General features: G+C 42.1%; 4 protein-coding genes across 24 annotated transcripts; 3 read left to right on the top strand and 1 right to left on the bottom strand.

The window, feature by feature from the left end:
* Positions 1-36,104: 36,104 nt before the first annotated feature.
* On the bottom strand, positions 36,105-52,083 carry LOC110537704 (myelin protein zero-like protein 1). Of its 8 annotated transcripts, none has more exons than XM_036937669.1 (7): positions 51,666-52,083; positions 48,499-48,671; positions 47,203-47,416; positions 46,587-46,716; positions 45,461-45,581; positions 40,559-40,678; positions 37,631-37,769 (listed from the first exon to the last, which is right to left on the bottom strand). In XM_036937669.1, exons 1-6 carry the CDS (start codon positions 51,736-51,738, stop codon positions 40,598-40,600), a joined length of 792 nt encoding a protein of 263 aa, XP_036793564.1. In that variant the 5' UTR covers positions 51,739-52,083; the 3' UTR covers positions 37,631-37,769; positions 40,559-40,597. The 8 variants fall into 8 exon arrangements, 4 of the variants coding, with proteins under 4 accessions (XP_021479631.1, XP_021479633.1, XP_036793564.1 ...); XM_036937670.1 differs by having other exon boundaries at positions 45,473-45,581; XR_005034993.1 differs by lacking the exon at positions 40,559-40,678 and having other exon boundaries at positions 36,105-37,769; positions 45,461-45,706.
* A 24,876-nt stretch (positions 52,084-76,959) lies between these two features.
* On the top strand, positions 76,960-154,980 carry LOC110537702 (CAP-Gly domain-containing linker protein 2). 5 transcript variants are annotated; one of them, XM_036937667.1, is made up of 19 exons: positions 76,960-77,767; positions 83,517-83,736; positions 97,935-98,476; positions 110,878-111,002; positions 119,481-119,694; positions 131,047-131,244; positions 137,864-137,967; positions 139,444-139,504; positions 140,082-140,177; positions 141,384-141,434; positions 142,234-142,599; positions 142,705-143,286; positions 143,599-143,656; positions 144,856-144,939; positions 149,552-149,708; positions 150,517-150,676; positions 151,230-151,425; positions 152,532-152,590; positions 152,937-154,980. In XM_036937667.1, the coding sequence occupies exons 2-19, from the start codon at positions 83,613-83,615 to the stop codon at positions 152,946-152,948; spliced, it is 3,189 nt and encodes a 1,062-aa protein (XP_036793562.1). In that variant the 5' UTR covers positions 76,960-77,767; positions 83,517-83,612; the 3' UTR covers positions 152,949-154,980. The 5 variants fall into 5 exon arrangements, with proteins under 5 accessions (XP_036793562.1, XP_021479625.2, XP_021479628.2 ...); XM_021623950.2 differs by having other exon boundaries at positions 76,961-77,767; positions 151,230-151,421; positions 152,528-152,590; XM_021623953.2 differs by lacking the exon at positions 140,082-140,177 and having other exon boundaries at positions 76,962-77,767; positions 151,230-151,421; positions 152,528-152,590.
* Positions 154,981-156,613: 1,633 nt separating this feature from the next.
* LOC110537701 (general transcription factor II-I repeat domain-containing protein 1) lies at positions 156,614-204,946 on the top strand. 9 transcript variants are annotated; one of them, XM_036937663.1, is made up of 28 exons: positions 156,669-156,723; positions 156,985-157,397; positions 168,436-168,568; positions 175,183-175,324; positions 177,447-177,623; positions 179,080-179,266; positions 179,414-179,736; positions 180,105-180,188; positions 181,536-181,619; positions 181,926-182,109; positions 182,966-182,991; positions 183,165-183,291; positions 183,606-183,649; positions 184,041-184,121; positions 189,454-189,573; positions 195,065-195,118; positions 195,479-195,556; positions 197,296-197,479; positions 198,008-198,069; positions 198,460-198,540; positions 198,775-199,042; positions 199,203-199,231; positions 202,406-202,453; positions 202,664-202,741; positions 202,932-203,124; positions 203,335-203,372; positions 203,485-203,594; positions 203,878-204,946. In XM_036937663.1, the coding sequence occupies exons 2-28, from the start codon at positions 157,387-157,389 to the stop codon at positions 203,944-203,946; spliced, it is 3,015 nt and encodes a 1,004-aa protein (XP_036793558.1). In that variant the 5' UTR covers positions 156,669-156,723; positions 156,985-157,386; the 3' UTR covers positions 203,947-204,946. The 9 variants fall into 9 exon arrangements, with proteins under 9 accessions (XP_021479620.2, XP_036793558.1, XP_036793560.1 ...); XM_036937665.1 differs by lacking the exon at positions 156,669-156,723 and adding an exon at positions 157,500-157,583 and having other exon boundaries at positions 156,920-157,397; XM_021623945.2 differs by lacking the exon at positions 156,985-157,397 and having other exon boundaries at positions 156,614-156,723.
* Positions 204,947-209,624: 4,678 nt separating this feature from the next.
* On the top strand, positions 209,625-241,334 carry LOC110537700 (probable E3 ubiquitin-protein ligase DTX2). 2 transcript variants are annotated; one of them, XM_036937662.1, is made up of 9 exons: positions 209,626-210,528; positions 211,902-212,487; positions 226,098-226,156; positions 229,223-229,372; positions 230,888-230,955; positions 231,639-231,797; positions 238,217-238,378; positions 238,451-238,540; positions 240,707-241,334. In XM_036937662.1, exons 1-9 carry the CDS (start codon positions 210,216-210,218, stop codon positions 240,971-240,973), a joined length of 1,854 nt encoding a protein of 617 aa, XP_036793557.1. In that variant the 5' UTR covers positions 209,626-210,215; the 3' UTR covers positions 240,974-241,334. The 2 variants fall into 2 exon arrangements, with proteins under 2 accessions (XP_021479615.2, XP_036793557.1); XM_021623940.2 differs by lacking the exon at positions 229,223-229,372 and having other exon boundaries at positions 209,625-210,528.
* The last annotated feature ends 47,024 nt before the right edge of the window (positions 241,335-288,358 follow it).

The raw sequence follows: 288,358 nt of genomic DNA, 5'->3' as shown, positions 1-288,358 counted from the left end.
TAATTCATCTTATTTTGTACAGGGGCACAGGATCAGGGAAGAGGCACACACAAAAAAAAAACACTTCTGCAGAGCCTTACTAAGTTCTTAGAAGAATAGAATATCATAGAATAGAATACTTTATTGTACCTTAGGAAAATTAGCCTTGCAACAAAAAACAGGCATACTGTACCTCTGATGGTCCCTGCTTTGTGTATGAAATCCACTGGGTCTGGGTGATATGGGAAAGGGAGATACCTAGTCAATTGTACAACTGAATGCATTCAACTGATATGTGTGTTCCTCATTTAACCCAACCCCTCTGAATCAGAGGCGTTCAGGGAGAAGTGGTTGTTGGGGGTTATTAACTGCCTTGCTCACGGACAGAACAACATATTTTTGACTGCTAGGGGATTTGATTCAGCAACCTTTCAGTTACTGGCTCAACACTCCTACCTGCCAGGATATGAGGGTGGGGGAAAGGAAATCAAATTCTACGGTACTGGCAAAGCAACTAAATGATCTTCTTTGTGTTTGGGGGGGACTAAGCTAACATACCATGGAACATTTAGCTATTTGATTTTGAATTTTAGATCCCTTTAGGTATAAATACAATTATATTTTACAAATATTTGCTAAAATATATAATCCGGCCTTTACTATTGAATAACACATCCATAAATGGCAACCAAAAAAAGACAGTAAAAAAATGTAGGTGTCCTATGTCTAGGACATATGAGATAAGATATGAGATAAGAAAGCTCAAGAAATATATATATACAGTACCAGTCAAAAGTTTGGACACATCTACTCATTCAAGGGTTGTTCTTATTTTTTATATATTCTACATTGTAGAACAATAGTGAAGACATCAAAACTATTAAATAACACATATGGAATCATGTAGTAACCAAAAAGTGTTAAACAAATCCAAATATATTTTATATTTGAGATTATTCAAAGTAGCCACCCTTTGACTGGATGACAGCTTTGCACAGTCTTGGCATTCTCTCAACCGGCTTCATGAGGTAGTCACCAGGAATGCTTTTCAATTAACAGGTGTGCCTTGTTAAAGGTTAATTTGTGGAATTTCTTTCCTTCTTAATGCGTTTGAGCCAATCAGTTGTGTTGTGACAAGGTAGGGGTGGTATACAGAAGAAAGCCATATTTGATAAAAGAGCTAGTCCATATTATGTCAAGAACAGCTCAAATAACCAAAGAGAAATGACAGTCCATCATTACTTTAAGACATGAAGGTCAGTCAATCCGAAAAATGTCAATAACTTTTAAAGTTTCTTCCAGTGCAGTGGTAAAATCCATCAAGCGCTATGATGAAACTCGCTCTCATGAGGACCGCTACAGGAAAGGAAGACTCCGAGTTGGTACATCAGCATTGCCGACTACAGACGAATCCCGTGGGGCTTTTGGGGGTCGCAGACCAAAACGGAGAATAGCATCGTTTTCGTGAGAGTCATCTTTCCATGAGTGGTCATATTAGTTTGTAGGCCATTCAGATCGTTCGGACGCTACAGACGTTTTCGTGAATAAACTGATTTTCGGGATGTCTCATGGTCTGACAAACACCACTGTAACCCAGCCACCGCAGACGTGTAAAGCTGACGTACTGTACAGTAGGTGGATGCTTAAATTGACAGATTTTGATGGGGATTTTTTATTATGTTACTTAGATGGACGCACAGGTCAATTGCATTTTCTTCCTCAATGCAGTTCAATGCAGTTTGTTTTTAATTGCTTTTCACTGCATCTCTGCCCTAGATTTATTTACCCAGACAGACATTTCCAAAGCCTATAAGAAAGCCCAAGGCGATATAGTGGCAAGGAAATTCTCCCCTCAGGAATGCAGTGGCATTTTTCAAAGCTATTGAACATGTCCACATGCCTCAGTTCTGAAATCTGGGGTGGTGTGAATCAAGAGTCTCAGAGTAGGAGTGCTGATCTAGTATCAGCTGTCCATGCAATCTTATTCCTTGTGATCTAAATGGCAAAACTGATGTTAGATTAGCACTCCTACTCTGAAACGCTTGATAGCCTACATGTTGTCCCTGACCTGATTGTATTGTCTTGCAGGAGGTCAGTTGAACAGCTCGGACGTGTGGAGGTGCATGCCCCTGGTGGACCACGGTCCACGTCGCCTCCTTGGCCAAGGCCAGGTGAAGAAACAAGATGGCCGCTCTGCTTGGAAAGGTAAGCCTTCCTTTGTTCCAGTTGCCTACCATTGAGGATACAAAGCCCCATAATCATTGACATCCACGTGTGATTGAGTCCAAGTCAGAGTTGCGAGCGCTTAGGATTTCTCCCATAATGCTGACCTGTTCCCATATCTGGTTGTACTATTGTCTATACGGCAAAAATAGATCTGGTACCAGGCTACCATAATGCATATCAGGCTAAATCTTTGTAGCAGGCTGGTTTGCAATTTGACCATGTTAGACTGTGTAGAATAAGAATTGTACTAAGTTTGGCTGTGTGTCTATGTTTGTGGGTGTAGCTGTATGCAGTGAGAGGCTTCAACGGGATTGAGCGTCTCCCCAGTGTGTAGTGCTACAGCATCTACAACAACCAATGGTGGACTGTTGTCACTCTACTGCTGGCTGTGAGCTCAGCAGCTCTGGTGGGCTGCTCTGGCAAGCTCTGCGTCATTGGTGGGACTGTAAGCAATGACTGCAATACCAACAAGGTGAGCTAGGATCTGTAGTGTAGGGTGAAATTGCCCCCGTTGGGTCAGAGTCCCTACACTTGGGTCAGTTTAGCATTTCCCCCACAAATGGTTCAGTTTAGGATTAGGGAAGGGGAAGCTGATCTTAGATCTGTAACTAGGGGAAACTTCCCCCAAAACATAGTTCAAAGGCAAGGGGTTAGAAGTACAGTAGAGGTCAGACGACCCTTTTCAGAATTGAGTTGAGAAACCCGTGCTGGCCAGGTTACGCTTCCACCATAGTTGCTGGAACTGTGTGAAAAGATCTGCGCCAGCACAGTACAGTTTGGGTGGTATGGTAATGTGAAAAGGGTATTAGAGTCGGGGTAGACTATTACATTAAAACTATTTGATTTCCCTCACACATATCATGAAACCCCAGTTCAAGCTTAAGAACTTGTGAATATAGACAAGCATACCCCAACTCTAAATACGGATTCAAAAACGGAAGTTTTCAATGCAACAGAATAGCAAGATAGTTGACATAACATAATCTACCAGCACGTGTTGTTATTCTACTCTTTACCACACTGAGACAAAGGCTTATAAACTCAAACAATAGCTGGATTATGGAATAGCAAGTACTCCCTGTGTCGATCTATCAAATGTCAACCGAGGTTCTTCAATTGTGACATAGAAGAGACTGAGAGCCTTGTTTTGCTTTTGTGGATATTTTGGGAAAGTTTTGTGGAATTTCATGCAATGTTACCTTTTACAAAGAACGCCTTCAGAATCATGTTACCTACTCTCATGTTACATGTTGTCGACTTACACATTATCCATTTGAAGAAGTTCTCCAAACTGTAATCCTCCTTGGATTGTATAGGCTATAACCAAAAATATGCTATTCTTTTGTGCCTTCGAGCTTGCCTTAACACGATTCTTATAATGGATTCTGGAAACAAGGAGCATTCCAAACTGTAAACACTGTCATACTCTCTCATTAAGAACCCCATCATTCAGTATTTGCCTACAAAACTGACACACTGTTTGTGTCAAGTGGATCAGCTGTTGTCCTGCTGATGTGTACGCCACTCCTCTCACAATACTGTAGTTTTAGTCAAATGTAGAGTTGATCTTTTTCTTACAAGACCTTGATTGTACTGTCCATAGAGGTTCAGTGCTTTTGGGCCTTTTTCCCAGACACAGAATAGTCCTAGACCAAAAAGCCCTTTCAATGGAAATTCTTCATTGTCATTCATTTTAGTCCTAGACTAGGCTTAATCAGTGACCAGGAAACCGCCCCCAAAAGTAATGTATTATAAGAAAACCCTATAGGCCTACTAAACATCCTAATAATACATAATAAAGGGGACATTATCTACTTATATACACATGCAAAATTTGTGCCCATCTCTATACTTAAAGGAGAATATCACAGCTGCTCTATTTCAATGTACACTCACCGGACAGTTTATTAGCTACACCACCGGTTCACGAAAATGGATCACTCCTACAGACAGTGAGTCAGGTGGCAGTGGCTTGCTATATAAAGCAGGCAGACAGGCATCAAGCCATTCAGTTACTGTTTGGTTGAACATTAGAATGGGCAAAACAAGTGACCTAAGCAACTTTAAGCATAGTATGATCGTCGATTCCCGGCGCTCCAGGTCCAGTATCTATCCAGTAACGGCCACCTTCCTAGGCTTTTCAGGCATGACCGTGTCTAGGGTCTACAGAGAATGGTGTGACAACAACAAGCATCCAGTCAGCGGCAGTTCTGTGGGCGAAAGCAACTTGTTAATGATAGAGGTTGAAAAAGAATTGCAAGAATCGTGCAAGCTAACAGTCCGGCCACAAACAGACCAATAACGGTGTAGTGGTGTGCAGAATAGCATCTTGGAACGCACAACTCGTTGATCCTTGTCACGGATGGGCTATTGCAGCAGAAGACCACACCAGGTTACACTCCTATTAGTATGCGATCACCAATGCTGGACAATTGAGGAGTGGAAAAACATTGCCTGGTCCAACGAATCCCGGTTCCTGTTGCGTCATGCTGATGGCAGACTCAGGATTTGGCGTAAGTAGCCTGAGTCCATGGACCCATCCTGCCTGGTACAAGCTGTTGGTGGTGATGTACTGGTGTGGGGAATGTTTTCCTGGCACACGTTAGGTCCATTGATACCAAATGAGCAACACTTGTTTCCAACACCTTGTAGAATCCATGGCCTGAAGAGTTCAGTCTGTGCCCAAGACAGTACTAGATGTGTTTACCTTATAAACTGGCCTGTGAGTGTATCTGTCCTTATAATTGTAATTAACATATCATATGTGTCATAAAAAAATTTAATTTCCTCATTAAATGAAAATATGAGTGTTTCTGCATCTCACCAGCTACATGGCCTGGTTATAAGCACACCACAAAATCCAGAATTCATAATGATTTTAGGATGTGGAGGACCGCGCTGTGGAGGTGTGAGAAATATAAAAATGTCTGTCTTTGTAGCCAGCACTTTCAGCGAGAGGATTTCGAAATGGAACTGAAGTCTCAAATGTGGTTGCCATGTAGTCGAATGTTGAAAAGTGATGCTATTCTATCGATTTTCCACTTCACTTCAAAGAGGGAGCTATCTAATCAGCCAACATCCGCGCAGCAGAAGATAAGTCAACCTGAAGTAATGTAGCTACCTGGATAGCTAGCTAGCGAACTACATTTGTTTATCTAAACCAAAATCTAGCTAGCTGGCTTTCATTATATGCTGGCTAGACATTCCAAAGCACATCAATATAATTTGGCAGCTGATATCTGCCGATTTGATTTGTAACTTTGCATGCTAACGTTAGCTTCGTCAGGCTACGTTAGCTAACAGCTAGCTAGCTATCTAACTACCCCGGAGGCTAACATGACTATATTCTATTTAGAGTCCGATCCCATCAACATCTGCAGAGGCATCAACATTAAGCTCAGCACCAGGAACTAGCGTAAGTCACCTTCTAAAATCTACTCAATCTTTCCATGACTCCATGATGAGCAAATAAATACAGTGCCTTGCGAAAGTATTCGGCCCCCTTGAACTTTGCGACCTTTTGCCACATTTCAGGCTTCAAACATAAATATATAAAACTGTATTTTTTTGTGAAGAATCAACAACAAGTGGGACACAATCATGAAGTGGAACGACATTTATTGGATATTTCAAACTTTTTTAACAAATCAAAAACTGAAAAATTGGGCGTGCAAAATTATTCAGCCCCTTTACTTTCAGTGCAGTAAACTCTCTCCAGAAGTTCAGTGAGGATCTCTGAATGATCCAATGTTGACCTAAATGACTAATGATGATAAATACAATCCACCTGTGTGTAATCAAGTCTCCGTATAAATACACCTGCACTGTGATAGTCTCAGAGGTCCGTTAAAAGCGCAGAGAGCATCATGAAGAACAAGGAACACACCAGGCAGGTCCGAGATACTGTTGTGAAGAAGTTTAAAGCCGGATTTGGATACAAAAATATTTCCCAAGCTTTAAACATCCCAAGGAGCACTGTGCAAGCAATAATATTGAAATGGAAGGAGTATCAGACCACTGCAAATCTACCAAGACCTGGCCGTCCCTCTAAACTTTCAGCTCATACAAGGAGAAGACTGATCAGAGATGCAGCCAAGAGGCCCATGATCACTCTGGATGAACTGCAGAGATCTACAGCTGAAAATCTACAGCACAAATCTGGCCTTTATGGAAGAGTGGCAAGAAGAAAGCCATTTCTTAAAGATATCCATATAAAGTGTTGTTTAAAGTTTGCCACAAGCCACCTGGGAGACACACCAAACATGTGAAAGAAGGTGCTCTGGTCAGATGAAACCAAAATTGAACTTTTTGGCAACAATGCAAAACGTTATGTTTGGCGTAAAAGCAACACAGCTGAACACACCATCCCCACTGTCAAACATGGTGGTGGCAGCATCATGGTTTGGGCCTGCTTTTCTTCAGCAGGGACAGGGAAGATGGTTAAAATTGATGGGAAGATGGATGGAGCCAAATACAGGACCATTCTGGAAGAAAACCTGATGGAGTCTGCAAAAGACCTGAGACTGGGACGGAGATTTGTCTTCCAACAAGACAATGATCCAAAACATAAAGCAAAATCTACAATGGAATGGTTCAAAAATAAACATATCCAGGTGTTAGAATGGCCAAGTCAAAGTCCAGACCTGAATCCAATCGAGAATCTGTGGAAAGAACTGAAAACTGCTGTTCACAAATGCTCTCCATCCAACCTCACTGAGCTTGAGCTGTTTTGCATGGAGGAATGGGAAAAAATGTCAGTCTCTCGATGTGCAAAACTGATAGAGACATACCCCAAGCGACTTACAGCTGTAATCGCAGCAAAAGGTGGCGCTACAAAGTATTAACTTAAGGGGGCTGAATAATTTTGCACGCCCAATTTTTCAGTTTTTGATTTGTTAAAAAAGTTTGAAATATTCAATAAATGTCATTCCACTTCATGATTGTGTCCCACTTGTTGTTGATTCTTCACAAAAAAATAAAGTTTTATATCTTTATGTTTGAAGCCTGAAATGTGGCAAAAGGTCGCAAAGTTCAAGGGGGCCGAATACTTTCGCAAGGCACTGTATACTGGAGCTAGGAATAAGCATGGTCCATGTCTTGTTGCTGTAGTTGGTGTTTACAAGTACGCTACAGCTTCTACTGTAGTTTTCTCTGTATTATGGAGGCTTCGTTGATTGTTCATGCAAGGCTCGGAGAAAATTGGAGAAATGGAGGTATTAGTACGGAGGGGATGGTGGGGGTGACTGATGTGTGTCTGTTGGGGGTGGGTATTGTATGTGAACGTTAGTATGCATCATTTATTGACATGAGGGAGGTGGGTGGATATAGTACATTGTTTGAGTGTGTATTGGTGGGGGCAAAGTAGTAAAATGTTGGTTAAGACTAGTCATGCTGCTGCTGATGATTACTTTGACACCAGCTTTATTAGTACATAGTCTGTGATCCATTCCATGAAAGCTTTCAGCCTGGAATAAACTCAAGCTCAACATCATCTGACTTTGAAACAAGCCAGGACAGCCAAAGGTACGTTATTTATAAAAGCACAATACCCTCTGACTAAACTGTCTACAAGCCAAGTGCGCCTCAAACTTTTCCCACACTTGCAGTCAGTTCTTTGACATGGGGGAGAGGGGCTGTTAATATACTCTTCTAGCCTATTCACTCTATTGTTGGCATTGCTTGTCTACTCAATAGCACAACTGTAGGTGCTCATACACAATACATGACTAGACTGTCTACAAGTCAAGCCCTCCGTTTCACATCTTTGCTAACAGCCTGTCTCAATGCCCATTATTGACTCAAAGTGTAACAAAACACATACCAGTCTACTGTATGCTTTTTTGTTACACAGATGAACATGGGTTTATTGTATAGTTACACATCCTCATGATCAGTCTGCATGTCTTTCCAGGAGACAAATCTTCTGCAAGAGGTCGAAGCAGTGGGTGGTGAAGAAAGTGTGCGAGAAGCTTGCCTATCTGGCTGTGGAGTGCAGAAAGGACAATACAATTGTCTACAAGGAGCCAGAGTCACTGTCCCCAAATCCAACACAAGCTGTTGTTAACCTAAACCAGCTGCTATTACAAGAAGAGGTTCACCAGCTGAAGAACATTTTGGAACATTCAACCAAATTCAGTTAGACTGATGTTGTAATATGATATAGAATACCTAGCATGCTTACAACTGCATTGTGGTATAGATATTGTTAGCTGGTGTATACAATGGTGTTTTATATAATATATTTTTACAAGTGTACTGACAAGTGACAAAATTATTCCGTCTGCATCAGAAACCAACAGTGTTGACTTCAACTTTTTGATCAATTCATTATGATTGATGAATTGATATAATTTATGAAGGGGGCAATCTACTGTAGAGATAGCCTGAAGAGTTCTGTTATACTATCCAGGTCTATGCCCAAAAAGTTTGAGCTTCTACTTTTAAAAATCCATCACGCCAGAAATAAGTCCCTCAACGTTGCCGCTTGTTTGTAGACCCCCCTCAGCTCCCAGCTGCGCCCTGGACACCATATGTGAATTGATTGCCCTCCATCTATCGTCAGAGTTCGTACTGTTAGGTGACCTAAACTGGGATATGCTTAACACCCCGGCCATCCTACAATCTAAGTTAGATGCCCTCAATCTCACACACAAATATCAAGGAACCTACCAGGTACAACCCCAAATCCGTAAACATGGGTACCCAAGATATCATCTTGACCAACTTTCCCTCTAAATACACTGCTGTTTTCAACCAAGATCTCAGCAATCACTGCCTCATTGCCTGCGTCCGTTATGGGTCCGCGGTCAAACCACCACCCCCCATCACTGTCAAACTCGCCATAAAACACTTCTGCGAGCAGGCCTTTCTAATCGACCTGGCCCGGGTATCTTCGAAGGATATTGACCTCAACCCGTCAGTAGAGGATGCCTGGTTGTTGTTTAAAAGTGCCTTCCTCGCCATCTTAAATAAAAAATAAGAAAAGTGTAGAACTAAGAGCAGATATAGCCAAAGGTTCACTCCAGACATGACTTGACCAGCACAAAAACATCCTGTGGCCTACTGCACTAGCATCGAATAGTCCCCGCGATATACAACTTTTCAGGGAAGTCAGGAACCACAATACACAGTCAGTTAGGAAAGCCAAGGCTAGCTTTTTCAAACAGAAATGTGCATCCTACAGCACTTATTTCAAAAAGTTCTGGGACACTGTAAAGTCCATGGAGAATAAGAGCACCTCCTCTAAGCTGCCCACTGCACTGAGGCTAGGAAACACTGTCACCACCGATAAATCCACGATAATCAAGAATTTCAATAAGCAGTTCTCTACGGCTGGCCATGCTTTCCACCTGGCTACCCCAACCCCGGCCAACAGCTCTGCCTTCCCCGCAGCAACTGGCCCAAGCCCTCCAACCCCGCTTCTCCTTCACCCAAATCCAAACAGCTGACATTCTAATAGAGCTGTAAATTCTGGATCCCTACAAATCAGCTGGGCTAGACAATCTGGACCCTCTCTTCCTAAAATTATCCACCGCCATTGTTGCAACCCCTATTACTTGTCTGTTCAACCTCTCTTTCGTATCGTCTGAGATTCCTAGAGATTGGAAAGCGGCCGCAGTCATTCCCCTCTTCAAAGGGGGAGACACTAGACCCAAACTGTTACAGAACTATATCCTTCCTGCCCTGCCTTTCTAAAGTCTTCAAAAGCCAAGTGAACAAACAGATCACCGACCATTTCGAATCCCACCGTACCTTCTCCACTACATAATCCGGTTTCCGAGCTGGTCACGGTTGCATCTCAGCCACGCTCAAGGTCCTAAACGATACCATAACCGGCATCGAGAAAAGACAGTACTGTGCAGCAGTCTTCATCGACTTGGCCAAGGCTTTCGACTCTGTCAATCACCGTATTCTTATCGGCAGACTCAACAGCCTTGGTTTCTCAAATGACTGCCTCACCTGGTTCACTAACTACTTCTCAGATAGAGTTCAGTGTGTCAAATTGCAGGACCTGTTGTCCGGACCTCTGACAGTCTCTATGGGGGTGCCGCAGGGTTCAATTCTCGGGCCGACTCTTTTCTCTGTATACATCAATGATGTCGCTCTTGCTGCGGGTGATTCTTAGATCCACCTCTACGCAGATGACACCATTCTGTATACATCTGGCCCTTCTTTGGACACTGTGTTAACAAACCTCCAAACGAGCCTCAATGCCATACAACACTCCATCCGTGGCCTCCAACTGCTCTTAAATACTAGTAAAATGAAATGCATGCTCTTCAACCGATCGCTGCCATCACCCGCCCGCCCGACTAACATCACTACTCTGTTCTGAATATGTGGACAACTATAAATACTTAGGTGTCTGGCTAGACTTAAGCATCTCCAATCCAAAATTACATCTAGAATCGGCTTCCTATTTCGCAACAACGCCTCCTTCACTCTTGCTGCCAAACATACTCTCGTAAAACTGACTATCCTACCGATCCTTGACTTTGACGATGTCATTTACAAAATAGCCTCCAACACTCTACTCAGAAAATTGGATTCAGTCTATCACAGTGCCATCCGTTTTGTCACCAAAGCCCCATATACTACCCACCACTGCGACCTGTATGCTCTCGTTGGCTGGTCCTCGCTACATATTTGTCGCCAAACCCACTGGCTCCAGGTCCAAGTCTTTGCTAAAATATTTCTTTTTTTATGTTATTCATGAAATGTACACTGAACAATAATATAAACGCAACAAGAAACAATTTTAAAGATTTTACTGATTTACAGTTCATATAAGGAAATCAGTCAATTGAAATAAATTCATTAGGCCCTAATCTATGGATTTCACATGACTGGGAATACAGATATGCATCTGTTGGTCACAGATACCTTAAAAAAAAAGATATGGGCGTGGATCAGAAAACCAATGGTGTGACCACCATTTGCCTCATGCAGCTCGACACTTCTTCTTCGCATAGAGTTGATCAGGCTATTGATTGTGGCCTGTGGAATGTTGTCCCACTCCTCTTCAATGGCTTTGCGAAGTTGCTGGATATTGGCGGAAACTGAGACACGCTGTTGTACATGTCGATTCAGAGGGCATCCCAAACATACTCAATGGGTCACATGTCTGGTGAGTATGCAGGCCATGGAAGAACTTGCGATATGTTGCCGTGGATTATCATGCTGAAACGTGATGTAATGGCTGCGGATGAATGGCACGACAGGATCTCATCATGGTATCTCTGTGCATTCAGTTTGCCATCGATGAAATGCAATTGTGTTCATTGTTCGTAGTTTATGCCTGCCTTTACCATAACCCCACCGCCAACATGGGGCACTCAGCAAACCGCTCGCCCACACAATGACATACACTGTCTGCCATCTGCCCAGTACAGTTGAAACCGGGATTCATCCACGAAGAGTACACTTCTCTAGCGTGCCAGTGGCCATTGAAGGTGAGCATAAACCCACTGAAGTTGGTTACGATGCAGAACTGCTTTCAGGGCAAGACCCTGACGACGAGCTGGCAGATTAATTTTCTTGGAGACAGTTACTGACAGTTTGTGCAAAAAGTATTCGGTTGTGCAAATCCACAGTTTCATCAACTGTCCTGGGGGCTGGTCTCAGATGATCCCACAGGTGAAGAAACTGGATATGGAGGTCCTGGGGTGGCGTGTTTACACGTGGTCTGCAGTTGTGAGGCCAGTTAAATGTACTGCCAACATCTCTAAAACGATGTATGGTAGAGAAATTAACATTAAACATGCCAATTGCATGCTCCCTCAAAACCTGAGACATCTGTAGCATTATGTTATGTGACAACACTGCACATTTTAGAGTGGCTTTTTATTGTCCCCGGTGCAAGGTTCACCTATGTAATGATCATGCTGTTTAATCAGCTTCTTGATATGCCACACCTGTCAGGTGGATGGATTATCTTGGCAAATGAGAAATGCTCACTAACAAGGATGTAAACTAATTTGTGCACAACATTTGAGAGAAATAAGCTTTGTATGGTCATTTTCTGTGACCTTTTATTTCAGCTCATGAAACATGGGACCAATACTTTACTTGTTGCATTTATATTTTGTTCAGTGTATTTGTATAAACTAGCTTCAGTCTTACTGCTAAAATAATTATGCAGGGAGTTGGTGTATAATTTAATTTAACACAGCTGATTCAAATGATCAAAGTTTGATGATTAGTTGATTATTTGAATCAGCAGTGTAATGCAAGTAAAACAAATAAGACTAAATACAATCAAATGCTATTTAAAGTGCATTTAAACTTTGATTAGATGTAGTCCTATTTTTTAACTTACATTTTTGATTCAACAAATCAATTACTAATTTGTAGACAAACTGGATATTGAATTGTGTTTGGTTGTCTTCACAACCAAATATCAACATTTCACAGACATGTAACTTCTGCTTGGATAGTTCCAACTGTGCCACCATTTATCTTTTGTGCCAACGACTTAGTCTGGCTTTAATTCCAGTTCGTCTACAAATTAATAATGGATATGCTGGATTCACATCTCCATCTCAACCAAAAATGTAAGTTAAAGAATAGAACTAAACCAAATCAAACTTACGTTTAATTGAGATGGAGACGTGATTCCAACATATCAATTGTTAATTTGTATAAAAACTGGATTTAACACCCGACTAAGTCACTGACACAAAATATACATCTCCTTTCGCAATACAGTAAATAGCTTATTAACTTGTCGACAAGTTAACAAATTATAAGTTGGATTCACGTCTCCAACTAAAGCAAAAATAAAACTTAAAGAATAGGATTAAGCCAGAGTCTCAGCTGGCCTCCGGGGGTAGTCAGGCACACATTGTTTCTGAATATCAAACAAGTGTAAACCGTTCTAGATGGTCAAACCATTTTAAACATTATTATACCGGCCTCTAAAATCATTGACAGATGGCACCCATGACTTATGGCATCATTAACTGTCACAATAAATAAAAGAACATCTGTCAAATAATTTGCATACAGTGAGGCACCTGCAAATCTTGTCATAATGCATACATAGTGGACAGATAAGAGACATTTTAATACAATGTGTAGATGCATCAAACCTTGATCAGATAGTGACTGGATAGATAGATAGATCGTAGATCAGATCAAGAAACTCACATAAGGTATAAACGAGGCTATGGTAACATTATGGTGTATGGGGTGGATGCAACCACACATGATGACAAGCGCATAAAGCAGGTAGGTGTTCACTACAACACAATGAAGAAGAAAAAGAAACGCACACCTATTTAGGCGAGGTGCTGGCTAGCGGAGTAGAAAACCTGAAAATAAAAGAGAGCAGCACACTCTAGGAGCTCAGATCCAAAAATGTAATTACCAACGTTTTGACAGCCAAGCTGTCTTCATCAGGGTATAATCACAAACACTGCGGGATGACTCGTTTATGTAGTGTCAAAAGACACAGGTGTCTCTAATCATGGCCAAGAGTGGCCTAATATCATTGGTTAATTATCAAATATTAAAATGTCGTACAAAGAACAGCATACAAACAACAAATGGATAGCACACATAAATTAATTTGACTACACAAGCTTACAAACAATCACAATGGCAAAGTCACACTAATGGCTTCAGATCAAAGTCTACGTTGAGACCGAAGGGCGCAAGGGTATTTAAGTTACAGATCCAGGCAGCCTCTCGTTTTTACAATAAATTATCAAGGTCACCCCCTCTCCTAGGGAGAGTGACATGTTCCATGCCAATATAACGCAGAAACGAAATCGAGTGGCCTGCCTCCAAGAAGTGGGCCGCAACTGGGTAAGTAAAGTTTCTACACCTAATGGTGCAACAATGCTCTGGGATACGTACTTTTAATTCGTGCTTTGTTTTACCTACATACATTTTACCACAAGGACAAGTTATAAGATAAATAACTGCCTTAGTGGAGCATGTAATAACACCTTTGATTTGGGATCGATTTCCCTGTTTGTGGGTGTTTGAAGGATCTACATTTATAAGTGCCATTGCATTGAGCACAGCCATTACATTTGTAATTTCCATCCAGTAGGGGCGCAAATAGACGTTCAGGAATATCTTGGGGTGGTAAATCAGTGTACCAATTGGTCTCTTAGATTTCTGCCCCGCGAGAATACGACCAAGGGAAGGTACGAAAACACATTACCGAGACTATCATCGGATTTTAGGATGTGCCAATGTTTGTGAACAATTCCCTTAATTTGTTCAGAGCACTTTGATTAGCGGGTAGTTAGAACACAAGAATGCGTCTTTTTGCGGGACTGACCTTGAAAATAGTCATGTTTTGTTTTGAATTTTCTCAATGGCAATATTAATCTGATCATTCTTGTTGGCTCTCTCCTTGAATTTTCTTTGCGTCTCAGCCATATTTCTGTCGAAATCTGATTGTTTTTTGCAAATTCTTTTGATTCGACAGAATTGGCTGTAGGGCAAACTATTTTTCAAGGGAAGTGGGTGACAACTATCAGCCCTCAACAAATTGTTACGATCAGTAGGCTTCCTGTAAAGACCAGTGTATAGAACATTATCTTCACACAAGATCAGAAGATCAAGAAAACGGATTTGAAGTGTGTCAGATTGCATAGTAAATCTCAAATGATCAGAACAGGAGTTAAGAAAAGCATAGAATGCCTGGAGCTGTTTTGCATCACCCCTCCATAAAACAAAAATATCATCAATATACCGTTTCCAAATAATGATGTGAGGCAAGAAAACATTTTTGAGAGGATTGAAAATAGACTGTTTCTCCATGTAACCCACATACAAATTAGCATAGTTAGGAGGCATGGGGGATCCCATAGCAGTACCCTTCGTCTGAATAAAGAAATAATTTAGAAACATGAAATAGTTATGTGTGAGTACTATTTCAGCCAATGTCATAATGCATGCACTGGAAGGTAGTTCATTAGGGTCACGTTGCAGAAGAAAATGTTCCATAGCTTCAATACCGGCCTCGTGTGGAATATTTGTGTATAACGACTCAACATCAAAAGTAACTAACAACGTATTCTCAGGTAGAAGATCAAGAGATTCAATGATAGAGATCATACTGCTGGTGTCCTTTACAAAGGAGGGGAGCTGTTCTGCAAGTGGTCTAATAAAAAAAGTCAACAAAAGTAGATAGAGGGGCCATTACTGCATCAATGCCCGCTACAATAGGGCGCCCTGGAGGTTGTGTAACATTCTTGTGTAATTTCGGCAAAGTATAGAAAGTGGCAATTTTAGGGTGTTGAATTGCCAAAAAATCATGTTATGTTTTGGTTATCTGACCTGAACTTAAATACCCATCTAGGACAGTAAAGATAGTATTCTGAAATTGGGAAGTAGGGTCACTTCTGAGTTTCTTGTGAAAGGTGTTGTCAAGCAGCTGTCTATGTACATAAACACTCATGTACATAAACTGTCCTATCCATGAGTACAACCGACCCACCCTTATCAGCAGGATGAATAAGGACTAACGTATCGGATTGTAAATCAAGCAAAGCTTGTTTTTCATCCTTAGGTAAATTATGGAAAGATTTGGACCCCTGTTTGTTCTTAAGGAGATGTCCAACATAATTTTCCACAAGTCTGCAATATGTCTCGATAGAGTGATTGCGATTGGCTGGAGGTATAAAATAACTCTTGCTTCTAAAAGATGTCGGAGTATGTGCAGGAGAGCAACCTACTGGTTCAATAGAAGTGTCAGAATTAGGGGAGCTAAAGTATTCCCTTAAACGGATGTTTCTAAAAAACGTAAACATGTCTACCTTAACATCAAAATCATTGCACTGGGTTGTAGGCACAAAAGATAACCCTTTATTGAGCAAAGAGACATGGGCAGGGCTCAATATCTTGCCTGATAAATTAAAGACACTCAGTCCCGTGGGTTCTGGGACCTCTGATAGTCGTTTCTTCTCGGCATGCGCGTGCCTGCGGCCACCTCCTCCCTTCCGTCCGTCCAGTCTCTCGTTGAATAAAAAAACTACCACTGGAAGCCGATGAGGCACTGGTTGTAGAGCGTTGATCAGACAGGGGTGGATCGAAGTAAGCGGCATCCCTCCTGCATCTGTCATGGAGAGGGGGAGCAGGACCTCTTTTGTCAGGGTTTCTCCAGATGTAGACTTTACCATCGGCCTTGTCTTTTTTGTCTTGGTTGAATTTCTTGATTTTAAGTTCCTTTATTTCTGTAGACAACTTGTCCTGGAGCGTTTGGTTAGTTTTCATCAGTTCATTGAATATGCCATCATCATTAACAGCTGTTTGTAGAGCTGTGCGTTTGTCTTTAATCGTGTTATCCATTTCAATAAAATCCTTCTTCAACTGGTCAACGACAACACAACCTGACACTCAATGACAATAAATGCCATCAAGTTAGTGGGCCTTCATATGTCATAGGAATTGCACCTCTCCAATATCAATGCCATCCTAAATCTCCCAGTCTGCCCTGGAGTTGCCGTACATGTTGACTTGGTGACATTATGGTGTCTAGGGAGGATGCAACCACACATAATGACAAGCTCATAAGGCAGGAGTTCACCAATGTCAATCCCATCCTGAATCTCCCCGAACTGTCCTCAATAAGCACACTCCACCATCAGTCCACCCTCTGGCAATTAATAAAGACAGAGACATGATGGAATTGAACTGCCACATGTCAGGAGGCCATTCAACAGCCAAAATGCCTTCTGGAAAGTGCTGGTGTGCATTGTCCTCATATTTACCTATTTTGATACCACCTGTCTGGCCAGCCTATGTGACACATGAACTGGACTCGCATGCGAAAAATGAGCTCTCATGCTGTGGTGACTCTGAAATTGGTCTGGAAAACTGTTCAGTAATGCTAACATCCCAATAAGGACATAATGCCATCTATGGCAAACAAGAGACCCATTAGGATTGCCAAATGTAAAATATATACAGTATATATTTTTTTAAACATGCTGTATGTGATCGATTGACTTTGAGATAGTGGTCTTTGTGCACCATGTTTGATCAGTTCCACCACCTCTGCAACCCCTTTACTTTCCATCAAAGCCCAGGGATCATCATCAAATGTATATGTGTGTGGAGCTGTGTTGCATCCCTCATAAGCAACACTTCATAGCCGTAGTCTATGACCTACAATCTAAGTAACCTCTAGGTAACCTGAGGTCACCCTTACAGGTTCTGTCGCGCTCCTCATCCTCCTCAACCATAGCTCAGTTGGTAGAGGATGGCACTTGTAACTCCAGGGTAGAGGGTTTGATTCCTGGGACCACCCGACAATAAGTCGCTTTGGATAAAAGCGTCTGCTAAATGTCATATATTATTTATCTCCTGCTGGGCCTGCCCCAGACCGTAATCACAGCCAACTACCCACAGTAAATATCTGCCAAATAATCATCCTACCCGACTTCCAAAGGAATATAAAAGAATATGTAGGATGTGACATGCAGGACTATTTGCCAAATTCAACATAAAAAACTCCAACCACTGTCATGGTTCCTCCTGGCACCAGATCACCTACAGTGCCTTGCGAAAGTATTCGGCCCCCTTGAACTTTGCGACCTTTTGCCACATTTCAGGCTTCAAACATAAAGATATAAAACTGTATTTTTTTGTGAAGAATCAACAACAAGTGGGACACAATCATGAAGTGGAACGACATTTATTGGATATTTCAAACTTTTTTAACAAATCAAAATCTGAAAAATTGGGCGTGCAAAATTATTCAGCCCCTTTACTTTCAGTGCAGCAAACTCTCTCCAGAAGTTCAGTGAGGATCTCTGAATGATCCAATGTTGACCTAAATGACTAATGATGATAAATACAATCCACCTGTGTGTAATCAAGTCTCCGCACCTGCACTGTGATAGTCTCAGAGGTCCGTTAAAAGCGCAGAGAGCATCATGAAGAACAAGGAACACACCAGGCAGGTCCGAGATACTGTTGTGAAGAAGTTTAAAGCCGGATTTGGATACAAAAAGATTTCCCAAGCTTTAAACATCCCAAGGAGCACTGTGCAAGCGATAAGATTGAAGTGGAAGGAGTATCAGACCACTGCAAATCTACCAAGACCTGGCCATCCCTCTAAACTTTCAGCTCATACAAGGAGAAGACAGATCAGAGATGCAGCCAAGAGGCCCATGATCACTCTGGATGAACTGCAGAGATCTACAGCTGAGGTGGGAGACTCTGTCCATAGGACAACAATCAGTCGTATATTGCACAAATCTGGCCTTTATGGAAGAGTGGCAAGAAGAAAGCCATTTCTTAAAGATATCCATAAAAAGTGTTGTTTAAAGTTTGCCGCAAGCCACCTGGGAGACACACCAAACACGTGGAAGAAGGTGCTCTGGTCAGATGAAACCAAAATTGAACTTTTTGGTAACAATGCAAAACGTTATGTTTGGCGTAAAAGCAACACAGCTCATCACCCTGAATACACCATCCCCACTGTCAAACATGGTGGTGGCAGCATCATGGTTTGGGCCTGCTTTTCTTCAGCAGGGACAGGGAAGATGGTTAAAATTGATGGGAAGATGGATGGAGCCAAATACAGGACCATTCTGGAAGAACCTGATGGAGTCTGCAAAAGACCTGAGACTGGGACGGAGATTTGTCTTCCAACAAGACAATGATCCAAAACATAAAGCAAAATCTACAATGGAATGGTTCAAAAATGAACATATCCAGGTGTTAGAATGGCCAAGTCAAAGTCCAGCCGTGAATCCAATCGAGAATCTGTGGAAAGAACTGAAAATTGCTGTTCACAAATGCTCTCCATCCAACCTCACTGAGCTCGAGCTGTTTTGCATGGAGGAATGGGAAAAAATGTCAGTCTCTCGATGTGCAAAACTGATAGAGACATACCCCAAGCGACTTACAGCTGTAATCGCAGCAAAAGGTGGCGCTACAAAGTATTAACTTAAGGGGGCTGAATAGTTTTGCACGCCCAATTTTTCAGTTTTTGATTTGTTAAAGTTTGAAATATCCAATAAATGTCGTTCCACTTCATGATTGTGTCCCACTTATTGTTGATTCTTCACAAAAAAATACAGTTTTATATCTTTATGTTTGAAGCCTGAAATGTGGCAAAAGGTCGCAAAGTTCAAGGGGGCCGAATACTTTCGCAAGGCACTGTACATCATCTCTCTACTCTCGGGCAAGGCCCTGGCGTAGGCAATGGCGATGTGGGAACAGCAGCCACCATCTTGCAGATCTATAGTAGCCTTTACTGTCGAGCTGCGACGAGTCATCAACCGTCCAGTCGGTGGATGAGAAGTGGCCAGCCGACTGTTCTACCTCCGCCTAGGGGCCAGACCAGTGGCTGACTTCGCCTTTGAGTTCCACACCCTCGTCCCCGAGAGTGGGTGGAATACGGAGGCACTAATTACCACTTTCCACCAGGGTCTGTCTAACTCCATCAAATATGAACTGGCCGCTCTGGAAATGGGAGAGGACCACGAGTCCTTGATAATACTGGCAATCAGGATGGCCAACCGCATCAGAGACAGCAGCCTTTTTACACCACTCCAGCATTCCAGTTTCCTGATCACCCTAAGGCCACCGAGCCCAGCATCGAGGATCACATGCAAATGGGACGCACACGTCTGTGACAAGTGCATGTGCGATCGCTGCTGCCTCTATGGCGGAGGTCTCAGCCATCTCTGTGCTACCTGCCGATAGCTGTAGGGAAACGCCAGGGCTCGCCAGGACAGGGGGGAGACACTGACGAGCTGTGCAGTCACTGTCTGTTACTACCCGCAACACTCCACTGGGACAACCGTCAGCAGCAGATTCAAGCCTTTGTGAACTCCGGGGCCGCGGATAATTTAATTGATCAAGACTTCGCCAGAGAGTTACAGATCCCTTATGTGAAATGTCCCATCCCTCTACAGATTCAAGCCCTCGATGGAGATGGAATATCGGACCAAGCACACTCTACTGCAGGTTGGGGTGAGCCACTCTGAGACTCATAGTTTTCTGTTGATCACTGCTCCCGAGAACCCCCTTATCCTAGTGTACCCCTGCCTAGCGCTACATTACCCACTAATTTCCTGGTCCACGGGACACCTACTACACTGGGGTAAGAACTGCCAGACTAAATGTCTAAGACCCCCACCAAGAGCCTCGCCATGTCCTCCTGCATCCCTTGAAGACCAAGACTTTTCCTCTCGCTCTCCCAAATACTTCGACCCCGGGAGACCTTCAGTAATTGACAGGCCGCTACCCTTCCCCCTCATAATCCTTACGACTGTGCCATTGAACTAAGATAGTTAGACAAGCTGCTCTAACTTGATTGATAGCCTGAAATGGCTTCTTGGTAGGTAATTATGATGTGTCCCTGCATCGATTACAGAGGGCTGAACCAGATTATGAAGAATTATTAAGAATTGTTACCCCCTACCCCTGATGTCCTCCATATTGGAGTTGGTCCAAGGGGCCCAATTCTTCACCAAACTGATCCTCTGCAATGATTACAATCTGGTTAGATTCAGGGAGGGAGATGAGTGGAAGACTCTTTAACACTCCTAGTGGCCATTATGAGTATTTAGTCATGACCTTCGGATTATCGAACTCATCGGCATTCTTTCAAGCATTGGTCAATGACACCCTGAGGGATATGTTGAATCGGTTCGTCTTTTTTTTTTTTTTACCTCTACGACATCTTGATCTTCTCCAAGACCCTTCCGGAACACATACTGCACATCCGCCAAGTCCTGAGACACCTCCTGCAGAGTCAACTTTATGTCAAGATAGAGAAGTTTCCTTATCATTACCGCAGACATCCAGGTTTCCTTATCATTACCGCAGACATCCAAATGGACCCCGTAAAGATTGAGGAGGTCGCCATCTGACCCCGTCCCACCAACTCAAGCAGGTCCAGCGGTTCCTCGGGTTTGGCAATTTTTACAGGTGTTTCATACGCAACTTTGGTGTGGTGGCAGCGCCTCTCATAGTCCTAACCCACAATTCCCAGACCCATTTTTGATGGACCCCGAGCCTGAAAGGGCCCTCATGGAGCTCAAGGGACGTTTCACCTCTGGAACCATCCTTGTTCATCCTGATCCGACTCGTCCCTTTGTGGTGGAAGTGGACGCCTCGGACACTGGAGCAGGGGCGGTCCTTTGACAGCGGCGGTCCTTTCACGGTGGAAGAAGGAGGTTAAGAAACTGCACCCATGCAACTTTCTATCTAAACGGTTCTCGCCAGCAGAACTCCACTACGATGTAGGCAACCTGGAGCTCTTGGCAGTTAAGTGGGCTCTTGTGGGGTGAAGAAACTGGTTGGAGGGGGCACCTCATCCTTTCGTAATCTGGACAGACCATAAGAACTTGGACTCCATTCAAGAAGCCATGAGGTTGAACGCTCGCCAGGCTACTGTAAAATTGATTAAAAAATAAATAATTGTCAGCAACCTAAACACCCCATAATAATTACAATGCAGGGAAAAAAAGTTTTTTAGACATTTTTGCAAATGTATTAAAAATTACAAGGAGAAATACCTTATTTACATAATTATTCAGATTCTTTGCTCTGAGACTCGACATTGAGCTCAGGTGCATCCTGTTTTTATTGATCATCCTTCAGATGTTTCTACAACTTGATTGAAGTCCACCTGTGGTAAATTCAATTGGACATGATTTGGAAAGGCACACACCTGTCTATATATGGTCCTACAGTTGACAGTGCATGTCAAAGCTAAAACCACGCGATGAAGTCGAAGGAATTGTCCATAGAACTCTGAGACAGGACTGTGTATGGGCACAGATCTGGGGAAGGGTACCAAAACATTTCTGCAGGACTAAAGGTCCCCAAGAAACCATTGGCCTCCATCATTCTTAAATGGAAGAAGTTTGGAACCACCAAGACTCTTCCTAGAGCTGGCCGCCTGGCCAAACTGAGCAATCGGGGGAGGAGGGCCTTGGTCAGTGAGCTGACCAAGAACCCAATGGTCACTCTGACATAGAGTTCCTCTGTGGAGATGGGAGAAACTTTGAGGGACAACCTTCTCTGCAGAACTCCACCAATCAGGCCTTTATGAGTGGCCAGACAGAAGCCACTCATCAATAAAAGGCACATAACAGCCCGCTTGGAGTTTTCCAAAAAGCACCTAAAGACTCGCAGACCATGATAAACAAGATTATCTGGTCTGATGAAACCAAGGTTCAACTCTTTGGCCTGAATGCCAAGTGTCATGTCTGGAGGAAACCTGGCACCATCCCTACGGTGAAGCATGGTGGTGGCAGCATCATGCTGTGGCTGTGTTTCTCAGCAGCAGGGACTGGAAGACTAGTCAGGATCTAGGCAAAGATGAACGGAGCAAAGTACAGAGAGATCCTTGATGAAAACCTGCTCCTGAGCGCTCAGGACCTCAGACTGGGGCGAAGGGTCACCTTCCAACAGGACAATGACCCTAAGCACACAGCCAAGACAACGCAGGAGTGGCTTCGGGACAAGTCTCTGAATGTCCTTGAGTGGCCCAGCCAGAGCCCGTACTTGAACCTGATCTAATATTTCTGGACAGACCTGAAAATAGCTGTGCAGCAATCCTCCCCATCCAACCCAACAGAGTTTGAAAGGATCTGTCGAGAAGAATGGGAGAAACTCCCCAAATACAGGTGTGCCAAGCTTGTAGCGTTATACCCTAGAAGACTCGAGGCTGTAATTGCTGCCAAAGATGCTTCAACAAAGCACTGAGTAAAGGGTCTGAATATTATGTAAATGTTGTATTTATATATATTTTTTAATAAATTAGCAAAAATCTCCAAAAAACTGTTTTTGGTTTGTCATTATGGGGTATTGTGTCTGGATTGATGAAGGAAAAAACAATTTAATAATTTTTAGAAAAAGGTTTTAACCTAACAAAATGTGGGAAAAGTCAAGGGGTCTGATTACTTGATAAAGGCACTGTACATACATGTATAAGTGGCACACATTTGAGGGTTGGTGTCAGGTTAAAATAGTTTCTAATTTTCAGAACTCTTTGGTGGATTTGTTGATGTTCTTGTAAGAGCTTTTTGAGCAGGGCCTTCCTTTTTCCACATTTGTGGTTTATGTGGCAACCATCTCTGAAAGGCATGCGTCGGCTAATACCAGTGTCTAAGCTTATGGCACTGACCTGGCTTTGGTGCTGGACGATTTTGTTGAGCCACCATTTGAACCATTGAAGTCTGTGGACCTGAAGGTCCTTATCTACAAGACTGCCGTGCTCATGGCCTTGGCGTCGGCCAAGCGTGTTGGGGTTCTCTATCAGTACACTTTCCTGTTTGGAGTTTGCGCCTGGCAACTCGAAAGTGAGGTTACGTCCTAATGCATCTTTTTCTGTCAAGGTTATGCCTTACAGGTCCCTGGCTTTCGAGCAGTTCCCTTTCTCACATCCTCCATTTGCTTCCAGTGAACAACAGAGATTGCATGGCCTGTGTCCGGTGCGTACTTTACAGACATAAATGGATAGGACCAAGGGTATTTGCATTTGTGACCAGATTGTTGTCTAAAAACATTACAATACATTCACAACACATTGTGTGTGCCCTCAGACCACTACTCTACTACCACATATCTACAACACAAAATCCATGTGCACGTGTGTGTACAGTGTGTATGTTATCATGTGTATGCATGTGTCTCTTCACAGTCCCGCTGTTCCATAAGGTGCATTTTTATCTGTTTTTTAAATCTAATTTTACTGCTTGCATAATTTACTTGATGTGGAAAAGGAGTTCCAAGTAGTCATGGCTCTATGTACTACTGTGCGCCTCCCATAGTCTGTTCTGTTTAGGTTAGTGTGTAGTCAAGGCTTTGTCATTAAAATTATATTGTGTCTATTTTTCAGATCTGTCAACCTGCTTGTCAACCAAGCTGTTCCAGGCCTGGAGTGGCAAGCTGGAACTTTCAGGGGCTTGTAGACCTTAAGCAGTGTGATGTGGTCCAGGTAATTATCACACACACGTATACACACTCACTCAATCACTCACTCTGTTTTGTTGTATAATTATTTTAACATGAGAAAATTGTTCCTCTCTTTTAGATCTGACACTCCTATTAGCTCAACCTCTGCCTCTGCATCTCCTGCCACGGCAGGTGATACAGGTAATTATCACATGCATGTATACACATATGCACACTCTCCCTCACTTGGGGCTCTATTCAATCACATCCGCTTTAGCCGACATCCACATAGCGGTTGTTTTGGCGGTGTCTGAGGTGGAACTGTGTTAGAGCTGTCAAATTCACAAGTGGCTTGTGGCATTATACCTAAAGCGGACATTGTCATTGGCTGCATGGAGTCGCATTAACAGAAATCTCATGTAGCCCTGTTTACAATTTGACATGTAATCTACACCTCGATAGGCTGAAAGAAATCCTCATTATTTCGTTGAATGATTTTAAATTTGAGCGTCATTATTTCTATATAACCTACACTTTCTTGTTCTGAATTTGTAACATGAGTAGGACATGTGTAGGTTTGTGACAATGATCAAGAGCTGCTGCTTACCGATTTGACAGATCCAACGCAGTTACACTTCAGACACCACCAAAACATCAGCAATGCGGGTGTCGGCTATTGCCGGTTAATGCTTGTGTTTCTGATTGAATGATATTGTATAATATTGTAAAATACTATGGCTTCATTTGTACAATTTGAGGTTATTCTGTGTGCTTTCTTCTGAGTTGAAAAACATGCCTCCCTCTCTCACACACACACATTAGACCCAATGTAAATACATAGTTTATTTTATGTATGTTCCATTTTATTTGAGGATTGTGTACATTCAGACTTAAGGCAATAGTTTGGTTTATTGGCTTTTTCTGTGATTAAAATGAATTATCAAAAATAAGTTATATTTTTTTGTACCAAAGCCATTCCCTGGCTACCCATCCACATCGCTCAGTTTGTTCTCCACAATGAATGTATGTAGCGATTAACATTCAGGGTGAGTCATTAGGCGACCAAGGCCAAGGAATGGAGAGAGAGAGATGACCTGGATGGAGTTCCAGGCTCAGTTATTTATGAAGCAGAAAAGCATAGATGGGTGGCTAACAAAGAAAACATACACAAACACTCTCTCACACACACACACACATTAGTAGGTAAATATGTCAATATATTTTAAGTACTTGTTTATTTTATATGTATGCTCTATTTTATTTCAGGATTGGAGATATTTAGGCCTACAGATTGTGTTATCCATTTCCCACAACAGACATGTGCAGTTGTACTTACTCAAAGTTGGTGGAGAGGACATGGTTAGGAGATGGTGGCTGACAAGGAAAACAAGATGCACATACACACACACTCTCTCGCTCTCCCACACAAAGACACAATAAACATGACTCTCAGACACCTACATTAGACCCAATGTAAATAAAATACAAATATTTTAACTTTATTTAACCAGGTAGGCAAGTTGAGAACAAGTTCTCATTTACAATTGCGACCTGGCCAAGATAAAGCAAAGCAATTCGACACATACAACAACACAGAGTTACACATGGAGTAAAACAAACATACAGTGAATAATACAGTAGAAACATAAGTCTATATACGATGTGAGCAAATGAGGTGAGATGAGGGAGGTAAAGGCAAAAAAAAGGCCATGGTGGCCTTGGTAGATTTGTAGTGGAAGAATGTGCAAAGTAGAAATAATGGGGTGCAAAGGAGCAAAATAAATAACAGTAGGGGAAGAGGTAGTTGTTTGGGCTAAATTATACATGGGCTATGTATAGGTGCAGTAATCTGTGAGCTGCTCTGACAGCTGGTGCTTAAAGCTTGTGAGGGAGATAAGTGTTTCCAGTTTCAGAGATTTTTGTAGTTCGTTCCAGTCATTGGCAGCAGAGAACTAGAAGGAGAGACGGGTCCAAAGGAGGAATTGGTTTTGGGGGTGACCAGAGAGATATACCTGCTGGAGCACGTGCTACAGGTGAGTGCTGCTATGGTGACCAGCGAGCTGAGATAAGGGGGGACTTTACCTGGCAGTGTCTTGTAGATGACCTGGAGCCAGTGGGTTTGGCGACGAGTATGAAGCGAGGGCCAGCCAACGAGAGCGTACAGGTCGCAATGGTGGATAGTATATGGGGCTTTGGTGACAAAACGGATTGCACTGTGATAGACTGCATCCAATTTGTTGAGTAGGGTATTGGAGGCTATTTTGTAAATAACATCGTCAAAGTCGAGGATCGGTAGGATGGTCAGTTTTACGAGGGTATGTTTGGCAGCATGAGTGAAGGATGCTTTGTTGCGAAATAGGAAGCCAATTCTAGATTTAACTTTGGATTGGAGATGTTTGATGTGAGTCTGGAAGGAGAGTTTACAGTCTAACCAGACACCTAGGTATTTGTAGTTGTCCACATATTCTAAGTCAGAACCAGAGTAGTGATGCTGGATGGGCGGGCAGGTGCAGCGATCGGTTGAAGAGCACGCATTTAGTTTTAATTGTATTTAAGAGCAGTTGGAGGCCACGGAAGGAGAGTAGTATGGCATTGAAGCTCATCTGGAGGGTTGTTAACACAATGTCCAAAGAAGGGCCAGAAGCATAAAGAATGGTGTCATCTGCGTAGAGGTGGATCAGAGACTCACCAGCAGCAAGCGTGATATCATTGATGTATGCCGAGAAGAGAGTCGGCCCAAGAATTTAACCCTGTGGCACCCCCATAGAGACTGCCAGAGGCCCGGACAACAGGCCCTCAAATTTGACACACTGAACTCTATCTGAGAAGTAGTTGGTGAACCAGGCAAGGCAATAATTTGAGAAACCAAGGCTATCGAGTCTGCCGATGAGGATGTGGTGATTGTCAGAGTCAAAAGCCTTGGCCAGGTCAATGAATACGGCTGCACAGTATTGTTTCTTATCGATGGCGGTTAATATATCGTTTAGGACCTTGAGCGTGGCTGAGGTGCACCAATGACCAGCTCTGAAACCAGATTGCATAGCGGTGGGATTCGAAATGGTCGGTAATCTGTTTGTTGAAATGTCTTTCGAAGACCTTAGAAAAGGCAGGGTAGGATAGATATAGGTCTGTAGCAGTTTGGGTCAAGAGTGGCCCCCCCTTTGAAGAGGGGGATGACCGCAGCTGCTTTCCAATCTTTGGGAATCTCAGACGACACGAAAGAGAGGTTGAACATGGGTTCAATAGGGGTTGCAACAATTTCGGCAGATCATTTTAGAAAGAAAATTTTAGAAATTGTCCAGCCTGGCTGATTTGTAGCGGTCCAGATTTTGCAGCTCTTTCAGAACATCAGCTGACTAGATTTGGGAGAAGGAGAAATGGGGAAGGCTTGGGCGAGTTGCTGTGGGGGGTGCAGAGCTGTTGACCGGGGTAGGGGTAGCCAGGTGGAAAGCATGGCCAGCCGTAGAAAAATGCTTTTTGAAATTCTCAATTATAGTGGATTTATCGGTGGTGAAATTGTTTCCTATCCTCAGTGCAGTGGGCAGCTGGGAGGAGGTGCTCTTATTCTCCATGGACTTTACAGTGTCCCAGAACTTTTTTGAGTTTGTGTTGCAGGAAGCAACTTTCTGCTTGAAAAAGCTAGCCTTGGCTTTTCTAACTGCCTGTGTATATTGGTTTCTAACTTCCCTGAAAAAAGTTGCATATCACGGGGGCTGTTCGATGCTAATGCAGAACGCATAGGATGTTTTTGTGTTGGTTAAGGGCAGTCAGGTCTGGAGAGAACCAAGGGCTATTTCTGTTCCTGGTTCTACATTTCTTGAATGGGGCATGCTTATTTAAGATGGTGAGGAAGGCATTTAAAAAAAATAACCAGGCATCCTCTACCGATGGGATGAGATCAATATCCTTCCAGGATACCTGGGCCTGCTCGCTGAAGTGTTTCAGGGGGCGTTTGACAGTGATGAATGGCGGTCGCTTTACCGCAGACCCATTAGGGATGCAGGCAATGAGGCAGTGATCGCTGAGATCTTGGTTGAAAACAGCAGAGGTGTATTTAGAGGTAAAGTTGGTTAGGATGATATCTGTGAGGGTGCCCAGGTTTACGGCTTTGGGGTGGTACCTGGTAGGTTCATTGATAATTTGTGTGAGATTGAGGGCATCAAGCTTAGATTGGAGGATGGCTGGGGTGTTTCAGTTTAGGTCACCAAGCAGCATGAGCTCTGAAAATAGATGGGGGGCAATCAGTTCACATATGATGTCCAGAGCACAGCTGGGGGCAGAGGGTGGTCTATAGCAGGCGGCAATGTTGAGAGACTTGTTTTTAGAGAGTTGGATTTTTAAAAGTGGAAGTTCAAATTGTTTGGGTACAGTCCTGGATAGTAGGACAGAACTCTGCAGGCTATCTCTGCAGTAGATTGCAACACCGCCCCCTTTGGCCGTTCTATCTTGTCTGAAAATGTTGTAGTTAGGGATGGAGATTTCAGAGTTTTTGGTGGTGTTCCTAAGCCAGGATTCAGACACGGCTAAGACATCCGGGTTGGCAGAGTGTGCTAAAGCAGTGAATAAAACAAACTTAGGGAAGAGCCTTCTAATGTTAACATGCATGAAACCAAGGCTATTACGGTTACAGAAGTCATCAAAAGAGAGCGTCTGGGGAATAGGAGTGGAGCTAGGCACTGCAGGGCCTGGATTCACCTCTACATCACCAGAGGAATAGAGGAGGAGTAGGATAAGGGTACGGCTAAAAGCTATGAGAATTGGTTGTCTAGGACGTCCGGAACAGAGAGTAAAGGGAGGTTTCTGGGGGATATAAAATAGCTTCAAGGTATAATGTACAGACAAAGGTATTGTAGGATGTGAATACAGTGGAGGTAAACCTAGGCATTGAGTGATGAGAGAGATATTGTCTCTAGAAACATAATTGAAACCAGATAATGTCATCGCATGTGTGGGTGGTGGAACTGAAAGGTTGGATAAGGTATAATGAGCAGGGCTAGAGGCTCTACAGTGAAATAAGCCAATAAACACCAACCAGAACAGCAATGGACGAGGCATTTTGACATTAAGGAGACGCATGCTGAGTTGAGTGATCATAAGGGTCCAGTGAGTAGTAAGGTTGGTTGGGGTCACGGCGATTCAGACAGCTAGCCGGGCCATCAGTAGCAAGCTGGCAGAGGATGGAGGTCTGTTTTTAGCCACCTCATGCGTTTCCGTCAGTAGATTAGTGGGGTTCCGTGTGGTAGAGGGGACCAATGCAATTGGCAACATAGATATAGTTATAGTGACCCAAGAAAATTGTCAGATAGACCTATTCAGATAGCAGCCAATAAGACAGCTAACGATTAGCGGGCCGCAGATGGGCGTTCAGGTAATGTCGCGACGGAGGGGCCAGTTGAATAACTCCCTCGGGCAGACAACGTCGGTAGTCCAGTCGTGAAGGCCCGGTGGGGCTCCGCGTCGGCAGTAAAACGGGTCCGGATAGGTGATTGTAGCCCAGGAGTGGCTGATGGAACTCTTCAGCTGGCTAGCTCCGGAATAACTGATGTTTGATCCAGGACCAACATAAGCCAGTAGTCACTCGGATAGCAGTTAGCTAGCTGCAAGATCCAGGTGTAAATGTCCAGAGCTTGCGGTAGAAATCTGGGGATATGGAGAGAAAATAGGTCCTGCATGCTCTGGTCTGAGTCTTGTTGTACAAAACTGGCGACAGCTTTTCGAGCTTAAGGATAGCTGATGACCACCAACCGTGGTCAGCTGAATACTAATGTTAGCCAGTAAACTGGCTAGCTTCTGGCTTGCTTCTTTCTAGCTTCTATTGTGGATTTCAGATTTGAGGTGAATAATACTTTTTTTTTTAATTGGTGAGGCGGGTTGCAGGAGAGTGTTTAAGTTTTTTAGAAAGAAAAAATATAAAAAGATATGCGAAGAAAAGATGTAAATATATATATACACGGGACACGACAAAACGAGGACAAAGGACGTCAGATTGCTATGCCATCTTGGGAATCCAATTGTAATAACTTGTTTATTTTATGGATGCTCCGTTTTATTTTTGGAAAATATATGCAATAAAGTACATTCACAGTTAATGCAATGTCTTTAGTTCATTGGATCTCTCTCCGAATACAATGTATAGCCAAAAGGAAGTCGGCAGACCTGCAACCCTTGGAGTGTGTGTTTTGTCATCTGGAGCTGAGAAATAGAGAGATGGGGAGAGGGAGGGAGGGAGGAGTGCACTTAAAAGGTTTATCATTAATAACTGACACAATTGTATAATGAATAAACATTATTATAATAATAATAATAATAATAATACTGTTCAAAAGTTTGGGGTCACTTAGAAAAGCACTTTTTTTTGTCCATTACAATGACATCAATTTGAACAGAAATACAGTGTGGACATTGTAATGTTGTAAATTACTATTGTAGCTGGAAATGGCTGATATTTAATGGAATAGCTACATAGGCGTACAGAGGCCCATTATCAGCAACCATCACTCCTGTGTTCCAATTGCACATGGTGTTAGCTAATCCAAGTTTATAATTTTAAAAGGCTAACTGATCATTAGAAAACCCTTTTGCAATTATGTTAGCACAGCTGAAAAGTATTGTTCTGGTTAAAGAAGCAATAAAACTGTCCTTCTTTAGACTAGTTGAGTATCTGGAGCATCAGCATTTGTGGGTTTGTTTACGGGCTCATTTTGTATCTGGTCATTTTGAGCCTGTAATCAAACCCACATATGCTGAAAAAATATCAAGGTAAGACCCAAGTGCAGACTGTGAAGTAACAATGTTTAATGTAACCACAGGGGCAGGCAACCGACAGGTCAAGACAGTCATGGGTCGATAATCCAGAGTAGGAGTAAAGGTACAGGATGGCAGGCAGGCTCAGGCAGAGTTCAGTAATCCAGAAGTGGAGCAAAGGTACCGGATAGGAGGCAGGCTCCGGGACGGGCAGAGTGGTTGGGCGGGTACAGGGTCAGAGGCGAGGGTCAAAAACCAGGAGGACAATAAAGAAAGAGCTTGGGAAAAGGCAGGAGCTGAAAGGACAAACGCTGGTAAACTTGACAAACAATACAAACTGGCAACAGACAGACAGAAAATACAGGTAAAAATACACAGGGGAAGATGGGTGACACCTGGAGGGGGGTGGAGACAATACCAAGGACAGGTGAAACAGATGACAGATGTGACAGATGGATGCTTCTTCCTCTCTGTCACGGATTCCATGGTTGCCCTTATTTTGAAGATGTAATCCGGAGACAGATGTATTATATAACAGCCTTCTGTGTGTTCTCTTTTCAACTCCCTGTGCATATTTCCAATCAAATGGCAGAATTTTCTCCATCTCCTTAACTATCATACTCTAATTCCACTGGGCATTCCACGGATTTCAAAACTCAGTCCTCTAGAAAATGGAGAGCATCACTTTTGCAGTTTTACTACGTGATATCTTTAAAAAAATCTGCATTAGAAAGAATTACCGACACATACTGACCCAGCTTATGTTATAGACAGAAGCGTGCTACATGGCAGACCAATCCAAACTCATGTCCAGCCCATCCATTATCTCAGCCAAACATGGCAAGTGGGAAGGTTCCTGAATTTTTCAGTGGCTAAACCAACTAGGCTTGTAAGTGAACATATTTATTCATGTTTACAGATGGCGTACAAGTTTGTTATTTTGGCACATGAATGTTCACATGGTCCAGAAGTAATTTCTGCACCAAAAAAATAAATATAATCTAAATTATTATTTAGATAATTTAGATTATTTTTTACAATTTCACGTTCAAATGCCTTTTCTGTGAAGTAGTGACTCATGCCATACGAGTCACAAATATGGTAGTGAGAGGAAACCCAGTGGCCAGCAGTGGGAGAAGATGGAACAAGATTGATTTTGGCCCAACATTCTGATAATTTTGTCATTGATGAAGCCGTTGATCTCAATACAGTTTTCTGTTCTCAAAACTATAATATGTTACAAACAGTGTGGACTAAGTTTTCTAGACTTTACCCCGTTGAGTAGGAGTGTAAAGGCGAATTGAGTTATTGCACAGGCGCACTTCATAGAGTAGTCGATCCCTAGTGGAATATGCAAATGTATGATAAAACGCACCAATAGGATCTCACTAGCTCGTTGTTACGTTCCCCAGTTTCAGTGTTGTGGTTTTGTTTGTATTTGTGTGTTTCAGGATGGCTTCCTGAAATTCCCCCAGGCAGCTGATTGGTTGGCCCCATCGATGATTGGAGCTGACCCCACCATATCGTCAGAGGATACAGCTGTATCCTATTACAGTCTTCTTCTGAAGCTAGAAAAGCTAGTGTTCCTTTGTTAGGAGAGAACTGATTGATATGTCCTGTGTTGGTTGTTGCTGATAGAGAGCTGATGGTTATGTTCTGTGTTTGTTGCTCAGACAGAGAGCTGATTGGTATGTTGGTTGTTGCTGAGAGAGAGCTGATTAGTATGTCCTGTGTGGGTCAAAAAGACAGTGTTTTTGATTCTTGAAATTGTTTACTTACGTTTGGATTATTCTGTCATTTATTCCCAGGGGGGAAGAGACCTAGGGAGTGTGTAGGCAAGAGGCCTGCGGGCATGCATAACCCGTAGTACACACTAGGTAAGACCTGGGTGGACCACCCCTTGTATTTTGCTTAGCGCACCAGGTGGTGGTAAGTAGTGGGTAGGCAAGGTAGGAGAGGGGGCTTGGACATTTTACTTTCCTTGCTTTGGTTCCGTTCAGTCCCTTTTTCCCAAATTTACTGTGCGAAGGAAGAAATTCCCAGTAAACGGTAAATTCTCTGCCTTTTGTCATCCTTACATCCACTTACAATCCCATACCTCTTTCACTCTGTGGGGAACTGTTGTAGCAGGGTGTTGCATTCCCTCTCCAAGAAGCGAACGTAACACTTGTCCTTGGCTCTGTCCCGCTCCTTGCTTGTTCTGCCCACTATAACTCATTTGTTCCCATTTGAAACGACAGCCTGTAGTCTCTTTCACCCTAACAGGGTACTCTGGGAATTTGGCAATATAATCCCCACCACAGTTGCAACATTTTACCTTCAGACTCTTCAATTACATATTCCTTCTTTCTGCAAACACTTGATATGTGGCCAAACTTTTCACACTTCTTGCATTGGGTTTTGCACAAACACTCTTACAGTGTGTATCATATATCCCAGCTTTACACAAGGCGGTGTATATACTCTTCCTCAATCATACAAACTTTTCTCCCTTTTCCCCATACGGGTCAAGTGACAAGCATTACCTACTCCTGGAATTTCTTGCCTAAAATATTGTTTTTTTCAATGTCCAACAGGATGCCAGAGAACACCTTTTACCGGTGCCCTGCTCCAAAAATCAAAGCTGTCCACTTCCTGCATTGATAGTTTTGCGAGCCACAATGCATGCTCCTTTTGCTCTTGGGATACACACCATACCACTCCTGGTTACTTTGACTGCGTCCACTTTTCTCAACACCTTCCTCACCATCCCTGTGACTTCAAAAGCGTCTCCCAAATGAACATCCTTATCCAAACAACATACAAGCAACGAATCAGACTAATTTTCCACAAGAAATGTTAGCCCTTTTTGCTCCATTCTTGGACTTCACTCTTCTTGGACTTCATCTTTCTCACAAACTACTCGACTAGCTTTCATCTTCAAACAACACTTCTGCTTCCGCCATTGCAACTTCTCCCGATAAGATAGCCAACTTACCTCTATTTTTGTCAGCCACCTTTCACCTCTACGGTCACAAATCTGGTTAGAGAGCCGTGATTGGTCCAAAAACCTGACCAATTGTGTTTCAGTAGACTGCTACAGACTATGTTCATTGGCTAGAATTTCCCCATTATAAAATTATAGTAAGCAGTTGCGAGAGCTAAATGGATTTTGGATAGCAAACTGGAAAATTGGTGTGAGGGAGAAGGATAAATTTGTGCTCACGGCTCCCATCCTCTGCTTGCTCGACCACAGTTCTTCTCTCTTGACTCAAGTTTCTTCTCACAATTAAGTTTAATCTTGCTCGAGCCCAAATCGGAATTCACACCACAAAGAATATTTGTTTGTCAAATGGCAGTCAAGCATCAATCATCATGTCAGCGGAATAAGACCTTCGATATTTATCAGAAAAGGCAGCATCAAGCTCATCACACTGCACTTTTACCACCCTGTAAAGTTCATTATTTAATCTGTAGCCTAATAAACTGCATCCTACTGAGCACAGATGTCAATTCAACATTAGTTCTTCAATGTAATTTCATGTAAAAAAATATATTTTAGTCATTTTGCAGATTTTCTTGTCTAGAGCGACTTGATAGATTCCGATTATTGTCCCAACGCTCTTAACTTCTAGGCTACCTGCCGACCTAGATGACACGGAAACAACATGGATTCAGTCAGTGTGTGCCCAGTGGCACATAACTGTGGATAGAAAAGTGGTTAGTAACAGACATAATTGATATTCAAATGGGACAATCCGACAGGCCATAGAGAACAATGGAGAAATACTCTGGGGGGGAATATCGCATCACTAAAAGTGTCAGCATATTTCTGTCACGGCTGTCGGCTAGCTGAGCCAAAGAGTACACTCGCATACTCCCTTAAAATACCTTTGCTTGAAAAATGATTAAAATGCAGCATAGGGTATGGTTTGTCAATTTTGAGAAGCCATAGGCGGAATGAATCTAACTCAAGAAATCTGTCATTAATTTTAACGTTTTTCCCGAGATCTTAGTCGCGCAACTTTACATCCAATATGTTTGGTGCAGTGTTTCTCAATGAAAAAACATGCATGAAAATGAGTCGTCTCTTGTGGAATGACAACAAAGACTTTATTGAACATTGAAGAATCACAACTGTTGGCCAATTACTGACAAAGGGGCATAGACTTCGGCTCCGAACTTTGGAAAAGATTTGCGCCCAAACAGCCGATAAAACCCTCACAGAAGTCCGAAACGGCACAAAATGAAGTCATAATATATGCACAAACTCTTCTGAACTATTTTGGCTGGAAGCTTATGGACACTTTAAGCCTCGACACATTTCTACTTTCTTAAGAAGACATTCCTATCTACATACATTTCCATTTCACCATTTACAAATAATTCTAAGAAAACATAAGGTAACCTCCTGCTGAAGTTTTCTGTGGAACTGCCAAGTTAGTGAGATGGTACCTGGATTGTTTTCTCCCATATATCAGTCCCAAAATACCAGAACAGTAAACATAGATATCCAAAACCACTATTTGGTCTGATAGCAATGCCGTGGAGTGCAACAGTGCTGGCCTTCACTGGAATAGAACAGGCCTCTTCCATGGAAATGAGAACTGAGATGACAAATAATATCACCAGCCCTAAGAGCAGTAACACACAAATTCTTATCATACTCAAACATCAGTGGTAAGACATTTTGTCACATGTGATAACCATCAGAGCTTCTGGGTTGAGGACTCTGGTGGTTGACAAAATGTATTTCTGATTGCTGTTCCTCTGAACTCCAATTAGTGGCTGTGAGATTTAATTTTGGTAGTAATAGCTTAACAGTGAAAATGTGACAGTGCTGTCAACAGGCCTCTTCCATGCATAATCAGAACAGATGTTGATAGTAACGCTAATATAATTCTCCAGAACAGAAGGATGATGGCGACAAATAAGCAGGTTACGTACATATTTTAATCACTGTCCATATGGGCAATCAAGAAGCCATTTTTTTCCTACTGCCATTTAAAATCTCCAAGTGGAAGATCTTGTATCTTAATACTAGGATTTGTCAATTATGTTTAAAACACATGGTTATAATGTATGCAGTGGCCACACTTGTGACTTACCTGGCTGCTGGCATCTGACATGCAAAATGTGTTTGGGTAAGAGTAGGGTACAGTTTCCCCTAGACGCTAGGGAAAACTTCACCCCGCAGCAAAGTTTGGAATGACTTCAAATGCTTGGCTTGCAGAATTCCATCTGGTAAACAACCCAAAATACAATATTTGTAAACAATGACAAAGACAATTAAATCAGGAAATGGCTTTTATATAACATTTGAACATCAGATACAGAGGATTATGTTTTTCTATATGTATAAAAAAAACATACAATGAAGGAAGTAAATAAATTAGAAAAAAATTAAAGAGCGAGAGCAGGTGTTCAAGATGGTAGATGAAATACAAAAGGCACTAAATGTACTACATTCCAGTTAAGACATCGAACAGAAGAAGAAAAATAAAATCATATAGTGCTTGTGGTCTTTGATATGCGGGATATAGTGCAGGTTTTGCAACATACAATATTATATAAACAAGCACCAAATGACACACACTACATTGCTACTTAACAGCTAAAAGTACGACTTCACACTTAAGACACGTAACAGTGGAATGGGTTTTGTAAACTGTACTTATCCAAACTTTGACACCGTCATTTTTTGAGAATCTGAGCGTACTGTAAACAAAACGCTTTTTCATAATGCATAATCAAGGACAATACTACCTTAACTATTACCACACACACGCACTAATGCTGCAAAAGCACAAGATAAGCTACAGTATTTGATGTATTTTTTTGGAATGTAAATTGTCAATTACTTTTGCTATATTTTGCAGGACTAGTGGATAAGGCAGTTTTGGAATAAAGAAATGACGCTTCCTCTAGCATTCTTACGGTGATCAAAACCATTTTGTCAACAGCAAAAACATAGTTAAAAACACTAAAGACGGATTTTTAAGACTTGACAGTGGAGGGCTCAGCATCAAGACAGAGCATTTAATAAAAAATTTAAAAAGATACACAATACACTGGTTCAGTCTGCTTTCCAACAGACACTAGGAGTCAAATTCGCTTTTCAGTAGGACAATAACCTAAAACACAAGGCCAAATATACACTGGAGTTGCTTACCAAGACGACATTGAATATTCCTGATTGGCCTAGTTGCAGTTTGGACTTAAATGGGCTTGGAAATCTATGATAAAACTTAGAAATGGCTGTCTAGCAAAGATCAACAACCAACTTGACAGAAATTGAAGAATTTTTAAATAATACATGTGCAGATACTGTACAATTCAGGTGTGTAAAGCTCTTAGAGGCTTACCCAGAACGACTCACAGCTGTGATAACTGCCAAAGGTGATTCTAACATGTATTGACAGAGGGGTGTGAATACTTATGTGAATGTACTATTTCTGTATTTCATTTTCAATAAATTTGCTAACAAAAATTCACTTTTCACTGTCATGTGGTATTGTGGGTAGCTGGGTAAAACAAAAAAAAAACATATCCATTTAGAATTCAGGCTGTAACAGAATAAAATGTGGAGGACATCAAGGGGTATGAATACTTTCTGAAGGCAGTGTTTCTCTAATCTCTGTGTTGTATTATTGTATTGAAATCCTTGGTAGTGTAACTGTTTTACCACACACATGAACATGCAATGAATGCTTTCAGCAGACAAAAGGACAAATTAATTACAAAAAATAAATCTTTCAAAACAGCATAAATTCTAACCTTGTATTTAAACAACCCCCACCCACCCATCCCAAAGCAGCGAGCTATGGTGGCCTGTCCATTTTCGTCTCCAGTTCTCTTCAGTTTTTCCTTATGTCAGCGTAGACCACTGGCTCCATCTTGTGGAATGAGTTGGGGTTCTTGGTGCCTGTGTGATCCAACTGGGCGTATATCACCGGTCCCTGTTGTGATGAGCATATGGATGGGTGGGGAGATCAGGAAAAGGGGAGGGGGGAAGGCTGTGTTAGTAAAAATACATGTCAGACTGGTTCAGCTGTTAAGTTCAAATGGCCGACTGCAGATGGAAGCCTGTAACAACGGAAGATTGTAGCACAAAATAACCCCCCCCCCCCGGGACTACATCTGGGCTGCTCTTGTCATCTTAAAAGGTGAAATTTCTAACCCCCACTGAGGACTAACCTAAGAATCACACACACAAAAACAAAATCATAGGAAACATACAGTGCCTTCAGAAAATAACCATACCCCTTGACTTACAGTATTCAAAATGTTGTTGCGTTAGAGCCTGAATTCAAAATGCTCACCCATCTACACACAATACCCCATAATGGCAACGTGAAACCAATTACATAAGTATTCACACCCGAGTCAATACTTTGTAGAAGCACCTTTTGCAGCGATTACAGCTGTGAGTCTTCCTGGGTAAATCTAAGAGCTGTGGCTCCTGAGTGGTGCAGCGGTCTAAGGCACTGCATCAAGTGCTAAAGACGTCACTACAGACAACCTGGTTCGATTCCAGGCTGTATCACAACCGGCCATGATTGGAAGTCCCATAGGGCGGAGCACAATTGGCCCAGCGGTGTAGACCGTCATTGTAAATAAGAATTTGTTTTTAACTGACTTGCCTAGTTAAATAAAGGTTAAATGGAAAATAAAATATTTAAAAAAAGTTAAAAAAATTATTTTCTAAATTCTTCAAGCCCTGTCAAATTGGTTGTTGATCATTGCGAGACAACTATTTAAGTCTTGCCACATTCACCGTCTTCTTGGTAAGCAATTCCAGTGTATATTTCACCTTGTGTTTTAGGTTATTGTCCTGCTGAAAGTTGAATTTGTCTCCCAGTGTCTGGTGGAACCATGTTTTCCTCTAGGATTTTGCCTGTGGTTAGCTCCATTACATTTACTTTTTAGCCTAAAAAAAAATGATTAATGATTACAAGTGTCATGACTCCTGGTCAAGGATCCAAGGCCTCAGATTAGCTTGGCAAATGGCTGACAGATAGCCAGACCCCTCTCTCTTACAGGAGAGGAGGGCCCGTTTTATGACACCTCACACCAATCGTAAATTGTATGCAGCAGACGACTCCTTTTGGTCTCTGGTATCAAGATGGGAATGTCTTTGTTACAAAGACATTTTGCTACCCAAAAACTCTAACGACCAAAGAGTGAACTTTGAAACAATATTTCTAAGCTACGAATGTTAAGAATGGTCAGTGAGGATCTAAAGAATAATCATGTCATATTGCTTATTTATGATGCTATTAAAAACTATATAAACTAAAATACTGTAACTTGAAGAGTCAGGTTTACATCCTTTACATTGTGTAGGAAATATCAAGAACAATTAAACTATTTTTGTTAAGATAGGAATGTGATTTTAGTTTTCTAACGAGATCATAGTTAACTTCATTGGGATAGTGGGCAGCATTGGGAAGTTTGGATGAAAAGCATGCCCATAGTAAATTGCTTGTTACTCAGGCCCAGAAGCTAGGATATGCATATAATTGGTAGATTTGGATAGAAAAACTGTTAAAATAATGCCTGTGAGTATATCAGAACTCATATGGCAGGCAAAAACCTGAGAAAAATCCAACCAGGAAGTGGGAAATCTGAGGATTGTAGTTTAAGTGATTGCCTAGCCAATATCCTGTGTCTGTGGGGTCAGATTGCACTTCCTAATGCTTCCAGTAGATGTCAGTCTTTAGAAGTTGTTTCAGGCTTCTATTGTGAAAGGGGAGAGAATAAGAGCTGTTTCAACAAGTGGTCAAGCTGAAAGACATTAGTTTAGTCTTGCGCGAGGTTCGTTCCCTTTCTAATGAAAACAGTATTGTCCGGTTGAAACATTATTGAATATTTATGATAAAAGCATCCTAAAGATTGATTATATACATCGTTGGACATGTTTCTATGAACTTTAATGGAACTTTTTTTACTTTTTGTTTGTGCATTTGGATTAGTGGACTAAACGCACAAACAAAAAGGTGGTATTTGGACATAAAGATTAACTTTATCGAACAAAACAAACATTTATTGTATAACATGGAGACCTGGGAGTGCCATCAGATGAAGATCAAAGGTAAGTGATTCATTCAAAGGTAAGTGATTAACGCTATTTCTGACTTTTGTGACACCTCTCCTTGGTTGGAAAATGGCTGTATGGTTTTCTGTGGCTAGGCGCAGACCTAACATAATCGCATGGTGTGCTTTTGCCGTAAAGCCTTTTTGAAATCGGACACGGTGGCTGGATTAACAAGAAGTGTATCTTTAAAATGGTGTATAATATATGTTTGAGGAATTTTAATTATGAGATTTCTGTTATTTGAATTTGGCGCCATGCAATTTCACTGGCTGTTGGCGAGGTGGGACGCTCACGTCCCGAACGATCCCAGAGAGGTTAATGTGCAACGGACATGAAAACTAAGCCACGCCCCGAATGAGGTCAGAAGAGCGTGTCAGTGTGATGGAACCGCTCTTTTCGACCAGAGTGCTCAAAAGGACTCGCTAAGGATTAACGGACCAGCAGAAGTGAAGCATGAGCTAAATGTTGAAATGGTTGAAACTCTAAATCCAGAAAACGTGTAGCCAAGCTGAAAATGGTTAGAACTTTAAATCTCCACACGAGGTGAAGAAGATAAAGACCAAAACATTTGACAGCCTGAATCTGTGCATGTAAAAGTGGTCCTCGAACTTTGACTATCTACCCAAGGAAGAAAAGCATAAAGAAGCTCACCTCAGACAATCACTGGTGAATCATTGAAGCGACAGACAACTAAGGACATTGTGACCTCTGATGGACAATCAGAGCCTTACACCCACGGGAGAGCCCACATCCTTCCGACAGGGCTTGGTTCTGACCGAGATAGACGAAAGAAGGCATTCACCACATGAATACATTTGCTAATTTCTTACCAAGCAGGTGGTTGTTCGTGTGCAAGGCATATGATTCATGTCAGAAAAGTTATAGAAATGTATCCACGATAAATGTCCCTTTCTCTATCTCCCCCCACTCCCTCTGTGTAATAAGCAGTCATCTTGTCAGTCCACTACGGACTTTTGTATGTGTATTCTGTGTTATTATTGAATTAATTAGTAAGTAAATACATCTGTGCAGTACTGAATAATCACAAAAGGCTGGGGTTCTTGCGGATTCAAGAGGTCTGCGATGTTCAGAATGAGACTGATATGAGGTAATGATTAATAAGTGACTGATCAATAGTTATTTAATAACTGATTTATCTTCCGAATTAAACTCAAGATTATAACTCGTTAAAACAACTTCTTCCGTGGTGCCCTAGTCCTAATGAGTACATTTTTACACAAGTATTTTAAAATCGAGCAACAATTCAACAGAATTAGTTGATTCGATACATAAATCAGATTAATAGCAGTCACGTCACTACACAAGCATAACCAAAACATGATGCAGCCACCACTACACTTGAAAATATGTACAGTGGTACTCAATAATATTTATTTTGTATTTGCCTCAAACACATTGTATTCACATCAAAAAGTTAATTGCTTTGCCACATTTTTTACAGTATTACTTTAGTGCCTTGTTGCAAACAGGATGCATGTTTTGGAATATTTTTTAAATTCTGTACAGGCTTCGTTCTTTTCACTAACTCATTTAGGTTAGTATTGTGGAGTAACTATAATGTTGTTGATCCATTCTCAGTTATCCTATCACAGCCATTAAACTCTAACTGCTTTAATGTCACCATTGACCTCATGGTGAAATCCCTGACTTGGTTCCTTCCTCTCCTGCAACTGAGTTAGGAAGGACCCCTGTATCTTTGTAATGAATGGGTGTATTGATACACCATGCAAAATGTTATTAATAACTTCACCATGCTCAAGGGGAATTTCAATGTCTGCTTTTTTCCTTTGTACCCATCTACCAATAGGTGTCCTTCTTTGCGAAGCGTTTAAAAACCTCCCTGGTCTTTGTGGTTGAACGTGTGTTTGAAATTCACTGCTCGACTGATGGACCTTACAGACAATTGTATGTGTGGGGTACAGAGATGAGGTAGTCTTTCAAAAATGATGTTAAACACTATTATTGCACAAAGAGTGAGTCCATGCAACTTATTATTTGACTTGTTAAGCTAATTTTAACTCCTGAAGTTATTTAGGCTTGCCATAACAAAAGGGGTGAACATTTCAGCTTTATATAAAAATTGTCTACATTTCTGAAAACATAATTCCACTTCGAACTTATGGGGTATTGTGTGTAGGCCGGTGACAAAAAAAAATCTAAATTTAATCCATTTTAAATTCAGGCTGTAACAACTAAATGTGGACAAAGTCAAGGGGTGTGAATACTTTCTGAAGGCACTGTAGATGGTGAGGAAACAACACACAAACAACTGAAAAGTACAGTACAGTACACAGGAATGTAACCACCACAGATCTGCCCCGACACGTCTCTTAATGTAATAAGGGAGAGGCGCCTCATGACGTCCCTCACAAGATCAGCAAACGAAACCAGTCGACTGGCAAAGTTGACCGTAAACAAACGCCTCTCAGAGAGACACAAAGCATATAAGGTTATTTTTTCCCCAGGCATAATCCTTCAATATCAGTTTAAATCAGAGGACTCCTATGAACGTTCATAAGCAATGCATAACACCTTCATAGGCACTAAATGAACATCTATGCATGCTTATGTCAGCAACAGCAGCTTCGCAAAAGGATATGCCGTGACACTCCGGCCTGCTGTTGTTGACATAAGCATTTCGAGTTTAACCTAAATGAGAGGTCTCAGTACATTAACAAGTATTGTATATCTTGTTAATCACCAATCATAGTACTGGAAAGCTACAGGATGTGTGGGCTTTTGTTTCAGTCCAGCACCAAAACACCTCATCAATTCAATAATAATTGATGACTATTTGGATCAGGTGGGTTACTGCTGCGATAGAACAAAAGCCTGCTCCAGGCTCAGGGTTGGTGACCACTGAAGTCAGTCTGTAGTGAAGGGGTATTCACCTACAGTACTTAAAGGCTGCAATGTCTACAGGCCTCCATCTTAGACTTAAAGGGACATTACACTTCAAAATCAAAGCTTTCAAATGTTTTCAGACCTTAAAAGTAATCCAACTTCAAGATAAATCCAAATTAGGGCTGGGCAGTATACCATATTTTACTATATACACCGGTATTGATGCACGGACCGGTTTGGGTTTTTACTGTACCTTCTATAACGGTATTTGAATGTTTGGTTTGTTAAATGTGATAGACTGTGTGCAACGTCCATTTTTATAGTTTACACTGCTACTTAAGTCATCTCTCTCTGCTATATCTCCATGACACATTCCACGCAGTCTGCATGGGCTCAGTCTGCATGGTAAATGCAGCACAAGCAGCAATGTTGATGACAATGATGCTGTTTCCACTTTGCTTCTTAATATAAATCCACTTGCGTTCTATAATTATACTATACGTTTGTGTTTCTTACATCTGCAAAAAGGCTTGGTTTGTCTTTTCTTAGCAAGTTGGGCCTAAATCGTGTTAGCCGCTAATACTAAATCACTAGTTAGCTGGCAACCTAGCTAATAAATGTAGATTCAGAGTAAACATAACTAGCTATACAGCCCGATAGCACCAGTAATGGTGTAGAACCAGCATGTTGTTTGTGCAACAGTGTTTTCTAAATCAAAGAGGAATACGTAAATATGTTAGCTACATGAAGTAGCTAAGAGAAAACATTCAATGTTCACTCAAGTGTTTTGCTCTAAATCGGAAGTCAAATCGCAATTGCAATATTTGGTTAAAAATAAGGTCTAGATTGGTTGCCCGTATCGTGCAGCCCTACGTGGCATCATAAATCATCTCAAATGAGTGCAGGAAATGCAGAAATGTATTAATTGTTTTAAGTCGAACTGAACTGTATAAAACAATCAGACTGGAGAAAGACCCATTAAATTAACTTAGAATGTATGTGCTGCCACCCTAGGGTAACACACTACTCATAAAGCAAAACGTAGAACTTTTATACAGTCATACTGTCAACTTAAAAAGAAAATACTGTGATTATATTATATTTTGTCCATATCACTCTAGTCCACATCCAATGCCAATTGTTGTGTAAATCCATCTACGCGTCAACCCCAAATGAATGGGAAAGACAAGCAATGCAAAATGGTGCATATTTTTTCCATTGATTTTAGTTTGAGGCATATACAGTGGCAGGAAAACGTATGTGAACCCTATGGAATTACCTGGATTTCTGCATAAACTAAACAAGTTCTGATCTTCATCTAAGTCACAACAATAGACAAACATTGTGACCTAGATGAAGATCAGATCAAATGTTATGACCAATTTATGCAGAAATTTCCAAAGGGTTCACATACTTTTTCTTGCCACTGTAGCTGGATCTACACAACACATGGCCTGGGACATGGACTCATCTCGACATTAGACTACTTTCTGAGGTCTGAAAAACAAATGACAAATTACATTTGAGTGTATTAATACCTGTGATTGGTTAGGGAGTGTGTCCACCTGGGTTGTGTTCAGTAGATAGAATAGTCAACATTTTGTTACAATGTTCCTGTATTTAACACAACCCTGGTTTTCCAGGTCTGAAATCAAATGTATGAAAAACTAAAGAATAAGCAGACACAGAAGCCATCAAGGAGATCAGCTTGAAACCCTATGCTGTAGTAGTCAAATGTTGGCTTGTCAATGACGATAATAGAGTTGGCAAGAGCACAAATAGATCTGGGTGAGGGTAATGCTGTAGTGCAGATGAAATCCTGCGACTAGCGAGGTTTGGCTGCCAGACAACCTGCCCGCTCGACCCCATTCCCTCCTCCAGACGATCTCTGGAGACCTTCTCCCATTCCTCATCAACTCATCCTGGGCCACTGGCTGCATCCCCTCTGACTTCAAAATGGCCCGAGTCATTTTCATTCTCAAGAAACCAACACTCGACTCATTTGACGTCAAAAATTATAGTGTCACAGAGGCTCTCTGCACTGCCAAAGCCGACTCTCTCCTCTGTTCTCATCCTCCTAGGTCTATCTGCTGCCTTAGACCTTACCTAAAAACAAGAAGCGGTGCAGGTTCTAATCCAGGCACTTGTCATCTTCCATCTGGACTACTGAAATTTGCTGTTGGCTGGGCTCCACGCTAGTGCCATCAAACACCTGCCACTGCAGCGTTTTCAACCTTCTTAAGTACTCCAATGTCACCCCACTCCTCCGCACACTCCACTGGCTGCCAGTCAAAGCTTGCATCAACTACAAGACCATGGTGCTTGCCTACGGAGCAGCAAGAAGAACTGCCTCTCCCTACCTTCAGGCTATGCTCAAACCCTACACCCCAACCTGAGCACTCCGTACTGCAACCTCTGGTCTCTTGGCATTCCCACCCCTACGGGAGGCCAGCTCCTAGTCCAAGCTCTTACGAAACTTACTATGCCTGTAATATGTGGTTGTCCCACCTAACCATCTTAAGATGAATGCACTAACTGTAAATTGCTCTGGATAAGCGTGTCGGCTAAATTACAAAACATGTCAAATGTAGTGCATCTCAGCTCTAGTTAGTTAGTTAGAGGATCCCTCTCCACCCTGTAAGTGTCCCCTGGGTGACAGTGGGTGTGGATGGTTGGTTTGTCACTCACTGTAGCTCCTACCTGGACCGGGGTGGAGTGGCTGCTACACCTGGAGCCCTCCAAGCTGGACTCTGGTTTCTTCCCCCCCGGGCGTGTGGCGTGGGAGCTCACACTCTCCACTGACGTGCAGCTAGTTTTTGCGCCGGGTGAGGGGTTTGCAAACCAGAGGTTTGTTTTGTGCAGTTCGGGAAGCGTTGGCGCACAGAGAAATAGGCGACATGGACACATACAGACACAGACACACACAGGAGAAGACTTACGGGACAAAAATGCAAATAAGAAATGGGCAGATTCTGCATGGGTTATGTGGCACATTTTTAAATGACTGCTCCTAGTGGTTGGGAGGAGAGGTTTGCAGGAGTGACAGACATTGGGTAGAGACAATGTACTGGACGATTAACAAAGCATTTGTATGGGCACCAGGAGCAAATTCAAATAAAGATCGCCATTCATCCTATGGAAGACAATAACTGATCAACTAAGAAAAAGCATCAACTTAACAAAAAAAGTGACTTAAAAAACAATTAGTTTACATAATAGCCTATACTACAATCAATTGGTCAATAAGCAACCCCATATCCTCCATTTTGAATAATAGGATCAGTTTGTTCACTCTACTAGATCTCAGCGCACATCTAACCAGGGGATGTATTAAGCGTCTTAGAGTAGGATAAACTATGTACATTTGATTTAAAATACATCAAATATAATTTATACATTTAAAAAAATAAGTCTAGAAATTAATCTGAGGTGGCAGGTAGTCTAGCGATTAGAGCGTTGGTCCTGTAACCGAAAGGTCGCTGGATCGAACCCCTGAGCCGACAAGTTGAAAAATCTGTAGTTGTGCCCTTGAGCAAGCCACTTAACCCTAATTGCTCCTGTAAGCTAAATGACTAAAAGGTCATCTTGAAACTGTTAGCATTTAGTTTTTTGTGAGACTTGAACATATGCATGTCGTTCAGAAGGTATGTTAGAGGAAACATATCACAGTGAGACAGAAGAGGGAGGGATTAGTGGTTAGTAGTGGATGAGTGACATGTGAGTGGCAGACAACATGAACGTTAGATGACAAGCCAAGCTTAACGATGCGCTTTTGACTACTACCTTGATGGGAATACAAGGGAGAATGCCTTACCCTTCGTATTCATGGGTGGTTTGATGCCTCTTGATGATCAGGCAGGTAACCACAGAGATGAGGATAAGCCCGATGACGGCGCCACACACGGCGGCCACTACGACGGCCGTGTTGTCTTGAGGGAGAGACTCTGCAAAACAAGACAACGTAAGCATCATCATACAACATAACAATTACGTTACAAAGTCACAGCTGTGTAAATACTACTAGAACCCTACACATTTTTTAAATTTAACTCAGTAGGGAATCAATTAAATGTATTGAAGTCTATCATAATTCATTAACATAATGCATCAGTGAAAATGGAATTTGGGAGAAAAAAAAACTGATTTTGGAAAAACAAATAATAACAATTTTATAGGGCCCTATCCTACCAGTTCAATGTTTGAGACGTTAAAAATCAGTGTTAGTGTTAAAATTGTGAATCTCTTGTACGAGTGTTTCTCAGTCCCTGGTTAGTAAGATATGATTAATCGCTCAGTTGGTTTGTTAGGTGAAATGTATTTTCTGGCTGTTTTATTCCAAGTCCTCCTTCAACGTGAGAGACATCGGTCAGGTCCTATTTAAAAGTGAATTGAGTTTTGCTGTACTGTTGTGAATCTATTTGCAAGTTTACCTTTGATGACGACCTTGAGCTGTGTCTGAGCGGCGGTGCCAGATATGTCAGGCGGGTTAATCACGGCACATGAGTAGGTGCCATTGTCGTTGAACTGCGCCTCAATTAAATGGACTGAGGCATCTTTTTTGTTCAGGTCTCCCGCCCATTTCACCCTGTCTTTGAATTGAGCCACACTCCCTGGGTAGTGGTTTGCAGAAGTGTAATAGAAAATCTAAAAAACAAATTAAAAAAATATTGATTTTTTTTAATATAAAATAATGACTGAAGAGAAATAGATTGCGCAAGAATTGCACACAATGTTAGCGTCCCATATGACACCCTATTCCCTTTATAGTGCACTTCTTCTGAGTATGCACATGGGGCTCTGGTCAAAATTAATACACTAGGCTATATAGGGAATAGGTTGCCATTTGAGACATAGCCAATGACTAAGGACTCATAACAGGAAATGGGAAAGACAAGCAAACAGGTTTAACCGTTGGGATGCTTATGGCTTACCTACATGACTGGGCACTTTTGCCAAGAAACAGCTAAACTTCCCCTGATACTGTGTGTTATGTTTGTATCTGCTACTGTACCAAACTGATGGGCAATTTGTTTAGCATTTACATGACAGACAAATATCCTTAGTCATTTTGTTTAAAAGTTGAGTGGACAAATAGCCGTTTGCATTAGTGTTGGTGACTCCCTCTCCAACTGCACTCTGTTACGAGGCCGGATACAAGCACAGCATTATGGGCAAGATGAGCCAGCTAGCTAGATCTCTAGGGGAGGGAAATGAAAATAGGGGGACTAGTTACGCTTATTCCTGCCATTTCCATTCAAATCCCAGCATTGCAAATGTTAATTAACCTTCAGAAACTACTCTGTCAGGCTGAACACACTTTCCACATAAACAGGTCAAAGTTACTGCCTCACTCAATGAGTTGTGGGTCATGTTCATTTGGCCACGCAATATATTTTTTTGAAAGAGGAAACAAAAATCTATATACATATTGCCCTGAACCAGAGGAGGGAAGGAGCACTGAATTCAATGCTTAAGTTTGGAGAAACAAGAAAGGGAAGGACGCAGATGGTCAGGAAGAAGTGGCCTAGAACATAACACAACCCTCCTCTGGCTCCTTTCCTTTCATTGGACCAGTCACAAACACACACGCAAACTGCCTCACTCTTTTCTGTGGCAGTGGACCTAAATAATAGCAGGAAACATGTTGTGCTAGAACACCCATTGGTGGAAGATCTGAGAGGAAGCTCTTGGGAGTTTCATGGACCTCAGAATAAGAAAGGACTCACGGAAACAGCGCTTCCGGCATCAGATCCCGCTGGGGAAAACGACCAGATGACTGTGGCTGCACTGCTGATCACTTCCCTGGACTTGAAGGTACACTTGAGGATCCCCGTGGTGCCATTCTCAACCAGCACTTCCGCCGGGGCGTACAACTCTATAGCGAATGTTAGATTTATACCTGTTGATAAAGAACCAACATTCAATTTCTTGCTTAATGTATTCAACATTGAGAAGCTTGGAGGGATTGGGACTCTATAGGCACTTAAGCTTTGATGCTTTATAGCTGCTTGGCCTAAGTTTGCCTAATAAATCATACTGTTACCTTGGTTACCCCATGTATATTCAGTCTGAAAGTAGTCACAAGAGTCTCAAACCAGAATGTTGAATACAATTATGTTAAAATGTACTTCACCGGTTGTCCGTGCTGTTGGTCATTTTGACAGTAGTAAGTGAAGATAAAATGTCCACAAGTATTATTAACCTGCATTTTTGGGGTGCCGGTCTGTATATGGCTCTGTCGGCTTGTATTTTCAATCTCCTGAAGCATTGCACGCGATGCACAATATGTAAACAATAGCCAAACGTTGTCGACCGAAGAACATTTCCTCACATTCAGCTAGAAGTACCTGCATCTCACTGCAAATTCAAAGTCAGCGACGTTCGATCAGTGGTTTGGTTTCTCTCAGCCATTGTTAACATACTTTGCAAGTGTTTACGTTGTGTGCGAATTGCGCCAGTATTAAATACAAACCGACAGAACCATATACAGACCAGTATACTGAAAGTCGGGCTAATAACACTTCCCTGTGGAAATGTTTGTCTCAGATGACCTCCAACAAAGACAAAACCAGCAGACAACAGGTAAAATAAAATCAAATGAAGTTTATTAAACATTCTGACTTGTAATGGGACTGTTTGGAAATGTTGAGCCAACAATGTAAGAGACGAAAGTGTAAGTCTTCCACTCTCGGATTCTAAAAGGCACTAGGCATAAGTAATTTCCAGCTATCGGGTAAAGAGGATATAAAGACATTCGCTTCTGTGTTCTTACAACAATCTGTGTTAGTGTTGTTTTGATACCAGTATCGCGATACTAGGAAGTAAGGAAGCAAAGGAAACAAAACATGAAGTAAAACAGTCCTAATGTTTATAAAAAATAAAATAATAAAAATCTGCCTTGTCGTTACCCAGAGTCATATTTGTTTATTTTGCAAGCTATAGCACACAATATTTTACAAGAGTAGGTTTTAAAAGGACCATAGAGTTAAGTCTACTTCTGGGTTTTTGCCAAAGAAAATCTTGTATCGATATACCGCTATTGTGACAACACTAATCTGTGTTTACTAGTTTTTCATAGCTTAAGCCTATACAGCGAGTTGTTCAACAGATTTCTGTACATATTTGACATCTTCTCCAGTTAGAGAGAGCCAGGTCAGAGAGGAAGGCATGCAGTGACAAAAACATGCTGACAGTGCAGAATGCAATAATAAAACAGCTGGACACTTTCCCTGCAAGCCTTTGAATTTCAACCCAACAGACTGTGTGCAAGCAACACACATAGAAACCAAATCCATTGGAAGTGATATGATATGGTATCTCAAAAGTGCAGTAGACAACAAATGATGCACTAAAATAACCATGACATTTTCACTTTTACACCAAAAAAAAGCCAGATGTTTCACATGATGCATAAATCTGAAGCATCCAGTTGGAATTTCCACTACCCACCGAATATGGCGAGGAGAGGAAGCCAGTGGGCGAGTACGGAGCGAGATGGAATTGGGCCAACATTCTGCAGATTTTCTCATCGAAGAAAAGCCTGATCTCAATTAGGGACGGACAATACCAGTATTGCGATACTCATTAGTATCGTGTCAAGGAAACAATTTTCTGACAATTTTTTGGGCCTTCCTCTGACACCGCCTAGTATATGGATGTCAGGAAGCTTGGCCCCAGTGATGTACTGGGCTGTACGCACTACCCTCTGTAGCACCTTACAGTCAGATGCAGCGCAATTGCCACACCAGGCAGTGATGCAACCGGTCAGGATGCTCTCGATGGTGCAGCTGTAGAACTTTTTGAGGATCTGGGGACCCATGCCAAATCTTTTCAGTCTCCTGAGGGGGAAAGGTGTTGTCGTGCCTTCTTCACAACTGTCTTGGTGTGTTTGGACCATGATAGTTTGTTGGTGATGTGGACACCAAGGAAGTTGAAACTCTCAACCCGCTCCACTTCAGTGCTGTCGATGTTAATGGGGGCCTGTTCGGCCCTCCTTTTCCTATAGTCCACGATCAGCTCCTTGAGAGAGGGGTTGTTGTCCTGGCACCACACTGCCAGGTCTGACCTCCTCCCTATTGGCTGTCTCATCGTTGTCTGTGATCAGGCCTACCACTGTTGTGTTGTCAGCAAATGTAATGGTGTTGGAGTCGTGTTTGTTTACAAAAAGTTCAAGTGTGAAATGTAGTTATTGCACATGCACACATGCTCCCTGACAGAAATATGCTAATGCATGTAAGAATGCGCCAATAGGATCTCGCTAGTTCGTGCATGGCTTTGCCCACCTCCTTGCTTGTTCTGCCCACTATAATTATTTTTTTCCCCCATTGAAAAATAAACAAATGAACTATCATAGTTATGAATATCGTAGCTAAAAATGACATGAACTAAGTTAAATCTTTTTAACTTGCTGTAATTTGAATCCGTCATATTTAGCCAATTAGTTGGTAAATTCTTAGTTATCACGCCAAAACAATAGATTCAGAAATATTTAGAGGTCATTAAGTCAACAACATGTGTCAAGTGTCACACCAACGGGCACACTCGCGTATCTTGAGATATTCTTTGGTTTTGTGCCAACTAGTTACATTACCTAGCAAACAAGTTAAGCTAATCAGACCCCATAAATTAGGAATCTAACCAGCTGGCAAGTACTCTAGTTACGATCTGCATTACATGCCTTAATTAGAAATACGACTATCGTACCAAGTCACGCACTAACGTTACTAACTAAAGCCAACTAGTATCATCGTTTAGCTAGGTACAGTAGCCAGCTAACTAAAGCATATTATGTTAGCAATTATCTAGCATGCAAACTACTGTACTGGCTAGCTCACTAGCTAGCCATCAACTATTGCGATCATATTGTTATCAGCTTAGCTAGAGCAGTACTTACCGAAAATAAGACATAAGGTTATTCCACATAGTAAAACACAATTGCACGCTGGGTTTGTCCGTCTTAACTCCATAATTTAGAATGTATCAATATTGCCCTCCCTGTTTTTAGGTCTAACGTTAACCAGCGTCCAGCTGCTCATCCACTGCACCCTCTTCCTGTAAGCAATGTTCGTGGGGCGTTCAAGCCCTAAACAGCGCTTGACTGGCGGCACGGTCTCCCAGGCTGCGTGCCGCTCTCAAGACCAGAGCCAACCGATACAAGTATCAACGAGCAACAGAACCAGAAAGCTAACGCCTAATGATGTGTAAACCAAGGATTTCTGAAGCCTTTTGGGCTTTCACCAAATTGTGCTGAAAAATAGTTCATTACTCAAGAGTTTTTAACACAATGACCATTAGGGACCTCTGCTGGTCAGCAATGAAAAGCAGCGTTTGATGTTCATATAGAAGGTTATTCCCCAATATATCACATATCGTGGTTAGTCGTGGGTTTTAGCGCTATTGTCACTTACAGGTTCGCACCTTCCATCATGCTTCCCTGTTTTGCTGTAAATCCCTATGTTTTTTGCTGTCAAAAACGGTGAATCTATGGCATTATTTAGGATAGAAGCTTGGGATGAATACTCAGAGTGTTTTCTAATTATTTCAGGGGATTTTAATGAAACACCTGATGCATCTGCTGATCGTTTTCCACCTAGAACGAGTCGAAACCCTCAAAATAGTAACATTATCATTACACTACGCAAGGATCTCTGTTGAGGATGCCTGGAGTTATTTCAATCCGGATGCTAAGGGTTATACCTGGATCAACAAAACTATGTCACGTAAATCTAGAATAGATTTATTCCTAATTTCCCCCTTTTTTTTGTTACAATTTGTTATAGATGTAGATTATCAGTTGGCTCCCTTTTCTGATCATCACTTGATTTCCCTGAATTTACAAGCTACTAAAAAATCAAAAGGTACTCGAGGATATTGGAAATTAAACAACACACTTCTTAAAGATACTACTCTCATTGAAAACATCAAATCATTAGTTAAATATATTTTTGCAAGAAAAGACTTGGGTCAGGGAAGTAGATGGGAATTGTTCAAATATAAAGTCAGAGTGGTAGCCATTAAATGCGCCAAAGAACTGATGCAATTAAAGAAACTTAGAGAAAAGGAGATGATGAGCAAGCTTGACAGTTTTCTAAAGAAAGATCATTTATCTGAAGAAGAGGATTCTGTGTTCAAGTCTTTACAACTACAATTAGAACAGCTTTACACGGATCTGGCAAAGGGCGCCTTTGTAAGGTCAAGAGCAAAATGGATTGAAGAGGGGGAAAGAAACACTAGTTACTATTTTGCACTTGAAAATAAAAACTACAAAAGAAAATCTATAACTGCACTCAAAATTAACGATGTTTTATGCAAAGATCCCATTACAATATCATAATTTGTCAATTCCTTTTATGAAAACATTTACAGCTCTCAATTTCAGGAAGATGGTTGTGAAAGCTACATTTGCCACATTCAGAATTATGTCCCTGTAATTGAGGATGATTTCCACTCAGTTTGCGATTCACCTGTGTCAATTGAATAAATTAGAGAGGCTCTGAATTCAATGAAAAAAGGGAAATCACCTGGCCCTGATGGCCTGTCAGTTGAATTCTATAGACAGTTTTGGGAGTTACAAGAAGACCCGATTTTCAATATGTTTCAAGATTGCATTAAAAATGGGGAAATGGTCTCCACTATGAAATATGGCCTTATTTCATTGATTCCCGATAAAGACCCTTCTCTCATTGACAATTGGAGACCAATTACTTAATTAAATGTTAATTACAAATTGATTGTTCTGGTTTATGCCAAAATATTAAAGAAAGGAATAGATACCATTAGAAATGAGACTCAAACCGGATTTATGAAGGGTCGTCACATAAACTCTGACATTCGTTTAGTCTTGGACTATAGATTATTCAGATGCAATTGACTCAGATGCTGTTGTCCTATTTTTGGACTTTGGTAAAGCCTTTGACACAATTGAACATTCATTTCTCTTTAGGTCTCTTAAACTTTTTTGGGTTTGGTGAAATTTTATTAAAGTAATTTGCATGTTTTACAAAGATAAACAGTTCTGTGCTACTAAACCTTAATACTTCCAAAAGATTCAGTATCAACAGAAGTGTACGACAGGGATGCCCAATTTCGCCATTTTGATTCCTTTTGGTTGTGGAACTTCTATCTCCAGATATTCTGAATAATGCACCTTTGTATGGCCTAACCATTTTTAACAAAGAAATCAAAATCTCCCAACTGGCTGATGATACTACTCTTTTCTTAAGAGACAAAGACCAGGTCGCCCATGCCCTTAATGCTATAACTGCATTTTCTATTGCATCAGGATTAATGCTGAATGTTTCTAAATGTGAAATCTTATGTTTATTTGACTCTGATGATAAAGAAATAGAAAATATTCCTGTAAAGGACTGTGTTAAATATTTAGGAATTCATCTGTCAAAAAAAAACACAGACCACATTTGAATTTCTCTCCTAAAATTAAGATAACTAAAAATATTTTTAATAATTGGCTACTAAGATATCTTTCTATACTTGGGAGAGTACTTCTGTCCAAGGCAGAGGGACTGTCCCGTTTTGTGTATCCCTCATTATCATAATGTGTAACTCCAGCTACTTGTAAAGAGATTAATAAGACCTTTATTGACTTCATCTGGAAAAATAAGTCTCACAAACTAAAATAATCTGTCCTATCTAACAAAAGAGCTGAAGGCGGTCTAGAAGTGTTGGAATTTGTTGACATAAATAACACTTTCAAGATAAACTGGTTGAAAAAATGTTCGATCAATACTGATTCAATATGCTATTTCATTCCAAATAATGTGTTTAATAAATTGGGAGGTCTTCAATTTTACTGAAATGTAATTATATTCCTGAAAGATGACCTGCTAAATTGGCTAGGTTTCACCAACAAGCTTTAATGGCCTGGAAAATATGTTTCCTGCAAAATCATTCCTTCCTCCCTCGCCCTGCAAGTGTATACTCGTCAGTCGTCATGATACGTCATCAGAAGTGTCCATTTCATTTCAGGGCTGAGGGGATAGGGTATTGTCTTTTTAAGAGTTTGGATCAGTAGCGCTGTGAAAACCTAATCGGAGCATCAGAGCTCGAGGTATTGATCGTTCCATCACTACTCAAGCCTAGAGAGGGAAAAAGGTGATATAGCAAGCATCTTACAAAATTAAGGCAACTTTATGCTAAAATATCACTGATATTGTATAAGACTGATTTGTTGTAAATAACCAATCTTTATGTGTTTGTTAGCTACCCAGATAGCACACATACTGTACATCGCGCCGATGTCGGCCTGATGTATACATGATACATTATGTTGATGTAATGTTAGTATGGAGCATTTGCACATTGGCAAGACGTGCATTAGATCGCATTCGCCCTTCAGTTGCTGTTTGGACGATGATTTTCAAAGCTGTATGCTGTCTAGCCGCTCTGCAGAGGACATAAAAAATACTTTTGAGGTCGGATCCAACAGCAAATAATGTTTCACTATATGATTTGAATTACCCATACCCAGTGGCAACCCGTCATTCAAGGCAGGTGTTTTGAGCCCCACCTGTTTAGTTAACTGTTGCCTGCTTTGCATGTTATTTTGGCATTTTAATACGTCTCCCATATCAGGTTACAAACATTGGAAAAAAATAAATAGAATCTTTGAGTTAATAAAGCCGCATTCAAAAATTGACTATTTTTTGCTTTCTTGAGTAAGGCAGCTCCAACATGCAGGTGTTTCAGCCTAGCTCAGTGCTTTCTGTGGTGGTGGGGAAGCCAGCAGAAAATACAGTGTTGGGGTTGGTAATGTTCTCTAGTTGCGCCAGGATTGGCTCAGTGTTCTGTCACTCATGGGGACACGACGTCATCGCAAAATCAACAGGGAGAGTGCGAAAATTCAAGCCCAAGGGGTGCTGCCATAGATTTGCATTAGATGTGCCTGTCGAAGAAGGCTCAAGGACATTGGTCAAATCAAAGTTTATTTGTCACGTGCACTGAATACAACAGGTGTAGACCTTACAGTGAAATGCTTACAGTGAAAGGCTCTAACCAACAATGCAAAAAAGATATTCGGTGAACAATTAGGTAAGTAGAGAAATAAAAACAACAGTAAAACGACAGTAGCGAGGCTACATACAGGCACCGGTTAGTCGGGCTGATTGAGGTAGATATGGTTAAAGTGACTATGCATATATGATAAACAGAGAGTAGCAGTAGCGTAAAAGAGGGGTTGTCGGGTGGTGGGTGGTGGGTGGTGGGACACAATGCAGATAGCCCGGGTTAGCCAATGTGTGGGGGCACTGGTTGGTCGGGCCAATTGAGGTAGTATGTACATGAATGTATAGTTAAAGTGACTATGCATATTTGATAAACAGAGAGTAGCAGCAGCGTAAAAGAGGGATTGGAGGGGGCACACAATGCAAATAGCCTGGGTAGCCATTTCATTACCTGTTCAGGAGTCTTATGGCTTGGGGGTAAAAACTGTTGAGAAGCCTTATTGTCCTAGACTTGGCACTCCGGTACCACTTGCCATGCGGTAGTAGAGAGAAAAGTCTATGACTGGGGTGGCTGCGGTATTTTACCATTTTTAGGGCCTTCCTCTGACATTGCTTGGTGTAGAGGTCCTGGATGGCAGGCAGCTTAGACCCAGTGATGTACTGAGCCGTACACACCACCCTCTGTAGTGCCTTGCGGTCGGAGAACGAGCAATTGCCGTACCAGGCAGTGATGCAACCAGTCAGGATGCTCTCGATGTTGCAGCTGTAGAAACTTTTGAGGATCTGAGGACCCATGCCAAATCCTTTTAGTTTCCTGAAGGGGAATAGGCTTTGTCATGCCCTCTTCACGACTGTCTTGGTGTGTTTGGACCATTCTAGTTTGTGGGTGATGTGGACACCAAGCACCTTGAAACTCTCAGCCCCGTCGATGAGAATGGGGGCGTGCTCGGTCCTCCTTTTCCGGTAGTCCACAATCATCTCCTTAGTCTTGGTTACATTGAGGGATAGGCTGTTATTCTGGCACCACCCGGCCAGGTCTCTGACCTCCTTCCTATAGGCTGTCTCGTCGTTGTCGGTGATCAGGCCTACCATTTTTGTGTCGTCTGCAAACTTAATGATGGTGTTGGAGTCGTGTCTGGCCATGCAGTCGTGGGTGAACAGGGAGTACAGGAGGGGACTGAGCACGCACCCCTGGGGGGCTCCAGTTTTGAAGATCAGTGTGGCAGATGTGTTGCTACCTACCCTCACCACCTGGGGGCGGCCCGTCAGGAAGTCCAAGATCCGATTGCAGAGGGAGGTGTTTAGACCCAGGACCGTCAGCTTAGTGATGAGCTTTGAGGGTACAATGGTGTTGAACGCTGAGCTGTAGTCAATGAATAGCATTCTCACATAGGTGTTCCTTTTGTTCAGGTGGAAAAGGAAAGTGTGGAGTGCAATAGAGATTGCATCAACAGTGAATATGTTTGGGTGGTATGCAAAATTGAGTGGGTCTAGGGTTTCTGGGATAATGGTGTTGATGTGAGCCATTACCAGCCTTTCAAAGCACTTCATAGCTACGTATGTGAGTGCTACGGTCTGTAGTCATTTAGGCAGGTTGCCTTCGTGTTCTTGGGCACAGGGACTATGGTGGTCTGCTTGAAACATGTTGGTATTACAGACTCAATCAGGGACATGTTGAAAATGTCAGTGACGACACCTGCCAGTTGGTCAGCACATGCCCGGAGCACACATCCTGGTAATCCATCTGGCCCCTCAGCCTTGTGAATGTTGACCGTTTAAAGGTCTTACTCACGTCGGCTACGGAGAGCGTGATCACACAGTCATCCAGTACAGGTGATGCTCTCATGCATGCTTCAGTGTTGCTTGCCTCGAAGCGAGCATGGAAGTGATTTCGCTCATCTGGTAGGCTTGTGTCACTGGGCAGCTCGCGACTGTGCTTCCCTTTGTAGTCTGTAATAGTAATAAGGCGAGCTTCGGAGCCGGTGTTGTACGATTCGATCTTAGCCCTGTATTGACGCTTTGCCTGATGGATGGTTCGTCGGAGGGCATAGCAGGATTTCTTATAAGCTTCGGGGTTAGAGTCCCGCATCTTGAAAGCGTCAGCTCTACCCTTTAGCTCAGTGCGAATGTTGCCTGTAATCCATGGCTTTTGGTTGGGGTATGTTTGTACTAGAGTTCGACCGATTAATCGGAATGGCCGATTAATTAGGGCCAATTTCAAGTTTTCATAACAATCGGAAATCGGTATTTTTGGGCGCCGATTTCCAATTATTATTATTTATTTTTTTATATACCTTTATTTAACTAGGCAAGTCAGAACACATTCTTATTTTCAATGACGGCCTTGGGACGGTGGGTTAACTGCCTTGTTCAGGGGCAGAATGACAGAATGACAGATTTTCAGCTCAGGGATCCAATCTTGCAACCGTACAGTTAACTAGTCCAACACTCCATTGCACTCCACGAGGAGCCTGCCTGTTACGCGAATGCATTAGAAGCCAAGGTAGATTACTAGCTAGCATTAAACTTATCTTATAAAAAACAATCAATCATAATCACTAGTTATAACTACTAATCCAGTTTAGCAGGCAATATTAACCAGGTGAAATTGTGTCATTTCTCTAGCGTTCATTGCACGCAGAGTCAGGGTATATGCAACAGTTTGGGCTACCTGGCTCATTGCGAACTAATTTGCCAGAATTTTACATAATTATGACATAACATTGAAGGTTAGGCAATGTAACAAAAATATTTAGACTTAGGGATGCCACCCGTTAGGTAAAATACCGAACGGTTCCGTATTTCACTGAAATAATAAACGTTTTGTTTTTCGAAATGATAGTTTCCGGATTCGACCATATTAATGACCATTGGCTCGTATTTCTGTGTGTTATTATGTTATAATTAAGTCTCATTTGATAGAGCAGTCTGACTGAGCAGCAGCAGGCCCGTAATCATTCATTCAAACAGCACTTTTGTGCGTTTTGCCAGCAGCTCTTCGCAAGCACAGCGCTGTTTATGACTTCAAGCCTATCAGCCTAATGGCTGGTGTAACCAATGTGAAATAGCTAGCTAGTTAGCTTGGTGTGTGCTAATACCGTTTCAAAGGTCACTCGCTTTTAGATTTGGAGTAGTTATTCCCCTTGCTCTGCAAGGGCCGCGGCTTTTGTGGAGCGATGGGTAACGCTGCTTCGAGTGTGGCTGCTGTCGATGTGTTCCAGGTTCGAGCCCAGGTAGGGGCGAGGAGAGGGACGGAAGCTATACTGTTACACTGGCCTGCCTATATGAACATCCAATAGTCAAAGGTATATGAAATACAAATGGTATAGGGAGAAATAGTCCTATAAATACTATATTAACTACAACCTAAACCTCTTACCTTGGAATATGGAAGTCTCATGTTAAAACAAACCAACAACTTTCATATGTTATCATGTTCTGAGCAAGGACCTTAAACGTTAGCTTTTTTACATGTCACATATTTTACATGGCACACATTTTTACATGGCACATACATGGCACATATTGCATATTGGCACATATGACTTTCTTCTCCAACACTTCGTTTTTACATTATTTAAACCAAATTGAACATGTTTCATTATTTATTTGAGGCTAAATTGATTTTATTGATATATTATATTAAGTTAAAATAAGTGTTCATTCGGTATTGTTGTAAATGTCATTATTACAAAAACATTTTTTTTTTAATCGTCCGATTAATCGGTATCAGCTTTTTTGGTCCTCCAATAATCGGTATCTGTATCGGCATTGAAAAATCATAATCGGTCGACCTCTAGTACGTACAGTCACTGTGAGGATGACGTCCTCGATGCACTTATTGATAAAGCCAGTGACTGATGTGGTGTACTCCTCAATGCCATCGGAAGAATCCCGGAACATATTCCAGTCTGTGATAGCAAAACGGTAGTTTTGCGGTAGTTTTGCATCTGCTTCATCTGACCACTTTTTTATAGACCGAGTCACTGGAGCTTCCTGCTTTAATTTTTGCTTGTAAGCAGAAATCAGGAGAATAGAATTGTAGTCGGATTTACCAAATGGAGGGCGAGGGAGAGCTTTGTACGCGTCCATGTGTGTCCGCGTCTCTGGTCACAGATAAAATGACATCAAATCACGTTTTATCTATCGTAACTTTGATTGGACTGATCATGTCAACATCATCATATATCGACATAACCTGAAAGGCCGCTCAGCAAAGAAGAAGCCACTGCTCCAAAACCGCCATAAAAAAAGCCAGACTACGGTTGGCAACTGCACATGGGGACAAAGATCGTACTTTTTGGAGAAATGTCCTCTGGTCTGATGAAACAAAAATATAACTTTTTGGCCATAATGACCATGGTTATGTTTGGAGGAAAAAGGGGGAGGCTTGCAAGCCGAAGGACACCATCCCAACCGTGAAGCACGGGGGTGGCAGCATCATGTTCCAAATGGACAATGACCCCAAGCATACTTCCAAAGTTGTGGCAAAATGGCTAAAGGACAACAAAGTCAAGGTATTGGAGTGGCCATCACAAAGCCCTGACCTCAACCCTATAGAAAATTTGTGGGCAAAACTGAAAAAGCGTGTGCGAGCAAGGAGGCCTACACACCTGATTCAGTTACACCAGCTCTATCAGGGGGAATGGGCCAAAATTCACCCAACTTATTGTGGGAAGCTTGTGGAAGGCTACCCGAAACGTTTGACCCAAGTGAAACAATTTAAAGGCAATGCTAGCAAATACTAATTGAGTGTATGTTAACTTCTGACCCAATGGGAATGTGATGAAAGAAATAAAAGCTGAAATAAATAATTCTCTCTACTATTATTCTGACATATCACATTCTTAAAATAAAGTGGTGATCCTAACTGACCTACGACAGGGAATTTTTACTTGGATTAAATGTCAGGAATGATGGAAAAACTGAGTTTAAATGCATTTGGCTAAGGTGTGTGTAAACTTCCGACTTCAACTGTAGTAGTACGGTGAACATGATGTGGCTCGGGTGGCTGTGGTCCTTGATCATTTTCTTGTCCTGATGCGTTGGACCCTCTGGAGAGCCCAGCGGTTGCGGATGGTGCATCTGTAGAAGTTTGTGAGGGTCTTATGGGCAAATACACATTTCTTCAGCCTCCTGAGGTTGAAGAAGTACCACTGTCTGTGTGGATGGACCATTTCAGATTGTCAGTGATGTGCACGCCAAGGAACTTGAAGCTCTCCACCTGTGGCCCCATTGATGTGGATGGGGGCATGCTCTCTCTGCTGTCTCCTGAAATCTAGGATCAGCTCCTTTATTTTTTTGACGTTGAGGGATAGGTTATGATTATTTTCCTGGCACCACTCCTGTTAGGGCGCTCAACTCCTCCCTGTAGGTTGTCTCGTTGGCACTATGAGCTCGGACGGCACTATGGTGTTGAAGGCTGAGCTGTAGTCAATGAACAGCATTCTTACATAGGTATTCCTCTTGTCCAGATGGAATAGGGCAGTGTGATTGTTATTGCATCATCTGTCTATCTGTTGCGGCAGTATGCAAACTGTAGTGGGTCTAGGGTGTCAGGGAAGGTAGAGATGATATTATCCTTAACTAACCTGTCAAAGCACTTTGTGATGACAGAAGTAAGTGCTACAGGGCAATAGTCATTTAGTTCAGTTACCTTCGCTTTCTTGGGTACAGGAACAATGGTGGAAATCTTGAAACAACTGGGATAGGGAGAGATTCAATATGTCACACTCCAGTCAGCTGGTTTGCACATACTCTGAGGATGCGGACAGGGATGCCATGAGGGGTTAACATGCTTAAATGTCTGCATTGTGTTTTCCTCGAAGGGGCAGAGGTGTTTAGCCTGTCCGAGAGCAAGGTTTCGGTGTGCGCCATGTGGCTGGTTTTCCCTTTATAATCCGTGATTGCCTGGAGTCCCTGCCACATACGTCTAGTGTCTGAGCAGTTGAATTGCGATTCCACTTTTTCTGTACTGATGTTTTGCCTGTTTGCTTGCCTTACGGAGGGCATTGCTGTACTGTTTGTACTCATCCATGTTTGCAGCAGTGGCTCCTCAGAGGAGGAAGGGGAGGACCATCCTCCTCAGTGAAATAAATAGAAATAGTGAAACACTAAAAAAGTTATCCTTTTTAGATAAAACTATACTAAATATATTCATATGTCACCAAATAATTAATTAAAACACACTGTTTTGCAATGTAGGTCTATAGTAACTTCAACAGCACTCTCTGGGGTAGCACCATGGCGTAGCTGGAGGACAGCTAGCTAATGTCCTCCTCTGGGTATGTTGACTTCAATACAAAACCTTGGAGGCTCACAGACCTCACCCACTTCCATAGACCTACATGGTAATTATGACCACTTCCGGAGGATGACGTCCAACCAATCAAAGCTTTTGCAATATGTTGTCCATCCAATCATAGGATTAGGATCAGAGAATTAACCTAGTGTGTTGTATTGGGGTTGTGCCGCAGAGCATTATGGGGGGTGGTGGTTCTATGTGTTGAGAAGCTTGGTAAATTAGTGACATTATTGGATGGAGATTGAAAAGTGATAGTTTAGCATTTTGTTGATATTCAATTCAAATTAGTTTCTTCAAACTACAGGAGAAGGAGGTAGATAAATTGTTTTATTCATTTTAGAACTTAATTTTTGTGTCCAGTTAGTGCAATTTATTTCAATTTGCCTTGCTAACCTCAGTAGCAAGTAGCAGTAGCTCCAGTGTGCAGTTTTTACCGCCAATGCTACCTCAAATTTAGTTGACTTTTTGTTTAAGAACCCCTTTCATTCTCTGCGGTACATGGAAAAGGTGTGAATTAAAACCAAGGGTCAACCTCTGCCTGAGATCAGTTTCATGAAGAAGAATGAAAAGGTGTGGGCATTCAATACCAACTGGTATTGAAAGATTAGCTGGTTAACAGGGAGCCTTTCATCAAGCCGCCTGTATTGCTGGCCTTGCCTGCTTTTTGGAAAGTCTGAGCCTTGGTCGAAAGGTGGGTACAGTGACCTGAAGAACATTGATTGTTCAGCTAAACGGTAAAACAAAAGCAGGGAGCATATAATTGCCCACATCAAATTCAAGCATCTGGAAAAAAGCCGCATCGATCATGACGGCGGTCTGGGTATTAGTGATGGGTGGGTTCGCGAACAAGTTGGCTGTCACGATCGTTTGAAGCATACTCGGACCAACGTGAAGTGTGGTCTAGGTTCCACATCTTTATTTAGTGAAACACACAAATCAATAAAGAATAACAAAACGTGATGACAATGGAGTGCTAACGTACAACTATCCATAAAGAATATCCCCCAAAACACAGGTGGAGAAATGCTACTTAAATATGATCCCCAATTAGAGACAACGATAGCCAGTTGCCTCTAATTGGGAATCATACCAAACACCAACATAGAAAACAAAACTAGAACCCCACATAGAAAATATAAACTAGACGAACCCCCCAGTCACGCCCTGACCTACTCCACCATAGAAAATAAGGACTCTCTATGGTCAGGACGTGACATTGGCTCTAAGAGCCGGCTCTTGTAGGTGAACGTTGGGAGCTGGCTCGCATATCAGAAGAGTCAAATCTATTTCTAAAAATATCAAAAATTAAGATTGAATAATCAAAAGATTTAAATGAATAGAATTAACTAATTCAAAGAAGAAGAAAAAATAAATAATAATATAGGCCTAAATGCTCAGGCGTACACACAATCGTTCTAACTGTCTGCTCAGACTAACAGCCTCACCTGATGTTCCTGTCAATCAGACACGCAGTGTCAACCAATGAACCAAAGTTGCACAAGGGAGGGCCGAGCCAACTCACTCACAGTTACACACTTAGCAGCTGAGGAGAGAGAGGAAGGACAGCTGTGAAAACAACAGCTGGAAAATTTGTCGGAAGCACTGTAGCATTTGGATGCATTTTAATAATGTAGACAATCTTAGAGCACAGTGTAGAATTTGCAAAACAAAATCTCATATAAAGCCGCTTCTACGCACATCCTACACCGGCATATGCAAAATGTGCACCCAACTGTGAAGCTAGCTGTAGCGGAGCTTCGAGAAACTAGCGGGCCTGCTAGTGATCGTGGTGGAGCCAGCACCTCCACACGTGGAGATGTATGCACTCAGTCAAGTATGCCTACTCCACGACCCACAGCAACGCAGTCTTCTATGGACCAGTTTATGCCAAAGTCTATGTCTGTAGCAAAACAAGGCCAAATGTATATTGCATTGGCTAAAATGATTGCCACCAATTTCCAGCCATTTTCGATCGTGGAGTACAGAGGTTTTAGAAATTATAGCAATAGTCTATATCCAATGTACACAATTTCAAGCAGGAAAACCCTTTCAAAATCACTTATTCCTCAACTGTACGAGAGCACACAGGCTTCAGTGCGGGAAAGAGTCCAAAAAGCTACTGCAATTTGCCTTACCATTGATTGCTGGACATCAAGGGTAACCACATCTTACATGTCAGTTATATGTCACTTCATTGAAGATTTTTCGATGTCTAGCTGTCTTCTGGACTGCTTTGAGTTCAGCGATAGATACACCTCAGAGAACTTGGCAGAGGAACTGTTGAGAGTGGCCAGAGAATGGCAAGTAGATGGAAAAGTGGTCTGTTGTGTTAGCGACAATACAGCTAACAACCAAAGCCATGAAAATGTTAAAATGGACTCAATGTCCATGTCTTGCCCACACAATACACCTGATTGAAAGAGATGCTCTGAAGGTGATGAAGCCCACTGTGGACAAAGTGAAAGCAGCTGTGGAACACTTCCACAGGAGCTCAGTAGGTGCTGAAAAACTAAAGGCTACACAATGCCAGATGGGGATGCCTGAGCTGAGGCCTAAACAAGACTGCACTACAACATTTTATATGTTGAAGCGGTTTCTTGAGTCAAAGGATGCCATCATCTCTACCCTGGCCATTGTCAATGCACCTGTTGATGCTCTGACCCAAGAGGAATGGGAGGTGGTGGAGGAGGTGTGCAGGGTCCTGGAACCCTTTGAGCAGGTCACTGTGGAGATCATTGGAGAGAGGTACAGTAAGCAGTTATTACTACATCATTATGTATATGAGCAGTAGATGAGAATGTAGTATCAGTAGACAAAACATGAACCTGAACTAATAAGTTACTGTTCTCTCTTTTCAGCTATGTGACAGCCTCAAAAATGATACTCCTGTGTAAGGGTGTAAGGGTCTGCAGCAAATCCCAGCCAGCAGCCAGAGAGAAGCAAATGTAACCACAGGACATGTGACAGAGTTGATGGACACCCTATGTTCATCGATGGACAGAAAGTTCTACAGAATGTAATATAATCACCTGCTATCAGAAACCGCTTCACTTGACCCCAGGTTTAAGAAGTTAGCCTTCAGTGATGCCAGAGCGATTGATGAGGCTCTTCAAAGAATAACCTCAGCAGCAGGGAGGGACAGCCCCAGCAGTCAGCTGGCTCAGGTACCAGGGCAACAGGAAGAAGAGGGATCAGATGGAGGAGAAACACCAGCAGTAGTGCCAGTAGTGCCACAAACGTCTGCTGTTTGGATGCTGTTTGACTAGAGAGCAACTGAGGATGGAGCACGAAGGAATCCCTTAGCAGATGCCATAATGGAGGTCCAATCCTACTTGGAAGAGCCCCTCCTCCAAAGATCTGCAGATCCTCTGAGCAGATGGAAGAACAAGGCCTCGGTCTACCCACGGCTTACTAAAGTCATGACTCTGCATAGTGGGCACATCCGTTCCCTCTGAGATGGTCTTCTCGAAAACGGGACAAATAATTACTGAGAGAGGAAACCGCATCAGCCCCGCATCAGCCCCTCAAGTAAGTCAGCTTGCATTTCTGAATGCAAATCTCTCATAAAATAAAAATATGGTCAGCATTGCTGTGTGCTGCTGGTTATAACATGGCAATAAAGAAGAGAGAGAAAAGAGGGACCTGTTTAATGTTTTAAGTGGGATGCTGCAGTTTTGCACATTGTTATTTATTTTTCTTTGATATGGTGCAACATTCTATTATTTTGTTGTTCAGATAGTATTCGTTTTGAATTGTAACATTTATATGCACTTTGTTTATGTACATTACAAAGTTATCCATAATGTATTTAAAAATGCATTGGTTTGTTATGAAAAAGATTGCTATTTGCGTTTAAAGGTTAAGGTAGAGTATGATTTCATTGAATAATTTAATTCTAATTCTAATTGTTTTAACACCAATTATAGTCAAACTATCGCAAACTGTTTGACTTGAAAAAATACAAAACATTTTTTTTTTAAAGAGACGTTTTGGAGCCAAAAGAGTCGCTTCTTTTTGGTGAGCTGAGCCGAACGAGCCGGCTCACTGAAAAGAGCCAGAATGCCCATCACTACTATTCAAACTGCGTAACACAGTGAGAAAGTTACAGCCTGACCAACGTGACGCGAGCGTTGCAAAATACATTTTGAAATCTATGTTATTCAATTATTGCACCCACACTGCTCACGCGCGCCAACAAGCGTCTGTGTTGCCAAGGGCTAAAATATAATTTATATTTCTGACGCAGATCGCGCTGCAAGTCCTGCCTCTCCCATCTGCTCATTGGTTTATAGAAGCAGGTACCCACGAGCCATCTCCTCATTGGTTATACCCACGTCGGTGACTGAAAGACGAACGAGGTCAATGCACCTAATTTATGAAAGTTGCCAATCGCAATATAAAGTCAAGAGAAGAAAAAGCCTGGAAGGAAGAGAGATGACTAGAAACTATTTGGTTGACCGTATTATGTGTGGAATTATTGGAGGAGTAGAGGACCTTGTGCATTTCAGGTAAAATAACTCAATGTTTATATCCCAGGACAAATGAGCTAGCAACAGCAAGCTTGCTAAATAGGAGAAATTAGCTAGTAAGTGCAAGCTAACTAGCTAAATTGCCATACATGTTTAATGCTTTTTGACCTGTCCCCAAATTAATATAATATAATTGGAGTTTGTTTTGATATTTCAACCTGCGTGTTATGATCGTGTTTGTTTTGGGGGACAAAATAAATGTGTGCACGATGGCGCATGCATCTTTTGTCCAGGTGGGATAGGGCAGTATGCAGTGCAATGGCGATTGCATCGCTTGTGGATTTATTGAGGCGGTAAGCAAATTGAAGTGGGTCTAGGGTGTCAGGTAAGGTAGAGGTGATATGATCCTTAACTAGCCTCTCAAACCACTTAATGATGACAGAAGTGAGTGCTATGGGGCGATAGTCATTTAGTTCAGTTACCTTGCTTTCTTGGGTACAGGAACAATGGGTGACATCTTTAAGAAAGTGGGGACAGCAGACTGGGATAGGGAGAGATTGAATATGTACGTTAACACTCCAGCCAGCTGGTCTGCACATTCTATGAGGACGCGGCTAGGGATGCCGGCTCAGACGGCATCCTTGCGTGGGTTTACACGCTTAAATGTCTTACTCACGCCGGCCACGGAGAAGGAGACCGCACAGTCCTTGGGAGTGGGCCGCGTCAATGACCCAACACACCTCCAGGCTGTGTAAGGGCTATTTGACCAAGAAGGAGAGTGATGGAGTGCTTCATCAGATGACCTGGCCCCGAGAATCACCTGACCTCAAACAAATGAGATGGTTTGGAATGAGTTGGATCGCAGAGTGAAGCGAAAGCAGCCAACAAGTGCTCAGCATATGTGGGAAACTCCTTCAAGGTTGTTGGAAAATCATTCCAGGTGAAGCTGGTTGAGAAAATGCCAAGTGTGCAAAGCTGTCATTAAGGCAAACGGTGGCTACTGTGAAGCATCTAAAATATAAAATAGATTTAGATTAGTTTAACACTTTTTTTGGTTACTACATGATTCTATATGTGTTATTTCATAGTTTTGATGTCTTCACTATTATTCTACAATGTAGAAAATAGTAAAAATAAAGAAAAACCATGGAATGAGTTGGTGTCCAAACTTTTGACTGGTATTGTATATACAATGTATTCGGAAAGTATTCAGAGCCCTTTTCCCACATTTTGTTACGTTACAGCATTATTCTAAAATGGATAAATGCTTTTAAAAATCCTCATCAATCTACACACAATACTCCTAATGACGATGCGAAAACAGGTTTTTGGGAATGTTTGCAAAGTTATTACATGTAAAAAACTGAAATACCTTATTTATGTAAGTATTCAGACCCTTTGCTATGAGACTTGAAATTGATCTCAGTTGCATCCTGTTTCCATTGATCATACTTAAGATGTTTCTATAACTTGATTGAAGTCCACCTGTGGTAAATTAAATTGATTGGGCATGATTTGGAAAAGCACACACCTGTCTATATAAGGTCCCACAGTTGACAGTGCATGCCAGAGCAAAAACCAAGCCATGAGGTTGAAGAAATTGTCTATAGAGCTCCGAGACAGGATTGTGTCGATGCACAAATCTGGGGAAGGATACCAAAGAATGTTTGCAGCATTGAAGGTCCCCAAGAACACAGTGGCCTCAATCATTCTTAAATGGAAGAAGTTTGGAATTACCAAGATGTTTCCTAGAGCTGGCCACCTGACCAAACTGAGCAATTGAGGGGGAAGGGCCTTGGACAGGGAGGTGACCAGCTGACAGAGCTCCAGAGTTCCTTTGTGGAGATGGGAGAACCTTCCAGAAGAACAACCATCTCTGCAGCACTCCACCAATCAGGCCTTTATGGTAGAATGGCAAGAAGGAAGCCACTCCTCAGTAAAAAGGCACATGGCAGCCCACTTGGAGTTTGCCAAAAGGCACCTAAAGGGACCATCCCTACTGTGAAGCATGGTGGTGGCAGCATCATTCTGTTGGGATATTTGTCAGGGACTGAAATACTAGTCAGGTTTGAGGGAAAGTTGCACAGAGCAAAGTACAGAGCGATCCTTGATGAAAACCTGCTCCAGAGCGCTCAGAACCTCAGACTTGGGAGAATTTTAATTTTCCAACAGGACAGCGACCCTAAGCACACAGCCAAGACAACACATGAGTGGCTTCAGAACAAGTCTCTGAATGTCCTAGAGTGGCCCAGCCAGAGCCCGGACTTGAGCCCTGTAATCGCTGCCAAAGGTGATTCAACAAAGTACTGTTAAAGAGGCTGCGAATTTTTGCAGCTTTTTGTTAAAAATCGCACAACATTTCAACGTCCTGCTACTCATGCCAGGAATATAGTATATGCATAGTATGTGTAGTATGTAGTATGTGTGGATAGAAAACACTCTGAAGTTTATAAAACTGGTTAAATCATGTCTGTGACTATAACAGAACGCGTTTAGCAGGAAGAATCCCAAGGAAAACTGTTCACAAAAAAAAAATATATATATCCCTCCGCCAGTCTCTGTATTGTCTATGGCAAGGGACAATAGATAGGGCCCTACAGCTTCCACACGATGTCGCCAGTACTGTCAATTGATTTTAAACGCTTTGTCTTAATCCTGATTAATTCATTCTATATTATGTGGTTGATTTGTTGCATTATAATATGTGCCCCTTAGCAGATGCTTTTGTCCAAAGCAATTTACAGAACAGAGTGCATTTTGAGACGCAGCCCATATCTGTACTGTAAGGTCAGCCTCTTCACAAAGCAGATGACACCCACTTCCTTATGCGGGCCCTGGTCAAATGTAGTTCACTATATAGAGAATAGGGTGCCATTTCAGACACATACACTATCGGCACGGAATGGTGGTGGTGCATGCAGTTTGGGACTGCCCCAAAATGTGTACCACACACAGCTTAAGTTTAACATATTTATTCTTAATCAGAATCAGAAAACATTATTTTAGCCAGAAATTGTCTCTGGGTATTTTTCTCGGTATCACGCAGAAGTGATAAAAAAAATATTAATACGGAATACATCATGTTTATTTTGCAAGTGTTACATGTGGCGAACACACAATGCACACAAACTAATTTGATCACCCTGCTGTTGCAGGAAATTTCCACGTTAAAATGTCAGATTTCATTTGCACTAACAAAACAATTATCAACCACTGCAAAAATGCCAAAAATGCAAAAATGCCAATTAATTATAATTCTCACAATAATTCAAATTTCCTTTTGCTGCAGGATTATTTCCTGCTGTGAGAAACTGCTCATATTAAGATCATACACCACTGCTGCCTGTCAGTGGTAGCACTGATAAGTACAGGGTCTGTATTCATTGTGTTTCAGAGTCTTGATCTTGGTTCAGGTCTGACCTATTCATGCAATGTTATTCATTATGATCTAAAAGGCAGAACTGATCCTAAATCAGCACTCACACTGACACATTTTATGAATATGGGCCTAAATTAATTGTCTGATTTGTTCTCTACCATCTCTCTACCTGTAGAGTGTCAATGAGCTGAATCAGTGGCTCCTGGCCCTGAGGAAAACCTGCAGCCACAACAGACACTCCTTCCACCCAGGGGTTTACACAGGAGAATGATGGAGCTGCTGCCACCAGAAGGACAAAGCAGGTACTGCAGTTTGGCATGCCAATGCAATGCATTCAACTGAAATGTGTCTTCCACATTTAACCCAACCCCCCTGAATCAGAGAGGTGCGGGGGGCTGCCATAATCAACATCAACAGCGCTCAGGGAACAGTGGGTTAACAGCCTTGCTCAGGGGCAGAACGACAGATTTTTACCTTGTCAGCAAGGGGATTCGATCCAGCAACCTTTCATTTACTGGCCCAACGATCAAACCACTAGGCTACCTGCCACATAAGGTGCCAGCCCTCCTGGGCAGCTACTTGTTGTGCAGATTTTTGTACCAGCCCTACTCTTAACACCGACACCGATTTCAGCAAATCGAGCTCCCGGTAACCAGCTAATTACTTAAATCAGGTGTGTTGGAGTAGGGTTGGAACAAAATCATGCACACGTCTTAGTTCAGTTAGGATCACCACTTTTATTTTAAGAATGTGAAATGTCAGAATAATAGTAGAGAGAATTATTTATTTCAGCTTTTATTTCTTTCATCACATTCCCAGAGGGTCAGAAGTTTACATATACTAATTGAGTGTTTGGTAGCATTGCCTTTAAATTGTTTAACTTGGATCAAACATTTTGGGTAGCCTTCCACAAGCTTCCCACAATAAGTTGGGTGAATTTTGGCCCATTCCACCTGACAGAGCTGGGTCAGGTTTGTAACTAGGTCAGGTTTGTATGCCTCCTTGCTCGCATATGCTTTTTCAGTTCTGCCCACACATTTTCTATAGGATTGAGGCCAGGGCTTTGTGATGCCCACTCCAAAATCTTGACTTTGTTGTCCTTAAGCCATTTTGACACAACTTTGGAAGTATGCTTGCGGTCATTGTCCATTTGGAAGACCCATTTGAAACCAAGCTTTAACTTCCTGATTGATGTCTTGAGATGTTGCTTCAATATATCCACATAATTTTCCTGCCTCATGATGCCATCTATTTTGTGAAGTGCACCAGTCCTTCCTGCAGCAAAGCAAACCCACAACATGTTGCTGCCACCCCCATGCTTCACGGGATGGTGTTCTTTGGCTTGCAAGCCTCCCCCTTTTTCCTCCAAACATAACCATGGTCATTATGGCCAAAAAGTTATATTTTTGTTTCATCAGACCAGAGGACATTTCTCCAAAAAGTACGATCTTTGTCCCCATGTGCAGTTGCAACCCGTAGTCTGGCTTTTTTTATGGCGGTTTTGGAGCGGTGGATTCTTCCTTGCTGAGCGGCCTTTCAGGTTATGTCGATATAGGACTCGTTTTACTGTGGATATACAGTGGGGCAAAAAACTATTTAGTCAGCCACCAATTGTGCAAGTTCTCCCACTTAAAAAGATGCGAGAGGCCTGTAATTTTCATCATAGGTACACTTCAACTATAACAGACAAAATGATATTTTTTCCCCCAGAAAATCACATTGCAGGATTTTTTATGAATTTATTTGCTAATTATGGTGGAAAATAAGTATTTGTTCACCTACAAACAAGCAAGATTTCTGGCTCTCACAGACCTGTAACTTCTTCTTTAAGAGGCTCCTCCACTCGTTACCTGTATTAATGGCACCTGTTTGAACTTGTTATCAGTATAAAAGACGCCTGTCTACAACCTCAAACAGTCACACTCCAAACTCCACTATGGCCAAGACCAAAGAGCTGTCAAAGGACACCAGAAACAAAATTGTAGACCTGCACCAGGCTAGGAAGACTGAATCTGCAATAGGTAATCAGCTTGGTTTGAAGAAATCAACTGTGGGAGCAATTATTAGGAAATGGAAGACATACAAGACCACTGATAATCTCCCTCGATCTGGGGCTCCACGCAAGATCTCACCCCATTGGGTCAAAATGAAATCCAAGAACAACACGGGGGGACCTAGTGAATGACCTGCAGAGAGCTGGGACCAAAGTAACAAAGCCTACCATCAGAAACACTGATTTTGAGTGAAAACCCCCTTCCATCAGCAAGGGCATTGAAGACGTGGCTGGGTCTTTCAGCATGACAATGATCCCAACCACACCGCCCGGGCAACGAAGGATTTCAAGGTCCTGGAGTGGCCTAGCCAGTCTCCAGATCTCAACCCAATAGAACATCTTTGGAGGGAGTTGAAAGTCCGTGTTGCCCAGCAACAGCCCCAAAACATCACATCATCATAATAAACATCATCATAATACCTAAAAAAATAAATAATAATGCATTGTGCTCCTACATTTCTTTGTGTGCTCCTACATTTCTTTGTGTGCCCCTACATTTTTCAACTTAGGAGCACAAATTCTGAAGGTAGGGTCCTTAACTTTTAATGATATACAGTATATAATCAAGTTGCTGGTTATTATTTGTTTGAATGCATATGATTGTAATGAAAGACAACAGGCCAAATTCTGTGTTCTATACCAGTGGTTCCCAACCTTTTTTGGTTACTTTACCACCAACTGAATTTTGCTCTGCCCGGAGTACCCCTGAAGTACCCCTTTATATGCATTTTACCAGTAGGCCTATGGTCTCATGAGTCTTCTCAAGTACTCCCTGTTGATATACCTAGTACCCCTGGTTGGGAACCACTGTTCTATACTATCTGCCCTTCTATACTCTTCTACGTGCCTTCCTAGACATTAGAGGGCACGCATTTGTCATGGTAATGATTGCGGTTATGGTTGTGGGCCTGCAGCTATTACGTTCTAGCTTTTTAAGTGCACGTGCAAATACTCTGAGTGCATTGTCGTACATCATGTTCATCTGCAACATCTCCGGTGCTGCTTGTGGCTAAAGTGCGTTTGAAAGATATGTCTCTGTGTATCTCTTGTGCTGGTTGATCCCAGTCTGTAATCTGTTATCTGGCCTCCTTTCCCAGGTGAGAAGAAACTGGACGGGGTCCCAAGGTTGTTCAGTGTCCTGCAGGACTTCCACACTGCAGTGGAGCAGGGGAGGTCAAAGAATATAAACTTTCTCCTGGAGCTGCAAACGTAACAGAACGTCAACTCAACAGGCAGTTTTCAGGCCTAGGATGTCCCAAATGATACTCCCTCATCCCCTCTATAGTGCATACAAAGATATCCCAAAAATGCATACAAAGACAACCCAAACCCAGTCCCCCTCAGTCCCCACCTTTATCTTTGGAATGTTTTAGCATTCAGGTCCAAAAAGTAACTTTCTGAGCACTTCTACAATGGGCAAATATGAATGGAAGGGTTCGTTCAAATCAAAAGGTGTACTGTCAAAGTGATTAAATTCAAATGGATACTGTACCCTAGACTTTTTACATGCACTTGTGAATATGATGCTCTGGAACAGTATAAACAATTGTACAGACGAGGAAAAGAATGCATTTCAGAGGACAGATTGTCTGTATATGTATGCAAATACATTTTTCAAGTGTTAAACTTGAGAATGAATGGACCCCTGAAAGATTATTCTCAGAAATGTGAAGTGGAAGATATTGTCATCCCTTTATTAATGTTGCCATTCTGTGTAAATTCTAACCTTTTTATGCATTAGGTTTTTATTATATGTGTGCATATGTTCTTATAAATCTTATACATTTATATTGTACATTTTTATATGCTATTTTCTTTCTGTTTCACCACGTGAATGTAAAATGTTGGACCATTAACATAGTTCATTGTTATTAACCACTAGGTGGCTCAGTTGCATAAGTATGCTTGTGAAGTGCTATACAGCCATGCTATACAGTATGGTGTAAAGTGAAGTTGCACTTAGATGCTGATCTTGGGTCAGTTTAGCATTTTCCCCAATAATGGTCAAGGATTGGGGGAGGAGAAGCTGATCCTAGATCTGTACCTAGGCAAAGCTGTACCCTGGAGCTGTACAGTATACAGGGTTGGTGTACTTTCTATTGTATCTTTCCAGGAAGAACCAAATGGTTAACTTACTTCCATGTTGCATATCAACACATTTTGTGTAAAGCACCTGCAAGTACAGTTTGAAATTCCAGTTCTCTCTAATAATTTGAGAATTACCTAAATGCAATTCAAACCAGCTATACAGTCGACACCAATATGGTGCTGGCTTGTATAATGACTGTGTGGATATAGATAGGAAATACTTTATAAAGTTCTTTACACACAAAATGCATTCATTTCAGATTTAATCAAGTGCAATGTATATTAGATTATACAAATGGAAAATGTGTTGCTTTACATGTGACCAGAGTACATGCTTAATCAACCGTGTGCAAGGTCATTAAAAACAACTTTTATTGTATGAAAAAAAAAACTCTAAACATCTAGCCAACATTGATATAAAGACATTTGCTTATCAAAAGTTTGTCTACACTCTTAGTTCTATATAGTGCTTTCAGCATGCCTATTTTATTACTCAAATGTAAGTTGACTCACAGTATTACAGTTGACTTACAGTGACATATCAATATCTGTGTCACTCCTCGTTGAAGGACACAATGCAGTATCCCAAGTCAGACAATTGTTAGCGAAATATTACAGAAACATGCATTTAATAATGGTAATCAAGGCTCATGTAGTATCTGTTTGCATAGTTTGGCTTAAGTCCAGATCTTCAGCAATACAGAAAGAATGTATTTCCTGTTGTGGCTTCAACCTCTCATGGAAACAAGAAACATCCAAGCCCCTTTGCTCCCCCTCTCCTGACTCAATTTTAAGCAGAGGCGGCTCCAGAGAGGGCCTTGCCGGTTCTGACACACCCTCACTAGACCTAGCACCACCATGAAACAATTGATAAGAACATACATGTACACCATTGATGGCAAGCATCCCTACGCAACGACCAAGCTACCCCAGTGACAATTATTGACCACTGATTTTAAGACATAACATTCATTTTTGCCACAACCAACTATGAATAGGTTATCCACTTTCCACTTCTGTAAACCTGTGATCTGGATGTTACATTCATTTTGAATTGTTTATATCAATAATGCAGCTTTAGGAATGGGAAAATGTAATTATATTTTCTGTCCATAAGCTTTTTTTTATTAATCTGGTTATCAGCTATATATCAACTTTTTTACACTCAGTACAGGGACCTAAGTTAGTGAGACATTTTCATACCGCAAGAGTAATCTAATGTGGAATTATTTCAATGTTTACAATTATTTAGAAAAACCTTCAGATTTTTCATCATGCATGTATAGGGGGGTTTACACAATCTATGGTATGGATTTTAATATGGATTTAGCTCAATTTACCTAATCTACCCATTTGACCTGCTACATTCACAACTCATAATTTACCACCGCTAAGTCTATGTTAATTTGTTGACTAAACATTACTAACCATGAGACATAACGTCAACAAGATCTTTCGCCACCCATTGCATCACACCCTATTGGAAATTAGAATTTTTAAATAAGCATGTAATAGGCTAACCTCATCCTTGACACTCAGGGCCACAATATAGATTAGACACTGACAAATTGCCTCAATTTATCAATGTTGTGTCACGGCCGTTGAAAGAAGAGGACCAAGGTGCAGCATGGTGAGCGTACATATTCCTTTTATTATTATGCCGCCGACAAAAACAAACAATCCAAAAACCACCCGTGAAGCTAAAGGGTATAGTGCCAACAAACAAAGACAACTACCCACAAAGACAGGTGGGAAAAAGGGCTGCCTAAGTAGGGTTCCCAATCAGAGACAACGATAGACAGCTGTCCCTGATTGAGAACCATACCCGGCCAAAACAAAGAAATACAAAACATAGAAAAATTAACATAGAATGCCCACCCAAATCACACCCTGACCAAACCAAAATAGAGACATAAAAAGCTCTAAGGTCAGGGCGTGATAGAAGTGATGATTGTTGGGTATTGATGATGGACCAGTGCACATTTAACTTGATATTTTATTTAATCTTTATTTAACTAGGCAAGTCAGTTAAGAACAAACGCTTATTTACAATGGCGGCCTACCCCGGCCAAACCGGACGACGCTGGGCCAATTGTGCGCCGCCCTATGGGACTCCCAATCACGACCGGATATGATTCAGCCTGGATTCAAACCAGGGACTGTAGTGTCCCCTCTTGCACTGAGATGCAGTGCCTTATACCATGGCACCACTCGAGAGCCCACACTAATCACAATGGCACTAAATCACATTCCATTTATAGGTGTAACTGATTGAGAGTTGTTCAAATGTCTCTGCTTAATATACTTTTTCTTTTACCATAAATATTGCAAAATATAAAATAGGGCAAGGCTACTTATAGTTGTCATTTACAAATATCCAGTAGACTTTCTTTTCAATAAGTTTCCCTTATACAGGTCTGTGTATTTAGCCTGTATGGTATTATAACAGTAGGCAGTGTAATTACAATGTTATTATATTGTCAGTTCATTATCTCAATTGTATGTATATTTGGGAACCCTTAAGTGTGAGTTGCAAAAACAAGTATATTGTATTTATTGTAAATCGTATTAGGGACAGTGCTATAGCCTATTGCAAAGTGGGATCTAATTTAAGAAATGTTCAGGAAGGATAACAATTTCCCAGTGATTCAGCACCAGGTGCACAGAAATTCCTGTAAGCAAGTTGAACAGCTGGACCAAAGAATAATCAGGATAAATTATTATAGTCAATCCTACTTTCTCCTACACCTTAAATATCCAAAATAGGCAACTATTTATGAATGCCTTCCAAGCCGGCCACAACATTGCTGGCCTTCTTCTATTCACAACTCTCTCAGCAACAGCGTCCACTTCCTTAGCTCTTTGTTTGGTTGAGCCAGCGAAGGGGAAGGCTACAGAGGCGATAAAAGAGGCCGAAAATCCATTGCGCCCCCAAGCGAAACATTGAAAACCTCCTCACCTTCTGTGTTCAGTACGCCACATGTGCGACTTGCTGCGTACTGGTCAACGTTTTTAAGAGTCAATTTATGCTTGATCTGAAAATGTGTTCGGATGCGCCGTATGGATGGTGTGACGCACTCGCGGAGGCCAACTTGAGATCTGTTCCGCATCACGGTGTGCCTCTCAAATTGTGTAACAATGTGTAGGGCTCCGTATAGCTCCGTATTTACATGATTGGTGGACGGTAGGTGAGAGCGGGAGGTCCTGTATAAACACAAACTCACTTCCTTGACAACATCTCTGCGCTGCTGGGCGAAGCGCAAGAACCACGAATGCCATGACTTCTGTAGAGGCTATCACCGTACGGTAAACGCTGCACGACCAATGCAGACTATAGGTTGACCATACAGCGCCTTTAATAGTCGTGGACGGGGATCGAAGCTGCATGATTGAATGCGAGTTGCTGATGCTGCGTTGCACAACAAAACCGCAAACAAGAAGGGAGACCGAGGACTTGGCATATAGTTACGTTGTTGTTTCTGTTTGCTATGAGAAAACAATCTCATTTTGTTCCTGAAAGTCGCATTTTGAAATTAAACCGGCATCTCAGTCGCATGGAATAGCCAAATGCGGCTCGCATCCTATCACACTCTCCCTTTCAGCTCCAGCTCAGCATCCATATTTTTTGTGCATCCCTGTGTTGGTGTATAGGGAGTGGCAACCTTCTGATAAATCAACCGATCAGCGCACCCCTCTCCTCTAGGAAAAACAAATACGTTTATGCGTAAATTTTACATTTAAAGGTAAGCGTTTCTTTCATGCATATTTATCGGGATTTGTTGAGTTGAAGTAGAAATGCACACCACGCTGTAGTTGGTATAACAATAGGTCAATAGGTTGTATGTGATTGGATGCGCATTCTGTTTCCCTATCACAGAAATATCAATTCGCAATATAATTGTGTAAACAATGTATCCAACAAGTTTAGCAAAGACAATGTGTCACTCAATAGCCTAATGGTCCTTGATGCTTAGAACATCAAATTGTAATATTGTAGCCAAGCTTAGCCCTACTGCACTGTTATATATATATATATATATATATATATATATATATATATATATATATATATATATATATATATATATATACAAAAGTATGTGGACACCCCTTCAAATGAGTGGATTCGGCTATTTCAGTCACACTCGTTGCTGTTAGGTATATAAAACTCGAGCACACAGCCATGCAATCTCCATATATAAACATTGGTAGTAGAATGGCCTTATTGAAGCGCTCAAATCAAATCAAATTTTATTGGTCACATACACATGGTTAGCAGATGTTAATGCGAGTGTTGCGAAATGCTTGTGCTTCCAGTTCCGACCGTGCAGTAATATCTAACAAGTAATCTAACAATTTCACAACAACTACCTTATACACACAAGTCTAAAGGAATGAATAAGAATATGTACATATAAATATATGGATGAGTGATGGCCTAACGGCATAGGCAAGAAGCAGTAGATGGTATAGAGTACAGTATATACATATGAGATGAGTAATGTAGGGTATGTAAACATTATATAAAGTTGCATTGTTTAAAGTGACTAGTGATACATTTATTACATCCAATTTTTTATTATTAAAGTGTCTATAGATTTGAGTCAGGATGTTGGCAGCAGCTACTCAATGTTAGTGATGGCTGTTTAACAGTCTGATGGCCTTGAGATAGAAGCTGGTTTTCAGTCTCTCGGTCCCAGCTTTGATGCACCTGTACTGACCTCGCCTTTTGGATGATAGTGGGGTGAACAGGCAGTGACTAGGGTGGTTATTGTCCTTGAAGAGGACAACAATGGAGCAGTTGCAGTACCAGGCGGTGATACAGCCCGACAGGATTCTTTCGATTGTGCATCTGTAAAAGTTTGTGAGTGTTTTTGGTGACAAGCCAAATGTCTTCAGCCTCATGAGGTTGAAGAGGCGCTGTTGTGCCTTCTCCACCACGCTGTCTGTGTGGGTGGACCATTTCAGTTTGTCCGTGATGTGTACGCCGAGGAACTTAAAACTTTCCACCTTCTCCACTACTGTCCCGTCAATGTGGATAGGGGGGTGCTCCCTCTGCTGTTTCCTGAAGTCCACAATCATCTCCTTTGTTTTGTTGACTTTGAGTGTGAGGTTATTTTCCTGACACCACACTCCGAGGGCCCTCACCTCCCCCATGTAGGCTGTCTCGTCGTTGTTGGTAATCAAGCCTACCACTGTAGTGTCGTCTGCAAACGTGATGATTGAGTAGGAGGTGTGCATGGCCACGCAGTCATGGGTGAACAGGGAGTACAGGAGAGGGCTGAGAACGCACCCTTGTGGGGCCCCAGTGTTGAGGATCAGCTGGGTGGAGATGTTGTTTTCTACCCTCACCACCTGGGGGCGTCCCGTCAAAGTCCAGGACCCAGTTGCACAGGGCGGGGTTGAGACCCAGGGTCTCGAGCTTAATGACGAGTTTGGAGGGTACTATGGTGTTAAATGCTGAGCTGTAATCGATGAACAGCATTCTTACATAGGTATACCTCTTGTCCAGATGGGTTAGGGCAGTGTGCAGTGTGATTGCGATTGCATCGTCTGTGGACTTACTGGGGGAGGTAAGCAAATTGGAGTGGGTCTAGGGTGTCGGGTAGGGTGGAGGTGATGTGATCCTTAACTAGTTTCTCAAAGCACTTCATGATGACGGAAGTGAGTGCTACGGGGCGATAGTCGTTTATCTCAGTTACCTTAGCTTTCTTGGGAACAGGAACAATGGTGGCTATCTTGAAGCATGTGGGAACAACAGACTGGGATAGGGATTGATTGAATATGTCCGTAAACACACCAGCCAGCTGGTCTGCGCATGCTCTGAGGTAGCGGCTAGGGATGCCGTCTGGGCCGGCAGCCTTGCGAGGGTTAACACGTTTAAATGTTTTACTCACGTTGGCTGCGGTGAAGGAGAGCCCGCAGGGTTTGGTAGCGGGCTGTGTCCGTGGCATGGTATTGACCTCAAAGCGAGCAAAGAAGATTTTTAGTTTGTCTGGGAGCAACACGTCGGTGTCCTTGACAGGGCTGGTTTTCTTTTTGTATTCCGTGATTGACTGTAGACCCTGCCACATACGTCTCATGTCTGAGCCGTTGAATTGCGACTCTACTTTGTCTCTATACTGACGCTTAGCTTGTTTGATTGCCATGCAGAGAGAATAGCTACACTGTTTGTATTCGGTCATGTTTCCGGTCACCTTGCCATGATTAAAAGCAGTGGTTTGCGCTTTCAGTTTTGCGCGAATGCTGCCATCAATCCACGGTTTCTGGTTGGGGAAGGTTTTAATAGTCACCTTGGGTACAACATCACCGATGCAATTGCTCACCGAATCAGGGTATACATCAATGTTGTTGTCTGATGCTATCTGGGAACATATCCCAGTCCACATGATCGAAGCAATCTTGAAGCATGGAGTCAAATTGGTCGGACCAGCATTGAACAGACCTGAGCACGGGCATTTCCTGTTTTAGTTTCTGTCTATATGCTGGGAGCAACAAAATGGAGTCATGGTCAGATTTGCCAAAAGGAGGGCGAGGGAGGGCTTTGTATGCGTTGCGGAAGTTAGAGTAGCAAGGATCCAGAATTTTTCCAGCCCGGGTCGCGCATTCGATATGCTGATGAAATTTAGGGAGCCTTGTTTTCAGATTAGCCTTGTTCAAATCACCAGCTACAATAAATGCAGCCTCGGGATATGTGGTTTCCAGTTTACATAGAGTCCAATGAAGATCTTTCAGGGCCGTCGAGGTGTCTGCTTGGGGGGGATATACACGCCTGTGATTATAATCGAAGAGAATTCTCTTGGTAGATAATGTGATCGGCATTTGTTTGTAAGGAATTCTAGGTCAGGTAAACAAAAGGACTTGAGTAACTGTATGTTGTTATGATCACACCACAACTCGTTAATCATAAGGCATACACCCCTGCCCTTCTTCTTACCAGAGAGATGGTTGTTTCTGTCGGCGCGATGCGTGAAGAAACCGGGTGGCTGTACCGACTCTGATAATGTATCCCGAGTGAGCATTGTTTCCGTGAAACAGAGAATGTTACAATCTCTGATGTCTCTCTGGAAGGCAACCCTTGCTCGAATTTCGTCTACCTTGTTGTCAAGACACTGGACATTGGTGAGTAGTATACTCTGGAGCGGTGAGGGATGTGCCCGTCTACGGAGCCTGAAAAGAAGACCACACGCCCCTTTTGTGGCGCTGTTATTTTGGGTCGTCTACTGGGATCCGATCCATTGTCCTGGATGGTGGTCCAAACAGGATCCGCTTTGGGAAAGTAATTTTCCTGGTTGTAATGTTGGTAAGTTGACGTTGCTCTTCTATCCAATAGTTCTTCCCGGCTGTATATAATAAGACTTAAGATTTCCTGGGGTAACAGTGTAAGAAATAATTCATAAAAAAACAAAATACTGCATAGTTTCCTAAGAACGCAAAGCGAGGTGACCATCTCTAGTCGCATTCAACGTGGCACCGTCATAGGATGCCACCTTTCCGACAAGTCAGTTCATCAAATTTCTGCTAGATCTTCCCCGGTCAACTGTGCTGTTATTGTGAAGTGGAAACGGTCAGCACAAAGTGGTAGGCCACACCAGCTCACAGAATGGAATGACAAGCGCTGAAGCATGTTGCGGGTAAAAATAGTCTATCCCCAGTTACAACACTCACTACCGAGTTCCAAACTGCCTCTGGAAGCAACGTCAGCACAAGAACTGTCCTTCGGGAGCTTCATGAAATTAGTTTATATGGCTGAGCAGCCGCACACAAGTCTAAGATCACCATGTGCAATGCCAAACTTTGGCTGCAGGCGGTGTAAAGCTCACCACCATTAGACTCTGGAGCAGTGGAAACGTGTTCTCAGGATCACACTTCACCATATGGTAATCACACTTCGCCATATGGCAGCCCGACGGACAAATCTGGTTTTGGCGGATGCCAGGAGCACGCTACCTGCCCGAATGCATAGTGCCAACTGTAAAGTTTGGTAGAGGAGGGAATAAAGGTCTGAGGCTGTTTTTCATGGTTCGGGCTAGGCCCCTTAGTTTCGGTAATGGGAAATCTTAATGCTACAGCATACAATGACATTCTAGATGATTCTGTGCTTCGAACTTTGTGGTAAAAGTTTGGGGAAGGCCCGTTCCTGTTTCAGCATGACAATGCCCCCATGCACAAAGCGAAGTCTATACAGAAATAGTTTGTCGAGATCATTGTGGAAGAATTTGACTGGCCTGCACAGAGCCCTGACCTCAACCCTATCAAACACCATTGTGATGAATTGGGACTGCGAGCCAGGCCTAATCGCCCAACGTCAGTGCCCGACCTCACTAATGCTCTTGTGACTTAATGGAAGCAAATCCCCGCAGCAATGTTCCAACATCTAGTGGATAGCTTTCTCAGAAGAGTGGAATCTGTTATAGCAGCAAAGGGGGACTAACTCCATATTAATGCCCATGATTTTGGAATGAGATGCTTGACGAGCATACTTTTGGTCATGTAGTGTACATAGGCTACAAAGTTGCTACTTTGTATTGTCAAGAATATAGCCCCCTAGCAGAGCTGTCATAAAACTGCCCCGAGGAAATATTCTGAAAGCATATACAGGACTATTGCATAACATAACCTACGAAATGATGTTGATACATGAGTCGACTGAATGGTGCTGATGATACTGTAAAAGCATCTTTGCATTTTGTCAGTCGTCTTATCTCGAAACCTGCATAAGTGCGACGTGGTGCTAGAACAGTGATGTAAGGCTGTCATGAGTTGCATATTATGGTTGGAGAGATGCTGTCTTGTAGGCCACTCATGCAATTGGGAATACAGCTGATCAGATCTCAGAGTGTGTGGGCAGGGCCTAGTGCAATGAAGTCCTCTCATAGACATGTGATGCTATGGCACTGGCATAAGGCCACCCTAACCCTAACAGAAGTCTAATAACTACTATTATAACCACAATTCTATAAATAGCCCTAGTATATTCATTTGGAATGAATGCACAACCAAAAACAAGACCAAATGTCTCTTTTTCTGTCAGTGAATATTCTTGAAATACACATTTTAGCATTGAGGCAAAACAGGAAGCTCTTTTTGTGAAAGTGAACACATCTAAGTCCCTGTGCATTAATTCACCAACAACACACTTGAAACTATACAGGCCCATTGGCCCATTGGCCAGAGTTCAGGAGAATCAACAACGATGATTAATAACCCAAATCAGAAATAGAGCCTATTGTTTTCTTATCTATAGTTAATTTTTTATCAAATTGAAAAGGAACCACTCAATTATTTAAATGTGTAGGCCTTTACAGTAGTACAGTATAGGCTATACTTGCTACACCTTGACATGGCTTAAGTTTTAAAATGGCTGGAGTTATTTTACCCAGCTAGCACAGAATGTTCCTGTAATGTTTCTATGAACCAAATTGTCCTTTACAGATGGATAATGCTAGCGTCGTCACTAATACACTTTGATGCTTCCACTCATCTCCACAGCTAAAATGGAGAGAGATTGCCACCATTCCGATTTCTAGTGCCTCAAACCGAAAGCCTTGATAGGGACTTTCTCATCCCTGCACATCTCCCCTGTACATGATGAACATGCTGAAGTCCAGTGGACTGAAGATCCCTGGCAGGGGCCCAAAGCACTCCCCTGGCCCCGTGGGACGAACCTCTGCTGGGGGATCTGCTTCCGGCACTGTGGGCCATAAAGACAGTAAGTCACTTCTTCACACTTCGAGACTCTCAGGAAGAGAGCAGATTTCCTATTGCTTAGTTATTTATTTTACTAGGCAAGTCAGTTAAGAACAAATTCTTATTTTCAATGTCATCCTAGGAACAGTGGGTTAACTGCCTGTTCAGGGGCAGAACAACAGATTTGTACCTTGTCAGCTCAGGGATTTGAACTTGCAACCTTTCAGTAACTAGTCCAACGCTCTAACCACTAGGCTACCCTGCCGCCCCAGTTAGCCTATCAATCATTGTGGCATTTCATCATTGGAAGTGACCAGCGATTCCTTGATTGTTGTAATTGATTGTTTGTTGTCAGGGCCCTGAGTTTTTCCTGGTCAGCTCATGTTGTCAGAAAAAAATCAGGGCACTAGGTACAGTATTATGCTTTAGGTCAGAGTTTAACATGTTTTTTTGGTTACTGTAGTCCCAATCACATTTTCCTTTGTCCGAAGTACCCCTTCATGTGCAACTGATCATTAGGCCTGTGTTCTTATGAGTCTTCTCAAGTACCCCTTGTGGATATGCCAGGTACCCTTAGGGGTATTGGCACCCCAGGTTGAGAATAACTGTTGTAGGTGACTTTGTTGTGATTCACGGAGATGACATCTTAGTACTAAACCATATTTGTCTACCACCATGACAAATCCGAAACCTCTCCATCTACCCAGGTGTTGACAGTGTGCAAAGCCAACAGAAATAGGACACTTACGTTATTCCCGGTTTTAGAGTTTTAGATTACATAACAAGCCCAGACCCTAGGCAGGATGATGTTTATTGTCGTGAGTCTTGTCCTGGGCAGAACTGAGCAATTTCCCCTTAAATAGGCCAGCTGTAAAGTCAAAATTGGCTATGTTGTAAAAATTAGCCGTTAAAAAAAAAGAAGCTTTTTAGTCTTATTTTAAGGTTAGGGTTAGCAGTGTGGTTAAGGTTAGGGTTAGGTTTACAGTTAGATTTTATGGACTTTGTGGCTGTGCGAGCTACTGACCACTCTGTAGAACTGCCTCCAGAACAAGGGTCATGACGAAAAACGCTAACCTGTGACCCTAATACCACAGATGCGTGTGTAACACTGGCGCAGCTTTCTGCAAAATTACAGCTAGACTCTGCCTCCGAGCTGCACTCGGCTGATATTAGCCTACAGGAGGCCAAACACTGTCTGGGGGAGTCTGGGCTGCTTCTGCTGTCTTGCTATTTGCATTAGCCTGTATGGGAGAGTTCAATCAGAGGCAGCCGTGGCATGGTTTAAGTTGACGGTGGAATGTTGTGAGCAAAGGAAAGGAAAGAGAAAAACACAGGAAGTACAGTCGTGGGTAAATGAGAATCATGCATAGCAGTAATGCCTTTGACAGTGCATATGTTTTTTATTTATTTTTTGTTCCTCCTTCAAAAGGACTATTTTGCAGTGCAGTGTAAGTAGTGTATGTTGTAAGTATAACTACCAATAGATGATGCATAATTACCTATCAATAAATAGTTATTTTAAGTGATGTAGGACTAACATAGTTTCAAATTACTAATAGTGTTATTTGAATTCCTTCTCAATTATCCAAATTCACAAAGTCGTGTGAATTATCTTCGTTATTGAATGTTGATAAAATGCCTCTCTCCATGCACAGTTTTGTAACACAATATGAATATATCTTGTAAGCAATATTAACAATGCTTTATTTATGTAAAAAGGAAGTATATTTAATCGGTAGAGGTAGGACTTAGTATATCGGCCTACTTCAAGGCCCTCTCAGTTACCAGAACAAACAAAACAATGCCACTGAATTATCTTATTTATTGAATGTCCCCATTTCTCAAGCCCCCTTACGGAGGAGGCCCCCTTACGCATGCATCCATAAGCCAACATTATAACATCTACAACCATGGCTCCACAGCAAAAAAAATCCAAACTTAGTCTCTATAATATTTTTCTAGATCAGGGTCATTTCAGGAACAGCTGGTAGTCATAGTAATTTGCCTAATCCTACTAACTGACTGTCATCCTTTCCCACATCAGTGTTCATCAACTGCCTGCCTGCAGTGCACACAGAGAATCAGGTTAGGGCTATTGTGTGAATAGCTGTTTGGTCATCAAATTTCCATTTGTGTACTAATAGCCCTGCTCTAATTTAATTTTTAGTTCAAGATCATTGCCATTTTTTCTGTTGTTGATTGGTGATATAATACATTACATACTCTCCCCTTTGAGGTCCAATTGATTTGATAATAAGTAGGCAGGCCTAGATAATGTCCTCTTGTTGTCCTGTCCCTATGTTCATCCTCCTTGGATTTCAATACCAAAAGGCTACTTTTTTCATTTAGAAATATATTGTGATTATATATAATGGTGCACCAACATACAGTTGAAGTCGGAAGTTCACATACACCTTAGCCAAATACATTTAAATTCAGTTTTTCACAATTCCTGACATTTAATCCTAGTAAAAATTCCCTGTCTTAAGTCAGTTAGGATCACTACTTTATTTTAAGAATGTGAAATGTCAGAATAATAGTAGAGTTAATTATTTATTTCAGCTTCCCACAATATGTTGGGTGAATTTTGGCCCATTCCTCATGACAGAGCTGGTGTAACTGAGTCAGGTTTGTAGGCCTCCTTGCTCACACATGCTTTTTCAGTTCTGCCCACACATTTTATATAGGATTGAGGTCAGGGCTTTGTGATGGCCACTCCAATACCTTGACTTTGCTGTCCTTAAGCCATTTTGCCACAACTTTGGAAGTATGCTTGCAGTCATTGTCCATTTGGAAGACCCATTTGCGACCAAGCTTTAACTTCTTGACTGATGTCTTGAGATGTTGCTTCAATATATCCACGTAATTTTCCTACCTCATGATGCCATCTATTTTGTGAAGTGCACCGGTCCCTCCTGCAGCAAAGCATCCCCCCCCCACAATATGACACTGCTACCCCCGTGCTTCATGGTTGGGATGGTGTTCTTTGGCTTGCAAGCCTCCCCCTTTTTCCTCCAAACATAACGATGGTGATTATGGCCAAACAGTTCTATTTTTGTTTCATCAGACCAGAGGACATTTCACCAAAAAGTACGGACTTTGTCCCCATGTGCAGTTGCAAACCATAGTCTGGCTTTTTTATGGAGGTTTTGGAGCGGTGGCTTCTTCCTTGCTGAGCGGCCTTTCAGGTTATGATGATATAGGACTAATTTTACTGTGGATAAAGATACTTTGTACCTGTTTCCTCCAGCATCTTCACAAGGTCCTTTTCTCTTCTGGAATTGATTTGCACTTTTCGCACCAAAGTACGTTAATCTCTAGGAGACAGAACAAATCTCCTTCCAGAGCAGTATGACAGCTGCGTGGTCCCATGGTGTTTATAATTGCGTACTATTGTTTGTACAGATGAACGTAATACCTTCAGGCATTTAGAAATTGCTCCCAAGGATAGACCAGACTTGTGGAGGTCTACAACCTTTTTCTGAGATCTTGGCTGATTTCTTTTGATTTTCCCACTGTTGTCAAGCAAAGAGGCACTGAGTTTGAAGGTAGGCCTTGAAATACATCCACAAGTACACCTCCAATTGACTCAAATGATGTCAATTAGCCGATCAGAAGCTTCTAAAGCCATGACATCATTTTCCGGAATTTTCCAAGCTGTTTATTAAAGGCACAGTCAACTTAGTGTATGTAAACTTCTGACCCACTGGAATTGTGATACAGTGAATTATAAGTGAAATAATCTGTCTGTAAACAATTTTTTGAAAAATGTCTTGTTTCATGCACAAAGTAGATGTCTTAAACGACTTGCCAAAACTATAGTTTGTTAACAAGAAATTTGTGGAGTGTTTGAAAAACAAGTTTTAATGACTCCAACCTCAGTGTACTGTATGTAAACTTCCGACTTCAACTGTATTAGGGACAACACATCTGGGTTGTGGTAAATTCAATTTAAATTCAGTCAATTCAGGAAGTAGACTGAAATTCAAATTCAAAAATGTTCTCAAAAGCTAGGTTTCCATCCAATTGGTGACAGCTTTTTTTAATTAATATTCTAAAATCTGCATAAAAACTATATGTGCATTTTCCCACCAGACATGTGTTTCCATCAAATTAACTTGTTGCAGATAAAAGGCTGTGTGTGATAACATAGTGAACATAAAAATAACTGTGGCGTTTTAAATTCCCACCTACATATAAAAAATACAAGTTAAATGGGTTTCCATCGCATGTTCAACTCTACTGGAGTTGGTTTTGTCAGCAACAAAAAAAGCATTACGTAGCGAAATTTGTGCCCACTCTGGTCTTGGCAAGTGCGGTCTAGCCAACAACTCGCAGATACAGTGCGGGTAGGCTACCTACATGATGAGATTATGGATAAGAGCGAGATTCTTTTTATTTGTCAAACGGCAGCCAAGCATCTATCATCATGTCACCAGAATAAGACCCTCAATATTTATTGGAAAACAGCATCAAGTTCATAACCTTGCACTTTCACCACCCTTTCAAGTTCATCATTACTTATTTTACTGCATGCTTTCCCGAGTCGTAGTGGGAGGACCACACAACATATCATTGTGCCACTCCAAGTTTACTTCAATATGATGGTTATACTATAAATATTTGCACATAAAGGCGTTTCCACCTCCATTTCTTGCATAATATATTTAACAGAAACAAAAAGATCCCTAATTGTCTAGTGTATTTTGTTTTGGTCGACATTTGGAAAGTTTACAGACAAATTTGCTCTTTCCAACATGCCTGTCGTGACATTTTACATCCAACGTGTACTTTACAGGATGGAATCTTGGTTATAGAGATGCATTTAGGAGAATTTCCTTGAAAATGAAATTGACTGAATTGAAATGAATTGAATGACCCAACCCTGCTAAAAATATTTTGTCAATCTCATAAAAGTTTACATGGTATTACCTCATAACTGCTCCCAATGGTTCTTATCTTTGGAGGTCATGTCCTTGTAACTGTCGAAACAAAGAATCATAACAGAGAGAAAAGTGTTTAGGTATCGCCCCTAAAAGCATAGTCCTAGTCTCTCCTTCTCTCACTGTCCTCAAAATCAGCCCCACAATCGTGAATGCTACACATTAGCTATAGTATTTTTATGAGGAATAAACATCAGTTTATTATTAGGGAAGCCAAAGAAATGTTCAACTTCACTTATTGGACTTAAGTCTCTCTGAAAGCTTTCAGTTCTCAGTCAGAGAGAGAGAAAGAGAGAGATGAAGAGAAAGAGGCAGAGAGAGAGAGGGGCAGAGAGAGATAGAGAGGGAAAGAGCAAGGGAAGAGAGAGTGAGTGTGAGGGAGGGAGGGAGAGGGAGGGGGTGTTGTGGTGGGGTGATTGTGTAGGGCTTGTTTGAATAGTTGGATTCAGATGGTGGTGGGAGGTGGCTAGGCACAATAGTGAAAGTGAGGCCTGTGTTCTTGCTCTTCCTCCTGCCCGCCTCATTTTCCCCTCGATCTTCCGTTGCCCCGGCAACCCAGCCACTTGGACTAGCACTGCGCCTGTCTTTTTTTTGGTGCATGCTTGTTTGTCTGGTGGGACTTGTAGAGGGAGAAGGGGGTGGGTAGGGTTCTTCTCTGTGTTGACCCAGTGATGTGGCACAGGGCCATGGTGTTGACAAAGCTCACACATGTGATACACACAACATGCACAAGCAGGAGCATGCTCACACACCCATACCCCCTGCTACTGCACATGATATTACATACAGCACCTGCTACTGCACACACTATATTACTTCACACATACACACATACACACCAACACAAACATACTGCATAGTACACACACATTACCTACGCAAGCACAACACACATGACCTCACAGGACATTGTCCTCATTGTCATGTGGCCGATGTGCAAAGCTTTGTTTGGTACATTTTTTTTATCTGTTTTGGAGGTATAATAACTTGAAATATGAAGGGTACAAGTGACTTTCATCATGTCATTATAAATCACTTTATTTGGGGTTAAAATGACATTTTAATGTACACTAGCAACTGGCAATCGTAAGCTATGCCCTTTTCTATAAGAGTCCCAAATATAGTGGAAGTTCAGATTTAATAGGCCTTTTCAAACACACATTAGTTATGGCCAGAAAGAGTAGCTGTTGGAAGCAGGGGCAGTGTCCCAAATGGCTCCAAATGACCAAAATAGTGCACTACTTTTGACCAGACCTTATGGGTCCTTGTCAGAAGTAGCACTGCACTACATAGGGAATAGGTTGCCATTTGGGACGTAGACAGAGTTTCTGTCATGTAATGTCATGTTGTGTCTTGTCTCTGTCCTTTCCCTTCACCCTGTCTCCCTCTGCTGGTCGTTGTTAGGTTACCTTTTCTCCCCCGCTTTCCCCCAGCTGTTCCTTGTCTCCTCTAACTACCCATTCACCCCGTTTCCCACCTGTTCCCTTTTTCCCTCTGATTAGGTCCCTATATCTCTCTCTGTTTCTGTTCCTGTCCTTGTCGGATTCTTGTTTGTTGTGTTTCATGCCTGAGCCAGACTATCGTCATGTTTGCTGTAACCTTGTCCTGTCCTGTCGGAATCTGCCGGTCTATCTGAGCCTACCTATGTTTGGTTATTAAAGAAGCTCTGTTTAAGTTAGTTCGCTTTTGGGTCCTCATTCACTCACCATAACAGAAGAATCCGACCAAGAATGGACCCAGCGACTTCGGATCCTCTCCACTCAGCCGTCGGGATCCAGGGAGCGATGCTAGGCAGACACGAGCAGGAAGTGTCTGCTGCTCGACAGGCCGTTGAGACCCTGGCCACCCAAGTCTCCAACCTCACAGAACAGGTTCACCATCTCCGCCTCGATCCACCGGCCACTTCCAGGGCTTTCGAATCTCCGGAGCCCAGAATCAATAACCCGCCGTGTTACTCTGGGGAGCCCACTGAATGCCGCTCGTTCCTCACCCAGTGTGATATTGTGTTTTCTCTCCAGCCCAACACTTACTCCAGGAGCACTGCTCGTGTCGCCTACGTCATATCTCTCCTTATTGGACGGGCTCGTGAGTGGGGCACGGCAATCTGGGAGGCAAGGGCTGAGTGTACTAACCAGTATCAAGACTTTAAGGAGGAGATGATACGGGTTTTTGATCGATCTGTTTTTGGGGAGGAGGCTTCCAGGGCCCTGTCTTCCCTATGTCAAGGCAATCGATCCATAACAGACTACTCTATTGAGTTTCGCACTCTTGCTGTCTCCAGTGGCTGGAACGAGCCGGCCTTGCTCGCTCGCCTTCTGGAGGGTTTCCGCGCAGAGGTAAAGGATGAGATTCTCTCCCGGGAGGTTCCTTCCAGCGTGGATTCCTTGATTGAACTCGCTATTCGCATTGAGCGACGGGTTGATCTTCGTCACCGAGCTCGTGGAAAGGAGCTCGCGCTCTCCGTCGCCTCCCTCTCCGCATCACTACCATCTTCCTCTGCCGGCTCGGGTGCTGAGCCCATGCAGCTGGGAGGTATCCGCATCTCGACTAAGGAGAGGGAACGGAGAATCACCAACCGCCTCTGTCTCTATTGCGGTTCCGCTGGTCATTTTGTCACTTCATGTCCAGTAAAAGGCCAGAGCTCGTCAGTAAGCGGAGGGCTACTGGTGAGCGCTACTACTCCTGTCTCTCCTTCAAGATCCTGCACTACCTTGTCGGTCCATCTACGCTGGACCGGTTCGTCAGCTTCCTGCAGTGCCTTAATAGACTCTGGGGCGGAGGGCTGTTTTATGGACGAGACCTGGGCTCGGGAACATGACATTCCTCTCAGACAGTTAAAGGAGCCCACGGCCTTGTTCGCCCTGGATGGTAGTCCTCTCCCCAGGATTCAGCGTGAGACGCTACCTTTAACCCTCACTGTTTCTGGTAATCATAGTGAAACCATTTCTTTTTTAATTTTTCGTTCACCTTTTACACCTGTTGTTTTGGGCCATCCCTGGCTAGTTTGTCATAATCCTTCCATTAATTGGTCTAGTAATTCTATCCTCTCCTGGAACGTCTCTTGTCATGTGAAATGTTTAATGTCTGCTATCCCTCCTGTTTCCTCTGTCTCTTCTTCACAGGAGGAGCCTGGTGATTTGACAGGGGTGCCGGAGGAATATCACGATCTGCGCACGGTGTTCAGTCGGTCCAGGGCCACCTCTCTTCCTCCACACCGGTCGTATGATTGTAGTATTGATCTCCTTCCGGGAACCACCCCCCCCCCGGGGTAGACTATACTCTCTGTCGGCTCCCGAACGTAAGGCTCTCGAAGATTATTTGTCTGTAGCTCTTGACGCCGGTACCATAGTCCCCTCCTCCTCTCCCGCCGGAGCGGGGGTTTTTTTTGTCAAGAAGAAGGACGGGTCTCTGCGCCCCTGCATAGATTATCGAGGGCTGAATGACATAACAGTGAAGAATCGTTATCCGCTTCCTCTTATGTCTTCAGCCTTCGAGATCCTGCAGGGAGCCAGGTTTTTCACTAAGTTGGACCTTCGTAACGCTTACCATCTCGTGCGCATCAGGGAGGGGGACGAGTGGAAGACGGCGTTTAACACTCCGTTAGGGCACTTTGAATACCGGGTTCTTCCTTTCGGCCTCGCTAACGCTCCAGCTGTCTTTCAGGCATTAGTCAATGATGTCCTGAGAGACATGCTGAACATCTTTGTTTTCGTTTACCTTGACGATATCCTGATTTTTTTCACCGTCACTCCAGATTCATGTTCAGCACGTTCGACGTGTCCTCCAGCGCCTTTTAGAGAATTGTCTTTTTGTGAAGGCTGAGAAGTGCACTTTTCATGCCTCCTCCGTCACATTTCTCGGTTCTGTTATTTCCGCTGAAGGCATTAAGATGGATCCCGCTAAGGTCCAAGCTGTCATTGATTGGCCCGTCCCTAAGTCACGCGTCGAGCTGCAGCGCTTTCTCGGCTTCGCGAACTTCTATCGTCGTTTCATCCGTAATTTCGGTCAGGTGGCAGCTCCTCTCACAGCCCTTACTTCTGTCAAGACGTGCTTTAAGTGGTCCGTTTCCGCCCAGGGAGCTTTTGATCTCCTCAAGAATCGTTTTACATCCGCTCCTATCCTTGTTACACCTGACGTCTCTAGACAGTTCGTTGTCGAGGTTGACGCGTCAGAGGTGGGCGTGGGAGCCATCCTTTCTCAGCGCTCCCTCTCTGACGACAAGGTCCACCCATGCGCATATTTTTCTCATCGCCTGTCGCCGTCGGAACGTAACTATGATGTGGGTAACCGCGAACTGCTCGCCATCCGGTTAGCCCTAGGCGAATGGCGACAGTGGTTGGAGGGGGCGACCGTTCCTTTTGTCGTTTGGACTGACCATAGGAACCTTGAGTACATCCGTTCTGCCAAACGACTTAATGCGCGTCAGGCGCGTTGGGCGCTGTTTTTCGCTCGTTTCGAGTTCGTGATTTCTTATCGTCCGGGCTCTAAGAACACCAAGCCTGATGCTTTGTCTCGTCTCTTCAGTTCTTCAGTAGCCTCCACTGACCCCGAGGGGATTCTCCCTGAGGGGCGTGTTGTCGGGTTGACTGTCTGGGGAATTGAGAGGCAGGTAAAACAAGCGCTCACTCACACTCCGTCGCCGCGCGCTTGTCCTAGGAACCTTCTTTTCGTTCCCGTTCCTACTCGTCTGGCCGTTCTTCAGTGGGCTCACTCTGCCAAGTTAGCCGGCCACCCTGGCGTTCGGGGTACGCTTGCTTCCATTCGCCAGCGTTTTTGGTGGCCCACCCGGGAGCATGACACGCGTCGTTTCGTGGCTGCTTGTTCGGTCTGCGCGCAGACTAAGTCCGGTAACTCTCCTCCTGCCGGCCGTCTCAGGCCGCTTCCTATTCCCTCTCGACCGTGGTCTCACATCGCCTTAGATTTTGTCACCGGACTGCCTTCGTCAGCGGGGAAGACTGTTATTCTTACGGTTGTCGATAGGTTCTCTAAGGCGGCTCATTTCATTCCCCTTGCTAAGCTTCCTTCTGCTAAAGAGACGGCACAAATCATCATCGAGAATGTTTTCAGAATTCATGGCCTTCCGTCAGACGTCGTTTCGGACAGAGGTCCGCAATTCACGTCTCAATTTTGGAGGGAGTTTTGCCATTTGATTGGGGCTTCCGTCAGTCTCTCTTCCGGCTTTCACCCCCAGTCTAACGGTCAAGCAGAACGGGCCAATCAGACTATTGGTCGCATCTTACGCAGTCTTTCTTTTCGTAACCCTGCGTCTTGGTCAGAACAGCTCCCCTGGGCAGAATACGCCCACAACTCGCTTCCTTCGTCTGCGACCGGGCTATCTCCTTTTCAGAGTAGCCTCGGGTACCAGCCTCCGCTGTTCTCATCTCAGTTCGCCGAGTCCAGCGTCCCCTCCGCTCAGGCTTTTGTCCAACGTTGCGAGCGCACCTGGAAGAGGGTCAGGTCTGCACTTTGCCGTTATAGGACGCAGACTGTGAGGGCTGCTAATAAGCGTAGAACTAAGAGTCCTAGATATTGTCGCGGTCAGAGAGTTTGGCTCTCCACTCAGAACCTTCCCCTTAAGACGGCTTCTCGCAAGTTGACCCCGCGGTTCATTGGTCCGTTCCGTATTTCTCGGGTCATTAATCCTGTCGCAGTTCGACTTCTTCTTCCGCGATACCTTCGTCGCGTCCACCCGGTCTTCCATGTCTCCTGCATCAAGCCCGTCCTTCGCGCCCCCGCTCGTCTTCCCCCCCCCCCCCCCCATCCTTGTCGAGGGCGCACCCATCTACAGGGTCCGTAGAATTTTGGACATGCGTCCTCGGGGCCGTGGTCACCAGTACCTCGTAGATTGGGAGGGGTACGGTCCTGAGGAGAGGAGTTGGGTTCCCTCTCGGGACGTGCTGGACCGTGCGCTGATCGAGGATTTCCTCCGTTGCCGCCAGGTTTCCTCCTCGAGTGCGCCAGGAGGCGCTCGGTGAGTGGGGGGGTACTGTCATGTAATGTCATGTTGTGTCTTGTCTCTGTCCTTTCCCTTCACCCTGTCTCCCTCTGCTGGTCGTTGTTAGGTTACCTTTTCTCCCCCGCTTTCCCCCAGCTGTTCCTTGTCTCCTCTAACTACCCATTCACCCCGTTTCCCACCTGTTCCCTTTTTCCCTCTGATTAGGTCCCTATATCTCTCTCTGTTTCTGTTCCTGTCCTTGTCGGATTCTTGTTTGTTGTGTTTCATGCCTGAGCCAGACTATCGTCATGTTTGCTGTAACCTTGTCCTGTCCTGTCGGAATCTGCCGGTCTATCTGAGCCTACCTATGTTTGGTTATTAAAGAAGCTCTGTTTAAGTTAGTTCGCTTTTGGGTCCTCATTCACTCACCATAACAGTTTCATCCAGCATATTCTAGTCTTTGTCAAGAAAGACTAGAGTTTATCAGTGCTGCTTGAATCTCCACACAAGCTAGATACTGACGTTTTTCCTACTTAGGTACCTGCTGAAACACCCATTACACTTATGATTAACACCCATTACACTTAAAAGTGTGTATTTTGTGTTGGCATCAAAATACAGTTGCCTTAATGACATTGTTTGATTTTGTTTTGTTTAATGTACGACATTATTGTATTCTGTAACCCATCAAGATTGACGTTATAATCACTCTTCATTCATGCAATTACAGTGTATAGATTTCTAATGAATTAACCTAAAACACATTGTACAAAACAAAATGTATTCTAAGTGGTGAATGTTACATTCCTGCGGGGGAACATACAATACAGTGCCTTCAGAAAGTATTCACACCCCTTGACTTTTTCCACATTTTACAAAATACTCTAATGTCAAAGTGGAAGAAACATTGTAAAAAAAAAAATAAAAAAAAATGCTAATATATCTTGATGACATAAGTATTCAACCCCCTGAGTCAATACATGTTAGAATCACCTATGGCAACGATTACAGCTGTGAGTCTTTCTGTGTCAGTCTCTTAAGAGCTTTGCACACCTGGGTTGTACAATATTTGCACATTTTTATTTTTTAATTCTTAAAGATCTGTCAACTTGGTTGTTGATCATTGCTAGACAGCCATTTTCAAGTATTGCCATAGATTTTCAAGCCAATTTAAGTCCAAACTGTAACTAGGCCACTCAGAAACATTCAATGTTGTCTTTGTAAGCAACTTCAGTGTATATTTAGCATTGTGTTTTAGGTTATTGTCTTGCTGAAAGGTGAATTTGTCTCCCAGTGTCTGTTGGAAAGCAGATTGAACCAGGTTTTTCTCTAGGATTTGCTTGTGCTTGGCTTTATTCTGTTTTTTTTTTTTTTGTGATTTTTTTTTTTACTCCCTAGTCCTTGCCGATGACAAGCATACCCATAACATGATGCAGCCACCACCATGCTTGAAAATATGAAGTGGTACTCAGTGATGTGTTGTTTTGGATATGCCACTATCAAAACACTTTGTATTCAGGACATAAAGTGAATTTCTTTGCATAATGTTTTGCAGTTTTACTTTAGTGCCTTATTCCAAACAGGATGCATGTTTTGGAATATTTAGGTTAGTATTGTGAAGTAACTACAATGTTGGTCCATCCTCTGTTTTCTATCATAGTAACTGTTTTTTGAGCAGTGTCCTTCCTCTCCGGCAGCGGAGTTAGGAAGGACACCTGTATCTTTGTAGTGACTCCGTGTATTTATACACAATCCAAAGTGTAATTAATAACTTCACCATGCTCAAAGGGAATTTCAATGTCTGCTTTAAAATGTTTTACCCATGTACTAATAGATGCATTGGAAATCCTCCCTGGTCTTTGTGGTTGAATCTGTGTTTGAAATACACATCTCGACTGAGGGACCTTACAGCTAATCATATGTGTGGGGTACAGAGATGAGGTAGTCATTCAAAATCACGTTAAACATTATTATTGCACTATTATGTCCATGCAACTTATTATGTGACTTGTTAAGCACATTTTTACTCCTGAACCTATTTAGGCTTGCCATAACAAAGGGGTTGAATACTTATTTACTTAAAACATTTCAGATTTATTAATTGGTAAAAATGTATAAAAACATAAATTCCACTTTGACATTATGGGGTATTGTGTGTAGGCCAGTAACACAAAATTGAAATGTAATAACTTTAAATTCAGGCAATAACACAACAAAATGTGGAAAAAGTCAAGGGGTGTTAATACTTTCTGAAGGCACTGTACCTCCATAAATGCCATTGTAAGACCCCATTAAGTTTCAAAACTGAATTATCATGCTAAAACCCACATTCTTTTGTTCAATGTTGTACCCATTTTGCAACCAAGTCTATCGGCCTCACAACATATGGGAGCAATTGAGGCATAAAAACAGCCATTGGGCCCCCTCCCCCACTGTTTGGGTTTCAGAGAGACAGTCCTGGCACCAACCACACACACACACACACACACACACACACACACACACACACACACACACACACACACACACACACACACACACACACACACACACACACACACACACACACGCACACACACACACACACACACACACACACACACACACACACGCAGCTTAGCTTCCTTGCTACAGTTAACAGCTTGTGTCTCTCTCACCAGAATGGATAGTGCTCACCTAAACATCATGTGTGAAACAGCAAAGCACCGGTCAAGTCATCATTACATGAGAGATAATCTCACAGACACAGTTTTCATTAGGAAGTATAGTAATGGCTAACCTCGCATAAACGCCGTTTTGTGATGTGATATGACGAAATTGGATACATAGATGCTTGAGTGACTGGATTTTGAATGCATTGTTTTCTCTTTATTCAACGTGCCTGCCACCCACCCGCTCTTCATCCATTCAATATTTCATGACCCTAAACCCGTCAAACCCACGCATCACTATTATAGATCTTCTACATTTGTATTATGACTGAATTCCTTATTTCAGCAGTTTGTGTCCATGCATGAGAAAACTGGACTGTAACCTGCATACAACACAATATATTAATCCTATAGACAAGCGACATTGTTTAGTTGATTATTTTTCACATTATTTGTTTGTAGACCTGTATGTATCGCCTTTTCTCTCCCCTCTTCAGCACGTTTGTTCCTATGGCATGCACTGCTCTTCATCATTGTAATTAAAGCCATACTGGAGATCAAAGTCCATTTGAATGAATATAGGAATTATCTGATTGTAACCTATACTCTGTCTGCAATAGTAATGAATGTAAATAGGAATTCCATGATTGTAGCCTACATGATCTCATACTCTTTCTCTCTACCTCCATAGACTCCCCACACAAGCAGACCTCCCCACTCCCGAGCAGCAATGCCTCGGAGAAGTCGTGCTCCAAAACATCCGAGGTGGGGGACGATGTCTTGGGGGACTACGTAGTTGGCGAACGTGTCTGGGTCAACGGGGTCAAACCGGGCGTCATCGCCTACCTGGGCGAGACCCAGTTCGCCCCGGGACAGTGGGCTGGGGTGGTCCTCAACGACCTGTTGGGCAAAAATGACGGCTCTGTGGGCGGCGTGCGCTACTTTGAGTGCCAGCCACACCAGGGCATCTTCACGCGCCCCTCCAAGCTCACCAGGCAACCGGTGGGCGAAGGGAGCGAAGGCCACTCTGCTGATTCGCTAACGGCTCAGAACCTGACGCTCCATGGCGTCAACGGGGCTTCGCCTGCTGGTCAGCGCGTGGTTATGCCACTCAGGGAAGGCATGCTCAACAGTTCGGTGAAGACGGGTAACGAGTCAGGTTCCAACATGTCTGACAGCGGCTCGGTCAAGAAAGGCGGGGATAAGGACCTTCGAGTGGGAGACCGCGTGCTGGTGAGTCCATGTCCACACACACACACACACACACACACACACACACAGTGTTGGGTTACCAGTATGGTTCAGACATAGTTTCTAGGTCAAGTATACTGAACACAAATATAAACGGAACATGTACATGTTTGATCCCATGTTTGATGAACTGAAATAAAATATCCCAGAAATTTTCCATATGCAAAAATAGCTTATTTTTCTCAACTTTTGTGTCTGAGACCAGCCACCCGGACAGCTGATGAAACTGCGGGTTTGTACAACCGAAGAATTTCTGCACTAACTTTCAGAAACCGTCTCAGGGATGCTCATTTGCATCCTCATCGTCCTCACCAGGGTCTTGATCTGACTGTAGTTTGGCGTCGTAACCAACTTCAGTGGGAAAATGCTCAGCTTTGATGGCCACTGGCATGCTTGAGAAGTGTGCTCTTCACAGATGAATCCCGGTTTCAACTGTACCGGACAGATGGCGTTGTGTGGGAAAGCAATTTGCTAATGTTAACGTTGTGAACAGAGTACCCCATTGTGGAGGTGGGGATATGATATGGGCAGGCAAAAGCCACGGACAATGAACACAATTGCATTTTATCGATGGCAATTTGAATGCACAAAGATACAGTGACGAGATCCTGAGGCCCATTATTGACCCGTTCATCCGCCAAGCCATCACTTCATGTGTGACCGACCACCTTGATTCGGTGGTATGTAGCAAAAAAATTGTTTTTCTTTTTTTACATTGGATAAAAACAGAGACACAAAGCTACAACATGGTATATCATTCACTACATTTGAGAAATCATGGAAAGGTAATTCTGCTTTGAAAGTTGATAAACTTGTAACCTCACTTTTGAGAAAATGGACTTTGAATGTTTTGATACCTACTGGAGAGCTCTTCTTTGTCTACACCCATTCAGCATCGTTCACACCCTCTTAAGCTTGAGCCCCCACCCAAACTCTTACCATTTTACTCACCCTAGCAGAGATGGTTAGGCTGTTTTCATGTTATCTAGAGCGTTGGTGACTGCAACTGTGCTGCTGGCAACAATTTAATTATGCTTTTTTGCCAACGTTTACTGACATGGCCATATTCAACAGGTGTTGTGCATTCGTAAATTCAACAGTTATTCTACGCTCTGGTACTCTCAGACGAGAGTGCTCTGAAATCGGAGTAGATGGCCAGACGGAATTTACGAATGCACCCGAAATGGTTACTTGCATAGTGGAGTCTTTTGTTAAGACATGTAGCTAGTTAGCTAAACAATTAACCATAATCAAAACTTATGACGTTACTACCCTGCATGAATCTGTAGGTAGCTAACCAGCGTCTATCAACAGTTGTCATAGTGACATTCTATTCAAATTGATACTTGCATAGTGGAGTCTTTTGTTAAGACATGTAGCTAGCCAGCTAAACAATGAACCAGAATCACAACTCATGACATTACTACCCTGTATGAATCTGCAGATAGCTAACCAATATCTGAAAATGTAGCTAGCTAGACTATCTTACTGTATACATCATGGATGGACGCATCTCCTGTCGGATGCCATGGTTGCTCATAGTTTGAAGATGTAATCCGGAGACAGGTGTTTTCTACATCTCCTTAGCTATCCTACTTGAATTCCATTGATTTCATAACTCGTTTCTCCAGAAGGTGGAGAGCCACACTTATGCAGTTTTACTATGCAATACATTTTTCAAAAATAGGCATTAGACAGGATTACCTACACATACTTTCCAGCTCAAATACACAGAAGTGTACTATATGGCAGACTGATCCAAACTCATCTTTGGCATGTCCAGCCCACTCATTATCTCAGCCAATCATGGTTAGCGGGAAGGTTGCTCTCGTTTTTTCCATGACTAAACCAACTAGGCTCATAATTTAACAATTTTATGCGTATTCACAGATGGCATACAAGTTTGCTATTAAGGCACATGAAAGTTCACATGTTCGCGAAGGGATTTCTGCCAAAAAAAACGCGTTTTGATTTTTTTTTAAAAAGTGTTACTTTCAAATGGCTCTCCTGTGAAGTAGTGACCCGCGACATATGCCTAGTTTCCTGAAACGGGTCACATGTTTCAGCAAGATAATGCACAGCACCATGTCGCAAGGATCTGGACACAATTCCCATTTCTTCCATGGCTTGCATACTCATCAGACATGTCACCCATTGAGCATGTTTGTGATGCTCTGGATCGACATGTACTACAGCTTGTTCCAGTTCCCACTGATATCCATGAGTGGGACAACATTCCACAGGCCACAATCAACAGCCTGATAATACGAAGGAGATGCGTCGCGCTGCATGAGGCAAATGGTGGTCACACTGGACACTGACTGGAGTCAAATGAAATCCATAGATTAGAGCCCAATGAAAAAAATTCAATTGACTAATTTCCTTATATGAACTGTAACTCAGTAAAATCTTTGAAATTGTTGCAAGTTGCGTTTACATTTTTGTTCACATTCTGCAACTTTCATACCCACATAGTATCAAGGCAAAACCACTCTTGAAAAAACAATGTGTAAATGTTTTTCACTGTGTGGAAAAATGATGTTGTTGACATGAAGAGCACGTTTGCTTTGACCCTCGCTCCACAAAAACAATGACAAAACATTATGATTTATGATTATGATTTACCTGTCACGCTCTGACCTTAGTTCCTTTGTTATGTCTTTGTTTTAGTATGGTCAGGGCGTGAGTTGGGTGGGTTGTCTATGTTCGTTTTTCTATAATTTGGGATTTCTGTGTTCGGCCTAGTATGGTTCTCAATCAGAGGCAGCTGTCAATTGTTGTCCCTGATTGAGAATCATACTTAGGTAGCCTGGTTTCACTTCTGAGTTGTGGGTGTTTGTCTTCCGTGTCAGTGTTTGTGACCACACGGGACTGTTTCGTTTATTCACGTTTATTGTTTTGTTCCAGTGTTCTGTTGTGTTTGTTTAAACATTATGGACACTTACCATGCTGCACATTGGTCCTCCGATCCTTCTCGCTTCTCCTCCTCAGAAGAGGAGGACGACGAGATCTGTTACATTACCTGTAAATCTGCTATCTTTTTTGATCATTCTGAAAGTCTGAGAAACCAGACCTGGACTGATTCCGTTTGCACTCCCACAAAAGGTCAAGGACTGCCATTTACACAACGTTCTTTCAACCAAACCACACTCTCTAAACAACAATTGGGTCACATTGCCTTTCATTTACCGTTGGGTTGCGCTAAATGGTCAGTTTTGTCAATCACATTGGATTACTATCAGGAGATCCCACCGCTGACATCATTTTACCTTGCTTCTCCACTCTGCTCTAACTCACAGCTATTCTGTGAGTGTGTTGGTCAATATGGATACTGGATAGGGAGTTGTGAAACTTGTTTCAAAATTGTCAGCCTCTCTTGCAATATTGATATTGTGTATTTTGGTGCCCTACTTTTGAATCTTGAAGCTTTGTGATAGGCTCTGACTTGTATTCCAATTTTGTACAAAATACACAATGGGATCGTTTTCTTGTTGCCTGCCATGTTATGATAACTTCACTGGAGGGCAGTTCTACAGCTGTAGATTAGGAAGGAGTTCTTTGATTAATTTAGTCTTGACAAGAGTTGTTTGACTTGTATGAAGTACATATTTCAGAACCATTTTGTGACTTTTAGGTTTGAAGGATTAACATGGTTGTAGAAGTTTTGCTCACTGTCACACTTTGACCTAGTTCACCTGTCCTTGTGATTGTCTCCAACCCCTCCAGGTGTTGCTTATTATCCCCGGTGTATACAGTGCCTTGCGAATGTATTCGGCCCCTTGAACTTTGCGACCTTTTGCCACATTTCAGGCTTCAAACATAAAGATATAAAACTGTATTTTTTTGTGAAGAATCAACAACAAGTGGGACACAATCATGAAGTGGAACGACATTTATTGGATATTTCAAACTTTTTTAACAAATCAAAATCTGAAAAATTGGGCGTGCAAAATTATTCAGCCCCTTTACTTTCAGTGCAGCAAACTCTCTCCAGAAGTTCAGTGAGGATCTCTGAATGATCCAATGTTGACCTAAATGACTAATGATGATAAATACAATCCACCTGTGTGTAATCAAGTCTCCGTATAAATGCACCTGCACTGTGATAGTCTCAGAGGTCCGTTAAAAGCGCAGAGAGCATCATGAAGAACAAGGAACACACCAGGCAGGTCCGAGATACTGTTGTGAAGAAGTTTAAAGCCGGATTTGGATACAAAAATATTTCCCAAGCTTTAAACATCCCAAGGAGCACTGTGCAAGCGATAATATTGAAATGGAAGGAGTATCAGACCACTGCAAATCTACCAAGACCTGGCCGTCCCTCTAAACTTTCAGCTCATACAAGGAGAAGACTGATCAGAGATGCAGCCAAGAGGCCCATGATCACTCTGGATGAACTGCAGAGATCTACAGCTGAGGTGGGAGACTCTGTCCATAGGACAACAATCAGTCGTATATTGCACAAATCTGGCCTTTATGGAAGAGTGGCAAGAAGAAAGCCATTTCTTAAAGATATCCATAAACAGTGTCGTTTAAAGTTTGCCACAAGCCACCTGGGAGACACACCAAACATGTGGAAGAAGGTGCTCTGGTCAGATGAAACCAAAATTGAACTTTTTGCCAACAATGCAAAACGTTATGTTTGACGTAAAAGCAACACAGCTGAACACACCATCCCCACTGTCAAACATGGTGGTGGCAGCATCATGGTTTGGGCCTGCTTTTCTTCAGCAGGGACAGGGAAGATGGTTAAAATTGCTGGGAAGATGGATGGAGCCAAATACAGGACCATTCTGGAAGAGAACCTGATGGAGTCTGCAAAAGACCTGAGACTGGGACGGAGATTTGTCTTCCAACAAGACAATGATCCAAAACATAAAGCAAAATCTACAATGGAATGGTTCAAAAATAAACATATCCAGGTGTTAGAATGTCAAAGTCCAGACCTGAATCCAATCGAGAATCTGTGGAAAGAACTGAAAACTGCTGTTCACCAATGCTCTCCATCCAACCTCACTGAGCTCGAGCTTTTTTTGCAAGGAGGAATGGGAAAAAATGTCAGTCTCTCGATGTGCAAAACTGATAGAGACATACCCCAAGCGACTTACAGCTGTAATCGCAGCAAAAGGTGGCGCTACAAAGTATTAACTTAAGGGGGCTGAATAATTTTGCACACCCAATTTTTCAGTTTTTGATTTGTTAAAAAAGTTTGAAATATCCAATAAATGTCTTTCCACTTGATGATTGTGTCCCACTTGTTGTTGATTCTTCACAAAAAAATACAGTTTTATATCTTTATGTTTGAAGCCTGAAATGTGGCAAAAGGTCACAAAGTTCAAGGGGGCCGAATACTTTCGCAAGGCAATGTATATCCCTGTGTTTCCCGTCTCTCTGTGCCAGTTCGTCTTGTTTGCCAAGTCAACCAGCGTTTTTCCTTGCTCCTATTTTTCCCATTTTCTGTTTGTTTCTAGTCCTCCTGGTTTTGACCCTTGCCTGTCCTGACTCCGAACTCGCCTGCCTGAACACTCTGTCTGTTCTGACTACCAGCCTGCCTATCCCCTTGTAATAAGTTTGGACTCAGATCTGGTTTCTAACTCCTGCCTGACTATAAGACTGCCTATCCCCTTGTAATATGTTTGGACTCAGATCTGGTTTCTAACTCCTGCCTGACTATAAGACTGCCTATCGTCTGGTACTGTTTGGACTCTGACCTGGCAATGATTAAAGAACGCAATGGCGTTAAGTAAATTGCGGCTGTCACAGCTTTTGAGAGTCATGATGGTTCTCAGTGATGACGACACGAAAAATTAACTATTGATTGAATTAACTATTGATGAACTCAGAAGTAATCAAATTTACTCTCACCATTTGATAATGTATTGCTAAATAAATAATGATTGAACACATAGCACTCGCGAACAGGTTGGCACAGCAAATACAGTTGAAGTCGGAAGTTTGCATACACTTAGGTTGGAGTCATTAAAACTCGTTTTTCAACCACTCCACACATTTCTTGTTAACAAGCTATAGTTTTGGCAAGTCGGTTAGGACATCTACTTTGTGCATGACACAAGTAATTGAAGGTACCACGTTCATCTGCACAAACAATAGTACGCAAGTATAAACACCATGGGAACATGCAGCCGTCATACCGCTCAGGAAGGAGACGCGTTCTGTCTCCTAGAGATGAATGTACTTTTGTGCGAAAGGTGCAAATCAATCCCAGAACAACAGCAAAGGACCTTGTGAAGGTGCTGGACGAAACAGGTACAAAAGTATCTATATCAACAGTAAAACGAGTCCTATATCGACATAACCTGAAAGGCCGCTCAGCAAGGAAGAAGCTACTGCTCCAAAACCGCCATAAAAAAGCCAGACTACGGTTTGCAACTGCACATGGAGACAAAGATTGTACATTTTGGAGAAATGTCCTCTGGTCTGATGAAACAAAAATATAACTGTTTGGCCATAATGACCATTGTTATGCTTGGAGGAAGAAAGGGGAGGCTTGCAAGCCAAGGAACACCATCCCAACTGTGAAGCACGGGGGTGGCAGCATCATGTTGTGGGAATGCTTTGCTACAGGAGGGACTGGTGCACTTCACAAAATAGATGGCATCATGAGGTAGGAAAATGATGTGGATATATTGAAGCAACATCTCAAAACATCAGTCAGGAAGTTAATAAAGCTTGGTCACAATTGGGTCTTCCAAATGGACAATGACCCCAAGCATACTTCCAAAGTTGAGGCAAAATGGCTTAAGGACAACAAAGTCAAGGTATTGGAGTGGCCATCACAAGCCCTAACCTCAATCCTTTAAAAAATGTGTGGGCAGAAATGAAAAAGCGTGTGCGAGCAAGGAGACCTACAAACCTGACTCAGTTACACCAGCTCTGTCAGGAGGAATGGGCCAAAATTCACCCATATTGTGGGAAGCTTGTGGAAGGCTACCCGACACATTTGACCCAAGTGAAACTATTTAAAGGCAGTGCTACCAAATACTAATTGAGTGTATGTAAACTTCTGACCCACTGGGAATGTGATAATAGAAATGAAAGCTGAAATAAATAATTCTCTCTACTATAATTCTGACATTTCACATTCTTAAAATAAAGTGGTGATCCTAACTGGCCTAAGGCAGGGATTTTTTTTACTAGGATTAAATGTCACGAATTGTGAAAAACTGAGTTTGAATGTATTTGGCTAAGGTGTATGTAAACTTCCGACTTCAACTGTATACTTCAGCAGGTGACAGATCAGAGTTTGGCGCGGTGGTTTTATTTTTATGATTCTGCACATCAGTCTTATGCAATGAATTATTTATTGATTCAGTGTGTGTTATTGATGACCACTGCTATTAGCACCATTCTCATGAAAAATGAGTTTAATATTAGCCATTATAGTATTAATACTAAAGCTCATTTAAACGAAAATCATAAATAATTTACATCATTTAGCAGACACTCTTATCCAGAACAACTTACTTATTGGTCTCCCGTGGGAATGAAACCCACAACCCTGGCGTTGAAAGCACCATGCTCTACCAATTGAGCCACACAGGACCATAATAATGAATGCTTCTTACAAGTATATATGGTTACGCTTGTTTTTAATCTGTGAGAAACACGCTACTCCTGGTGGAAAGAGGCTGTATGGTTCACAATGAGTTGCATAATGCATGCTTTACGTTACGTACAGCGTCAGAGGGGTCCGTTTTTTTCATATTTTCTCAAATACTATTGGTTTTTTTCCATGTCAATCAACGCTTGAATAGAAACGTAGCTAACACCCCGGATTTTGATGCTAACACAGTCGCTACAGTCCCATTAGTTTTCATTGCAGCCTCATTCGAATGCTGCGGTTACGCAGAATGTGTACGCAATACCGTTAGGTAGACTTTATTCTCAAAATACTTTATTCTCAAAATTGTATTTCGATTTTATTATGGAATTATTGCGACTATTCACCAAATTTAATTTGGACATTATTCTCAAAATTTAAACTCTCTCAAAGTATTTCAAGTTTTTTAAGTACTATCCGTGCAACAACAAAAAAATCCAAGCACCACCACGCATCACCGTTTATTTTTTATGCATCACCGTTTATTTATTTTATCTTCACTTGGCCTTAATACTCTTCTGTAATACAGTGTATATGTGCAAAATAACCCGTAAAGAACATTTAACCATCTCTATTAATTGTGTTTTATTGATGTATATTTCACTATCTGCATTGCACAATAACACAGTTGCTGGAAGTTATATATTTTTTGAATGCAAGGCAAACTAACGGACTCATAGGACTGGTCTTACACATCTTCAATATGATGTCTTAAGAGAGACTAGCCTATGGGTTACACTTCATATCACCTTACTGTATCTTATAGTGCATCTGTCTAACCTCCATTTCAAATCATAGACAAAGATATCACAGCCTAGTGCCCTGGTGTAGCTCTTTGTGTCTTGGCACTAAAACTGAGTTGCTTTGAGTCACATCTCAGGCCAACTTTCAGATAAACAGGAAGTTAGAGGGGCAGTAGCCAAGAGGAGTTTTACAGTATGTTGCTGACTCGCTGTCTCTGCACTGCTGGCAGGCACACTGGCTTTAATCTGTGAATCGTTATGCAGTCATCCATCCAACTGGCATCACAAGCAGCCCACAACTGTGTTTTGCCTCATGGCTTTCACACTACTCCATCACACTTCTCTCTTCCCAGCCCATGAAAATGGACAGGTCAGTGTCAGGTCAGTGAAATAGCAAGATCTCCTATTTTGTCAACCCAGGTCGATGTCTTCTCCTTATGTTTTGACAAGCTAGGTTGTGGTCTATTTCACACAGTATGTTTTCCTTGGTGTGAAAGCTGTTTTGGACATGGTGTGTCATTCTGTGCAGGTTTAAGGAAAGGGGAATACCTAGTTAGTTGTACAACTGAATGCATTCAGCCAAAATGTGTTTTACATATTTAACCCAACCCCTCTGAATCAGAGAGGTGTGGGGGGCTACCTTAATTGACATCCACATCATTGACACCAGGGGAACAGTGGATAAACTGCCTTGCTCAGTGGCAGAATGACAGATTTTTACCTTGTCAGCTCGGGGATTTGCTCTCGCAACCTTGCGGTTACTAGTCCAACGCTCTAACCACTAGGCTACCTTCTGTCCCTATAACTAAACAAAGTGAGTTAGGAAGAGAGGACTCAACATTCTTTGGGAGTGTTTTTGTTATCTCTATGTAGATTCACGGGTGATGAATGTCTGTCTGTTACGTCAAGCTGGAGCTTCTCTTCTCAGAGGAAGTGAGGATGTTACAGTGACAGTACTCATATTTCACGTACAAATGTGCACCATATGTGGATGAGAAGGAGTGGAAGTCGAGATATTTAGCCTTTTTTGACTCACATTGACATTGATGATGACTATCATTAATATGATTTATTCATAATTATTATTAATAATTATATAATAAATATTATATTATAATATTTATAATTATTTATATTTATTATAATAAATAAAGTTGATTATTTATTATAAACATGTATTAATCGATCAATTCAATCGATCAATTAATCGATCAGCCCTCAACATTCATTGTGCAGTTTTTATCCTCAAACATCAGCAGTAAGTTCTTAAAACACGTCATGACAAGACAACCTACAGCACAACTGATTTGTATGAATTTGATGAGTACAACATAATAATTCACTGGAAACTGCTCTGTGCTGACAATGCCATGCTATCCATAAGGGCAGTGTGCTGTAAGTAAGTTATGCTCTTTTCTCTTTCCATAAAGACAATTACTGTAGGTTCTTCTCTCGCCCACTCACAAAAGGCCTCTGTGTCCCGGGATCAGTCTGGAGAAGATGTGACTCAAAACAAGATGGCAGTAGTCATGAGTCAGAGGTTGGGAAGTGAACAAAGCACTATTCTCCACCAACTCATTTCAGTGAGACATTGTCCATCTCTACTACATTCACACACAACATTTTTTATGGTTGTGGATAACACTCTCTATGAATTCCCTCTACCTCATTGTAATGTTTTTTATAACGCTATGAGAATGGTGTGAGGGCATTATAACACTTTGCGTCATAAGGCATTATAGAGCCTTGTCATAATGCTCTATGGATATAGTTACAGATGTTAATGAGCAATTATTAGTGCCTATTTCATGGATTATAATGCATTATGCGTACCTCATAGGATTTTATAAATGTGCTTATAATCCATTATAAAGACAGTATTAATAGGAAGTTTTACCAAGTTGTGAAATGCAGTGTTTTTTTCCAGTAAATAAGCCTTGTGGAGCAATAACATCTCAGTCTTCGTTATTTGCATTTGTGTTGTCATCATACCATTTAGAAAACAATATCTTCTCACAGCCAGAGGTGGAATCAATATGGCTGTCTGTGAAAGAACAGGAGAGTCCTTTGGGGGATTGAAAAGAGAGTGAAAGCTATACCAGGTTTTGCCATCAGATGAATTTAGACTGAATTTCATTGTTCTGCTCCTTGCAGTGCTTTGAGTAAGAGATACACACTGGCATGGATGATATCATTGTTTGGCCTCTAGGATGATGACCATGATGACATAATATGTGTTCATCATGTTTATAAAAAAAATCCTTTATATTTCTTGTTTATGATATCGAATCGATTGTTGAGAATCTGTATTTATATTGGTTTATTTGTTTATTTTGGTTTAGTGAAGATCAAGAAAAGGTTATTTCACTCATTGGCGATTGGCCTGTTGTTTGTTAGGTTATTGTTTAGGGGTTGGGCGGATGACTTAAACATATTTTAATCAGTTGTTGATTAAAGATTCCCTGGCAATGAAAGTAATAAGTAACATAATACATTTGATTACTCTATTATTACTCTTAAATGAGTATTAAAAACATTCTGATTACATTTACTTCCATTTCTATCACTCTTTTAATTAAAAAACATGCCCCTAATATTCAATAGAAAAACAAAGAAACACAATATCAAGTAATCTAAAACTCTTTTAATCTAAAACTCTTCACATTTCTTGTTGCTGCAGGATTATTTTCCTGCTGTAACAAACTGGCTCAAATGAAGATCCTACATCTGTATGTGCTAACAGTGGGTTTACATTAAATACAAAAAAAGGGATGTATTGATGCGCACTTTTTTCCATTGTTACAGACAGAGGTAGTATCAGCTCTACCTGTGCTTTTCCAGTGGATGTACTTCTAGCCAACTCGGGCTACGTAAATACCGTTGCTTATATGTGAATTTGAGTTCGGAGCACGCCAGATGCATGTTGGATATGGTTGGGTCAGATTCTCCCGGAGAATCTGGTTCTCTCGTGACTTTGGCCTCCTTTGACACTAGCAAATCACATGCCAATCATCACGTGGGGCGTTCCAAAAGCATATTGTTGGGGCTGCTTGGCAATAGACAGCGCATCTCAGTATGAAGCGCTGTGCACAGTTAATTTATCTCAACTGTTGGTCATTTTTAGGTAAATTTCATTTAAATTGAAACATTTCAGGTAAATTCGCTGCAGCATAGGTAGCGTATAGCCTAGTGCATGCCATGATGATGCTTGGAAAGTTGTATGTCAATATACAGTATACCATCTGATTATCTTAGATTTTATATTAATATTTTAGGGGGTTTGGGAGAGGACACAATATTGTTGTTGTCGTGGCATTCCAAAACACTGAGAAATGATCTGTGTTTGCCTCGGTCCACTGTTTGTAGATGATTGAACTTTAGATGGAGTACGTTTCTTTATCATCAGTCTGTCTGATCGCATTAGCGTAACCGGCGGTGACCTTTTCAGACATAGAATATCAGCTGTTTCAGTCATGCACGATTACACATCAGCTCTGTCGCTCCGTTGTCAACTCCGAGTTGTCAACTCCGAGTTGTCAACTTCGACGTCTACCCATGCAACACCAAGATGCCTGTCTGATTTCACCCTTATGTGTCTACGTCATTTAGTGTCACTATGGGATACATGCATAACATCCCAATCCCACCTTCTAAAAAGGCAACACTCCATTGTCACTGAAAGTAGCCCAATGGTTATTGTTACCTTTTTTGGTATACAGTATATACTGTCGCGGTGAAGGCGCCGTGCAGGATTACGCCACACTACATACCTTATTTATAAACATGTAAGAACATCTTTGCACAGTTGGAAAAGGATGTCGCAAACAACATATATTTTTTTCAAGTATGCATATTTTGGGGGTATCTGAAATAACAAACAAACAAAAAGAAACAGAAAGACAACCTCATGTCTACCTCAGTTGCAGTTGTTCTATATTTTATCTTACTACGCAAGGTATTTTGGACATGATAATTCCCAAGATGTTGCAGTTGTTCATCATGCTCCTTTGTATTTTCAGGTGGGGGGCACTAAGACAGGAGTGGTGCGCTACGTGGGAGAGACTGACTTTGCCAAGGGTGAGTGGTGCGGCGTGGAGTTGGACGAGCCCCTGGGGAAGAATGACGGTGCAGTGGCTGGAACCAGGTATCTCTCTCTCTCTCTCTCTCTGTGTGTGTCTTTCTCTCTCCCCCTCTCCCCACTTGATCTAACTCCCTCTTTATTTAAATTTGTCTGTCTCTCACTGTCTCTTTCTCACTCTCCTACACACACACACTCGCATGCACGCACACAAAAACCCCACACAGATCTGTCTGGCAGATCTAGCTGTAGGCCTAGTAGTGGCTTAAACAAATCTATCATGTGTGGTTTAGTGTCAGACGAGACAGCATCATTCTCTTTTTAGCTGCAATCCCACTGTATGGTGAATATTTAGAGCTAGGCCTTCCCCTCTGTAACACAATATTCAACTGAATTATTTCCAAAATGGTGGAAACATAAATCACTGTGCAAACAGAATATGACTTCACTCTCCAGAATATGACTTCACTCTTCTACCTACAAAATGAATCCCTAAATCAAAAAATAAAAATTGAGATGGAAAGTAGCTGTGCTACCATATACTAGCGGCAACATGCTCTACTTTCCTCGACTTACATATTTGATGTTTGAAATATGCCTTAGAAAGCTTTATTTCAATCCACTTAACTAAAAGCATGTTTTCCGCCTCTCAAAGTGATTGATTTCTATTAAAATACCTTTTAATGTGAAGGAATGCTCGACAGCAACTAGTCATGACTTGCATCACATTTTACAGTACTATATTATTAATGACATAATACATACTAGAACATTGATATAACTTTTCCAACATGCCACTAAAATGAATGTAATGTAATGTTTCCCAATAGTCTTGAAAGGCCAGTCTTAGTCCTCATTGCCACCTTTCTCTCATAACCTCTGATTAGAAAGGACTTGATTCCACTTGACATGATGGAACCTAGTAGTGAGCACCAATATCGATAAAAAAGTAAAAATAAAATATCAATAACAAGGCTATATACAGAGTCAATGTGCGGGGGTTAGTCGAGGTAATTTGTACATGTAGGTAGGGGTAAAGTGACTATTCAGAGATAATAAACAGCGAGTAGCAGCAGTGTAAAAACAAAAGGTGAGGGGGTCAATGTAAATAGTCCGGGTGGCCATTTTATTAATTGTTCATCAGTCTTATGGGTTGTGGGTAGAAGCTGTTAAGGAGCCTTTTGGACCTAGACTTGGCACTCCGGTACCACTTGCAATGCTGTAGCAGAGAGAACAGGAAATTCACCATGTATTTACGTCGCCGAGACATAGCATGGGAATCTTTGTCTAAGAGGGCCTCGGTCGAAAATACTAAATGCGCTATGAAACGCTCTCCAGTCGCTCCTTTACAGACATTGGGATGCATAGGCATGATGTCCAATGTCAATTACTCATTAATTATCCCGTCCTTCGATGTATTAACTATGGCCCACTTCCTTGCAAGGTAGAAGCAAAACATTTATTAAAAGAGCTAATTTTACTCAAACATTTTTAAAGGGTATTAGTCATGACTTTAAATAATAATAAATAATTTGGTGGGTGCTTATATTTGTCCTATTTCACATATCTATTAATTGGAAATTAGCTTTTTTGCACATCTCAACTCTCCCTGAGACACCTTCGGAGAGTGTTCGGCTACTGGCCCAACACTGTAACCGCTCGGCTACCCGCCGCCCTGTGTTTTAGCATGTACAAAGTAACACAAACAAAACAGATGACATATCATACATTTAAAAAAACAACCTAAAACAATGAAATTGACTGAATATTCACATTTCAAAAAATGGGCAAGACAAAAGATTTAAGTGCCTTTGAACAGGGTATGGTAGTAGGTGCCAGGCGCACCAATTTGTGTCAAGAACTGCAATGCTGCTGGGTTTTTCACACTCAACAGTTTCCCATGTGTTTCAAGAATGGTCCACCACCCAAAGGACCTCCTGTCAACTTGACACAACTGTGGGAAGCATTGGAGTCAACATTTATTTGATTTAACTAGGCAAGTCAGTTAAGAACAAATTCTTATTTACAATGACGGCTTATGAACAGTGGGTTAACTGCCTTGTTCAGGGGCAGAATGACAGATTTGTACCTTGTCAGCTCAGGATTTGATCTAGCAACCTATCAGTTACTGGCCCAACACTCTAACCACTAAGCTACCTGCCACCCCAGCATCCCAGTGGAGTTCATGCCCCGATGAATTGAGGCTGTTCGGAGGGCAAAGGGGGGTTCCAACTCAATATTAGGAAGCTGTTCTTAATGTTTTGTACACTCAATGAAAAGCAAGAGCATCCTTCACTCGTCTCATTCATTAGTAGGGGTGACCGGTTTCAGGATTTTTGGAGTCGACTCCGACTCCTGTGGTTGGAGTTAAAAGAGTCAACTCTAGTCCTACTAGGAAGACACATTTTGCATTCTAGGGAGGACTGACATGAACATGATACTGCCCATTTGCTTATCAACTTATAAAAGGCCTATGTTGTTTGTATATAGAAGGTGATGTGTAGGAACTAGAATATTTTAGTGATATTTCTGCTGTGCGCAGCCTTGACAGATTCCATGGGATGATGCGGTGCACTCTACGCCGATAAACCTATTATTTGCTGTGTTATGAAATGATTATCCAAGCATTTGCTTTATTCCAAAGGACGATTTGCACAGGATTAATTTTTCCAAATGGAATTTTTTTATTTTTTATTAAATTGACTCTTATAACAGAAACCTGGGGTAGAAGGTTTTATTCTAGGCTTAAAGATATTTCAACGTCATGTCTAGACGATGACAGGCTACACTGACAACTCATGCTTGGCAGACAGATGTATCGGTGTGTCTCCATAATATTTAAATTGAGGAAGTGTGATCATAATCATTATTTTTGTGATCCATGGTAGACGTCCTTCCAAGTAAAAATATCCCCCATTATGATTATTTGAGCTGCAACATTTTTGGGGTCTAAAACTTACCTTTCTGGTAATAAAAAAAATTAAATAGCTAAGGTGTACTCACTTCTGAGGACACAAGCTCAAATTCATACAAATATTCAGAAAATATGAAAAATCATGTATGACTTTTTTCCTATTCAAAAAAGTGGGGCCATAGGGCATGACATGATTGAAATGCTTTCTAAATATGGTAACAACAGTTTATTAGCACAAGAAACTCTGAGGGCTCGGAATAGGCTACCCACTGGTCACAGATGTCATTTCAACATCTAGTTTTGATTTACATTTGGTTGAAACATCACCATGTCATTGAATTTAGGTTAAAAATTACAGGTGAGGACTTTTTTTGCAAATCCAATCCCTTTTCCAGGTTGATTCAATGTCATCATGTAGATTTTATTTGTTGAAATGACGTGGAAACAACGTTGATTCAACCAGTGTTTGCACAGTGGATAGTTGTTACAATGTTGCAAGTTCGCAATAGCAACAGCTTCGGGCCGGACACAGTTGATTGATTTGGCATAATGTTGCAATTCACGAGCGACACTTCAAGTCAAACAGAGAGAAGGGGAGGCAGACAGGCAGAGTAGAGAGATTAATGCATTTTTACTTAGTTGACAATGGAAGTTATAGGACTACTGCTCTATTGACCTATAGGCTATCTCTGAGTTCCATGCGCTCATTTATTTTGCCGCCAATGGCTCACGGTGTATCAATGTGTCCATATGGCAGAAGCTGGTGCTCTTGCCTTAGTTGAGTTCTTACTTTCAGATTTGTATCATTTTAATTTAAATTTGTATTATTAGAGATAAATGAGAAATGAAAATGTTATTATTGAAATTAAACTGCAGATCGGTAGAAATAGTATAATAAATTGTAAATTTCCCCAAACTTGAAACTCACTCGCCGCCTATGTCAGCTACCCAAGTTTATCAGGCATTGTGTTATCTTGGAATATTCCGTCCGGATTTTCTTCTTAGCCATGGTCAGCTCAGAAATTGACGAATAGGCTTACAAACTTGAACTCCCCAATTATCATGGCAATTTAGCCCACTAAGTGGAACTCGCGTACAGCAGTCGTGTGTAGTCTAATTTCATTCCATAGGCTATTTTCCATTTTATCTGTACTGTTTTTAGGATATGGTGTGTTTGATAAGACGTTAATTCATATTCACGTCGAATTTCACGTTGTATTTGATATGCGCCACCATTTGGGCTATTTGATTGGAAACACACATGATGTAAAAAGTGTCTGTTTCATGACATTGAAATACATTTGGTTGCCCTGTAGGCTACAAAAAAGGCCAAAGAGGCTATATACTTCTACGTAGAGGCTACATTATTTATGTTAGATGACCTTGACAGAGCGTAGCAGTGCACCTCTCCAACTGCACCATGGAGAGGCACGGTGGGCATGGACAAGATACATACACTATACATACAAAAGTATGTGGACACCCCTTCAAATTAGTGGATTTGGCTATTTCAGCCGTTGCTGACAGGGGTATTAAATTGAGCCGACCACCATGCAATCTCCATAGACAAACATTATTAGTAGAATAGCCTTACTGAAGAGCTCAGTGACTTTCAACATGGCACCGTCATAGGATAATACCTTTTCCAACAAGTCAGTTTGTCAAATTTTGGCCCTGCTAGAGCTTCCCTAGTCAACTGTAAGTGTTGTTATTGTGAAGTGGAAACATTTAGGAGCAACAACGGCGCAGCTGTGAAGTGGTAGGCCTAGGGTTGCAAAGGGTCAAAAACTTTCCGGTAAATTTCTGGACATTTTTTGGTTAAACTATCCCCAATTTAATGGAATTGCAACCCTCTGCTGTCACGGATCCACCCCGGTACTGCTGCTCATTCTGTTCACCAGTTCCAGAAGTCGACGTCACCGGCCTTCTTGGCTTCACTGAACTGGATTCATTATCATCAACCCCATCAACCCCAGACTTTTTTGATTACGCACACCTGGTTCCCATTCCCCCTGATTAATACAGCATGTTATATATGTGCTCTCTGTTCCCCATTGTCCTTGTCTGGTATTGTTCCCCATTGTCGGGTATTGTTCCCATATCCGTTGGTTGTGTGAGTACCATTGCGTTGTTTCAGCTTTTGTGCTGTGTGTTTTGTGCATTGTGTATTACGGGTCTCATCCCGTGTCGTTCTTCAAGGTTTACCCTCGCTCTTTTGTTTAGGTACATCCCAGTGTTTTGTATACATGTTTGTTTTGGGTGTATTAAAAAACGCTATTATGTATCCCCGTGTCTGTCTCCAAATCCTTTATACCAGTGTGACATCTGCATGTACAGTGCATTCTTCCATCAAATGTAAAGCTGATTCTCAAGATCTTACACACTAATGAGATGCTATTGAGCCCACATTACTACACTGTCTGAGCCAAGGACTACATGCTTTCTGGTAAGTTTTGATTACAATACTGGGTGGGGTGAATATATTTTGTGACCTACATTATTTTTTGTTAACAAGTAGCAGTAGCAAGTAGCAGCCTACAGCAACGTGTGTTTAAATCACTACTAACTTGTTAACCATTTCTGCTAGTTACTTTTTGCTACCATGTGGGTTTTAGCTTGCTTGAGCCTGCTAACTGAGGAGTGTTAATTCACTTGTTTCCATATGTTTCATTTTAAAACATTTATCTTAAAAAGGAGTTGTTTAATCTAACTGCTTAACTATTTATCTGTACATGGGATTTTTATTTATTTAAATGAACTCATTGTTTTCTAATATTTACAGGAAAATGCCACGGGCACTATCTGATGTGTGGAAACATTTCACTGCAGCTAATGCAGAAGGAAAAGCTGAGTACATTTGCAAATACTGTGCCAAATCATATGCGAAGAATGCAACAAAGATGCAGAACCATCTGGCCAAGTGCATAATGTTCCCTCAGTGCTCACAACAAGCAACCTCTGACAAAAGTCCCTTTACTTCTATTCGAGGTGAAAATGATGAATCAGACACCTTATTGATAGCAACAGCTCGTGGTCCTCCTTCTCATTCATCAGATAAATGCTGATGAATGTCTTGCTCTAGCTGTGTATGCAACTGGTTCACCTCTGATGCTCATAGGCAATGTGTATTGGAAGGGATCTGAATGTTCTTCGCCCAGCATACACCCCTCCAACCAGACATGCTTTATCTACTCATTTGCTGGATGCAGAGTTCAACAAAGTTCAAGTAAAGGTCAAGCAAATCATATAGAAAGCAGACTGTATTGCAATCATCTCTGATGGGTGGTTGCATGTTCGTGGGCAAAGAATAATTAACTACATAATATCCACCCCTCAACCAGTATTCTACAAGAGCACTGACACAAGGGTCAACAGACACACGGGTCTCTACATTGCAGATGAGCTGAAGGCAGTCATCAATGTCCTTGGACCACAGAAGGTATTTACACAGGTGACAGACAATGCTGCGAACATGAAGGCTGCTTGGTCTAAAGTGGAGGAGTCCTACCCTCACATCACACCCATTGGCTGTGCTGCTCTTGCATTGAATCGGCTACTCAAGGACATCATGTCACTGAAAACAATGGAAACACTTCTGCAAGAGAGCCAAGGAAATGGTTAGGTATGTGAAGGGCCATTAAGTTATAGCAGCAATCTACCTCACCAAGCAAAGTGAGAAGAATAAGAGCACCACATTGAAGCTTCCCAGGAACACCCCTGAGGTGGTGTTGTCATCATGCTTGACAGTCTCCTGGAGGGGAAGGAGTCTCTCCAAGAAATGGCCATATCACAGACTGCCGATATGGACAGCTCTATCAAGAGGATCCTCCTGGATGATGTATTTTGGGAGACCGTGGTAAGCAGCTTGAAACTCCTGAAACCTATAGCAGAAGCCATTGCACGGATTGAGGGAGACAATGCCAATCTGTCTGATGTTCAGACTCTGCTTGTAGATGTAAGAGGAGAAATCCATACTGCCCTGCCCACTTCACTGTTGCTCCAAGCGGAGGAAACTGCAGTTCTGAAATACATCAAAAAGCATGAAGACTTCTGCCTGAAGCTCATACACGCCGCAGCGTACATGTTGCACCCCAAGTATGCTGGCAAGCGTATCATGTCTGGTGCATCAACAAGGCCTAGGGTGTCATCACTACTGTGTCTCGCCTCCTTGGCCTTGATGAGGGCAATGTTCTTGGCAGTCTGGCGACGTACACTTCCAAGCAAGGGCTTTGGGATGGAGATGCAATATGGCAGTCATGCCAACATATCTCATCAGCCACCTGGTGGAAGGGACTTTGTGGATCTGAGGCTCTTTCCCCTGTTGCCTCCATCATCCTCCAAATCTCACAAACATCATCTGCCTCAGAGCGCGACTGGTCCTTGTTTGGAACACACACCAACGAATGCAACAGGCTGACCAATACAAGGGTTGAAAAATTGGAGGCCATCCGGGCAAATATAAGGCTTTTTGAGTCTGACAATGAGCCATCCTCAACAAGGTTGGAAAGTGACAGTGAAGATGAGGCCTCAGAGTCTGATGTTCAAGAGGTGGACATTGAGGAGGTCCAGGGAGAAGACATGGAAGCCTGAGAGGAAGACAACCACACCTTTAGTTTCTAGACTATTATTTTATGTGTTGAAAATGTTTTTGGGAGATGGATCATTCAATGTTTCCTTTTTTTTGTTCAGTGAAATCATCCCATGTGAAGTCAACTCATTTAATTAAAGTTCAATTCGTAACTAAATAGTGTTTTTTATTTCTATTGGAAGGATTTAATCATTTGCGATTATGTTTACTTATGATAAGGTAAATATATCCGGGGCGGCAGGTAGCCTAGTGGTTAGAGCGTTGGACTAGGAACTGCAAGATCGAGTCCCTGAGCTGACAAGGTAAAACTCTGTCGTTCTGCCTCTGAACAAGGCAGTTAACCCACTGTTCCTAGGTCGTCATTGAAAATAAGAATTCATTCTTAACTGACTTGCCTAGTTAAATAAAGGTAATAAAAATATATCCAATGGAAAAAACAATGAAATGGTATTAATTTGCATATAATTCTCACAAAGTTTCCACCTCTGAATATTCCCCAAAATGTACAACCCTAGGTAGGCCACACAAGCTCACAAAACAGGACCGTTGAGTGCTGAAGCGCATTGCGGGTAAAAATCGTCTGTCCTCGGTTGCAACACTCGCTACCGAGTTCCAAACTGCCTCTGGACGCAACGGAAGCCTAGCTTGTAGGCCTATGGTCCTAAATGAAAGGGAAACAGATTGCCATTTGTAGCCCAATAGATCACTGAAATCAGTCAAACCGAGCTCAATAACTCAATGCATGCACACAGTCCTATTGAATATGAATTCACCTATATTGTGTGTAGGCCTATACCATCTTGATGTACCCAGTTTATCAAGAGATTCACCATTCAAATAAATTCTTACCGTTATTTAGTTTGTTTAAAATCAAAGTCAAATTGATTGTATTGATACATGGCTGTCGCTGGGAATTTTTCTCATCAAAAAGTTAACAATTCATTATATTTATTTTTGGCATTAAATGTCAACCTCCTTGACCCCCACAAATCATCATTAGCCCTTAAAAACCCATATCGGTCATTCTCTACCTCTGACCCAGGTACTTCCAGTGTCCGCCCAGGTTTGGACTGTTTGCACCCATCCACAAGGTGATCCGTATCGGTTTCCCCTCCACCAGCCCGGCCAAGGCCAAGAAGAGCAAGCGCATGGCCATGGGGGTGTCATCCTTGGCCCACAGCCCCAGCAGCTCGTCCATCAGCTCTGTTAGCTCTGTGGCTTCCTCAGTGGGCGGGCGGCCCAGTCGAACTGGCCTGGTGAGAGATACACATGCATGCATAGACATAAACCAACCAATGTATTTTCATGACTATAACTGCCAGTCTAATGGGGTGGTATCATTCATGTAAAGTGCCTTCAGAAAGTAGTCATACCCCTTGACTTTATTGAGTTACAGTCTGAATTAAAAAATGATTAAATATTTTTTTTTTTATCTCACCCATCCTACACATAATACCCACAATGACAAAGTGAAAACATGTTTTTAGAACTTATTGCAAATGTTTTGAAAATGAAATACAGAAATATCTCATTTACATAAGTATTCACCCTTGAGTCAATACTTTGTAGAAGCACCTTTGGCAGTGATTACATCTGACTCTTTCCGGGTAAGTCTCTAAGAGCTTTCCATGCCTGGATTGTGCAACATTTGCCCATTATTTTTTCAATTCTTCAAGCTGTGTCTAATATCCAACGTTTTGACAGACAAGCTGTCTTCATCAGGGTATAATGAAGACAGCTTGTCTGTCGAAACGTTGGATATTAGGTTATTACATTATTGCATCTGAGCGCCTTGAGTGTGTGGCTCTCCTTTTCTTTTTCAATCATTGCTATACAACCAATTTCAGGTCTTGCCATAGATTTTCAAGTAGATTTAAGTCAAAACTAACTCAGCCACTCCAGAACATTCACTGTCTTCTTGGTAAGCGACTCCAGTGTATATTTGGCCTTGTGTTTTAGATTATTGTCATGCTGAAAGGTGAATTAATCTCTGTGTCTAGTGGAAAGCAGACTGAACCAGGTTTTCCTCTGATTTTGCCTGTATTTAGCTCCACTATGTTTATTTTTTATCCTGAAGAACTCCATAGTCCTTAACGATTACAAGCATACCCATAACATGATGCAGCCACCACTACGCTTGAAAATATGAAGAGTGGTATTCAGTAATGTGTTGTATTGGATTTGCTACAAACATAAAACTTTGTATTCAGGACAAAAAGTGAATTGCTCTGCCACATTTTTTGCAGTATTACTTTAGTTCCTTGTTGCAAACAGGATGCATGTTTTGGAATATTTTTACAGTTGAAGTCGGAAGTTTACATACACTTAGGTTGGAGTCATTAAAACTCGTTTTTCAACCACTCCACAAATTTCTTGTTAACAAACTATAGTTTTGGCAAGTCTGTTAGGACATCTACTTTGTGCATGACACAAGTAATTTTTCCAACAATTGTTTACAGACAGATTATTTCACTTATAATTCACTGTATCACAATTCCAGGGGGTCAGAAGTTTACATACACTAAATTGACTCTGCCTTTAAACAGCTTGGAAAATTCCAGAAAATTATGTCATGGCTTTAGAAGCTTCTGATAGGCTAATTGACATAATTTGAGTCAATTGGAGATGTACCTGTGGATGTAAAAATCTGTCTGTCAAAATGTTGGATATTAGGTTATTAAAATATTGCATCTGAGCTCCTAGAGTGTGCGGTTCTCCTTTTCTTTTTCAATCATTGCCTCTTTGCATGACATCATGGGAAAATCAAAAGAAATCAGCCAAGACCTCTGGTTCATCCTTGGGAGCAATTTCCAAACGCCTGAAAGTACCACGTTCGTCTGTACAAAAAATAGTATGCAAGTATAAACACCATGGGACCACGCAGCTGTCATACAGCTCAGGAAGGAGGTGGGTTCTGTCTCCTAGAGATGAACGTAGTTTGGTGTGAAAAGTGCAAATCAATTCCAGAACAACAGCAAAGGACCTTGTGAAGATGCTGGAGGAAACAGTTACAAAAGTATCTATATCCACAGTAAAACGAGTCCTATATCGACACAACCTGAAAGGCCGCTCAGCAAGGAAGAAGCCACTGCTCCAAAACCGCCATAAAAAAAGCCAGACTACAGTTTGCAACTGCACATGGGGACAAAGATCGTACTTTTTGGAGAAATGTCCTCTCGTCTGATGAAACAAAAATAGAACTGTTTGGCCATAATGACCATCGTTATGTTTGGAGGAAAAAGGGGGAGGCTTGCAAGCCGAAGAACACCATCCCAACCGTGAAGCACGAGGTGGCAGCATCATACTGTGGGGGTGCTTTGCTGCAGGAGGGACTGGTGCACTTTACAAAATAGATAGCATCATGAGGCAGGAAAATTATTTGGATATATTGAAGCAACTTCTCAAGACAACAGTCAGGAAGTTAAAGCTTGGTTGCAAATGGGTATTCCAAATGGACAATGACCCCAAGAATACTTCCACAGTTGTGGCAAATTGGCTTAAGGACATCAAAGTCAAGGTATTGGAGGGCCATCACAAGCCCTAACCTCAATCCTATAGAAAATGTGTTGGCAGAACTGAAAAAGCGTGTGCGAGCAAGGAGGCCTACAAACCTGACTCAGTTACACCAGCTCTGTCAGGAGGAATGGGCCAAAATTCACCCAACATATTGTGGGAAGCTTGTGGAAGGCTACCCGACACATTTGACCCAAGTGAAACAATTTAAAGGCAATGCTACCAAATACTAATTGAGTGTATGTAAACTTCTGACCCACTGGGAATGTGATGAAATAAATAAAAGCTGAAAAAAATTATTCTCTTTGCTATTATTCTTACATTTCACATTCTTAAAATAAAATGGTGATCCTAACTGACCTAAAACAGGGAATTTTTACTAGGATTAAATGTCGGGAATTGTGAAAAACTGAGTTTAATGTATTTGGCTAAGGTATATGTAAACTTCCGACATGAACTGTATATTGTACAGGTTTCTTCTTTTCACTCTCAATTAGGTTAGTATTGGGGAGTAAATGCAATGTTGTTGATCCAGCCTCAGTTTTCTCCTATTACAGCCACTGCTGGCTTGCCTCTGAAGCTAAGCAGGGTTGGTCCTGGTTGGTCCTTGGATGGGAGACCGGATGCTACTGGAAGTGGTGTTGGAGTGCCCGTAGGAGGCACTTTTTCCTCTGGTCTAAGAAAATATCCCAAATTCCCAGGGCAGTGATTGGGAACCTAGAGGGCTGTCTTTCGGATGAGACATTAAACATGTCCTGACTCTCTGTGGTCACTAAAGATCCCATGGCCCTTATCGTAAGAGTAGGGGCGTTAACCCTAATGTCCTGGCTAAATTCCCAATCTGGCCCTCATACCATCATGGCCACCTAATCATTCTCAGCTTTCAATTGGCTCATTCATCCCCTTCCTCTCCCCTGTAACTATGACCTAGGTCATTGCTGTAAATGAGAATGTGTTCTCAGTCAACTTACCTGGTGAATAAGGGTTAAATAAAGTTAAATTAAAAACTCTAACTATTTTATAGTCACCATTGGCCTCATTGTGAAATCCCTGAGTGGTTTTCGTCCTCTAAGGCAACTGAGTAAGGAAGGACGCCTGTATCTTTGTAGTGACTGGGTGTATTGATACACCATCCAAAGTGTAATTGATAACTTCACCATGCACAAACGGATATTCAATGTCTGCTTTTTTATTTTTACTACTTATAGGTTTCCTTCTTTGCGAGGCATTGTAAAACCTCCCTGGTCTTTGTGTTTGAATCGGTGTTTGAAATTGCTCGACTGAGGGACCTTACAGATAATTGTATGTGTTTGGTATAGAGGTGACTTTATCAATATATTCGCATGTATTTACCCCCCAAAAATGAAATGCTAATTAGCTGCTAGTGTGGCTATCATAAAGAACAACAAATGCCATGATGATCTGGACGAGACTGACGAATCCAGAGACAATGGTAAGAATCTCTGGATTAACTGTAATGTTAGCTAAATGTAATAATGATTCAATTTGCTACATTTCTTTAAAAGGACAATTCCGTGATCTATCTTGTGCAAGTTTAAAAATGTACACAATACCTGTTAGCAAAAGTGTCAGCTTTAGATGACGTGCAGGAGCTTGCAGGGATTTTTTGTTTTTCATGATGTCTATTTTGATGCTAATTAGCATTATTCGAATCTGAGAGTAAATTGAGCTGAATATATTGATTAAAGTCACGTTGTCCAAGAGAGATTTACATGGTTCTCAAAACGTCACACCAGGGTAAGCCTACACAAAACACAGCCCTTATTTTATGTTTTTTTTAATGTTTTCCCTATGGGAAAAATTAATGGTGGAAAAATGATTGAAGTAATTTCCCTGTTTAATCTCTAGGTTTTATGGGTATTATAAAACCTCCACTGTGAGGCTCTGTAGGAATTAATGGATTCTACAGTATTTCAATTAAAGGACAAAATTACATGTATTTAAGTATTGCTTTGTTGTATTGGAGGACAGTAACATTAGTACTTTCCAAAACGTACTCGGAAATGTTTTTATATATTCCATTTTTTATGTTTAGCTCACATAATATAATTAAAAATATGCATTATTAAGATGTCTGTAGTATAATAAATGTGTCAAAAACAAATGTAGACATTAAATGCATTTCTATGGCTTTCAAAATATTTTTTACAACGGTGGGTGAGTGGCAAGATGGAGGCGTGGTGGTTTCAAAACAGCGCCCTCTGTTAGTCATCTAGTGTAGATGTAAATAATTGAGCGGTATGCACACACAAAAACTTGTCCCAGGTGCTGGATCAGAGAGGACAACGTAAAACAAAAAGTAAATCTGTACACTGGTATAATGCTCCCAAAGCGTTTAATTGCATTATACACATTTTTGCAGACCTGACAGATACAAACAGACTGAAAGATGAGACTGCCAGAGAGCAAGAGATGGAGAGAGACAGAGGATGGGAGAGAGATTAAGAGAGGGCAGAGAGGGAGACAAAGAAGACATGCAATACAGTGCCTTGCAAAAGTATTCAACCCCCTTGGCATTTTTACTATTTTGTTGCATTACAACCTGTAATTTAAATATAATTTTATTTGGATTTCATGTAATAGACATGCACAAAATAGTCCAAATTGGTGAAGTGAATTGAAAAAAACAACCAAAAAACAGAAAAGTGGTGCTTGCATATGTATTCACCCCTTTGCTATTAAGCTCCTAAATTAGATCTGGTGCTACCAATTACCTTCAGAAGTCACATAATTAGTTAGATTGCACACAGGTGGACTTTATTTATCTGTCACATGATCTCTGTATGTATCACCTGTTCTGAAAGGCCGCATAGTCTGCAACACCACTAAGCACAGGGCACCACCAAGCAAGCGGCACCATGAAGAACAAGGAGCTTTCCAAACAGGTCAGGGACAAAGTTGTGGAGAAGTACAGATCAGGGTTGGGTTCTAAAAAAATATCAGAAACGTTGAACATCCCACGGAGCATCATTAAATCCATTATTAAAAAATGGAAAGAACATGGGACCACAACAAACCTGCCAAGAGAGGGCCGCTCACCAAAACTCATGGACCAGGCAAGGAGGGCATTAATCATAGAGGCAACAAAGAGACCAAAGATAACCCTGAAGGAGCTGCAAAGCTCCACAGTGGAGATTGAAGTATCTGTCCATAGGACCACTTTAAGCCGTACACTCCACAGAGCTGGGCTTTACGAAAGAGTGGCCAGAAAAAAGGCATTGCTTAAAGAAAAAAATAAGCAAACACGTTTGGTGTTCGCCAAAAGGCATGTGGGAGACTCCCCAAACATATGGAAGAAGGTACTCTGGTTAGATGAGACCAACATTTTGATTTTTGACCATCAAGGATGGTCAATGCTATGTCTGGCACAAACCCGACATCTCTCATCACCCCGGGAACAGCAGCCCCACAGTGAAGCATGGTGGTGGCAGCATGCTGTGGGGATGTTTTTCATCGGCAGGGACTGGGAAACTGGTCAGAATTGAAGGAATGATGGCGTTAAATACATGGAAATTCTTGAGGGAAACCTGTTTCAGTCTTCAGATGGCTTTACAAAGTACAGATTATTTTATTTTTTTGATAGTTATGCACGTTCAAGTTTTCTGTTTTTTTGTCTTATAGTAAGGCAACAAAAGAGGAAAAATGCCAAGGGGGGTGAATACTTTCGCAAGCCACTGTACATGAGACAGGACACACACTGTATTTGGCACAATATAAACATTTTAGAGACAAATAACACACAAACACAGTAGTGACACATTACATAGAGTAGTTACAACACGTTGGGGACACAATTACTGATTATCATAGCACATAAATATGCAATATTCTTTTAAAGCTAGTATTGATATATTATCAGTATTGATGGAAATGTCTGTCTGTGTATGTCACCCCTCCGCCTCTTATCAGGCAGTCAGGTGACATATTTGGAAGATGTAGCACATTAGGTCAATTAACCTCAGCCAGCATTAGGACACCCTAATTATCACATTCTGGCACATCAGGTGGCCATCTTGGTGCTGGTAGTAGGGCTAAAGTACAGACATACTGTGTATACCCAGAAAACATGACCCCATTGGTCCCATGTGGGTATTCAGTGGCCAAGGTGAGCACGGGCTAGCCCACACCAAGCCAAACACAGGCTAGCCTACACCAGCTCAACTCGGGCTAGCCCGACATGGGCCAGCCCACACCAAACCCAACACTGTCATGGTTACACCTGTCACGAGAGGGCTGCAGATACCGTCCTAGAGACATTAACATCACTCAGGTGTGTCCTATTTACTCGTTATGATTTCCATGTTAAAAGGGGTGTGTTTTCTGTTGTCCTTTGCAGAAGCTTGAATTGTATACCGTGTACGGTTGTTTACTGAGTGAGTTTTCGAGACTTAGTGTGTGTTGTTTTTCTAGTGTACTTTGATCCTAAAGTATTCATATTTACCCTTAACCGCTGATTCTGCATCTGGTCTCTTCTCTGCACCTGGGTCCAACCTCACTACGTCACAGCAAGCTTCTGCCTCAACATGGACCCAGCTGAGATCACCCAGATCCAGAATGCTATAACCCACCAAGGAGAACTACTGTTGCGGCAGCAAGAACAACTCTCCCAAATATAAGAAACCCTCTGGGCACTTACCAATTTTGTCCAACCATGGCCCAACCCCAACCCAGGAGGAGCCAATGCCCAATTCTCATCACCCAGTGCTACAGGCGTCGCCATAGTTCCTCCAGGGAAGCTGTACCGGGAACCCAAGATCCCAGCCCCCGATTAGTATGACGGCCACCTGGGAGGATGCAAGAGGTTCCTCACTCAGTGCGCTCTGGTGTTCGATCTACAGTCCTCCTCGTTCCACACCAATCGGGCCATGATAGCCTATATCATCTCTCTACTCTCAGGTAAGGCCCTGGCGTGGGCAATGGTGGTGTGAGAACAGCAGCCACCATCCTGCAGCTCCACATTAGCCTTCACTGCCAAGCTGCGACAAGTCTTCAACCACCCAGTCAGCAGACGAGAAGCGGCAAGCCGACTGTTCAACCTACGCCAAGGGGCCAGACCAGTGGCTGACTTCGCCATTGAGTTCCGCACTCTCGCCGCCGGGAGTGGGTGGAATACTGAGGCACTGACCACTTTCCACCAGGGTCTGTTTAAAACTCCATCAAGGATGAACTTGCCGCTTGGGAACTGGGAGAGGACCTCGAGTCCCTGATAAAGTTGGCCATCAGGATTTACAACCGCATCCGAGAACGTGAAAGACAGTGCCTTTGACACCACCACCGGTTTCCGGAGCACCCCAAGCCCCCCCGAGCCTAGAATTAAGGAGCTCAGGCAGCTGGGACGCACACGTCTGAGCCCGCAGGAATGTGACCGGCGCATGAGCAACGGCTGCTGCCTCTACTGCGGAGGTCTCGACCATCTCCGTTTTACATGCCCAGAGTTGATGGGAAACACCAAGCTTGCCAGGACAAGGGGAGACCCTGACGAGCTGTGCAGTTACATCCCAGGTATACAGTCACCCTCTGACACTACCCGCAACCCTCCATTGGAACAACCGTCAGCACCACATTCAAGCCTTCGTGGACTCTGGGGCTTCACCAGAGAATTGCAAATCCCCTGCGTGAAATGTCCCATTCCTCTGCAGGTTCAAGCCCTCGATGGACGCACCATCGGCTCCGGCCAGGTGGAATATCAGACCAAGCTCATTCTACTGCAGGTTGGGGTGAACCACTCAGACTTCTTTTGATCACTTCTCCCGAGAACCCCCTTATCCTAGGGTACCCCGGGCTAGTGCTACAACCCACTATTATCCTGGTCCACAGGACACCTACTAGACTGGGGTAAGATCTTCCAGACTAAATGCCTAAGACCCCCACCAAGAGCCTCGCCGTGTTCCCCGGCATCCACTGAAGACCAAGACTTTTCCGCTCTCCCTCCCGAGTACTTTGACCTCCGGGAGGCCTTCAGTAAGAGGCAATCCGCCACCCTCCCTCCTCATCGTCCATAGTACTGCGCCATAGAACTCCTAACCGGCTCCACCCCTCCCCAGGGCCGCCTGTACTCCCTCTTGACCCCTGAAGCAGCAGTCATGGATTATTACATCCGGGAGTCGCTGGAGGCAGGTTTCATTCACTCCTCTACATCCTCAGCTAGTGCAGGTTTCTTCTTTGTGGGAAAGAAGGATGGAGTTCTGCGTCCCTGCATCAATTACAGAGGGCTGAACAGGATTACAATTAAGAATCGTTGCCCCCTACCTCTGATGTCTGCTGTCTTGGAGTTTGCCCATTGGGCCCAATTCTTCCCCAAACTGGACCTCCGCAACGCTTACAATATGGTGAGAATCAGGGAGCGAGATTAATGGAAGACTGCTTGACCCCGTAAAGGTGAGGGCGGTCACAGACTGTCCCCCATCCCGCCTCACTTAAACAAGTCCAGTGGTTTTACGGACGTTTTGACGTTTTATATGCAACTTTGGTGCGGGGAAGCACCTCATGTCCCAGAACCATTCTTGCTGGACCTGCGAGGCTGACCGGGCATTTGGGAAGCTTACGGGATCTTTACTCTCCGGACCCATTCTTGTCCATCCGGATCCTACCCGTCACTTTGTGGTATGCCTCAGACACCGGAGCAGGGGCGGTCCTTTTACAGCGGAACGAGGGGGACAAGAACCTGCACCCATGTGCCTATCTCTCCAAGTGGTTCTCGCCAGCGGAACGCAACAACGATGTAGGCAACCGGGAGCTCTTGGCAGTTAAGTGTGCCCTTGAGGGGTGGAGACACTGGTTGGAGGGGCACCTCATCCTTTTGTGATCTGGACAGACCATAAGAACTTGGTCTCCATTCAAGAAGCCAAGAGGTTGAACGCTTGCCAGGCTAGGTGGGCTCTGTTCTTTAACAGGTTCAACTTCGCACTAGCCTATTGCCCGGGATAAAATAATTAGAAAGCAGACCCCCTGTCCCGCCAACACAATGTCTCTAATGAGGAGAGGGACTGTGAGCCCATCATCCCCAGCTCCCGCATTGTGGCCCCCATGATATGGAGTATTGATACCACGGTCCGACAAGCCCAGACCAGAGAACCTGACCCCGGCTGGGTCTCACTACAGACTTTATGTTCCGCGATCCCGGGTACTACAATGGGGACACTCCTCTGAAATTAACTGGGCATTCAAGGATTAATCGGACACTGGAGTTCCTGAGGCGGAGATTCTGTTGGCCCAACATGATTGAGGATGTGAGATCCTTCGTTACGGCCTGCTCCACCTGTGCCCAAAGCAATTCCTTGCTCCAACCTCTGCCCATCCTCAGCCAGTCCTGGTCGCACTTGTCCGTAGACTTTATCACAGAGTTACCCCCATCCCAAGGGCTTTACCACTATCCTGGTGGTTGTCGAACAGTTTTCCAAGGCTGCCCATTTCATCACCTTACCCAAGTTGCCCTCAGTGAAGGAGACCGCTGATCTCATGATTACCCATGTCTTTCAACTACACAGACTTTCCCAGGACATTGTCTCGGATCGTGGGCCCCAGTTCGTCGCACGGTATTGGAAAGCCTTCTGCTCCCTGTTGGGGGCGTCAATGAGTCTTTCCTCTGGGTTTCACCCAGAGTCTAATGGGATAACGGAGCGGGCCAACCAGGAGTTGGAGAAGTTCCTCTGCTGTTTCGTCTCCACCCAGGCCAGCAACTGGATCAAGTTCCTCGTCTGGGCAAATATGCTCAAAACACACTGCCGAACTCGTCCACTGGACCGTTCGAGTGTCAGTCCTGGTTTGCCGAACTGTTGTCCTTTGCAGAAGCTTAAATTGTTTACCATGTGTTCGTTTCCTGAGTGTGTTTTCGAGACTTAGTGTTTGTTGTTTTTCTAGTGTGCTGTGATCCTGCTGCTACCGTTTCTCAGTAAAGTATTTATGTTTATCCTTAACCACTGATTCCTTGTCTGGTCTCTTCTCTGCACCTGGGAACAACCTCACCACATCACAAACATAGGCCAGCCCACACCAAACCCGACATGGGCCGGTCCACACCAAGCCCGACACAGGCCAGACCACACCAAGCCCAGCACCTAGAGGCTGGGGCTCATTAGAATATTTGGGGGCGTAGTTTGCACACAGTTATTTTTGTGCAACCGTGACTGAGTGTCATTCCAGTTTAAGTGTTCTGTTGTGAGATACCCATTTGTTTTTTCTTGTACACTGATGACGTCTTTATAAAGACGTCATCTGCCACACCCATTGCTGACCGGTGTACTAAAATCGAGCACACAACCATGCAATCACCATAGACAAACATTCACAGTTGAATGGCCTTACTGAAGACCTCAGTGACTTTCAACGTGGAAGACATGAACCTTTCCAAGAAGTCAGTTTGTCAAATTTCTGCTCTGCTAGAGCTACCCCGATCAACTGTAAGTGCTGTTATTGTGAAGTGGAAACGCCTAGGAGCAACAACTGCTCAGCCACGAAGTGGTAGGCCACACAAGCTCACAGAGCGGGACCGCTGAGTACTAAAGAACAGAGCCCTGACCTTAACCCCATCGAACGCCTTTGGGATGAATTGGAACGCCGACTGCGAGCCAGGCCGAATCACCCAACATCAGTGCCCGACCTCCTTAATGCTCTTGTGGCTGAATGGAAGCAAGTCCCCGCAGCAATGTTCCAACATCTAGTGGAAAGCCTTCCCAGAAGAGTGGAGGCTATTATAGCAGCAAAGGGGGGACCAACTCCATATTAATGCCTATGATTTTGGAATGAGATGTTCGAAGAGCAGGTGTCAAGATACACTACATTACCAAAAGTATCTTTAGTTCGCTCCTAATGTTTTTTTTCTAATGCTCCCAGACAAATGTCCTCAATAATAATAATTCAAATATCATGAAAGCCCCTTATTTCATGCAGCATATAAATAATTTATGAAATCCCCTTCTTTTTCTTGCATTTTTAAATTGAGTGTGCATAAAAAAAATTGTAATGCTGCAAGACAAATTTCCTCATCTTATTTGTTTCTCTCACCTCCTTCCCCCCATTCCTCCCCCTGCCCAACCACCCTTCCCCCCTACAAAACCTCCCCTCCCCCTCCATAGCTCACAGAGACGTCGTCCCGCTATGCCCGCAAAATTTCAGGCACTACTGCGCTGCAGGAGGCACTGAAAGAGAAACAGCAGCACATCGAGCAGCTGCTGGCCGAGAGGGACCTGGAGCGGGCTGAGGTGGCAAAAGCCACCAGCCACATCTGTGAGGTGGAGAAGGAGCTCAGTGTCCTCAAGGCCCAGCACCTGCAGGTAGGCAGTAACCTGAGTGGCAGTTTTTGTCATTGTGCCATGAAATTGCAAGCCCTCTTTTTGAACTGCTTTGGTCAGTTTTATGCGATAATATTGTGATGATTTCACTGTTTTAGGCTGAAACAGTGAGGTGATTGGTCAAATTCACAATAATTGTTGATTTTGCAAAAAAATATTATATCGCAGAATCCTGGGGGGACTGGCTTACTAGACTCAAAGCGGGGCTAAACTGTAAATAAACCATCTCTAATGCGCTTTGGTTCACCTGGAGATGTGCATTGTTCATAAACAAATCAGTCAGCAAGCTATTTCTGACGAATCAGAATCTCATGCAAGCTGAGCCTCACATTCATAAAGCCATTCAAAGCTGAATGTTATCTCTCTTTTCTAGACAAGGTGCATGCTAGTTTTTGCATTGCCCAGTCCCCTTTTTGGGTGGAGATTTCATTTACGGAGCAATGGAATAATATGAAAAATCCGCCCATCCAGGGCACTGGTGATGCAAAACTAACGTGGCCAAGGAAAGCAAGTCCAGCGCTCTCAACCAATCAGTATTTATAGCGGAAACAGAGAGGGTCTTGGCCTTTGGCTAGCCATACCTACGTTTATGTCTCCAACCATGCTGTCAAAGGCACACAGCTAGGAAATAAGCTAGCATTTATTTCACTAGAAAGTTGCTAAATGCATGCCAGACAAAGCTTCTCTTGTGCGTTCTTCACGATTAAACAGTCACCGTGGGTGACTCTTTAAAGAGCGCCTCAACCAGAAAAAAAACTAGTGTTTAAATCATGTGGCAGTAAAGAGGAAAGGAGGCAACATCAAAATCCTACTACGGCAAAGGGAGGCTTACTGGATATCGTATCTAAAACATTGACCCCTAGTGGTCAGAATATTGACTGATCTCATGCCCTTCTAATGAACAAAAAAAATGTTTTGAACCATTTCTATTGAAGGTTTGACATGGGTGATTTTAAATCGCAGCATAAATGGCCATGGACAGTGTAGACAGCATACCAGCTGTTGATATACAAATCCCTGTGATGACGTCAAGCAACACTTTCAACATGTCATCCCAAGAAAATCATACGGTCCAGACAGCTTCAGCAGGAAGGCACTCTGGGCATGCACAAACCAGCTTGCACTACCGTTCCAGAAGCTGTTCTAGCTGTCACAGGAGAGCGGGACAATTCCAGACTTATGGAAAAAGTTGCTGATTGTCCCAGTACCTAAAAACACCAGGCCAAAAGAAAATAACGACTTACGCCCTGTAGCCCTGACATCTGTACCTATGAAAACAAAAAAACAGTATTTCTGGTGTCTCATCCCAACTAGATCCAAACCAATTTGAATACCGCGCCTCCAGGCGTGTTGATGATGAGTTACTGGACAAGCTGAACATCATATATGAACACTTAGAACAGGCAAACAGCCTAGTGAAAATTGTATTCATTGACTTCAGTGGTGGACAAGCTTTTCAATTTGTGTGTCAACTCTCTACTGATCAAGCGGATCAACAGTTTCCTTGTGTGAATTGTACCTAACAAGTGAATTTCAACTCTGCCATCCCCACATCTAGAACGGTGAATACGGGAGCATCACAAGGGTGGGTACTTTCACCGATCCTGTACGCACTGTGAACGAACGATGGCCAAGCCTCTGAGCCAGCCCACACATTCTTTAAATATGTAGATGACACCGCTCTTATGGGTTTTTCCACCCAAACCAAGGTTTTGACAGAGATTACTGTCAAATTCGTCCAGTGGTACGCAATTCGTCCAGTGGTGCGCAGATAACTTTCTTGAAATAAACGTTAAGAAAACAAGAGATTGAAATTGATTTTTAGAAGGAATGAAACTGCACTATCCCCTACGAAGTTCAATTGGGAATCCGTCGATAGAGTGATCACGTATAGATATCTGGGAATCGAAATAGATGAACTGAAATTCAATGACTGTATCCTTGCAAAGAGATAGAAACTGCCACATACAATGTTTTTTTTACACAAACTGAACCATTTTAATGTTGATTGCCATATCCTACAACTGTTTTATAAATCTGTCCTGCAGAGTGCGCTGTCCTTTGGTCTGACATGCGTCTTTGGAAACATACGAGCACAAGACCATGTCAAGCTTCAGCGCTTGATCAAGACGGTGGGAAGGATAATTGATATAGACCAATAATCAGCCACCAGTCTGTACACAAAACCTATTCACCAAAAACTTGAAAGCATTTTACAGAACAGTACCCATCCCCTTCACTCAAAACTCAGTCGCAGCAGCCGTAAAAGTGGAAAGAGACTTCTTTAAGACCACCAGTGGCGCTTTTATAGCTCAATCTAATTCGTGCTGATAAAAAAAAAATCCATAGCTCTAACGGACACATGCTCAAACCCGCACACTTTTGACAGACTTAAACATCTGCAAATTATCGAGATATCAAAGTGTCACCAACATAAACCTAAACAATAGGCCTATAGCAAATGTAGCATATGGCACACATTTTTCAAATGCAATTAGCACTTTTCGGTAGTGCTCAAAGCATGCAATTCCCGAGAGCAGCATTTATTTTTCATCTCGAAGCATTGAGCCCAATCAGTGCTCCATGACAACAAAATCATAAACAACAGTGTAGTAACAGAGTTGGCTAGTCCTTAGTTTTTGTGTTATGCTCATGTAAAACAATTTGGCTAATCTATATTTCCATATTTCCTAGTCACTTGAAGATCCAGGGGTATTAAATATATTGGAATGACCGACAATCTGACACTTGTTTTTTTAAATGTAAAGATATAGCCTAATCATATTATAATCTGTAGTAGAAAGGCATGGGTAAGAAGAAGCCTCCATAACCAATCCAAATAGAAACATCAATCATCCATTTATGGCCAGCTATGTAAACTCTAACATTGACTTATCCTGCAATATGTCGTTAAATTTGTTATATTCATTTTGGCTCTGCTAATGCTTCTTATTAAGCAAGTTGACATTTATTGAGATGAGTCTTGTCCTTGAGGCAGAACCGAGCGATTTCCGCTAGATGGGCCACCTGCAAAATTGGCTATATTGTAAAAATGTATGAAATAAGACACTTGCTTTTTGGTCTTAATTTAAAGTTAGGCCTTAGGGTTAGCAGTGTGGTTCGTTATGTTATGACTGTGGCTGTGCCAGCTAGTGGCCAATCTGCAGAGCAGCCTCCAAAACAATATTTGTGATGAAAAACACTAACCTGCGCCCCTTAAAGGGAAAGTCATCGAAAACTTTATTATCCCACCAGGGGGAAATGAATTTGCTTGTGTGCTTAAAAAGACAGTATATAAAAACAGAACAATACACAATCAAATTAATTTGAAAGTGTAATAGCCTACACATTTACAGTGAAAGTACAATATGCTGTACACTCACGTGACCAATAGACTATCCATTGTGTATATCAGTTGAAGTCGTAAGTGTACATACACTTAGGTTGGAGTCATTAAAACGAGTTTTTCAATTGTTCAATCACAATTGTAAATGAGAACTTGTTCTCAACTTGTCTACCTGGTTAAATAAAGGTGAAATAAAAGATAAAAAAATAAATGATGGTAATTAGCCATAAAAGCCGTTGGGCCGTGCAAGGACAGTGGTGACAGTGTGGCTACCTCCAAAATAGCACCACATTCCCTATATAGTGCACTTGAGTGTGAACATGTCGTGTGCAGTGAAAAGGGGCATTTGAATTGGCACCATATCCCCTATATAGTGCACTACATAGGGAATAGGTTGTCATTATACAGATGTAGGATCTTAAATTGATCACTCTTTTGTTGCTGAGAATGTTTTTGCACAGCAGGAAATGCAAACTTGTAGTGTATTCAAGATTTAAAAAGGCTTCTAAGGTTTGCAATTTCCACATCAAAATATATCAAGCCCTACAAAAAAATGCCATTAATTATAATCCACATAATAATTCACATTTCCTGTTGCTGAAGGACTATTTTCCTGCTGTAAATAACTGGCTCAAATTAAGATCCTACATCTGTAGTTGCATGCTGTCACGGTCACTGCAGACTACACACTCACACCAGCCAAATCAGCAGCACCCACTCTATGACTCAACCAGGGAAATGTCCTAATATGTCATCCCAATGAGTCTGCAGATGTTGATGAGTCACACTATGACAGGGCTCTTGACTGAATTAAGAGAAAAGCAACTGCATATCTGTCAGACAAATTAATCTGTTAGATATGGAAGTTGACAACATATAGGGCTGGTTTCCCAGCCAGTTTAAGCCTAATCCAAGACTAAAAAGCATTCTCAATGGTGATTATCCACTGAAATAATGTTATTGTAGTAGTGTGTGCTGTACATCATTGGAACTGACTGACACACACAAACACACACTTGCAGGAAAGCATATCTAATGTGCTCTGGTTCGCCCCGGGGTGAGTGATTTGAGTGATTCTCCATTGAAATAGTTGTTTTAGTCCAGGACTAAAATGTATCTGTGTCTGGGGTTGTTCCATGTCATATATATATATATATATATATATATATACATACCTTTATTTAACATTTCAGCAAGCCATGATACCAACCATCTCAGATTGTTCTGAAATCGTTTCTGTAGTTAAAAACAGATAAGATAAGTATTACGGAAACATTTTGTTGGAATATAATTTGATCTCTGAGAAATTAAGCTAATTGATTGCACCCAAATTGGCCATTTTAATTGATAGCATACAATAATTATTAATAATATAATATTCAATTATAGTACCTAACATCCAAAGTTTTTTTTAACGATGAGTAAGACAAATAAATGGACAAAAGCCAACCACAGACCCTCCACACCCCACACCAATCCCACCCCAACAACCAGTATATACAGTGCATTCGGAAAGTATTCAGACCCCTTCACTTTTTCCACATTTTGCTACGTTAACACCTTATAATAACATGTATTAAATAAAAAAAATCCTCATCAATCTACACACAATACCCCATAATGACAAAGTGAAAACAGGTTTTTATTATTTACAAAAGCATTCAGACCATTTGCTATGAGACTTGAAATTGAGCTCAGGTGAATCCTATTTCCATTGATCATCCTTGAGATATTTCTACAGCTTGTTTTGAGAACACCTGTGGTAATTTCAATTGATTGGACACAATTTGGAAAGGCACACACCTGTCTATACAAGGTCCCATAGTTGACAGTGCATGTCAGAGCAAAAACTAAGCCGTGATGTCAAAGGAATTGTCCTTAAGAGTACTGAGACAGGATTGTGTTGAGGCACAGATCTGGGGAGGGTTACCAAAACATTTCTGCAGCATTGAAAGTCTCCAAGAACACAGTGGCCTCCATCATTCCTAAATGGAAGAAGTTAAGAACCACCAAGACTCTTCCTAGAGCTGGCCACCCTGCCAAACTGAACAATCAGGAGAGAAGGGCCTTGGTCAGGGAGGTTATCAAGAACCTGATGGTCACTTTGACAGAGCTCCAGAGTTCCTCTGTGGAGATGGGAGCACCTTCCAGAAGGACAACCATCTCTGCAGCAATCCACCAATCGGGTCTTTATGGTAGTGGCCAGACGGAAGCCGCTCCTCAGTAAAAGGCACATGACAGCCCACTTGGAGTTTGCCAGAAGGCACCTAAAGGACTCTCAGACCATGAGAAACAAGATTCTCTGGTCTACGGTGAAGCATAGCGGTGGCAGCATCATGCTGTGGGGATGTTTTTCAGCGGCAGGGACTGGGAGACTAGTTACAATTGAGGCAAAGATGAACGGAGCAAAGTACAGAGAGATCCTTGATAAAAACCTGCTCCAGAGCGCTCAGGACTTCAGACAGGGGCGAAGGTTCACCTTCCAACAGGACAACGAACCTAAGCACACATGCAAGACAACACAGGAGTGACTTCGTGACAAGTCTCTGAATTTCCTTGAGTGGCCCAGCCAGAGCCTGGACTTGAACCCGATCGAACATCTCTGGAGAGATGTGAAAATACAAACTTTTTTCTCCTAATAGCAGGAACAGCACCATGTAGTGGTCAGAACCTGGTAACATTAGGATGTTGGATGGGACACACCAAATTCACTGAGAATACATAACATAGGATGAAGAAACAAAATTCAGCGCCACAGCTCCATACTACTTGTCAGACAGATTTTGAAAATGTGTAACTCATTGTTAGAAAAAGGTTTGGTCCTTCTATAAGAATCCTATAAATTAAAAGTGATGATTTGGGTGCAATCAATTAGCTTAATTCAGAGATCACATTATATTTCATCAAAATAATGTTGCAGGAATGCTAATCTTATATGTTCCTAACAACAGAAACGATTTCAGAACAATCTGAGATGGCGGCTGTCGAAAATCTTCTTTCTTGTGCTTTTTATTAAGGTGGAACGACCCTCTGGGAAACTGCCCCTTATTGTGTAATCTACACAAAGAAATACACTCAACTTGACAAATGAAAACATGATTCATCCATCAATGTTTCTTTTCATTGTACACTTCACTGTACATGTAAACCAGGCCTAAATTAGTATGGGTAAGTGTACTTACTGAGAACGTGTCAAAGCACTCAGTGATAGCATGGTATAGCTCATCCCTGATATGTTTTTTTCTCTGATTACAGTATGTCACAGAGACTGAAAGCAACCTCCAGCAAGTCAAAACTCTGTTGGCAAGCACTCAGAAGGACAAAGTAGAGCTGGCCAATCAGCTTGAAGAAGAGAAAAGGTACAGTGTCAGGGATTTCTATGGAATGATTCATTTGTGGCACAAAAATATATAAATACTAAATTGCTCAGAGCAATTGAATATATATATATATATATATAGATAGTGAGCGGACCAAGTAATTGGGCGTCACTCTAAAGCGGGAAGGTGGAATAAACGAGTCAGGAGTATGTTTTCTTGATTGAACACAGTTCTCTATTGAGGGCATTTGGTCAACACAAACACTCCAACATAATCAATGAAAGTCTTCCAAGGAAAAACATACATCTTCTCCAGATGAAACAGGAACACAATAGGATTAGCTTTAAACTACAACAAAAGTCACAGGATTGTCACCGGCTTAGTGGTTCTTCCTGGATAGCTCTTCTCTCTCAGTGGCCACCTTCCAGAGATAGTTTTCCCCTCTCCTTTCTGCTGGTTCCATTCTCTCTCTTATAGGGGAAGGAGAGTATGTCATTAGTACCGTCAGCTGTGCTTAATTGCCTCTGGTTACCTTGTCTCCCATGCCTTGTTGGGCTACTATCCGTGAGCCCAGCCTGCCCTCTGGTGGTCCTTCCACAATATATACATATATATATATATATATATATATAAAGTATCCACTTTCATGACAACAGGATATTACTATTGTCATTTCGGCAATTGAAACCAATGCTAAAACCTCAAGTGCGAAAATCCCCTCTATTATTCCATTTATGGTAATCAGAAGAACATTGCTAGGGCATTGTCATTTTCATATGCCCTGCTTTTAAAATACAAATTTTATTAGCTAGCTGCATTAGCCATCTTTGGTAGAACTTTCAGCTGTGAATAGAATCTATTGTTCCAGTAAAAGAGATAATATGCGTCCCAATGGCACCCTATTCCCTATATAGTAATAATGTTTTCAATAGGGTAGCCATTTGGAACGGATCCATGGTTGTCGGTGCTGTGATCAGACCTGTGCCAAATACATATGTCAAACACTTTCACATACTTAAAGTGCGCTTCATTTAACCTGACCAGTTTTCAGGGTGGGAGTATTTAGCACTTTTGGGACTATTCCATTGCACAGGGCAAGCTCAGTCAAGTGTACCTCAAGTGATTTAATTGACATACTGTATGCAGTTCTTGAAATGGGACAATGCTTTCCTATACAGTGTACTGAGTCCGACTCCTCTAATTTTCTACTGCTGGAGTACTGGCACCTTTTATGATGAGTATGGTCACCCAAAATGAGTACCCACACCTATTTAATTCTACTTCATGCACTGTCCGTATGTATTTTGAACCAGGTGTGGTACTGTGTAGCTCAGTTGTTAAGAGCATGGCGCTAGATACGCCAAGGTCAGGGGTTCATTCCCCACAGGGCTCAAATATGCATGTCAAAAATGTATGCAGTCACTGTACTGTAAATTGTTTTAGAAACCATTTGTTGGGTCGTGATGCTCTTCTGTGGCACTTCCCTGACACCTTGTGGCCGACGTATTATTACAGGAAAGTGGAAGACCTTCAGTTCAGAGTGGAGGAAGAGTCAATCACCAAAGGAGACCTTGAGGTATTTATCTACCGTTTGGTAAAAAGCTTAGATCAACAATAGTTTGATAAACATGTTTTGAAGGTATGAGAATGTGTGTTTTATAAGATTACTTTAGCAAAAGTGATCGAATTTTGCTCTTTCTATAGTGTAATGTGAAAGTTATTGAGTAGTAGGCTGGTAGCGATCGACACTATGATGCTCAGTTAGGTTAGAGTGACCAAAAGCCTGTGCCAAACATATAGTGATTAAAACAAGAAGTGAGAAAGATAGACAGGGACGTTTCACATTTTCAATGTTTAGGGGCGGCAGGTAGCCAAGTGGTTAATTAATAGCCTTGGGCCAGTAACGGAAAAGTCACTGGTTTGAATCCCTGAGCTGACGAGGTGAAAAATCTGACTAATATGCCCTTAAGCAAGGCACTTAATCCTAATGACTCAAATGTAAATGTCTATCCTCTTCCAATCTATTGACAACTGTTACAGAAAATCCCATGTGATGTGTATTTTTCACACAGCCTCTTCAATCTTTACAGGTTTCTGTGTCTTGTCTTTTTTTCTACCTCTGGTCTCTCTCCGTTCTCTTTTCCTCTCTGTAGACTCAGACGAAATTGGAGCATGCCCGTTTTCGGCAGCTTGAGCAGAATCTGTTCCTCGAAAAGTCGAGAGCAGAAAAGCTTCAGAAAGAATTAGAGGTGAATTGGGTAACTGATAGCCCATCCTAGAGCCCCTGCCTGTATCCATTTTCCTTTGCGCTTCTCCCCTGTATCATTTGTTTTGGTTGCTGTGGGACTTGCAGCACAAATCCTTATCATTCCTGCCCTGCACCTGTCTCCAAACTCAGTCACTCATACAGAAAATCCTGTCAGTTACGTCATCAAACGGCATAGACTACAATCAGAATTGGATGCCATTGCCCTGATTTATTTACCAATGCCAGGAATGCTCTGTACAGATATTAGGTTTCATGTTGAGAGAAACAAATTTCAAGCCTGACGACTCACACTAAACTCTTCCGCTATTCTGTCGTTGCGAAATACTTTAGTCTGAGACTGCCATCATTGAAGTTGTTTGTGGTGACGTGGGGCATTGTACAAAACAAAGGAATTTCACCAATCAGAGTATCAAAGCCAATGACGGATTTTCAAACCGCCACTTTACCTACGTGTGTTCTGGCTCTGACCCAACCCATAGGTTTCTGGACCAATCAGAAATCCCCAAATGTGTTCGCATTCGGTGATGGGTCAGAGAGGTACTCAGATCCAGACTCATTGCGGATAAGAAACGAATGTCTGTGGACGTGGTATAGCGTTTGGCCGGAACAAGGAGTTTGAGTAGTCAGGCAAACAAATTGCACAAGTGTAACCTGAATTGATTATTTCATTAATGAATGAACAATTGGCCTCACATCCAATAGAAAACCTCTCTATCGCGTCTCAAATGACACCGTATTGCCTATATCATGCACTACTTCTGACAAGAGCCATATGTGCTCTATGGGGAATAGTGTGCCAGACACAGCCTCTATCTATTTCTCTCTTGGCTCTCAGCTCTATTTCTCTTGGCTCTCTTTCCTCGTTCCTTTTGTCGCCCACTCACAAAAATCTTTTTTGAGTTCGCAGGGTGCAATGCTGGAGCGATTGTCAGCTGTAGTCGGCGTCGTTTCCACTGTTGATGTCGTAACTTTGCGTTAGTTTATAAGGAGGTTAAATTGGTGGCATAATATTAGAATTAGCACCAATGCGAAACTTCCATTAAGTTCTGCTGAGGACCAAAATATTGCCTTATACAGTTATGTACAGATATATACTGTCACACAATCATTTTGTGGTGAAACACACTTAGCACATTTGGGTCATGAATGTTATATAGCGCTACAAATATACTGATTTTACCTACAGGGAAGACGCAGACTTGATGCAGCACCCTTGAGGTTGGGTAAGAGAACCAAGGTGAAACAAAATGGACTCGTCGTTTCGTTCAGCTATCTAAACTGTTTGATTCCCAGTTGTCTATTTTTGACGACGTTGATCTTGCGAAGTCAATCTTGCCTTTTTCTTGAACTTAATTATTATCTCAATGCTATTAGGGAACTTTTTGATAACTACTTTTCCTAGAAACCTATCAACTGTAGTGTTGATTTTGCCTCAATGGTCTGTATTAACATACTATGCACTCCGTGTCATTATGTCTGCTCTGCCAAACATGGAGTTCTGTCATTTTAATTGGATGTTTGAAAATGTCACATTTTAATTGCTATGTGTGGTCCTAGTGATTGCCTATCTATGTGTAGTGTTATGTCTGGGGGTTTCTGTGTGGGCTTTGTGCATCTGCCTGGCTTCTTTAGTGACAAAATAGCAAAGAATGGCTTGCTTTCTTCTGATTAGGTTGTAATGCACCTGCTGATTTTAAAAGCTCAACTTGTTTTTGATGCCTGCGAGCAAAGCATTTACTCAAACCAAGGGATTTCCACTGTAATGCTGAGCAGTCTGCTGGCCCAGCTTGTACGCTCATATGATTCTCAATAGGCCTCTTTTCCTGGGCCTGCATGCTGTAATCAAGTATTTTATTTGGACGCTTGGTGCTTGAAAGATGCCATCCTGTTTCAGGCAAGACGTCATCCCCGTTACAGGACTGACACTATCCGGTCATTCTGTTACGGGAACGATACTCCTGACAGTTTCAGTAATGACTCAAACCACATTAAGGCACTGACGGTCTCTCTCTCTCTCTCTCACTCTGCCTCCACAGCAAAGCACAGTTGAGGAGCAGAGCCGCGTCATACAGCTGGAGGATGAACTGGCTCTGCGTCGGGCCGAGATCGAGGAGCTCCAGGTCCGGCTCCGGGATGCGGCCAAGGACGGGGACTCCACCCAGGGGCCGGTGGCCCAGTCGGAAAACATTCTGCTCCGAGAGCAGCTCCTGACGGCAGGCCGGGAGCACCACAAGGAGAGCAGCCAGCTGAGGGAGAAGTACGAGGCTGCAGTGGCAACGGGCCAGGAGGAGACAGACAAACTGAAAGCCACGGTGGACAAACAGAGCCAGGAGATCATTGAGCTGAAGCAGAAAGTCCATCAGGCCTCTACAGAGAACATGGAGATGATGGACAACTGGAAGGTGAGAGGCACTATTCTCAGAACATAAAGGGAATTAAATTACTCATTTGGAGATGTAGGTCTCTCTCTCTCTCTCTCTCTCTAATCTTCTATCCCTCTCCTCAAGGTCAAGCTGGACACCCTGGTCAACGACCACCAGCGTTCCCTTGAGGACCTGAAGGCCTCGCTGTCCAGCGGCTCGGCCAAAGGCCAGGAGCAGGAGCCCCAGGAGCTGAGGACCACACTGGAGAGCCTGCGCATGGAGCACCAGCTGGAGCTGGAGAATCTCAAGGCCAGGCATGAGATCGAGGCAGCCATGCTGGCCAAGGAGCGTGACGGTCTGCGCTCACGCCTGCAGGATGCCAAGGGCCAGCTGGTCGAGAACAGCCAGAACTGGAATAGCCAGGCCCAGACGAAGGCCAGGAGTGACCAGCAGGCCCTGGAGCTGAGGGAGGTCTGGGAGAAGTTCCAGAAGGCCCAGCTGAGGGTGGGCGAGCTGGAGAGGCTGCAGGGCGAGCAGGACGGCGCCCGAGACAAGCTCCAGGAGCGCTTGGAGCTGGCTGAGAAGAAGATGGTGGACTACAAGGCCCTGCAGAAGGCCGAGGCCCAGAGTAGACAGGAGCTCTACAGCCTGGAGGAGAAACTGAGGGTGACTGAGAACCGGCTGCAGGCGGTGCAGGATGACCACCACATGCCACAGGATGCCAACGTGAGTCCTCCGGGGGGATAACTGTGTTAGCATTGGTTGTATATGCTATGCTGTGCTCCAGATGAGAGTCCTGTGACCCAACTATAAAATGCACTAAGGTTGCGTTTAGAGCGCTAAAGGGCGCTAATGTCCTTATTCATGTGATATAATACTAGCTTTCTAGAAACATTCTTTACACAAGTAAGTCAAATACTTCCACATGATATCCATGCTTTTCTAGTTCCTTGTGTGTTTCCATATCTTGTCCTTCAATAAACAAATAAAGCAATGAGTTGTCATGGATTTTAACTCTCAATTTTGTCTCCCTCTCAGGTTATAGAAAATAATGACATCTTGGAGGAAAAGATAAAGCTAAAACAGAATGTTGAAGGTATCGTAAATGTTAACCTGGCTAATTAAATTGTATTGTTACTGTAAACATATGTTTAGGAAAATGAGGATCGTTTTAAATACCCTTAATGTCCAACCGCTGTTATAGTAAAGCATTTCACATGTCAGACCTCTGCAGGCTTTTGATTGTACTTTGAGAACCTTGCATACCGTAAAACTTCAGTTATTGGAATCATCCGTTTTTATTCCCAGTAAGAAACTGCTAGCCCTTGGCTGCTAACAGCTGAGAACTGCTAGCTAATTGGCATGCACAAAACAGTCAACATTGGGTGTAAAGACAGAAATTGAGAAGGGTCTATCTGCAGACTGTGTTTACTAGATGCTGCACCCACTTACTTTATGCCACGCCAACTGCCATTGAGGCTGTTAGCTATCTAGCAGCCTCCCAAGTGGTGCAGAGGTCTAAGGCACTGCATCTCAGTGCTAGAGGCGTCACTACAGACCCTGGTTCGATTCCAGGCTGTATCACAACCGGCCGTGATTGGGAGTCCCATAGGGCAGAGCACAATTGGCCCAGCGTCGTTAGGGTTTGGCCGGGGTAGGCCGTCATTGTAAATAATAATTTGTTCTTAACTGACTTGCCTGATTAAATAAAAGTTTATAAAAAATAAATCTAGGACACCGGCACACAGTGTCCTTCGCCCCCCCCCTGCTAAACACTGCTTTCCCACAGTTATTTTAACTTTACAGCAAAGAGTTGGGTTGGCTACACTAGCTACGTACTTCCCTCGCCGTAAAGTTAACAGAACTGCTGCCGCAGAATTTAGTGGGTGCGGCATGTAGTAACCACAGTCTGCAGATAGACATTGCAGAAATCGTCCGATCGTCCTCGTGGTAAAAGTAAGAACTGACGAAAATGCACAGTCAAAGAGGAGAATAATTATTCTGTCAAGAGGCATACTAAAACAAAACAAACTTGACACAGTGTGTGAAGGATAACACATTAGTGAAGGAAATGAAGAAATTCATTAAAATCCTGGAAGTGAATGCTAGAATTAAACAAAATGTACTATGCAAATGAGCAAAAGCTGTATGCGTTAAGGAAATAGAAGCCTTTCTCTAATAAGCGCCTGTTGTGTTCATTGATTTAAGCAAATAAACGCCCAGGCTTTTAATTGAAGTTTTACGGTAGTTAGATTCCAAGGCTTTTGACCAACGGTGGTTTTACGTTTCTTTCAGAAACTATGGAGAATCTGACCAAAAGAGAAAGAGAGGTCTCTACTCTCACATCACATGTCGATGCCCTCAAATCACAGATAACTGGTAAATGATACTGCTACGACTACGATATGTTGCGTAAAAGGTGAAAAGAGACTCCGCACACTGATGAAGACCTCATGGGAGCATAGAATATAGTGTGTGGAGTATATCTCCACCTCTTATTGAACATTCTTTGATATCCAGAACCAATTCAAGTCAATAGATGTGTGTATGAATGTAATCTTTTTTTCTATTTATTGTATTTTGCACTCCATGAATGTCTTCACAAATACGACACATTCATTCTCTATCAACTTCATGCACAGTATTTGATTGCCTGAGAACATTTACTCTGTAAGGGCGTTCGTCTGTAGGAGGAAGAGAAGCGGACCAAAGCGCAGCGTGGTGGTTGTTCATATTTTAATAAATCACTACACATGAACAAACTAACGAAAACAAGAAATGTGAGAACGCAAAACAGTCCTATCCTGTGACGACAAACACAGTGACAGGAACAATCACCCCCAAACACACAGTGAAACCCAGGCTACCTAAGTATGATTCTCAATCAGAGACAACTAATGACACCTGCCTCTGATTGAGAACCATACTAGGCCGAAAACATAGAAATGCCCCAAAACATAGAAAAACAAACAGACTGCCCACCCAACTCACGCCCTGACCATACTAAATAAATACAAAACAACAGAAATAGAGGTCAGAACGTGACAGTACCCCCCCCCAAAGGTGCGGACTCCGGCCGCAAAACCTTGACCTATAGGGGAGGGTCTGGGTGGGCGTCTGTCCGCGGTGGCGGCTCTGGCGCGGGACGCGGACCCCACTTCACCATTGTCTTAGTCCGCCTTATTGTCCGCCTCCCTGGCTTACTCACCATGGCCACCCCTCTCAATGACCCCACTGGACAGAGGGGCTGCTCGGGACAGAGGGGCAGCTCGGGACAGAGGGGCGATAGCAGCTCGGGACAGAGGGGCGATAGCAGCTCGGGACAGAGGGGCGATGGCAGCTGCTCGGGACAGAGGGGCGATGGCAGCTGCTCGGGACAGAGGGGCAGCTGCTCGGGACAGAGGGGCAGCTGCTCGGGACAGAGGGGCAGCTGCTCGGGACAGAGGGGCAGCTGCTCGGGACAGAGGGGCAGCTGCTCGGGACAGAGGGACAGCTGCTCGGGACAGCTGCTCGGGACAGAGGGGCGGCAGCAGCTTGGGACAGAGGGGCGACAGCTGCTCTGGACAGAGGGGCAGCTGCTCGGGCGGCCCCTGGCTGACTGACGGCACTGGCGGCCCCTGGCTTACTGGCGGCCCCTGGCTTACTGGCGGCACTGGCGGCCCCTGGCTGACTGGCGGCACTGGCGGCCCCTGGCTGACTGGCGGCACTGGCGGCCCCTGGCTGACTGGCGGCACCTGGCTTACTGGCGGCACTGGCGGCCCCTGGCTGACTGGCGGCACTGGCGGCCCCTGGCTGACTGGCGGCACTGGCGGCCCCTGGCTGACTGGCGGCCCCTGGCTGACTGGCGGCACTGGCGGCCCCTGGCTGACGGGCGGCACTGGCGGCTCCTGGCAGACGGGCGGCACTGGCGGCTCCTGGCAGACGGGCGGCACTGGCGGCTCCTGGCAGACGGGCGGCACTGGCGGCTCCTGGCAGACGGGCGGCACTGGCGGCTCCGGGCAGACGGGCGGCGCTGGCGGCGCTGGGCAGACGGGCGGCGCTGGCGGCGCTGGGCAGACGGGCGGCGCTGGCGGCGCTGGGCAGACGGGCGGCGCTGGGCAGACGGGCGGCGCTGGGCAGACGGGCGGCGCTGGGCAGACGGGCGGCGCTGGGCAGACGGGCGGCGCTGGGCAGACGGGCGGCACTGGCGGCGCTGGGCAGACGGGCGGCACTGGCGGCGCTGGAGAGGAGGAAGGCTCTGGAACCGCCGGACTGACGGGCGGCACTGGCGGCGCTGGGCAGACGGGCGGCGTTGGCGGCGCTGGGCTGACGAGCGGCACTGGCGGCGCTGGAGAGGAGGAAGGCTCTGGAAGCGCTGGAGAGGAGAGAGCCCCTGCAAGGATGGGCCGGAGAGACAGCCTGGTACGGGGAGCTGCCACCGGAGGGCTGGTGCGTGGAGGTGGTGACGGATAGACCGGACCGTGAAGGCGTACTGGAGATCTTGAGAGCAGGGCTGGCACCAACCGCCCTGGCTGGATCTTCACCCTAGCCCGGCAGATGTGGGGAGCTGGGATGTAGCGCACCGGGCTAAGCACGCGTACTGGGGACACCGTGCGCACAACTGCATAACACGGTGCCTGACCAGCACCACGCCCGCCACAGTTAGCACTGCTAGGAGCACTGTAGTGCTGAGATGGCACAGGACGTGCAAGGCTAGGGAGATGCACAGGAGGCCTGGTGCGTGAGGCTGGCACAGTCTTCACCAGACCCCTCGCTCGTACCTCAGGATGCGTATGGAAAGCTGACCCCGGTGCCATTAAATCCCTGACACGCTCCGTCGGGCGAATGTCGTGCCTCATGCACCAAACCAGCAAGTCCCTCATATCACTCTCCTCCAATTTCCCCATTAACTCCTTCACAGTCTCTGCTTCGCTCACCTCCAACACCAGCTCTGGTTCTGAGCTCCTCCTTGGCTCCTCACGATAAACGGGGGGAGTTGGCTCAGGTCTGACTCCTGACTCTGCCACACTCCCCCTGTGCCCCCCCCCAAGAAATTTTTGGGGGTGACTCTCGGGCTTCCATCCGCTCTGCCGTGCTAGTTCCTCATAATGCCGCCTCTCTGCTTTTGCTGCCTCCAGCTCGGCCTTGGGGCGGCAATATTCTCCTGGCTCTGCCCATGGTCCTTTCCCGTCTAGAATCTCCTCCCAAGTCCATCTCTCCAAGTAGTGCAGCCTCTCCCACTGCTGCTTCTGCCGCTGCTGCTGTTGCTCCTGCTGCACCAGTCGCTTCTCCTGCTGCTGCTGTTGCTGCAGCCTCTGTTTACCACGCCGCTTGGTCCTTGGTGGGTGGGTGATTCTGTAAGGGCGTTCGTCTGTAGGAGGAAGAGAAGCGGACCAAAGCGCAGCGTGGTGGTTGTTCATATTTTAATAAATCACTACACATGAACAAACTAACGAAAACAAGAAATGTGAGAACGCAAAACAGTCCTATCCTGTGACGACAAACACAGTGACAGGAACAATCACCCCCAAACACACAGTGAAACCCAGGCTACCTAAGTATGATTCTCAATCAGAGACAACTAATGACACCTGCCTCTGATTGAGAACCATACTAGGCCGAAAACATAGAAATGCCCCAAAACATAGAAAAACAAACATAGACTGCCCACCCAACTCACGCCCTGACCATACTAAATAAATACAAAACAACAGAAATAGAGGTCAGAACGTAACATACTCTCAAATATATTGCATGAAAAAAAAGTAAAGTAATGAAATGATAAAACTAAATTCATTAATAATAAAACAATTGAATAATAAAATAAAACATTTCACTGACTGTCGACTGAATATACATATCCTTTTTTTTAACAAAAATATAAACGCAACATGTAAAGTGTTGGTCTTATGTTTCATGAGCTGAAATAAAAGATCTCAGAAATTTTCCATACGCACAAAAAATGTTTGCCAAGATAATCCATCCACCTGCCACATATGGCATATCAAGAAGCTGATTAAACAGCATGATCATTACACAGCTGCACCTTGTGCTGGGGACAGTAAAAGGCCACTCTAAAATGTGAAGTTTTGTCACACAACAAAGTGCCACAGTTTTGAGGGAATGTGCAATTGGCATGGTGACTGCAGGAATGTCCAACAAAGCTGTTGACAGAGAATTTAATGTTCTACCATAAGCCTCCTCCAACGTCATTTTAGAGAATTTGGCAGTATGTTCAATCGGCCTCACAACGACAGTATGGAGTTGTGTGGGAGAGCAGTTTGGTGATGTCAACGTTGTGAACAGAGTGCCCCATGGTGGCAGTGGGGTTATGGTATGGGCAGGCATAAGCTACGGACGACAAACACAATTGCATTTTATCGATAGCAATTTGAATGCACAGAGATGCAGTGATGAGATCCTGAGGCCAGTTGTCGTGCCATTCATCCACCGCCATCACCTCATGTTTCAGCATGATAATGCATAGCCCCATGTCGTAAGGATCTGTACACAATTTCTGGAAGCTGAAAATGTCCCCGTTTTTCCAAGGCCTGCATACTTACCGTGTACAACAGCGTGTTCCATTTCAGCCAATATGGAGCACAGCCATTGAAGAGGATTGGGACAACATTTCACAGGACACAATCAATAGCCTGATCAACTTTATGCAAAGGAGATGTGTAGCGCTGAATGTGGCAAACGGTGGTAACACCAGATACTGACTGGTTTTCTGATACACGCACCTACCTTTTTTTAAGATACCTGTGACCAGCAGATGCATATCTGTATTCCCAGTCATGTGAAATCCATAGTTTAGGGCCTAATACATTTATTTCAAATGACTGATTTCCTTATATGAACTGTAACTCAGTAAAATCTTTGAAATTGTTGCACTTTGCGTTTATATTTTTGTTCAGTGTATATATATTTAAAGTGCCGACATTGCAGTACTTGTTGGTCCAAACCAAACATTTAACTCTAAATCCTTCTCAAACTTCTTTTTGTCCACCAGCCTTGGAGGGCAAAGTTCGCTTGGGTGAGAAGAAGGGCGATGCCCTGGTCAAGGAGAAGATGCGCCTGGAGGCCGACCTTGAGTGCATGACCAAGAAGTCCCATGATGCATCGGGACAGCTGGTTGTCATTAGCCAGGAGCTACTGAAGAAGGAGAGGTCATTTAATGACGAGAGAAAGAGGGAACACTATTGATTTTACACCACAGCTCAGTATTTTCCCTTTGAAATATGGAATAAAACATGGCAGCCCACCCAAAGCTACAAGATATAGCTTACATTCATCTGAAGGAGATTAGATGTTTGCTAATGCACTTGTATGAAACTGTCCCCCGTCTTTACACATACAGTATTTTGTGCTAGAGTCATGCATTTTCAAAGACTGACAAAACAGTCGCAACTCGTCTTTGTGATATGCAGTCACTAGACGTATGCTAGACATCTGTTTTATGAGGATCAATCCACCTCAGTTAAGGTAATGGAGAAAATTAGCCTGATTAAAAGTAGGCCTAAAAGGCCTTTTCACCCCTCAAGTCATTGCATTGTCATAGCTGAGAAAGTGTCCCATTCCTCAGTCTAAGGCATTTAGGGAGATTACGCACAGCGCTTAGGCCTGGAAATATAAGCAAACATTTATTGAAAGGACAACAGCACAACATTATGTATCTCAGTGACTCTTAGGGCACCTAAGTTTGCAGTATTTGACTGTGTCAACTGCCTTTCATAGAGAAAAACAAATATGCCATGTATCATAGATAGTTTTGGGTCATTGATAGTGAAACAACCCTGAATCTAGCCTGGGTGCCAGTCTCTTTCTGCTCTCTTGCCAACTCTGGGGAATTGTCATGCAAATGACACAATTGGAGTTGGCAAGAGCACAATCAGGTCTAGGACCAGGCTACCCTGAATCAGGAAGGCAAGGGTAAATCTTAACGGTACTCTTTGTTGTATCGTCCCCTTGTGTCAGGAGTCTGAACGAGTTAAGGGTGTTACTGCTGGATTCCCCTCGCCACTCGCCCGGCCTGGACCGAGACCTGAGCCGAGAGGTGCACAAGGCTGAGTGGAGGGTGAAGGAGCAGAAACTCCAGGATGACATCAAGACCCTGAGAGACAAACTGCTCCTGCTGGTGAGAGGGGAGGGGCTGGGAGATGTCAATCACAGTGCTGGCTACTCATCCCATCGTGTGTCCATCAACTTAGGGTTGTATTCACTAGTAACCAAACGGGAGTAAACAGGCTGAAACGAGGAGGAATGCTTGTTTTCTTTGTTAAACGTTTTGCTATGGTGTGTACTAATCAATGTGACATAGTTTGTTGTGTTCCCACAAAGATGAACTCTGGTCTAGAAGTACAAAAGCTCAACGTGATTAAAATTATAAATGTTCCATGTTTCTTATTTAAAGTGGATACAGTATTTGGCTATTATTTCATTAATGTCTGTATCCTATATGATTTAAAATATGTTTGACTCTGTGTATTCATATCAAAGGCAGACCTAGCAATGACAGATGTAGCCCTCCACATTTGTCCAGCAATGGATTGAATAACTAAACAGGGTTGTGTTCATTAGGGCCAACAACTATAAAAGTCAAAGTAGTCTTCCTGTTAAAGTCTGTTTTCTTTATTTTAGTGCCTAATGAACACCCAGTTGATCCCTATGCTTTATGTGTGTGTTCTCAGGGCAGGGAGAGGGGCTCGTCCTCAGATCACAGGCGCTACTCTATGCTGGACCCGTCGACCCTGGACTCGGAGGTGACACTTCTGCGCCAGCGGCTCATGAGCACAGAGGAGGCTCTGAGGGGAGCCCTGGAGCACAACCAGGAAGTGGACCAGCTGGTGCAGGCCATGCGCACGCACCCAGACAAGAGCGAGGTAAACTAGAACAGGACCACCTCTAGCTAGCACTTGTTTTGCCTTTCTGGGACAGATTTTGCTTTATAGTGACTATTTTGAAGTAGGGTCTACTTGCAATGACTGTGATTGTTTTTCCCTATTAAACTTAGTTTTTATCCAGAGCGACTTACAGTCACCCTAATTTAATGTAATATAAGCTACAGTTGCAGGCACTAAAAGTTAGGCCGTGTCATGGTTTTGGCAGAACAATTCCCACAATGTGTGTGCAACTAAATGTGACACTCTATCATCTCCAAGTGGTGTAAAATACATATGAAAAATACATTAAAGTATTACTTAAGTCTGGGGTTTTTTTTCTCGGTATCTGTACTTTACTATTGACATTTTTGACAACTTTTACTCCACTATATTCTGAAAGAAAATAATGTACTTTTTACTCCATACATTTTCCCTAACACCCAAAAGTACTTGTTACATTTCGAATGCTTAGCAGGACAGGGAAATGGTCCAATTCAGAGCATCCCTGATCATCCTTACTGCCTCTGATCTCATGGGCTCACTAAACACAAATGCTTCGTTTGTAAATTATGTCTGAGGGTTGGAGTGTTCCCCTGGCTATATGTAAATTTAAAAAACAGGAACATCGTGTCATCTGGTTTGCTTAATATAAGTAATTAGAAATTATTCATATTTTTCCTTTTGATACTTAAGTACATTAAGCAATTACATTTACTTTAAACCCAAGTATTTTACTGGGTGACTTTCCTTTAACATGAGTTGTTTTCTATTAAGGTAACGTTACTTTTACTCAAGTATGATAATTGGGTACTTTTTCCACTACTGTCATCTCCTTGCGATAGTTTGTCACAGAAACCTTTACCCACAATGGTAACATGAGTTTGATTGGCAAATGTTTAAAAATACGTGTTTCTTGAACAGCAAACAGTGTATGTACCATGTAACAAAGTACTAACAACACTGCAATTACACTGTACTTGCCTTTGTAACAACCACATAAATACATGGTTTCAGTGTAATTTAATATAAAGTGGTACCGTTACAAAAGTCAGGATATATGAGTTTGAATAGTGTAAATGCACGCTTCTTTCATGATTCTCTTTCAGGTGCATGGTGGTGCAAATTCAGCCAATGGAATTCATCAACAGAATTCGTCCTTTACTCAAGATGTAGGTATTAATTCATCATAATAGCACATCAATCACACATGTTGTATGTCATATCAATTACATGTATCTTAACTCTATAGATCAGTTAGTTACTCACTGTCTAGAGATTTACTAAATGCCATTATTGCCATTCTCACAATGAGTTGCATAAATACAACATTGACAGCCGGTTTACCTAACACAGATAAAGACTATTTCTAGACTTAAAAGCATGCTCAATAGAGAATCTCCATTTAAAATGCTTTTTCTTCTAAAACAAGGCATAATCTGCCCTAAATTAACACTCTGACTGATATGTATTTGACACATTATTTGAGCTTCTTCAATTTGATGGCTTGCTCCCCAGGAACAACACTGATATAGGAGAAGAAGAGCTCATCTTGAATTGGGGAAATACAGAGGTACATTTTAAAAGAAGAAGTCAGTATGACTTGGGACTAGCACGCCACTGGACTCCAGACAACATTTCCTGTTTACAGTTACTACCAAAACAATGTCTCTCTATCTCAATATGTACATTCATCTGTTGCAAAAAAGAAAAACACCCATTAGCCAAACTTAAGACAGCTTGAAGATACTGTAAAATAGTTGACAGAGGTGAAGAATTATAGGTATGACTTTTGAAAACTGATACATACCCTGCCTACATACCCAAGGATGGTATTGGACATTTGGGCATGAGATAACCTTTTATCTTAGTTTATTAGAGATCGTGACCCTATGAGCCTTGAAGGATGAATTGGGACTCCAGAGAATGAAATGACTCTGGTGTCTGATTGAAAACAAAGATTAAGAATTTGGCCTCAATCCATCACTTTTTGTTTTATTTATTTGCCACACTTATTTTTTTTTAATCCTTCTTAGATTACTGTAGCTGATTTGACCAGTGACGTTCCATTTGCTTCATAGCGAACATGCTCGTAGTGAACATGTGAATGAAACGGGGATGCTGCTGGATTTAAGCTGATGTTGTATCTACATGTGAATATAGCTGCATTATCTGAAACCTGTGCATACTGTAATTGTGTATTTAGTCAACTGAACCAATGCAACTTGGTGCCGTGTGTGCACCAAATAGCTATCAGTTTAATGGTTTACTCATTTTAACTAAGTAATCCTTAATTCCACTGTGGCTTTACTGGATAGTGGGAAACCATACCACTTTGTAGTGTTTTCATACACGTGAGGGGAAAAAAATTAAAAAAGAAAGTCTTAACTTCCTATTGTTGATCATTTATCTAAAGAAAGTTCAACCTAGATCAATGCCTTGGGATCACTTTGTCCTTTGATTCGAGTAGGCCACTAAACGGCTGTTTGGAGCACAATGCAAACAATGGAACATTCAAAGGTTGTGTCCCAAATGGCACTCTATGACCAATATAGTGCACTACTTTTGACCAGAAAAGTAGTGAACTATATAGGGAATAGAGTGCCATTAGGGATGGAGGCCTACTGTAACTGCTTCCTCCATTCTGGATGATCCCTCCCTTCTGGATGTAAACAACTAATCACAATGTACAGAATTGATACGTTACGGTCTTCCAAATGTTATTATCTCCATTGAACAAGCCAACAGGGAGATTCTAAATGCAGTCCATTACTGTATTCTTGGGAGATTAGATGATATTCTGGCTGCGTCTCGAATGGCACCCTAATTTCCTACGTACAGTGAGCTCCAAAAGTATTGGGACAGTGACAAATGTTTTGTTGTTTTGGCTCTATACTCCAGCACTTTGGATTTGAAATGATACAATAACTATGAGATTAAAGTGAAGACTGTCAGCTTTAATTTGACGGTATTTTCTTTTCTTATCGGGTGAACCATTTAGAAATTACAGCACCTTTTGTACATAGTCCCCCCATTTTAAGGGACCATAGGTATTGGGACAAATTCACTTATGTGCATTAAAGTAGTAAAATGTTAAGTATTATCGCAGTGCTAGAGGCGTCACTACAGATCCGGGTTCGATCCCGGGCTGTATCGCAACCGGCCGTGATCGGGAGTCCCATAGGGTGACGCACAATTGGCCCAGTGTCGTCTGGGTTAGGGGAGGGTTTGGCTGGGGGAGCTTTACTTGGCTCATCGCGCTCTAGTAACTCCTTGTGGTGGACCGGGCACCTGCAGGCTGACCTCGGTTATCAATTGAACCTTGTTTCCTCCGACGCATTGGTGCGGCTGGCTTCCGGGTTAAGCGGGCGGGTGTTAAGATTCGTGGTTAGGCGGGCCATGTTTCGGAGGACCCCTGATTGGACCTTCGCCTTCCGAGCCCATTGGGGAGTTGCAGTGATGAGACAATGTCGAAATTGGGGAGAAAGGGGGGTAAAATACAACAACAACAAAAAATTGTAAGAATAATATTAATAATAAGTTCAGTATTTGGTCCCATATTCATAGCATGCAATGACTACATCAAGCTTGTGAATCTACAAATTTGTTAGATGCATTTGCTGTTTTATTGTTTCAGATTGTTTTGTGTCATTTTGGAGTCAATTTTATTGTAAATAAGAATAGAATATGTTTCTAAACACTTCTACATGAATATGGAATAGCTAATCCTGAATGAATTGTGAATAATGATGAGTGATAAAGTTAAACGTACAAATATCATACCCCCAAGACATGCTAACGTCTCACCATAACAATAACAGGGGAGGTTAGCATTTTTGGGGGGTATGATATTTATGCCTCTAACTTTTTCCCTCATCATTATTCATGAATCAATCAGGAGGATCCGTAATCATGGTAGCATCCAGATTAGTGTAGAAGTGTTTAGAAACATATTATATTCTTATTTACAATAAAAATGACAATACATTATCTACCATTAATTTCTATTGGGCACAAAATAATCTGAAACACAACTAAAACAAACAGCAAATGCATCCAACAAATGTGTAGAGTCACAAGCTTGATGTAGTGATTGCATGCTATGAATATGGGACCAAATACTAAACTTTTGACTACTTTAATACACATATCGGTCAATTTGTCCCAATTATTTTGGTCCCCTAAAAATCGGGGTTCTATGTACAAAAAGTGCTGTAATTTATAAAAGGTTCACCCGATATGGATGAAAATACCTTCAAATTAAAGCTGACAGTCTGCACTCAAACCCGTAGACATTGTATAAATTCAAATCCAAAGTGCTGGAGTACAGATCCAAAACAACAACAAAAAATGGTCACTGTCCCAATACTTTTGGAGCTCACTGTGTATTGTGCGCTACTTTTGGCCAGGGCTCTACCCCTGGTCTAAAGTAGTGCACCATTTTGAATGCAGACTCTGTCTTTGGGAGAACATTATTTTGATGTGACTAATGTGGAATGTAAGACTTGGGGATTGACATTTCATGGGCAAAGTGTAGGGCTGGCCTCTGGTCAGTGAAACTGAAGCTACAAATTGTCATTGGATATTGTATATGGCCTTTTTCAGATAGGAAACACTTCGTACCCTTAATGCTGTAATGATTTCTGAGATTGAGTCATTAAATGTTAACAATGTGGGCAAAGGATTATGGTGTTTTATTTCATGTGGACATATTTTCTGACGTGTTAAGCATTTATTAATGTCGTGTGCAGACTACGTACTGAGCAGCTGACCAATTACGTAAGGCTTTAGCTCTGGGTTAACTGAGATTAGGCCTTTATTGAACACCCATTTAAAATTTTCTCACTCACAAATAAATCCTGTTTGTAGTTTTCTTACCTGCTGGACATGGGCACACACACACACACACACACACACACACACACACACACACACACACACACACACACACACACACAGCTCCCACTGGTGACTAATGGTGTCACAATAAACATTTGGCTCAGTTGTGGAAGTGATGTATCCTTCATGGGAAATTTGCCATGATAGAGGTTGTGAAGCCCAAAAAAGTGCAGCAAGAAATGTTGTGAAGGTGTTCAGAAATGTACTTCTAGAAGTGGGACCAGACAGAGTACAATACTGTACTCAAACACTAGGGGCAAAGTAGGCTGCTATTCATGATTTATGCACTTGGCCAATGTCACCAAGGATATGAAGTGAGCTAGATCACATGCAAAGGGGCAGTTTGGGCACTGCTCAGGTGGCTGACCAAAATAGTTCACAATTCAACTCTTGATGATATACAGAGGTAAAGTATTATCATATTACATGTTGAAATTGTATATTTTAGGTGTTCCTTTTTCACTATAGTTGAGTCAATTCTAAAAAACATCTAAATTAATTGACCAAATAATACATTGTCCATTATATATAATCATCCTTTATAATACATTATATTAGTCCCAATTAGTTTTAAGACCAGTTTTTGTGCAGTCAAGTCTAAATGTTTAGTTATTTAGTTAAATGTTTAATGCGGAGTGTGATATTTGTTTGTTTGTTTTTACAACAGGTTTAACTCACGACCCTCTCCATGCGAGTTTCCCCCCATGGTTTCCCAGAGGTTCCTTAATCCTAGCTATATGTAAATTACAGCCAATAGATGCTGTTGTTGAGTTGGACCGGGATTAGTGGAGGCGAATGAGTTTCAATTTTACTGGATTAGCTACAGAACAAAGAAACGGGACACACTCCACTGTTCAAGAAAATAGAAAAAACGGGGGAAATAGAAAAATAATCTCGGTGATAACGTTTTGCTAACAAATTTTGTGCAGTAATGCTTCAGATTACAAGGTTTCGAAACCCCGATATTAATGCTAGATTTTAGATGGGAATTCTACCCAGCAATTTCGGTTGGATTAAACGGGGAATAACCATATTCCGGGATTGACAGTGTAAAACAATTTAAACGTTGATGTTGGTAAGGTATGCATCATGTTATTGTAACATTTATCAACATTCAAACATAAAACCGTGTCTTTTGTATACACGTGACTTTTTATGACTGTACAAATTGTGAAATTACAGATTAGAATTCTGGGGGAGGAGATGGGCCAGCTCGATTGAACCTTCTCGCTATTTCCATAGCTAGCTAGCTAGATGCGGACAATGGTATGGGCTAAACTGTATGTTGTTATGTTGCTAAATTGTGTATTTGATATGTGTACAGCCAACCGAGCAACATAATTTCGCAGAATGATGTACGACGAGTCTTGGTTGGGTGTTCGCACGGATGGTTTAGCTAACGTTAGCAAGAAAGAGAATTTAGCTAGCTAGCCAGCCAGCTATCCGGTCATTGTTTTGTTGCCTGTTATTAGCTAAAACGGGTGGCATAATACATTTTGTGTGTTGAGTATAAATTAAGACATTTTTCAAGAGCACGTCAACCATTGTACTTTAGTGAAAGCTTACTGGTTAGCTACCTAGCCAGTTTAGCTAGCTAATTAAATTAGACTCAAGCGTTTTGTTCAATCTTGTCAACGTGATCTAGCGAGCTAGCAGGCAGCCCACATAGACATTGGTTGAAAAACACTTTCACAACTGTCGTGCAGTTTTCTCTTCCCAATCTCATCCACTATTTTTTGCATTGATACTAACTACTCTTCTGTAGCTAACGTTAGGTAATTAGACTACATAGCTAGCTAGGTAGCTACAGTCAGGATTCAAAACTCCCCATTGTAGCTAACCTGGAGTAGGGCGTGTAGCTAGCTAGTGTACTATAGCCAGCAGATTCTGACCCAATTGATGTTATGATTGTTTAAACTGAGCTGCACTGGGGTCGACGGTATTAATTGTTAGATTAAGACAATGCGGAGCAGGCACGAGATATAGGTCGGAAAACGTACCTGCAGGGATGGGATGTGCCACTGTTATGCAAATTTGACCTATATCCAAACTGATACATTAATACGATTGAAATACTGCTATTTTACTGGAAAACTGCCCTTGTTCTAGGGCTAGATTGTAGAAGCCACCACTGCCATTCCAGCCAATCAGCTCCTTTGTTGTGGAATGGCACACAATGGCTGCTGTGGGTACTGCTAGCTAGCACCAGGATGAAAAGGCAGCTTTCCAGAAAAAATAGCAGTCCGTTCAATCTTCCGTGTGTAACAGTTAGGATAATGGGACAAATCGGAGCACAATGCAATTTCTAATCACTGGATTGAGGTATGTTTTCGACCCAGTGCAGCTCAGTGTAAACAAGTGTAACGGTAGGGTCTTAATCTGCTGACTAGCTAGTTTACTATCATGTCATGAACATATCACTGAAGTTCACCTCAAACAAGCTTCACATGCAGTTTATCCAATGCATGCATTACCTGAGACATGATGTAAAAGCAGCTAGTTACAGTAACCTATGCCATGCCACAATTTTCTAAATTATATTAATTTAGTAGACACTCTTATCATACCTCTAATTGCTCCTGTAAATCGCTATGTGCCTGGCAGAGGACTTGTGGTTACTGGCCCAAAGATCCCGCTAGGCTACCTCAGTAAATGTTACAAGTAGGGATGTGACAAATGGACAATTTTACTTTAAGGATAGGATAGGACACATAGGATATTTAGGAATTTTTGGATTGTAAATTTAAAAATGTCCATAATATATCTGCATCAATAGTGGAATGATAGTGTTTCACAGTCTTACTTACCCACCAGTGTTGTGATATTCATCTATTGATTTCTCCCGCTGGTCTGGCATCTCAAAATGGGGAAAACTGTTTTGAGTTTGTTGTTGTCTAGGGGAATCGGGTCAAGTGGCCAGTGTAGAAAGCACTCTGTCATTTCCTGGTTGCTAAAACTTCTACACGGTTTGCTCAATTGCCATTTGCGTGAGAACATTGCTGTGAAATGTCTTTTTGTTTTCAATAACAAACAATATAGTTTTTACAGCTGTTTGAAGCTGGTGGACCAAAACTGAAAGTAAAAGGCTCGAGTCTCTGCCAAATTGCGCGGGGATGAGGGAGATTTGTTTTGAATGCAGCCTAGTGGTGTTGTAATTCACCGATCTTCCATTTAATGTTGAAACTTTAAAAAAAAATCTGTTTTCCTTTTAAACAACAAGAAAATAAACATACAATTCCACATCAATTCACAATGCAGAATAATGGTTATATTACATATGTATTAGAGGTCGACCGATTAATCCGAATGGACGATTAATTATGGCCGATTTCAAGTTTTCGTAACAATCGGTAATCAGCATTTTTGGACACCGATTATGGGCGATTACATTGCAGTCCATGAGGAGACTGCGTGGCAGGCTGACTATCTGGTATACGAGTGCAACAAGGAGCCAAGGTAAGTTGCTAGCTAGCATTAAACTTATCTTATAAAACAACAATCAATCTTAACATAATCACTAGTTAACCACACATGGTTGATATTACTAGTTTATCTAGCTTGTCCTGCGTTGCATATAATCGATGCGGTGCCTGAATTTATCATTGAATCACAGCCTACTTCACCAAACGGGTGATTTAATTAACGCATTAAGCGCATTTGCGAAAAAAAAGTATTGTCGTTGCACCAATGTGTACCTAACCATAAACATCAATGCCTTTCTTAAAATCAATACACAAGTATATATTTGTAAACCTGTATATTTAGTTAATATTGCCTGCTAATATGAATTTCTTTTAACTAGGGAAATTGTCACTCCTCTTGCGTTCTGTGCAAGTAGAGTATGGGTATATGCAGCAGTTTGGGCCGCCTGGCTTGTTGTGAACTGTGTGAAGACTATTTCTTCCTAACAAAGACTAATTAATTTGCCAGATTTGTACATAATTATGACATAACATTGAAGGTTGTGCAATGTAACAGCAATATTTAGACTTAGGGATGCCACGCATTAGATAAAATATGGAACGGTTCCGTATCTCACTGAAAGAATAAACGTTTTGTTTTCAATATAATATTTTTCCGAATCGACCATATTAATGACCTAAGGCTCGTATTTCTGTGTGTTATTATATTATAATTAAGTCTATGATTTGATAGAGCAGTCTGACTGAGCAGTGGTAGGTAGCAGCAGGCTCGTAAGCATTCATTCAAACAGCACTTTCCTGCATTTTCCAGCAGCTCTTCGCTGTGCTTCAAGCATTGCACTGTTTATTACTTCAAGCCTATCATCTCCCGAGATTAGGCTGGCAATACTAAAGTACCTATTAGAACATGCAATAGTCAAAGGTATATGAAATACAAATGGTATAGAGAGAAATAGTCCTATAATAACTACAGCCTAAAACTTCTTACCCGGGAATATTGAAGACTCATGTTAAAAGGAACCACCAGCTTTCATATGTTCTGAGCAAGGAACTTAAACGTTAGCTTTTTTACTTGGCACATATTGCACTTTTACTTTCTTCTCCAACACTTTGTTTTTGCATTATTTAAACCAAATTGAACATGTTTCATTATTTATTTGAGACTAAATTGATTTTATTGATGTATTATATTAAGTTAAAATAAGTGTTCATTCAGTATGGTTGTAATTGTCATTATTACAAATATATCTAAAAATCAGCCGATTAATCGGTATCGGCTTTTTTGGTCCTCCAATTATCGGTATCGGCTTTTCTTGGTCCTCCAATTATCAGTATCTGCGTTGAAAAATCTATTTATATATATTATATATAATATATTTGACCTTCTCAGGAGATAGTTTCGAAGTGCCACTGAACGTGCATATTACTTTTATTTTTGTATTTTATTTTACCAGGTATGTTGACTCAAGCTGACCACACAGCTCACATGCGTGAGCGCTGCAAAATACATTTACACATACATGTTATTCAATCATTGCACCCACCCTGACCGCGCGCCTCACGAGCGTCTGCGTGGCCAAGCGCTAAAATAGAAATAGGTTCTATTTGTGACGCTCAACGCGCTGTATGTCCAGCCTCTCCCATCTCCTCATTGGTTTTTAAGAGCATATACCCACGTGCCATCTCCTCATTGGTGTTTAGGAGCATATACCCACGTGGGTGATTGAAAGATGAACTGACGTCCACACTCCAGTCGGTTGTAGTAATGCATCGTAAAGATGGTTGCCAACCGCCATATGAAGTCCAAATAAGTAAAAAAGAAGCCTGAGGAAGGAGGAGAGATGACGAGAAAGGAATTCAGTTTACCGTTTTATTTGTGGATTAATTGTCGGAATAGAGGACCTTGTGCATTTCTGGTAAAATAACAACCCAATGTTGATATCCCAGGACAAATTAGCCAGCAACAGCAAGCTAGCTAAATTGCCATAAATGTTATTAATGCTTTTCGACCTGTCCCCAAATTAATATAATTGTTTCGGAGTCTATGATATTTCAATCTGCGTGTCGGTTTCGTGTCTGGTGTGGGTGTACAAAATCAACATGCATGTGTGCGTCGGTTTGGTCAGCATGTAAGAAGCAACCTTACTAGTTACCACAGTCAGAAAGTCATATACCCAGCTTCTTTCTACAATTTCTCTTCTTAAAATGTGATTTTAAACCTAACATTAATCACACTGATAACCTTGTGCCTATCCTTTAAATGAAGATCAAAGAACACATTTGTACTTTTTATGCATTTTTACGATATAGCCAATGTTGACATTGTGGCTGTGGTAGCTAGTGGAAACCTTACTGAAGCACGTTATTCCTACTACTCTCAATTGGCCTCCCCTTACTCACAGGGAACTTCTTAGGATCCCTCTCTCTGGACCCATCTTCCTCTACTACTCTCTTCACTGCCTCTTCATATGACACCTGTACTACTTGGGGGTATATAGTGCTACCATTTTACTCACATATGTACCTACATATTTTAGCTGTGCAACCTGGATTTTTTAAATTTAGATGCCCCAAGTAATAATTCTAGCTTTATTACCTCAAATATTTGTCATTGTGCTCCTAAATTTCTTTGTGTGCGCTTACAGCTTTCAACTTAGGTGCGCGTGTGCTCCTTGTAAAAAAATAAAAAGAGTCCAGCATAGAACCCTGCTACTCTGACCCTGGCAACCTTGACCTGTCTTTCTCTTGCTGGACACTTTTGATCTCCAGCAATATGGGTACCCCTACAGTTAACATGCACAGCTTTCCCCACTAATACTACATATTCCTTTGTCTCATGCCCTCCTGCACACTTCTCACATCTAGGAATCTCCCTCCTACACACTGCTGCATCATGACCATAAGATGAACCTGTGAACTGTGAACCTCAGTTGTTCCGTGTATTTGAACTAATCCAGAACTAGCTGGATCTCCAAACTGTATTCCCCTGCTCAGACGTAGCAATCATCAACCAATGTGTGCAACGTCATCGACTGCAGGTGGGCACCAGACTACTATACCATATGATGTGGTAAGCTGATACGTAAAATACTTATCCAGGTGTTATAAGATCTGGCATGCGTCAGCAATGCCTGAGCAGAGGAATGACTCATGGCTATGCCTATCCCACAACGCAGGCATAATAGCCTAGCTGATGCACATCTATAGCCTCTGGGATCATGCCTGGCATGCCAAAGATCAACATAATTCATTAAAAGTCATTGATCAGCACTGAGCCTAACAATTTAGATACAGTTGTGGTCTTCAAAACGTCTCCGGGCCGCAATGGCTTGTTAAGGGGTATAAGCAAGTGTTGTGTATCAATGGCAGCGAGTGCCACAAGCCTCTTAGTGCAAAACCAGCTCAGAAAACCCTTATACCCCTTCTGAGTACATTGTAGCCTAATAACTCTGGCTAAATAATGCTTGGGCAATTATTCAACAAGTAAAGGATCAGCTTAGCCCTCTGTAGCCTGCAGAGGTTTACATGACATGAAGGAAATAACAGTGCCGGCTTCCCGGGGGGACTCAAATGGGTTAGGATGTCATTAGCTGGAGCATTTAAGCATGGCAGCTAGAGCAGCATTTTATCATTTTAAGATCAGGGCGTTACTCTCATACCAGGGAAGTGTTCTGAAGTGTAGCCATACTGTTGTGGTTCTTTTTTGTTTCTTAGGTAGAGGCTAGTTTATCTCACAATCAAGGCACAGGCAAAACATTTTAGGTACTGTAGTCTGGTGGTATCATAAATGTTTTAAGACTAAGCTATATTTGGGCTACAGTCTGAAATGATTTGCTGTAAGGCAAGAGAGGCTACAATTGCAAATAGTTGAGTTGTTTTTGTTTTGTCCTTGCCAAAGGTCAAAGATGGCAATGTTTTTTTTAGAATAGCCCTTTTGTATTCCTATATATATATATATATATATATATATATATGTGTACTATACTATAAATTACCAAAGCAACAAACCTAAAGCTTTTTCAGTCACATGCACCTACATTAATAATTGTGTTTGACATCAACAAGTGAAATTGGAACCGGAACCATATTGGTTCATTTGCATTTTTCCATCTCAACATCAGTGGCTGTGTCAATTTCCATGCTCTTTGTTTTGACATTTGTACTTGTGACATTGCATTTGAAGTAGCCTAACCACTGCCAGCCAGAAAACACTTAATTTGAGTTCACTGGTGGTGGCTTTCTCTCGAACAAAATGACGGTGCCCCCCTTCTCAATTTTTCGTGTGCCTCTGCCTTAAAGATGGGAGTGAAAGAGGCCATCTATTTCGGTGGTGTAATAGTTTAAGGGGCTTATGTTTGCTGTTGGTTCAGGGGTCAGCCCTATTCAGACAGGCATATTGGTGCAGTTGAGACTGTCTCTCTCTCTCTGCCCTCCCTCACTGTCTATGGTTTGGGGCTGCCCTGAGAGGCTAGGATAATGACTCCCAGTGTCTGGAGAGATTAAAGGCCGGAGCTGCATTGTTCAAATGCCTCGAGATTAGTTTCCAAGGAGCAGATTGCTGTTGCCATGAGAACGCAGTGCCTGGAATTAGGATTGGGGGGGATTCTTCTTTTTATATGCCCCACTCTTTCCATCCCACTTTTATTTACCCTTTCTTTCCTTGACTTTCTATGGACACTGATTATATTGTCCAGTTAACATGTTTGTGATGAATGTTAGGCCTACTCCCCTGCAAATAGACTAATTGACCCTTTTCTAAGCCCCACCCCCTTGGTTACTGTTGAGCAAGAGCAACGTGAAGTTCATAGGTGCACATCAAATTTGGTGTCAGATGACAGCTGAGTCTATTTATTTTAAGACATACACTGTATACACTTTTTTTCAAAAATTGTCCATCCTAAAAATGTGGAATAAGTAAAGGCTTTGATTTCTGTTCAAACAGATGGAAAGGTGGTCTTAGAAAACATCTAGCAGGGAAAGTCTTAAAATGTATTAAACATACATCAAACCACAATTATGTTAAAAACCCTGGCAACTAATATCAACATTTTATATTGTTTTTCAGAAATTATTTTCCTTCTGTAAGTTAAAAAAAAATATGTAGCCTAGTGTCTTGTCAATGTGTTACCAAAAATCTACATATCTTTAAGATATTTTATAGTTTCTCTCCTTCATGAGGGAGGATAATGAAAGTTCACAAAAGTAACAAGTAAAGGTAGACCTACCAATTAGTTTGTGTTTTTGTGATAACAATTTGTTTTTTGATTTATTAAGTCATTAAAACAAGTCATTCTGTTAACAAATTGGTAACATAAACCCTTAAAAATCTGTAACAGAATTACTGCAACTGAACTGGCTACCATGGGAATTTATAGTAGTCACAAACCAGTTGGGTCACCTGCTACTATCCCCCCTTCCACTAGCATACTGTTATGCTCAGCACAATGTTTTCTTTCTGTTTCTGTCCTGTGGTGGTCAAAACGAGTGTGAAAAATGTCTGGACAACCGCTCCCCCTCTCTCTCCCCCTGTCTCTCTTCTATCTCACTCTCTCCAGTTAATGTCAGCTCTCTCTGTCTTTTACTGACACCTACCCATGAGCCCCCTCTCTTTCCATACTGTAACCAGCCCTCTCACCCACAGAGCACCGACCGACATCAGACGATGAGAAGTAGTTGAAATTTGATCAGTCAAAATCTGAACCAATCATAAACGACTGTTTCACAAGTTTGGACAGCAGAGTAAAGAAAAGTATAGTACTGTACAGTAGAGTTTAGAACAGTACAGTAACTCTACTGTGCTGTACTCTACTGTGCTGTACTCTACTGTGCTGTACTGTGATGTTCAAACTTATGAAGCAGACGTCTATGATTGGTACAATTTTGTTCCGGACCAACCACATTTGGTCTTGTAATAGCCAGTGTGTAGAATAATACCCAAACATGCAAAGGAGGCTAGGAAATGTTTCTACCTTCTGTGTACCTATTTAGGATACATCACCATGAAGAGAATGATATTCATAATTATGCATTTCTGTATAGTGTTTCTGTATCAGAGACCCATGATGTCATTCTGTTACCATCATTCTGTTACTGGGTGTTAATCCACTTCAGTTACTGTATTACAATAAACAAAATAGAGGTGTCATATCATAGCTGACACTCCATTCTTTCTACAGACATCTTTAAATTTGGAGTAGATATTTAAGAGTTTTTGGAAAATGTGGTCACATAAACGGAGGGAGATTTTACCATCATTCTGTTATCAAACTATACATCTGCACAGTTTTTCGAGTAAATGTGTTTGTTACATTTTCAGTGGAAATTGTTAAAAGTAATCAGTGTGAATAGAATTGTATGGTTTGTTTAACTTTGCAATCAATGGTTTTTGTTTGACATTCTTTTTAAAGTAAAAAATCGGAATATCAGCGTCATTGGAACATTGCCCTATGACAACTCGGACAACATTTTTCTGGGAAGCCCAATTCCCCGTTCAAACTAGTGTAGAAAAACCCTCAGAATGATTTCAGACTGTTTTTATTACTCGGTGAAAATAAAACACAAACTAACCTTTGCTAATCAGGAGCCTCTCGGATATGTTGTGGTGGACTGTTATAACAATTGCTTTACTGGAACCTGGTAAAAACATTTTCTTTAGTGTGGCTAGCCACTGGATGACTGAATGCACTGTCAGCATGTAGCTACTAACCACTTTTGGAGCTAATGAATGCTCTCAAATTATATCCTGATGTCGACAGCAGATGAGGGTTAAATACATAATATAGCAAACTTATCTAGCTAACATACATTTGGTGAAAACAAGGTATAGATAACTGGCTAACTAGCATTAGCAGCATTTTCAATGGTGGCCAGTGCAGCTAGCTAACAGTTTGTAACAGTTGCCATCCAATGGAGCACTGATTGATTGGGTGGGATTTAGAAAAGGGTCAATTATGAGTTCTCTCCTACACGGCTGTCCATTTTCCAAATGACATTGAACATTTAGGGCTGTTATGGCCCTGGAATTTTGGGTGACTGTTATTTGTCAGCCAAATGACTGCGGTCATTGCTATAAAATATGCACTTTTTCTCTTTTCCACCGCTCCTGAATGCGGGGGGGCTCAACTGAAGACTTGTTTGCTACAACACCTTGCTTGTTTCCACAAAGAACGAGAAAGTTTAATCACATTGTTACCATGGAAACGGACTCAACCACAGGAATGCCTGTCTATCCCATCCATAGATATCCATTGAGTGTACAAAACATTAGGAACTTGTTAAATCCACTTCAATCAGTGTAGATGGAGGAGAGGAGATGGGTTAAAGAAGGATTTTTAAGCCTTGAGACAATTGAGACATGGATTGTGTATGTGTGCCATTCAGAGGGTGAATGTGCAAGACAAAATATTTAAGTGCCTTTGAACGGGGTATGGTAGTAGGTGCCAGGTGGACCGGTTTGAATGTGTCAAGAACTGCAGCGCTGTTGGGTTTTTCACGCTCAACAGTTTCGTATGGGTATTAAGAATGGTCCACCACCCAAGGACATCCAGCCAACTTGACACAACTGTGGGAAGCGTTGGAGTCAACATGGGCCAGCATCCCTGTGGAACGCTTTCGACACCTTGTGGAGTCCATGCCCCGACGAATTGAGGCTGTTCTGAGGGGGAAAAAGGGGTGCAACTCAATATTAGGAAGGTGTTCCAAATGTTTTGTACACTCAGTGTAGCATGACCATACTATTTTTAAGGTCCCTGTCTTCAGTCAGATGTTCGTTTCACATACACAAAAAAGCATAAAGCATTTATGATGATCTTCATCTATAATCGCCTGTTACACGATTATACAATTTCCGTGCCAGCCCTAAATTCGAAATTAGGCCTAATCAGGAGCAAATGGAATTTGGGTACATTTTTCTTTCAATTCCTAGACAATTCCAACCTCTACAGTTATTTGCTGAGCTACCTTCTAAGGAGAGCAAATGAAGGATGAAGAGATTCAAATGAATATTCAGAGCTATCTTTAATTGGCTGACAAAGGCTTATCGTAATTAGCTACTTTCGAATGTGTGTGACGGATTTGGGTATTAGCATATTACATGGAGGGTATTACTGCCACTTTTTTAAAAGCCTCTTAATGAGAATAAACTTCCCCCTCCACCCAAATGACCCCCATCCAACTGCCATGTTTTATCACTATTCAAAATGCAGCCAAACTCCGTTGTCAAATCAAATGGGCTTCTTGTTGTTTTATTGGTGCGATGAATGGCAGATCAACGTCGTGTGCATTTGGTTACTGCTCAATCATTTGTAGGCTTTAGCTACCTTAAATGGCAGGACATGACTTTGTCTACCTAGCATATGCCATATACTTAGACCATGTATACACAGCCTCCTTTTCTACAGACGTGGGTAAAACTGAATCATTGTTCAGTGTTTCACTCAGAACCGAGCTCTGGGGTGAAGTTTCCCCTATGTACAGATCTGGGATTACCAATCATAACATCAACCACTAGTGAGTAAAATTCTAAACTGACCCTAGATCAGTGTAGGAGCAACTTCATCCTACTCCCAGAAGTGACTGATGGGATGCAGACGAGATACCATCCACATTTATGTAATCTACACAGGCAGACACAAATGACTGTTTCGGTTCATCTTCTTGATAACTTCTTGAAAGCCCTCTATTTTGTGTCCCCTCAGAAGAGGAATGGCACAGATGAGGAAGTCTGGATGTGACGGGATAAGGACTAACTCCCGGACTGAGCTGCGGGTCCCACAGGTGTCGGCCAGACAGGAGATCCTCACCAGCCTAGTGTCTGCGCTGGACTCAGTGGTAGGACCACTAACACACACAGACATACACATACGTTATTAGTTTTGTCATGGAAAAAACATGAAAGATTGATTTGTCAGGCAGTGTTATTTCAATGACTCCTTACAAAATCAAATTTGGCAATTCCATGGGAGCTGAAAATATTTTAGGTATTTTGGATTGTTCTGGCAATTCTCACATTGGCAGGATGGATTTTTGAAATGCTTTTTACGTTTGTTTTGCAAACCATTAAAAAAATCATGATTAAAGTGGCCATTTTTGGCTATTTTTTTAGACCTATACATGCCTCCTTTAAGACCCTATGATCTGTGAACTATACAGACAACATCTTGGTGTCATTATACTCCTTATGGTGTTCTCTCAAATATATCTATTGATTCCAAATTAAAATGTCACATTAATTTATTCAACATTAAGAATATTAATATCTCAAAACTACCCATTTTAAGACTTTGTTTAGAACAATATACTCTACAATTACATCAAATTGCCAGAGTGGGCTCTGCTAATTCTGAAGATATGCTACATTTTATGAGCACCACCAACACAGTGAATGGGAAAATAGATTCAAAGGGAACTCCAGCTGCTGGTCACTTGCTGAATGTGCAATCCTAAAGGAGACTGATTGTGGTTAATTTTAATTTATATGTATAAAATGGGTCATATCATGAAAGGGTAACTCAACCCCAATTTCAGCCTTTGCCCAACCCCTTCATTTAAAAAAAATGCAGTCAGGGGAGAAGTTGTGGGTGGGGGAAATTGCTCATAAACATTAATTTTGGGTGTGGATAAACATAGTTGTACCTGATCCCAACACTTTCTCACTAAAGCGTACTTACCAGAAGTCTACTGGCACGCTCTGATAATAAAATGATGTGCAACGCGAGCAGTTACGGCTCTGTACAGTTAGCTCACCGTGGTAAGGTACCAACCAAGTTTCTGACATTACATTTTCATTTTAGCAGACACTCTTAACCAGAGCAACTTACAGGAGCAATTATGGTTAGGTGCCTTGCTCAAGGGCACATCGACAGATTTTTCATCTAGTCTGCTGGGGATTCAAACCAGAGACCTTTTAGGTTACTGGCCCACCGCTCTTACCGCTAGGCTAGCTGTCGCCCCATCGATTGCCACTTGCGGTGTAAGTTCGAATACCCCATGGGGCACAAAATACATCTTTTGAAATTTGTATTTTTGGTACTGTGTTGGGAAGAAAAGTGCAATCGTCACCTTAAATGAAGATTAGGTGCTCAATTCAATCCAGCCCGCATTGCTGGGGTGGCAGGATAGCCTAGTGGTTAGAGCTTTGGACTAGTAACCAAAAAGTTGCAAGTTCAAATCCCCCAGCTGACAAGGTACAAATCTGTCGTTCTGCCCCTGAACAGGCAGGCCGTCATTGAAAATAAGAATTTAAGAATTTGTTCTTAACTGACTTGCCTAGTTAAATAAATAAAACATATTTTAAAAGATTGCAATATTTATGCAGTAGCTATTTTTCCAATGGTCAAATGAACTTAGATTGGTTACTGTATAAAAACCTACAACTGCTGCCGATGTGACCCCTCTCACAGGTATAATTTGACTTTTTAGAAGTGTGTGGGCACTGTATGAATGTTGTAAATAAGGGAGTAGCATTCACAACCATTGAACTATGAGCTAACTCTTCGTGGACTGTGCCACCAATCAGTAATAGTGGTTGGTAAAAAAAATACAACAATTTAACATGACCACCATTGTCATCTATTTCATTGTTACGATGGATGTAGCTACGAATATAAACGTATAGTCCTCATAGCCTACATTTTTTTTCTTCGTAAAAGCACAGATGTTTATGAAACAGTAAGCAAAAACATTGAATTTGGTCATATGCGGAAATGTTCCTTACACTCCACTTACCAGGACCATTGCCAAATTGGGCGCGCTGTCACCTGCTTTTATAATAAGCCTTGAGGTGTTACCACCCAGAATAGTTTATTTCAAACCGAACCCCTCCCTTGAGATTACATAGAAGGACCTTCTCAAGGTGCCTCTCTACATCATGATTTCAATGGTATAGTTGAACCGCTAGTGGCAAAAGGAGCTAGATTTACTACTAAAATACCAAAAAATAGCACTTTTGTAACGAACTGTCAAAATGAAGAACAGAATTTGAATGTTTCACTAGAATGCCAAGAGTGTGCAAAGCTGTCACAAAGGCAAAAGGTGGCAACTTTGAAGAATCTCAAATATATTTGGACTTGTTTAACACTTTTTGGTTACTAAATGATTCCATATGTGTTAATTCATATCTTACCTATTCTACAATGTAGAAAATCGTTTAAAAAAAATATACAGTTGAAGTCGGAAGTTTACATACATTTCGATTGGAGTCATTAAAACTTGTTTTTCAACCACTCCACAAATTTCTTGTGAACAAGCTATAGTTTTGGCAAGTCAGATACATCAACTTTATGCATGACACAAGTCATTTTTCCAACAATTGTTTACAGACAGATTATTTCACCTATAATTCAATGCATCACAATTCCAGTGGGTCAGACGTTTACATACACTAAGTTGACTGTGCCTTTAAACAGCTTGGAAAATTCCAGAAAATGTCATGGCTTTAGAAGCTTCTGATAGGCTTATTGACATAATTTGTGTCTATTGGAGGTAAACTTGTGGATGTATTTCAAGGCCTACCTTACAAATCAGTGCCTCTTTGCTTGACATCATGGAAAAATCAAAATAAATCAGCCAAGACTTCAGAAAAAAATGGTAGACCTCCACAAGTCTGGTTCATCCTTGGGAGCAATTTCCAAACGCCTGAAGGTACCATGTTTATCTGTACAAACAATAGTACGCAAGTATAAACACCATTGGACCACGCAGCCGTCATACCGCTCAGGAAGGAGACGCGTTCTGTCTCCTTGAGATGAACGTACTTTGGTGCGAAAAGTGCAAATCAATCCCAGAACAACCGCAAAGGACCTTGTGAAGATGCTGGAGGAAATGGGAACAAAAGTATCGATATTCACAGTGAAACGAGTCCTATATCAACTTAAAAGGCCGCTCAACAAGGAAGACGCCACTGCTCCAAAACCTCCATTAAAAAAGCCAGACTAAGGCTTGCAACTGCACATGGGGACAAAGATCGTAATTTTTGGAGAAATGTCATTTGGTCTGATTAACCAAAAATTGAACTGTTTGGTCATAAAGACCATCGATATGTTTGGAGGTAAAAAGGGGGAGGCTGGCGAGCCGAAGAACACCATCCCAACCGTGAAGCACGGGAGTGGGAGTGGCAGCATCATATTCTGGGGGTGCTTTGCTGCAGGAAAGACTCATGCACTTCACAAAATAGAGGGCATCATGAGGCAGGAAAATGATGTGGATATATTGAAGCAACATCTCAAGACATCAGTCAGGAAGTTAAACTTTGGTCGCAAATGGGTCTTCCAAATGGACAATGACCCCAAGCATACTTCCAAAGCTGTGTCAAAATGGCTTAAGGACAGCAAAGTCAAGGTATTGGAGTGGCCATCACAAAGCCCTGACCTCAATCCTATAGAAAATGTGTGGACAGAACTGAAAAAGCATGCAAGGAGGCCTACAAACCTTATTCAGTTACACCAGCTCTGTCAGGAGTAATGGGCCAAAATTCACCCAACTTATTGTGGGAAGCTTGTGGAAGGCTACCCAAAACATTTGACCCAAGTGAAACAATTTAAAGGCAATGCTACCAAATAGTAATTGAGTGTATGTAATCTTCTGAACCAATGGGAATGTGATGAAATAAATAAAAGCTGAAATAAATCATTCTCCCTACTATTATTCTGACATTTCACATTCTTAAAATAAACTGGTGATCCTAACTGACCTAAGACAGAGAATTTTTACGAGGATTAAATGTCAGGAATTGTGAACAACTGAGTTTAAATGTATTTGGCTAAGGTGTATGTAAACTTCCGACTTCAACTGTATATATATATTGAAATTAGTAGGTGTGTCCAAACTTTTGACTTGTACTGTATATACACTGCTCAAAACAATAAAGGGAACACTAAAATAACACATCCTAGATCTGAATGAATGAAATATTCTTATTAAATACTTTTTTCTTTACATAGTTGAATGTGCTGACAACAAAATCACACAAAAATTATCAATGGAAATCAAATTTATCAACCCATGGAGGTCTGGATTTGGAGTCACACTCCAAATTAAAGTGGAAAACCACACTACAGGCTGATCCAACTTTGATGTAATGTCCTTTAAAACAAGTCAAAATGAGTCTCAGTAGTGTGTGTGGCCTCCACGTGCCTGTATGACCTCCCTACAACGCCTGGGCATGCTCCTGATGAGGTGGCGGATGGTCTCCTGAGGGATCTCCTCCCAGACCTGGACTAAAGCATCCGCCAACTCCTGGACAGTCTGTGGTGCAACGTTTGTGGATGGAGCGAGACATGATGTCCCAGATGTGCTCAATTGGATTCAGGTCTGGGGAATGGGCGGGCCAGTCCATAGCATCAATTCCTTCCTCTTGAAGGAACTGCTGACACACTCCAGCCACATGAGGTCTAGCATTGTCTTGCATTAGGAGGAACCCAGGGCTAACCGCACCAGCATATGGTCTCACAAGGGGTCTGAGGATCTCATCTCGGTACCTAATGGCAGTCAGGCTACCTCTGGCGAACACATGGAGGCCCCCCAAAGAAATGCCACCCCACACCATGACTGACCCACCGCCAAACCGGTCATGCTGGAGGATGTTGCAGCAGAACGTTCTCCACAGCGTCTCCAGACTCTGTCACATGTGCTCCGTGTGAACCTGCTTACATCTGTGAAGAGCTCAGGGCGTCGGTGGCGAATTTGCCAATATTGGTGTTCTCTGGCATATGCCAAATGTTGGGCTGTAAGCACAACCCCCACCTGTGGACGTCGGGCCCTCATACCACCCTCATGGAGTCTGTTTCTGACTGAGCAGACACATGCATATTTGTGGCTTGCTGGAGGTCATTTTGTAGGGCTCTGGCAGTGCTCCTCCTGCTCCTCCTTGCACAAAGGCGGAGGTAGCGGTCCTTTTGCTGGGTTGTGTCCCTCCTACGGCCTCCTCCACGTCTCCTCATGTACTGGCCTGTCTCCTGGTAGCGCCTCCATGCTCTGGACACTACGCTGACAGACACAGCAAACCTTCTTACCACAGCTCGCATTGATGTGCCATCCTGGATGAGCTGCACTACCTGAGCCACTTGTGTGGGTTGTAGACTCCGTCTCCTGCTACCACTTGAGTGAAAGCACCGCCAGCATTCAAAAGTGACCAAAACATCAGCCAGGAAGCATAGAAACTGAGAAGTGTTCTGTGATTACCACCTGCAGAACCACTCCTTTATTGGGGGTGTCTTGCTAATTGCCTATAATTTCCATGTGAAATTCGTCAATCAGTCTTGCTTCCTAAGTGGACAGTTCACAGAAGTGTGATTGACTTGGAGTTACATTGTGTTGTTTAAGTGTTCCCTTTATTTTTTTGAGCAGTGTATATTTAAAAACAAATTGGCGTCAGAAAACATTGTGAAGTGAACCACTGTGTAATATAGTTAAATCTGTGTACATGCAAATACAACCAAAAGTATTTATACAGCAAAAATGGCTAGGGATTGTAAGAAGTCGGAAGAAGAGTCAATGAATAGAACAATATTCTAAATGTTGATTAAGTGTACTTTGAGCCTCACAGTAACACTAGGAAATGTTTTTCTTTATTCACTCTGAAGCTGTGTTCGAATACTCATACTAACCATACTATTTGTGACGTAAATTGAGTATGTAGTATGCTTATTGGTCATAGTATGGATGTTAGTAGTATGCCAAAAGATGTACTACATTCGCCAAAATATGAAGTATACAAGGTGTGGACACTATTTCCATGCTCTTAGGGCCCATAATGTAATTATTCAGAAAATGGGTGTGGATTCACAACATTTTCAGATTTGAAGAAAATTGAGGAAAATATACTGCCGAAGTCCGACCAGAGCGGATTCAAATTCATTGCTTTAACTAATTATGACAACTGTTGAGCAATGTAATGACTTTTCAAATAAGTTACACGTTATGGTGGCTGACAATTTGTTAGCTACGCTAGCCTTACAAACTACATAGCATATCATTTCTGCAGTTGCTTGTATATACCGATATGTTAGCTAGCTAACTAACGTTAGTTGGCTACTAACACATCAAACTTGACAGTATATTAACTATATGCTATCTAACGACCCACCATTTATTGACTTGATTATTCACGTCATTCTTAGCTTAGTTAAGTGGTATAGTCGTTATGCGTTCTCAATGGACATTGTTATTGAAGTCGTAAGATGTCTAGCTAGTAATTTGTCCGCTATGTTAACAATCTAGCAAGAAGTTGCATAGCAACAGCATCTACTTCCGGTAGAAAGGCGAAGTGCTAGTACACTCAACTGAAATGATACTGTTCATTTACAGTATACTAAAATGAACTAATAGCATGTAGTATATACTCATTAAATATGTAGTATACAGTTTGTTAGTATGGGTTTTCGAACACAGCTTTAGTCTTGCTTGAGAAGGTGACCTATGACCTTGTCTTTTAACCTGTGTTCCAGTGTACAGCCATGTCAAAGCTCAATGCCGAAGTGGCTTGCGTCACAGTGCACGAGGACAGCGTGATCGCCGTGGGAACAGAAAAGGGAAGAGCTTTCCTCAACTCACGGAGGGAAATACAAACAGACTTCCACAAGTTTTGCAGTGAGTGCTTCGCTGTGTACTGGGCAAAAAAGCTGAATAGGGTATAATTTGCCCAAATCACATAACACGATATGGCTACATTTTTCACTTGGAGCACAATTGCTACAACATTTTCCTCACAGGTCAAGCTTTTGTCTTGGAGTTGAACTTAGTTAAAAAGGTTTTGTCTTATTTAAGTAATTCAATCTCTAGTTTTACATTTACATTTGAGTCATTTAGCATTTGCTCTTATCCGGAGTGTAGAACCATTTTTATTGTTTGTATCTCTGTAATGTGTCTCTATCCATGTAACTGTATACTGAATGTATCTATATACTTTAAAGAAAATGGGACCACAATGGAAATAAGTCCCTGACTTTATTGTGCAATCCCCGTCAAGTAAAAAAAAAAAAATGATGTACTGTTTAATTATGTAATTTTTTAAAACTAATAAATAAATCTATCAATCAATTCTAAAGCAATTGAGAACCAGAATAGCCCAACTTTGAGTGAAACTGGCAAGGGGAAAAGTGGAGATGTACAGTGAGGGGAAAAGTATTTGATCCCCTGCTGATTTTGTACATTTGCCGACTGACGAAGAAATGAGTCTATAATTTTAATGGTAGGTTTATTTGAACAGTGAGAGACAGAATAACAACAACAAAATTCAGAAAAACGCATGTCAAAAATGTTATAAATTGATTTGCATTTTAATGAGGGAAATACGTATTTGACCCCCTCTCAATCAGAAATATTTCTGGCTCCCAGGTGTCTTTTTATACAGGTAACGAGCTGAGATTAGGAGCACACTCTTAAAGGGAGTGCCCCTAATCTCAGTTTGTTACCTGTATAAAAAACACCTGTCCACAGACGCAATCAATCAGATTCCAAACTCTCCACCATGGCCAAGACCAAAGAGCTCTCCAAGGATGTCAGGGACAAGATTGTAGACCTATACAAGGCTGGAATGGGCTACAAGACCATCGCCAAGCAGCTTGGTGAGAAGGTGACAACAGTTGGTACGATTATTCGCAAATGGAAGAAACCCAAAAGAACTGTCAATCTCCCTCGGCCTGGGGCTCCGTGCAAGATCTCACCTCGTGGAGTTGCAATGATCATGAGATCAGTGAGGAATCAGCCCAGAACTACACGGGAGGATCTTGTCAATTATCTCAAGGCAGCTGGGACCATAGTCACCAAGAAAACAATTGGTAACACACTACGCCGTGAAGGACTGAAATCCTGCAGAGCGCGCAAGGTCCCCCTGCTCAAGAAAGCACAAATACATGCCCGTCTGAAGTTTGCCAATGAACATCTGAATGATTCAGAGAACAACTGGGTGAAAGTGTTGTGGTCAGATGAGACCAAAATGGAGCTCTTTGGCATCAACTCAACTCGCCGTGTTTGGAGGAAGAATGCTGCCTATGACCCGAAGAACAACATCCCCACCGTCAAACATGGAGGTGGAAACATTATGCTTTGTGGGTGTTTTTCTGCTAACGGGAAAGGACAACTTCACCGCATCAAAGGGGCGATGGACAGGGCCATGTACCGTCAAATCTTCGGTGAGAACCTCCTTCCCTCAGCCAGGGCATTGAAAATGGGTCATGGATGGGTATTCCAGCATGACAATGACCCAAAACTCATGGCCCAGGCAACAAAGGAGTGGCTCAAGAAGAAGCACATTAAGGTCCTGGAGTGGCCTAGCCAGTCTCCAGACCTTAATCCCATAGAAAATCTGTGGAGGGAGCTGAAGGTTCGAGTTGCCAAACATCAGCCTCGAAACCTTATTGACTTGAAGATCTGCAAAGAGGAGTGGGACAAAATCCCTCCTGAGATGTGTGCAAACCTGGTGGCCAACTACAAGAAACGTCTGACCTCTGTGATTGCCAACAAGGGTTTTGCCACCAAGTGCTAAGTCATGTTTTGCAGAGGGGTCAAATACTTATTTTTCTCATTAAAATGCAAATCAATTTATAACATTTTTGACGTGTTTTTCTGGCTCACTGTTCAAGTAAACCTACCATTACAATTATAGGCTGATCATTTCTTTGTCAGTGGGCAAACGTACAAAATCAGCAGGGGATCAAATACTTTTTTCCCTCACTGTATGCCTTTAGTTTCTCATGCTTGATTCTTTCAGGGGTGCACTGTCTGCAAGGGCTGACCACAGTGAATGCCCATGCCAAAGTCCAGGAGAGTGAATTCAGCAAGCTTGGTAAAGAGGGCGGGCACGGCAAACAAAGGGCGTCAACAGATGCCCACTCTAACATCTTTGTCTTGAGGAAAATGGTGGAGGAAGTCTTCAGTGTGCTTTACAGTAAGGGCTTCAACATACCTCACCAAACAAATATATAATTTTTTTAGGCCTGCGCTATCGAATTATTTATATTTTCTAATTTAACTTCCTAATTTCTACCTTCTCATAATTGAAATCAAATGTCAAACACATGATTGAATGTTAATATTCACAGTAATTTGACATGCAACGAAGTTTCAGATGAAACGTTCCTTTTCTAATCTCTACCTTCTCATAACTAAAATCATATTTCTGACACGTGATTGAATGTTTTTCTATTGTCAAATCAAACTTTATTTGTCTCGTGTACAGGATGCAACCGTTGTAAAACAGTCCAGCGAAATGCTTGCTTACAAGCTTTTTCTCAATAATGCAGCTTGTAAGTAAGCATTTCGCTGGACTGTTTTACACATGTTGATTTTTTTTAACATTTTATTTCATGTGATTAGTAATTCATTTACGTCTGTCCCTCATTTTAAGGTCAACCCTCTTATGTGAACTAAACTCATTTATTATTGTGGAACTATTCCTTTAAAAAAAAGAAAAAATCTAAAGAAACATTGAACATCTAATAGTCAAATCATCGTGTAAAAGCAGGTGGAGCTTGCATTCAATTGCCACTTCCTGTTGCACACAGCAAGCTTCCATTCCTCCTGCCACAAGGGGGTTTTATGGCTGATTTTAAGATGAAATCATCAACCTTGTTACTGTCAACCCTGTAACTTTCTTTGGCACATAATAGGAACTTAATATAGTATTTTTGAGATGGGGATAAAAAAAATATATATTTTTTTTACCCCTTTTTTCTCCCCAATTTCGTGGTATCCAATTGTTGTAGTAGCTACTATCTCGTCTCATCGCTACAACTCCCGTACGGGCTCGGGAGAGACGAAGGTTGAAAGTCATGCGTCCTCCGATACACAACCCAACCAAGCCGCACTGCTTCTTAACACAGCGCGCATCCAACCCGGAAGCCAGCCGCACCAATGTGTCGGAGGAAACACCGTGCACCTGGCAACCTTGGTTAGCGCGCACTGCGCCCGGCCCGCCACAGGAGTCGCTGGTGCGCGATGAGACAAGGACATCCCTACCGACCAATCCCTCCCTAACCCGGACGACGCTAGGCCAATTGTGCGTCGCCCCACGGACCCCCCGGTCGCGGCCGGTTACGAGAGATGGGGATAACTAATAGTTTTTATGATGTTGACATAATTTTTAAGTTAGGTGAAATCAAAAAAACATTTGACCAAGTTACACTTCTCAAAAGGCACCGAATTAGTGGAACAACCCAGTAATAATAACAATGGAAGCAGCAGTGTATATATTATAGGTGAACATGCGTGTGCATGTGTCAGTCATTTGACATGTCCTTTTCTAATTTTTAGCATCTCACAACAGAAAGCATGTTTCTGACAAGACATGGAATGTTGCCATTTACAGTCATTTGACATGCTGTATGTATGTGATGATTTTCCAGGTGAGGCTGTTGGGAAGAGCAATAGCCTAGTCCCTGTGCCTTATGAGTGGATCCTGAAGGACCCCAGCTCTGTGGTGGCCCACGGCCTGCCTGAGGGGATCGCCCTGAGGAAACCTGCTGAGTATAACACCAAGACCTTAATGAAGATCCTGGAGCAGAGCAACCGCATCTACTTCACTGTCAAAAGGTGATCTCACTCCATACAGTACTTCATGACGTACCTGCATAAATGGCAGAAGTAAGGCAGCATAATTAGGATTGATCCAGGGCTGGTCTTGTTATTGACACAGCTTTATCTTCTCCTGTTTCCTTCTTCTTCATCATCTGTTTATAGGGGAACAGAGGAGCCTTTGCGCGAGACTAAGTCCAGTGTCAGCAACCACAACTCCTTCTCGGGCACCACCAAGATCCTAGCCAAACACGGCCCATCCTCCAAGCCTGCCTCCACCGCCCAGGAATTGTCCACCGCATCAGTCTCGGCCAGCAACTCCATGCTCTCCAGCTTCCTGTATGGCATGCCTATGTCCTCCCTGCCGCACCCTGACGGCAAGCTGGACCTCAAGCCCACGTCCCTCCTCAACCTGGACAAAGACCGCCTGGGGGCCTGGGTGGCAGGGGCGGAGAAAGGGACGGCCGCCAAAGACAGTTCCGACAATGGTAAGATATATAACGTGACCCCACAGGAAGAAGCTGTTGCTGAGGTAGCAGATGATGGAGATCCAGGTTACTACTGACAAACCCTTCACCATTTTGAGTCACCGTTCATTTTCTGTCTCTGTAATTTAATTAATTTGGCAGGGTTACTATTCTCCCTGTCATTTTTGCTAGTGGTTATACTACTGGCTGTCATTTCACATAATTATTTGATCGAGAATCACTTTTGATTATGGACATTTTCATTTTTCAAAATTTGCTTGGCCTTGAAAGCATAATTTAATGGCTTTAAATAGGCTTTAAAATGTGCTTTTGATGCTACGCTTGTGAGTATGTGTATCAATGTTTAATTTCTGGCATTTTGCGGATAGTACTCCAAGGGGAGTTGGGCCAGAGTCCTCCAAGCATCCACGTCTCCAAGCGCCTCCTGTTTTCCCTCGTACATGAGAAGTCAGGTAGGCTTGAACTGGAACTGGACACAGACAGTAGGCCTGTAGGCCACATACTTTTCTCACCAACCCGTTTGTGCTGTCTCAGATATTTTCCATTCACATTGTTCATGGATGTAGCGTCTATGGTGGATGTGTAACAGGTACAGCTTAGCTCAGTTTGACTGCCCAGTAGTGTGAAACATATATTTTTTTAAAGGGGTCTTTGGGCATCTCACCCCACCCCCCTGCCAGACAATACATATACTCTACATCCGAGTATAGACAATCTCTCAAATGTGGTCTTAGAGAATGACTTGTCGGCTCACTTAATGGCTCTTTTTTTCATGTGAATCCCACATTGCAGTTTATTAAAAACCAATGGTTTTTCCCTCACGCTATAGACTTTTAATTTGTTAAACTTTGATTTCATATTATTTTTGACATTTTACACAGTGGTATGGCATTACCAAAATATATTGCAGATTAGAGTGAAGCAAAACAGTGCACTCACACAGAGTATCTGCACATGTGCACAGTTGTGCTTCATGCTGCTGGAACATGATAGCTTCCAGACCAAAACAGTGTGAAGTTTATGCTAGCGTGTCATACTTTAAGTTGTTGCGGAACTCTGATTTTGAATTATTTTCTCATTCAACTTTGTCAGAGTTTATTCTACATAGTAAATTATTGGGTGGGCCGTCTAAGGCCATACAGTATATTTTTAGAAATACATTTTGGGTTTGGTAAAACGCATTCAGTGTTCACTTTAAGGGATATTTTGGCACTTAGGTCCTTTATCTACTTTCCCAGAGCCACAAATTATATTCTAATTTAATTCCTTATACCTGTAAATCCCATTCCAATGTTTAGGTAAAATTTAATTCCAAATTCAATATTGTTCCACAAATTCAATTCCGTCAGGCTGATAATGTAATTGTTCAGACAGCCTAGCTAAACTGGAAATATAGGAATAGCAGTTACAATTATCTAAAACAAATCCTGTAGTCAGTTGTTGATACTAAGTGCATTATTTCCATTAACTGGGAAATATACAAATATTGAATTCCAATTCAATTCCAAAGATTTCATTTTTTACAATTCAAATAGAATCTCAATTCCATAACTTGAACATTTTTTAAATTCAAATTGATTTCCATGTAAATTTTCCACTTCATGATTGAATTCAATAATTGAATAGGAATTTCAAATTGATTTGGATTTGACCCCAACCTTAACCACCACCAAAGCCCCTTTTTGATTTAGAAAAAAAAACTCAGTGTACATGTGGAAAGTAGACATACAGATTGAATAACTTTTATTTTTCTTCACCTATTTTTTTATTTTTACGTTATTCTCTTTTGCGCTCAACAGAAAAATGGGATTCGTTCATTCGCGAGACAGAGGACATCAACACGCTGAGAGAATGTGTGCAGATCCTGTTCAACAGTCGCTATGGTGAGATGGTCAACCACTATTTCTCAGCATGGTTTCCTATTGTAGGGCATAAACAACAAACACTTTTAGGGTTTTAACAACTTTCCAGTTTCCCGGACCCAGATTAAGGTTAGTCCACGTCCAAAAAGTACTTTCAGTGGAGATTCTCTGTGAAAACGTTTTACTATAGAATGCTTGTGTTTAGTCAGTTTCCAGCTGTCATTACTGCATATAAATCTATCCATACGTTATACCCTTATTAAGACGCATTGTAGGGCCTCATGATTGAAATCCGTCAATGATTTCTGACAACCCCCTTATTTTCAGCGGAGGCCCTGGGCTTGGACCACATGGTTCCAGTGCCGTACCGGAAGATTGCCTGCGACCCAGAGGCTATGGAGATAATTGGCATCCCAGACAAAATCCCCTTCAAGAGGCCCTGTACCTACGGAGTACCCAAACTCAAACGCATCCTGGAGGAGCGCCACGGGGTCCGCTTTGTAGTGAAAAGGTAAACACTGATCTGAGATCAGTCTGGAAAAGTCTGTCATTTTTCTCTCTCATTCTTCCCTCCAAAAATCAGAGATTGCACTGTAGTGTGTAGTGCACCCATATAAGGGCTGCATAACACATCATTCCAGGGTTGTGTTCATTAGGCTCCAAAATATATATATTTTTACTGAAACAGGGAAGAACTACAACTAATGCAGTTGTCCAATAAGAAACATTCCCCAATGAAAACAATCATTTTTGAGGACCACTGTTTGAGCTACAAAAGAAGGCACAGCATCTCATCTATCTCTAATTTCCTATTTGGAAAACTGAATCAATGAAGGCAGAGGTGTCAAACCAGGCCATCTGTTGGTTAAATACCCTGCCCTCCTCTAATAGACAATGCCCCGCTGACTGGTAACCACCACCGCACACCACACAGCATGGTGCCTCCTGCTCTCTGGCATATACAGCCAAAGTCTTGCTGTCATTCAACCCATTTGATGAAATAAATGTAGATTGGGCAACAGGCTTAGTTTGAGTTAACACCGGTATCAGCGCATGGCCCATGCACAAGGCGCCATGGGCATGTCATTAATGTTAATACAATTAGAGCAGATTGAAGATCATATTTTTATCCAGGAGAGATACACTCCTGACTTTGTTTTTGATATTGGTTGTTTATTCAAGATGGCCCAGATATAGACCGTGTAGAGATGTCTGTTTAATCTTGTGACATGTCTGTTCAGTTCAGTTGTTGACATGTGCACTGTTGTTCACCAACAGTTTACTACAGGGTGCCCTCCTTACTTGACTGTTATCAATGATCAATAATCACATTTATAAACAATAACAACCCTCTGTTCTCATTCCAGAATGTTTGACGAAAGGATTTTCACAGGTAATACTGAGTATTTTTTTCATCTTTCATTGTTGATTTCTAAAGAAGCCCTTAGCATGCCTTTTAGCAATGGCATGTCCTTATTTTTCTTCTGATACGATGGATGTTTAGCTGTAATAGCTTGTAGTCCATCATGGCTGATCTGATTGATTCTGTTATGTTGTGTCACAAAGCTGCTGGTAAGGTGGCCAAGGAGGAGGGGAAGCATGACATAAACTCCACCTTTGAGGACGGTTTCCCTGACATCCTCCAGGTCCCGTCGGCTGCACTGGAGCTGGTCACCAATCCTCACAGCAGCAGGTCTGTACGCAAATTCTAGGACTTAGCCAGTAATGTAGAGGGTGTAGTGATGCAAGATGTTATTTGGAATCATCAGAAAAATCTGTTCCGCACCGGATTTAGCCAATCTGCATCCAGAGCTATAACAGACAATTAGATCAGAAGACAATACAAACAAACGTTTCAACCCGTTGTAATATATTGATAGAGCCATTCAGTGAATGCTACATGTCTATCACTTGGTAATGGAAGGCCATACCCTGACACACCATAATTTATCTATGCTAATGAATTTATGTTATAATTCGAAATTGTGCATTTGTTTTCCTTTTCAGATCTACAAGCTCTTGTGTGAGTCCATTGGCTGACTGCGAAGCAGGTTAGTGACAAGGCAACGCTATAGCATACTATAGTAATACTTTCATGCAAACCCAATAGGTGAACACAGGTTAGCACTCCTTTTTACAGTAGTCTAATACGTTTCATTTTGCATATCCACTCTTTAACTGTCCCTTGGGATTCGCAAATGAAAACTTAAGCCACCTGATACAGAACATACTTACTTAAAGCATTTGAAACACATCTATAAAAATCCAAAAATCCATTCTGGGAGAAAGATCTAGCTTTACCTCAGATGGAACCATATTCCCTATATAGTGCACTACTTTTGACCAGAGCCCCATGGTCCCAGGTCAAAGTAATGCACTATATAGTGTGCCATTTGGGAGGCAGCACTGCTATATGAACTGTTTTTACTGTTACTCTTTAAGGGCCTTCAGGAGATTGTATTCCCTTGAAAAAGATTAAAACGGAACCCCCAGATGGGGAAATCATCCAGGTGACTGTACCAGGTAAGTGGTGCGCCTCCGTCATTATAGTACCTTTTGAAATAGCTTTAGCTGTTAAACCAGATAGCATCTGGGGAGCAGCAAGTCAATATAGCGTAGAAATGCAGTACCAGTCAAAAGTTTGGACACACCTACTCATTCCAGATTATTTTTATTTTTACTATTTTCTACATTGTAGAATAATAGTAGAATAATAGTGAAGACATCAAAACTATGAAATGACACATGGAATCATGTAGTAACCAAAAAAGTGTTAAACAAATCAAAATATTTTTTATATTTGAGATTCTTCAAAGTATGACATCTTTGCACACTCTTGGCATTCTCTCAACAAGCTTCATGAGGTAGTCACCTGGAATGTTTCAATTCCAATTTTTTTTATTTCACTTTTATTTAACCAGGTAGGCTAGTTGAGAACAAGTTCTCATTTGCAACTGCGACCTGGACAAGATAAAGCAAAGCAGTGTGACACAGACAACAACACAGTTCCACATGGAGTAAACAATAAACAAGCCAATAACACAGTAAACAAATCAATGACACAGTAGGAAAAAAAGTATATATACAGTGTGTGCAAAAGGCATGAGGAGGTAGGCAATAAATACGCCATAGGAGCTAATAGATCTGGAAGAAAAGGCGGCCAAATGAGGTGTTGGCTTTGGGGATGATCAGTGAGAGATACAGTGCCTTGCGAAAGTATTCGGCCCCCTTGAACTTTGCGACCTTTTGCCACATTTCAGGCTTCAAACGTAAAGATATAAAACGTTATTTTTTTGTGAAGAATCAACAACAAGTGGGACACAATCATGAAGTGGAATGACATTTATTGGATATTTCAAACTTTTTTAACAAATCAAAAACTGAAAAATTGGGCGTGCAAAATTATTCAGCCCCCTTAAGTTAATACTTTGTAGCGCCACCTTTTGCTGCGATTACAGCTGTAAGTCGCTTGGGGTATGTCTCTATCAGTTTTGCACATCGAGAGACTAAAATGTTTTCCCATTCCTCCTTGCAAAACAGCTCGAGCTCAGTGAGGTTGGATGGAGAGCATTTGTGAACAGCAGTTTTCAGTTCTTTCCACAGATTCTCGATTGGATTCAGGTCTGGACTTTGACTTGGCCATTCTAACACCTGGATATGTTTATTTTTGAACCATTCCATTGTAGATTTTGCTTTATGTTTTGGATCATTGTCTTGTTGGAAGACAAATCTCCGTCCCAGTCTCAGTTCTTTTGCAGACTCCATCAGGTTTTCTTCCAGAATGGTCCTGTATTTGGCTCCATCCATCTTCCCATCAATTTTAACCATCTTCCCTGTCCCTGCTGAAGAAAAGCAGGCCCAAACCATGATGCTGCCACCACCATGTTTGACAGTGGGGATGGTGTGTTCAGGGTGATGAGCTGTGTTGCTTTTACGCCAAACATAACGTTTTGCATTGTTGCCAAAAAGTTCAATTTTGGTTTCATCTGACCAGAGCACCTTCTTCCACATGTTTGGTGTGTCTCCCAGGTGGCTTGTGGCAAACATTAAACAACACTTTTTATGGATATCTTTAAGAAATGGCTTTCTTCTTGCCACTCATCCATAAAGGCCAGATTTGAGCAATAAACGACTGATTGTTGTCCTATGGACAGAGTCTCCCACCTCAGCTGTAGATCTCTGCAGTTCATCCAGAGTGATCATGGGCCTCTTGGCTGCATCTCTGATCAGTCTTCTCCTTGTATGAGCTGAAAGTTTAGAGGGACGGCCAGGTCTTGGTATATTTGCAGTGGTCTGATACTCCTTCCATTTCAATATTATCGCTTGCACCGTGCTCCTTGGGATGTTTAAAGCTTGGGAAATCTTTTTGTATCCAAATCCAGCTTTAAACTTCTTCACAACAGTATCTCGGACCTGCCTGGTGTGTTCCTTGTTCTTCATGATGCTCTCTGCGCTTTTAACGGACCTCTGAGACTATCACAGTGCAGGTGCATTTATACGGACACTTGATTACACACAGGTGGATTGTATTTATCATCATTAGTCATTTAGGTCAACATTGGATCATTCAGAGATCCTCACTGAACTTCTGGAGAGAGTTTGCTGCACTGAAAGTAAAGGGGCTGAATAATTTTGCACGCCCAATTTTTCAGTTTTTGATTTGTTAAAAAAGTTTGAAATATCCAATATGTCGTTCCACTTCATGATTGTGTCCCACTTGTTGTTGATTCTTCACAAAAAAAATACAGTTTTATATCTTTATGTTTGAAGCCTGAAATGTGGCAAAAGGTTGCAAAGTTCAAGGGGGCCGAATACTTTCGCAAGGCACTGTACCTGCTGGACCGTGTGCTACGGATAGGTGTTGTTATCGTGACCAGTGAACTGAGATAAGGCAGAGCTTTACCTAGCATAGAATTATAGATGACCTGGAGCCAGTGGGTTTGGCGACGAATATGTAGCGAGGGCCAGCCGACTAGAGCATACAGGTCGCAGTGGTAGTTGGTATAAGGTGATTTGGTAACAAAACGGATGGCACTGTGAAAGACTGCATCCAGTTTGCTGAGTAGAGTGTTAGAAGGTATTTTGTAGATGACATCGCCAAAGTCGAGGATAGGTAGGATAGTCAGTTTTACTAGAGTAAGTTTGGCAGCGTGAGTGAAGGAGGCTTTGTTGCGAAATAGGAAGCCTAATTCTAGATTAGATTTTTGATTGGAGATGTTGAATATGAATCTGGAAGGAGAGTTTACAGTCTAGCCAGACACCTAGGTATTGCATTTCCATTAACAGGTGTGCCTTGTTGGAATTTATTTCCTTGAAGCGTTTGAGCCAAACAGTTGTCTTGTGACAAGGTAGGGGTGGTATACAGAAGATAGCCCTATTTGGTAAAAGTCCATGTTGGACAAGAACAGCTCAAATAAGCAAAGAGAAACGACAGTCCATCAATACTTTAAGACATGAAGGTCAGTCGATCTGGAAAATGTCACGAAATTTGAAAGTTTCTTCAAGTGCAGTTGTAAAAACCATCATTAAAGAATGGAAGACCCAGAGTTACCTCTGCTGCAGAGGATAAATTCATTAGAGTTACCAGCCTCAGAAATTGCAGCCCAAATAAATGCTTCAGAGTTCAAGTAACGGAAACATCTCAACATCAACTGTTCAGAAGAGACTGCGTGAATCAGGCCTTCATGGTCGAGTTGCTGCAAAGAAACCACTACTAAAGGACACCAATAAGAAGAAGAGACTAGTTTGGGCCAAGAAACACAAGCAATGGACATTAGACCGGTGGAAATCTGTCCTTTGGTCTGACGAGTCCAAATTTGAGATTTTTGGTTTCAACCGCTGTCTTTGTGAGACGCAGAGTAGATGAACGGATTATCTCCGCATGTGTGGTTCCCACCGTGAAGCATGGATGAGGATGTGTGGAGGTGCTTTGCTGGTGACACGGTCTGTGATTTATTTTGAATTCAAGGCACACTCAACCAGCATGGCTACCACAGCATTCTGCCATCCCACCTGGTGTGCGCTCATTTGTTTTTCAATGACCATCAGGCTGTGTAAGGGCTATTTGACCAAGAAGGAGAGTGATTGAGTGCTGCAGATAACCTGGCCACTACAATCACCTAACCTCAACACAATTGAGATGGTTTGGGATGAGTTTGACCGCAGAGTGAAGGAAAAACAGCCAACAAGTGCTCAGCATGTGGGAACTCCTTCATGACTGTTGGTAAAGCATTCCAGGTGAAGCTGGTTGAGAGAATGCCAAGAATGTGCAGAGCTGTCAAGGCAATGAGTGGCTGCTTTGAAGAATCTAAAATAAAACCTATATTTTGATTTGTTTAACACTTTTTTTGGTTACTACATGATTTCATGTGTTATTTCACAGTTTTGATGTCATCACTATTATTCTACAATGTAGAAAATAGTAAAAATAAAGAAAAACCCTTGAATGTAGTCTGTCCAAACTTTTGACTGGTACTGTATGTAAAAGGGAGTCTTGGAAAATGTTTTCTGTGTTTTAAGCGATCTGTCTTTTTCAGCCATCCTTTTTTTAAACAAATTCTTATTTACAATGACTGCCTAGGAACAGTTGGTTAGCTGCCTTGTTCAGGGGCATAACAACAGATTTTTACCTTGTCAGCTCGGGGATTCAATCTAGCAACCTTTTGGTTACTGGCCCAATGCTCTAACCACTAGGCTAACTGCCGCCCCATTTTTGAGGGGTGCAAAATCCATTTGTCACCGAAATATCGCTGGATTGCTATTCTTTCATACTATTGCTTTTGCCTGACGTTTTTTCCGTTACCGCTTTAACAATGTTGTGAAATTGGGAAAAGTTATATTTTAATGCAGTTGAAATGTTGACAAATTAGATGCGCTGAAATGAAAGCAACTTCCCGAAAACAAACATTCGGATTATAGTGATGTTATGTCTGATCTAGCTAGCAATGTAAAGTATGAATAGATAGGTGTAATCTAGAGCCAAGCGTGTTGATTTTTTTATCCAAGGGTATCCTGTTATTGACACACCTGTTGAATTATGCAAGAGAACGTGACAACAACAGTAATTCATGAGTTAGTCTAGACAGTGCAGGTAGGCCTAGACAGAACAAGTCTTTGGTGGTGGCAGCCCTGTTCCACCCCTTTGTTAATGTATTCTGTTAAATAAAGGTTACATATTTTATTTTTGAAATACAAATGTATTCATGTCTGCGAATACACTGTGTGTTTATGCAAAGGAGGCACATATAATTGTATTGGTTTTAACACAAAATATAAAAATAATGCCTGTTACCATTAGAAAATGTGCATATGAGTACATTCTAAGGAGAGAGAAAAAGTGACATTTGACAATAAATGTAATACCCGAGTTCCCATCCCTGAACTCCTCCAGTAAAAAATTGTATGCGCTATAATTTTGTGAATATCTGATGGATTTTAAAGATTTTTAGAGTTCGTAGAGTCTAAATCCATTACCCAGCTGTTGCATTTATTAGAATTTGTTTTTAAAACCTTTTACCAATTTTGATGACCTTTACTAGATTGAGGTGGAGTGTTAACCTGTTTGGGATAGGGGGCAGCATTTTCACTTTTGGATGTAATGCGTTCCCAGAGTAAACTGCCTCCTACTCAGTCCCAGATGCTAACATATGCATATACACGACAATGAAAGCAGTGGAGTTAGCAAGAGCATAAACAGATCTGGGACCGGGCTGGTACTGTCTCTCCTCTGTCACATGACTGTCCTGATATCCAGTACCCTAACACTGCTGTCTGTCCCTAAGTTACCCAGTACCCTAACACTGTGCCGCATGTCTTTATTAAGTACCCTAACCATGTGCCGTCTCTCCTCCCCCAGATGCCAGTGTTTCAGTGGAGGAGCCAAGTGAGCCTCGGCCTGACCCAGTTGCAGCAGCAGTGTTGGCAGTGGCCACCCCGGCACAGGCTGCTCCCTGCCGCCCTTTGGAGACCCACGCAGGTAACTGCAGCCTCGCCTTCCTTCTCCACCTCACGGCTGCACCAGGACAGCCCAGACCCGGCGCCAATGGGCCTACTACCGCCAACACGGTCTCTCCCTTTGTTAGGGAGCTAGATTACCAGCACACGTATGGAATCACTTTTCACAGATACTCCCTGCCTCCTTTCCCCCCCTCTCACACTTCCTACCCCACCCAGAGTCACTAGTACCCTCTTACACCCCACCTACTCTCTGCCAAACCTGTAACACACTAAGGAAGTAATACGCTGGCTGCTCTGGACACACACTGTCCATCAGTTTTTTATTTATTATTTTTTATTCCATTTTTTTATGGTATCGATTTAATTTGGCTATCATCTTTCGAAATCAGTCCTTTTTAAGAATGTTTTAATTTTAGAATCTGATGGATGGTGCGGAGATCTACTATCCATAAGCAATACCTCAGATTAAACACAGTTTTCACAGTAAAGCCTGTGTTCCCACAAAACATATTTAAAGAAAGATTGGTCAACAAATGACAACATTTTTGCAAACATCCAGATTAGAGGTCGACCGGTTATCATTTTTCAAAGCCGATACCGATTTATTGGAGGACCAAAAAAAAGCCGATACCGATTAATCGGCCGATTTTTAAAATAAAAATGTATTTGTAATTATGACAATTACAACAATACTGAATGAACACTTATTTTAACTTAATATAATACATCAATAAAATCAATTTAGCCTCAAATAAATAATGAAACACGTTGAATTTGGTTTAAATAATGCAAAAACAAAGTGTTGGAGAAGAAAGTAAAAGTGCAATATGTGCCATGTAAGAAAGCTAACGTTTAAGTTCCTTGCTCAGAACATGAGAACATATGAAAGCTGGTGGTTCCTTTTAACATGAGTCTTCAATATTCCCAGGTAAGAAGTTTTAGGTTGTAGTTATTATCAGAATTATAGGACTATTTCTCTATACGATTTGTATTTCATATACCTTTCACTATTTGATGTTCTTATAGGCACTTTTTAGTATTGCCAGTGTAACAGTATAGCTTCCGTCCCTCTCCTCGCTCCTACCTGGGCTCGAACCAGGAACACATCGACAACAGCCACCCTCGAAGCAGCATTACCCATCGCTCCACAAAAGCCGCGGCCCTTGCAGAGCAAGGGGAACAACTACTCCAAGTCTGAGCGTGTGACGTTTGAAATGCTATTAGCGTGCACCCCGCTAACTAGCGGATAGGCTTGAAGTCATAAACAGCGCAATGCTTGAAGCACAGAGAAGAGCTGCTGGCAAAACGCACAAAGGTGCTGTTTGAATGAATGCTTACGAGCCTGCTGGTGCCTACCATCGCTCAGTCAGACTGCTCTATCAAATCCTAGACTTAATTATAACATAATAACACACAGAAATACGAACCTTGGGTCATTTATATGGTCGAATCCGGAAACTATCATCTCGAAAACAAAACGTTTATTCTTTCAGTGAAATACGGTACCGTTCCGTATTTTATCTAACGGGTGGCATCCATCAGTCTAAATATTCCTGTTACATTGCACAACCTTCAATGTTATGTCATAATTACGTAAAATTCTGGCAAATTAGTTCGCAACGAGCCAGGCGGCCCAAACTGTTGCATATACCCTGACTCTGCGTGCAATGAACGCAAGAGAAGTGACACAATTTCACCTGGTTAATATTGCCTGCTAACCTGGATTTCTTTTAGCTAAATATGCAGGTTTAAAAATATATACTTCTCCGTATTGATTTTACGAAAGGCATTGATGTTTATGGTTCGGTACAGTCGTGCAACGATTGTGCTTTTTTTGCAAATGCGCTTTTGTTAAATTATCCCCCGTTTGGCAAAGTTGGCCTTCTTTGTTAGGAAGAAATAGTCTTCACACAGTTCGCAACGAGCCAGGCGGCCCAAACTGCTGCATATACCCTGACTCTGTTGCAAGAGAAGTGACACCATTTCCCTAGTTAAAAAATAAATTCATTTTAGCAGGCAATATTAACTAAATATGCAGGTTTAAAAATATATACCTGTGTATTGATTTTAAGAAAGGCCTTGATGGTTAGGTACACATTGGAGCAACGGCAGTCCTTTTTCGCGAATGCGCACCACATCGATTATATGCAACACAGGACACACTAGATAAACTAGTAATATCATCAACCATGTGTAGTTTTAACTAGTGATTATGATTGATTGTTTTTTATAAGATAATTTTAATGCTAGCTAGCAACTTACCTTGACTTCTTACTGCATTCGCGTAACAGGCAGGCTCCTCGTTGAGCAGGTGGTTAGAGCGTTGGACTAGTTAACTGTAAGAATGCAAGATTGAATCCCCGAGCTGACAAGGTAAAAATCTGTCGTTCTGCCCCTGAACAAGGCAGTTAACCCACCGTTCCTAGGTCGTCATTGAAAATTTGAATGTGTTCTTAACTTCTTGGCGCACCCTTCCCGTTAGCGGGATCATTTTCGTGAACATCCGCTGAATTGCAGAGCGCCAAATTCAAATTAAATTACTAAAAATGTTTCATTTTCGTGAAATCATAAGTCCAATATAGCAAAGCACAGCTTAGCTTGTTGTTAATCCACCTGGCGTGTCAGATTTCAAAAAAGCTTTACAGCAAAAGCTATCCAAGCGTTTGTTAGGGCATCTCTCTCATCAGTCAAAACATTACAAACAGCTAGCAGCAATGTAGATTGGTCACAAAAGTCAGAAAAGCAATAAAATGAATCACTTACCTTGGATGATCTTCGGATGTTTGCACTCACGAGACTCCCAGTTACACAAATGTTCCCTTTGTTCGATAAAGATGATTTTTTTATATCCAAAAACCTCCATTTGGTTGGCGCGTTTTTGTTCAGAAATCCACAGGCTCGTCCAGGTCATGACGGGCGGACGAAAATTCCAAATGGTATCCGTTAAGCTAGTAGAAACATGTCAAACGTTTTTTATAATCAATCCTCAGATTGTTTTTACAATAAATAATGGATAATATTTCAACCGGACCGTAGCTTTTTCAATAGGAGAGAGAGAGAAAATGTCTGCTCCAAGCTGTTGCGCATGCAAAACTCTGCTGGCACCCAGCCGATGTGATCGTTCTCGCTAATTTTCAGAATAAAAGGCTGAAACTATGTCTAAAGACTGTTCACACCATGTGGAAGCCATAGGGAAAGGAATCAGGTTGATATCCCTTTAAATGGAGTGAAGGCATGCAATGGAACAGGGAGGTTTCAAAATAAGAGGCAAGTCCTAGTTGGATTTTCCTCATGTTTTCACCTGCAATATCAGTTCTGTTATACTCACAGACAATATTTTGACAGTTTTGGAAACATTTGTGTTTTCTATCCTAATCTGACAATTATATGCTATTATATTCTAGTTTCATTTGGGTACGTTTTTCATCCAAACATCAAAATACTGCCCCCAACACTCAACAGGTTAACTGACTTGCCTAGTTAAATAAAGGTGTACAAAAACAACAAAAAATCGGCCAAATTGGTGTCCAATTAATACCGATTTCCGATTTGTTATGAAAACTTGAAATCGACCCTAATTAATCGGCCATTCCGATTAATCGGTCGACCTCTAATCCAGATCGGTTTCAGTTTCCTAATATAATAACTGCAATAGAAAACCTCTATTTATAAACAAATGTAATTTGAGAATTGACCAAAACTGGTTTATTTTGTCCAGTTTGTGAGTTTCACTGAAGATATGTTTTTAATTTGGACTCTGTCTCAGGTTTGACGGTACAGTTCATGCACCCTACACAAATTCTTGTCTCAACCCCGGCCAACAGCCCTGCAGCCCAACCCCCTACCCTAGTCACCCACGCCCTAGGCCTAAACATCCATCCCCAAGCCCTGATTTGTAGTCGAGTAGCACAAGGTAACTAAGGACACTTGAGTACACTACATTCTCTTTCTGAACCTCAATTCTAAGTTGTGCTATACTTGTGGAGCTATACTAGCCTGAGTGCCAGTCTGTTTGTGCTATCATGTCACTCGTTGTCATGTTTGGCTCATTATTTGAAAATTCATAGAGAAGAGGAAAGAAAAGTAATTGTACTCAAGTGTCCATGCTAACCTCTTGTCTAGATCCTTAGACATTTTGTTTGTTTTATTTGGTTGCTGTGATGTTATGTTCAAATTTTTTCTTTTCCAATGATGATCATGAAGGGAAAAAACATGGGTAAGTGCAGAAAAATATCATGCAATTTTTTTCAACATCATATTACCAGATTAACGAATTGTGTACAACAATATCTTTGCTTTATGATCAATGGTGAGACACAATGTCAGGTTTTTTTCTGAATCAAAATGTGGCATAGGTGGTGGGCGTGGCAGGGGTTGCGTTCAGCCTGTCTGCACGGTTGAATTTTAGAGGGAAATGTTTTTTTTGCATTTTTAAGGCAATTTCCTGCAATTCTCCATGGAGTTGAGAGGACATGTTGCAGTTTTAAAGCTAATTTCCTGAAATTCTATGCATGTTGAGATGTCTGTTACTTGAATTCTGTGAAGCAATTATTTGGGCTGCAATTTCTGAGGCTGGTAACTCTAATGCGCTTATCCTCTGCAGCAGAGGTAACTCTGGGTCTTCCTTTCCAGTGGCGTTCCTCATGAGAGCCAGTTTCATCATAGCTCTTGATGGTTTTTACGACTGCACTCAAAGAAACTTTCAAAGTTCTTGACATTTTCCGGATTGACTGTTCTTCATGTCTTCAAGTAATGCTGGACTGTCGTTTCTCTTTGCTTTTTGAGCTGTTCTTGTCATAAAATGGACTTGGACTTTTCCCAAATATGGCTATCTTCTGTATACCACCCCTACCTTGTCACAACACAATGCGCTCAAACACATTAAGAAGGAAATAAATTCCACAAATGGACTTTTAACAAAGCACACCTGTTAATTGAAATGCATTCCAGGCGACTCCCTCATGATGCTGGTTGAGAGAATGCCAAAAGTGTGCAAAGCTGTCATTAAGGCAAATGGCGGCTACTTTGAAGAATCTCAAATATAAAATATATTTAGATTTGTTTAACTCTTTTTTTTTTTTTTTTTTTACTACATGATTCCATATTTGTTTTTTCATAGTTTTGATGTCTTCCTTTTTATTCTACAATGTAGAAAATAGTGTAGATTATAAGGATAAACCTTTGAATGAATAGGCGTGTCCAAACTTTTGACTGGTACTGTGTGTATGTATGTATAAAATATTTTTTAATGTCATAGTAAATATTTTTTAATGTCATAGTAAATATTTATGTGTTTTTAGCAAATGTAAGCAACATTTATGTTTCGGTTGACCGGTCAGTCTGTATTTCTGAGGTTTGTATCTTTGAGGTTCTACTGTTGTTTGAGCTTTGTCATTTTTAAACAGTATATCTTGGCTTGACAAACAGTAGCATGAGTTGTAAGTACCAATGTGAAACCTTTTTAACTAGACTTGCCAACCCTGCTCACCTCTTTGCCATCTTCCTTTCAGCTGAAGCACTTTCATCTAAACCAGCTTCTCAAGGCCTCAGAAGATCTTCTGAAGGTAAAAATAGGATGGACAACCTGTCTCTAAGATATTTCAGCTGTATGCACTGTATTCTTACATTGGACAAGCCTAACAAATCCATTCCAATGATTGATTGTTAAAGGTGTAATCAGGGATTTTTCACTTTTGCACTTTTAAATTGATTCTGGATTAATATAATGTATAAATGCCTCATGAGTTTAGTTCAACTGTTTTATCACTTCAGGCCATTGTTGATTCAGACTGCAGTTTTAATGCATTGGAATCTGTTGTAACTTTTACATGTATCACATTCTTCTTCACTAATCAGGTCGTTTTCTACAGCTCTGAATAAAACACTCGTGAACATTTTTCTTCATTTGCTTTTTTTCCGGAAAGGAAATCTAGCTGAGGACATAGGTGAAATTATCCTCCAGCTTCGGAGGCAAGTGGAAAGCCTATTCAGCACTAAGTATGGTAAGCTGCCTAATACACTTACCTGCACACTCAATGTTCAGACTCTGGCCAAGCGAGAGCAACTGACTCGAGCAATAAATCATAAATTATAGACTTCATCAACCATTTCTACACAGCCTCATAATTTTCTATCCTTGTTAAGATGCCACAGAGAAAGCAATGATTCTCCCCCCAATTTTTTTTTAACAATCCTGGGAATAATTCCAGTTGGTGCTGTATATGAACTAATATACATGGGTGTCTAACTTGAACAATTATTTGTTAGTTTACAATTGTACAATTTATGCTCTGTGCATGTAAAAACCACTGCCGGAAAGCCCCGAACACAAGATTGTAATTTCTGACTCACACAGTGGAGGGATATATTGCTGGTAGACTCCTCTACATGGTTATATGGCACGCACCAAGTGGCACTTCACTTTTTAGTATGAGTAGCATTCCAGTTTAGCTCGCACTCAGCAGGCCATATATAAAACTCCCCTAGAGCTACAGAACGGACTAATTACCGCAACGCGCAGCCCCCACATATTCCATATTCCGTTCCTAAAATCTGCCATCAGTACAGTGTAGGGAATATCTTCGAGTAGCCCATAGATAGATGGTAGAATAAAATTCTGCTGCAGGTGATGCATCAACCCGCGCGGATCCATAAGACGAGCCATCCACACACACAGTTTCAGCCCCAGCCATAGCACTCTATACAGTAACCATGACCTCCGTAGCGGCCAAACCTACTCTTTCCCATAGTACAAGCCTATCTATAGTAGGACAGTACCAGCAGTTGGCTACCAACAGCTGGCAGACATGTTTACATTTGGTTAGTTTTATCAGTGTTATTTAGACGGAAGATGTGAACTACATGTGGTAGCTATATAGCTAGTAAATGTTAGCATAGAGGTAGAAAGCCATCTCTTTCACTTCCATGCTCACTGAAGCCTGTGATAATGCTCAGTCTGCTGATGCTGCTGGCTGTTTGAGATGCTTTAGAAGTCACGTTGATGGTAGGGACATTATTCACTTTGAGAAGCAAGTTCTTGCTGATGCCCTCCTTCCATTGTTGATAGCTGTGGAAGTTCCCAGGGATTAAATATGACACGCAGATTGACCATAGACACCCAATTCGCCCGCCTCATTTTCACCAATGTATCCCACTTTGTGACGCTGATCGAGGGGCGTTATGGGACTGTTTCTGAAGTTAGAGCTGACTTGGAGAAAACCTCAAACCCAACTTTAGGAAAACATTACAATATTATAACTGATTTAAGAATTTGTAATATGGGTATGTTTTCTTTTGGTTCTCTAAGCTATTATTATATGTGTTTCTGGCATTAAGAAGTAGGTGCTACACTACCTTTAAAAATGTCTTCGATTTTTATTTTATTTTTACGTATACTGTTGAAAAGCGATATCCCAAGTGTAAACACAGTAAAGTACAAACACTAAAGGGTAAACAAATATGTTTTGAGTTAGTCTGATCGGAATCTGTGATGTCATCAGCCTCCCCCTTGCTTGAGGAACAATAGAGGGAAAATAGAGAACAAAAGAGGAAAAGTCCACCCTCCCACTTGTGCTATGTCATGACTTACCTGGACCACCTATTGAGATGTGCCTAAATCTGGTGTTTAATGAGGTGAAAAGGAGCCTGGAGTGCCACTTTAAATATTGAACAGCATAGGGCTTTTGCATAAAATGAATCACCCATATTCCGCTCCATTTCCCATCCCCCTTTCTTTCTGTAGCCGAGGCCCTTGGACTACCTGAGTCTGCAAAGGTGCCCTACTCCAAGTTTCAGATGTACCCAGAGGAGCTGTGTGTCACAGGGCTCCCAGAGGGCATGACTTTCCGTAGGCCCAACTGTTTCGGAGCGGCCAAGCTGCGAAAGATCCTGGCTGTTGGCAGCCAGATCCACTTTGTTATCAAAAGGTCAGAGGCCATACATTGTCACGGGGGCAGGGTGCATCCCAATAATATCTCCTTTCTCCAGAAGTTTGCAGTTGTTCACATCCCTTCATTGATTTGAAAGGAAATGACTGGTATATGGAAACCCTCTAGCCCTACACCAATCTAATTATTTTGTGGGGAGTAGTGAACAAGTGCACACTTCAATAGGATTATTGGAACGCAACTAAGGTCTTGGTCGCATTCCAGGCTGATTACATTGCAGATGTTGCATCATCGACTGCCCAGTCGGGCATCAGACTGCTATATCATATGATGTGGTTAACTGATGTGTGAAACACTTATCCAGGTGTTGTGAGATATAGAAGACACCTGCAATGTAGTCAGCCTGGAACACAATCCTTGTTTGTATATTATTATTATTGTTGTATGAAGAGGATATAGGTAAAACGTTGTATAAGTTGGTGCAGGAATTAAACACAAAAGCATTATTTGTGTGCAAGCTTCTCTTTATGAAGTTCTAACCATGTTTTGTTGTGGTATACTATCCAGGCCAGAACTGTTAACAGATCTTGTCAAGCTAGAACCGCCTCCACTCCCAGCCTGTGATTCAGGTGACTACATCTTCATCCTAAATGCCAGCTGATTTAATGATTGTATCACAGTTGATTTGAACAATTTTAACATTCAAAAACACAAAGTAAGTTTACAAACTAGATTAAACATCCCCACTGAATATAATGGCCAATATCTCAATAGTTTGAAATAAATTATAATTTTGGTTCAATGTCAATTCATTACTGAATTGATTGAGTGAAAAATGGGCCCATTTTTTTAAAGCAACTATTATTCTACACATGATCAGTTCAAAATGTTGAGCCCATAAATTAGAATTAACTCTGTAATTAATTAAAATGAGCTGGTAATTACACATTTAAGGCAGTGGTTTGGATCCATATTTCCAAATAGGTCTGGTGAACTGGTTGTATTCACTGCAAGTTTAGACTTTTTTTCCACAGACCTGGACTCCAAAGATGCTTTGTCAGAAGACGTAGGGGCTGCAATGCAGAGACCAAGCTTCCCAGGTGATGAGACGACCAAATACTTGATTCAATATCGGTACATTAATTTACCCTCCTATACTTTGAGTAATACATAGTGGATATCATTTGGAGCCTGGTTGGGATTGTTTTTTTCCTCTTGTTTGTTCACTTTTTCTCTAAAATGAGAAGCACTATTTATACGCTGCAAAGGTGTATATGAAATAAATTAAACAACTACTCCATTCATCTGATGTTGTCATATGGTTCTGTTGACAGATAGCTTAGAGGCTAAGCTGTCTAGGATCGACCTGGCCAACACCTTGAGAGAGCAGGTCCAGGACCTATTCAACCGGAAGTATGGGGAGGCACTTGGCATCAAATACCCCGTCCAAGTGCCTTACAAGAGGATCAAGAGCAACCCGGGCTCGGTGATCATCGAGGGCCTTCCCCCTGGCATCCCCTTCAGGAAACCCTGTACATTTGGCTCGCAGAACCTGGAGAGGATCCTGGCAGTTGCAGACAAGATCTGCTTCACCATCACCAGGTGGGTAGTTCTCCTTCACGTTTTCATGGGGTTGTGGAAATAAGACATATGGCAGGGATGTTCAGCTACTGGCCCTTGGGATAAACTATTGCTACTTTTCTTTTCTCCCTGGTAGTTGGTTGGTTGATGTTAAGATTCCATCTTTGTTTATCTCTTGCAGACCTTTCCAAGGACTCATCCCTAAACCAGGTAACTCTCCATATATTTTATGAAGCAGATTAGAGGTCGACCGATTAATCGGAATGGCCGATTTAATTGGGGCCGATTTCATGTTTTCATAACAATCGGAAATCGGTATTTTTGGGCGCCGATTTAAAAATAAATGTATTTATTATTAATATTATTTTTTTTTTTTAATAACCTTATTTAACTAGGCAAGTCAGTTAAGAACACATTCTTATTTTCAATGACGGCCTAGGAATAGTGGGTAAAACCGCTTTTTTTAGGGGCAGTAGGACAGATTTTCACCTTGTCAGCTCGGGGGATCCAATCTTGCAATCTTAGTTAACTCGTCCAACGCAATAACAACCTGCCTCTCTCTCGTTGCACTCCACAAGGAGACTGCCTGTTACGCGAATGCAGTAAGCCAAGGTAAGTTGCTAGCTAGCATTAAACTTATATTATAAAAAACAATCAATCATAATCACTAGTTAACTACACATGGTTGATGCTAGATAATATCTAGTAATATCGTGTCCTGTGTTGCATATAATCTGACTGAGCGGTGTTATGCAGAAGCAGGCGCGTAAACATTCATTCAAACAGCACTTTCGTGTGTTTTGCCAGCAGCTCTTCGTTGTGCGTCAAGCATTTAGCTGTTTATGACTTCAAGCCTATCAACTCCCGAGCTGAGGCAGGTGTAACCGAAGTGAAATAGCTAGCTAGTTAGCGCGCGCTAATAGCGTTTCAAATGTCACTCGCTCTGAGCCTTCTAGTAGTTGTTCCTCTTGCTCTGCATGGGTAACGCTGCTTCGATGGTGGCTGTTGTCGTTGTGTTGCTGGTTCGAGCCCAGGGAGGAGCGAGGAGAGGGACTGAAGCTATACTGTTACACTGGCAATACTAAAGTGCCTATAAGAACATCCAATTGTCAAAGGTTAATGAAATACAAATGGTATAGAGGGAAATACTCGTATGTTTTCATGTTCTGTGCAAGGAACTGAAACGTTAGCTTTCTTACATAGCACATATTGCACTTTTACTTTCTTCTCCAACACTTTGTTTTTGCATTATTTAAACCAAATTGAACGTTTCATTATTTACTTGAGGCTAAATTGATTTTATTGATGTATTATATTAAGTTAAAATAAGTGTTCATTCAGTATTGTTGTAATTGTCATTATTACAAATAAATAAATACAAATCGGACGATTAATCGGTATCGGCTTTTTTGGTCCTCCAGTAATCGGTATCGGCCTCGAAAAATCATAGTCGGTCGACCTCTAAAACAGACATTCAATTCATATTTCTGAATTTTCAAATCAAATTTTATTGGTCACCTACCTACACATGATTAGCAGATGTTAATGCGAGTGTAGCGAAATGCTTGTGCTTCTAGTTCTGACCATGCTGTAATATCAAACAAGTAATCTAACAATTTCACAACTACCTTTTACACAGGTGTAAAGGAATGAATAAGTACATATAAATAATATGTACATATAAATATATGGATGAGCAATGGCCGAACGGCATAGGCAAGATGCAGTAGATAGTTTAGAGTACAGTATATACATATGAGATGAGTAATGTAGGGTATGTTAACATTATATAAAGTTGATTGTGTAAAGTGACAAGTGATACATTTATTACATCCAATTTTTTATTATTAAAGTGGCTAGAGATTTGAGTCAGTATGTTGGCAGCAGCCACTCAATGTTAGTGATGGCTATTTAACAGTCTGATGGCCTTGAGATAGAAGCTGTTTTTCAGTCTCTCGGTCCCAGCTTTGATGCACCTGTACTGACCTCGCCTTCTGGATGATAGCGGGGTGAACAGGCAGTGGCTCGGTTGGTTGTTGTCCTTGATGATCTTTTTGGCCTTCTTGTGACATTGGGTGGTGTAGGTGTCCTGGAGGGCAGGTAGTTTGCCCCCGATGATGCGCTGTGCAGACCTCACTGCCCTCTGGAGAGCCTTACGGTTGTGGGTGGAGCAGTTGCCTTACCAGGCGGTGATACCGCCCGACAGGATGCTCTCAATTGTGCATCTGTAAAAGTTTGAGTGTTTTTGGTGACAAGCCACATTTCTTCAGCCTCCTGAGGTTGAAGAGGCACTGTTGCACCTTCTTCACTGCGCTGTCTGTGTGGGTGGTCCATTTCAGTTTGTCCTTGATGTGTACGCCGAGGAACCACTACTGTCCTGTCGATGTGGATAGGGGGCTGCTCCCTCTGCTGTTTCCTGAAGTCCATGATCATCTCCTTTGTTTTGTTTACGTTGAGTGTGAGGTTATTTTCATGACACCACACTCCGAGGGCCCTCACCTCCTTCCTGTAGACCGTCTCGTCGTTATTGGTAATCAAGCCTACCACTGTAGTGTCGTCTGCAAACTTGATGATTTGAGTTGGAGGCGTGCATGGCCACGCAGTCATGGGTGAACAGGGAGTACAGGAGAGGGCTGAGAATGCACCCTTGTGGGGCCCCAGTGTTGAGGATCAACGGGGTGGAGATTTTGTTTCCTACCCTCACCACCTGGGGGCGTCCCGTCAGAAAGTCGAGTACCCAGTTGCACCCAGGGTCTCGCGCTTAATGATGAGTTTGGAGGATAATATGGTGTTAAATGCTGAGCTGTAGTCGATGAACAGCATTCTTACATAGGTATTCCTCTTGTCCAGATGGGTGAGGGCAGTGTGATTGCGTCGTCTGTGGACCTATTGGGGCGGTAAGCACATTTCCTAACAAGTGCATGACTTGTTAAGAAATGTCCCGTGTCAACTGTGAACTAATAGATAGTGTAGTAGTTATAAACACTAAGTGTACAAAGCATTAGGGACACATTCCTAATATTGAGTTGCATCTCCTTTTGCTTCACACAGGAAACTGTTGTGTAGAAAACCCATCAGTGTTGCAGTTCTTGACACACTCAAACCGGTGTGCCTGGCACCTATTACCATACCCAATTCAAAGGCACTTAAATATTTTGTCTTGGCCATTCACCCTCTGAATGGCGCACATACACAATCCATGTCTCAATTGTCTCAAGGCTTAAAAATCCTTCTTCCTCTACACTGATTTGAAGTGTATTTAACAAGTGACATCAATAAGGGATTATAGCTTTCACCTGGTCAGTCTATGTCAGGGAAAGAGCATGCGCAAGAATGTTTTGTACACTCGGTTGTATAATGACATTACATTTGTCTCCCTCTTAGCACCTCGTCGGATCACTTTATTGAAGAAGGCCTACGCCTCAATAAGCGGTGAGCATTATAGTTGTGTTGCATATTCATTTTGATGCAGTAAGAACACTTCATTTGAAACTGTCATGAATGCATGCACTAAATATGAGCATTCAGATACCCAGAGCAAGCAAAAACAAAGTAAACAGTGCACTTATCAGAGTCAACTGCATACATATATTTATTTTATTTTCCCACCAATTCTGTTTGACTCTCCTCCTGAAATGACAGATGAGGAAGAGGTCAACTGTATCGGTGAGAAAGTGATACTTCGCGAGCAAGTGAAAGAACTCTTCAACCAGAAATATGGTCAGTGTATATCCTTCATTCATACTGTATGCTTTATCTATACAAGCCTTAGTGAAAAATATTATTCTAACTTACATTTAAGTTTAATATTCACTTAGTCTCTCATGATAACCATGCATGACTTAGTGAAAATTCAACCTAAGTTGAAGTTAAGATCTGCCCAAAACTGACTGAAAAGATTCTTGTTAAGGTGATGCTTTGGGCCTGGACCACTCTGTCCTGGTCCCATACAAGCTGATCCGTGCCAGTCCCGAGTCTGTGGAGGTTAGTGGCCTTCCGGACGATATTCGCTTCAGAAATCCCAACACTTATGACTTAGTCCGCCTGGAAAAGATTCTTCAAGCCCGAGATGAGATCAACATCAACATCAAAAGCCAGCTACAGTGAGTGTCTGGAATTGTGATGATAGCGTCAATCTGAAGTTTGTGGAAATATCCCAGATTATGGATACAAAGTCTAAAATGTGAAAGAAGGACATGAAAGAACTGTACACGTTGAAATTATAGTAGAGACTCACTCTTAGGCAATGCCAGGCTCACCTCTGGTCATTTACAGAAATTAAATTCATATTTAATGAATTTTCTTTTCTACAGGCCTTTTGCAGAAATATGCACCCAAACATGTAACACAGGTAAGGATTGTTCTATAGTAACCTATTTTTTTAAATAAAAAGCAATGCAGTCTATAACGACATGTGCTTTAGCAGTATGTTCAAAATGTCATTATTGTTTTTGTGTTTTAAGAAGGGAAAGAGGTTTCTACCAATCGACGCAAACGCAAAAGAGTCCTGGAGAGCAGCCGGGTGTCCTTACCCTCCGAGTCAGGGGTATCAACCAATCAGATTCCAGTGATGGTACGTGGTAATAACAAAGCTATTATATAACAGTTTGTTGTATTTACGTGATCATTCTCAATCATTATCAAAAATACATGACTGAAATACTCTGATTTGATACTTTGATGCAGATTACATTATATTTATAAATGTATATTATATTTGTAGGTATTAAAGGCATTTGTGAAAGGCACTAATGGTTGTGTAATTGGACAGGAATTTGCTTCTGCAACAGCATAACTAGTCTCCCTCATGCTCACTCTAATGATCCTTCTATTGCTTTGTCTCTTTCTGCTTGTAGCAATGGCCCATGTACATGGTGGACTACAGTGGATTGAATGTGCAAGTCCATGGGAAGGTGAAATACTAGTAGAGGAAAAATATGCTATGCTACAGGAAGAGAATAGACATGAGAGGACTTTATCAAAGCTGTACTTATAACCACATCTCCAAGTTTCAGCTTTGCGCGTGTGCTGTTGCTTAAATACTCTTCTGACTGAAAATATAGGTTTGGATGTGTGTTTTGGAATGGTGGCGATTGCCAATATTAGGTGGCTTGGGTGGAAAGGTGAGGAGGAACTATAGAATCTGTGCATAATTTGTTGCAGGATGCTTTCTTTTATTTTGTCTTCCCCCACAAGTCCTGATGGGCTTTCTTGATACACCTATTTCAAAGGTGCTTAAAAAAAAACGCTATTCAAAAACCGACTGGGGTTATGTTATGGCACTAAGCTTATGGAACTCACAATTACTGAAGTACTCACCCTTTTAGATCATTTTTAACAGATCCAACATGGAGACTTTCGTTACGGGGTGTAACTACGGCACAAACGTATTGGATCAATCTGGTTTTACAACATTCAGATATTTGTATGATTATTTATTTATTTATTTTGAAGATGAAAAAAACAAACATGTGCAGGGATGTAAATTACAATGTTCAGTAATCTAAGTACTGAATCAAATGTCTCTACAACGCTAACTACTACTGTATGTAACTCAAAAAGTATATCAATTGAAATATGTTTGCCTTCAGGTGTGCGTACCGGTATTCTCCGTGGTAGGAATAACCCAAGGTGATAGCACTATATCTAAGAACAATTTTCACATTTTGTATAACTACATGCCTTTTCTTTTATCACAGTACTTGTACATGGAGTTGAGATTTCTCAACTCGGCTTTTCTTATGTTTGTTCCACATCTGCGCTAAGTTGAAATGTCTCATTAAGTCAACATGAATGTAACGTGTGTAAAAGAAAGAATGGTCTGTGTTATCCTGTAACGATTGTCTCTGGATTCACCAGTATTTATATGCTGTACCTTAATGCCATTTAGGCCTTTGAAATAAAATGTGTTGCCTTGCACTTTCATTGGACTGCAGTGACTTTGTGTGTGATGAATGCAAGTAAAATATATATATATATATATAATTCTAAAGAAAGTTTAAACCTACTACTTTTGTATTCGTATTGTGTCATTGACTGTCATGGTATCATTAGAGAAATTAAAAGTATATGATGGAGCTTTGAAAGGACAATTGACAGCTAAGTGCTTTTAACTACCTAAGAAATAGAATGAATAGAAAGGACATGGAAGCTCTTGGGTGCAATTTCTATTCTCATAGTTTCTACAGATTGTAAATTAAAGATAAAATAATTATTATATTATTGATTGATTGACTATGACTTTTCAAATCACCCAGTATTGCTGTCTGCAGCGTTAGTTCTAGGCAAATGTTGCAAAATGTCTGACAGGTATTGTGGTGCTAATTTTGAAATGTTCTATCAACCAATGCTGGATTGCCATGGTAATGTAGAATGTTCATTCAAAAGATGCTGATGTGGGCTATGCAATGGAATATATATTTTTTGTAATGTCAGTTGAGTTGACTCAACAATTCACAGCACATATTGAAAGGTACACGTCCTGCTTTAACTCTAGGTTGAAGACAATGGCATCACAATAATGCAGAGGTTCTACCACTCCGAATCAACTATAGGACCAGCTCAAGCGGTGTAGCTACGCTGCCTAAGCAGAAGGCAAGCTGTCTGAAGCATATAAGGTTGGTGAAACAAGAAAACCATCTCGCCAGCTAGCTAACGTCTTGGTTGAAGATTACAAGTTTAAGACAACAGGGTTCTAATATTCCATAACTCCTTGCAATCAATGGCGTTAGTCCCATGAATTTGCTTCCGCATGGAATTATTGCGTTGTGTTAACCTTGTATTTTTTTTTTTTTTTTTACCTAGGTTTCACTTCTTGGCATGGGTACACTCAAAATGTCTGCCAGTCCATCCATTATACCATAGATGCACACAGCGAGGCATGCACCCGAGGAGGGTACAGCCATAGCGTACTCCCGTTACTCACATGTTAAATTGCCAACTTAACTCATAACCCGACAACGGCTATTCTTTTTTTTATCAACAAACTATCATCTAAAAACACATTCTAAACGTACGTTTTTTTTGCATTAAAACCCTTGAGTCTAAGCGGCTAGGGGAATTGATTTAAGATGGTCATAACAAGTACCATTTAGCTATTTAATTTAGAGTTTTAGGACACGTTAAGGTATCAAAAAAAAAAGTATTGAAACGCATTGAATACAGCTTAACGATAGTAAAAAAAAGGGTCCGTCATGGTCTGGAGCAGTGTGTCAGCATCATCGGACTGAGTTTGTTGTCATTGCAGGCAATCTCAATGCTGTGCGTTACAGGGAAGACATCCTCCCTCATGTGGTATCCTTCCTGCAGGCTCATCCTGACATGACCCTCCAGCATGACAATGCCACCAGCCATACTGCTCGTTTTGTGCGTGATTTCCTGCAAGACAGGAGGTGTTCTGCCATGGCCAGCGAAGAGCCCGTATCTCAATCAAATTGAGCACGTCTGGGACCTGTTGGATCGGCGGGTGAGGGCTAGGGCCATTCCCCCCAGAAATGTCTGGGAACTTGCCTTGGTGGAAGAGTGGGGTAACATCTCACAGCAAGAACTGGCAATTCTGGTGCAGTCCATGTGGAGATGCACTGCAGTACTTAATGCAGCTGGTGGCCACACTAGATACTGACTGTTACTTTTGATTTTGACCCCTCCTTTGTTCAGGGACTCATTATTCCATTTCTGTTAGTCACATGTCTATGGAACTTATTCAGTATATGTCTGTTGTTGAATCTTATGTTCATTCAAATATACACATGTTAAGTTTGCTGAATATAAACGCAGTTGACAGTGAGAGGGCGTTTCTTTTTTTGCTGAGTTTATAAAACATTTTATATAAACATTTTTTTTAAATGGATTTAACCGCTTATTTTTGGCACTAAACTATCTCCATATACAGTATACATTTGTTTTTTTAAAACTGTTATGGGGGACCTAAAGACAAGTCCTTGTGAGGCTTGTAGGCATCCTAGAGCAAAACAGAGACTTGTTCACCTTTCCAAAAAGGGGTCATATTAGTGTGTAGCCCAAACTGTTTGTACGCTACAGACATAAATTGGCAGACAAGTCCCAAGATGCTTGTGGGGTTCATAGAGAAAAACAGAGGACACCATACTGTTCGTGAGTCTCGCCTTTCCATAGAAGGATCATAATAGTTAGGCCAAACCGTTCGGACGCTACAGACGACTTTGTGAGAATATCTCTAGCTTAAACTGACAGATTTTGATGGGGAGTTTTGTATTATGTGAATTAGTTTTCCGCGGGGGCACGGAAATTGATTCTAGGACTATTTAACAGATCGAGCTGTCGGCATGGATCAGCCAAAGAGCCGATTCCAACTGACTTTCTTCAACTACACTGAACAATACTATAAAGACATGCAACAATTTCAAAGATTTTACTGAGTTATAGTTCATATAAGGAAATCAATGCATTGGCCCTAATTTATGGATTTCTCATGACTGGGAATACAGATATGCATCTGTTGGTCACATACCTTAAAAAAAAAAAGAGGTAGGGGTGGGGATCAGAAAACCTGTCAGTATCTGGTGTGACCACCATTTGCGTCATGTAGCGCGACATTTCTTTCACATAGAGTAGATCAGGCTATTGATTGTGGCCTGTGGAATGGAGTGCATCCCAAACATGTCTGGTGAGTATGCAGGCCATGGAATAACTGGAACATTTTCAGCTTCCAGGGGCTATGCATTATCATGCTGAAACATGAGGCGATAGTGGAGGATGAATATGGCACGACAAGGGGCCTCAAGATCTCATTGCGGTATCTCTGTGCATTCAAATTGCCATTAATAAAATGCAACTGTGTTTGTTGTCCGTAACTTATTCCTGCCTATACCATAGCTCCACTGCCACCATGGGACATTCAATCCATTAACTCGCCCACACAATTGCCATCTGCCTGGTACAGTTGAAACCTGGTATCATCTGTGAAGAGCCCACTTCTCCAGTGTGCCTGTGGCCATATATGGGTTCCTGAGTGGCACTGCAACTCAGTGCTAGAGGAATCACTACAGACACCCTGGTTCAAATCCAGGCTGTATCACAACCGGCTGTGATTGGGAGTCCCATAGGGAGGTGCGCAATTGTCCCAGCGTCGTCTGGGTTTGGCCAGCGTAGGCCCTCATTGTAAATAAGAATTTGTTCTTAACTGACTTGGCTAGTTAAATAAAGGTTACATTTAAAAATATATATATATATTTTTTTTAATTCGAAGGTGAGCATTTGCCCACTGAAGTTGGTTATGACGCCAAACTGCAGTCAGGTCAAGACCCTGGGGAGGGTTACGAGGAAGCAGATGAGCTCTCAGACTGTCCCGTAGGTGAAGAAGCCGGATGTGGAGGTCCTGGGCTGGCGTGTTTACATGTGGTCTGCGGTTGTGAGGGTAGTTGGATGTACTGCCAAATTCTCTAAAACAACTTTGGAGGCAGTTTATGGTAGAGAAATTAACATTTAATTCTCTGGTGAACATTCCTGTAGTCAGCATGCCAATTGCACACTCCCTCAAAACTTGAGACATCTGTAGAGTTGCCTTTTATTGTCCACGGCACCTGTGTAATGATCATGCCGACTAATCAGCTTCTTGATATGCCACACCTGTCAGGTGGATGATCTTGGCAAAGCAGAAACGCTCACTAACAGAGATGTTCAAATTTGTTCACAAAATGTGAGAGAAATAAGCTTTTTTGTGTATATGTAAAATTTCTGGGATCTTTTATTTCAGCTCATGAAACCAACACTTAACATGTTGTTTATTTTTGTTCAGTATAGATAACTAACCCTGCTTTTAAGATGCACGAAAAGCTGTTACATACTGATTTGTTTGAACAATAGTAGGAGAAAAGGCCACTAAATTAAATTATATCAACTGCCCAAGGACCAGATTAGGCTAAACTCATGGTTAGGCTATTATGCCACGATGATGATGTAAAACTGTGGGCTCCGGTTACTGGACACATTTATGTGTTCGAACAACTTCATCACTTGTTTGTATCGAGCTAGCTATGTGTATTGCGCAAAGCTTGCAGTAAGGACTAGTGAGCTGTATCGGTCAAAATAACAGCTATAATTTTCCTCTGCATTTGGATATTTATGCAAAACTGCAGATTCCACCAAGTAGGTGTAGTTTTCGCCATAGGCTACTTTGGGCCATTTGGTAGGGTGTCTCCCCAGCTTTTCGGCCTCTGGCAAGTTGAAAGGACATAATATATATAGGCAAGCCAACAACAATCAACTTTTCTAAATACCTCGACATTTCCAAGGCAAGCAAAAACATGGAAGTAGTTACACAACATATCTAAGACTAGCGAATTAGATCTAGATTAATTTATCTTGATAGCCAGCTAACAGGCGAAAAAGCTAGAAGTAAACAAACGGTGACATAAGTATAACGCGACGGCTTTATACCTTCAGCGTTAGAAGGTCGGGTAACAAATTAGTGTCTGAATAAGTATCATGCAAATAATTTGTGGCAGCTGAAAATGTTTATTGAAACGACAAAAAAAGTGTCAGTAGTTCATTTAGGATGACGCCCAAGTTAGGCTAATTAACTTAATGGGAGTACAATACAGTACCCTGAGTACTTCTCATACAGAAACAGTAATTGGGGGCGTGGTCATGTAAAGCTATGCCTCGCCGTGTGTATCTATTATTGGGTTTGAATGGGGAAGGCCTTCTATTCATTCTATTTCTGTGGTTCAGACAGATTGGTGGCTAGCCAGTTTGGGTTGGTATGTAATGTATGATTAGCATAGATACATACATTTCCGAATCGAAGGATTCATTGCTTCGCCAAAATGTTTTTTATACGTTTGCTTGAACGTTTACCGCCTGACCTGGAATCAGTCGTATTGTAAAAATGAGGCATTTTAAGAATCCAAGCTAGATGGCTAGCTAGCTTTCCATCTTGTAAACTCAATATGCTTTGCTAGCGTAACGTTAGCCAATTTGCTAGCTAACCGTTAGCGGACTAATCGTGTAAACGTTAGTTATTTTGGTTTGCTAGCTAACGTTACATTTTATTGATGGGATAACGTTAGCTGGCAAGGTGTCCTGTAGTTTGTCCATCTGACTTCCTAAACCTATCTAACGTTAGTTTACCAGCCTCCGCTTTATTCCCTTAACTATCGTTTCGTTTACTGGATTTGACGTAACATTAGCTGGCACTGGCTAGTAGCTGCAAGATATGGCCACTGCCTCTAGCTCCTGTGTGGGGAGAAATGTGTCTAGAAATGGACCCTCTGTCTCGACCCCGACCTCGGGAGCACCTGGACAATCACAGCCTATGGTCGTTGTATGGGAATGGCAGGATGATCTTGGCGTCTGGCTACCGTACAGCGGCCAGGTGAGCGGCTACATAGAACAATGTTTCTCTTCTCCGCGGGGACACAGGAGTGGGGGTCCTGGCTCCACCAGTATCTGGCTCGGACAATCAGATCCCAGTTTGTCGCCTTATCTTATAGACATACCAAGCTTGAAGCAGTTCCGCCAAGATACAGGTAAGGAAATTAAGCCACTGCACTATGTATGCTTTACATTACAACTCAACTGAAGCCTTCGAGCTTTAGTTTTAATGCCCTAACTAGCGCAGCGCTATATAGCTAGCTGTTGTTGTGATCATGTGTTAGCCACCATAAGGCAAACATAATCGCATTGCTAAACTTGATAACAGCTATAGCGAAGAGTCAGCTACTTGTCTATTTCCCAGCGATGGCAACACTTTCTTTGGCTAACTAGTTGGCTGGCTAACTGTAACTGCAATGTCACAGATTATATTAGCCAGGGATATACACTACGTGACCAAAACTATGTGTACACTTAAATTACTCATCGAACATCTAATTCCAAAATCAAGTGCATTAATATGCATTTGGTCCCCCTTAGCTGCTATAACAGCCTCCACTCCTCAAATACAACTTTATTGGTCACATACACATGGTTAGCAGATGTTATTGTGAGTGAAATGCTTGTGCTTCTGGGAAGGCTTTCCACTAGATGTTGGATCATTGCGGGGACTTGCTTCCTTTCTGCCACGAACATTCGTGAGGTCGGGCACTGATGTCAGAGTATCAATTCATCCCAAAGGTGTTCGATGGGGTTGAGGTCAGGGCTTCCACATTGATCTCAACAAACCATTTCTATATGGACCTTGCTTTGTGCACGGAGGTATTGTCATGCCGAAACAGGAAAGGGCCTTCCCCAAACTCTTGCCACAATGTTGGAAGCACAGAATCATTTACAATGTCATTGTATGTTGTAACATTAAGATTTCCCTTCACTGGAACTAAGGGGCCTAGCGCTTCTTAATCAAAGCATTTACAGTTGACCGGGGCAGCTCTAGTAGGGCTGAAATTTGACGAACTGAGTTGTTGGAAAGGTGGCGTCCTATGACGGTGCCACGTTGAAAGTCACTGAGCTCTTCAGTAAGGCCATTCTACTGCCAATGTTTGTCTATGGAGATTGCATGACTGTGTGCTCAGTTTTATACACCTGTCAGCAACAGGTGTGGCTAAAATAGCAGAGTCCACTAATTTGAAGGGGTGTCCACATACTTTTGTGTATACATATATATTGTATATAAAATGGACAATCCATTTTAATGCAGACTAGATCTAAACATTAATAATTGAAAATGACAAATTACCCAATGGCTCATGATCATTTTCTGGTTAAAAAAGTGGGGGTGCAGATGCTCAGGTGTTAATGGATGTTCAGTGTACTTAGTTAACATCATGAACCACACTACTACTAGACTAAGACTATAATTAATAAATAGTTTGGCATTCACTGATGTCTATTGCATAATCTTCTGTGCAAAGCACTTTTGCCTCATGAGTACATTATTCATTCTGTGTTGTTCTTTTCTCTCTAGGGAAAACGCGGTCTGTACGCCGTCAGTTGTTTGCCCAGTCCTCAGGCTTGGGTAGCGGAGTATATTGGGAGTGGGTGAATGACGAAGGAGGATGGACTCCATACGAGACTCGCACTTCTATCCTACTAGAACACAGCTACCAGGCACGGCAGGCCACGGCGGACATTGTCTCACACGGCTATAACTACATAGTGGACCTCACGGCGCTGGCCCAGGTCAACAAGGCCACGGGCTACCGGCGACAGGTACGACGGCAGGGTAACCTCCCCTACCCACTGGCATCTGGTGCATCCGTCATACACTCGACCCCGGCCTGCTCCTGCCAGCAGTGTCTGAGCCACAGCAGCACTGGCCCCATGTCCAGCCGCTCGCGCCATTCCTTCTCGTCGGGGCAGCTGAGCCGGCCTAGCCTCCAGGTCCCTAGCAGGGCGACTGGAGCTCACCCCACCTCAGTGTACTCACCCTACCCCAGGAGGCCTCTTTCTGTGGGGGGAATGGCGTGGGGAGGCCCCTGGCCACTGGCACCCTCCGCTAGTCAACTCCCTGGAGCTCAACTGGCCTTGTCCACCAGTGCCAATGGCTTAAGGTGGGTCCTCAGGTCCATCTTATGGCCTTTTCAACCGGCTTTGTTGACATTGTTTGAAAAGTAATTGTCAACTCATTTAGGAGCTTATCCATTTAGACTAATAATCTTTGAGTTGAGTAAGGCATAGCCTACTGATAGAGGGTCTGATTGACATTTAGGCAGAGTTTACACAGGCAGCCCAATTCTGATCTTTTTCCCAATTATTGGCAAATTATCAGATCTGATTGCTCAAAAGACCAATTAGTGGCAAAAGATCAGAATTGGACTGTCTCTAAACACCGCCTTAGACCCAATTGATGTTTTGAACCAATTTATTTTCATGATCTATAATTTCATCTTGAGCTGAGTGACATATTGTTATGATTTGGGGTTAAACTGCAGTATGTCATAGAGTGCTGAATCTGAAAGATTCACAAACACTGTGCGAAAACACCAGGATAAGCTGTTTTGTTGACCTCCACTAAAGAGGAAGTGGTGTTACGCAGGATAGGAAACAAGATTTGTGACCCAAAGCTCTGCTTGGTCAATACGCCGCTGATGTTTTTAAAGGGTTACATTACATCAACTGCTGCGTGTCACACACACTTCCTCCCATTGTTGTCACCATGTGGTCCCTGGTTGTAGTAGGCCTAGGCTATGTCACACCATGTGATGAACAAAGCACCCGGACGAAAGCTTTTGACGGTCATATAGCATTTTTGTTTTCAATAATACCTTAGTGGCACTATTTCTGAATGTTTTGAAGCAGCGCCTGCCAAATATTCTTAAAATAACTTGAGTGAAAAGTGGCAGTATTAAGCAATGTTGAACATAAACATTCACATTACTCCAGATCCTTATCAATTTGGAGAGAAAGCACACAAAGTACAGTGCATTCAGAAAGTATACAGACCCCTTTTTTCACAATTTATGTTACAGCCTTATTCTAAAAATATATATATTTTTTTTACATTTTTGCCCCAAAAAAACAAAACAGATACCTTATTTACATAAGTATTCAGACCCTTTGCTATGAGACTCGACATTGAACTCATCCTTGATGTTTCTACAATTTGATTGGAGTCCACCTAGGGCTGGGTGATATGGCAAATCAATTATCACGATATCTAAATATTTTTTTTCATTCGATAACGATAATTATCATGATATTAATCAAATAATGTTTAACAGGTACATATCTGCTTCAGACACAATAATGCCTTAACAAACTACTAGGCAGGTAGCCTAGTGGTTAGAGCGTTGGACCAGTAACCCTCGAATCCCCAAGGTAAAAATCTGTCATTCTACCCCTGAAGAAGGCAGTTAAACCACTGTTCCCTGATAGGCCATCATTGTAAATAAGAAGTTGTTCTTAACCGACTTGGCTAGTTAAATAAAGGTTCCATAAAATAAAAATTGTTCCTTTTTGACTGTGCTAATTGGTAGCATGTCCTTAGCAATGAAATGCATAATAGCATTTGTGATGTCTGTCTTTTTGATGTTTGCTTGTAGGGCATAAACTCTGTCAGTGTTAACTGCTTCAGGCAAACATTCCTAGATTGGCTGGGGCTTGAGGGGCATTCATCAATACTCAAACTTCCTGCATGTTCCAAAGAGTGATTTTGCTTCAGATGTTGAAAAAGGTTTGTCGTATTACCAGACTTCGTAGCCACCTGTCTACGGCACAATTTGCGCCGGACATTGCTCTGCTCTTTGTCGGACTTCAAAAATCCAAACCACTTCCAAATTACTGAAACAGTTTAACCCTTTTTATCAATAATTTCTTCGTTGGAAGCTGCTCCTTCTCCATGGCGATAACTGTTTTCGCCTACATCACTAATTTTTCGTGGTTAATAGTGGCTAATCCACCAAGTGGTATTGGAGGGCCAGTAGGAGGCACTCTTTCCTCTGGTCTAAACAATATCCCAATGCCCCAGGGCAGTGATTGGGGACACTGCCCTGTGTAGGGTGCCGTCTTTCGGATGGGACGTTAAACGGGCGAGCAACTCTCTGAGGTCATTAAAGATCCCATGGCACTTATCGTAAGAGTAGGGGTGTTAACCCCAGTGTCCTGGCTAAATTCCCAATCTGGCCCTCAAACCATCACAATCACCTAATAATCCCCAGTTTACAATTGGTTCATTCATCCCCCTCCTCTCCCCTGTAACTATTCCCCAGGTCGTTGCTGCAAATGAGAACGTGTTCTCAGTCAACTTACCTGGTAAAATAACGGATAAATAAACTTGAGGTGCTAACTGTTTTTTGGTGGGCGTATACCTCGCCATGTGCATATTGTCGCTTCTCCGCACATTCCTGCTGTGTCAGAGGTGAAATGGACTGCTGTACCTAATTATTCAATATCGACCCTATCGGAAATTAATCTAAACGTTTTTATATCGTTATTGAGGGAAGTAATTACCTCTAATTAATTATTGATTTATCGCCCAGCCCTAAGTCCACCTGTGGTAAATTCAATTGATTGGACATGATTTGGAACTGCACACACCTGTCTGTATAAGGTCCCACAATTGACAGTGCATGTCAGAGCAAAAACAAAGCCATGAGGTCGAAGGAATTGTTTGTTGGGCTCCGAGACAGGATTGTGTCGAGGCACAGATCTGGGGAAGGGTACCAAAAAATGTATGCAGCATAGTGGCCTCCATTCTTAAATGGAAAAAGTTTGGAACCACCAAGACGCTTCCTAGAGTTATCCGCTCGGACAAGCTGAGCAATGGGGAAAGAAGGGCCTTGGTCAGAGAGGTGACAAGAACCCAATGCTCTCTCTGACAGAGCTCCAGAGTTCCTTTTTGGAGATGGGCGGACCTTCTAGAAACACAACCATCTCTGCAGCACTCCACCAATCAGGCCTTTATGGTAGTGGCGAGACAGATGCCACTCCTCAGTAAAAGGCACATGACAGCCCACTTGGCGTTTGCCAAAGGCACCTAAAGACACTGACCATGAGAAACAAGATTCGATGGTCTGAAGAAACCAAGTTTGACCTCTTGCCTGAATGCCAAGCATCATGTCTGGAGGAAACCTGGAACCATCCCAAAGGTGATGTATGGTGGTGGCAGCAACATGCTGTGGGGAGGTTTTTCAGAAGCAGAGACTGGCAGACTAGTCAGGATCAAGGAAAAAAGATGAAAACCTGCTACAGAGTGCTCAGGACCTCAAACTGGGGCAACGATGTATGTACCTTCCAACAGGACGACGACCCTAAGCACACAGCCAAGACAACGTAGAAGTCGCTTTGGGACATATCTCTGAATGTCCTTGAGTGGCTCAGCCAGAAGCCGGACTTGAACCCGATCGAACATCTCTGGAGAGACCTGAAAATAGCTATGCAGCAACGCTCCCCATCCAACCTGACAGAGCTTGAGAGGATTTGCACAGAAGAATGGGAGAAATTCCCCAAATATAGGTGTGCCAAGCTTGTAGCGTCATACCCAAGAAGACTCGAGGCTGTAATCGCTGCCAAAGGTGCTTCTACAAAGTACTGAGTAAAGGGTCTGAATAGTTATGTAAATATGATATCAGTTTTTATTATTGATACATTTCTAAACTTATTTTTGCTTTGTCATCATGGGGTATTGTGTGTATATTGATGAGGGGGGTAAGAACAATTTAATCCATTTTAGAATAAGTCTGTAACGTAAAACAAAATGTGGAAAAGGTTCAAGGGGTCACAATACTTTCCAAAGGCACTGTATCTGACGCACTGGATTAGGGCTGGGAATTGCCAAGGACCTCACAATACGATATTATCGCATACATAGGCTTGTATTGCAATTCTCAGGGTTCTATATGCATTGCTATTTGATGCTCCAAATATTGCTCACTTTATATCTGCTGCAGAGAGGTGAGAACGAGTTTTGATCAGTCAGGAAAATGAAAGTGCTGAAAACATGTTAGCTCACTATTTAATAAGATGCCGAACAAAAGTTATAGGATGAAAAATAGTGGCTTTTTGGAGCAGGTACAGATGACTACTGGTAGCTAATGCTACCTACAGTATTAAAACTATATACACTGCTCAAAAAAATAAATGGAACACTAAAATAACACATCCTAGATCTGAATGAATGAAATATTCTTATTTAATACTTTTTTCTTTACATAGTTGAATGTGCTGACAACAAAATCACACAAACATTATCAATGGGAATCAAATTTATCAACCCATGGAGGTCTGGATTTGGAGTCACACTCAACATTAAAGTGGAAAACCACACTACAGGCTGATACAACTGTGATGTAATGTCCTTAAAACAAGCCAAAATGAGGCTCAGTAGTGTGTGTGGCCTCCACGTGCCTGTATGACCTCCCGACAACGCCTGGGCATGCTCCTGATGAGGTGGCGCATGGTCTCCTGAGGGATCTCATCCCAGACCTGGACTAAAGCATCCGCCAACTCCTGGACAGTCTGTGGCGTTGGTGGATGGAGCGAGACATGATGTCCCAGATGTGCTCAATTGGATTCAGGTCTGGGGAACGGGCGGGCCAGTCCATTGCATCAATGCCTTCCTCTTGCAGGAACTGCTGACACACTTCAGCCACATGAGGTCTAGCATTGTCTTGCATTAGGAGGAACCCAGGGCCAACCGCACCAGCATATGGTCTCACAAGGGGTCTGAGGATCTCATCTCTGTACCCAATGGCAGTCAGGCTACCTCTGGCAAGCACATGGAGGGCTGTGCGGCCCCCCAGAGAAATGCCACCCCACACCATGACTGACCCACCACCAAACCGGTCATGCTGGAGGATGTTGCAGGCAGCAGAACGTTCTCCACGGCGTCTCCAGACTGTCACGTCTGTCACGTGCTCAGTGTGAACCTGCTTTCATCTGTGAAGAGCACAGGGCGCCAGCGACGAATTTGCCAATCTTGGTGTTCTCTGGCAAATGCCAAACGTCCTGCACGGTGTTGGGCTGTAAGCACAACCCCCACCTGTGGCTGTCGGGCCCTCATACCACCCTCATGGAGTCTGTTTCTGACTTTTTGAGCAGACACATGCACATTTGTGGCCTGCTGGAGGTCATTTTGCAGGGCTCTGACAGTGCTCCTTCTGCTCCTCCTTGCACAAAGGCAGAGGTAGCGGTCCAGCTGCTGGGTTGTTGCCCTCCTACGGCCTCCTCCACGTCTCCTGATGTATTGGCCTGTCTCCTGGTAGCGCCTCCATGCTCTGGAGACTACGCTGACAGACACAGCAAACCTTCTTGCCACAGCTCGCATTGATGTGCCATCCTGGATGAGCTGCACTACCTGAGCCACTTGTGTGGGTTGTAGACTCCATCTCATGCTACCACTAGAGTGAAAGCACCGCCAGCATTCAAAAGTGACCAAAACATCAGCCAGGAAGCATAGGAACTGAGAAGTGGTCTGTGGTCACCACCTGCAGAACCACTCCTTTATTGGGGGTGTCTTACTAATTGCCTATAATTTCCACCTGCTGTCTATTCCATTTGCACAACAGCATGTGAAATTTGTCAATCAGTGTTGATTCCTAAGTGGACAGTTTGATTTCACAGAAGTGTGATTGACTTGGAGTTACATTGTGTTGTTTAAGTGTTCCCTTTTATTTTTTTGAGCAGTCTATATTACAGTTGAAGTCGGAAGTTTACATACACCTTAGGCAAATACATTTAAACTCTGTTTTTCACAATTCCTGACATTTAATCCTAATAAAAATGTCTTCGGTCAGTTAGCATCACCACTTTATTTTAAGAATGTGATTTTCAGATTTTATTTCTTTCATCACACTCTGTGGGTCAGACCTTGACATACACTCAATTCGTTTTTGGTAGCATTGCCTTTAAATTGTTTAACTTGGGTCAAGTGTTTTGGGTAGCCTTCCATAAGCTTCCCACAATAAGTTGGGTGAATTTTATCCCATTCCTCCTGACAGAGCTGGTGTAACTGAATCAGATTTGTAGGCCCCCTTGCACACTTTCAGTTCTGCTCAAACATTTTCTATAGGACTGAGGTTAGGGCTTTGTGATGACCACTCCAATACCTTGACTTTGTTGTCCTTAAGCCATTTTGCTACCACTTTGGAAGTATGCTTGGGGTCATTGTCCATTTGGAAGACCCATGTGTGACCAAGCTTTAACTTCCTGACTGATGTCTTGAGATGTTGCTTCAATATAGCCACATAATTTTTCTACCTCATGATGCCATCTATTTTGTGAAGTGCACCTCCTGCAGTAAAGCACCCCCACATCATGATGATGTCACCCCTGTGCTTCACGGTTGGGATGGTGTTCTTCGGCTTGCAAGCATCCCCCTTTTTCCTCCAAACATAACGATGGTCATTATGGCCAAACAGTTTGATTTTTGTTTCATCAGACCAGAGGACATTTCTCCAAAAAGTACAATCTTTGTCCCCATGCGCAGTTACAAACCGTAGTCTGGCTTTTTTTATGCTGAGCGGCCTTTCAGGTTATGTCGATATAGGACATGTTTTACTGTGGATATAGATACTTTTGTACCTGTTTCCTCCAGCATCTTCACAAGGTTCTTTGCTGTTGTTCTGGGATTGATTTGCACTTTTTGCACTGAAGTACGTTCATCTCTAGGAGACAGGTGTCTCCTTCCTCAGAGGTATGACGGCTGTGTGGTCCCATGGTGTTTATTCTTGCGTACTATTGTTTGTACAGATGAACGTGGTACCTTTAGGCATTTGTAAATTGCTCCCAAGGATGAATCAGACTTGTGGAGGTCTACAATTTTGTTTCTAACGTCTTGACTGATTTAGTTTGATTTTTCCCATGATGTCAAGCAAAGAAGCACCGGGTTTGAAGGTAGGCCTTGAAATACATCCACAGGTACACCTCCAATTGACTCAAAATATGTCAATTAGCCTATCAGAAGCGTCTAAAGCCATGACATAATTTTCTGGAATTTTCCAAGATGTTTAAAGGCACAGTCAACTTAGTGTATGTAAACTTCTGACCCACTAGAATTGTGATAGTGAAATAATCTGTCTGTAAACAATTGTTGGAAAAATGACTTGTCATGCACAAAGTAGATGTCCTAACCGACTTGCCAAAACTATAGTTTGTTATCAAGAAATGTGTGGAGTGGTTGAAAAATAGTTTTCATGACACCAACCTTAGTGTATGTAAACGTATTACTTCAGTACCACACACGTTTCTTTATTTTTACTATTGTCTACTTTGTAGAATAAGAGAGCAGAAATCAAAACTATGAAATAACATATGGAAACATGTAGGATGCAAAAAAAGTGTTAAAACAAATCAATATATTTCTAACCTTTAAAAGAGCCTCCCTTTGCCTTGATGACAGCTTTGCACACTCTTGGCATTCTCCCAACATTCTTGAAGGAGTTCCCATATATGTTGTGCTCCTTAGTGGCGCAGCGGTCTCTGGCAATGCCCTGCAGTGCTAGAGGCCTCACCACATACAGCCCGGGATCGAACCAAGGTATCACATCCGGCCGTGATCGAGAGTCCCATTGGCCAAGCGTCGTCCGGGTTAGAGGAGGGTTTGGCTGGGCTATTCCGTCATTGTAAAATAAGAATTTTTCATAACTGACTTGCCAAGTTAAATCAATTTAAAATATATGTTGCACATTTGTTGGCTGCTTTTCCTTCACTTCGCGGTCCAACTCCTCTCAAACCATCTCTATTGGCTTGAGATCGGTTGGTTATGGAGTCCAGGTCTTATGCGGCACTCCATCACTCTCCTTGGAGTCACTCCATCACTCTCCTTGGAGTCACTCCATCACTCTCCTTACACAGCCTGGTAGGTGTGTTGGGCCATTTTCATGTTGAAAAACAAGTAATACACATACTAAGCACAAACCAGATGGGATGGTGTATCGCTACAGAATGCTGTGGTAGCCATGCTGGTTACAGTGCCTTGCGAAAGTATTCGGCCCCCTTGAACTTTGCGACCTTTTGCCACATTTCAGGCTTCAAACATAAAGATATAAAACTGTATTTTTTTGTGAAGAATCAACAACAAGTGGGACACAATCATGAAGTGGAACGACATTTATTGGATATTTCAAACTTTTTTAACAAATCAAAAATGGAAAAATTGGGCGTGCAAAATTATTCAGCCCCTTTAATTTCAGTGCAGCAAACTCTCTCCAGAAGTTCAGTGAGGATCTCTGAATGATCCAATGTTGACCTAAATGACTAATGATGATGATATACAATCCACCTGTGTGTAATCAAGTCTCCGTATAAATGCACCTGCACTGTGATAGTCTCAGAGGTCCGTTAAAAGCGCAGAGAGCATCATGAAGAACAAGGAACACACCAGGCAGGTCCGAGATACTGTTGTGAAGAAGTTTAAAGCCGGATTTGGATACAAAAAGATTTCCCAAGCTTTAAACATCCCAAGGAGCACTGTGCAAGCAATAATATTGAAATGGAAGGAGTATCAGACCACTGCAAATCTACCAAGACCTGGCCGTCCCTCTAAACTTTCAGCTCATACAAGGAGAAGACTATCACAGTGCAGGTGCATTTATACGGAGACTTGATTACACACAGGTGGATTGTATTTATCATCATTAGTCATTTAGGTCAACATTGGATCATTCAGAGATCCTCACTGAACTTCTGGAGAGAGTTTGCTGCACTGAAAGTAAAGGGGCTGAATAATTTTGCACGCCCAATATTTCAGTTTTTGATATGTTAAAAAAGTTTGAAATATCCAATAAATGTCGTTCCACTTCATGATTGTGTCCCACTTGTTGTTGATTCTTCACAAAAAAATACAGTTTTATATCTTTGTTTGAAGCCTGAAATGTGGCAAAAGGTTGCAAAGTTCACTAACTGTCACCAGCAAAGCACCATTACACCACCACCTCCATGCTTCACGGTGGGAACCACACATGCGGAGAGCATCCGTTTACGTATTCTGCGTCTTACAAAGACATGGTGGTTGGAACTAATAATGTCACATTTAGACTTGTCAGACCAAGGACCGATTTAGCCTAGTCTGCTGACCATTGCTTGTGTTTCTTGGCCCAAGCAAGTCTCTTCTTATTATTGGTGTCCTTTAGTAGTGGTTTCTTTGCAGCAATCGACCATGAAGGCCTGATTCACGCCGTCTCCTCTGAACAGTTGATGTTGAGATGTCTGTTACTTGAACTCTGAAGCATTTATTTGGGCTGCAATTTCTGAGGCTGGTAACTCTCTAATGAACGTATCCTCTGCAGCAGAGGTAACTCAGGGTCTTCCTTTCCTGTGCTGTTCCTCATGAGAGCCAGTTTCATCATAGCGCTTGATGGTTTTTGCAACTGCACTTGCAGAAACTTTCAAAGTTCTTCACATTTTCCGGATTGACTGACCTACATGTCTTCAAGTAATGATGGACTGTCGTTTCGCTTTGCTTATTTGAGCTGTTCTTGCCATAATATGGACTTGGTATTTTACCAAATAGGACTGTCTTTTGTATACCACCCCTACCTTGTCACAACATAATTGTTTGGCTCAAACGCATTAAGAATGACTATTTTATTTACATAGGCAAGTCAGTTAAGAACAAATTCTTATTTACAGTGACGGCCTAGGAACAGTGGGTTAACTGCCTTGTTCAAGGGCAGAACGACAGATTCTTTACCTTGTCAGCTCGAGGATTCGATCTAGCAACCTTTCGGTTACTGGCCCAACGCTCTAACCACTATGCTAAATAAATTCCACAAATTAACTTTTAACAAGGCACATGTGTTAAATTAAATGCTTTCCAGGTGAGTACCTCACAAAGCTGGTTGAGAGTGCCTAGAGTGTGCAAATCTGTTATCAAGGCAAATGGTGGCTACTTTGAAGAATCTAAAATATACACTTTTTTTGGTTACTACATGATTCCATATGTGTTATTTTATAGTTTCATGTCTACACTATTATTCTACAATGTAGAAAAAGAAGTAAATCCTGAATGAGTGTGTCCAAACTTACTGGCTTACTGGAGAGACGCTATCCGAAGCGGTGCAGCCAACAGGTTTCTCCACGCATCGCGCAGACAGGAAAAAACATCTTTCTGGTAAAAAGAGGGGCGGGGGCGTATGCCTTATGACTAACGTGACATGGTGTGATGAAAGAAACATACAGGAACTCAAATCCTTCTGTTCACCTGATTTAGAATTCCTCACAATCAAATGTAGACCGCATTATCTACCAAGAGAATTCTCTTCGATTATAATCACAGCCGTATATATCCCCCCCCAAGCAGACACATCGTTGGCTCTGAATGAACTTTATTTGACTCTTTGCAAACTGGAAACCATTTATCCGGAGGCTGCATTCATTGTAGCTGGGGATTTTAACAAGGCTAATCTGAAAACAGGACTCCCCAAATTTTATCAGCATATCGATTGCGCAACCAGGGGTGGAAAGACCTTGGATCATTGTTACTCTAACTTCCGCGACGCATATAAGGCCCTGCCCCGCCCCCCTTTCGGAAAAGCTGACCATGACTCCATTTTGTTGATCCCTGCCTACAGACAGAAACTAAAACAAGAGGCTCCCACACTGAGGTCTGTCCAACGCTGGTCCGACCAAGCTGACTCCACACTCCAAGACTGCTTCCATCACGTGGACTGGGACATGTTTCGTATTGCGTCAGACAACAACATTGACGAATACGCTGATTCGGTGTTCGAGTTCATTAGAACGTGCGTTGAAGATGTCGTTCCCATAGCAACGATTAAAACATTCCCTAACCAGAAACCGTGGATTGATGGCAGCATTCGTGTGAAACTGAAAGCGCGAACCACTGCTTTTAATCAGGGCAAGGTGTCTGGTAACATGACCGAATACAAACAGTGCAGCTATTCCCTCCGCAAGGCTATCAAACAAGCTAAGCGTCAGTACAGAGACAAAGTAGAATCTCAATTCAACGGCTCAGACACAAGAGGCATGTGGCAGGGTCTACAGTCAATCACGGACTACAGGAAGAAATCCAGCCCAGTCACGGACCAGGATGTCCTGCTCCCAGGCAGACTAAATAACTTTTTTGCCCGCTTTGAGGACAATACAGTGCCACTGACACGGCCTGCAACGAAAACTTGCGGTCTCTCCTTCACTGCAGCCGAGGTGAGTAAGACATTTAAACGTGTTAACCCTCGCAAGGCTGCAGGCCCAGACGGCATCCCCAGCCGCGCCCTCAGAGCATGCGCAGACCAGCTGGCCGGTGTGTTTACGGACATATTCAATCAATCCCTATACCAGTCTGCTGTTCCCACATGCTTCAAGAGGGCCACCATTGTTCCTGTTCCCAAGAAAGCTAAGGTAACTGAGCTAAACGACTACCGCCCCGTAGCACTCACTTCCGTCATCATGAAGTGCTTTGAGAGACTAGTCCAGGACCATATCACCTCCACCCTACCTGACACCCTAGACCCACTCCAATTTGCTTACCGCCCAAATAGGTCCACAGACGATGCAATCTCAACCACACTGCACACTGCCCTAACCCATCTGGACAAGAGGAATACCTATGTGAGAATGCTGTTCATTGACTACAGTTCGGCATTCAACACCATAGTACCCTCCAAGCTCGTCATCAAGCTCGAGACCCTGGGTCTCGACCCCGCCCTGTGCAACTGGGTACTGGACTTCCTGACGGGCCGCCCCCAGGTGGTGAGGGTAGGCAACAACATCTCCTCCCCGCTGATCCTCAACACTGGGGCCCCACAAGGGTGCGTTCTGAGCCCTCTCCTGTACTCCCTGTTCACCCACGACTGCGTGGCCACGCACGCCTCCAACTCAATCATCAAGTTTGCGGACGACACAACAGTGGTAGGCTTGATTACCAACAACGACGAGACGGCCTACAGGGAGGAGGTGAGGGCCCTCGGAGTGTGGTGTCAGGAAAATAACCTCACACTCAACGTCAACAAAACTAAGGAGATGATTGTGGACTTCAGGAAACAGCAGAGGGAACACCCCCCTATCCACATCGATGGAACAGTAGTGGAGAGGGTAGCAAGTTTTAAGTTCCTCGGCATACACATCACAGACAAACTGAATTGGTCCACTCACACAGACAGCATTGTGAAGAAGGCGCAGCAGCGCCTCTTCAACCTCAGGAGGCTGAAGAAATTCGGCTTGTCACCAAAAGCACTCACAAACTTCTACAGATGCACAATCGAGAGCATCCTGGCGGGCTGTATCACCGCCTGGTACGGCAACTGCTCCGCCCTCAACCGTAAGGCTCTCCAGAGGGTAGTGAGGTCTGCACAACGCATCACCGGGGGCAAACTACCTGCCCTCCAGGACACATACACCACCCGATGTCACAGGAAGGCCATAAAGATCATCAAGGACATCAACCACCCGAGCCACTGCCTGTTCACCCCGCTATCATCCAGAAGGCGAGGTCAGTACAGGTGCATCAAAGCTGGGACCGAGAGACTGAAAAACAGCTTCTATCTCAAGGCTATCAGACTGTTAAACAGCCACCACTAACATTGAGTGGCTGCTGCCAACACACTGACACTGACTCAACTCCAGCCACTTTAATAATGGGAATTGATGGGAAATGATGTAAATATATCACTAGCCACTTTAACCAATGCTACCTTATATAATGTTACTCACCCTACATTATTCATCTCATAGGCATACGTATATACTGTACTCTATATCATCGACTGTATCCTTATGTAATACATGTATCACTAGCCACTTTAACTATGCCACTTTGTTTACATACTCATCTCATATGTATATACTGTACTCGATACAATCTACTGTATCTGCCTATGCTGCTCTGTACCATCACTCATTCATATATCCTTATGTACATATTCTTTATCCCCTCACACTGTGTACAAGACAGTAGTTTTGGAATTGTTAGTTAGATTACTTGTTGCTTATTACTGCATTGTCGGAACTAGAAGCACAAGCATTTCGCTACACTCGCATTAACATCTGCTAACCATGTGTATGTGACAAATAAAATTTGATTTGATTTGATTACTGTATACATATATACACACTATAGGTATCCGTTCACTAGATATGCGTAACTGTGGTAGGCTTTCTCTGCATGTGTTCTGGAATACTTGCAGCAGGACTTCTCTGCTTTTGCTCTGCTCTCTCTTGGGCACCACTGAACACAGGCCTCAGTGGAACGACATGAAAGTGTTGGAAACCAGGAGGAAATACTGCACAGTGCACCGTAGTACCCCTGGCCTTTGTCTGACGTGGAGCAGGAAAGCCGGATTTTTGGGGGTCCATTGTTCTCCTCCTCATGGGGACAGGTTCAACTCTGAACACTGGCAGGCATGTTTTAGCAAGGCCACGCTAGCTTCCCATCCATCATTAATCAGAGGAAGGACATTTATCTTCTGTGGATTTCCTAGCTTTTTAATTTAGAATGTCGAAAGTTGAGAAATTCAAATCGTAACCTTTTAGTATTGTTATTGATATAATTGTTAACCTGCAGTGACAGGCCGCAGAACTATTCAATATAGATGATATCGTGGATGGATTCTGCAGTGTCTAGAGCTCTTTTTTGTTGTTGTTGTTGAGAAACCACATCAGTTCTTCATTTGATTGCTCATGCAATGGTGTGTACGGATTCGTATGTGTGCCTTTTGGCCTTCACCATGCTCCGTTAATGTCCGTTTTCCTGTTTCTTCTGCCACAGTATCCCCACCATCCCTGTGCAACTGAATGGATCCACCAGTGTGAGCTCAGCCCTGGCAGGTAAAGAGGTCCCAAGTAATTCATCCAATTTTCACGTCCCCAATGGTGGTACTACCTGTATTCTTACAGTCCCCATCCATGTGAATTCTAGCGGTTTCGGTAAAGCATTGTTTTTCTTGTTGACGATGGCAGAACCTTCTGCTCCATGAGGTTACGTCTCAGTGTGAAAGTAAGAGGGTGAAAAAGTGTTGCGTTTTCACACTCATAAGTTTTAAAATCAATGTTCGTTGACATACTTTGTTTCAGCCAAATGTGTAGCCTATGGCAAGCTAATGACTTAACAAAGATGGCTGTTACACCAGAAATAGGCTACACATTTGACAGCACTGTCCAGCAATTGTGTGCTTTAGTAAGCTTATCTGATAGACCTGACAGATTTTAGAGGCACAGCTTTTGTTGACCAGTCATTAAAGCAGTGATACAGAGAACTCCTTTGTGATTTCATGGCAATAGCCTGTCACTGTCTATGGTGTGAAAGCATTGTGTCTCTCTAGACAACTAGTCTAGCACCTCCAGTTTATCGCTGTGCACAATCTCCACAGACCAGGCCCTGTTGTGCACCAACCAGGCTTGGTTCTTGTCAGTTGCCCAGCCCATGATGTAATTTATTTTCCAGGGTAGTCTCAGGGGGTTGTGGTCTTAATGAAAAGGAATAGTTAAAGCAATAGTTCACTTTTTTCTTTCTCGTTACATTTTCCGTTACACTTAGGATGTTGTCGTTTTATCCAAAACGTTTATTTTATTTGTTATATGGTTATTTCGCAATGTCCAAAATGTCCTAGCTAGCAGTTCATCTTTTTACGCAAAAAAAAATCTCATTCCTGTTGAGCCAGCAGATAGGCCACCAGAGAGACAGACTGAGCATATATACAGTGGGGCAAAAAAGTATTTAGTCAGCCACCAAATTGTGCATGTTCTCCCACTTAAAGATGAGGGGCCTGTAATTTTCATCATAGGTACACTTCTACTATGACAGACAAAATGAGAAAGAAAATCACATTGTAGGATTTTTAATTAATTTATTTGCAAATTATGGTGGAAAATAAGTATTTGGTCACCTACAAACAAGCAAAATTTCTGGCTCTCATAGACCTGTAACTTCTTCTTTAAGAGGCTCCTCTGTCCTCCACTTGTTACTTGTATTAATGGCACCTGTTTGAACTTGTTATCAGTATAAAAGACACCTGTCCACAACCTGAAACAGTCACACTCCAAACTCCACTATGGCCAAGAACAAAGAGCTGTCAAAGCACACCAGAAACAAAATTGTAGACCTGCACCAGGCTGGGAAGACTGAATCTGCAATAGGTAAGCAGCTTGGTTTGAAGAAATCAACTGTGGGAGAAATTATTAGGAAATGGAAGACATACAAGACCACTGATAATCTCCCTCGATCTGGGGCTCCACGCAAGATCTCACCCCGTGGGGTCAAAATGATCACAAGAACGGTGAGCAAAAATCCCAGAACCACACAGGGGGACCTAGTGAATGACCTGCAGAGAGCTGGGACCAAAGTAACAAAGCCAGTAACCAGTACCATCAGTAACACACTACGCCGCCAGGGACTCAAATCCTGCAGTGCCAGATGTGTCCCCCTGCTTAAGCCAGTACATGTCCAGGCCCGTCTGAAGTTTGCTAGAGAGCATTTGGATGATCCAGAAGAAGATTGGGAGAATGTCATATGGTCAGATGAAACCAAAATATAACTTTTTGGTAAAAACTCAACTCGTCGTGTTTGGAGGACAAAGAATGCTGAGTTGCATCCAAAGAACACCATACCTACTGTGAAGCATGAGGGTGGAAACATCATGCTTTGGGGCTGTTTTTCTGCAAAGGGACCAGGACGACTGATCCGTGTAAAGGAAAGAATGAATGGTGCCATGTATCGTGAGATTTTGAGTGAAAACCTCCTTCCATCAGCAAGGGCATTGAAGATGAAACGAGGCTGGGTCTTTCAGCATGACAATGATCCCAAACACACCGCCCGGGCAACGAAGGAGTGGCTTCTTAAGAAGCATTTCAAGGCCCTGGAGTGGCCTAGCCAGTCTCCAGATCTCAACCCCATTGAAAGTCCGTGTTGCCCAGCAACAGCCCCAAAACATCACTGCTCTAGAGGAGATCTGCATGGAGGAATGGGCCAAAATACCAGCAACAGTGTGAAAACCTTGTGAAGACTTACAGAAAATGTTTGACCTTTGTCATTGCCAACAAAGGGTATATAACAAAGTATTGAGAAACTTTTGTTATTGACCAAATACTTATTTTCCACCATAATTTGCAAATTCATAAAAAATCCTACAATGTGATTTTCTGGATTTTGTCTCTCATTTTGTCTGTCATAGTTGAAGTGTACCTATGATGAAAATTACAGGCCTCTCTCATATTTTTAAGTGGGAGAACTTGCACAATTGGTGGCTGACTAAATACTTTTTTGCCCCACTGTATATGCATGTGTGACCAACAGCAATTCAGCTTATTTTGCATGTGAACACTTTTGGTCCAGTTGGACTTTAGCTAAAATGTTTTGTAGAGTGCATTTTTGAAGATTTTCTTTGTTACATTTTGTAAATATTTGTTTGTGTCCTCTTTAAAACTTACCCTTAATGAAATAACAGTTTTTTTCCCACATAGTTGGTTCAGGGATTCGACTCGGCAACCATTCAGTTACTGTTTCAACTCTTATAACCACTAGGCTAAATGCTGTCCAGAATCGAGGCAGAACCTTACAATATGGCTTTAAAAAGGAAATCGGTGCATTTATCACATCAGCCCACATTTATTACTGCTGAATGTTAGTCAAACACATTTTCTTTACTGTACAAACAATGAATCCAAATGACTTCTTATTCCTGAATCCAATGTTCTCTATTTTGACCAAGCAGAATTGGTCTGGAAGCTTCCCAAACTTCCCAATACACGCCCTCTTTTCCCACCAGTCAGTCACTGCTTTATCCACCATGTCGCATCCCTTTGGTCCTGATCCCCTTCCAACCCCCCCGTCCCCCACCCCCGTCCCCCACCCCCTCTGCATGTCTCCACCGGTCCTCCCCTGGCCACCCACTCCAGGCATGGCCTCCATTTTGATGTCAGCAGTGGGACTCGGCGTACGCTTCATGAGTGCTCCCTCCTCCGCTCCTCCTCCCCCCAGCAGCAGCAGGCCCGCGGGCTCCAAAAGTCGCAGCTCGGTTAGGAGGGAAAAGAGGCAGCACAGGACAGGTAGCTACGCCACCCACCCCCCTCCTACCCCCCCCCCCCCCCCCCCCATTATGGGCCTGCATCCAGCTCTGTGCCTTGTCACATCCAATGCTTTCCATTGTGTTGTCATCTAGAGTTATCCCAAACAAGTTGTAATACATGTTCAAATATGAAAAAAATTTATTCCTTGTGTTTTTGTGGTGGGAAACTAATATGCCTGCCTGGTGAAACAACATTGGCGATATCCGAGCTAGGAATTCCTATTCTCACTCAGTTTTAGGATCTCAATAGTCACTACACAAGACTTACAATCAATGGGAGTGATGGGGGCAACTGAAATCAACTCATTGATTTGGTTTGACTTGCCTTAAAGGTGATTTGGCCCAAAATATATCATGGTTGCCCCTATCACTCCCATAGATCTTTCACTAGAGGTGGCTAAAGTTAGCTCAAGTTAGTAGTGGCTTTTAAAATAAACCTGAACCATGGATTACATTTCCCCTGGCTGATATACTACTATCAGTGTAAGGAACCATTTATCATTAAGTTGTGTGTGTGTATTTTAGATTATATGTACACATTTCAAAATGAAAATGAAAAGGCATCTCAGGCAGTGTGTTTTGATTGTTACCTGCAGGCTAGTATAGCGTCCTTTTATCTTACATGTGCTCACTCTTTTATTTCATTCCATCGCCTACTTGTCTCTGTACTAATCATTTGCCCTCACGTGACTCTCTCATTCATATCCACGAATCAGTGTTGTGATGTTGCTTGGCGGTCAACACCGTATTCATTAGCTAACAAACATTGGTGTGTTTCCTTCAGAACTAATCGTGTTCCTGCTTTTTGGATCCAGCTTATCTTCATATAATGCCTTTTTATTTACGAAGGTGTTCTATAAAGATGGCGAACTGACATTCACAAATCTAACTCTGAGGAAGCACCTGAAATTGGCACCATATTCCCTACATAGTGCACTACTTTTGACCAATGTAGGGAATAGGGTGGCATTTGTGACGCATACCCTGACTGACGAAGGAAGAGCAAGAGGGTGCGTTTGGCACATTAGTAGATTAGTGTCAACATCTTACCCTCTTCTCTCATTCAGCCATAACTGTCAAACATTAATACTGTGTGCCTCAAACTCATGTTACATTTTCGAGCAGTGCTCTTGCATGGTACAGATTTGCCAACTAAGCCTGCCTAAAGTCTGAGCTGCAGCGAAGTGTGTAGGCTACTTCTGCAGAATGAGTTGGACATTTTTGCTTTAGGCTTTCAGAAGGCAGAAATATAAAATACAGTGAAAGTGACGTGTCAATTAAAATGTTTTTGGATTTAACTATAGGCTATAAAATCTAGGCTTATATCTGTGAACATAATTTGTTCGCAAACTGCAAAACAACTAGGCAACCACTGAAAGCCATGGATTAAAAAAACAAATGTCTATACAATTTCTGTCATGATAATACCACCTGTGTCCTGTGTATGTGGTTGGCTTCTCCCCAACTCTGTTCATTGTGTCCACTATCCTCTCAGTCCCGGCCCAGAAACCAGAGGATGTCATTCACCGCTACATGGAGGAAGTGGCCTCTGCTCAAGACGAGGTACGCATGTCAATGTCAATCTCCCTCCTCCCTCGCATCTTATTTATTTATTTATTTATTTGTTTTTTTTGTATAGGGTGAAGTTGCCCCTAGGCGCTGATCTTGGGTCAGTTTAGCATTTTCCCCCCTAATGGTTAAGGTTAGGATTGGGGGAAGGGAATCTTATCCTAGATCTGTACCTAGGGGGAAATTCTCCCTGGGGCCGTCTTTTTACGCAGCACTCACTGAAGTAGTGCTCTTGCAGGAGAATCAGTCGTGTGTTTCCTCGTTCTGGTACACAGGAACTCATTGTAAAGATGCAATTAATTACACCTGCTTTAGTTTGCATGTAGTCTCTCAGACTTAAACTATATTTGTAAAAAATTATACATTCATGTGAAGGTGATGTGATTTTTTTTTATATACAAAGCAACTAATTGTATTTGTATTGAAGAAAGAAATGTTATTTTGCAAAGAATTTGCAGTATGCAGGTTGAAAGCAATATGATTTCTCTAAAATGAACACAGGCTTGGCCTATTTCTAAAGCAGTATGAGCAAACCAACTGCTGTTTTGTATACAATACCCATCTGTATCCCCAAGTTATCCCAACCACAATTGATAGACTTGCAATATAATATCATAGAGATCCTGTAATACTTGTTCTCATGTAATTTTATGATAACATTCTCCCTGTGGTTTCAGGACTGCATCATCTGTATGGACCGGCTGTCTTGTCCGTCGGATTATGACGTGGCGTCTGAGGGAGCCCAGTCCATCCAGCCTGGCGCCGTGGGCAAGTTCAAGTGTGGACACACCCTCCACATGCTCTGCATGCTGGCCATGTACAACAATGGTACCAAGGTGGGTGCCACAGAGATCCTAAATGTAATTCAGTTGGTTGCCTGGAAGACACGACCCCACATATTGTCCTACATAGAGGCATTAACATATTATAAGCCTTATAAGGCACTATAATGGCTTGTACATGCTTATAACAAGTAATGAAGCATTGTACTTGCAGGCTAAAAGTTAAGTGTCACCCACAACGTGTCATATTACAGTGCCTTCAGAAAGTATTCACACCCCTTGACTTTTTCCACATTTTGTTGTTACAGCCTGGATTGAAAATTGATTAAATTTAGATTTTTTTGGGGGGGGTCACTGGCCTACACACAATACCCAATAATATCATAGCGGAATTCTATTTTTTTTTATTAAATAAAAATGAAAAGCTAATACGTTTTGAGAAGGGCTGTGGCGGTCATGAGATTTTGTTGGCCGGTGATTGTCAAGCATATAACTGCCGGTCTCACGGTAATTGTCTGTTATTAAACACATGTAGCATCTCCTGGCTTCCGCTGATGTAGACCATAGGAACATCTACATTTTAAAAAGTCTAATAAATCCATGTAATATGGCCTACACCATCACAGTAAATCCATGATGTATTTTAGACAGGTCTAAAGAAACATGATATGAAGATGTTATCTATTTCAAAAGTATAGAATAGCATACTCTGAGTCCATATGTTAGGCCCTGATCAGGCTATGCCATATGGCTGTGGGCTACGCTGTGGGTTACACTAGTTAATTTAGCCTACAAGATTTGCTTAGAATGCCGTGCCATTATTTTATAGTTTTGAAGAATACAATTGAAAATGGCTGAATAAAATAAAGGATATTTTCTCAAAGATTTGAGTGGGCACATGTGGCTATTCTGTGTTGATCGGTTAACAAAGAAGCAGGTATATTTGTAACTTTTGTTGTGATACAAATGTTGGGCTATATGTTTTGATTTTGGATACATTCTGCGGCTCCATGATGCGACTCCAATGATTTGAGAAAAAGTCACATGAAAGGCACGAGATCTGCTTTGTTTTTTTGCGCAGGCTGTACATTATCAGTCTCTCATTCACAATTTGACAAGCACTTGACAATGCCTCAAATCTTCCGGCTAACCCCCCTTTTTGTGGCCGTAATGCCCCCTAAAAAAATCCATGCCTTTTGCGGCCGTTGTGCCCTTGGGCTAAATATAATAGTTATAATTCCCTTCTCCTAACTGCGTGTCGAAGCACCTCACTCACATGGCTCTCCGTCACATGATTGGGTCTTTCTCTTTCGACACATTGGGGACGCAACTGTGTGCGTCCTTATCCAATTCCAAAGTGCATATTGAAGATATTGGAAGAACTGTCCACATTTACTTTGTCAGCCAACGAGATGAGTAGGCCTAACAAACAGCAAAAGCACTAGCCTGTTAATCTACTATCCCGGACAGTACAAAAGTTGACTCATGTCTCTACACCTGTTGTAAAGCGTATTAATGTGCTTCATTTTAAGAAGTGAATTGGCCACTTTTTAGTTGTGATACAAACATATAGGCCTATGGGCTAGGCTACATGAGGTGTGTGACTGATTTTAAAGTTGCGGGAAAAAAGAAGCATTCTCTATTTCTTGCATCATTCACAAGTGATAGGCTAATATTGTCAGCCAGCGTACTATTCTTAATTTAATCTTTACATACACTAAATAATCTGTGTGAAATTTGATTTAGAATGAACCATTATCATGCACCTGTCTTGAAACGGGCAGCTGACAAAAATACATGTCCTACTTTCGCTAGCCTGTAGAAAGCTGATGAGATCCTCCAAATGTTTAAGAGGCCATCAATCTGTTTTCTCACACAGTTGCATAGCCTATAAAAATGTTGCACAACATGGGCTCTCATGAAGGGTTTGATTACGTTTGCATTGATGTCAGTGATTAGAGGGACAATGTAGTGTTGAATACCAGGCAGTTAGCAAGTTAGGTAGACTACTAATGAGCACCATCAGCAGCATCGGAGCTTAATTACTGTGACTAAACGGTCACATGGAATTTGACTGCCGGTGTGGAGGTAATATGGTCATCATAACAGCCATAGTTTTGAGTTTAAGTATTCAACCCCTTTATAAGTTAAGGAGTAAAAATTTGCTTAACTCACATAAGTTGCATGGACTCACTCAGTGTGCAATAATAGTATTTAACATGATTCCCTCACCTCTGTATTCCACACATGAAATTCTGTAAGGTCACTCAGTTGAGCAGTGAATTTCAAACACAGATTCGACCACAAAGACCAGGGAGGTTTTGCAAAGCAGGGCACCTATTGGTAAAAATAAAATAAAGCAGACATTGAATATCCCTTTGAGAATGGTGAAATTATTTATGACACTTTGTAGTGACTGGGTGTATTGATACACCATCCTAAGATACAGGTGTACTTCCTAACTCAGTTGCCGAAGAGGAAGAAAACCGCTCAGAGATTTCACCCTGAGGCCAATGGTGACTTTAAAACAGTTAGAGTTGAATGGCTGTGATAGGAGAAAACAACTGAGGATGGATCAACAACATTGTAGTTACTCCACAATACTAACCTAAATGACAGAGTGAGAAGGAAGCCTGTACAGAATATATATATATATATATATATATAATGCATTCCTGTTTGCAACAAGGCAGTAAAGTAAAGCAAAAAAATTGTCAAAGCGATTAACCTTTTGTCCTGAATACAAAGTTTTATGTTTGGGGCAAATCCAATGCAACACATTGAGTACCACTCCATATACAGTACCAGTCAAACGTTTGGACACACCTACTCATTCAAGGGTTTTTCTTTATTTAAACTATTTTCTACATTGTAGAATAATAGTGAAATATGAAATATTTATATGAAATAACACATGTAGTAACCAAAAAAGTGTGTTTTAGATTCTTCAAAGTAGCTACCCTTTGTCTTGATGACAGCTTTGCACACTCTTGGCATTCTCTCAACCAGCTTCACCTGGAATGCTTTTCCAACAGTCATGAAGGAGTTCTCACATATTATAAGCACTTGTTGGCTGCTTTTCCTTCACACTGTGGTTCAACTCATCCCACATCACCTCAATTGGGTTGAGGTTGGGTGATTGTAGAGGCCAGGTCAACTGATGCAGTACTATCTTTCTCCTTCTTGGTTAAATAGCCTGTAGTGCTATTTATTAGAGAGGGGTAAAGATTTTGTTTGATAGAGGAGAGAGCAAGAGATCTTAGCTGTGGTCTTCAGGCTTGCCGTTGTCCCGTCTGACCGTCCAATGGTTTGTTGGTTTGTATGTCAAAGCTTCGCAACAATGTTGCTACTAATCCATGCGATCCATAACAGGTGCGGTTCCAAACGATCACGACCTAGAGCGGTCACACCGATGATTGAGTTAAATACTTTATAAACTACACACGCTGAATATAAACAAGGACATCTGCAGCATAGCATTCACAACCAACTGTCTCGCCAACCAAGAGCCCCTCCCCAGAGAACTGAAAGAGCTGTCTGTCTTTTATTTCCCCCTTCCTTACTGCTGATGCGCTCTTAAAGTGGCAGTGCACGGTGAAGGCTCCGTGCAGGATTTCGCCACAAGCCCTTACATAGCCTGGAGGTGTGTTTTGTGTCATTGTCCTGTTGAAACACATTTTTTTTTTTGTATATTAGGCAAAGTCAGTTAGGAACAAATTGTTATTTATAATGTCGGCCTACCGGGGAACAGTGGGTTAACTGCCTTGTTCAGGGGTAGAACTACAGATTTTTACTTTGTCAGCTCGGGGATTCGATCCAGCAAACCCCTGAGCTGACAAGGTACAAACCCACTGTTCCTAGGCCGTCATTGAAAATAAGAATTTGTTCTTAACTGACTTGCCTAGTTAAATAAAGGTAAATCTCAAATATAAAATATATTGTGATGTTTTTTGTTTTTTTACTACATGATTCCATAGTGTTGATGTCTTCACAATTATTCTACAATGTAGAAAATAGTAAAATTATAGAAAAACCCAGGAATATGTCAACTTTTGACTGGTACTGTATGTAAATGACATATTTCTGTTTGTTTCACTTTGTCATTATGGGTTATTGTGTGAGAAATATAATCAATTTTGAATTCAGGCACAATGTCAAGGTGCCTTCAAAAAGTACACTGTACTCAGACCTCTTGACTCTTTCCATGTTTTGTTACAGATTTTACTCATACTCTTTATTCTAACCCCCTTCTTTCATCGCTGCAAGTCCCCAACAGGCTCGGGAAAGGCGACGGTAGTCTTTTTTTTTTTTAACCTTTTTATTGAACTAGTCAGTTAGTTAAGAACAAATTCTTATTTTCAATGACAGCCTAGGAACAGTAGGTTAACTGCCTTTTCAGCTCAGGGATTTGAACTTGCAACCTTTCGGTTACTAGCCCAACACTCTAACCACTAGACTACCCTGCCACACCCCAAAGCATGCTCCTTAACACCCGCACCTATGTGTCGGCAGAGACACTTTCCAACTGTAGTAACACCTCTACCACTGCGATGCAGTGCCTTAGACCACAGCGCCACCCTGAAGGCAAATTACAGCCTTACTCTAAAAATCGATTCAAAAAATATTTCTCATCAATCTACACACAATATGACAAAGCGAAAATGTTTGCAAATTTATGAAAAAATAAAAAAGATACCTTATTTACATAAGTATTCAGACCCTTTGCTTTGAGATTCAAAATTGAGCTCCGGTGCATCCTGTTTCCGTTGATCATTTTTAGATGTTTATACAACTTAATCGGAGTCCACCTGTGGTAAATTCAATTGATTGGACATGATTTGGAAAGGCAAACACCTGTCTGTATAAGGTCCCACAGTTGACAGTGCATGTCAGAGCAAAGAACCAAGCCATGAGGTTGGAGAAATTGCCCGTAGAGCTCCTGAGACAGGATTGTTTTGAGGCACAGATCTGGGGAAGTTACTTAATCATTTCTGCAGTGTTGAAGGTCCCCAAGAACACAGTAGCCTCCATCATTCTTAAATGGAAGACATTTGGAACAACCAAGACTTCCTAGAGTATTCAGACCCTTTAACCTTTACTTTGTTGTAGCAACTTTGGTAGCGATTACAGCCTCAAGTCTTCTTGGGTATGATGCTACAAGCTTGGCACACTTGTATTTGGAGAGTTTCTCCCATTTCTTCTCCCGAGTCTCTCAAGCTGTCAGGTTTGATGGGGAGTGTTCGCTGCACAGCTATTTTCAGGTCTCTCCAGATTAGTTTGATCGGTTTTAAGTCTGCGCTCTGGCTGGGCCACTCAAGGACATTCAGAGACTTGTCCCGAAGCTACTTCTGCGTTGTCTTGGCTGTGTGCTTAGGGTCGTTGTCCTTTGCCCCAGTTTGAGGTCCTGAGCGCTCTGGAGCAGGTTTTCATCAAGGATCTCTTTCCCCTGATCCTGACTAGTATCCCAGTCCCTGCCACTGAAAAACAACCCACAGCATGATGCTGCCACCCATGCTTCACCGTAGGGTTGGTGCCAGGTTTCCTCCAGACGTGACGCTTGGCATTCAGGCCAAAGAGTTCAATATTGGTTTCATCAGACCAGAGAATCTTGTTTCTCGTGGTCTGAGAGTCTTTAGGTGCCTTTGGGCAAACTTCCAGCAGGCTGTCATGTGCCTTTTTACTGAGGAGTGGCTTCCGTCTTGCCACTCTACCATAAATGCCTGATTGGTGGAGTACTGTAGAGATGGTTGTTCTTCTGGAAGGTTCTCCCATCTCCACAGAGGAACTCTGAAGATCTGTCAGAGTGACCGTTAGGCTCTCGTTCACCTCCCTGGCCAAGGCCCTTTTCCCCCCAATTGCTCAGTTTGGCAAGGCGGCCAGCTCTTGGAAGAGTCTTGGTGGTTCCAGACTTCTTTCATTTAATACTGGAGACCACTGTGTTCTTGGACCTTCAATGCCACAATTTTTTTTGCCTCGACACAATCCTGTTTCGGAGGTCTACAGACAATTCCTTCGACCTCATCGCTTGGTTTTTGCTCAGACATGCACTGACAACTGTGGGACCTTTTATATAGAAAGGTGTGTGTGCCTTTCCAAATCATGTCCAATCAATTGAATTTTCCACAGATGGACTCCCATCAAGTTGTAGAAGCATATCAAGGATGATCAATTTTGTCTCATAGCAAAAGGTCAGAATTCTTATGCAAATAAGGTATTTCTATTTTTTATTTTTAGTAAATTTGATACAATTTCTAAAAACCTGTTTTCGCTTTGTCGTTGTGGAGTATTGTGTGTAGATTGAGGAAACACATTTTAATCAATTTTAGAATAAGGCTGGAACAAAATGTGGAAAAAGTCGAGGGGTCTGAATATTTTCCGAATGCACTGTACATGTGCCTTTTGGTATTTTGTAAAGAAAGTCTGCCTCCGTTGGGTGTCTTCTAAGGTGGTTGACTGCCTGTTCTCTGTTCCAGGATGGCAGCCTCCAGTGCCCCTCATGCAAGACAATCTATGGGGAGAAGACTGGGACCCAGCCCAAGGGGAAGATGGAGATCTATAGTATCTCCCAGTCCCTCCCTGGCCACCCTGACTGTGGAACTATCCAGATAATTTACAGCATCACCCATGGGATACAGGTACACACACAAGACACACACAAGACACACACATGAGACACACTCACTCACTCACTTCCTCACTCTCTCCAGGGTCCAGAGCACCCTAATCCCGGGCAGTCGTACACCTCTAGAGGCTTCCCTCGCTTCTGCTTCCTCCCAGACAACAAAAAGGGCAGAAAGGTAAGCAGCTATCTTACAACGAACCAACACACTGCAAACAGTTGACAACACCCTGGACGTGCTCGTAAGGGCACGCAACAGAAAGTTAGCAGTTCTCATTGGACAAGTCCACGTAGTTCCTCCCTGTTTTAGTCTGTTTTTTTTCCAGTTAACTCCCTAATGAACACAACCTTTTGACTCTGTTCTGCTCATGTAACCGGTGCTGTACTGCACCGCCGTAGCTCCGCTGTGTGTGTGTGTGATCCTTTTGTAGCTCCGTTGGTAGAAGACGTGGACTTCAGTGATCAGGCTGTTTTCAGTGTAATGAGTTTCTTCTGCTTTCATAAGAAAATATAAAAACATTTGTAGAGCACATATGTTCTGCCAATCATTTCCTCTCTCTACAACAGACACATAACAAAGGACGTTGATCCGTCAAGGAGCTAGCCATCATTCACACATACAACACACTAGCTAGCTAACAACCACATGTTGAATTCGAAATGTTATTATCATCTTAAAAAGTAATACTTACAATACCATCCCTTTATGAGTAAACACTAAATGTACACCATTATTTATGAACAAAACAGTGTGTCTTGTGCTTATTACATGTAACATTTCTGATTTCTGAAGATACCTCTATGCGTCCAAATTATTTGAGCAGGCAGGGCAAACCGTAAGTACGTGCTCCCCTATTTCCCAGGATTCAGGCAAGCATAATAACTCAATATGCTATATGAATATACGAACCTGGTGAAATTCACAAAATATTTGAACAATTGTTACACTCACACATTTCTTGTATGTGCAAAAACCAGTCTAGGAAGTCTGACAGCAGTTTCAAGGGGGAAAATAAAAAATATTTAATTTTCAGGTGTACCATTCAAAATAGTGAAACCTCTCACTTGAATATCTTGTTCCAATTCCTCATTACTATTTTAATTTGATTTGCCATTCATTGCGACCAACTCCGCTACTCTGTTGGCTATATTTAATAAATGCTTATTTTACTGTACAGTGTGAGGTAATTGTTTTATTGATAATTCATCCAAATGTTCTTGCCAAAGAAATCCATTTCTATATCTGATTTCCTGTCGATGTGAAATCAAATGGGCATACCTCTTCCATAACCTAGAGACAATGCAGACCACCTTAAAAGGGACATTCAGTATTTTATAACTTAATGTTAGAAGGTTCCTCACCCTGAAACTAGTCTATGGGCCAGGAGAAACTTTAAAGGCGGCTGAACTGACAGATTTTGTCTCGGTTTTCCTAATTTAAGAACACAAGATTTGGGTCTTGGAGGTGTGTGTGTGGTTCACACGTGGGAAGCGTTTGTACATTAACTATGGCAAAACAGTACCACAGTCACTTACTCGTCTGAATAACTTCAAAACATTCTAACCTGCTCTGCTAGGGGGAGTAAAATGGTTAGTGAGGTGTGAAAGTCACTGTAAATTAGCTCATACTCTTTTAGTTCTATGTTCACTATTTATTTTGTATATAATATACAGTATTTACATTGTTTAAATTCCTCTCTGTATTGTCTCTGTATTACATTTCTATATGTCTTGCTAGCAGCACCATTTTACCAAGTCAGATTCTAGGTATGTGTACATTTACTTGTACAGTACATAGCACTTTTGCTAGCCAGTGTGCGACCGTGGCAGTTAGGTCGCTGTTGGGGATTATCCAATTACACAATGTATGTGGGACAGTATTTTCTAGTTCTCTCATTAAATGTCAAAAAGTGTACATTCAAAGTATTTGTTTATTTTTTAATTATCCAGAAATTAATGTAAAATGTTATTAATCTAAACTCCTCATATTTCAGACCACACGGTAAGGTTTCAAATGACACCAATACTGTCTTTAGCATCTACAGACTCATCGTTGTAGTGTCTTTACAGAAGGCCTGGGTAAGGCCAAAATGTCATTTTTTTTTTTTAATTTCAATCAATTATTTCTCAATAATAATTTTCGCTAGACTTCAATGGTATGCCAAACATCCTTACCCCAAAGGACATTTCAATGCATTTAATTTCAGGAATATCATAGATTTGGGCCAATCTCGTATGGAGTTGCTCACAACAAACTTCCAGTAACTTTGGCCACCGCTAGCTAAAAGTCCATGACAGTGATGGGGACATTTCATCTCTAATTTCATCTCTAATTTCATGTCAGGTGCTGGAGCTGCTGAAGGTGGCATGGACACGGCGCCTCATTTTTACGGTGGGAACGTCCAGCACCACGGGCGAGCCCGATACGGTGGTGTGGAACGAGATCCACCACAAGACTGAGATGATGTCCAACATGTCGGGTCATGGCTACCCGGACCCCAACTACCTGGACAACGTGCTGTCCGAGCTGGCCTCCCAGGGGGTGACCGATGACTGCCTCCTCAGACAGGAGGACCCCAGCCAGGGAGGAGCGTCAAACTCTAGACTGTGAACTGGTTATGGCTAGGGAGCATCCGACTGTGAAACTGACCGTGAATCACTTTCCTCGTAATGTCGCAACTTCAACATAGAGAACATAAGGGATAAACCAAGTATTCACATTCCCACCTGGAAGTGTTTTTATTAGGTATTCAATGCAAAGCGTATGTCTGAGTGCAGTGTGCCGAATACTACACATACTGATAATGTGGGGTTTGACTTGGACTTTATTAGCTGCAGTAGTGCTCCATTAGCTCTTGGTTTAGTCACCTAGGCTGTGTCTCAAACGGCACCCTGTATACATCCCTATATTTGTAGTGCTATATATATTTATATATGTACACACACACAGTGGGCAAAAAAGTATTTAGTCAGCCACCAATTGTGCAAGTTCTCCCACTTAAAAAGATGAGGAGACTGTAATTTTAATCATAGGTACACTTCAACTATGACAGACAAAAGGAGAAGAAAAAAATCCAGAAAATCACATTAGGATTTTTAATGAATTTATTTGCAAATTATGGTGGAAAATAAGTATTTGGTCAATAACAAAAGTTTATCTCAATACTTTGTTATATACCCTTTGTTGGCAATGGCAGAGGTCAAACATATTTTCTGTAAGTCGTCACAAGGTTTTCACACACAGTGTTGCTGGTATTTTGGCCCATTCCTCCATGCAGATCTCCTCTAGAGCAGTGACGTTTTGGGGCTGTTGCTGGGCAACACGGACTTTCAACTCCCTCCATTGATGTTCTATGGGGTTGAGATCTGGAGACTGGCTAGGCCACTCCAGGACCTTGAAATGCTTCTAACGAAGCCACTCCTTCATTGCCCGGGCGGTGTGTTTGGGATCGTTGTCACGCTGAAAGACCCAGCCACGTTTCATCTTCAATGCCATTGCTGATGGAAGGAGGTTTTCACTCAAAATCTCACGATACATGGCCCCATTCATTCTTTCCTTTACACGGATCAGTCGTCCTGGTCCCTTTGCAGAAAAACCACCCCAAAGCATGATGTTTCCACCCCCATGCTTCACAGTAGGTATGGTGTTCTTTGGATGCAACTCAGCATTCTTTGTCCTCCAAACACGACGAGTTGAGTTTACCAAAAAGTTATATTTTGGTTTCATCTGACCATATGACATTCTCCCAATCGTCTTCTGGATCATCCAAATGCTCTCTGGCAAACTTCAGACGGGCCTGGACATGTACTGGCTTAAGTAGGGGGACACGCCTGGCACTGCAGGATTTGAGTCCCTGGCGGCGTAGTGTGTTACTGATGTTAGGTTTTGTTACTTTGGTCCCAGCTCTCTGCAGGTCATTCACTAGGTCCCCCTGTGTAGTCCCCCCTTGTGATCATTTTGACCCCACGGGGTGAGATCTTGCGTGGAGCCCCAGATTGAGGGAGATTATCAGTGGTCTTGTATGTCTTCCATTTCCTAATAATTGCTCCCACAGTTGATTTTCTTCAAACCAAGCTGCTTACCTATTGCAGGTTCAGTCTTCCCAGCCTGGTGCAGGTCTACAATTTTGTTTCTGGTGTCCTTTGACAGCTCTTTGGTCTTGGCCATAGTGGAGTTTGGAGTGTGACTGTTTCAGGTTGTGGAAAGGTGTCTTTTATACTGATAACAAGTTCAAAGAGGTGCCATTTATACAGGTAACAAGTGGAGGACAGAGGAGCCTCTTAAAGAAGAAGTTACAGGTCTGTGAGAGCCAGAAATCTTGCTTGTTTGTAGGTGACCAAATACTTATTTTCCACAACAATTTGCAAATTAATTAATAAAAAATCCTACAATGTGATTTTCTGGATTTTTTCTAATTTTGTCTGTCATAGTTGGTGTACCTATGATAAATTACAGGCCTCATCTTTTTAAGTGGGAGAACTTGCACAATTGGTGGCTGACTAAATACCTTTTTGCCCCACTGTATGTGTGTGTATAAGTATGTGTGTGTATAGCACTACAAAAGTCCTTTTGTCAAAGGGTGCTCCACTATATATATATATATATATATATATATATATATATATATATATATATATATATATATATATATATATATATATATATATATATATATATATATATATATATATATATATATATATATATATATATAGCTCAAAAAAATAAAGGGAACACTAAAATAACACATCCTAGATCTGAATGAATGAAATATTCTTATTAAATACTTTTTTCTTTACATATTTGAATGTGCTGACAACAAAATCACACAAAAATTATCAATGGAAATCAAATGTATCAACCCATGGAGGTCTGGATTTGGAGTCACACTCAAAATTAAAGTAGAAAACCATAGCATCAGTGCCTTCCTCTTGCAGGAACTGCTGACACACTCCAGCCACATGAGGTCTAGTAGCATTGTCTTGCATTAGGAGGAACCCAGGGCCAACCGCACCAGCATATGGTCTCACAAGGGGTCTGAGGATCTCATCTCGGTACCTAATGGCAGTCAAGCTACCTCTGGCGAACACATGGAGGACTGGGCGGCCCCCCCAAAGAAATGCCACCCCACACCATGACTGACCCACCGCCAAACCGGTCATGCTGGAGGATGTTGCAGGCAGCAGAACGTTCTCCACGGCGTCTCCAGACTCTGTCACGTCTATCGCATGTGCTCTGTGTCAACCTGCTTTCATCTGTGAAGAGCACAGGGCGCCAGTGGCGAATTTGCCAATCTTGGTGTTCTCTGGCAAATGCCAAACGTCCTGCACGGTGTTGGGCTGTAAGCACAACCCCCACCTGTGGACGTCGGGCCCTCATACCACCCTCATGGAGTCTGTTTCTGACCGTTTGAGCAGACACATGCACATATGGGGCCTGCTGGAGGTCATTTTGCAGGGCTCTGGCAGTGCTCCTCCTGCTCCTTCTTGCACAAAGGCAGAGGTAGCGGTCCTGCTGCTGGGTTGTTGCCCTCCTACGGCCTCCTCCACATCTCCTGATGTACTGGCCTGTCTCCTGGTAGCGCCTCCATGCTCTGGACACTACGCTGACAGACACAGCAAACCTTGCCACAGCTCGCATTGATGTGTCATCCTGGATGAGCTGCACTACCTGAGCCACTTGTGTGGGTTGTAGACTCCATCTCATGCTACCACTAGAGTGAAAGCACCGCTAGCATTCAAAAGTGACCAAAACATCAGCCAGGAAGCATAGGAACTGAGAGGTCTGTGGTCACCACCTGCAGAACCACTCCTTTATTGGGGGTGTCTTGCTAATTGCCTATAATTTCCACTTGTTGTCTATTCCATTTGCACAACAGCATGTGAAATTGATTGTCAATCAGTGTTGCTTCCTAAGTGGACAGTTTGATTTCACAGAAGTGTGATTGACTTGGAGTTGCATTGTGTTGTTTAAGTGTTCCCTTTATTTTTTTGAGCAGTGCGTATATATAGCGGCGCGCTCTTATCTTTTGACCAAAGGACTTTTTTTTTTTTTTTTGGAACAGCCTGATGTGTCGCACCCCTTTTGACATGCTCCATGGAATGTGCCAGCTCTCGTGGGGAATATAGAACATCAGTAGCACTTTTAGTTTTGACAGTGCATTTAATTAACACGTATGTTAATTACCAGGTTATCTGTGGTTGATAGTTAAAACATTTTTTAAAGTAAATGATGCAATTATTTTTTTTGTTTCTGTTGAGCAATGTACTTACTCACCAAATACACAGGCATATAACGAAAACAAAATGGTAGCAAAGTGAGTACTTTGTTTGTGTAATAATGGAAGATTTTTGGCTCCAATAAAGGAACAGATTTGCCAGTAAATGCCAGTTAATTTAGAAGCATAACCCGGAAGAGAAACTTCTCACTTTGCCTTTTGTTTCAGTTGCATTTTTTATTTATTCTTAATGCATTGTAATTGAAAAGTGGAATCCTTAGTTGCTACATCCATGTTTTACTTAAATTAATATTATGTACCCATCGATTCTTGAATAATATAACTTATAAATGCCTCGTGCTTAGTTCAATTGTCATACACCAACAGAACCCAAAATAGAACCGTGTTACTCCAATGTTTAAACAATGTACATTTAAACAAACTCTGTATAGCCTCAACATGGTTAAAACTATACATTTTAATATAAATGGATGGTCAGTCCTTGTATCTATGAATTTGAGAGTGGTTATGTTTCTCCAGGCCCATACCTCAGCTTTTTACCAAAGCACAGACGGGGTGATTGCTTTGTTTCAATTAAGGATTTTATCTTTAACCATTTAAAATGGGGAAACAGATTTGTAATGCAAACAAAGCTGGGCCCATGTTCATAAAGCATCTCACAGAAGCAGTGCTGATTTAGGATCAGGTCCTCCCTGCCTATGTAACCTTATTCATTATGATCAGTACTAGGGTCTTACTCTGAGACGCTTTATGAATACGGGCCCTGATGCTTTGCTACACCCACTTACAGTGCATTCTAGGCAGTCATTGAAAATAAGAATTTGTTCTTGACTGACTTGCCTGGTTAAATAAAGGTCCAATTAAAAAATACAATTCGGAAATTATTCAGACCCCTTGACCTTTTCCACATTTTATGTTACAGCCTTATTAATTTTTTTTCCCCCTCATCAATCTACACACAATACCCCATAATGACAAAGCATAAACAGGTTTTATACATTTTTGCAAATGCATAAAAAATAACTGAAATATCACATTTACATAAGTATTCACACCCTTTACTCAGTACTTTGTTTGAAGCACCTTTGGCAGCGATTTATAGCCTCGAGTCTTCTTGGGTATGATGCTACAAGCTTGGCACACCTGTATTTGGGGAGTTTCTCCCATTCTTTTCTGTAGATTCTATCAAGATTTGTCAGAGTGACCATCGGGTTCTTGGTCACCTCCCTGACCAAGGCCCTTCTCCCTCTTAAGAATGATGGAGGCCATTGTGTTCTTGGGGACCTTAATGCTGCAGAGATGTCTTGGTACCCTTCCCCAGATCTGTGCCTCGACACAATCCTGTCTGAGCGCTCCAAACAATTCCTTTGACCTCATGGCTTGGTTTTTGTCTGACATGCACTGTCAACTGTGGGACCTTTATATAGACAGGTGTGTGGCTTTCCAAATCATGTCCAATCTATTGAATTTACCACAGGTGGATTCCAAGTTGTAGAAACATCTCAAGGATGATCAATGGAAACCGGATGCACCTGAGCTCAATTTCAAGTCTCATAGAAAAGGGTCTGAATACTTATGTAAATAAGGTATTTAAAAAATGTTTAAAAAAAATGTTACGTAGAAATGTGCAAAAATGTAAATCTGTTTTCATGGGGTATTGTGTGTAGATTGAAGAAAGTGTTATTTAATCTGTCATGGAAAATACCACCAAGGACACCTGAAGTCATTCTTAAATGAATCATTCTTTATTAACAGAAAGCTGGAGGTCACAGTCAAACTTGGATGCATAAAGTACCAGTCTGAAGTGAGCTCTCCCGAGGCAGTTACGTTAGTTCTCTCATATTCCGCTTACACAGACAAGTTATATTTGCATGATTTAGCTTATTCATAATTAATTTATCATTAATGCTTGGTTCATGTATGTGACCGACCAGTAGCTCACAAGGCTTCTTTCCAAGCGGAGACATCCCTTTCGGTTCTCAAAACAATCTTCTTGGCGTACTGCCAAATTGCAGATACCGATAGTGAGGATTCCCCCGAGGCACAGTCAAATGAGTCACTTGTATGAAACTAGTCAAATTGGTTATTAGAAAAGCACAAACCATAAAATGTTTCTTCACATAAAATGTTTCACTTTTGTGACAATCGTTAAATTTCAAGGTAAGCATAGCTTCTATCAAAAGGTTCTATACTTGTATTAAAGTAAGAAATCAACACAACCAGATTCTTCAGCATTTCAAACCCTTTGTTTTGCGTTTAACAATCTTTTTTTGTTGTTGAATTTTTACCCCCTTTTTCTCCCCAATTTCATGGTATCCAATCCAATCCACTATCATGTCTCATCGCTACAACTCCCGTACGGGCTCGGGAGAGACGAAGGTTGAAAGTAATGAGTCCTCCGATACACAACCAAGCCGCACTGCTTCTTAACACAGCACGCATCCAACTCGGAAACCAGCCAATGTGTCGGCAACCTTGGTTAGCGTGCACTGTGCCCGGCCCGCCACAGGAGTCGCTGGTGCGCGATGAGACAAGGATATCCCTACCGGCCAAACCCTCCCTAACCCGGGCGACGCAATTGTGCGTCGCCCCACGGACCTCCCGGTCGCGGCCGGTTACGACAGAGCCTGGGCATGAACCCAGAGTTTCTGGTGGCACAGCTGGCGCTGCAGTACAGCGCCCTTAACCACTGTGCCACCCGGGAGGCCCCACGTTATACAATCTTAAGTAGTATGGTAATACTATCATCATAATAAAGGTTATACTTCTATTAACGGGAGTGAATTCCTCAAAAATACACACACACATCGTGTTAATTAGGCAAACTAAGTAAAAAACACATCCTTTAGCCCATTTGGCAATTTGTTATCCCCAATTTCCAAACAGGGATTCCATCCAAGTTGCGAGTGTCCACTCTGCTTGTGGGGAATTATTCTTAGCGACAGTGGCAATGTATTTGGTGAGATCAGTCATATTAGAAGTGGGACAAAAGTACAACATTCATCGCCAATGTTTGCACGAGTGCCCCCTTGACCTGCAGAGCCAATTTAAGTAATTATTTTATCATTGCCATATTTCTCTGTGTCTAGAGATCTCCCGAATTTGGTCTAGGGCACATGCAACTCCATACCCAGGTAAAAACACCAAAGAACCTGGAGAGAAAAGGCAGTTGATGGCTTTGACTGGATGCTGTGTACAGGTTGCTGGCTCGGACTCCGGTCTCACGATAGAAGTGGTGAAGGACAGGGCCATAGTGAATGCCATTGTCGCCATTACTTCAGCTGGTTAGAGGGGTTGAGGCACACACTTCTCGGTCTAATTATCTTCCATGCATCTAGATACCATCTGTGGTCACCTTCGCCGTAACATCGAGAGAGGACAGACCAGAACAACAGTTTAGTCTAGGGCATTTCTGATTCAGGAAATCCAGCTCTTTACTGTATGACAAATTAGTACTACTACCAATATTCTTAACACAGTTGAAACCATTTTTTCAAATTGGCTTATACTCCCCTATCATATTGACAATCTCACCCCAGACTTACAGGTTCAGGGCATTAGAGAGCTAATCACTAGGGAGAAATCCCGACCATCCTGTAGACCCATTCTGGTGAGATTTTTATTGAAGCAAGACAAAAACAAAACAACAACAGTAAAATGGACTACAGACACAATTACAACGCTTTATAACTCCATTTTAAAATAGTTGCATCCCATAAGGTAACAGTAAAATAGACTAGAGACCGGGTTCCCTCATTCAGGGGCAGCTTTCTTTTGCTCTCTCGTGCTCCGAATCACACACAGTAGTGTTGATAAATTATAAACTACTTCCTAATTATCAGTGTTTACATATTACATTTAAATGTCACCCAATGTCTCTAGCCTTTCTAGTGTGGGTGATCAGGCCTCACCAGAAAGTCAGAACAGAGGTCAGACATTTTTCCACCCCATTAAGTGAGTTTTTCTTTCCCTGTACCTCAGACTCATTATTTAAAGACATTTCAAACATTCCAAACATTTAACATTTTGTGTACCAGGTTTACATTGGATTTTTCAGTACATTTCTTATCAAGAGAATTTACATGTGTGCAAATAAAATTCAGACGATGGATACTTCAGAAAATGTCATTTGTGTGCCCTTTTAAGGTGCAACCTTTCTAACCTGTGACAAACCCACTGAAACCAAAATAAGAAGACCCCACACAATAAATCAAACACAGTATTAACCTCTAGCGTCGAGCAATCCCGTTTCCGGGAGCATAATCATAGCCTCAAGCTCATTACCATAACGCAATGTTTCCTATTCATGAAAATCGCAAATGAAATGAAATAAATATATTGAAACACAAGCTTAGCCTTTTGTTAACAACACTGTCATCTCAGATTTTCAAAATATGCTTTAACCAAAGCTACACAAGCATTTGTGTAAGAGTATTGATAGCCTAGCATAGCATTAAGCCTAGCATTCAGCAGGCAACATTTTCACAAAAACAAGAAAAGCATTCAAATAAAATAATTTACCTTTGAAGAACTTCGGATGTTTTCAATGACGAGACTCTGTTAGATAGCAAATGTTCATTTTTTCCAAAAAGATTATTTGTGTAAGAGAAATAGCTCCGTTTTGTTCATCACGTTTGGCTAAGAAAAAAAAATGAAAATGCAGTCACTTACAACGCCAAACTTTTTTCCAAATTAGCTCCATAATATCAACTTAACCTCTTGAACCTATAGGGGCGCTGTGTCATTATTGGATAAAAAGACGTGCCCGTTTTAAGCGCAATATTTTGTCACGAAAAGATGCTCGACTATGCATGGAATTGACAGCCTTGGAAAGACACAACTCTGACGTCTCCAAAACTGCAAAGATATTATCTGTGCGTGCCCCAGAACTAATGCAACAGGCGAAACCAAGATGATGTTTCATACAGTAAAATGCCCCGGATTCTGAAGGCGCTGTGTTCCAATGTCTCCTTATATGGCTGTGAATGCGCCAGGAATGAGCCTGCGCTTTCTGTATATTCCCGAGGTGTCTGCAGCATTGTGACGTGTTTGTAGGCATATCATTGGAAGATGGACCGTAAGAGACTACATTTACCCGGTGTCCCGCCCGGTGTCCTGTGTGCGTAATCAGTAAGTCCATGCGCGTTCCATTTCTTCAGAATTGAAAGTAAACTGCCACGATGGATTTTATCGTCGATAGATATGTGAAAAACACCTTGAGGATTGATTCTAAACATCGTTTGCCATGTTTCTGTCGATATTATGGAGTTAATTTGGAAAAAAGTTCGCGTTTTAATGACTTTTTTTTTTTTTTCCTTACCCAAACGTGATGAACAAAACGGAGTGATTAGTCGACACAAATAATATTTTTTGTAAAAACGGAACATTTGCTATCGAACAGAGTCTCCTCATTGAAAACATCTGAAGTTCTTCAAAGGTAAATTATTTTATTTGAATGCTTTTATGGTTTTTTGTGGAAAATGTTGCATGCTGAATGCTAGGCTTAATGCAATGCTAGGCTATCAATACTCTTACACAAATGCTTGTTTAGCTATGGTTCAAAAGCATATTTTGAAAATCTGAGATGACAGTGTTAACAAAAGGCTAAGCTTGAGAGCAAATAGATTAATTTCATTTCATTAGCCATTTTCATGAATAGTTAACGTTGTGTTATGCTAATGAGCTTGCTGATAGATTTACACAATCCTGGATACAGGGTTTTTTTCGTAGCTAAACGTGACGCAGAAAACGGAGCGATTTGTCCTAAACAAATAATCTTTCAGGAAAAACTGAACATTTGCTATCTGAGAGTCTCCTCATTGAAAACATCTGAAGTTCTTCAAAGGTAAATTATTTTATTTGAATGCGTTTTCTGTTTTTTTGTGTAAATGTTGCCAGCTGAATGCTAATGCTAAATGCTATGCTAAATGCTACGTTAGCCATCAATACTGTTACACAAATGCTTGTTTTGCAATGGTTGAGAAGCATATTTTGAAAATCTGAGATGACAGTGTTGTTAACAAAAGACTAAGCTTGAGAGCTAGCATATTTATTTCATTTCATTTGCGATTTTCATGAATAGTTAACGTTGCGTTATGGTAATGAGCTTGAGTCTGTATTCACGATCCCGGATCCGGATCAGAAAGGTTAACTTCATTGGGATAGGGGGCAGTATTTTCACGTCTGGATGAAAAGCTTGCCCAAAGTAAACTGCCTGTTTCTCAGGCCCAGAAGCTAGGATATGCATATAATTGGTAGATTTAGATAGAGAACACTCAAGTTTCTGAAACTGTTAAAATTATGTCTGTGAGTATAACAGAACTTATTTGGCAGGCGAAAGCCCAAGGACAAACCATCCAGGATTTTTTTGTTGTTGAGGTCACTGTTTTCAATTGGTTTTCTATGGGAAACTACAATGCTCAAAAAAATAAAGGGAACACTTAAACAACACAATGTAACTCCAAGTCAATCACACTTTTGTGAAATCAAACTGTCCACTTAGGAAGCAACACTGATTGACAATAAATTTCACATGCTGTTGTGCAAATGGAATAGACAACAGGTGGAAATTATAGGCAATCAGCAAGACACCCCCAATAAAGGAGTGGTTCTGAAGGTGGTGACCACAGACCACTTCTCAGTTCCTATGCTTCCTGGCTGATGTTTTGGTCACTTTTGAATGCTGGCGGTGCTTTCACTCTAGTGGTTGCATGAGACGGAGTCTACAACCCACACAAGTGGCTCAGGTAGTGCAGCTCATCCAAGATGGCACATCAATGCGAGCTGTGGCAAGAAGGTTTGCTGTGTCTGTCAGCGTAGTGTCCAGAGCATGGAGGCGCTACCAGGAGACAGGCCAGTACATAAGGAGACGTGGAGGAGGCCGTAGGAGGGCAACAACCCAGCAGCAGGACCGCTACCTCTGCCTTTGTGCAAGGAGGAGCAGGAGGAGCACTGCCAGAGCCCTGCAAAATGACCTCCAGCAGGCCACAAATGTGCATGTGTCTGCTCAAACGGTCAGAAACAGACTCCATGAGGGTGGTATGAGGGCCCAACGTCTACAGGTGGGGGTTGTGCTTACAGCCCAACACCGTGCAGGACGTTTGGCATTTGCCAGAGCACACCAAGATTAGCAAATTCGCCACTGGCGCCCTGTGCTCTTCACAGATGAAAGAAGGTTCACACTGAGCACATGTGACAGACGTGACAGTCTGGAGACTTATTTCTGACTTTTTTATTTCTGACTTTTGTGTCGCACCTGCCTGGTTGAAATATGTTTTTCATGTGTTGGTATGCAGGGCGCTGTCCTCAGATAATCGCATGGTTTGCTTTCGCCGTAAAGCCTTTTTGAAATCTGACACGGCGGCTGGATTAACAACAAGTTTAGATGTATTTTGATGTATTGCACTTGTGATTTTATGAAAGTTAAATATTTATAGTAATTGAATTTGAATTTGGCGCTCTGCAATTTCACCGGATGTTGAAATTCCCGCTAGCGTCCCACTGATCCTTAAGAAGTTAACTTCTTATGGCTAGGGATTCCGCAAGCGGCACCCCTCGACAACATTCCGCCGAAAAGGCAGAGCGCGAAATTCAATTATTTTTTTGTTGAAATATGTAACTTTCACAAGTGCAATACACCAAATGACATATTAACTTCTTGTTAATATAACCATCGTGTCCGATTTCAAAAAGGCTTTACAGCAAAAGCACAACATATGATTATGTTAGGTCAGAGCCAAGTCACAAAAACACACACAGCCATTTTTCCAGCCAAAGAGAGGAGTCACAAAAAGCAGAAATATAGATAAAATGTATCACTAACCTTTGATCTCCATCAGATGACTCTCATAGGACATCATGTTACACAATACATGTATGTTTTGTTTGATAAAGTACATATTTATATCCAAAAATCTCAGTTTACATTGGTGTGTTACGTTCAGTAATGTTTTGCTTCCAAAACATCCGGTGATTTTACAGAGAGCCACATCAATTTCTAGAAATACTCATAATAAACATTGATAAAAGATACAAGTGTTATTCACAGAATTAAAGAGACTTCTCCTTAATGCAACCGCTGTGTCAGATTTCAAAAACACAAAAACACTACGGAAAAAGCACACCATGCAATAATCTGAGTACGGCGCTCAGAGACCAAACCAGCCAAAGAAATATTCACCATGTTGTGGAGTCAACATTAGTCAGAAATAGCATTATAAATATTCACTTACTTTTGATGATCTTCATCAGAATGCACTCCCAGTTTGATTTGTTCGATAAAGTTCATCATTTATGTCCAAATTCCTCATTTTCCTGAGGCGCAAGTACTAGGTCCAGACAATGTCCAAAAGTTCCGTTACAGTCCGTAGAAACATGCCAAACGATGTATAGAATCAATAAATCTTCAATAACGTTCCAACCGGAGAATTCATTTGTCTGTAGAAAAGCAAAGGAACGCGAGGTAACTCTCACATGAACGAGCATCACGAGCTTGTGGCACTCTGCCAGACCACTGACTCAAAGAGCCCTTATGAGCCCCTCCTTTACAGTAGAAGCCTCAAACAAGTTTCTTAACACCATTGGCATCTAGTGGAAGCCTTAGGAAGTGCAATTTGACCCCATAGACACTGTGTATTCAATAGGCCATGCGTTGAAAAACTACAAACCTCAGAATTCCCACTTCCTGGTTGGATTTTTCTCAGGTTTTCGCCTGCCATATGAGTTTGGTTATACTCAGACATCATTCAAACAGTTTTAGAAACTTCAGTGTTTTCTATCCAATACTAATAATATGCATATATTAGCAAAGTTTGACTGAGTAGCAGGCAGTTTACTCTGGTCACGCTTTTCATCCAAATGTGAAAATGCTGCCCCCTATCCCAAACAGGTTAAGGATAAACATAATACTTTACTGAGAAACGGTAGTCACAGGATCAAACTGAATGGCCAATTCCGTTTGCCCATTCAACTGTGGGTGAGACTCATCGACGTCCCCAACAGGGAGCAGAAGGCTTCCCAATACCATGCAACGAACTGGGGCCCACGATCCGAGACAATGTCCTGGGGAAGTCTGTGTAGTCGAAAGACATGGTTAATCATGAGATCAGCTGTCACCTTCGCTGAGGGCAACTTGGGTAAGGCAATGAAATGGGCTGCCTTGGAAAACAGCTCGATGACCACCAGGATTGTGGTAAGCCCGTGGGATGGGGTTAACCCTGTGATAAAGTCTACAGACCGGTAGGACCAGGGCCGGCTAGAGATGGGCAGAAGGTGGAGCAACCTAGCCGGTCGCTGACATGAGGACTTGCTTTGGGCACAGGTGGAGTATGCTGTAACGAAGGATTTCACTTCCTCAATCATGTTGGGCCACCAGAATCTCCGCCTCGGGAACTCCAGTGTCCGATGAACCCTTGGATGCCCAGTTAATTTAGAGGAGTGTCCCCATTGTAGTACTCGGGAACAGGCTGATCGCGGAACATAGTCTGTTAGTGGGACCCCTGTCAGGGTCAGGTTCTTGGGTCTGGTCTTGTCGGACCATGGTCTCAATACTCCATATCACTGGGGCCACAATGCAGGAGCTGGGGATGATGGGCTCAGAGTCCCTCTCCTCATTAGAGACATCGTGTTGGCGGGACAGGGCGACTGCTTTCTGATTATCTGATTTATCCCAGGCGATAGGCTAGTGTGAAGTTGAACCTGTTAAATAACAGAGCCCACCTAGCCTGGCAAGCATTCAACCTCTTGGCTTCTTGGATGAAGACCAAGTTCTTATTTTCTGTCCAAATCACGAAAGAATGAGGTGCCCCCTCCAAACAGTGTCTCCACCCCTCAAGGACCCACTTAACTGCCAAGAGCTCCCGGTTGCCTACATCGTAGTTGTGTTCCGCTGGCGAGAACCGCTTGGAGAGAAAGGCACATGGGTGCAGTTTCTTGTCCTTCTCGTTCCGCCGTGAAAGGACCGCCCCTGCTCCGGTGTCCGAGGCGTCCACCTCTACGGTTGGGACGGGTAGGATCAGGATGGATGAAGATGGGTCCGGAGGTGTAACGTCCCTTGAGCTCCCCGAATGCCCTGTCAGCCTAGGGGGTCCAGCAAAAATGGCTCTGGGACTTGCGTGTTAGGGCTTTGAGAGGCGCTGCCACCGCACCAAAATTGCATACAAAAAGTGGGGCAAAGTGGGGCAAACCCTAGGAACCACTGGACTTGTTTGAGTGAGGCGGAACAGGGCCAGTCGGTGACCACCCTCACCTTTTACGTGGTCCATTGGGTGCCGGCGGTAGAGATAATGTGGCCCAGAAAAGAAACTTGGGGTGCACCACACGGTAAACAATGCAAGCTTCTGAAAAGAACAACAGACAAAATACCTTTTTTAACAGGGAAATCATAACGAGTAAATAGGACACATCTGAGTGTTGTCAATGTCTCTAAGACAGTCTCTGCCTCCCTCTGGTGACAGGTGGAACCATGACACCTAATGACTCTCAGACCATTTGAAACCAAGATTGAACTCTTTGGCCTGAATGCCAAGCGTCACATCTGGAGGAAAACTGGCACCATCCCCTACGGTGAAGCAAGGTGACGGCAGCCTCCATGGTGGTGGCAGTGTAGATGTTTTTCAGCAGCAGGAACTGGGAGACTAGTCAGGATCGAGGGAAAGATGAACGGAGCAAAGTACAGAGAGATCCTTGATGAAAACCTACTCGAGCACTCAGGACCTTAGACTTGGGCGAAGGTTCACCTTTCAACAGGATAATGGCCCTAAGCACACAGCCAAGACAACTCAAAAGTGGCTTCGGGACACGTCTGAATGTCCCAGCCAGAGCCCGATCGAACATCTCTGGAGAGACCTGAAAATAGCTGTGCAGCGACACTCCCCATCCAACTTGACAGAGCTTGAGAAGATATTTTATTTTAGAAGGTAAGTTGACTGAGAACACATTCTCATTTACAGCAACAACCTGGGGAGTAGTTACCAGGAAGAGAAGGGAATGAACAAGCCAATTGTAAGCTGGTGATGATTAGGTGACTATGATGGTATGTGGGCCAGACATCAGGGTTAGCCAGGACATCAGGGTTAACACCCCTACTCTTACAATAAGTGCCATGGGATCTTTAGTGACCACAGAGAGTCAGGACACCTGTTTAACGTACCATCCGAAAGACAGCACCATGTCCCCAATCACTGCCAAGGGCATTGGGATATATATATTTTTAACAGAGGAAAGTGTGCCTCCTACCTGCCCTCCAACACCACTTCCAGCAGCATCTGGTCTCCCATCGCCAATTGCTGTCAAAGGTGCTTCAACAAAGTACTGAGTACAGGGTCTGAATACTTATGTAAATGTGAGATTATTCGTTTTTTATTTTTAATACATTTGTAAAAATGTACTGTAGCTGGTTATTCTCTTGTATTTACACAGACCGTACGTGTGGATGGCATTGGAAGAAGGTCTATATGACAACCTATCTTGTTTCAGGATGTTTATTTCAGACAATTTATAACACTATAATTACTGTATACCTCCTTTACAGATCACACATAGGTGTTCATACTGGGGCCATATAACAAACTGACGAACCAACGGAAAAACACTGACAACATTGAAAATTTGAACATTCCGCTGTCAATCATGTAGGGATCAAAGTAGGCGGGACATACTGCTTCTGTGGTACAACAATATCATTATTTAGGTCACCATCAATTGAATTTCAATTAACTGCTTCAGCTGAATGACTCAAGATTCAGGATAGAGGTCATCAACTAGATTTAGCCGTGGGGCGATTTTTTTTTTTCTTGAGAGGATGGTCGGGGGGGCGGAACATAATTACAAATAATTTGTAGACTGCAAATTGACTGCAAGAAGCCCAAAAATATGCAATGTTGGTCTCACACATAATTTCAAAACATTTGTATACGATCACGTGTCTCTATTATGTGTGGAAATAGTTCGGTAAAGATTTCTGAAATTAAAATCACTTAGAGCTGATTTCCTGGTGTTTTTACAGTCTTCTATTTTATTTATTTTTCTCTGAAAACTTAAAGGGACAAATAAAACCTCCCGCGGGCCAAATTCAGCCAGCTACAGTCCTAGGCACTAGTTTGTACCTGTTTCCTCCAGCATCTTCACATGATCCTTTGCTGTTGTTCTGGAATTGATTTGCACTTTTGACACCAAAGTACGTTCATCTCTAGGAGACAGAATGTGTCTCCTTCCTGAGTGGTATGATGGTGTTTATACTTGCATACTATTGTTTGTACAGATGAACGTGGTACCTCCAGGCGTTTGGAAATTGCTCTCACCAGACTTGTGGAGGTCTACAATTTTTTTTCTGAGGTCTTGGCTGATTTCGTTTGATTTTCCCATGATGTCAAGTTTGCAACTAAATTCATTAAAAATCCTACAATGTGATTTTCTGGATTTGTTTTCTCATTTTGTCTGTCAAAGTTGAAGTGTACCTATGATGAAAATTACAGGCCTCTCATCTTTTTAAGTGGGAGAATTTGCACAATTGGTGGCTGACTAAATACTTTTTTTGCCCCACTGTATGTTAAATACTCATGCACTTTCTCATTGAAAGAGAGGGGAGGGTTCAGAAAACAAAGAGGCAAAAGCCTGAGGCTACAGTCCATTAACAAAAGACCAGCCATGCCACCACACTCACCTGCAGTATATTCCTCTCCTCATCCCCACCTACTTACACACATGCAATTCAAGGAAGATCTAAGTCTGTATTCACAAAGTGTCTCAGGGTAGCATTGCTGATCTAGGATCATTGATCAGGTCCCTCTATGTAGTCAGCAGATGCAGCTGCTGTTTCAGCACGGAGTGCCGGGCCCAATTATAGGAAAAGTCACATGTAATAAGTAATTGTGGAGATGACACAATTTTCTTAATTTTGAATTGTCTTTTGATGACATTTTATTATAGGAGATATCATTCTGATTGGCTCTTCGCCACAGTGCACAAAATGTTTCCAAAAATGTATTTTTCATGCCCTCGCCTATGTACATCTAAAACTCATCAGTATTGGCAACCAAAGAAATGTGTGATTTCATGGATAGAAACAAAGATTTTTTGGAATTCTTATCAAACTTTTTAAAAAAGGCCTATTTAATTAAAGTGACCTAATTTTTTTTTACTTCATATTCATCATCCCCAGCACCACCCCAACATCAATATGTGAAAATGGTGTGTTTCTATGTTTTGTATTAAAAAAGATAAAGATAATTGTTTCCATTGACATCATCAACTAATTAGTAGGCAATTAGTTGGCAGTGCCTACTTGTAATTGGTTAAATTCCCACGAGGCACACTGAGGATGTCATTGGAAACACTTATCTTCCTCTGTCTTTTAGAAACAGGCCATTTTCACTTATGTTGATGTTGGGGTGGTGCTGCAGATGATGAATATAAAATATTTTGAAATGTCCCTTTAAAAGTTCAATTGCATGTAGTAACTTGTAAAGTCCTCTGGGTGGCAGTAGAGATCAGTAATTAACCCTGGAGTCCATATGAGACCTTCATGTGGAACCTTGAAATGACAGGTGACAAGTGTATTCAAACAAACACGTAGCATTAAAAATAGAGGCAGTCAGACTTGTATCAGAATTGTTACTTTTATTTATTTTTTTACAGCCAAGGCCCATACCCACAAAGCATCTCAGAGTAGGATTGATATCTATACCTTTTAGGCCATAATTAATACAATTATATGGATTGATCCAACATAATCATTCCTACTCTAAAGCATTTTATGGATACTTGCCCAGTTCCATACAGTTTAAGTCTCTATTTTAAGTATGGGACCCACAAGGGTATAAAAAGTTTGGACATGGCACAACAGATCTAGGTTTGGGGCCCTCAGCCTTGGCTTTGACTAACATAATGGTATAGAACACACTGATCTCCCTCTCTCTCCCTCTTTTATTTGTCTTTCTCACTTGCTCTCTTTTCTGAAGGATCAATATATTGGAAGTAGAATGCACGGAAGGTCCTGGCCAACCCCCAGGACCTTCCGGGGCGGCAGGGTAGCCTAGTGGTTAGAGCATTGGACTAGTAACCGAAAGGTTGTCTGTGAGTATAACAGAACTCATATGGCAGGCGAAAACTTGAGAAAAATCGAACCAGGAAGTAAGACATCTTATTTATGGTGTTATTTCCAGCTTCTGTTGACTCCAAAATGGCGGATATTCCTCTGGCTGTTTTGGGCTCTGAGCGCCGTTCTCAGATTATGCTTTTTCCGTAAAGTTTTTTTGAAATCTTACACAGTGGTTGCATTATTAAGGAGAAGTCTATCTTCAATTCTGTGAATAACAGTTGTATCTTTTATCAATGTTTATTATGAGTATTTCTGCAAAATCACCAGACGTTTTGGAATCAAAACATTACTGCACGTAGCGCGCCAATGTAACTGAGATTTTTGGATATAAATATGCACATTATCGAACAAAACATACATGTATTGTATAACATGATGTGTTATGAGTGTAATCTGATGAAGATCATCAAAGGTTAGTGATTCATTTGATCTATATTTCTGCTTTTTGCGACTCCTACCTTTGGCTGGAAAAATGGCTGTTTTTTTTACTTGGCTATGACCTAACATAATCATAATGTAAAGTATTTTTGAAATCGGACACGTTGGGTAGATTAACAAGATGTTTATCTTTCATTTGCTGTATTGGACTTGTTAATGTGTCAAAGTTACATATTTTCAAAAAATATTTTTGAATTTCGCTAGCGGAACGCCTGCCCTAGAAAGGTTAACCCAGTGTTTAACCTGGTCCTTGAGTTCCCCCAGCAGTACACGTTTTTGCTATAGTACCGGACAAACGCTGTGGGGGAATTTTTAAAATTAGCATTACTTTAAATGACAGGTATGTACAATCCTGTTACTCTGGTTGTGTAAATTGCTGTTTTCACCTAAACTCTGTACCTAATCCACCACGGCTGTGCACATCTCGTGTTCTTACTCCCACCCTCTATACTCTGAAACTTGCATGTTCGGAACGAGGTATCTTTGTTCCGAACAAAGTTTCTTCTTATCCTCTATTCTAAGAACAAACTGTTTTTAGTATACGCAGAAGAACACAGAGGACAGAGGATATTTGACCACCTCATCCAGTAGATATCGGTTGGTTCGACACATTGAGACAGTTGTGGTGGATTAAGGAAATTAAACAAGGTTGGGCTATATAAGGCAAGCCCCAACTCAGAATCATTGAGCTCTCACTCTATTCACTCGTGTGTGTGGTGTGACCTGCTCCCCTATTAATATGTTTTGAATAAAGAATACAACCTGATTGTTAATGGTTCATCTCTCTTCTCATTATTGATTAGAATTTCCACGACAGTATTTGGCGACGAGGATGGGATGTGCAACTTCACTTGCTGACCACTCCTGAAGACCTGGGTAAACTGTGCACAGGGGATTCCAAATTGGAATTTCATGGAAGCCACACTCCTGAAGGAGCAGCCTGAAACCCACCTAAGGATCTGAAGGGAAGCAGGGTGGGTGGATACCACATCCTGAACATAGAAACATTGAGAGAGGTGAGCTTGGATATTTTCAATAGGTTGAAGCTCCTGTTGAGGGTACGCCTCAACAGCACGACTCTCCGAGAAAGAGAGGCAACAGCTGGGGTGACTAGGAGGACTGGGCTAGGTTGATTGGGTGTTTGTAAGTGAGTTAATCCTTAGACATACATATATTAACTGCACAGTTGTGGGCTAAACCAAAAGTCCAGGGCCGTGTCTGGTTTGATCACAGCAGGACTGGTGAGGTTGTGTAAGAACAAAAGTCCAGGGTGCAAGTAAACTTCTCGCGAGAGTTTCTTTGCCTGGTGATTTCAATTTATAACGTGAATTTGTTTTATAGTGTTCTTAGAGGGCAAACCAAGTCTGCCGTTTTAAAGTGGAAATTACAAACTTTAGAATAATTTTAAACCTGAAATGCACTACAAGTGTGCAGGAAAGTTCCTGTAACATCAGGGGATTAAATTAAGATCCTATACCAGAGAAGTAGGCCAATTGTCAAAGCAATAGTCATGTTTACAACTGAAAAGTATAGCCTAACTCTGTCTTTCAGTGAGCAGTAAAGGTTGTTGATGAAGTATACCCATACCAATAAAAAGGCTTATTTTAATTGGCTGATGTAACTACATGAAGTTCATGATGATCATCCAGAACTCACAGATAGACAGACAGACACACACACACACACACACACACACACACACACACTGACTTTAACTTAATTGGATATTGTTGTATGTGTAATCAATAGCTAAGTTAAGAAAAGTGGCAGACAGGTAACCATTTACAGTAACTACATTAACTCATTTACTCTGTCAGTAAACACCATCAGCCATCAGAAGATCTAGCTAAATTAGCTACAGAAAGTAATGGAGAAATCTAACGGGCAGCTTCATCTTGTAGCAGGTTGAGGGACTAACTTATTTACACTAGCTACTACTAGCTAGCATGACTACAGCCATTAAGCATATAGGGTGGGCTAGCCAGCCTGCTAGCTAGCTCACCAGCTAGTGCAATCAAACTTGGTTCAGTTGTTAAGTTTGTTCTATTGGCATGCTAACTTCATAATAAGTTCTGCATCTTAGCTCACATGAATATTTTTATCTTCCAGTTTATCTCACAGTCTAATCCTTTCTTTTTAAAATGCCAACAGGCTTTAAACACACCCCCTAAGCCCATGAATATTGTATTAGGGGGCATGTAATTCCAGGTATGGAAAATAAAAATACAAATGTATTTTTTTTCTGTTATTCCATTTCAAATTTGGACACTAGAAATTAGAAAACATTAGATTTCCATTTTTCCATTCGACTCTGAGATCAAAGTAACAAAACGTACACGAACCTTGTATGGGAAATGGGGTGGTTTGGGATTCACTAACAATTTTTGCAAGAGGGAGGGTATCTGGTTTCATTGGTCCTCATCTCGAGACACTTCATTCATGATAAATGGAGTTAGCAGTGAGTTAGCCTGCCCTAGAGCAGGTTAGTTCTGAAGTATTCGTTGCCATAGAAATTTACCTGGCTAAAAGATGAGCCACTTTATTGGTACTGGTTAAACTCAGAGTTAACTCCTCAAACCAGGTACATAGTCTAGTCCTCTGATCCGCTTGCTATTTCCATGTTCAATGAATACATTCAGACAGGTTATGGAACAGTTAAACAGACATAGAACTCCTAGACATGGTGAGTTGACTTATTCGTAGGAAGACTAGTTTGTTTAGTAAGGACACACAAAACCTACCACAGTAGTTATTTTATGGCTGGTTATGACACCTACATAAGACTGTCAAAACCTAGCACACAAGGCAAAACATATTGCATTATACTATAGCCTACTTGTTTATGTTATATAAGATTTTCATAAATGTACCATATTAAATTATCATTGTAATTGCTCACACATTGATGTCAGGCATGCACCACTCCAGTGCTACGTTTCTGATGAATGTAGGAGCAGGACAAGACACCCTCTTTTTGACTGATGACTGACATAAGGGCATGTACGTGAAATGCCTACAATATCTGTCTTATATGATTATGATGCTCATAATGCTTCTTGACGGTGTCATAAAGTGCATTTTCTTAGTCCACGTGGTATATTTTCCAGAAGTTGTTTAAAATATGATAGAACAAAAATTACTGTAAAGAATTCATTACAACAACAACAAAGGACTTAAGAAACTTTAAGATGAAAGGAAACTTCTTGGCAGGGAAAAAACATTTGAACAAATGTGGGGTTTGACACTCTTATGTACTGTAGGTGTCATAACCAGCCATAAAATAACATAATAAATGTTACAACAGGTGTAAATCTATGGGTCATGACAGTGTTATGACCATATTATGACAAGCTGTTATGACAAATTATATGGTTATGACCGTGTCATAACAGGTTTAATGACGCTGGGTGTCAAGTAAAGTGTTATCGAATCCTTTCTCTCGATGAAATGAAACACTGTAGTATGTGATGTGGTGCTACTTCTCCTGTAGGGGGCAGCAGTGTATCATCAAATTTAGAAACCAGCAATGAGACACGTTCACTCTCCCTTACATCAAAGATGCCACATGCTGCTCAGATATTCATGGGTACCTTTCCATGTTGTTGCCACTACACCCGTATGAAATATAGATCAGTCAGTTGTTGAATATTATCAGAATATCTTCCCTTTTGGTTGAGTCATCCTGTCAAGTCTTGAATATTTCTTCTGAGAATCTGTAAGTGGTTTTTCTCACTTCAAATTAATCTTGTTTCTATTGTTTTTTCAGTCTTTTTTTAGTTGACTCCATTCTTGTTTGTTATGCTAATTAATTATGCTCCCTCCTTGATGCCACCCTATCATCATAGCCCCAAACTCTCTAGATAAACATTAATACTAATCAGTTTTATTTTTAAATTGCACCTACTCTACTAACATAACTCTCAACAGTAAGTTGAGACCTGACTTAGTTTTTAAAAATATATCTACATTTTCTTAGGGGAAATGTATGGATGAGTAACTGACGGCCCGCTTGCCCCCCTTTTGTAGGCATGCAGGCTGCCAGTTGCACATCCCTGCAGTAGGGGGTGGAAGCTATAGTGAGCTTTGATTGGTCAATAGTGCTGCAATGTCATGGAGTATTTGCATAAAGTTCAGCTTTCCACAACTTTGGTTCCGCTCCGTTCACTCCCTCACCCATGCTCGCATCGTCCAATGGTCGCCCATCCACCCACTTCACTTCCATCCTTTGAAAATGAATCGGGCTCCGTTATTTCATCGCCCCCCCTCAACGTGTTACGTGGAAATGCACTGTAAGCGATTCAAGTCGTTGCCTTCGCTGAGGGAAGGACACTCCATTACAACTGCACTGACCCAAGTCTGGACAAATTACTATCTACTTCACTGGCTAGGTTGAGGTTTTTCCATGGGTGAACGACCTCATTGCTGAATGGATAGATAAAGTTATATTTGAAAGACAATTGTTCCTATTTGAAAGACTGTTGCAGTAAATATTGGACAACATCATCAGCAATCTCTCATGGTTGAGGATGATCTCTTTTTCACAGGTTTTGCTTGTAGTGGGTCCTGTTGTGGCTGAGCAGACCGATCCTGCAGCCACAGACACGTCCACAGACAATGCAGGTCAGGTTGGAGGGAAGGGAGTGTCGGTTTTGTTGGTGGGTTGAGGGTCCTTTCATTTCTGCCTTTTTTTCATTGGCCAGAGTGATGCGGGTGAGCATTAAAATGTGAGGGGGAACAATTGTGTGGGGTATCTGTAATAAATTGAGTGTCTTAACAATCAAGCAGTCCCTTAACCTCAATGAAATAGAGTACATTTAGTTTGTCTCATAATATTTTACACACAAGTTAATGGATTAAGTCAAAGTTTTTTTTTTTTTTTTTTTTGCAATAACATCTGAGACTTTCATCTTGAAAAATAAAAGCTTTTCAAGCATCAACTTCTAATCTATTGGTTGCTCTTTGAAATATTTACATTTGATCAGTATAGACCAGTAATGCTGTACATGCACCATTTTACATTCATAATTATAAAGCCTCTCTGATCAAGCTTCATAGAGTCTTATTAAGTATGCCATTACTTCTGATGTTAAAAGCATATTAGAAGTGAGATCAAAACTCGTGCCTCTCCCTCGGCAAGGCTTTACATTGCTTAAATAGTCTGACTCTCCAACTCCTACAGTACAGAGAAAGAGAGATGCCGCAGCCCATAAGACAGGATCTACCCAGCTCCCGCATTCCCATTTCAATTTCCAGGGGATGAGAACCTCGCTGACTATCTTTATTAGGAAACATCTATGCTGTTTGTTGTCTGTAATTAAAATGAAGCTTAGGGATGATGATAACTTCGCTTGGACCTGAGGCACATATCTTCCTTAGATGGGATCTCAGCGCTGACTCAAGAGGATTTTCCCTCCCCTGTCCTCTGTCTCTCTATATTTCCTCTTTAAAAAATATATTTTAATAGATATGAAAGAAGAATGGTTTGCTTTTCTCCCATTTCATACAGTATAAGAGTAAATGACTGATGTAAATATAATAAAGAAACTTCATATGACAAAAACGCATGTCAGAGGATTAATTGGGTTTTCCATTCAATGGGGATTTATAGAAATGTTTGTATAATCATTGTATAATGTACAATAATGTCCATATTAATGCAATAGCATAAATATTTACTGCATTACAACACTGATGTCTTAAAGCTAAAGACTAGCATTCGAAAAACAACAAATCAGCTGCCCTACCACTTATTTAGGCATACAGCTGAGAGATGGGCTAATTAAATGTAACTCCTCTCAACTTTCAAAGACAGTACTCTAGATGCAAGGACTGACAGTCCACAACCTCCACATGATAGTTGTAACCATGTTATGAAGCTATACATTGCTTGTTTAAATGACATTGTTTAAAAGCAATGGCGAAACACAAGCTTATATTTTGGGTTCTGATGAGGTAAGACTGTTGTACAAAGCAGTTGTACTATCATGAGGTCACAGGAGGTTGGTGTCACCTTAATTGGGAAGACGGGCTCGTGGTAATGGCTGGAGCAGAATAGGTGGAATGGTATCGAACACATGGTTTGATGCCATTCCATTTGCTTCGTTCCAGCCATTATTATGAGCCGTTCTCCCCTCATCAACCTCCACTACATAAGTGATATTCTTCAAGACTCAATGGCTATATGTCATTCATTTAAAAGTCCCAAAATGGATGTACTATATTTATTTAAACTTTATTTTACTAGGCAAGTAAGTTAAGAACAAATTCTTATTTACAATGACCGCCTACCCCGGCCAAACCCGGGCGACGCTGGGCCAATTGTGCGCCGCCCTACTAATCCCAGACTGTAGCGTCAATGCCAGTACCATCCATTCCAAGTAGTTGGGCTAAGGCAGACAGGAGTCTGCACTGTATACAAAGTCAGTGACAGCTCTGGCATAGACATCCTAGCTGGAGGCCACAAAAGCACACACTAATGTCTCTTCTCTCTCCATATTTTATGAAACCAATCATTTGGAGCTTCTGCTTCTCTTTTTATGTATTAAATTTTCCCGTCTAAACAGAGAAAACATGTAAATGCAACATGTAAAGTGTTGGTCCCATGTTTCATGAGCTGAAATAAAATATCCCAGAAATGTTCCATAAGCACAAAAAGCTTATTTCTCTCAAATTCTGTGCACAAATTGGTTTACATCCCTGTTAGGGGGCATTTCTCCTTTGCCAAGCTAATTCATCCATCTGACAGGTGTGGCATATCAAGAAGCTGATTAAACAGCATGATCATTACACAGGTGCACCTTGTGTACCGTTAGGTCACACAACACAATGCCACAGATGTCTGAAGTTTTGAGGGAGCATGCAATTGGCATGCTGACTGCAGGAATGTCCACCAGAGCTGTTGCCAGGGAATTGAATATGGCAGTACGTCCAACCGTTCTCACAACTGCAGACCTCATGTAACCACACCTCCACATCCAGCTTCTTCATCTGCAGGATCGTCTGAGACCAGCCACCCAGACAGCTGATGAAACCGTGAATAAAATCTACACAAACTGTCAGAAACATTGTGAGTGAAGCTCATCTGCTTGCTCATCGTCCTCACCAAGGTCTTGATATGAATGCAGTTTGGCATACTAACCGAATTCAGTGGGCAAAGGCTCACCTTTGATGGCCACTAGCATGCTGGAGAAGATGGCATTGTGTTGGTGAGCGGTTTGCTGAAGTCAACATTGTGAACAGATGGTATGTGGTATGGGCAGGCATAAGTTATGGACCATGAACACAATTGCATTTTATCAATGGCAATTTGAATGCACATAGATACCGTGACGAGATAATGAGGCCCATTGTAGTGCCATTAATCCCCCACCATCACCTCATGTTTCAGCATGATACCGCACAGCCCAATGTCGCAAGGATCTGTAAACAATTCCTGGAGGCTGAAATTGTCCCAGTTCTTCCATGGCCTGCATACTCACCAGACATGTCACCCATGTTTGGGATGTTCTGGATCGACATGTACGACAGCGTGTTCCAGTTCCCGCCAATATTCAGCAACTTTGCACAGCCATTGAAGAGGAGTGGGACAACATTCCACAGGCCACAATCAACAGCCTGATCAACTCTATGAAAAAGGAGATGTGTCGCACTGCATGAGGCAAATGGTGGTCACATCAGATACTGACTGGTTTTCTGATCCACGGCCCTACTTTTTTTTAAAGCTATCTGACCAAAAGATGCACATCTGTATTCCCAGTCATATGAAATCCATAGATTAGGGCCTCATGAATTTATTTAAATTGACTGAATTGTAGCTCAGTAAAATCTTAGAAATTATTGTTTTGTTTATATTTTTCTCAAGAATCGATGACTACCATCGATGAGTCAAGGTAAAAAGCTTAGAAGGCAACTCCCATAACCATATTAAGACCGCCATTGATAAATAGTCTAAGCATTCCGTTGTAATATTTTTATGTTAAGTCAACGAATCTAAAGACCTTCCCGCATGAGTAAGTGTTTCTTTCTGGCTGGGCCACTTTGCATTATCCACCACAGTGTCATGTTTCATTTCTATAAGTGTTGACTCACTACTCAACAAAATGGGCAAGCAGTGTTCACAACTCTCTCAGGCTACAGTAGGTGCAACAGCCTGTCTCAAACACAAAATGGAATCAATTTGCCTCTCATTGCCGCCACTATCAGCTCATTACTACAGCCAGATGCGTCGGGTCTCGGCTACTCCTTTGAGTGCGGCTGAGAAGAATTCATTACATTTGCACAGTAGAAAAAGTGACGTGTACGCCTTAGGTGAAAGCCTTGTGTATTGTTTACCTGTCTTTCCATAATATGTCTCACATTTCCCGAGATACTACATTTTGGTGCCTTATTTACACATATAAAATGGGTAGTTTGGATCCTGGATGCTGTTTTTTTTGATAGGCGTTAGTTATTCACGATAATCCACGGGTAATGCCTGCAGAGCCTACCTGACCTGGGTTCAAATACAGTATCAAATAATTAACCTGGGCTTGATTGAGCTATTGTGGAGAAATGGACCAAAACAGTAGCCGTAAAAGTGCAAACCTCACCCTTTTTTTCATATGCTTCATAAACAGTGAAATTCTTACCTAACAATGCAGTGAGAAAAAATATAAAATGAATTATAACACAAGGAATAAATACACATTGAGTAATGTTATCTTTGCTATATACATGGGGTACTAGTACCAAGTCAATGTGCATGGGTAAGAGGTAATTGAGGTAAATATGTACATATACATTACCTTTGGAAAGTATTCATGTCCCAAGATGGCGTAGCAGCAGGACGTGTTGTCGTGTCGTGTCCCTTGTATATATTGTTTGTTTTCGTTTTTTTTTCTTCGCATATCTTTTAAAACATTTAGCTGAACCTCAACTTCTTCTAAATACTCTCCTGCAACCCGCCTCACCCAACGTAGCTATTTTTCCTAAAGTATTTATATTTACTTCGGATCTGGAACCCCTCAACTGAAGCTAGCCAACTAACTACCAGCTATTCAGTCAGCAAAACATTGCTAGCGGTCTTCAGCTAACCGGTCATCAGCTAACCTTTAGCTCGGAAAGCTCTCGCCAGTTCGAACAACGCAACTCTAACCAGAGCAAAACGGACCTATTTTTTTTTCTTTTTATTTATCATCCCCGGATTCCCACCGCAAACGGAACATTTTGTGCTCCTGGACTACAATATCCGGACCCACGACCGGTCCATCGATGTCACCGCATGAAGAGGGATAAACAGACTCACCCCATCGCGACGTCCCCCAAAGGCTAACTCTCTAGCCCTTGCTATCTCCTTGCTTGCAAATTCGGCCTGCTAACTGCTAGCTTGTTTAGCCCGGTCTGCTAACTGCTACCGTGTTTTAGCACCTACTAACTGTTAGCTTGTTAGCACAGGCCTGCTAACCGTCTGAATCGCCGCGTCCCAAACACTCACTGAACCCATATTTACTTTCTATCCCTTTTCGATTTTTAATTTGTTTATACCTTCCGGTAACCTGCCTCACCCAATGTGATACGGAACCGCTATTATTTTTAATTTTTAGAACACACTCAAGAACCTCCAGAAGCTAACCAGCTAACTGGCTACAAGCTATTTAGTCATTGTTAGTTTTCTAACCTGGATAACACTCGCCAGTCCAGCTTCCCTGCCCCATCCACCGCTGCCCCTTGGACACTGATCACTTGGCTACATAGCTGATGCATGCTGGACTGTCCATTAATCACGGTAATCCATTCTGCTTGTTTATGTTTTATCTGTCGGCCCCAGCCGCACTCAGGCTCTGTGTGTAGTTAATCCGAGCCCCCCTCTGCCTAGTCAATCGCCATTCTACCTGCTGTTGTTGTGCTAGCTGATTAGCTGTTGTTGTCTCTCCTACTGTTTTAGCTAGCTCTCCCAATTCAACACCTGTGATTACTGTATGCCTCGCTGTATGTCTCTCTCAAATGTCAATATGCCTTGTATACTGTTGTGCAGGTTAGTTATCATTGTTTTAGTTTACAATGGAGCCCCTAGTTCCACTCTTTATACCCCTGATACCTCCTTTGTCCCACCCCCCACACATGCGGTGACCTCACCCATTACAACCAGCATGTCCAGAGATACAACCTCTCTCATCATCACCCAGTGCCTGGGCTTACCTCCGCTGTACCCGCACCCCACCATACCCCTGTTTGCGCATTATGCCCTGAATATATTCTACCATGCCCAGAAACCTGCTCCTCTTATTCTCTGTCCCCAACGCCCTAGGCGACCAGTTTTGATAGCCTTCAGCCGCACCCTCATACTACTCCTTCTCTGTTCCGCGGGTGATGTGGAGGTAAAACCCAGGCCCTGCATGTCCCCAGGCACCCTCATTTGTTGACTTCTGTGATCGAGAAAGCCTTGGTTTCATGCATGTCAACATCAGAAGCCTCCTCCCTAAGTTTGTCTTACTCACTGCTCTAGCACACTCTGCTAACCCTGATGTCCTTGCCGTGTCTGAATCCTGGCTCAGGAAGGCCACCAAAAATTCTGAGATTTCCATACCCAACTATAACATCTTCCGTCAAGATAGAACTGCCAAAGGGGGAGGAGTTGCAGTCTACTGCAGAGATAGCCTGCAAAGTAATGTCATACTTTCCAGGTCCATACCCAAACAGTTCGAACTGCTAATTTTGAAAATTACTCTCTCCAGAAATAAGTCTCTCACTGTTGCCGCCTGCTACCGACCCCCCTCAGCTCCCAGCTGTGCCCTGGACACCTTTTGTGAATTGATCGCCCCCCATCTAGCTTCAGAGTTTGTTCTGTTAGGTGACCTAAACTGGGATATGCTTAACACCCCGGCAGTCCTACAATCTAAGCTAGATGCCCTCAATCTCACTCAAATCATCAAGGAACCCACCAGGTACAACCCTAACTCTGTAAACAAGGGCACCCTCATAGACGTCATCCTGACCAACTGGCCCTCCAAATACACCTCCGCTGTCTTCAACCAGGATCTCAGCGATCACTGCCTCATTGCCTGTATCCGCTACGGAGCCGCAGTCAAACGACCACCCCTCATCACTGTCAAACGCTCCCTAAAACACTTCTGTGAGCAGGCCTTTCTAATCGACCTGGCCCGGTATCCTGGAAGGACATTGACCTCATCCCGTCAGTTGAGGATGCCTGGTCTTTCTTTAAAAGTAACTTCCTCACCATTTTAGATAAGCATGCTCCGTTTAAAAAATGCAGAACTAAGAACAGATATAGCCCCTGGTTCACTCCAGACCTGACTGCCCTCGACCAGCACAAAAACATCCTGTGGCGGACTGCAATAACATTGAATAGTCCCCGCGATATGCAACTGTTCAGGGAAGTCAGGAATCAATACACACAGTCAGTCAGGAAAGGTAAAGCCAACTTCTTCAGGCAGAAGTTTGCATCCTGTAGCTCCAACTCCAAAAAGTTCTGGGACACTGTGAAGTCCATGGAGAACAAGAGCACCTCCTCCCAGCTGCCCACTGCACTGAGGCTAGGTAACACGGTCACCACCGATAAATCCATGATTATCGAAAACTTCAACAAGCATTTCTCAACGGCTGGCCATGCCTTCCGCCTGGCTACTCCAACCTCGGCCAACAGCCCCCCCCCCCCCCCCCCGCAGCTACTCGCCCAAGCCTCTCCAGGTTCTCCTTTACCCAAATCCAGATAGCAGATGTTCTGAAAGAGCTGCAAAACCTGGACCCGTACAAATCAGCTGGGCTTGACAATCTGGACCCTTTATTCCTGAAACTATCCGCCGCCATTGTCGCAACCCCTATTACCAGCCTGTTCAACCTCTCTTTCATATCGTCTGAGATCCCCAAGGATTGGAAAGCTGCCGCAGTCATCCCCCTCTTCAAAGGCGGCGACACCCTGGACCCAAACTGCCACAGACCTATATCCATCCTGCCCTGCCTATCTAAGGTCTTCGAAAGCCAAGTCAACAAACAGGTCACTGACCATCTCGAATCCCACCGTACCTTCTCCGCTGTGCAATCTGGTTTCCGAGCCGGTCACGGGTGTACCTCAGCCACGCTCAAGGTACTAAACGATATCATAACCGCCATCGATAAAAGACAGTACTGTGCAGCCGTCTTCATAGACCTTGCCAAGGCTTTCGACTCTGTCAATCACCGTATTCTTATCGGCAGACTCAGTAGCCTCGGTTTCTCGGATGACTGCCTTGCCTGGTTCACCAATTACTTTGCAGACAGAGTTCAGTGTGTCAAATCGGAGGGCATGCTGTCCGGTCCTCTGGCAGTCTCTATGGGGGTGCCACAGGGTTCAATTCTCGGGCCGACTCTTTTCTCTGTATATATCAATGATGTTTCTCATGCTGCGGGCGATTCCCTGATCCACCTCTACGCAGACGACACCATTCTATATACTTCCGGCCCGTCCTTGGACACTGTGCTATCTAACCTCCAAACGAGCTTCAATGCCATACAGCACTCCTTCCGTGGCCTCCAACTGCTCTTAAACGCTAGTAAAACCAAATGCATGCTTTTCAACCGTTCGCTGCCTGCACCCGCACGCCTGACCAGCATCACCACCCTGGATGGTTCCGACCTTGAATATGTGGACATCTATAAGTACCTAGGTGTCTGGCTAGACTCTAAACTCTCCTTCCAGACCCATATCAAACATCTCCAATCGAAAATCAAATCAAGAGTCGGCTTTCTATTCCGCAACAAAGCCTCCTTCACTCACGCCGCCAAACTTACCCTAGTAAAACTGACTATCCTACCGATCCTCGACTTCGGCGATGTCATCTACAAAATTGCTTCCAACACTCTACTCAGCAAACTGGATGCAGTTTATCACAGTGCCATCCGTTTTGTCACTAAAGCACCTTATACCACCCACCACGGCGACTTGTATGCTCTAGTCGGCTGGCCCTCGCTACATATTCGTCGCCAGACCCACTGGCTCCAGGTCATCTACAAGTCCATGCTAGGTAAAGCTCCGCCTTATCTCAGTTCACTGGTTACGATGGCAACACCCATCCGTAGCACGCGCTCCAGCAGGTGTATCTCACTGATCATCCCTAAAGCCAACACCTCATTTGGCCGCCTTTCGTTCCAGTTCTCTGCTGCCTGTGACTGGAACGAATTGCAAAAATCGCTGAAGTTGGAGACTTTTATCTCCCTCACCAACTTCAAACATCTGCTATCTGAGCAGCTAACCGATCGCTGCAGCTGTACATAGTCTATTGGTAAATAGCCCACCCATTTTTCACCTACCTCATCCCCATACTGTTTTTATTTATTTATTTTTCTGCTCTTTTGCACACCAATATCTCTACCTGTACATAACCATCTGATCATTTATCACTCCAGTGTTAATCTGCATAATTGTAATTATTCGCCTACCTTCTCATGCCTTTTGCACACAATGTATATAGACTCCCCTTTTTTCTACTGTGTTATTGACTTGTTAATTGTTTACTCCATGTGTAACTCTGTGTTGTCTGTTCACACTGCTATGCCTTATCTTGGCCAGGTCGCAGTTGCAAATGAGAACTTGTTCTCAACTAGCCTACCTGGTTAAATAAAGGTGAAAAAAAAAAAAAAAAAAAAAAAAAAAAAAAAATTCAGACCCCTTGACTTTTTCCACATTTTGTTACATTACAGCCTTATTCTAAAATGTATTAAATAGTTTTTTTCCTCATCAATTCACACACAATTCCCCATAATGACAAAGCAAAAACAGGTTTATAGATATTTTTGCTAATTTATGAATAATAAAAAAAAATGAAATATTACATTTACATAAGTATTCAGACCCTTTACTCAGTACTTTGTTGAAGCAGCTTAGGCAGCGATTACAGCCTTGAGTCTTCTTGGGTATGACGCTGCAAATTTGGCACACCTGAATTTAGGGAGTTTCTCCCATTCTTCTCTGCAGATCCTCTTAAGCTCAGTCAGGTTGGATGGGGAGCATTGCTGCACAGCTATTTTCAGGTCTTTTCAGAGATGTTTTATCAGGTTCAAGTCTGGGCCACTCAAGGAAATTCAGCCATTCCTGTGTTGTCTTGGCTGTGTGCTTAGGGTCGTTGTCCTGTTGGAAGGTGAACCATCTGAGGTCCTGAGTGCTCTGGAGCAGGTTTTCATCATGGACAAGTCTTCCAGTCCCTGCCGCTGAAAAACATCCCCATAGCATGATGCTGCCACCACCATGCTTCACTGTAGAGATGGTGCCAGGTTTCCTCCAGGCGTGAAGCTTGGCATTCAGGCCAAAGAGTTCAATCTTGGTTTCATCAGACCAGAGAATCTTGTTTCTCATGGTCTGAGAGAATATAGGTGCTTTTTGCAAACTCCAAGCAGGCTGTCATGTGCCTTAACTGGGAAGTGGCTTCTATCTGGCAACTTTACCATAAAGACCTGATTGGTGGTGTGCTGCAAAGATAGTTGTCCTTCTGGAAGGTTCTTCCATCTCCACAGAATAACTCTAGAGCTCTGTCAGTGACCATTGGGTTCTTGGTCACATCCCTGACCAAGGCCCTTCTCCCCTGATTGCTCAGTTTGACCGGGCGGCAAGCTCCAGGAAGGGTCTTGGTGGTTCCAAACTTCTTCCATTTAAGAATGAGGGAGGCAACTTCAATGCTGCAGAAGTGTTTTGGTACCCTTCCCCAGATCTGTGCCTCGACACAATCCTGTCTCGGAACTCTACAGTCAATTCCTTTGACCTCATAGCTTAGATTTTGCTCTAACATACACTGTCAACTGTGGGACCTTATATAGACAGGTGTGTGTGTGCTTTTCCAAATCATGTCCAATCAATTGAATTTACCACAGGTGGACTCCAATCAAGTTGTAGAAACATCTGAAGAATGATCAACGTAAACAGGATGCACCTGAGCTCAATTTCGAGTCTCATAGCAAAGGATCTGAATACTGATATAAAAAAGGTATTTCGTTTTTTTATTTTTTATAATTGTGCAAAAACATTCTAAAAACCTGATTTTGCTTTGTCATTTTGGGGTATTGTGTGTAGATGGCTGAGGAAATGTTTTTATTTAATCCATTTTAGAATAAGGCAGTAACCTAACAAAATGTGAAAAAGTCAAGGGGTCTGAATACTTTCCGAAGGCACTGTAGATAGGGGTAAAGTGACTAGGCAACAGGATAGATAATAAACAGTAGCAGCAGCATATGCGATGAGTCAAAAGAGTGAGTGCAAAAAAGACCTGGTAGCTATTTGGATAACTATTTAGCAGTCTTATGGCTTAGTGTTAGAAGCTGTTCAGGGTCTTGTTGATTCCAGACTTGGTACATCGGTACCACTTGCCGTGCGGTAGCAGAGAGAACAGCCTATGACTTGGGTGTCTTGAGTCAACACATCCAAGGTTACTGTAAACAGAAAAGTTGCAAATCTGATGTTGAAGAGAGATATCATTAAACATATTTTACTAATGTAAATCCACCCTTAGTATTTGGACACCAGTGAGCCATTACAGACCATTATGTCAAAGAGCCCAAGACCGTTTGACTGGCTAGTAGGTGGGGATCGTAGAGAAAGCCTGGCTCTAAAGCAGTATAAACCTTTGGCCCTCATTATACTTAATTTCCCAGGAGCAGAAGCTTAAACTTAACCAGGCTATTAGCAAGCACAGGCTCTATGAAGCAGCTCCACTACAGGCATACTAACGAGGTGTAATTTCAAATGTTCAGTGAAGTACATCACAAATGTTATGTATGACATAGACATATGCAAAGAAGTAGGACATTTTTATGATTTTATCCATGTCATTAACTTGAACATTTTGGGCCAGTTTCCCAGATCCATCAATTTGATTTTGGTATAACAAGAATGCTCAATGGAGAACCTACAGGAAACTGGTGTCACACCCTGATCTGTTTCACCTGTCTTTGTGCTTGTCTCCACCCCTCTTCAGGTGTCACCAATCTTTCCCCATTATCCACAGTGTACTTATAGCTGTGTTCTCTGTTTGTCTGTTGCCAGTTGGTTTTGTTCGTCAAGCCTACCAGCGTTTTCCTCCTTGCACCTGTCTTTTTCTAGTTCCTGTTATCTAGTTTTCCCGGTTTTTATAATTTCTGCCTGCCCAGACCCTGAGCCTGCCTGCCGTTCTGTAGCTTCTCACACCACCCTGGATTATTGACCTCTACCTGCCCTGACCCCGAGACTGCCTGCCCTTCTGTACCTTGTGGACTGATCTGGATTACTGACCTTTGCCTGCCCTTTACCTGTCATTTTGCCTGTCCACTGTTCTAGTAATACACTTTTGTTACTTCAACACTGTCTGCATCTGGGTCTTCTCCTGAAAAGTGATAGTATGAACTAGCCCCTTCGCTTCCGCTGCACGGACCCTATAACTGCGGGATTGACATTCTCCCAGGCACCACTCCACCCCGTGGACGACTGCACTTTCTGTCATGTCCGGAGACCAAGACTATGGAGACCTACATTGAGGACTCCCTAGCTGCAGTGTTCATTCGTCCTTCTGCCGCCTGTGCATTGACTTCCGGGGCCTCAACGTCATCACAGTGAAGAACCGCTACCCACTAGTGGGGGCTGTCCTGTCCCAGCGTTCTGCCCTGGACCTCAAGTTACATCCCTGCACCTTCTTCTCCCATCGCCTCAATGCCACGGAGAGGAACTACAATGTTGGGAATCGTGAGATTCTTGCGTTGGAGGAGCGGAGGCACTGGCTGGAGGGGGCGGAACATCCGTTCATTGTGTGGACAGACCACAAGAACCTGGAATATCTCCGAACCACCAATAATCTCAATTTCAGGCAAGCTAGGTGGGCCCTGCTTTTCACCTGGTTCAACTTTGTTGCTGCATGCAAGATCTGTGTGCAGAACAAGACTCCCCGGCAAGCTCCGGCTGGTCTCCTTCAAACTCTACCTGTTCCTCACCGTCCCATGTCTCACATATCCATGGACTTTGTCACTTGTCTCCCCCCATCTGATGGCAACACCGCCATCCTGACTGTAGTGGACTGGTTTTCCAAAGCTGCCCACTTCATTCCTCTCCCAAAGCTACCCTCTGCCAAAGAGATGCCCAGCTCATGGTGCAGCATGTCTCCCGGATCCATGGACTCCTATTGGACATAGTCTCCTACCAGGGTCCTCAGTTCTCGCCCCAGTTCTGGAAGGCTTTCTACACACTCATAGGGTCGTCGGCCAGCCTGTCCTCCGGTCGGGTTCCACCCCCAGTCCAACGGCCAGTTGGAGTGAGCCAACCAAGACCTGGAGATGACTCTACGCTGCCTGGTCTCTGCCAACCCCACCACCTGGAGCCAGCAACTAGTGTGGGTCGAATATACCCGCCTCACCCTTCCTTTCTCTAACACGGTTCTCTCATCCTTTGAGTGTTCCCTGGGTTATCAGCCCCCACTCTTCCCGGAGAAAGAGGAAGAGGTCGGCGCAACCTCGGCCCGGTTGTTTGTCTGCTGCTGTCGTCGTACCTGGAACCCGGGTCCCCGGTATTGTCTCAGGCACAGGGTATGGCTTTCCATCCGAGATCTGCCCATCTGGGTGGAGTCCCTCAAACTTTCCCCTCGGTTTACTTAGCCCTTCTACTGTTCGTCTTCTGTTGCCCGTACCCTGTCTCATAGCCATTTTTCTCCTGTTTCCACATTAGAATATCTAGCTGGTGGTTGTAAAATTAGATTTGATTGCCTCAGAAGACATACATTAAAAACAAGATTAAAACCCTCATCAAACATGATGGAGTAACTGACATCAGACTAGGACTGCATCAAAACATAGTGGTTAAAAATCTCATTGCTGATGGCAGAAATTCCCGTCTGCAGTTTGCAAAATTATGGTTCCTCAGTCATAGGTTACATCCCAAATGGCACCCTATTCCCTATGAAGTGAACTACTTTTGACCAGGGCCTAAAGGGTAGTAGTGAACTACATAGGGAATAGTGTGCAATTTGGAATGCAGGCATAGTGTGCTTAAAAAGTCTCATTGCTAATGGCAGAAATTCCCATCTGAGGCTTTCAGCATTATGTAATGAAAATCTCTTGCAAAAAAGTGCAAAGCTATGTATGTAAATACAGAAAATATGCAAATACGGGAGGCTTTAGGGTTTCTGCCCATTTAAAAATAGACATGGTGCATCAGTGAGTCAAACTTAAGTCAAATCGACTGCCATCCATAGACTATGGACTGTCTTCCCTGAAAGTACAATTTAATGTTGTTGTTGGCAATTACAAAAGGTTTGTTGGATCAATACATCTCGGGAACAATGAACAATGTGTGAAGATCAGAGTCTTTACAAGGTCTAGCTAGCTGTATTCCTTTGACTGAGATGTTTAATCATGCTTGATTAGTAAGTGCTATAAAAATCAGAACCAGCAAGTAAGTATGAATTTTAAAGGTAGTTTAAATTCTTTCAAAATAATGCTTTATTTTGATAATCGTGGTTAGGCGTTACCACAAAAATTGCTTCTTTGCAAAAAACTATTCCTAAAGCAAGAATTTTGCTTGGACTGTCTGGGAGTGGTCTGAGTGAGGGGCCTTATTGGCCTTATGGGAGGGATATGTAACCTGAAAACTAGCTGTTATTGGCAGAGAGGTTTGAAATTCTCTTTATTGGTCAATTAACTTACATCGCCTGCCTCCATCCCACCAAAACAGTCCGACATTTCAGGCTTTTCAAACAGCTTTACACTAAAAGCGCAATATCATGATTTCCAAAATGTCACAGTTTTATTTTAACCTCATAGTGTGGACATATACATAACACACAGGAAAATTACATGTTTGATTGCACTGGGCATTTAACCCCACTGACTCAAGAGCTATGACATTAACTAAAGAATTAAAACTGGTAAAATGTCCTTGAAAAAAAAGGCTGCATTAGTTATCATGTACAATAAGGAATGGGATAGGGGTACAGAAAAGGCATAGTGGTTTGGTCACTACTGGGCTTGGGTCAATTACCCTCTTGATAGAATTCTGTATTGATATCTGCCCAACTCTGAATAACCCTGCCTGTTCAGTCACTTAACCCTGTGTATATTTTACCTCTTGCTCATAGTAGCAAAGATAATAACCTACAGCGCCTTCAGAAAGTATTCATACCCCTTGAAATATTCCACATTTTGTTGTGTTACAGCCTGAATTCAAAATGGATTAAATAGATTGTTTCTCTCACCCATATACAGTGCATTCAGAAAGGATTCAGACCCCTTGACTTTTTCCACATTATTTTACGTTACAACCTTAATCTAAAATGGATTAAACACATTTTTTTCTCATCAATCTTCACACAATGCCCCACAATAACAAAACAAAAAACGTAATATTTACACAAGTATTCAGTACTTTGTTGAAGCACCTTCGGCAGCGATTACAGCCTCGAGTCTTCTTGGGTATGACGCTACAAGCTTGGCACACTTGTATTTGGGGAGTTTCTCCCATTCTTCTCTGCAGATTTTCTCAAGCTCTGTCAGGTTGGATGGGGAGCGTCGTTGCACAGCTATTTTTTAGGTCTCTCCAGAGATGTTTGATCTGGTTCAATTCCGGGCTCTGGCTGGGCCACTCAAGGACATTCAGAGACATATCCTGAAGCCACTTCTGTATTGTCTTAGCTGTGTGCTTAGGGACGTTGTCCTGTTAGAAGGTGAACCTTCGCCTGAGGTCCTGAGCGCTCTAGAGCAGGTTTTCATCAAGGATCTCTCTGTACTTTGCTCCGTTCATCTTTCAATCGAACCTGACTAGTCTCCCAGTCCCTGCCAATGAAAAACATACCCACAGCATGATGCTGCCACCACCATGCTTCACCGTAGGGATGGTGGCAGGTTTCCTCCAGATGTGAAGTTTAATTTTCAAGCCAAAGAATTCAATCTTGGTTTCATCAGACCAGATAATCTTGTTTTTCATGGTCTGAGAGTCCTTTAAGTTGGTTTTGACAAACTCCAAGCTGGCTGTCATGTGCCTTTTACTGAGGACTGGCTTCTGTCTGTCAACAAAATGCCTGATTGGTGGTATGCTGCAAAGATGGTTGTCCTTCTGGAAGGTTCTCCTATCTCCACAGAGGAACTCTAGAGCTCTGTCAGAGTGACCATCGGGTTCTTGGTCACCTCCCTGACTAAGGCTCTTCTACCCTGATTGCTCAGTTTGGCCGGGCGGACAGCTCTAGGATTAGTCTTCGTGGTCCTAAACCTCTTCCATTTAAGAATGATGGAGGCCATTGTGTTCTTGGGGACTTTAAAGCCTGCAGACATTTTTTGGTACCCTTCCCCAGATCTGTACTTCAACACAATCCTGTTTCGGAGCTCTATGGACAATTCCTTCGATCTCATGGCTTGGTTTTTGCTTTGACATGCATTGTCAACTGTGGGACCTTATATAGACAATCCTGTCTCGGAGCTCTACGGATGATCAATGAAAACAGGATAGAAATGAGCTCAATTTCGAGTCTCATAGCAAAGGGTGTGAATACTTATGTAAAGAAGGTATTTCTGTTTTTAATTTTTAATACATTTTCAAACATTTCTAAAAATCTGTTTTTGCTTTGTCATTGTGTGTAGATTGATGAGGAAAAAAGATCAATGTAATCCATTTTAGAATAAGGCTGTGCATCAAGGGGTCTGAATACTTTCGAATGCACTGACACACAATACCCCATAATGACAGTGAAAACCTGTTTTTTGAATTTTTTGCTAATTTATTGAAAATTAAATACAGAAATATCTAATTTACAAAAGTATTCACACTCCTGAGTCAATACATGTTAGAATCACCTTTGGCAGCGATTACAAGTGTAAGTCTTTCTGGGTAAGTCTCTAAGAGTTTTTCACATTATTCTTAAAAAAATTATTCAAGCTCTGTCAATTTGGTTGTTGATTATTGTTAGACAGCCATTTTCAAGTATTTCTATATATTTTGAAGCCAATTTTAAGTCAAAACTGTAACTAGGCCACTCAGGAACATTCAATGTTGTCTTGGTAAGCAATTCCAGTGTAGATTTGGCCTAATGTTTTAGGTTATTGTCCTTCTGAAAGGTGTATTGATCTTCCAGTGTCTGGTGAAAAGCAGACTGAAATAGTTTTTCCTCTACTAAACTGGAATTGTTTTAATATCATACCATGGCTCATTTAGCTATTTGATTTGGAATTTTAGGACCCCTTAGATATAAAGAAATATATACATATATATATATATATATATATTACATTTGGCCTTTACTACTATAACCCATAGAAACTCATTTAATAACTCATGAATAACTGATGAATGGCAAAACAAATAAATCATAAGAAATAACATTTTGAAGTGTGTGTCCAATATCTGGGAGATATGAGAAAGCTCAAGAATTTTTTTTTGTTTTTTGGACACATTTAACCCCTTCTTTTGTTGGCACACAACTACATACTTCCATAAATGTGTATTTGTTACCTTCAGATGAGTCCCGTGACATGTTTGGGGGTCATAGAGCAAAACGTAGAACACCATCGTGTTCATGAGAGTCTCATTGTAAATTCAGACTGTAACACAACAAAATGTGTAAAAAGTCAAGGGTTGTGACTACTTTCTGAAAGCACTGCAAGTGGCTCTGTACTACTATAGCTAGGTAATCTCTCTCTGAGATGTGTGCCTGACATTTTTAGCCCCAGTTGTCTAACATCCACAAATAGAACGATACAACCATACAAAGCAACATTTTAGAAAACCTGAAATACAGGAAAAATCTCCGTATTGCACACTTTATTTCTCCTGCTCGGATGTGGCCATGACCTTTCCTGTAGATGCCGTCTTGCTTCTCTCTCCACACAGCAAAGGAAAGAGACATATTCAGACTAATAGTCAGTGCTGCTTCCAAGAGACAGCAAATCAACAGTGGACACTGAGGCAGGACCGTTGCATCTCCAGGCAAAGCGACTGTGAGTCTCTCTGGCTCGACCACACACAGGGTCACAGCGGGACAGAGCCAATATGGCTGACAAGCTTCAACCGAGGACCCGAAAATATACTGCTCCTTGGGGGCACGCTTGGCTTTTTTTTTTTTTTACCATGCAAAGACAAGATTCTTCCTCCAATTCCATTAGAGGAAGGAAAATAGTATTAATAAAAGATCAGTCAATCAAACATGCCGCGCTATTGGGCATTCCCACATGCCTATTGAGTTGACATATTAGAGCGCTGCTGTGTGAATTTGCGTTTTTTCCTATGTTATAGAGTGGGTTGCTGAGTGTATTGTGTGATTTATTCCACATATTCCAGCAGTGGCAAAAATCCAATCATGCCTGGTGAGGAAGAACTCTGAATCTCCTCCTTTCCCATCAGCCTCCTTTATTTACCCGTGTTTTACTCACCGGCAGAACGCTATTTGTGTTTGAGCGGTTCATTAATGGCATACCTGCGGTGACAAACGAGTTACCCAAAATGTTTACCCATTTGGTTGTTAGGAGGGTATTGATTTTAGAACCTCATCTCTCCGTCCCGGGACACACAGCGATGAATCAGTGGCGAGCAATATAGTTCGCCCATTTATCATCACAAATCAAACACCTCGGTTGCATGTTCATTAACCGAATGGCATGCAAATACATAGCTTTCCCACACATAATGCTGATTACTTGGATTCGCAAGGATATTCATGGATTTTTGTGCTTCATTTCCATCTATTGAAAATGTACTTTGCTCTCTCCCTACACATCACTATCACCTTTAACTTTAAAAGAATAGTACATTCATCGCAGTGAAAATAAGAAATCAGAGTGGTGCAAAATGAACTCCTATGGACAAACTGACTTCTCTCTCTTATTAAACTGAACAAAAATATAAATGCAAAATGTAAAGTGTTGGTCCCATGTTTCATGAGCTGAAATAAAATATCCCAGACATTTTCCATACGCACAAAAAGCTTATTTCTTTCAAATATTGTGCACAAATTTGTTTATATCCCTGTTTGTGAGCATTTCTCCTTTGCCAAGATAATCCATTCACCTGACAGGTGTGACATATCAAGAAGCTGATTAAACAGCATGATCATTACAGAGGTGCACCATGTGCTGGGGACAACAAAAGGCCACTCTAAAAGGTGCAGTTGTCACACAACACAACGCCACAGATGTCTGAGGGATCCTGCCATTGGCATGCTTTCTGTATAAATGTCCACCATAGCTGTTGCCAGAGAATTTAATGTTCATTTCTTCAATGTTGTTTTAGAGAATTTGGCAGTACATCCAACCGGTCTCACAACCGCAGATCACATGTATGGCGTTGTGTGGGCGAGCTGTTTGCTGATGTCAATGTTGTAAACAGAATGCTGATGGTGGCGGTAGGTTTATGGTATGGGCAGGCATAAGTTACGGACAACGAACACAATTGCATTTTTTCGATGGCAATTTGAAAGCACAGAGATACCATGACGAGATCCTGAGGTCCATTGTAGTGCCATTCATCCGCCGGCATCACCTCATGTTTCAGCATTGTAATGCACAACCCCACGTGACAAGGATCTGTACTCAATTCCTGGATGCTGAAAATGTCCCTATGTGCCCTGCTCAAAAGTAGTGCACTAAATAGGGAACAGGGTGCCATTTGAAAAGCAACCATGCTGAAAGTTTTTTTAGTAAGCTGGGCTAAAAGGCAATACTGAATTCAATCTCTCTCCAACACATAATTATGATTCCCATTTAGACCTGAAGCAACCTCCTGTGCACCCTCTCTCCAAACAATTATGTAGACTCAAGCCCAATAAAGAAGAAGTAAACTCATTTCACAAAACCATTAAGCATTTTCAATCTGGCTACACTCTATTTAATTATCCAAACTCAGAGAATTAGGTGAGCAATGTCTCCGCCAACTCCAATGTCTCCACATAGATAAACTAATGTCACCATGGTTACAGAGACCAGAGCGCTTCAACAGGCACTCAATATTTTCCTTATAGAGAAGTTCACTATCCTCCCTAACAACTGCTAGGCCTACAGTGCATTTGGAAAATTTGCAAACCCCTCAGCTTTTTCCACATTTTGTGACATTACAGCCTTATTTAAAATGGATGAAATAGTTTTTTCCCCCCTCTTCAATCTACACACAATACTCCATAATGACAAAGACATTTTCGATTTTTTTGCAAAAAAAAGTATTCAGACCCTTTACTCAGTACTTTGTTAAAGCACCTTTGGCAGTGATTACAGTCTCGAGTCTTCTTGGGTATGACACTACATGCTTGGCACACATGTATTTGGGGAGCTCGGCATTCAACACCATAGTACCCTCCAAGCTCGTCATCAAGCTCGAGACCCTGTGCAACTGGGTACTGGACTTCCTGACGGGCCGCCCCCAGGTGGTGAGGGTAGGCAACAACATCTCCACCCCGCTGATCCTCAACACTGGGGCCCCACAAGGGTGCGTTCTGAGCCCTCTCCTGTACTCCCTGTTCACCCACAACTGCGTGGCCACGCACGCCTCCAACTCAATCATCAAGTTTGCGGACGACACAACAGTGGTAGGCTTGATTACCAACAACGACGAGACAGCCTACAGGGAGGAGGTGAGGGCCCTCGGAGTGTGGTGTCAGGAAAATAACCTCACACTCAACGTCAACACTGTGGACTGTGGACTTCAGGAAACAGCAGAGGGAACACCCCCCTATCCACATCGATGGAACAGTAGTGGAGAGGGTAGCAAGTTTTAAGTTCCTCGGCATACACATCACAGACAAACTGAATTGGTCGACTCACACAGACAGCATCGTGAAGAAGGCGCAGCAGCGCCTCTTCAACCTCAGGAGGCTGAAGAAATTCGGTTTGTCACCAAAAGCACTCACAAACTTCTACAGATGCACAATCGAGAGCATCCTGGCGGGCTGTATCACCGCCTGGTACGGCAACTGCTCCGCCCACAACCGTAAGGCTCTCCAGAGGGTAGTGAGGTCTGCACAACGCATCACCGGGGGCAAACTACCTGCCCTCCAGGACACCTACACCACCCGATGTTACAGGAAGGCCATAAAGATCATCAAGGACATCAACCACCCGAGCCACTGCCTGTTCACCCCGCTATCATCCAGAAGGCGAGGTCAGTACAGGTGCATCAAAGCTGGGACCGAGAGACTGAAAAACAGCTTCTATCTCAAGGCCATCAGACTGTTAAACAGCCACCACTAACATTGAGTGGCTGCAGCCAACACACTGACACTGACACTGACTAAACCCCAGCCACTTTAATAATGGGAATTGATGGGAAATGATGTAAATATATCACTAGCCACTTTAAACAATGCTACCTTATATAATGTTACTTACCCTACATTATTCATCTCATATGCATACGTATATACTGTACTCTATATCATCGACTGCATCCTTATGTAATACATGTATCACTAGCCACTTTAACTATGCCACTTTGTTTACATACTCACCTCATGTATATACTGTACTCGATACCATCTACTGTATCCTGCCTATGCTGCTCTGTACCATCACTCATTCATATATCCTTATGTGCATATTCTTTATCCCCTTACACTGTGTATAAGACAGTAGTTTTGGAATTGTTAGTTAGATTACTTGTTGGTTATTACTGCATTGTCAGAACTAGAAGCACAAGCATTTTGCTACACTCGCATTAACATCTGCTAACCATGTGTATGTGACAAATAAAATTTGATTTGATTTGAAGATTCTCTCAAGCTCTGTCAGGTTGGATGGGGAGCATCGCTGCACAGCTATTTTCAGGTCTTTCCAGAGATGTTTGATCAGGTTCAAGTCCAGGCTTTGGCTGGGTCACTCAAAGACATTCAGAGACTTGTCCCGAAGCCACTTCTGCATAGTCTTAGCTGTGTGTTTAGGGTCGTTGTCCTATTGGAAGGAGAAACTTTGCCCAGTCTGAGGTCCTGAGCGCTCTGGAGCAGGTTTTCATCAAGGACCTCTCTGTACTTTGCTCTGTTCATCTTTCCCTCGATCCTGACTAGTCTCCCAGTCCCTGCTGCTGAAAAACATCCCCACAGCATAATGCTGCCACCACCATGCTTCACCGTAGTGATGGTGTCAGGTTTCCTCCAGATGTGGTGTTTGGCATTCAGGCCAAAGCGTCCACTATTGGTTTCATCAGACCAGAGAATCTGACAGTCTTTCGGTGCCTTTTGGCAAACTCCAAGCAGGCTGCCATATGCCTTTTACTGAGGAACGACTTCCGTGTGACCACTCTACCATAAAGGCCTGATTGGTAGAGTGCTGCAGAGATGGTTGTCCTTCTGGAAGATCTCCACAGAGGAACACTGTAGCTCTGTCAGAGTGACCATCGGGTTGCTGACCAAGGCTCTTCTCCCCTGATTGCTCAGTTTGGCCGGCCAGACAGCTCTAGGAAGAGTCTTGGTGATTCCAAACTTCTTCCATTTAAGAATGATGGAGGCCACTGTGTTCTTCGGAACGCTCAATGCTGCAGAAATGTTAAGGTACCCTTCCCTAGATCTGTACCTCGACACAATCCTGTCTCGGTGCTCTACGGACAATTCCTTCGACCTTAAGGCTTGGTTTTTGCTCTGACATGCACTGTCAATTGTGGGACCTTATACAGACAGGTGTGTCCCTTTCCAAATCATGTAGAATCAATTGAATTTACCACAGGTGGACTCCAATCAAGTTGTAGAAACATCTGAAGGATGATCAATGGAAACAGGATGCACCTGAGCTTTTTAAACTTTTTATAAATTTGCAAACATTTCAAAAAAACTGTTTTTGCTTTGTCATTATGGGGTATTTTTGTACAGATTGATGAGGGGAAAAAAATATTTAATCAATTTTAGAATAAGTCTGTAACGTAATAAAATGTACATATTATGTGCATCCCATGTGGCTTTAGCCATTTCAGATTTTAATGTTCTGCAGAGTCAAGTATATTTCACTTGGAGATGCAGTACTTGTCAGTCTGGCACGTACAATGTAATGTTGGGTAATCTTAATATCCTGTCATGACAGGCATTATCTTGAGTCAGATTTGGTCTACAGTATGTACACACTAGGATAGCTCTGTAGAAATTTCAAGGGCAAGACAATCTCCCCTGTCTGACAAGTGCCATTATTCTTCGAACGTGATTGGAGCTGATTGCATTGCATATGACCTGTAATATTAGATACGGTCAATTGCGACTCCTTCAGTCTTTTCTCCTCAGTCTTTGCTTTCTAGATTGATGTCTTTGAGTCTTAGCCCACAGATACATTAAGTCCCTCGTTTGAGTTTATTCGTATCTGTGTCTGATGCAAAATCATTCTCTCTACTATTATTCTGACATTTCACATTCTTAAAATAAAGTGGGGATCCTAACTGACCTAAAACAGGGAATTTCAACTAGGATTAAATGTCAGGAATTGTGAAAAACTGAGTTTAAATGTATTTGGCTAAGGAATATGTAAACTTCCGACTTCAATTGTATACTGCAAAAAGGTTTCACAAACAATTGATAACAAAAATGCCCTGTTTTAGGTCAGTTAGGATCACCACTAAAGCCATGACATAATTTTCTGGAATTTTCCAAGCTGTTTAAAGGCACAGTCAACTTAGTGTATGTAAACATCTGACCCACTGGAATTGTGATACAGTGAATTATAAGTGAAATAATTGTCACGACTTCCACCGAAGTCAGTCCCTCTCCTTGTTCAGGGGGCATTCGGCGGTCGATGTCACCGGCTTTCTTGCCACCGATGATCCACTTTTCATTTTCCATTTGTTCTGTCTTTGTCTTATCACACCTGGCTTCACTCACCAATAACTTGTTTATTATTTAACCCTTTGTTCCCCATGTTGTGTTTGTGAGTGATTGTTATTTGTTACGTGGATGATTGTCAGGCGTTGCACTTTTGTTTTAGACCATGTTTTGGCACTTGTATGTGTTATGTGCTGTCGTTTGGTAACCGGTATTAAAGTGCACCTGTTTATTATACTCCGCTCTCCTGCACTTGACTTCGCCTCCCATATACACGCATTACAATAATATGTCTGTAAACAATTGTTGGAAGATTTACTTGTGTCATGCACAAAGTAGATGTCCTAACTGATTAACAATAACTATCGTTTGTTAACAAGAAATTTGTGGAAAAACGAGTATTAATGACTCCAACCTAAGTGTATGTAAACTTCCGACTTCAACTGTACATACAAATACCTCCTTTTTTAGGATATACCTTTATTATTCCCCGCAAACCCTACCACCCCTCCCCCAATTGGAGTAAACTAATAAACAATAACACTTATGCTTCTACCTTCAGTTTGAACATATTATACACATTTTACAGACACAATCTCTTCTACAATAGTTATATTTTGTCTGTTTTTATTCCTTCCTCTATTTCTGATGTCCATCTAGTTTGATTTATTTTTGTAACTGTGCTATTTCACAACATTTCTGAACCTATATACATTTTACAGACCACGTATGTTTTACATTGGTTATCTTGTTATAAGTCCCACCCTTCAGCTCCGTTCAACCCCTCCCATCTATCTCTTAACACCATCCATTTTGGATTTCTATTTGCTATGTATTTTTCAACTGTGCAGTGATGCTTCACAAAAGTACTGAATAATTTCTATTCTCATAGTTTCTACAGATTGTAAATTAAAGATAAAATAATTATTATATTATTGATTGATTGACTATGACTTTTCAAATCACCCAGTATTGCTGTCTGCAGCGTTAGTTCTAGGCAAATGTTGCAAATCTTCAGCCATTCCTGGATCTGTGACCAAAAACGAGCTACATTTAGACAGTACCATATGGACAGTCCTCACAGCAAACTTTGCAGAGCTGGGAAGATTGTATCCCCCATATATATAACATTCTATTGGTTGCAAGAATTTAGCATAATAATATAAATTGAAAAATTAGAAGTTTTGAATGGGTACATCGAAATTCTCTTCCCAACTATTTTGCAATTAAATGGCACAGCTGTTAATTTTTTGGTCTTTAAAGGAAATTGGTATATGTTTTTATTTATCACAATTTTCTTTAACCATTTATGACAATAAATGCAGGGCCAACAGACAAGTTCCTTACTTTTTCCCCCTTCTACTTGCCTCTAACATTTTTTTTTGTGGTAATGCTGCAATTAGTTGGTTGTAATTTTGGGTAGAGCAGACATTTCTATATGTCTGTGTTGCATTTGTGACATAACTCCACCAGTCCGATGTATGATATAATTTACAAAAATTATACCTTTATTAAAAGTTTTATCGAAAATAATGTTT

This window comes from Oncorhynchus mykiss, chromosome 12, assembly GCF_013265735.2.
Source record: "Oncorhynchus mykiss isolate Arlee chromosome 12, USDA_OmykA_1.1, whole genome shotgun sequence".
Lineage (NCBI taxonomy): Eukaryota > Metazoa > Chordata > Actinopteri > Salmoniformes > Salmonidae > Oncorhynchus > Oncorhynchus mykiss.
Note: the sequence above shows the minus strand (reverse complement) of the source record. Positions and strands in the feature narration are given on the sequence as shown.

Bases quoted from the DNA above. Each gene is read 5' to 3' on its own strand.
- LOC110537701 (XM_036937663.1), top strand. The intron at 184,122-189,453 runs GTAAGTGGTGCG...CTCCTCCCCCAG, and splicing joins CATCCAGGTGACTGTACCAG to ATGCCAGTGTTTCAGTGGAG. The intron at 195,557-197,295 runs GTAAGCTGCCTA...TTCTTTCTGTAG, and splicing joins CCTATTCAGCACTAAGTATG to CCGAGGCCCTTGGACTACCT.
- LOC110537700 (XM_036937662.1), top strand. From the start codon at position 210,216: ATGGCCACTGCCTCTAGCTCCTGTGTGGGGAGAAATGTGTCTAGAAAT. The intron at 210,529-211,901 runs GTAAGGAAATTA...TTTTCTCTCTAG, and splicing joins GCAGTTCCGCCAAGATACAG to GGAAAACGCGGTCTGTACGC. The intron at 238,379-238,450 runs GTACACACACAA...CACTCTCTCCAG, and splicing joins GCATCACCCATGGGATACAG to GGTCCAGAGCACCCTAATCC.
- LOC110537704 (XM_021623956.2), bottom strand. From the start codon at position 51,738: ATGGAGTTAAGACGGACAAACCCAGCGTGCAATTGTGTTTTACTATGT. The intron at 48,672-51,665 runs GTAAGTACTGCT...CTTTATCAACAG, and splicing joins AACCTTATGTCTTATTTTCG to GTATAAATCTAACATTCGCT. The intron at 37,770-45,460 runs GTGAGTGACAAA...TCATCACAACAG, and splicing joins CGGTCCAGGTAGGAGCTACA to GGACCGGTGATATACGCCCA.
- LOC110537702 (XM_036937667.1), top strand. From the start codon at position 83,613: ATGATGAACATGCTGAAGTCCAGTGGACTGAAGATCCCTGGCAGGGGC. The intron at 143,657-144,855 runs GTATCGTAAATG...CGTTTCTTTCAG, and splicing joins GCTAAAACAGAATGTTGAAG to AAACTATGGAGAATCTGACC. The intron at 150,677-151,229 runs GTGAGAGGGGAG...GTGTGTTCTCAG, and splicing joins GAGACAAACTGCTCCTGCTG to GGCAGGGAGAGGGGCTCGTC.